Source organism: Nomia melanderi, chromosome 12 (genome assembly GCF_051020985.1).
Source record: "Nomia melanderi isolate GNS246 chromosome 12, iyNomMela1, whole genome shotgun sequence".
NCBI lineage: Eukaryota > Metazoa > Arthropoda > Insecta > Hymenoptera > Halictidae > Nomia > Nomia melanderi.
The window spans coordinates 2419562-2707919 of NC_135010.1; the positions used below are offsets into that span (position 1 = coordinate 2419562).

The 288358-nt window shown below is 32.5% G+C and overlaps 12 protein-coding genes across 29 annotated transcripts; 5 read left to right on the forward strand and 7 right to left on the reverse strand.

Annotated features, from left to right (window-relative positions):
* The first annotated feature begins 37438 nt into the window (after nt 1–37438).
* On the forward strand, nt 37439–77488 carry Gp150 (leucine-rich repeat domain-containing glycoprotein 150). 2 transcript variants are annotated; one of them, XM_031974684.2, is made up of 9 exons: nt 37439–37669; nt 66953–67323; nt 68826–69148; nt 70021–70604; nt 71186–71525; nt 72421–72786; nt 73836–74009; nt 74885–75101; nt 75986–77488. In XM_031974684.2, exons 2-9 carry the CDS (start codon nt 66961–66963, stop codon nt 76403–76405), a joined length of 2787 nt encoding a protein of 928 aa, XP_031830544.1. In that variant the 5' UTR covers nt 37439–37669; nt 66953–66960; the 3' UTR covers nt 76406–77488. The 2 variants fall into 2 exon arrangements, with proteins under 2 accessions (XP_031830544.1, XP_031830545.1); XM_031974685.2 differs by lacking the exon at nt 37439–37669 and adding an exon at nt 64931–65096.
* Nucleotides 77489–78735: 1247 nt separating this feature from the next.
* On the forward strand, nt 78736–89752 carry LOC116426186 (Type III alcohol dehydrogenase). Of its 2 annotated transcripts, XM_031974804.2 has the most exons (9): nt 78736–78955; nt 79961–80069; nt 80875–81138; nt 81599–81831; nt 82670–82903; nt 83515–83677; nt 84704–84985; nt 85817–87974; nt 89626–89752. In XM_031974804.2, exons 1-8 carry the CDS (start codon nt 78903–78905, stop codon nt 85898–85900), a joined length of 1422 nt encoding a protein of 473 aa, XP_031830664.2. In that variant the 5' UTR covers nt 78736–78902; the 3' UTR covers nt 85901–87974; nt 89626–89752. The 2 variants fall into 2 exon arrangements, with proteins under 2 accessions (XP_031830664.2, XP_031830665.2); XM_031974805.2 differs by lacking the exon at nt 89626–89752 and having other exon boundaries at nt 78937–78955; nt 80865–81138; nt 85817–85975.
* Nucleotides 87979–92180, forward strand: LOC116426187 (glyceraldehyde-3-phosphate dehydrogenase). 3 transcript variants are annotated; one of them, XM_076372537.1, is made up of 6 exons: nt 87979–88058; nt 89993–90108; nt 90386–90649; nt 90866–91026; nt 91298–91492; nt 91703–92180. In XM_076372537.1, exons 3-6 carry the CDS (start codon nt 90392–90394, stop codon nt 91836–91838), a joined length of 750 nt encoding a protein of 249 aa, XP_076228652.1. In that variant the 5' UTR covers nt 87979–88058; nt 89993–90108; nt 90386–90391; the 3' UTR covers nt 91839–92180. The 3 variants fall into 3 exon arrangements, with proteins under 3 accessions (XP_076228652.1, XP_076228654.1, XP_076228653.1); XM_076372539.1 differs by lacking the exon at nt 87979–88058 and adding an exon at nt 89258–89428; XM_076372538.1 differs by lacking the exon at nt 87979–88058 and adding an exon at nt 89501–89557.
* A 129-nt stretch (nt 92181–92309) lies between these two features.
* LOC116426188 (uncharacterized) lies at nt 92310–96038 on the reverse strand. The gene is made up of 4 exons (XM_031974809.2): nt 95914–96038; nt 94168–94390; nt 92894–93231; nt 92310–92825 (listed from the first exon to the last, which is right to left on the reverse strand). Exons 1-4 carry the CDS (start codon nt 95972–95974, stop codon nt 92638–92640), a joined length of 810 nt encoding a protein of 269 aa, XP_031830669.2. The 5' UTR covers nt 95975–96038; the 3' UTR covers nt 92310–92637.
* A 644-nt stretch (nt 96039–96682) lies between these two features.
* Nucleotides 96683–104247, reverse strand: LOC116426094 (uncharacterized). 2 transcript variants are annotated; one of them, XM_031974581.2, is made up of 3 exons: nt 103447–104247; nt 98092–98343; nt 96683–97464 (listed from the first exon to the last, which is right to left on the reverse strand). In XM_031974581.2, the coding sequence occupies exons 1-3, from the start codon at nt 103475–103477 to the stop codon at nt 97229–97231; spliced, it is 519 nt and encodes a 172-aa protein (XP_031830441.2). In that variant the 5' UTR covers nt 103478–104247; the 3' UTR covers nt 96683–97228. The 2 variants fall into 2 exon arrangements, with proteins under 2 accessions (XP_031830441.2, XP_031830440.2); XM_031974580.2 differs by lacking the exon at nt 103447–104247 and adding an exon at nt 100309–100451.
* Nucleotides 104248–110305: 6058 nt separating this feature from the next.
* On the forward strand, nt 110306–119304 carry LOC116426093 (uncharacterized). The gene is made up of 5 exons (XM_031974578.2): nt 110306–110537; nt 115597–116523; nt 117150–117270; nt 117630–117756; nt 118748–119304. The coding sequence occupies exons 1-5, from the start codon at nt 110447–110449 to the stop codon at nt 118934–118936; spliced, it is 1455 nt and encodes a 484-aa protein (XP_031830438.2). The 5' UTR covers nt 110306–110446; the 3' UTR covers nt 118937–119304.
* Nucleotides 119017–124463, reverse strand: LOC116426359 (uncharacterized). Its single transcript, XM_076372424.1, has 3 exons — nt 124057–124463; nt 120585–120887; nt 119017–119898 (listed from the first exon to the last, which is right to left on the reverse strand). The coding sequence occupies exons 1-3, from the start codon at nt 124291–124293 to the stop codon at nt 119695–119697; spliced, it is 744 nt and encodes a 247-aa protein (XP_076228539.1). The 5' UTR covers nt 124294–124463; the 3' UTR covers nt 119017–119694.
* A 4718-nt stretch (nt 124464–129181) lies between these two features.
* On the reverse strand, nt 129182–180629 carry dnt (tyrosine-protein kinase Dnt). Its single transcript, XM_031974885.2, has 8 exons — nt 180350–180629; nt 144520–144647; nt 138565–138971; nt 137632–137817; nt 135896–136034; nt 133942–134234; nt 133228–133387; nt 129182–132182 (listed from the first exon to the last, which is right to left on the reverse strand). The coding sequence occupies exons 1-8, from the start codon at nt 180447–180449 to the stop codon at nt 131934–131936; spliced, it is 1662 nt and encodes a 553-aa protein (XP_031830745.1). The 5' UTR covers nt 180450–180629; the 3' UTR covers nt 129182–131933.
* Nucleotides 180630–193156: 12527 nt separating this feature from the next.
* LOC116426360 (apolipoprotein D) lies at nt 193157–197967 on the reverse strand. The gene is made up of 5 exons (XM_031975193.2): nt 197849–197967; nt 195808–195924; nt 195387–195517; nt 194261–194440; nt 193157–193817 (listed from the first exon to the last, which is right to left on the reverse strand). Exons 2-5 carry the CDS (start codon nt 195916–195918, stop codon nt 193673–193675), a joined length of 567 nt encoding a protein of 188 aa, XP_031831053.2. The 5' UTR covers nt 195919–195924; nt 197849–197967; the 3' UTR covers nt 193157–193672.
* Nucleotides 197968–199938: 1971 nt separating this feature from the next.
* LOC143175170 (apolipoprotein D-like) lies at nt 199939–203549 on the reverse strand. The gene is made up of 4 exons (XM_076372855.1): nt 203418–203549; nt 202446–202576; nt 201608–201848; nt 199939–200631 (listed from the first exon to the last, which is right to left on the reverse strand). Exons 1-4 carry the CDS (start codon nt 203529–203531, stop codon nt 200194–200196), a joined length of 924 nt encoding a protein of 307 aa, XP_076228970.1. The 5' UTR covers nt 203532–203549; the 3' UTR covers nt 199939–200193.
* Nucleotides 203550–203694: 145 nt separating this feature from the next.
* Nucleotides 203695–261376, reverse strand: ken (zinc finger and BTB domain-containing ken and barbie protein). Of its 7 annotated transcripts, none has more exons than XM_076372854.1 (8): nt 256763–260392; nt 219835–219916; nt 215622–215912; nt 215368–215540; nt 214821–215048; nt 213801–214092; nt 212281–212467; nt 203695–203896 (listed from the first exon to the last, which is right to left on the reverse strand). In XM_076372854.1, exons 2-8 carry the CDS (start codon nt 219841–219843, stop codon nt 203826–203828), a joined length of 1251 nt encoding a protein of 416 aa, XP_076228969.1. In that variant the 5' UTR covers nt 219844–219916; nt 256763–260392; the 3' UTR covers nt 203695–203825. The 7 variants fall into 7 exon arrangements, with proteins under 7 accessions (XP_076228969.1, XP_076228967.1, XP_031830660.1 ...); XM_076372852.1 differs by lacking the exon at nt 203695–203896 and adding an exon at nt 261241–261376 and having other exon boundaries at nt 208772–212467; nt 256763–260277; XM_031974800.2 differs by lacking the exon at nt 203695–203896 and having other exon boundaries at nt 208772–212464; nt 256763–260393.
* Nucleotides 260497–287065, forward strand: LOC116426208 (uncharacterized). 7 transcript variants are annotated; one of them, XM_076372858.1, is made up of 3 exons: nt 260497–261266; nt 277752–278282; nt 286440–287065. In XM_076372858.1, exon 1 carries the CDS (start codon nt 260872–260874, stop codon nt 261184–261186), a length of 315 nt encoding a protein of 104 aa, XP_076228973.1. In that variant the 5' UTR covers nt 260497–260871; the 3' UTR covers nt 261187–261266; nt 277752–278282; nt 286440–287065. The 7 variants fall into 7 exon arrangements, 6 of the variants coding, with proteins under 6 accessions (XP_076228973.1, XP_076228972.1, XP_076228974.1 ...); XM_076372857.1 differs by lacking the exon at nt 286440–287065 and adding an exon at nt 281878–282378; XM_076372859.1 differs by lacking the exon at nt 286440–287065 and having other exon boundaries at nt 277752–277915; nt 277982–278782.
* The last annotated feature ends 1293 nt before the right edge of the window (nt 287066–288358 follow it).

Here is a 288358-nt window from a genome sequence, read left to right on the forward strand (position 1 = left end):
AACTGAATATTTTTATATCATACTTCTGAATATGAATTACATACGCTACTAGATACATACTCTTTTAAATATTAGTTATCTTTCTCAAATAACTGCTTAAAACATTCTATCACGTCTATAAAAATATAAATAATAATTGTGGCAAACTTTCCTATTTGTTTTAAATCCTAAAGCTCTTTAACAAAACAAATAAGTTTTTCTTCGCATTCTTTTCTTTAAACGAACAGGAATGAAGGAACTGAATTTACATACATATTTAAAATATAAAAGTTTCTTGCTTAGAAACGTGAGTTAATGGTAATTATAGTATTCTTACGCAGCCTAATAGTTTTATCCGACTTATACTAATATTATATAAACAGACATGAGGTTCATAGTAAATAATTAATTAGCGAAGGCGTGTAATACTTACTGCAGAACATAAATTTAAATTGCAATAACAAGAGATGCTTGAGATAACGTTTAGTTATTTGACCGTAAAGGAAGAGGACGTCTATAAGTCGTTGAACACCAACCGGATGTCTGAAGAATGCAATACCGGAAATATAGTTCTACGACTAGGACTGTAATGTGGAAAGATTATGTTCGACTATATCTCTAATAATTCCATTTTATTCCTTGATAAATGCCATTTAAGATTTGAATAGTTAAATTCTTTTTTACTAAAGCGGATTTCTTCTGTACCCGTTCTTCTTGAGACTTTTTATTCCGTATCCGTGGACTCTTGGCAGTAGATTAGCAAGTATTGTACCTCCTTCTATAGGCGAAAGGTTAATTAACAATAGTAAACGTTTACTTCAAAGAAACAAGTGTGTATACTTCATTTTGTTTTGATACCACAAATAAATTCCATTTAAAAAATTTGTATAAAAGAATATTTTGCGTCTAAGAAAAAATAGAGATTGGTTCCAAACTTAAGAGATCAGTAAAATAATATAATAAACCATATAAAATTTCATGTTAGAATTTGGAGTAATTATGTTAAATTAAACCAAATTGTATAAAAAGAAAATTTATGTTTTTCTAATTCGTGTGAAATCAAACAGATTGTGTAAAAACAAAAAAATAATTCGTGTTTGATCAAAATTATGTAAAAAGGGTTCGTGTAACAACACAATTGGGAGTACAGAGAAATGTCATTTATCCGAATCGAACGAATTAAACAACGTATTCATCAATTATTTACAAAACATGTATCTTTCCTGCTTTGAGTACCTATTATATTTTAGTGTTCTGTCTGAGTTTGCTGTATAATTAGAGTTTATGTATACTCGTAAATATCGTTTTATGCATACGAAAAGGGTGAAAGTACATCTAAAAACTGTTCAATTTCTAATTAACGTATGACATGTTCATAAATGTCCTTTCAAATCGATTATCAGAAAATTAATTCGTCACAATGAGCGTTCTACTGTATGTAAATAGTTTATTTCAATACTGAAACTATCACATCCCTTAAAATGACGGACTTCAGTTTTCACATTTCGTAATTATTGACAAAAGTGTTAAATGTCCGAAATGATTTAAAAAATAAATAGTTTCACTTTAATACTATAATTATTATATGAAAAAAAATGAAAAGAATCTATTGTTACAATTTTTATAAGGATTACATATCAATTGTATTAACACCTTGCCCTATAATATCGTGTAAGACTCGTGATGAAGATTTCAAATAAAATTTAAGAAACATGAATATTATTCAATTTATTTGAATGCAAATTACATATTATTTTTCTGTTATTAATGATTATACCTTAAAACAAACGTTATCATGGATTAAAACTGGAATTTTCTCTTACTTTCAATAAATTGTTAATAACAAAGTAGTTAGGTCGGTCACAGTTCAGAAAGAAATCATTGAGCAAGAGATTAAGCACTCAGTAGTTCTAGCATTAACAAAAAACAATAGTGTTAAATCGAGTATGAACAAGAATCTGATTGGTATTGTTGATGTGTGTTCAGCAAAAGTTTATACCATTTCTAATTGACTGCAAAAATGATAGTAATGGAATAGTACTGTAGGTGATTGGTTGAATTTTTGTGCAGGAAAAATGGTAGTGGAGTATGTAATACACATTTGCCGAATTACCTGCGGCAAGTGTGCAAATCTGACCTCGAAGCTTGTACTTAACGGTGAAAAAATATACAAACGGTCACTTTATCGCATCTGGCGACCAACTGACCGAAGGTACCGGAAGTTCCCGGTGATGTGTCTATTCACAATAAAACAATTACAAAACTTTCGCTTTGAAAACAATCATGTCTCAACACTCTTTAAACGGATATTTGATTGATAGGTATCTTTTGTAATAAACTTTGTACTTCTTTAACACTCGTATAACATATTTAATATGATTAAAATGTATTTCCTTTAATTGTAACAATGATTTTTTTCGACATCTTCATATATTAATTATAGTATTAGAATAAAATTATTTATTTTTTAAATCATTTAAATAAGAAAACTTGAACCCTTCATTTTGAGAGCGGTTGTTATAGTGTTAACACTGACTGCCAAGTATACACTCATCAAAACTGCTAGGCAGTCGAAACAGTTTTCTTAATAAAGGAGGAACTAAAAAGTCATGATTTTTATAATAATTAATTTACTATCTTTCTTGTATCTCGTACGTTCAACAAAATTGCTTTCGTTCGAAATCAACAAGCTTCCATCACCGTATTTTACCGCTGTATTAATATTCTTTTTAATTATTTCATATTATGTATTTGTAATTTTTTATATGCTTACAATTTATTATTGTTCAAAGCCATAAAAAATTAATTAATTAATTTTATATACTTACTTACAAACCAAAACATGTGTTTTTATCCATTACGGATAAAAAAAATAATCATATTTTAAGTAAATATATAAAACAGTAATCCCGCAAACATCATGGTGTCAGAATATTGAATAAACTAACTTCATATATTTATTCATTGCATATAAAATCTTAATATGATATACTAATTAATTTCATATTAAAAACATCACAATTTTTTATTTCCACGTGTGTTGATTAAACAATTAATTACCATAAATAAATACTATCCATCATATTCTTTTGTATACCGGAGAAAAACAGGATCGTATAAATTGAACATAAACACATCATATTAAACCCACTTCCTACAATAAACACGTTACTAATCATAAACTTCTAGCACGTGGTTGCAACTAATCAATCTCAATAATTCTGATCAATGAATTACCCAGAGCTTGACGTTTAATCATTCACTTAGCGACCCACGCAATTCGCCAGATCGATGTTGCATAAGTCGAAATTAGTCTGATAATACTGACAATTCTATAATCTCGCACATTTCACCTTAACCTTCGCTATTCAGTGTTATAATAGTATACATTAAGAAAGGTGTCATTGTTTTGGAAAGTACTTGTATTCACTGAATTTTAGATCTTTCGAATTTTTATTCTTTCTAAAATTTTAATATAAGTTGAGATGGAATTCTTTAAAAGTCATCTTAAGGAGAAAGAGTAGTTGCATCTTGAAAATTGTATTAAACATAAAAAAACGATTGAAATAAAAACTCAATGGCTGTAAATTCTTTGAGAAACACTATAAATTCTATTTAAATTAAACATATTACAGAGAATATTTTGGTAATTATTTATAACATTGATTCCTCGCCAATTGCGATGACTTTGAAATATGTTGGCAAGGTCATCATTCTGAACAACTTTTCCCTATATATATTTCCACTGTTCGGCCTTAGTTTTCCAGATATTCACAAAAATATGCCCGGAAATGAAAAATTTTCGTTCTTATTTACGGAAAGAGTAACCCTTATGACCTTCATCTTCATATATATTGTTAAGGTCATTGTTCTGTACATCCAGAACTTTACAATTTTTGTCATTGTGTGTTGGTTCAAAAGTTATGAAGCATTAAAGTTTCATAATCCCCCTTAATGGAAGGGGAACGGAACCTGTATCATCACTAGCTCACTAGCAAAAACTAGCCCCACTAACACTAATCTCTTTTATCTAAATAAAGTTGTAGTAAATACACATACTATAAGGAATTCAATTTCAATGAATTGAAATGCAGACGAAAATTTCTAGCGCAGTGCGAAATTTCAACGCTTCATAACTTTTGAACGAATAATCACTGTCAGAAAGTTTAAAATCCTGGATTTGCAGAACAATGACCTTAACAGTATGTATCAAGATGAAGGTGATATGAAACTTACTCTTTTCGTAAATAAGTACAAAATCTCCTAATTTTTAAACCTATATGTATTTAAGAATACCTGGAGGGCTGAGATCGAGCGATGATAACATGTACGGAAAAAAGATATTCAAAATCAAGTCCCCCACGACATATTTCAAGGTCATCGAAATCGGTGAGAAATCAGTACTATAAATAATTACCAATGTTTGCATTTATAAATTTTAAACAAGATTATTGCAAAATTGTATAGATTTAATTCATTTTTCAAATAAATTGTTCTGATAATACAATGTATTATTATTAACATTTTCAAAATTGTTGAAGATCTGTTGATGTTCATTTAAAAAAAGAGAAATAAATGTATTAGCAATGATCGGTGAGTTATTGAATCTTGCATGATCCAGAAAAATTATAAAAATTTGTCACAATTTTGTGCAACAACAATCTGTAAATTCATACTAATTTCTACGTATTTTCGTCTAATGATAAATCATTATATTCTGGTAACTTAGTTGTATTTTATATTTTAAATTATAATACAATTGCGTAATGTAGTGAATGGATTCATTACAGGAACAAAACGAGAGAATCAATCACAAATTGCACAATATATATGTCCTATGTCGAATGAAATTGGACTACTTTCTACTACATATCGAAAGTTTCTCGATTCCCTACCTTTCCGCAACGTTTAATTCATTTTGGCACGTATCAATTAGCTGAATATTCTTTATTACCGTTTCCACTCTGTTATTAACAAGAACAAATCACAATTACGCGAATAAAGTGTCACAAAGTGTTACAACGCCCGTTCAAGATTATATTGAAGGCAAATAGGGAGTGTGTGGAGTGCAACGGGCAGTGAGCATTTTGAAATTGCATATAAAACAAGCATCAATCCCGGGAGCATCCAGTGTAGTTTTATTCTCAGACGTTCGTACTCATGACGTTCAATTATCAATTATCACTTATTCGCGTCTTCGTTGTTCACGGACGCAGCAAGGAGAGTTCTCCGAGGTGGCTGCAAGTCGATGACTTATTGTTAGTCGTATCGACCGACATATGTCGTATATTTTCTGACCTAGAAAGAGGTTCTTGCGAACGGAGAAGGAGAGCCGAGGGACAAGTAGCGAATCGAGTAGACCTAAACGACTAACACGTCTATTGCCACACTGCCAGCAAGTACGCGGCCATAGCAAATCTACGATTAGGGCTGTATTGCAAGTCAAATATCATTATGCGGTCAGGAACAGTGATCAGCTCCATTCTAAGCAGTTCTTTCTTCTGTTGATCTGTTACAGCAGAATTCACTACGATATAAAAACAGTGTTTAGAGGAAATTACTTTTTAATGCTAGAACTACCCAGCACTTAATACGATTAATATATAATTCCTATACAAATTCTGACAATATTTTCAGTTTCTTCGGATATTCTTTACAGTATTCAACTGAAACTATTTATTTTCAAAATCATGTCGAATATTCAATGCTTTTAAGATATTAATAATTGCGAAACAAAAAAATCGAAACCAGCCATTTTGACTGGTGCGGTAGTTCTAGTGTTAAATGATAGTGGTAATGGTAACGAATCATTCTTAGTGCACTTTAAAGAAAAAAATGAGTTTAATACAATACTATTTATTATATATATATATATATATATATAATATACTATTTATTATATATTGATAGTTATTAATACTGCTGGTAGTTATTTGGACAATTTTAAACATTCAAAGCATACAAAATTGTATTTTGAAAATAGTATAATAGACTATATTATAATGTTGGTTTAAAATATTATGTACTAATTTTTATTTAAATAGTAGTCATTAGAGTATCCATACTTCGTATTGATTATTGCCCTAAACAATTTTCATTCATCGAATTAATCTGTTAATGTGTTCACAAACATTTATTTAACTGCTTTTTATAATTCTATTGGCGTGTTCTATTTAACGAGTCTTGTAAAAATTTAACAAAATTAGAAGTTGACAATCGAAATTCAAAACATTTTTTTGTGTGCTGACAAAATAATGTTTTAACGAGGTCAAGTGTAAAAACTCTACTGTTTGAATAATTAGAAGTGATAATATTTAATACCACATCTTGACATGTATATTTATGAGCAAATAAGCAGGTGTAAAGGCAAAACTGAGTCTTGCTGAATTTATGCCTGCGGTAATGGTGTATACTGAAGGTTATAAACAATTTACTACAGTAATTTACATCAAATTGAATACTGCGTTGCGAAAACATAACTACCGTTGTAACATTGTTAACTGGTTCTGAACGTTTTTGCTCCAAATGGGCATCAATATTGAACCATTAAAATGGTAAATACAGTCATTAACATTTTTGCTGCCAGCGGTTAGTTCGGTGACAATCTTATGAATTGTAATTTTTTATTCAACCCAAAAGACCTTCTAAACAAAATATTGGAAAAATGAAACTGAAAAGAATCATTCAATTCCTAAATATAATATCGTCGCTTATAACTTTAAATAACAATATCTATAGGATTAATTTTATTTTCTTTATGTAAAAAAATATTTAATTATGACCATCACCAACATACTACGCTGGTAGAGGACATGTTAAAAAATTAGCGGATTATAAAATTACATGTACAACTGTTCACTATTTGTAGATTCTGAAGAAATTTTGAAGGATTGTATATTTCTTAACGATGGACAATTATGATACCTATGATTGGATGCTCCATTATATTTTATTTCTAAAATGTATAAATACCCTCAATTTACTAATCTCAGTTTCTAGTAAAAAAGATATTGCTGTTATGATTCATTGAAAATATGAATAATGACAAATTATGGATGTAACAAAGAAAAGAACATTATGATATATTCTTGGAATACATGATCATATTACAACAAATCATATTATAACAACTTATCATATTTTTACATAATACAAACAAAAATTTTCAGAATTTTAGAAAAATTTATTTTATACAAAGCTTTCAATTAAACAATTACTCTGTATGAAAATATAAATTTGTTATAAACAATATATAGTATGTCTGACAATTAGTAAGAAACGAGATAAACATATAACAATTTCATTCTTCGTGAGTTTCCTTCATAGTGTTCTTAATTGCAAGTTTATGTTTTATATTTTCGCAATTTTGTTTTTTTTTCAATATAAAAAATATTCCAAATATGAATTGGTACAATCTCTTGCAATCTTTAACACTAGGACAGCCGAATATTTCATACGATTGATTTACAATTCTTACAAAGATTGTGAAACAGATTTTTAAAAATTTCTTCTAATATTCACTGCACTGTACAAGAAAAGCTACGAATTTTTAAAATAATTCGAAACATTTAACACAAAAACTACTAAGCAATTAAAGTGACTAATTTCCAATTTCCTATAAAAATTAGAACAATACGTTTCTTGAGATTCGAAGAGTCGGCCAGTCTTGTATCTATGCAAATAGAAAAATTGAATTAAAAACCTTTCACAAACGCGCTTTCACAATTTGAATAGTTACAAAATAAAAATTCTGAAATGTCCGGTAGTTTTAGGGTTAATATTTTTATGATACGAATAATTGCAAAACAAGGAAACTAAAACCAGTCGTTTCGGTACGGTAGTTCCAACGTTAATAAATATCTGTGCACTGAATTGAACTCTTTCATGCCGGCCTTTCATTATTTTGTGATCGCTATGGCGAAACAATGATAAACCGATAAACCGTATCAATGCTGTGAGAAGGAGTAGCGCCGAGCAAATAAAGGAGAGCAACGTATCGCGTGTTTCTGCTTTAGGAAACGCGCGTGAATACACGCGTGGACGCGATTAAGGCCAACTGTTAAATGTTCACTGTCCTTATATGTACGGTTTCTTTTATACGAAACTGAAGTTCAAACTGGAACACATCGAGACTACGTGGGACTTGTAATCGCAGAATTCTCATTAGTCACGGATCACTGGAGGTAAATCTGCGTCTCCTGAGTGAATACTTACATGCATATATCGTTTTCCACTGCAACCTTGGTATGCGCGGCAAGCAGCGGCACAGGTGTTAGCGTGATATAACATCATTTCCTTCGGAGTTCAGGCCTACGTTTGACTTACGAAACGGTTAATTCAGTTTTGATATGAAGAAATCAATCGGTACGACGAAGATGCATGACGAAGATTGTTGCTAAACCCCACCCTCGATTTGCGCGAAACTTTTTTACGCGGTAAATTAGAACACTATTGACGCGGTAGTTGTTAACAATAGAACTACCAAACAGGACAATTGATTGTTCTGTATTTTCTTATAAAATTTATAAAAATACATTTATTGAGTTTTCAATTTCCTTATATTCTAGTTTGTATTTATTTAAATCAATTCATTGAATAATTTCTCAGAAAATCGTCTGTGCCTTTTTTATAATTGCGAAAGAAGAGATCCGAAATGAATCAGTTTGATGCATCTGGTAGTTCTAGTGTTAAAATTCTTTATTTACGCGATCTGAATTTAGTGATACCGAATAAAATGTAGTTCTGTTTTCTGAAATGTTATAATTATTTCGTTTGTTTGGCTGTTTGAGACAAATATGTATACTGCCGGTCGAATCACTTGATATATAACGTCACAAATTAAAAATGATATGTCGTATAAATATATAAAGTAAAATAAAAAAAATTATATCTCTCTATATTTGACTAATACACATATGTCCATGTTCCTTTATCGTAAACAAAAATTCTACAATAAAAGTTGTTTACAAAAAATGGAAGTTTTTTTTAATCGATGTATTGGTCTTAAATTTTTCATCGACAAAGTATTTCTAAAACTTATATTAGCTTTTCTATTTAATATTTTGTTCTCTCTTATACCAACAGACTCTATTTACGCGATTTTTATTCGCGTAAAACGAATCCACGTGGAATGGATTTTCGGGTAAATCGGAGATCAGGTGTATATAGGTAATTCAATAACGGGGCAGGAATTCATTCTGTTAGGAATAACGGCAGAAGAATGAATATATAAAACGCGTTATGCCAAGTTTCAGATAATTTTTTAAGTAATCATTAGTCAATATTGGTAAACGAATGTATGAAAGTTTGACATTTTCGAACAACCCAGGAGAGAATTAGTGTTACAAATAATTTTTCTTTTAAAAAACGTATATTTGCTATGATAAATATGTATGTATTGGGAATAGAGGATATTTTGATTAACGATAAAAATCAATGATGATTACTATTTTTTACATAAATATAATATGAAAATTAATATATTTGGTTATTTAAAAAATATAAAACAATAAAACTCAGCATTGATTTATGGAAAGAAGCAATCATCAATAGATATTAAGGAAAACCGGCGATCTCTATTATAATTTACTTTACTCATAATGTTTATAGTATTCTAACGTTTTGTAACGCTATGTAATTTTTTTATACAATTAAAATGCTAGTGAAAAATTTGGTACTAAAACAAAAACACTTATTATTAATTAATATTTTTACAACTTTTTAACATTAGAACTACTATACCAGCTAAAATGACTGGTTTCAATTGTTTTGTTTGGTAATTGTTCATATCTTAAAAGCATTGAATATTTGAAATGATCTTGAAAATAAATAGTATCACTTGAATACCATAATGAATGTCTGAAGAAACTGACAATATTGTTACAATTTACATAGGGATTACGTAGTAATCGTATTAACCGACGCTTCTACTTCTTTGGCAAGTAATTTCTTTAGTAATTACTTTTACCGTTTTTATCGAAATTATTTTAGAAAGAAATATAATAACCCAGTAGAATCTTATTCATAACAGATGCAAAGTCCGAATAAAACACTCCAAGTAAATGGTGTTCAATTCGTTAAAATAGAAATACTCCATTCCACTTCACAAAATGCATGAAGACCCTCGATGAAGTGATTAAACTTCTTGTATCATTTAATTAAAATGAAAATGAGGTCGATACATGATGTCGTTTCGAAGAAAGCGCAATAGTATATATCGCTTTACTTGACCCACTGTATGTACCTTGCATATTATTAATCATCTTCATACAGCCCACTTGTGAATAATGACATACTTTATCATCGTTATAAAGTCACAAAATCATACTTCGGTTCCTTCAAATTTCCAATTAGTCCACTTACTTATTCATTCCCGAACTGTCCTTCCATCTTAACATTTAGGCACCTGCCTAAAAAAAAACTGTAACTACAACCTTTTTCATTACCTTTAATTGAATACATTCAACAGATTTGATTGCAAATTGTATTTTACAAAGTAAGTAAGATATTCATTGAATTGCGAATATCTTTAGTTAAAGACGTACTATAAAACAAAAGGAAGAATTAAATAAAATAAATGACAATGAGCTGCTAAGGGAAAAGTGGGAGATCCCCCATTCGGTCGACAGAGTGTTAATGAGACTTAAACCAATAAGTATCGTTGTCCTCTTACATAAGACAATTCAAGCGAAGAAACACAAAATTTCATACACGCGAGCTTGATACGTGTCAAGCAATAAACGAACGGAAATCACCATTTGTGCATTACAGTGCAACAAGGAAATCGTTGTGTGCACACCTTTACCGAGTGTCTTAGAGAGAGGAGCCACTTAGGTAGAGCCGCAGTAACTCTATAACATAAGCGTGCCAGTTGGTGGCAAATTTGCGGATGCGTGCAATTGGCATTGCATATGCCCTGCCGTATACCTATATGTTGGCAATGGCAAACCAGATGTCCAATCGGCAGCTATGAAGCAGTTAACTTAATATAGGCGCACTCGGAATATGTGCCATCGACGACCTCGAGGGCTTCCCTAGGTCAGTGCTAATTCTCCAGAACCAGCCACATCTTCCGAATTTCCGGTTGACCTTGAAGACATCCACCGCATCGATCGGAGCTATCGCGGAATGTCCTTACAATTTCTGGTGCCTAATAAGCACCGAATAAGAACAACAATCAATAGAAACTATCCTTGAGCCCATACATCGATTTCATGTTGATCAAGGTTAACTTGGCGTACCCTTCCAATTAACCTTCTTTAATGATGAATTCCCGTGAGACGACACGTCGTAATTAACACTTTCAGAATCATTAGATAATTAGCAACGAATCTCGTATAGATTCGTTGTTTAGATGAAGGTAAGGGTGTCCTTCAATCTGGATTTACTTTTTTAGAGCAACATGTGGATTTTTTTAATTATATGAACGTATGGGATTGAAGTTTCGTTGAATGTTTATAGTAAGGGAAACTGACCTTGAATTTGAAATACACTATCAAAAGCACAATTTTAGCCCTTTGCCCTATGACTTCTTTCACAATTGTTCTTAACAGAGCTATTTTATTGTTCACGATTCACCAGGGAAAGACAAAAATGATGCTTATGTTTAAGTTTACATCAAAGCATTACGATTAATAATAGAAAAATAATATTCAATTGGGACCTGAAAAAGCTAAGTGATGTTTGTTAACACTAAAACTACCAAACGGATCAAAATGACCCATTCCTGATTTCCTCATTTTGCAATTATTAAACAGATAACAGATGTTTTTCTGAGAAATTATTAAAAAAATTGATTTAGCAATACGCAAACTGAATTATAAATCAATTAAAGCTGCAATAGATGCGCTCTTGGAGTTTCTATAAAGGAATTTTAAAAAGTTAATTTAACTACTCGGTAGTTTTAGTGTTAAATTCTGTTTGAAATCTTTACCACGAATCTGACACGATATTATAGGGCTCGGGGTTAAGTAACTGTTTCCTAGAAATTACCGTCATTCGACCTTAATTTTCTAAAAATTTACAAAAATGATATATTTGATATAATTAATATATTCTTCTTTCAAATTTTAAATTTAATTCTTTTTTGTTTATTATTTTATTATCTATTGTATTCTACTGTAAAACTCTTGCTTTGTATACATATTACACTTCATTTATACCTATCTCTTTCTTGTCTGTACACACGAAAATCTGCCGTTAAACGAATAAATAAGTAAATAAAAATAAAATAATGTATTTGATACTGTACATGCTATTTTACTATTCGCAACATGAATGTTATTGAAATGAGATGTTCTATAGCATACAATACTCTTTAAGGTCATTGTACTACGAGTCTAACACTTTACATTTTTTGGCAGTCGCGATTAGTTCAAAAGTTACCATTTTAATGTTTCCCCCTTACCTTCAATTATTGAAATCGTTTCTTCCAACTACATACAAGTTTCATTTACATAATAAAGGGTGACGTTAGTGGGATTGATTGTCTCATAATTGCCAATAATTGTATATCTAATATGATTTTTCTAATTCAACCAGTAAAAAAAGAAAAGTACTACAATTATTTGTTCACCCAAAACGTAGCGAAAAATCGCTATGGCAACGAATAATAATTCGAAGGTTAAAATTTTCAAAATGTTCCATATTTCTATTTTATCTCCATTATTTAATCTTCATTTCATTCTATGCTGATACTCTCAAATATTTCACGATGTTAACTATTATTTTTTAAATTCATTCAATATTAATTCTTCATAAATAACTTTATTGATGTGCAGTATCTTGTCATTTGGCGGTAATGTTCTATGTGTAAAGTTAGTATCTACCTCTACCACATATCGATTGCACCTAAGATCCGTTTTGTTATTTTCCTTATACGCTCGTAAACATCTTCGCTGCATGATTTAAAGCATGATTTTTCATAAAATTTTCAAATATTTCCATATAACCTTTACCAAGAAGTTAAGAGACCCAAATGATAAATTTCTAGAATACAAATACGAATAATGAAACAACAATGGTTGATAGGCATAACGATGCAAAGGACACAATTAGAACAACTAGTGTACTGGTATGTATTGTATCCACTTGTTGTTAGTAACACTAACTTTTTTAACAGTAGAACAACCACACCCGTCAAAATGACCGGTCTCAGTTTTTACTTCGCAATTATTGATATCCTGAAAACGTTTAATATCCGAAATGGTTTGAAAAATTGTTTCACTACAATACTACAATTAATATATGACGAAACTGAAAAAAATCTACTGTTATAATTTCTATAAGAATTACATACTAATCATGTTAAACACTTGGTTAATATAGTATTAAACCTATATAACATTTATAGTGTTATAAATTGTAGAAAATTATTGAAGGAATATTCTTAATAGAATATAATTTGAAAAAGAGATTTAATGAAATCGATTTCTTTAATGTTTTAATCTAAACTCTCAAATATCTTCTCATCTAACTCAACGAAAGTTTTGTTTAAGTTCAATTATCGATATGAAGTTTATTTTTTACACTGGCGCATAGTTTGGCACAGGGACTCCTTCAATTCACTCGAAATAATGATAGATTATAATATTACATTAATTAACAGTTATTTGTACGGATTATAGGTGGAAATGTCATTTCTCGTTTCCCTCGGGATCCTGAATATTATTCGCCGCGAGTTTCTGTCATAAACTACTTCCTCGATGCTTGATTGAATAACAGAACATACTACATTATGAAAATGTCTTTACGCAGTCCAGCAATCCACTGTTCCTCAATTTTCACTTTCACTTTAATATTTCTTCAGCACAAGTAATTCGCAATCCACGCACCAGGAATGTGATAATGGCACCCGTAATATCGCAACCGTCCGATATTATCGGACATAGGTAGAACAGTTTTATTTAACGTGTATAGAGAGTCTCTTAGAAGTATGTCTGTTTCAGGACATAGAAACTCACTTTATCTGATCCGAGTAATATTTCATGCATACTTTGTAAGTAATTGTCACTGATGTTATCGGAACAGCCACTCAACCTTTTTAGAAATGATTTGCTAGGTGTAGTACTATGAAACGGAAAAAATCATTTCTAACTTTACAAATTCTCTGAAAATGGGAATTATTCGAAGTATTTAAAGAAAATTGATTAAAAAAGTATACTGTCGTAGAATATTATATTTAATATTGAAACTACCAAACCGATCAAAATGAACTGTTCCTGATTTTTTCTTTTTGTACTGATTAAACAGATAACAGATGCTTTTCTAAGAAATGATTAAGGAAATTGCGTTAGCAATACGGAAATTGAAATGTAAATCAATTCGCTCTTCAATATATGCACTCTTGTAGTTTCTGTAGAAGAATTTCAAAAAGTCAATTTAATGTTCGGTGGTTTTAATGTTAACACATTCGCTACCGGCGTCACATATTTGTGACGGCCCTAATGCTATATTTTACATAATGAAAATAAAATTAATCCTACAGTTTCAGTTTCATTTTTCTAATATTTTGTTTAAAAGATTTATTGGATTGAAGAAAATGTTATAATTGAGCAGACCGTTATCGAAATAAGCGCTGCTAGCGAACGTGTTAAGCAACGTTAACACATTCGCTAATTACCAGTGTTTGTTTTGGTGGTGTTCTTCTGAATTGTAATATTTTATTCGATCCAACGAATCTTTTGAACAAAATCTTGCAAAAATGAAACTAAAACGACTCGTTGAATTCCAGAATACAATGCTGTATAATTACTTTAACACTAGAACTATCGTACTCATCAAAAAGACAGATTTTAGTTTTGTTATTTCATCATTATTGTCATCTTGAAAGGGTTAAATATCCGAAATGATTTTAAAAATAAATAGTTTCACTTCAGTACTGTAATGAATATGTGATGAAATGGAAAAGAATCTATTGTTAGAATTTTTGTAAGAATTATATATTGATCATGTTGAACGTTCGGTTGTTTCAGTGTGAAATAAAAATATCTATAGGATTAATTTCATTTTCTTTATATAAAATATAGGATTGCAGCCATTAATAGTGAACTTGTTAAGAAACTCTATTACTTGCTTCTGCAATCCACCTCGTATATCCATAGGTCATCTGTATCAATGTCATAAGACCAATAAAAACATACAAACTCTACTTTTTGTATCGATTTGTAATACATACTAATACGAAGCTATTTCATTATTAATTTGTTTAAATTGCGTTAAATGAGGCAAATAAATTATAAACACCAATTAACTGTAATTCAATGATCAATCATGACTTATTGATCTGATGAAATGTTTCAATGGTTATCTTATCAATAATCGACAACTATCTATATTTTTTACGTTACGTAATACACTGACAGTTAACTAATCCCAGCGAACGATGCGTAAATAAAATAATCTTTGACAAAAAATGTACAGAATGAGTCAATGGTACAGCAACGCGATGGTAAATCGCTAAGTTCTTAGATTCAATACATTTTTACAATTAATTAATTAGTTTTTTTTATGAAATTATTAAGAAATTATAGTAAAGATAATATGTTTATATACAAATTTATAATGATTTTACACAATTAAACATGTGTTCAATTTGTAGTTAAAAATAAATTTTTATTTCTTTCTTTTTATTTCATAAAGGAAACTATAATATTTGAGTATCTATTTTCATATCATTATTGCATTATAGCATATTTCTACAATATAATAGTAATGGATTACATAAAAATTATATAACACGATGACTATAATTTAGTCTATTAATAAATACCTAATCTGTATTTGGAAATATGTTTATACTTTATCTAAAAAAATATTGAACTACATCAATTCAATCATCACAAACTTAAAAATATTTACATAATGAGGAATAAACTAGAATAATAAAGAAGAAGACGTATGTACATCATTCACAAAGAATCTTATGTCTCGTACTCTTCTGTGACTTGTTTATTAAATTTGAAAATTATTATCTATATAATAATAAAAATATTTGTAACATTCAGTAGCCCAATAATATTCTTGTAACATCACGTAAATAAAATCATGTTCCTTTCATTCAAAATATGTATAGTTCATTGTCAGAGATGATAAGTAAAAAACAAATTATATCGTCTTTTTCTGTTTCTGAAAAATAAAAACATTTTGAACAGAAGTTATTTTCATTATAAGCTGAATTTTTTATGTCAAATATCAATATTAAAACCAACTTCATAATTATGCAGTAAGTTAAAAAGCATTTGGTCATTCAATTTTTTTGCTATAGCTTTACCAATATATAAATATTGCAAATTAGTAGCATGTGGTTCCCACTATTTTATTATACGAAAAAGTACTTTGCTTGTTTGAAAACATTAATAATTCAATCTGAAAAAAAAAATTGTAATCAACACCGTATTCGACCTCTGATCATGTATTGTTATATGTACTTATCTAGTAAACATACATTTAGAGGTAACACATAACAAAATGTACATTTATATACATTAAAAGTGTATTTAATAATGTTATTTCATTATCTTAAAAAAATGTTAATGCCTCAATTATAAAAGATGTATTATACTTTGTCGATATGGTTTTTTCAAATTTATTATTTATCTTTAAGTTATATTCTACAAATTTACTTTTGTAAATCCAATAATAATCTAGCTTTACTTTTATCATTCATGAATATCTTTTGTGCCTGCTTCGCCATATGTATCAACAGAAAGTAATATATTTAATATAATTCGTGTAATAACATTACCTTCATACAATACGGTAATATCATTAAATGGACTTTCAACACTTACAAATAACTTTTACTTCCTTTTATTGCCTTTATCTGATAGGTATATCGACCATCAACATTAATTAACTTTGCTTTATGATATCGAATCAAATTTCATTGCTTTTCAATGCCATTAGTGCTCATTAGATACCATAAACATACCAGTTTCCTGATATAAATATTTAACAGCAGGAATAGACATAAACTGACAATGGACATTGATCATCCTTTTATTTGAAGGAAATTATTAACAATAAAATATCTGTAACAGGCGGAACTACGAAAGAAATTACCTACACGGCAAATGTCGAACGTTTTTAAACTAACATTTTATTTTTTTGTCTAATAAAATATTTGAAAATTTAAATGTATCAAGGTGCTGCTGTGCGAATGCTTTTTTCGAAGCTTCTGCAATCATCTCATGGCTTAATCGTTTACTTTGTAAGGACGCTCGATAATTGATCGAACAAGAGCTGTATGTAATCATTGCTATGCCAGTACCGTTATTAATCCGAATGAAACTTTATACGACGCAGCATTCCACCAACAGGAATTACGCAGTTCAATTACGGACACGCACGTCGTTTCGCTGTAGAATGTTCCTCAGCAAATGGTCTAATTACGCGATTGCGGAGTGAAAATCGGCCCAGACCAAATCACGTCGGGGGTTAACGCGTTGATTAAATTTTATCGACGGGGTTTCTCGTTTTTCAAGACAACGATACCGAGCTCGGCCTATAAATCTTCGCTAGTGGCGTTAACTGACAACTCGGTTCAAAGGTAATTGGATAATTTTCAATCCCTTATGAATAATTCACGAAACAAACGTAATATTTTTAAATATATCGATATATTTACATAGGTGCATTGTATACATTTCGAATCGCAGCAATGATACTTTGTAAAGTCGAGTTTTAATTGATTGTGATAGTGTACACTGAACAAACCCCAGAAATTTTATCTTATATTGACACATTGCAGGCGGGTGTGGAAATATTTCACGTCTGCGCGTAATTTTATCGTACCAAAACTTATGTTTAAGAGGAATTGTGAAAATATATATAAAATAAATGTATAGTAAAAGAATACAATATAAGATTCTAGTAATCTAGCTTTACTTTAATGAGTATCGTTTAATAATGTTATACAGATTTTGAAAAATAATGTACACTGCCAGGCATAAGTTTAAGACCAATACATTAGTTAATAAAAACTTCCATTTTCTGTAAACAACATTTATTGGAGAATTTTTATGTATGATAAAGGAACATGGACATATGTGTATTAGTCAAATATGAAGATACATAATTTTTCTTATTTTATTTTATATATTTATAATATATATAATTTTTCATTTGTGACGTTACATATCGAGTGGTTCCAAATTTTTGACTGCCAATGTATGTATGTAAAAATTAAAATAAATTTTTGGAAACTATTTGTGAAATAGGGAAGATGCGAGCTTATTCTTGTATAAAATGAATGAATGAATGAATTTTTTAAATATTGTGTACATTCAAGTAATAAATACCTAATATTTAGTATAAAAATTGAATAAAAAATAACTATTAACTACATCATCAGAAATAACAAATATTTCATTTATTGTCTGTTTCTACATACAATAATTTTACTTCTTATAAAACAGTTAGATATAGGTTTGTATCCTTGTTAATGAAACCATATTTAGAGAAGAGGTTCTTCATTTACATGAATTTGCAGTCATTTTTCAATATTTAGTACAATTTCATTAAATATTGTTTCAAACATGCCCAAATACGAGCAATTAAATTTTGTACAGTGATAATTTTAAATAAAATTTAATACCACCACATCAAAATTAAAAGTTTTCATTCTTCAGCAGAGATCAATTTCTTCAAATAAAGCATAAACAACTAATTTAATAATAAGCTCTATCAAACTTGCTGTACAAGGAACGACATTACACAATATTCGCTCGAACTATAATTTCCTAATTATTTTGTACAACTGTAATTATAGATTTTTGACAGTCTTTGGAGAACAATATTCACAATTGGAGGATGTACTACAAGAAGGAGACAATTTGTACACATTTTTCATTAAATATGTGCATAGAGGATTTCACTTTTAAAAATGTGACCTTTCACATGGTATGAAAAGAAATCAACTTCAGACAATTTATTATTATAATTAACAAGTTACATACATTAATATTACATTTATATTATATAATTGTACGATTTATTTATATTATTATTATTATTTGTTTATTATTAATTATTTAATATTGTTTTATTATTCGAAAAAGGTTCTTACTATAAATTATATTTTACTAAATCATTAAAATATTAATATTCCTAAGTATATTATTCACTATAGTAATAATTATGATAAAATATATTTTTATATTAAATTGCACTCCTTTAGTTGTTATTTGCTATTTTTCTTGTACTTTAGTGCAAAAAGAAGGGAGCTCCAATATTGTAATTGTGTTTATTGAAACAATGAAAAAGGTATGCGTTACTTATTCAGTATAAAGTTTATTAATACAAATATTAATGGATCATAATCTTAGGACCCATTTGCAGAAGTATCTGATTTATAATTGATATTTCTTAATTTTCTAAAATAACCTGGAAGTAGAGCTGTCTCTTTCTTGCAGAAAACCCTTCAATTACTACTTAAATGAGTTTTACATATAACTGCAAGAAAAATTAAAAAAGAAATGTTGTCTTCATATCGATATATTCATGAAACATCGAACAAAGTTAACTGGAATATTGTGCAAACGGTGGACAGTGTGGTATTTCAGCAATCTAACAAGATAGAATTGAAATCTGATATTAATTGGAAAGAAAAGATTAATTGAATTGCACTTTACACGGAAATTGAAAATATATTAATTCCAAACTATAAAAACGCATTCTAAATCAATAAATCAATGGGAAAAAGATTTGCCGTAGGAAACGTTTATTAAATTATTAATTTATTATATTAGGTAGAAACATTTATTTGGTGTCACTTTAAAATCAATTTATCACCTATTAATAAATAAAACTATGCATTTATACAATCTTGAAAACATACACTATTTTATTGTATATTTCATGCGTAAATCGAAAATTTGAAAATGACAGAAAAACGTTTAAATTTTAAATAGATTTATAATCAATTAAATGAAAAACCGTATTGATTTCTGAACGCAATAAGTATTAAGCACATCCGCGATTGATTTAATGTTTCCGATGCTGCTTTTTTCTGTTGTAAAACTACAGAAGTTTTATTATCCATCAACATAGGTACTTACTCTTTCGCAGATTTTCCACTTTCTCATTCCACTATGAAATAGTTAATTCTTTCAAAGCTACGCAATAACTCGCACAAATGAAACCACTTTCTTGTAGTTTTACATGCACATTTCCTTTTGCAGGATAAAATAGTTGAAGAAGAATGCATTTGATTTGTATGCTTGAATGAATGATATTTGAAATATAAAATTGATATAAGATGGATAGCGAGATATAAAATTGATAAAAAATAGCAAGGTATCGAGTTGTGACCGGAGAAAACAAGAAAGAATATTCTCTCTTTGATTTTGGTTTAAGACACTCGTAAAAGCACACAACGATGGTAATTTGTCTGTGTCCACGCAGCTTTCTATGGTACTTACTTTTCCTCGTTTTTACCATTCACGTCGGTACACATGTATGAATAAATCAGTACGCGCATGCAAATCTTCGCAATCACGTAAAAACTATGCATGAACTTAAAAGTATAAGAGGTATTTCTTTAATGGTATAGGATACGGTTAACACAAGAAACCAACCTATAACCTATTAACGTCAGTCATCAAAATAACGATAAGAATATTAATTGAAGCTAAAGATGCATTTCAATCCAAGTATGGATATTTAATTACCAATTACTTAAATGGGTTTATATGGATCATATATTTAATTATGCAGTATAATAATTTTTAAACCACAGATCACGTAATTTATAACCGACGAAATTTGACTGCATCATTGTTAATCATAAATTAGTAAAGTTAATACAACTACATTTGTACCTATTATATTACCTATTCTTTAGAAACATATTATAAAACAAACAAACATTTTGAAGTAAAATAAAAAAATACCCCAAAAGGATAAGAAATCCGTAATATTAGTTTTCCTATGACATAAAAAATAAAAATATAATAAAGGAAAATTTTAATTTTCCAATTGACAAGATGAAATTTCGCTGTTTATCTATTTGAATTTGTTAATCACTAGGCATATCGGTAAAATCGTTTATTTATCGCAGATTAATCAGACGAATATCTTTAATAAATCTTTTAGATTTTTAATTATGTCAAAGAATATTCAACTGAAACTTTAATTTCTATTTAAAAAAGTATAAATATTATCCCATGTTGGTATGAATACCAAATATAATAATGTAAGAAATCCAAAAATTGAGAAGGTCACATAAAATTTTTTCAAAAACTATAATTAATGCGAGAATTAAATAAATAATCCGTTTGTATTGACAATTACACATAGACAGATGAACTTTCACAGCTGTAATCACTAGCGACGAACATAAAGGTAACCTATTTACAGTCATACACAAAATATCGACCAGCTTATCATTTAACACAGCTGCTGAATTTCTGGGGAGCAATATGTACTTACAAGACATGAGGTCTGTTTGCACATGCAATCGTAAAGTACTGTTGGAAGATGACTTGATGTCTAGTGAAACAACATATGGGCAAGCGATGTCTTTCTAGTTTATAGTTTTATAGCTTCGATTGGTTATGTGTAACTGTATTGACGAATAGAAATTAGTGATCGAAAGTATCAAAAATTAGGATATAAAACCAACAGACAATTGGCTGAGAAAACATGCAAACTGATCGATCAACTGAATTTCTCAGCTTAGCCATCAAGTGACCCAGCAGTCCGCAGACGAAATTCAATTCTCCAGACGATTAGATGTATCTGATCACGACTGTCTGCACGGCGACAGGTGCTTGAAAATTCCGAGTGGCAGATCCTAAATGAGTCATGCGCAAAATGCTCGTAAAACGATGTATTTGTTACGTCAAAAGACACAGATGGCTTACCGGATTCCCATTACAGTTGAGAACTGTATGCTCATAGTGACACATCTGAAATCAATCGTTGTCTAGCGATACACAGGACTCGTTGTTAGATCATTTTATAAATCCATAACGCTTCTAATCGCAATATTTATACCAACATTAATAAACTGCAATATACATACATTTATGGTATCCTTAACCTGTTAATTGTGGAATTTAGTCTGAAAAATCTCTCGTTATGCGCGCGATAAAATCAAAAAATGAAGTGTGTACTCGTCACATGTAGGGCAAATGGCCCTACGGTATACTTTAATGAAAAACCAAAGTAAAACAAAGAAGAATTATATGCTTATTTGAAAAAAATATAGAATTCATTGTTGAAAGTTCATCGTTAAGGTGACATGTATACACGTCAAACGTTGTTAACTAGTTAAAAACATCTCTAACAATAGGGTATATTTAAAAATAATAATACAAGTACGTTGATATTTAAAACCATACGTATACCTAAGTCTTATTAGGAATTGACAATGACAGCCAGCTGTGAATAAAATTATAATAAATCAATTTAAAAGGAAAATCAAACGAATCTCCATGAGCTACAATGTAAATAAAGCAAGCTAATGTATGAATTCATTACAACTCAAGTTTTTGTAGTGTAAAGACGTGTTTTTGTTATTGTGTGTTATAGTTTAAGTAAAACTGATTTATTATTCTAGTACAAAACTAAAAATTGTTAATAAGTTACATAGTATTTTTATGTCTAAAATGCACAACACCCTTTTATATATAAAATCATAAAAATCATTAAACCTCTATGGTATAAGCTTGATTTTATTACACAGTATAATTTATTTGTATCGAAAAATACAAAAACACACGCCAAATTTATCATAACACTTCACATCGATTATATTAATTATATTATCATTCATCCAACACATCACTAAAGCGTTATTCTGTACTTATTTTCTGATATTTACTTCAAATCACTTCTAACATTTCTTGTTAACATAACATAAATCAATAAATAATTCGAGTATATAATATAACTAACTGTATATCTCGTTGTATGAGAAAAAGCACTTCCTCGTTTAAGTACGTATATCATGTATTAACATATTTCTTGTCTATTTTATAATGAACGTTAATTGAACACAGTTTATCTAATAACGTTTTAAAGATTTATTCGTTAGGTTTTCCGCAGAAATACTCGACAGGAAGCGCTCATCTATACTTACATAAGCTTCGATTTCTGAATTAATCGATCAGAAAATATGTCGACATTATTTAACAGGCAGAAATATTTCTTCGAATCGTTAAATGATTCAAGATTAAGATCATTCAATAGCATCGATAGCCACACATATTGAGATTCACTAATTTACTCACACAAACATTGCATTTATTCTTACAGTGATTAGTAAATATCCAATACAAAAATCGTTTTGATATATTTCTCGTAAGAGAAAATTCTTTCTCCGAGAATAACATTTCAAGGGCTCCTACTTTCGCTTTGCAGACTTGACGTGACATATTTTATCACTCTGGTGCCACCGAAATTTGAAAGTTGCTTACATCTTGCAACGTATGAATAGTTTGCCCAATTTGGTTACGCAGAGCGTTCGCGCCATTATTAAGCAAATTTCTTCGCTAAAATGATAAATATACGAAGAAAACGTAAGAGGAAAATGTTTCCTTGCAAATGACACGGTAGATAAGTAACCATTTAAAATTGGAACAATATGGGTAATTGTCAATTCTTCAAACGAAAAGGTTTTTCCTTTTGGTTGCGTGAAACTGATCAAGATGCGTGACATAATTACTTTCTGACGTCATGCTACGACGGGAGCGTGGAAAATATGGTCGTCATGCAGTGACGAAGTAAGTTCAATCAAAGAATCTCTTTTTGTTATATAATACAGTAAAATTATATATGAGGCAAATTCTAGATCTTTCGAGTAAATAATTGGATAATATTTTTGGAAAATATTTAAATGGATAATATTTTTAGATCTTTGAAAAATAAACACTTCATGTATTGTGGAAGCAAGCAGACTCTATGAATAATGTGCATAAAAGGAAATACGAATTTTAATATGACGTTTGATAGTCATTGTCGTGAATAACTGCTTCAAGTATTTTAAGCGTACTTTTAATGAGATTGTCAATTATGTAATTATGTATACCCAATTAAACTTTTTAATTTAATAAGTTACAGTAATTTTTGTTTAATTTAAAATTATTAATTTAAGAAACATAGCACAGAAGAAACCATTCCTGTCTGAGTGTATGCTTAAAAGTAATAAGTATGAATATGACCGAATAAATAGAAAAAGTCAATTAAAACATTCAACGAAATCAGCAATATTAAACTATTTTTTTTATAAATAATGCTCTCATTCCGAAGTATATATTCAACAACTGTTTCTGTAGTAATAACAAGTTTTGTGATTGCTTAAGTACTAGTTCTTTTGAAGACTCAACAATTATTTAACACACTGTTGTTTAGCATTATAATTGCATATAATTATGAATACTATGTGTATTAATAAATATACAAGAAGTTTAAAAGATTCTTAGCATAAATCTATATATGTATTACTTTAAGTCAAATAACTTCATGGCAGATATATCAGAATTATCAGTTACCTAGTAAAATCATGTTCTCAAAGTACTTAAAACAATTCATTATAAATATAAATAAAATTGTTAAATTGTCATAATTTAATCGCATACAAGTATTACTAAAATTCGAATGAAAATTCACTATGAAGTTCTTTCATTAGAAACTGAAAATTTCATTGGAATAAAATATACAAAGAAAGCATTTCGAAAACTGTAATTTATCCTCTGAGAAATTACTTCAATGACTTGAATTTAACTAATCAATATACAAGTCAATTTGTAAATAATACAATTTCATGGCAGAAATCAAAATGACAGTTAAAAGTTGAAATTATAAATGGCGATAATTAACGATGACAATTGACAATTGACGATGTCGACTAATGTCGAATCAACTACTTACAAGTACGTGCAGCTCGATAGAACGATCCACGCGAAGGTATTACGTTACGCCTACGCAATAAACGGCGTTAACGCGAGAATGTTAAGAGCTAATGGACCAACTTCCCGGACACGACGAATTTGAACAGCCGCAGCGAATCCTCTGGCAATGACATTGCCGTCTGTCACGTCGTTGACAGCCACTAACAATTTCTCGGTTTTATCTCGTTATGTTAGCTATTTCAATTATTTAAACGGTTACATCTACGCGTAGTCATTCGGCGCCGACAAAGAAGCACACTCCTCTGACGAGGGCGTGTTTAACTGTATTAGAATAAACCCACGAGAAAACACTGCTTCTAGTCAGTAAAAGGCAATCGAGGCAAATATTAGGGGTCTCTATAAGTTGTTAATCTTATTCAGATAGTTGACAAGGAAAGGTATCAAACCCGGAAATTCAAAAAATTATGAAACGTCGTGTGTAAGTGGAGTATGTTAACTCTAGTACAATACATTGCAATTTCTTTTGTCGAATTTCACTTTGAAGCAATGAAACCACCTCTTACAAATGCAAATTTTTCTTTCTTGTGGATTATCTTGAATTGATAGTTCAAATTTTGGAATTTGAATTTTGAATTTTAAAAATTTTGTAGGCGTGAAAGAGCAACGTATTTTTCGTTTATATTTTTTTCGCTATCTCTTTTTGTTTCCAAGATAATTCACGGGAAAGAAAAATTTGCATTCTTTCAAGGGTTTCACTTCTTCAAAGTGAAATTCGGTACGAGCAAAAATTGCAATGTATTAGGCTTTACTTACTCTATTTGCACACGAAGTTTCATAATTTTTTAAATTGCCGGGTTCGATACCTTTCCTCGTAAATTAATTTAATCTAACTTAAATATGTTTATTGGTGTGGACGGATTTCTTATAATATTCTGCAAAGTTTGAATGTCAATTTATATTTTGTAGCTAAGTAATAAAAAAAAATTATCCTGAAACAAAATGGCGGGCAATCAACCTACTGAAGAACATATACGCCATTGTATGTTGTTTTATTTTCACTCAGGAAGAACCTTTCCCATTTCATGATAATGTCTTTGTACTATTAACCAAGTAGCTCCAAGTCTATCAACTATTTCCTGCACGAATAATTTAGGATCCGATTCTACCAGAGCTTTTAAAGCGTCATTATCGAATTCACTATGTCTTCCACTTTATGCACCATCATTTAAGTCAAAATCACCTTTGGTAAATTTTCTAAATCAACGTTAACACTTATTGACCTCTTTTTGCTGTACTAGCTACATTGAATCCTGAGCGAAAATGAAACAACATGGAAAGCCATATATGTTCTTCAGTAGGTTGATAGTCCGCCATTTTGTTTTAAGATAATTTTTTTTATTTAGCTAAAAAATGTAAATTTACATTCAAACTTTACAAAATATCATAGAAAACCTATCCTTACTAATAAGTATGTTTAAATCAGCTTGAATTAACTCAGCTATCTAAAAAAGGTTGACGACTTATGGGTACCCTTATGTACTTAGTATAGACACGGGTTCATAAGAGAATATAGCTGTTTGTAGACGTTTCAAAACGTTAACCGAAGATTAGTCAATTCGACATTTATATTTACTCGTCTACGTCTGCGACAGGTTTTCGCCTCATTAAATGCTTACTTAAACATTTCTCCCTTTCAATGTCTCGCGTTATTTATATTAGTGTAAGCGATGTTTTACTCACATTTATAATGAAAATTTTAAACGAAGTTTATCAGTGAGATCTCGAAAGTCTATGTGAAGAACACTGAAGCGTACAGAGTGTTTCAGTCCAATTATTCCAGGCAATTATTTTTCGAATTGTTTGTTACTGTCAAAAATATTTCAAACAAGAGTTACTTAATTTCGAGGAATATATCTTATGTTGGTTACAAATCTTATTTGGGTGAATGTGCCTCAGAAATATCATTGTGATCTTCATTTTTGCAAATTGAACTGTATATTTTTATAAACGTAGATATATAATTCATTCAAAAATAAATTCATTAACTTATCGTGATTATTTTGAAGGTTATTCAAACTCATTTATTGCAGTTCGACATAAATCTTCGTTAAACTTCTAGAAAGTGTTCTTCGGCTTTTATATTCAAGAGATCAGACTTGAACATTAATACAATGATTAATTCTATTGCTAAATGATTATTCCATTCTCTCGAAAGTTGTATATTTTGATGGTAAACCCAATATTTGTACCTTTAAGACGTTGATGTTGTAAATATCATTTTCCTAAGTAGTACTACAATATTTCTTCGTCTTTTGTGATAACGATCATTTACTAGTAATAGTTTAGTTTCATTTTATGAAATCCTAATGCCATTTTTTATCATTTAAATAATACTAAAAAGAAGTACAAATTATCCAAGAGCTTTACTGAAACACTTTCAATTTTACTTATTTGATCGTGGTAATTAACGTTTAGGTAAAAGAACTAAATTTGAAGTTCAAGAATAAATGTTATTTCTGTGTTGGAAAAATTATAAATATATTTGTATGCGATCAACAACTGTTACAAGGCAAGAGCAAAGATGTGTAATTACAATCATGCTGGTACTTGCATAATTGCCTTTTACAAATCTGCGTTTTTCGTTCAATCATACCTAATCGTACTTATTTTTAACGCGCAACAGGACTAGTCGCGCACATTATCATCTAAGAAACGTATATTTAGTCCACCAACGTCAATAAAACGTTAATTGTAGCTAGCACGCGGGGAAGGAGGTTTGTAAAACCGATTAAATACGGAATTACTGCTTCAATGATTTTCAGATGTGAGTTCTATCGAAGATCATGAATGAATTCGGATTCTCGAGGACAATTCAAAAATTATTTTCTATTAATATAATATATAATATAAATCCATAATAATTTTGTAATATTTGACTTTTAATGTGTTGAAAGAAATCTACATAAATAATAACATACAAAATAAAGCAAATAAAAATTTGAAGAATTTTTAGTACTTTTGGATCGTTACTAATGGAACAATTGAAAATACGACAAATTGAATAGCATTTCAAAAACTTGGAATACGTTATCAGAAAATCAATACGTAAATACTGAAAAAATGTAAAATATATTCATTTATTATTTTATAATTGTAACAGAATTATTTATAAACAAGAAATATTAGTTTTTAGATTATATTATATACAATACAATGAAAACTGATTCAGAACTTCGAGTTAATCTTCTAAAATCTTCTAAAATCGTATAAAAGTAGTGGATTATCTTCGTCTCTTACTGACAAAAAATTGTTTGTACCTCTTTCTAGTACTTCCATGTATCCTTGACACAGTTTTATCATAGGATTGTAAATGCTTTCCAATATTCCTAGCTATATTTTTATTATTCCTTAGTCATTTTACATTTTACATCCCAAATCAGGTCCGTAACGTTATCATTTCTTAACCAGTTAACTGTGTATGACGAGTATACACGTCATCTTAATCCCTTGCCTTATAATAACCTGTCAGACTCGTGGTGAATATTTTTAACAGAATTTAACAGACATATATATTACTCAATTTTTCTGAATTCAAATTGAATATTATTTTTCTGTTATCAGTTATTATATTTTTTAACAAACGTAGACATAGAATATACTTAGAATTTTTGTCCTTTTTCAAGAAATTATTAACAACACAGTAGGTGCATCGATTATAGTTGAATAATAAATCGTAGAGCAACTAATTAAAACTCGAAGTAATTCTTATTTCTAGAAGAATACCAATTCTTTTCACGATGAATTATTTATTTTTTCAGATAAACGTGCAATTCTTTTTTATCTTTTTGCTTAAGTTTTGTTAAGAAGTTAACAGAATTTTGCAACTTACATTTGTCTGCAAAGGATAAGATAACCCTACATTGTAATACTTGCATGAATTATGAAGAAAATACCTAATTTCCTATCGTATTGAAATAAAAATGGAACAGGTCTACTCATTTTTAAGTAAAAAGAGAAATTTTCCTTCTGTAATTATTAGAACATTTTCCTTTATTTGGCAAGTATTTTAAAGTAGTTCTGAATTTTTTTCTAATTTTCCCGTTTAAAGAAAGTATCATAAAAATATGAGAAGTAAATTTATAATTAAAAATCATTTACCAAGATAAATCGTTCTTTATATGTTTATCTTACACGTTGGTGTGATTTGCGCAACGAAACATCGTACGATTCATATTTATCAATCATCCGAAACATTTCAAATAAACTCCGTTAATCGTATTATTCATTAAAATATGTAGGCATGTAAACATTATTTATTAACTATAGTTATTTCACATTTCTAACTTCTACACTCCTAATTCAAATACATTATTATCTCTTACATACGATTGTATTACTTTATTTATTTGAATTTTATTTTCAATTATATATTGGAGCCTATCAAGGGACATTACAGATTTTCTCCCATAAGTAAAAGATCGTAAAGAAATACGTTTTAATATCTACTAAACAAAAACCGAATTTAATTAATATGATATGTAATGTTACATTATATCATTATAATGATAATAATTACAATAATATAATAATTTGCATTAAGGCAAAATATACCTTACTTTCAATATTACAACAAATTCAAAGCAGGACAAAGAATTCACAGATCGTGTACTACTAGGATCTGAGGCTGAAACTCTCGTGACTCTAACGAATAACATGAAGGTGGAATCTTCTTGGAATCGTAAATAAATCGCCGCCGCTGGCTACTCTTCCTCGAACGCTGAATGTACTCTCGTTCCTGTTTTCCTCTATCCCTGAGTTACAAAGATCAGCTCCTTACTCAGTAAAAAGCATAATCATCATAAGTGGTTGTATAGAGTATTATCTAGTAGTGATGTTCAGGATGTTGTAGAAGTTTCAGTCGACTAATAATTCTAATTTATAGTGCGTCACTGTTAAAATCGGATATCCATATAAAAATACCCGTTAAAAAAGTCTGAAAACGACAAGGAAAAATATGATGAATATAACATTTATTACAAATAGATCTATATTTACTGGGAAATAATATAAATCGAATAATTATTCGGAATGTAAGAAGAAAGTTAATATAGCTCAGTTTGTAAACCATTCCACAGATAAGATTTCTGGTATTTCTCAAGAGGTATACCTACAATTAAATGAAGAATTTCATATATAAGGAAGTTATATTGATTTGGAGGTTTGATAAGCATTGTGTATATGTCCAAATTTGAAATGTGAAACTACAAGGGAAAAATAGTAAATGCGAAGCAACCTGTGACTAACTATACATTGTTATATAAATATATTAAACTACATTCTCTTCTTTATCGTTCCTAGACATTCTTATCAGACGAAACGATTTAAATGTTGTGTGTAATTTTTTATAATGACCTTAGGCAGATTGTTATGTCGATTATCTTTCATGAAGTTAAGTAGTAAAGAGCACAGAAAGTTATCATGAATGTTATATGCTAGAGGAACGGTGAAAAAATTGTTAAACTTTACACTACAGAGGTTATCACTCATTTTTGTAAAAAAAAACCTTGTACGTTAGCCACGTCATTAGACGTTATATAACTTCAAGGCATCTAAATTGAACCACCAAGATGTAAAAAATATGATTTGAAAGATAACAATCTGAGGCATGCATCTAAAGATACCTTTACTTTCTCTCCAAAAATACCATTTCGGTCTCGTAATAAATTTTTGAAACTGAATTTGACAGTAAATGTACCATATCCGGTTTTTAAATTGAATTTTAAATTCTGCATTTTCTTCGATTCATTCATCTTTATATTAATTCTTACGTTGTTCAATTAACTAGTTTTCAATTTTTGTCTGTATGTTTATTTCTGTCTTTACTGAGAAAAATTGATTAACCTGTTTACCTTTATTTCATACTTTATTTCAGGTATTTATTTATTTTTAATTATTTAGAAAGATAATCTGACAGCGATATAAAGCTACCTAGATTGCAAAACTTTTTATTTATGGGAAAAATGAAAGTTAATATTAATTAAACACCTAGGTAATTACTTCCAACCTGTAGTACCTATGTAATAAAGTATCTATCAATGGTTTTAATAAATTAAAATATATAATCTTTTGTATATAATACATTTATAAATAATTAATCAAATAAACAGAATATATTGTACTGATTAGATACATTTAAAGCATTTATATATCTTTAATCCTCGGCATTAAACTTCTAATAAAAATAGAGAAGGAATCTTTTAATTGAAATGACTATTTACATCTGGATAAGTTGACCGATCACCTAGCTTTAAGTTGTGACCACATCGTGCAATGTCTTAGATCACATTGTTTACAGTATACGATTACAGGAAATGAATAATTCGGCCTAGTTTAAAACGATACTGATAGACAAGCAAAGTTTGAAAAGAATCGATAAAGACAGTTGAATCGAATTCGATCTGATATTCAGGAGAACCCTCGGTAACACTTGTCACGTTGAATTAAGCTTCAGAAGTGTGGAGGTTCTTAGCCACTGAGAACGTTAACACTAGTAATCCGCACGGGCGTGTCCATTCGTGAAAACGCAAACGGTATTAGAGTTCTGCAGTGAATTGATTCGACGGTCTTGCAATCATTGTTACTAAACATGTGTTTGTAAATAATTTTTGGAATATTCATCAAGCTTTAATGAAAAAATTCATCTATGAATGGATATATGTTGGTTCTTTGTACGTAACGGTAAGTGGTTTCTTTGAAATCGCAACGATTACTCAGTACCTTTATATTTTCCATTTTTCATCATTCAGACGTGTATATCATTTCAAACACAAACACAAATTGTGTTATCTGATAAGCCACCTTGAGATACCATGAACAAACCTAATAAAATCTTTTCCTACTTGCCGCTGATATTAAGTTGTTTCATGTCAAATCGCATGCTACGCGCGATATAGCTTTATTATTTTTTATTTAGTATATTAACTTTTACGGTCTTAACAATATTTATATTTTTCTTTTAAACTTACGCGTACAATTTTTCAAATAAATAATTAAAAAATGTACTTTCTTATTGACAATTTGCTTTTCTTTATTTCAATAGTGTTCATCAATTAAATCATTTTCTAATTAAAGTAACACATTTTCAATGTTCTAATGAAATACATTTGATTAACATTTTTATACAGTTCTATACAATTGAGATATTGTCTGAATTATTAATAACACTTTACATTATTGGCCTAAAAAATTTCACTTTACCTTTACATTTTTTAAGTTTACTATAGTCTTAATAGTATATAACAAGCATAAAAACAAAGGGAACACTAAAAAATTTTGATAACTTGTGGTTAAATCAAAATAGATTCAACAAGTACAATAAAATATAGTAGTTACAGAATTAGTCAGAATTTTATTTTTATAAAAAAGAAAGCCTAAGATTTATATAGACCATAAGTGGAATTAAGAAAAATGAATGGTGGCGCTATTGAACGTTAATATGTAAAACCTATACGACAAAGAAATGTTATCAAATGGCTTGCGAGCTAATATCTTCACACGGTAAGTTAGATCACGCAAACTAAATTGACGGAACTATTCACAGCCACAGACTTACAAATCTTAAATTTGAGCCTTAAGATTTTTAAATTTATGTTAATGATAAGAAAAATATAGGTGGCGATTTAGGTGTTCGATAAAACTGAAGTTCTTGGTATTTTTTAAACAGATACACGCTTAGTTTGTATCAATTTAACTCAGTCTTAGATAACACTAATATTATGATAACGCAACGGTAACATGTAAAATTTGAATGTGTATATCTCAACAGTAATGTAAATAAACATATCCTTATTATAGCGTTTCAGAAACGATTAAGCGTCAGCTATAAAAATATGCACTAAAAATATGTTTCATTTAAAAATTTTAACGCAACATTTGCAGGGCGGTCCAAGGTCATATCAATGTTAAACAAATGTTAATGTTAAAGAACATAATATGTAGCACTTAATACTCTATAACTTTTGTCTGTGATATCTCTTCATATCGCCCATATTTTTGAAGAAAATTAGGTGTTCTCAGTTCACAGGAACACACTATATATATAAAGTTTTTTTCTATCGTTAATTTTTATTTCTATCATTAATTTACATTATCGTCCTTTAAGGGTTAAAGGGTACGTTCTGTGGCCGTGCCTTTCAGATGTATTCTGTGACAACTAAAGTACTTGTAAGTACGCTGAGTGATCAGATCGATATGTAGTGCTTGATTCATGGGTTTTTCCCGATGTTGAACTGTTACTAAGCGGATAGCAAAACTCAAGTTCTCGACCTAACAATAAGAAGTCTCGCTTCGGTGAAAATATCCTATTGAACGTCGAAATTTATCGACACCTGGCAACTACTAGTAGAAGAATTTTGGTTTGCAAACTCCAAATAATTAAACTAAATAGAAGCGAAATAAGAATGTAATTGTATTTTCTTTTTCCTTTGTAATGATTACACCGACTTAGTGTTTGCTAGATATTTTTATCTGCTTAAACTTAATGTTTCTGACTAATAAATTCTTATCAGAAATAGATTTTTAGGCACATATTTCTTTATGCAGAATGACCAGCCGCGTTGTTAAATGCATCAAAAATAGCTTCCATAAAAATTTTCGCTTGTATATGTATCTTAGATAATCAGTTACAAAAATTAATTGTAAGTAAAGTTAATCGCATTAAATTTTGTCGATTTTTCAATCATCTGCGTTTTAATTGAAAACGTTTTTATGAAAATCAACAATCTCGAAATTATTTGCCGAGAATGTTGCAGTAAATCATTATAACATTACATTTATAAGTGAAACTTCAATGTTAAAGTATATTTTCACTGCAATGTATTCTATTCTCATAACTTTTTCTGAAACTGTTAAACAAAATCTGATTGGTTTATCAGTTCTAACCTACCACGTGAAGATATCATTATCAAAATTATTCCACATTCTGCATCTCGTCGGTACTGTAACCACAGTAGGTACAATCTTTATTTAATACAGAGATTATATATATTATCGTCCGATGGCGCCATTATTCACTTTCCTAAATTTGCTCGACCCTTTCAAATAAGAAAAAGATAAAGAAATTTTGGATCTTTTAATGTCATAATATTACGATGATTATCAGTGAATAAATTTTGTAGAATTTAATTCAAGCCAAATATAATTTATCAATATTTTCATATGCTTTGCAACATTAACTTATGAAATACTGTTATTTTCTAACAAAAAATCAAATATTAACTGTATATACACGTACAAACGTTTTAATCGTTTCTTGTTTTTATAGCAAATGTAACATAATTCTCAATTTAAGGTAAACTTCAATTTCAACATAAACTTCGATTAAAGTTCTTTAATAGAATGAAATAAATATTTATGTATTAATTCGATCAATATATCGATCTTGTTAATCAATACGAGAAAACGTCCGTTAGTATAAGGTAGAAACATCTTAGACATATTTCAACGTTGAAACTAAACCATGTAAAAGGAGTGATAGTGTTGGTATCATCTAATTTTGTTATGGTAGCAGCATCTTCAATGAAGTTATACTTGACTCTATTTTTGACGGTATGTTATGTCGCTTTTTTTGTTAACATTACGATGACATTTCATTAGAATTACATATAGTATTCAACAACAGACGCAAAACAATTTAAGGGGTGATTATTCATGATAATAGATAGTAAAAATGCATAAAATGTACAAAAATTATAATTCCGGCTTCATTTTGAAATTATTAATAATTACTGAAATATAACGTCAATAATAATACACATATACATAGTATACAGTATATAGTATAGTAGTGGTACGCATAATGTAGGTTAATGCAAGCACAGACAGTGATGTATTATACGAAAGACAGCAACACATGTGCCGCACTTGATGGATTTTCATTTACATTTCATTCTTGATTTTCGTTTTATACTGTTATAAACAAAATCACTCTTTAAATTTTGCCTAACTGTTGTCGAAGACTTTGTGTACTGTTATCTTCATTGTACTAAGATTTTTGCTATAAACGTCAAAGTAATGCTGCATTTTCGTAACGATTTACATAATTACTGATAGGTATTTATAACATGACTTCAATTGTTACTTACAATGATTAATATTCATTCCATGAAATTATAAACCTGTTGCAAGAATGGAGCATAAATTTATGCACCATTCTATTATCTTTTTCTTTCATTGACTGACATTTTTAAATAATTAAAAGGATCTTCATATGTAAAAAAAGCTTTTGTTGTGAAGCGAAATACTATAATAAATTATAATTTGATTTAGAATGTCAAAAAATAAAATAGCACTCACAAGAAACAAATGTCATCTTTCAAAATGCTATATACCATCTATAGAAAAAAGATTGTCTAAAAGAAATATCTTCGCAACAAAATAATCTATGAACTAATATTTAATAAATTAAGAACAAAATGTCTTGTCCATAGATACAAAGACATTAAGTTTTCCAATGTGTGTGTATTTTTTTCCAATGAGACTAAGCGAAATAAATTCTCGATATACATCGTAGGCCCGTAGCAGACGAGCGGTTTGTGTTCAATTCCACATTACCTCACACATGGAAGTAATCAATCATAACCAGCGGTATAAAAATGTTCTGTTATAAGCGTTTAGCACTATGTTCACAAACTTAAGTTTAAGCTTTTGTCTTAAGACAAAATGAGACAAAATTGTTCAACTATGTCCGTATAAGCATACGTTTAATGAAGTAATAGCAAAAGTTAATGCACGTTTTGTCTTAAAACACTAATGAGATTTGCTATTGCACCAGTGGAAATAAGTTATACAATGATAGAAAATGACGGAAGAATATTTTTGAGAAATTTCAAGAATTCTAAGTAGAGATGTTAGGTCCACAGAATTGTTCTGCGAAGATGTGCGTTGCCTTCCGTATGAATTGCTGCATTTAGGCCTACATATGTTCTTCTACGTCGCAGCAGGGAACTCGTCGCGACGGGTTGCAAACCACTTATCCATACCGGGCCTTACAATTGGACATACTTAACTGGTCCACAAAAGTATTTAAAGTTGATATATTTGTAATAGAAATCAATGTACCACACATATGTATGTTATTCGATTTCAATGAAATATGTACAGATTATTCTCACATGTGCATACTAACCCAAGCTTCATACATACGGATATTTCAAAATACCTATAAATAAAATAATCTATCGACTTTAAATACTTTTGTAGGCTGGTGTATTGAATTTAAGAAAGTTAGTCGTAAAAAGATTATTTAGGACATGGATGTTATTATAGTGCACAGTATAAAACTCAATGAAATTTATAGTGGAAAAAATAACTCATCCTTGTCAAAAAATGTTTCTTGTCAACATGTTTCTTTTTAAACACTAACAAGTAATTAATATTCTTAATAAAAGTATATCGTTTCATTTAAAAAATGAATCTTGACTGTTGCATCTTTTAAATTAATTGTATAAAAACTTCTTTGGAACAAATAATTTGTATCCTCGTTACAAATAATTTCTATAAAAATGTTTTATTGGATCTTCAACGCTTTAAATGATAATAGTTTATCTATTCTATTTTTAGTCGAACAAAGGTATTGTACATCATTTATTTTGCATTATTTGACATTGACCATTCTACATTATACAATTGCATTTTCATCCTGAATTTTATTTAATAATTACGGATGAGGTACAATATATCTGTAGCAGAATTGTTCATTTGTGATGCATTTGTGTATAATTCCTAATTTCAATTGAAACATAAGCTCCACTTAATCGCGGCGTAATACGTATGCTATACGATTCACTTATTCGTGTAATTAGTTCTTCTGTCGCTAGATGCCAGCACTATAACAACGATGCTGCCGATAGTACTTACAAACTGTTGACTAGGTTAAGAAGTTAAATTTCACTATCTCTCATAAAATTAAAATACGTATCTCTATAACTTTCTAAAGTTTGGACCTTGAATTTTCATTCCAAATTAATATTAATTTCGATGAAACTTTGATCAGAGATCGTATGTATACAACTCACACAAATTCAATGCACAAAACAAAATACTCTTCTTAATTTATTAATTTCTATAATGTACTATGTCAGTAAAAAATATTTGACTTATGCTTTATCGAATATGATCAGATGAAAATTATCCAAGAGAAAAGAAATAGGACCCACGAAGTAATAAAAGAGCTAACGTTTGTACCTCCTTTAATTATCTATACACACATAAAACTCCAACTAGTGGCCCCATCTTTTCCTATTCAAGTTTATTCGTAGGTTTCAATGCATAAAAATAATAAAATAAAAATACCCCATAAGACTGTAATCACAAAAAACGTCCTCCTCCATTTTCCCACGGCAAAAATTCAAAGTGCTCCGAACTTCGACATTATTCTCTGTTGGCCACAGCGTATAAACATAACCATTCCCGAATCGTTGGCCAAGGAATCGTCCCAGTGTAGTTTCACGCTGCGCTTCACCAGATGGCACGACCACGGTCACCTGTTTACCTGAATTTTTACCTGAAAGGCTCTAACATCAGGGACCGACCGGTCGACCAATGGCTGCGCCGACCCTGGGCCCCACTCGCCCCCTTCCTGCTGCGCGTCACTCGCCGCCTGACTCGAGACAACAGGCTACATAGTTCAGAAATTCGTCGGCCGTAAGCACGAAACCGATTTCCAGGCGTTATCTCTCGTGGCTGCTTTCATCGTAATTACGTCGCGTACTAGTGCACGGGAACGTTAGTGTACCGATACCTCGTGGAGTACCAATTCGCCGGGGAAGCGAGATCAGGTGAGCCAATTCCTCCGGATTAACCGATCTCCCTATCGCTCCACCAGCCGAACCCGATCGTTCCTCCGTCGACTCGACTCTCAAACCAAAGGGAAGTTCCCAGCGGAACGCCAACTAAGGACATTCCGATCGGTCGTCCTGCATTCGAGGACGTTCGGTATTTTGTAGGCGTGTTTGTTCAACCTCCAGCTCTCCTCTAAACAAGCGTTCCATCTCCAGAACGATCTGCCTCTATTTTTTCCTGAAGGCTGCGCAACTAGTGCTAAGCAAGCAGTGGTGGTGGAGGCACTATCAGAATTGAAAATGAAATTTTGTGCACAACGAAACCATTTTTCCGAAGGCTTCTATCAAGTCTACTCGCATTTCGCGATGATTAAACTTATTTGATATTCTCATCAGTGGTTGCTCGACATGTGTATCTCCTTTTTGAAACACGTTCAAAGTTTTGAAAGTTGCTTGGCGAGTTCAGCGACGTTAAAAATTTGAAGTGCGATGGGCTGACGCATCTTCGGCTGCATATTCTGTGCACGGACGCAATCGTATGACGATTATTAGACATTTATTTTGACTCTTAGTTCCGGAACCTCCCGAGGAATCCGAGGAACGTCGTACCAAGTAGGAATATGGCGCGTTGGATCATCGATGAAGTATTTCAGCTTTCCTCACGCGTTCTGTTCCACGGGAAATATCTTCATTACGCTTTGCTTATCTTAAAATCAGTGATGGAACTGATGAACGAATATAATGTGAAACTCGAAGAAACTGATTCCTCGGATTAATTGATTTTATTCTAGATACCTACATTAGAGTAAATATATTCTTGAGTCGAAGTCTGATTTGTTGAAGAAATCTAAAGAATTTAAATAAGTTCTATCCGATAATGTTAACAGGTATTGTGTGGACAATTTAAAATCATCAGTATTTTTGTGCATTTCGTAACTGATGTACAAGCATATGTATTTGAAGGTGATAATATGGCTATGGGTCACTATATTGCGTATGTAACTATGTCAGTCATATGAGAGATGAAAGAACTGCTGCAAGACGTTTCAAACATCGGGAACAGTTGAATCGTAATATTACTAAACGCAGATGCACGGTTGTTCTGGTATACCTTCGAACACTTATCAGCAGCCGCAGATTAATTTGCATTTTTGCGTCCTCATTGGCGCCGACTGACTGCGAAACAATGACGCTGATAAGCAACGTGAAAGAGAAGATTAATTCGGGGTATTGGTTGCAATATTTTTAGTATGCTGAGAAATGATTGTATTACTTTTCGAGCACATTGACTCGGAGATATGTGTGCAATTAGGAATCTTACGTCAGATTCATATGCTAGAATCACATACCAGCCTAACAACATTGGACACTTTATATTTAAAGTAAAAATAGCAAGTATAGAAAGCAAATAATTATTTTAACGAAAACAACGAATACGTATAACCCCACAAAATAAGAATATACACATGTATGTACAAAATTGATTTTTGTTTACTTGTCAAATATTTGTGATTATTTCTAGTAAAACAAAATTAAAATACTAATTTCTTGAATTAAACGTTTTGGTACTAGTTTATCGTACGACTTGGTTGTAGAAATATAATACGCAATGTCTGGAGATTATATTTAAAAATATATTCTTACATTGTTTCTTCATGTATTACCTATTATTTCGAAATTTTCTGGATAAAAAATTCACAAATATAAACTTTCTTATAAATAATTGCTTTAATTATAGAGTAGGATAATATTAAATATTCCAGTTACAAACAGTGATCGAAACATTTGTTAAAGAAACATTAAAAACTAATTAATATAATACGTTCATATGACATTTATAAATTTAATTCACTGTTAATAAAAAGGACCCAGTATTTGAAGTTTTTAAAGTACGCTTTAATTGAATAACTGCAACATCAAAATGAATAGGTGATTATAATAGTAAGCAATCGCGATAGAAAAGAAATCAATTACACGCTCACTCATTGTTGCTGTATAATGTAGCATTCTTGAAAGATCGCCTTTAATCATTTTTAACAGACGTATTGTTAACAGAAGAAGAATCTCATTCGTTAAAATATTTTCTGGGGTATTCATGTCTAAAAGTTGATATTTAATTACATATGCATGCTTAACATTCATAAACAGTGGTCGTGATTAATTACTCTGCTCAATTAAACAATAATTAATTTTTGTGTAAAGTATATTCGAGTCAAATTTTTTATAACTATTTACGTTAAATAAGTATTGGACTTGTTGTTTTTCGGGAACAAAATTTAATTAATTAACAGTGTTTGTTATAGATGGCATAAAAAAGTAATTTAATTACTTTTTGGTATTAATAATAAGTAATTTTATTATTGAAAAATATTTAGATACGTTGTATAATCGGAAAATAATGATAAAAAGAATGAAAAATGTTATATGAATCAACATCAAATGTTGATACTCGTAATATTGAATGGAAGTTTAAACAACTTCAAATATAAAAAAATATTACAACTTAAATAGTATTCGTTGAAATAGAAAAACTTCATACATAAATGCACTATGTCGTATTGAAGAATTAACAACGTTGTCAAAACTATTTTTGAAACAAGTGTCTACTACTATTTTTAAATTTATGGAAGTAATTTTTGTCTGAAACACATTAAAAATGTTGACACCATTATTAAATAAATTTGTTGTTACTGTTACTGGTAACCAAATACTTGATCATACAATTTATTAAGTTAAAACTATAATAGAAACTCTACGTATATCTGTGAAAGTTTTTGCTGTTTTACATATACACACGTGTCATAAATATACAAGGTTCATGATTCAGTATAATATTTTCATTTGTTCGCTAAATTTTCTTTCGAATAAAATTAAAAGTTGATAATTTGTTAATTTGCTAATTTGATTCTGCTACTAGCCCATGCACACTTAGGTATTATATGTCAATTAATATAGCATATAACATTACACAATCATACGATATAGTATATTTAACACATTGAGTATATATAATATACTTCTGAACATTCTATTTTGGGCGCACTAATTATATCTCACAACTTTTGCAAGTACTTCACTTAACGCTCACAATAATTAAAATGCACTTATCACGTATTCAACATTTTTACAGGACTATTTTAATCGGAGAATAGAATTTATTTTCCTATTATTACTTATTTAAAAAGAGAAACGTCAGTTGATATTTCAAATTACTTAACGCCATGACGTATAACGACGAGTGGCATTCGTGATAAAGATTTCTAGATTAATTTAATAAAAATGAATGTTGTTCATTGGGCGTGGGTTAAACTGGAAAACCATTTTTCTGTTATCAATTTATCATCTAAAAAGTAAATTTGCTTTTACAATGAAATGGAGAATTTCTTTATGTTTCCCGCAAATTATTGATAGTAAATAGTTATACGATATTAGTAGCAGAAGAAAGAATACAGGAAGCAGTTAACAAACGATGGTGACAATGTTTGAATGATTAACTCAAAATTTAATAATTGCATTGTAACCTTGAAGTGATTCGATGTTCATATGGTGTAACAAAAAATATGTATCTATTTATTTAAAAGAACGTATCTTACACGTAATTGCACTGATGGAATTGAATTGAATCTCCAGTTAGCAAAATCTCGTTTCAACGTGACTGTACATGTAAACTTCAGTTTCATTGTGCAATCTGTTTCAATATTCGTGATTTACACGAAGTTTTAATGTATATATTTAACCGATGATACAAAAATACGATTATTAACATTAAAATTACCGAACAATTAGAGTGACTTGTTTCGAATTTTTTTATAAAAATTAGAACAATACGTTTTTTAAGATTCAAAGAGTGCCCTAGTCTTTTATCTATGCAAATACACAAATTTAATTGAAAATTTTTTTCAAAAATGCCTTCATAATTTAAATACTTGCAAAATAAAAATTCGGTAGTGGGTCAACTTGACCTGTCGAATAATTTTAGTGTTAACAGTGTATAAAATTTGTTTTTATTTGATCGTTAAAGCTTTTAATATTTAATTGCTTCCATTAAGGTATAAAATTGTACATTTAATAGTTTACTTGATTTTCTTCTATTATTTTATATTACTTTTAATTTCTATTATTCTAGTAATCTCGAGTTTCCTAATTTTATCTAAGTTTTATTTCATAGTCACTAACTTTTACCATATTAAACCTATGGCTTCATACTTTTAACACGCTTGACTGTTGAATCTTGACTAACGTTTCAATTACTTGTCTAACAAAGTATTCCGCGCTGAATTCACGATAAAACTTTTGTTTGCCTGCGTCAGTTCGACGGTTTTTGTACACATTATTTAACTTTCTGACACTAACATGTTTGTACATTAAAAATGAGATAACAAAACAAACTGTATCATAATTTAGTTAAAAAGAAAGTAAAGGAAAGTTCTTTGTCATTGTTTTAATGTGGTTTTACTAATTTTCTACAGTTATATTTAATAAGAAAGCTGAAATATCTGTTTGCATATTTTCTGCTCAAAGAACTTGCCACAGTATTAATTAAACGTATAATTAAATGTTCTTCAGTGGTAGAAAATATTGCGTCATCCCATAAATAATGCGGTTTTTATATTTATTGTATTTAAAAAAAAAAGGCAAACAAAACTCTTTTTAAGGTATAACATATTCTCCTTCATTATCTATAAATTCTTTTATTTTTCAAAATGAAGATGAACAAAATTGTTTTCAAAGTAAAACACATTCATTATCTATAAATTATCTATCTATACATTGCAATTACTTCTAAAAAAGTTTTTTTTATCTTTGTTTTTTAAAAGAAACATAAGAAACCGTATTATTTATGGAATGATCCAATGTAAAGGCAGAAGATTTAATACACGGTACGACACTGACAACGCATGTGCGATTTACATGAGTGTTAGTCATGACTTCACGTGGCCACAGTCCGAAAAGCATTAATATTAATACAAGGCAGAAATATTTTTATGTAAGCCGAACGCACATTCTGTCGTCGCCATCGTGTTTTCGCAACGTACAAGGTGTTCAAGAAATAGTGATACGAGCATCAAATATGAATTTCCGTTATAGTTCAAGATATAGCACAATCCAATAGGTCACCGCGCAACTAATCTAAGCACATTAATGTACATTATAGTAACACAATTGCTATTGTTTGTGTGGTTTCATCAATACCTACTTTCGATAACTGAAATAAAAATGCGATATCTGAAGCGTGCGATAAACACTTTTTATTTTCTAAGAGATAATCTGTATTGACATCAACTTTGTGTTATCTTCATTTGAAATGACACGTTTAAAGTACATTGTCGATATTTTCATTATACTTGTTTGAGTTTACCTGATTTTGTATGTAAATGGGATACAACAAAATTTAATAATCGTATATTATCCTGTCAGATTTTTTCATGTAGGTACTGGATGTTTTCATTAATAAGTAAAGTACAAATAAACTGTCAAATTGAATTATTTAGGTCAGTTATAACATGTATTTGTTTAATATTTTCCTGAAAATACAAAATTGGAATTAATACAGTTCGTGTAACTTTAAATTTAATATGTGTTATTAGGTATCTGCTCCTTTATATTTAATCATTTTTTATTTTGCTATTTAATAAACTGCATACAACTGTGTTGTTATTGTAAGTTACACTTGAGGAACAATTTTATTATAATTTATAATATGAACATAAAAAACAATTTTATTATAATTTATAATATGAACATAAAAAACAATTTTATTATAATTTATAATATGAACATAAAAAACAATTTTATTATAATTTATAATATGAACATAAAAAACAATTTTATTATAATTTATAATATGAACATAAAAAACAATTTTATTATAATTTATAATATGAATATAAAAATTGTTCCTTAAGTGTAACTTACAATAACAACACAGTTGTGTACAGTTTATTTATAATGTATGTTAATTTAATGATGTTCTTATTTTTATTTTTGTTTCAACTTATTATTATACAAGTTCATTTTTAGGAGTAAAACAAAGAATTCGATAATGAAGCTGCGATCAATATTTAATCAGTTGCATTTTAAATCAAAGACAAATGTCTCATTCATACAATAACAGCACTGTCATCCTAAAATGATCAATACTGTCTCTGACTACGTGAAATATTATGATTATCTATGATATTTATTAATCAGTAGGTCAATGCATATGACCATGTATTCATAAATCTCAATTTTTTAACCTGTTATGTTTATAGAATTTATTTACAGTAGGATCTCGATTGACCAAATTTTCCGTGATCTAAATTCGCCAGTCTTCTTCGTTAAACTGAAACTCAATAATTTGGGGCATTACATTGTACCTTGAAATATACAGGGTGTCCCGCGACTCATGGTCAATCAATTGGGAGATCATTCTACATGTAAAAATGAGTCGAAAAAATAGAATAAAATTTTTTCCTGCAAGTCTTTGTTTTCGAGAAAATCGAAGTCGAAAATTTACTCGGTACCTGTACACTCGGTACATGTCGACTTCGTGCATCTCACTATACACTCTTGTTTCGATTCTTATTTGTATTTAAAGACATAGTAATGACAAAGTGCGGATACCGTTCTTGTTACAAACGCGAAGCGGCACTCAAATTACCCTTGCACGCTCCGAGTGCGAGAATCATATCCGTATACTCACTATTCGAATAAGCTGCCATATTGAGAAACTGTTAGATACTGAATAATTATACCGCTAATAGAATAGCACGAACGATAAACTATCAACCGAGGTCATTACTATATCTTTAAATACAAACAAGAACCAAAACAAGAGTGTATAGTGAGATGCACAAAGTCGACATGTACCGAGTGTATATCGTATCGAGTAAATTTTCCACCTCTATGTTTTCGAAAACGAAGATTCGCAGGAAAAAATTTTATTCTATTTTTTCGACTCATTTTTACATGTAAAATGACCTCCCAATTGATTGACCATAAGTCGCGGGACACCCTGTATACAATCGAATTTTGCAAGCATATTTCGTATAATTTCTTCTCAAATCTCCATTTACCTTAATTATTAATCGCCCAATTAAATTAGATAATCAAGGTTATTGAATACTTAAGAATATTTCACTTTCAAACAAAAATTTCGGTTTTCTATAAAAGAGTTAAAGTTTTATTGTACAACGGAATGTAATGTAGCTGTAACACGTATGAATTAACAAGGATTAATGAACAAAAAATTACAAGACAAAGAGAGAACACAAATTAGTAGATAAATAAGATAACCAGAATATATTAAACGAGACGTAACGACATTTAGTAAGTACAGTTATTAAACTTAATCGAGACAATTTAGAAACGTTTTCAATGTAAGAATCGTAAAACCTCTTGCACTTAACGCTTTGAGTTCTACTTGCGAAAAGTTTTGTTTTGATTTTATTAACACTAAAAGAACTCTAACATGTGTGTAGTGTTGTGTAAAAATTGTATGAACTTTAGATCAAAATTGACCGCAATATAAATTTTTATTTATAATCAAGCATGTTTGTTTAAAATTGTCTGGCATTTCCCGAATATGTATAAAAGTTTCCCCTAACACTCAAAGGGTTAATAAGAAGTTCAAGGTAAAATCTGTTAATTCGCGTCTTATCATCGTCCACAACAATGATGTCGGTCAAAATGTTTGCTTCTTTAATAACATTTCGCATTCTTGCGTCGGTCTGTTTCGTTACGCAATTGCAAGGTCAGTGTCCATTCGAATGATCTATTTTTGTACGAGAGATGCTCGAAAACCCGGTTCAAGCTTCTACATCAGTGTAAACGATTATGAAAGCGGTTGGACCTCACCGAATGACAGTTCTTAGTACACTTTGAATTGCGTTTACATAGAACATGTGACATCTGATAGTGATCTTTTAAGTTGCTTTGCTGCTGGTTAGTTCTTTTCAGTTTGCTTTCCTTGATGCCATCAAACTTATAAGATTAATTATGCAGTTGCACTGATCACGTAAAACTTTGTGTACTGTCTGATATAAGCATTTTCTTTGATTTTGTTGCTTCTGTGTGAAACTGTTCTGAATAATTCCATTGTTAACAGAATTTTATGTTATATTTATGATAATCGCTATTAAGAATAATTTAATAAATTTTCAAACATTTTCGAAAAGATTTTGTTTTTTTTTATTTTGAATATAAAATTTTTATTAGAAAGAATAACACAATTTTTGAATGCAAAAATGCCTTATCCTTCTCAATTATTATTAGCGTCTCTCTACTCCGTTTGCTAATACAATGTATCTATATATGATAGATATAGGAGAAAAAAATCCGTTATAAAATACTAATGATATCTTTCATAAAAAAAGGTTCCATTATGTAATAAGATTGTGTAAATGATTTTTGTAGTGCATAATTGAAAGTCTCAGTAATTCTATGTTAGCAAGTATTGCACATACAGAATGACATGTATAAATACACTACAATACTTTAATAGGCAATGATAAATACATATTTAATATGATTTAATATTATTAAACAATTTGCTTTAACATCCTTCAATTTTATAAAATTCAAAATCTGCGTTATGTTTAATTGAATGCTGCAACTAAGAAGAAGTTAAAGCAATTATATCTTTAAAAGTAAAATATTCAAAATTAGTAAAATTCCTTCTAAACAGCAGACAGAAATGCAAATATTTTTAAAGGACAATTATAGCCACCTTATCAATCTGGGTTATATTCTGTTAACACAAAGTGTAAGTTCTTTTAAAACGAAGATGGAAATGTGTATTCTGGGATCTTGGTTTACAAATGTTGTAGAAAAAAATGTAAATACGATCTTCTTACAGTGGGACAATATACATGTACATTACATGTTCTCTTCAGTTTTCGTTGAAGCATTACAAGAACTAAAATCTAAAGTAGTAGAAAAATGGAATAATTTACCACAATAGAAAGTTAAACAAAATTATATAAATCAATTCCAAATCGTTTAATTAGTGTTATACGGAGGAGAGGCGCCATCACGAAATATTAACACTAGAATTACCCAGAATTTATTGAGGTTGATATATAATCCTTATAAAGATTGTAACAATACATTTTTTTCGATTTTTTCAGTCATATGCCATAGTGTTTAATACTAAAACTACCGAGCAGTTGAATTCACATTTTGAAATTCCTGTATGGAAACTGCAAGAGTGCATCTAGCGGGACTTTAATTGATTTACAATTCCGTTTGCGTATTGCTAAATCAATTTCTTTAATAATTTTTCAGAGAAACATCTGTTATATTTTTAATAATTGCAAAAAGAAGAAATTAGGAATGGGTCATTGTGACCCGATTGATAGTTTTAGTGTTAAGTGAAATTATTTATTTTCAAAATCATTTCAGATATTCGATACTGCGAAAATATTAATAATTGCAAAGTAGGAAAACTAAAGCTAGACATTTTAACGGGTATGGTAGTTTTACTGTTAATGAACCATCTAAACCACTATACAGATATGTTTTATGTCATCTGTCGTATCATAAAATAAAAAATTTAAGTGTGTACTCGTCGAACACAGGACGAATGCACCTAACGTATATTTAAATGAAAAACCAAAGCAAAACAAAGAACAATTACATGTTTATCTGAAGAAATAAAAAATTCATCGTTGAACGCATTATAGTGTATCATTTAAACCTATAAGATGACATGTAAATACGTCAAATGCAATTAACTATTTCTGTACATAACATTTGCAAACCAAGCTCCAGCAACCTAATTTTTTGTATGTTTACGTAGAATGATAAATACAATACACATTTGTACTGTATATGTATTATCTTTCGTGTGCATTTAGAAGTGAGCACACATGAGGGATGGCGATTTTTTTCCCCGTACTGTAACATATTTGAAAGCAATGTCTCATCGACACAAATAACTGAGCAAATGGCGCCTCTTGATCATTCCCTTGAAAAATAAAGGATTCTGATAATTGACTTATCAGTGTTTCAAACTTGTGTTGCTGATGTCATTTGATTATTATTTTGATATTAACTTACATAGTGCTCCAGATCTTTATTACAAAAACTACTGTTCACAAAAAACGTAATTGTTTTAAAATGAACATGTATGATAATACTGGAAATTATATGGAAATCGGTCTTTCAGTAAAAAACGAAACGAGACGTTAAAAAAATTAGTATTAAAAACACATAGAACGTTAAAAATGAAATTAACGAGTAAAAATAGCAAAGGACAAAAATTGAGACGTTAAAAGTTATAAGAAAATTTTTCAGTCTAAATATAGTTTATTTAAATAAGCAACGTAAAGGTAATAAAATAGGTGATGTTATAAACATTATACCAACATGGTTTGAATGAAACGATAAAACGAATGATGAATCAGTGCTGCAACATGTAACATTTATAACGAAAAAATTATTTGAAGAAACTTGAGGATAAAGGAATAACTCATCTAACAATAAATAAAGTTGTATAGAAAACGACTTAATGAGGATTTCATGAAATCATAAAAAATCATAGTAAAAAAGTGAAGTTTCTTAGAAATCGCTGCAAAATATAATTTCTCTGGCAGTTTTTGCATTCATATTATAAGGTTAGATAAAGAATTGTAGTAACGAACATTTCTAGTAATCCTAACTGTTTATTTTATAGAAAGTAAATTGTTCTAATTAAAAAGTATGCTAAAGGTATACTAAAGGTATTATGTGTATAACTCTACTCTCTGGGAAAATATCTTCCATATTGTTTTTTATTTTTTGATGTTAATAAATCGTAATAAATGTTTTCTTTGTTCGACGCCGTGCTCGATGTATGATGATAAGTATTCTATCAAATAAAAGAGTTTCGTCTTCACTTTGTTTTTTTTGTGGACTAAACAAGTTATATTTAGCAACGATGAAAAAATGTAATTTATGAGAATGTTAAATTCATGTTGACCATGTCTTAATGGGAACGATTTTATTTATGAAGTCAGAACAATTTAAGATATTCAATAGCTATGCATTATGTAGGTTACGAAAGGATTTCTAAATGCGATGGACAAGTTCGTTGAAGATCGGTCAAAATCGACCTATTCTGTGCTCTATAATTTCATTCTTGCCCTGATATTCCCACACGAGATCAGAAACGATCGCTGCCGGCTCCTGAATGAATAAATACCGAGTAGAAAAGCCGGTTCGCCAGATGCTTCGATTATCTTCTTTTTACCCTTCCCTCTACTTTTTCTTCAAGCTATGAACACGATACACGTCGATCGTGGAAAGTAGAATTTTTCATGAAATGTACACTGGCGATTATATGAGTAGAACAATCAATCTTCAGAATTCATTCAGATTATTTTTAGATCCGTTCATTCATAATACTATCGATAGTGTAGGTATTCAGATTCAGATTCAAATTTACTAAACTTGTTTTAAACAGAAAGTTTCAACATACTAGAATTTGGAGAATAGAAATGCACACGTTACCCGTTGCAGTGTTAAATTTTAATAACTTATAAAATAACTAGGTATTCCATACGTCATTTTAAGTAGACCATGAAATGAGGATATTGCTTTGTATCTAAGCTAGAGTAATATGTTCAACTTAAGAGGATAATTTATTTTTAGATGTATTAAAAGGATTGAACATAGATTGTAACAGTTACATGTTTGACTATATTTCACGCTCTGAATATCAAGATAAAAAAATTAGTACTAATTGTACTTATGTGTTTTTGTAGTTTTAATAAAAGTAGTTACAGTATTTAAATATATTTAAGTCTAATATGACTTAAAAAAATAGTAGTTTTGATGCTTTAAAAAAATAGTTCGTCAATCTTTAAAATGCAATTTATCGTAAAAAAATAGCATCCAATGTTGTACTGACTGCACAATAATCACATTTTAAATAATGATATATTAACACTAGAACTACCAAGCATTTCATATGATTAACATGTACTTATAAAAATTAGGATACATTTGATTCAATTTCTGCAGATAGTCCATATATTAGATAAGAAAAACTATTAATTTGCAAAGTAATTTAAAATATTTAACGTATTTATAGTATTAGTAATTGCAAAGTAGGATAAATAAAGCCAGTCATTCTGATTGGTATGGTAGGTTTACTGTTAAGACTATGATAACCTCATATGATAAATCCAACGTTTTACATCATAAATTCAATAAAGATAACATTACTTACTTCCTAGTAAGAAAGAAGAGTTCCTTGTTAGCACATGAGATACTAGAATACTGGGAAATGTATAAAGTGCTTTTCTTAGCATATATACAGATCTCTTTGTTATACAATTTCTGTGCAATTATATTTTTTGAAACCTTCGTATGTAACTTGTATTACAAATATTATTCTAACAGTAAAAGACATTTCTCCTAGAAAGTACTTCATTCAAGAGGGAGAAATTTAAGTTCTGTTCACTAGTATTAAATTGTAACCTGGTATATAATTAATCAATATCCCTATTCCTTGTACCCAATTAATGCAAACAGTCTTCCGGTTTCTATCAATATTTTCCGTTCAATCTAGTACCCACATTCGTTAAAACAAAATAACTATAAATATTCTCAAGTTTCACAAATTTTAGACTATAGGTATTCAAGATTTACATTTGATCAAATTATATATTTTAATCACTTCATTTGATTAGTTCATCAAATTATAATCAAGTTCCATGTATTTTTCTTAAAATACAAAATTTTCCACAAAATATCTATGCCTCGTGGACAAGACGCAATAACCAAATAGAAAAATGAATCAATTCATTTTTAATTATAATGAAATCCATTGCAAGTTTTGTTATTTTAACAGTTGCATTCTATCTTTATGTTTAAATTCACAATTATAGTTTGTTTTTATTTTTAAATTCACATTGTATAAGTACCGTTTATAAGCACCATTCATTGAAAGCAATGTTTAAAATATGTATAATATACATGGGATTTTCAAATTGGTGAAAGTGTATATTTAAACGAAATATTAAGCATGTAAAGAGTAACAATTTATGTCAATATAACTGAATATAAGAAGCACTTTCGTATTTATACTTCCGCCACTACATATTTCGAAAATCATACCACATTCATTATTAGTAAATAATACTGTATATTAACTTAGGTTTAATTCGTAATTATTTTACTATTCTATTCTGAATTTATTTACGAAAACACGTTTAAAGTACAAAAGTTTTGATATCATCATGCTGAACACTTTAAGAAAAATTGTACAGTATGCTTACAGCTAAAGGAAAACTGATTGTAAAATTGATAATAGTAACGCGAGTCTGCGTTGTATGTTTTCTAGATTTTATGAACATGACTTATACTGAATGTTAACTGAGTTTTACTTCCTGGAAGAGACGCCAAGTGATTTATATTAGCGACAATGATTAGTAATTGAAGAATCCATGCTTAATTCGTTGACTAACGTAAGTGAAACATTTGATAAAACAATGACGAACAAATGTCACGTGTACTCTTGCCATTGTTTCTTTAAATTAATTCCACATGTGTCATGATGTCTTTGATGAATGTTCAAAATTTATCATTTCAATTGGTTCAAAGTACACTATACGTGTATATATATATATATGAATATAATACATGGTGTTACGTATACTACATATAGTACTATATCAGTAAAAGAAAAATAAATAGACAATATAGAAGTATTAGGTCGTCTCATAAATAATGCGGTATTTTACATTTCTTTTGACTAAAACTATAAATATATTATATTTCTTTCTTAAAACTAAAAGAAACATGAAAAACCACATTATTTATGGGATGACCCAATGTATTAAACACTATTAAAGAAATTCTTCTTTTAGTATTTACTAAATTCAAATATATTGAAATATCAACAGAAAATTAAAAACGTAGTCATCGATGAAAATCTGTTTTAGAAACAGATATAAGCAATAAATTACATAATGAAATTCTTATATATTTAAATCTGATTTAAAACGAATAGTCGACCGTGTTCAGCAAAATGCGTTCAATGAAACTGAAACCGTTGTATCATATACTCGACTTCCTGCCAGCATCTGCGTCTGAGGAGACTCAAGTTTTTTTGCGATGCTGTTCAAAGAACACTTTCCTGTTTTGCCACTTTAAAAGAGTTCGACGTTAAAAAATGAGGCTTCTTAGAAATCACTGCAAACTATAATTTCTGTCGTGGTTTTTGCATTCATATTATAGGATTAGATAAAGGACTGTAGTAACGAACGTTCCCATTAATTCTAACCGTTTATTTTATAGAAAGTAAATTGTTCCAATTAAAAGATTTTCAATCGCAATATGCTAAAGGTATCATATGCATATCTCTGCTCGCTGGGCAAGTATCTTTCATTAATGTCCTTATAGAACTGGTTGCAGGATAAACGAATGCGGCACACCACGTTTATTATTAATTAAACATGAATTTTTTTTCATTGTACGTACCTGTACAGGTTCTGCTATTTTTTGTGCATTTCGATTACTGCAGCAAGTTCTCCTTTTGAAGGAAGAATAAAATATTCGCATAAAGGTGAAGATATTCGGAAAATTTTACTTTAGTTTATTAAATGTTTTTTTCCTGGAAGTTGTAATCTTTCCTCTTTAATTCAACTTAATTAAATTCTGTGAATTGTCTTGATCTTCTGTTTATAATTTCCTGCAAACTTCCTTTTTACATCAGCTATACAGGATACGAAATAAGCAATGCAAATCTGATAACTAATTTTCCAGTTAGAATAGACGAAAAGATCTTCTTATAGGTATTTCAATTTAATTCATAAATCATTTAATTTTGATTAAGCAACGATTTTTAATTTTACAAACAATACACTTACGAGTATGAGAACTATCGAAAAGAAATTAAATTACTTTTTTGCTAACTATTAGAATCTTCTATTGATATCCTCTATCGAACATATCACTCAATATGTAATTTCACGGTATTTTATTTTCTTTGATCGTAAAAAGAAATATTGGGAGGTCGGCAGCAAAGCAAATTCTATTAGCGTAAAACAGTTTTGAACTACATAAAGTTTAAATTTTCGAAGATCCATGCTATAATTCATACGTTTTACCAGAATATTTAACAATATTTATAGTAACATTTATAGTTACATGTGAAAACATAATTATTTTTAAACAATTTATAACATTACTGTACGATATTTAGAAGTGAAGAAATCATCGATTTGCTTCTGTATAGCATAATCGTAAAAATCATTTTCAAATTTTTTATTTTGTGACTGTATCAGAAGGTTGTATTCACTATACACAAATATCATGGACAATACAATAAACAGTATTTTATTGCATACACGAATACTATTACAGTACAATAAATTGATCATAAAATAATAATTATTATACGTCGAGAAACAATGTTCAATAATTCTAAGAATAAACAACTCAACAACTTTCGCACGTTAATGTAATAATGTAAAAAATCAGCTTTTACAATTTCTTCACACGTTTCGACATCAATGTGTACAGTGAGAAATCCACATGTGTGTTTACATATATGTGAAATTTTCCCGAAACGGCACATCAAAATATAAAATCTCTTCCTCCTGTGAAGTGTTTCAACAGATTTGTAAACTTTCAGTGTGTGACTTTAATTATATTGTAACATTCACATTATAAATCAATGTTTTGTAATATTTTTTTCTTATTTGCAACGATGGCAAGCTTATACCTGATAACGTATCCGCGAACAGCAAGAAAATTCAAATCAGATTCATGCTAATTGATTTTATACGATAAACTCGATAAAATAATCGTATATATACGTTTTTTGATTTTTTTTATTTCGTACGTGCCGTGATGGCGATTATAAGTATTTATGATTAATATACGCGTTTCTTAGCGTTATTCAACCTGGTGAAACAGGAATTACAATTTAATCACCTAATCGCGTTTGACAAGTATGCACGTCATCTCAAAACTTGAAATGCCACTAATTCTTTCAACAATGAATTCTTTATTTTTTCACGTAAACATGTAATTCTTCTTCGCTTTGCTTTTTCTAAATTAAAATATATTCTAGGTGTATTCGTCCTGCGTTTGACGAGTACACACTTCATTTTTTGATTTTATCACGTGCAAAACAAGAAGTTTTTCAAACTAAAATTCACAGTTAACGGGTTAATTACAACTTAATTGTTCGAATTAACATAGTTCATTGATCTTCAGACAAGCAAGAAAATGTTCTGTCCACACGGAACATTTCGGCTGGGAGTATTCAACACTGAAAGGGTTAACCCTTTGCGCTTCTACGTCGAGCGTGACTCAACATCAGTTTTATTCACAGGTGTGATTCTTTGTCAAGATATTTTTAAAATAGATTACATTATTATGTTATTTTCAATATTATTATTAACAAGAATCTTTTACACTGCTCTCTACAAACTAATTATTTTTTAAAATGCATTTTAAATAAAATATCATGATAATACAGAGTTGTCGAGGAAAAAATGCAAAAGAAATTCGAAGTGCAAAGGGTTAATAGAGAATATACTGCGTGTAATGTATCATTCTCACGATGAGCTATCTAACACTAACCGCACGACTTTCAAAATTCTGATAAGTATGCAAAAAAGTAGAGTGCATGTTTAGGCGCGCGTGTTAAAACTTCAAACACATGGCACAAAGGCGTAAAGAGCAACGGCGTAGTCTCAGACAAAACAAATATGTTATCAGCACATACAAGATAAACGGAGATATGAGGATCACCTTGATAAGAGGAGGTGATAACACACCTACGTACCTACATTCCCTGATAAAACAGAGGTAGAGGTGTACCGGCGAAAGGGTTAAACGAAGTCTAAAACTCAACGTTTGTATGAAATAAAAACGAGCAAGGAGAGAAAATTCATTTGGACTATCATAAAGTATTTCGGTTCATGATAAAGAAACGTTTTATTCGTTCCTTTGTATTTATTTAGAAAAATCACATTCACTTTACGGTTGACCACATTTGTGACTATAGATGCATGGATATGGTTATAGACTGTAAATTATAATTTAAATGCAAATTATACATTAATATTTATATTATCCGTATTACTCACAGAACAATTATGCCTTGTTTTACAATACACAGTCCACAGAAAATTTTCGAGTAAACAAATTATCGTTGATTATGAATGCAAAATGTATAACAGATATTAGTAGTTATGCACCAGTACAGTTTAATCTTTTACCTACAAAAACTGAATAATTGTAAATCTTCCATGTAAAGTATTAGTAAGAACGTAAAATTCTATATAAATTTTAAAATATGAACCACGTACTTATGGCATAAGGTAGCTTTTAAAATGTAAAGATATGTTTACATTAACAAAAATTATTTTATTCGTGTCAGTTTATCTTTATCGTGTGAAGTCTTCTAGTGGGTGAAAGAAATTCTTGCCCCATTTCGGTGTCTATATAGTAACCTGTGAGTACTGGAATATACATATGTTATACTCCACAGACTTATTATAATTTATACTATATTCAATTTGTAATCTTACCTTTTAGTTATTTTGTGATTTGTAATTATTCGGTTTATGTTATAGTTTTAAATACTCAGTTAGTTAATTATTAAATCGACAGTTTAATCACTTAATAAACTATTAATGTACATTTATTTTCCTAAAATAAAGCTATTTTTCAAAAGTCATGTCCACTCAATGAATATCATTTTTTAACAATTAATTCCATTTATAAATGTACAATTTTCCACTATATAACAATACAAACTTTGATTGATTATCAAAAACCATGCAATTTAATTATTGAAACGTCGGTCTACATTCCCCATAAAAAATATAATCCAAATATTGATTATTTCTGGTATTTAATAAAGTCATTATTTTAAAAAATGTTTGCTATAGCATCCGATTGTTCGACTTTTTGTTTGGAATTATTTTTATGTAAAAATCGCATAGCAAGTTAGTAGATGTGTCATTGATAGAACATACTGTCAGAAATTCCATATCTCTGGTTGCATTATAATTATTAAATATGTCAGTGTGAGATTTCTATGCCTAATTTTTACAATTAGTTTTCAAAGCATTCTTTTTACTTTTGAATTAAAGAAAATCGTTAAGTAAAAAAAGTATTTTCGAACAAGTTTGTGCATACTAGGCGTGTAGTGTATTTTAGTTATTAGAATAACTAATTTTGGTTAAGACAACTATACGAAAGTGACTAATTGTCAGTCGAGGTTTATATTTATATGTTAAACCGGATGTTATTTACATAAACTCTCAATCCTTCCAAATACTCATGATCTGGATAAAATCACTCAGGAAAACGTAGGACAATGAGTTGAAAAGGATTGAGCCCATAAAACTTGTTACGCACGTAGCCATTAATTCCACCAACAGTATCATCTTACGCAAGCAACAATTACGGTAAAAAAAACATTTATGCGACTAAACGAAAATACTGTGATTAATTAAACGAGTTGAAAGGTTAAACTGTACTAGGCTATAACTAGTAGTATTTGTTTATTGGAGAATTTTTTGTAGACTGTGTATTGTTAAATAAGAGTATAATTGTTCTGTGATTAATATGGGCAATATGAATATCATGTTATGACTTTTTTTTTGTGTTTTGATATTTATCATTTTAAAAGTTTCAAAAATTCAAATTCTGAATTGGTTCATTTAGGAAAATCAGAATTAAATATAAGATTTCGTCTTTCAACAGTTGTATTTGAAATTCAAACTATGTTAGTTTTTACGAAAGTTTACAATATATTTCACATATTTATATTGGCTATATAATGAAATCATTCTGTTCTATTTATAGTAGAAACACCCACTTGTGATACATGCTCAAACATGTCGTCATGATTGAACTGAATGTTTGTATTTGACAATTTTATTGGCAGATATAGATAAAGTGCAATTCATTAAAGTTTCTTTCTTTTGAATAATAATTCAGTGGAATAAAAATAAAATGTCAATGTAGTACATTTTATTATAATGTTTGAAATTTTAAAGACTTTAATACATTAATATTATGAATGTATAACGATCCACAGTTTGCTTATAATAAATAACTAAAAAAATTTATATTCTAAATAATAATAACAAAGAAAAGAACATTACTGTCATTGTGTTAAGTACATTTCAAACATACTGTATTGAAAAAGTGATGCTTTTGTTAGCTATTATAATATAGTTTTTAGTACGCTACTTTTATTTTCATTTTCTTTTTAAACGTGCATCATGACTAGTTATATTGTTATCCTTCGCACTCATAGAATTATAAGTACCTAATTACATAATATACTTTCTTGATGTATCATCGATATTTATTAAATGATATTACCTTTGCTTGGAAGTTAAAATCGGTTTTATCTAGTTAAATATTAATTATAAAATGCATAAAATTTCTCATTAATAGGAAAAACGATTAACGTAATCTTTATAGTAAAGTTTCACCAATAATGATTGTTTTGTTAAAAAAATTATTTCAACCAATCTAAAGATTCGCGAATAATATTTAAGTAGTTAATAGGTTAAAAATTACTGGAATAAATTTAGAAGTTCCCACTGTGTATATGTACGAAACCACAATAGTGAATCAGATGGAAAAGATAAGACTATAAGAATAGATCATTATTAGAATGTAGATAATTATCAATAAATAAGTCGATCTTTCGCTAAATCATAATATACAATGTGTTCTGAAACTAAGATCAAGAAAACAATAATTAAAAACGTATAATAATATTTTTTGATAGAATTCTTTGTTTTCACAAATATGATACACTTTGCACTGCATTTTCTGAATGCAAAATGTGAATGAGGTATACCTTAATAAATAGAAATGAAAGTAACTTAATAAAGTAAAACATTACTTATTTAAAGAAATGAGAAACAAGACGACATAATAACAAGTATTTCTAACGCAATTATTGAAAATAAGAAATAATAAGATATACGATAGAAATAAATTATTATAATTGTTTATTTTATTTTCTTTTGTAAACTAAATATTAAAAGGAATTCTGAATTTTTTAACGGTAATACAATTCTGGGTCGATGGTCGTTTTAGATTTATGTATGCTCTAGGAAACGCGACTAACGAATGCAAAATCATTTTGCCCATGATCAGAATACACTTTCCATTGTCTACACTGTAAATTCTACACGAATGAATCGTGCATAAAATTTTATGTAAACTTGTGGATGCATTCATAAAATTTATATAGAATATATAAAGTACTATTTTAGTAAATAAATTTTTCATTAAAAATGTTACTCTGTTGTCAAAATGAATGGTACTTAATTCTAATTAAAAATAAAAATTATCATATTAACTAAAATTATAACATTTATTTTCTAAAAATGTAACACAATATAGCAATAAAAATCCAAATAGCAAAGATTGATGCAAATTTTTAAGCAGCAAAGAACAAACATAAATAATTAAAAAATGAATAATCATTGAAAAACTGCAGGCACAGTTGCATTGAAAAGTTACTCTATATTCGCTGAACTAGAGTTAATCTTGTCACGAATATAACATTTTATGTTGCCGGTTTAATTTGATGTGTTCATCTTATTTTGTATATAGAAGTAACTTCTTTTCGATTATATAATACTACCAGTTACAGATCTGCCTATATGTAAATGCTTTTCAAACCACCAAAAGCCGATTTACGAAATCGTCACTTTTACTGTTATTGACACTAGACTGCGGCCGATTATGTTATAACAGTGTTATGTTAACGGTGACCAATATAAATGGGGTTCTCCGTAGAGATTGTCATTCGAGTCGATTGATTTCACAAGAAATCAGGTAAGTAACCATCGTGCGACGAATCGATCATGCAGGGCGACCAGAGAATCAATCGGATCGATATGTAATTCTGGCTAGGAGAACGCGTTTCCGAAGGACATTGCTTTAAAACAGTCATCCCACGCACGCTAGCGTTCTTGAAAATTCTAGAGACTTCTATTAGCAGAATCTTTTCTACGAAGCAGAATGATATCGTTTAATATGAAGCAGTATTCCTAGAAATTCTTGTTTTTTATCTATGACTTCTACTTCCTTCTAGAATTAAACAGCTTTGGTTTGTACCTACTTATGCCTTTAGCTGTTGGTTATATGTTGTTATTTATAAATTGAAATATTTTCAATCTCTGTGATAGAGCAACTTGTAGTGGTTCTTTCAACAGTATTGTTGTGATGATTAATATGGAAAAGAAGCATTTTCATAAGATTAAGTGAACTTTCATTATAATATATATAATAGTAATGCGTAAAAACATGGCCTAAGAAATCAGTAAGAAAGAAATGATATGACTATTTGTCACTGAAGGATTGAATTTCTTAACTATTCAGTATTGAATAACTAAGTTTAGTGGTTATGTTACATAACTATAGTAAGTTTTTCCTTGCATATTGGGTAGAAGATTATATTTTCTAGCCATATTCATGTTACATGTCTAAATGTACAAAATTAATTCGTAGAAAATTACTATTTTCCTTCTCTACCATGATGCGGAACTCTTTAGCTAAAGGGTTATAAATGTCGAGCAATAAATTAACATTTAAACGTGAGTTTAACCTATGAAATGTTTACTTGTGATTTTTCATGTCAACGAATGCCAACAGTGTTATCACAGGCTATACAATAGTCGACATATAAAATTCAAAAATGAAATGAAATGTGTGACATCCGAGTTCTTGAGTATCTATATGTATAGTACTTGATCTATATCCATTCACCGAAATACCAACCAATGTAAGAGTCGATAAAGCGGCTAAAGGAGTAACTAATTGTAGCATCAACAAAGAATTCTCACACGTACTATTTAAAGGTATGCATACAAATGAACTCCGAAGTAACTGAAGAAAAGAATTGAAGGACACCGCATCGTCGCGTCTTTTAAATGCTTACAATCAATTTTACCGTCAACACTAAACGCTAACAGAGGAAGAAACAAACGATAATTAGCAAATTAAATACTGGTTACACCGAACTCACATGTCACTTATCTATACTAACCATTGTGTGATTAACTACTTACGATGTCTGTGACGCTACAAGCAATATTAAACATTTACTTTTGATCATTTTAAATTTCGAACAGTTCTACAAAAGAATTAGAAAAATATCCGACGTTATAAAACAGTTTTACATTAAACAAGATTTCCAAGATACTTACATTTAAAAAAAAAATGAATCTTGTAAACAAAATAATATAAATTGTAGTCAGAGATTTATCTCAGGATGTGAATAATAATTAATGTAAATAATTATGTTTATTTTCATTCTATAAGTCTTTTAAATAATTAGATTTTAGTATATAGATTATTAAATGCATCACTGAAGATATTTTAATTTCCGTTTTTATTTAATATTCCCACTTTACCGTATATTCAAAAGGACATTTAAAAAATTGATGTAAAATTTAGAAGTTAATTTTAATATTACACATAATTATCTGTAACTATGTAAAAACGTTATGAAAGAACACTTAATTTCCATTTGAAAAATTACAGATAAGTTTTAAAATTATCACAGGCATAATTGTTAAGAGTAAATCAAGTGTTGCACTGTAAATATTATTCGGCTTCCTTTGAACTATACAACATTCATCTAATAAATCAATTATCACTAAAGTTATTACTTACAATATAATCAGAATAATTATAGTTACTTGTCTCACTTTCTATATATAGTGCATTCTTAAAGAAGTAATAGAATTTTAAGTGACTTTCATTTTTCAACTACTACGTAGACACCATTAATAACCTTTGACAAATTATAATAAGGTAATATATAACTCAGTAAAAAATAAAGACTTTCCGAACTTATTTTCAAAAATTACTTTTAATTTAAATTTCATTTTAAATGTTTATCTTACTCTACCGTATATTCTTATATTATACAATTAACACTAAAACGTACCAGTCAAAATGACTGATTCTAATTTTCATATTTTGCAGTTACTGACATCGTAAATATGTTAAATATTTGAAATTATTTTAAAGATTAATAGTTTTTCTCACCTAATGTTTCAGCAGAAATTAAAACAAATGTACCCCTATAATTTTTATAAAAAGTACATATTAATCATATCAAATGCTTGGTAGTTCTAGTGTTAATGATATTTTATATATTACATAAAAAACAATATATCATACAACTATTATTAGCTATAACGCAATCACACAATGATACCACTTTCCATGTGTTTTTTACAATTTTAATTCTAAGATGTTGCATTACACAAAAATGTGAAAGATTCATCAAATTTCTGAAGCCATCATACTAGGGTCTCTTAACCCTTTACCTTAAAATAACGTTTTAAAAAACACAAATATTACTGGATTCATTCGAGTTCAAATTAAATATCATTCTTCTGTAATCAATTATTATACTTAAGAACAAACACAGACATAGAATATGCCCACAATTTTTCTCTTTTTCCAATAAATCACTAACGACAAAGTAGTCGTATCGATCAGAGTTGAGAAAGATATCATAGGACAAGGGGTTAATATAACATAATAGCTTAAGAGGTCTACCGTCAAACATTTTCGAGTCAATTTATCTATTTTGACATCAGTCCCTTTGAATTCCTCGCCGATCGCCTAGGTGGGCCGAAGATGTTATCCGAAAATGTCAGTCTTGAGATTTACTATACATTCCCTTTTGGGTCAGAGTGGCCCTCTTTCTTACGGGTTCCGTGCCAACCGAATCGGAATGGAAGAGAAAAAGGTAGGGACCACCTGCGCTATGCTTGGGGACAGGTAACTCTACCTGGTCCCTGAACCGTCGAGATTTTTCGAGGATTGAACAAAGAGCCCCAGCTGGTACTCGTACACTCCCCGACCTAAGCCCACCTTTCATCTTCTAAAGCGGCATTCACATGCGTACCTGACTTGGCTCCTTCAAGCCGCATTCCATTTAAACTGCCGCTGTTTTCTGTTTAAACGGGACATCCTTCCCATGCTCCTTGATAAACGGAAATTCGTTTTCCCTGAACCCTCGAAAGTTCCCCGAAGTGTCCGGCCGTTTACTAGGAAATGGTTCGTCACTTTCACTGAAGCATTGATTCTGAACACTAAAACTACCGGACGGGTCCCGGTCCCGTCCCTTCGAGGAGACCCTTCGAGTCTCAAGAAACGTATTGTTCTAATTTTTATAAATAATTGGAAATAAGTCATTCTAAATGTTCGGTAGTTTCAGTATTAACACATTGGCGACTGAGAACGAGATTTCTTGTATTCGTATGATACGTTGGCGACCGGAAACTAGTTTTCCCGTGCCACATCTGTCATTTTTGTAACGTATCATTACACAAAGGCAATTGTTTTACCAAATATCACACAAGAGAAAAATTGTAAAGTTATTTATGTCTAAATAAACAAAGGTTTGATCAAATATATATATAATTACATATATTAATATAAATACGACTATACGTTAAGGTAGAGACATACTAACGAGTAGAGTTGAGAGTCTTTCTAGTTTACAATTTTATAGTTTTGATTGATTATGTGTAACCGTATCGACGAGTAGTACGTTAATAATAGAAAACGTCAGGATTTAGGAAATAAAACCAACAAAAAATTGGGCGAGAAAACTGAAAGTAGTAAATTTTTTTTATAGTGACTTACAGAAGTTTTTACACTTTTTCATTTTATTTTATTTTATTTTACTTTATTTTATTTTATTTTTTAGAACTTTATTTTGTTACCGACGCAAGTGAATTGAACTTGGTGCCAGTAAGCGATAACATACATCATAGGAGTCGCTATCAGAAAAAATTTGCAAGTTTCTTGTACCTTCAGATAATTCTACGACATCACGTAAGGTATAGGCACCAGTAATACACTTGGTATCAGTAATTGACCATTTTTCAGGAAACCGTAAAAAATAAGGTTTCTGAAAGTAATAATCTTTTAATAAAGATGTGATAGATATGCTGCAGAGTCTATCGACTCGACTTCGAAACACTTTTGCCTGAATAAAATTGTTTATCGTAAAAGCTAACAATTTATTTCACTGACGTTGGGTGTGCCTTCAATTTCCAACATGAAATTAACTTCTTTTCATTCGTATTTATCCTTTTACTTGTCAATTTGCCAATTTGTCATAGTCGTTCCAAATAAACAATATCAAAGTAATCACCTTTAGTGTTTTTAGTTTTATTATAAGTAGTCAACTAATAACATATGGTCAATTACTAGTTTTCTTGTTTTAAAGGATGGTCAACATCCAATCAAATTTAAGTATTGAATTTTTAAAAATGTCTATAAAATTCGGTTAATATAACTATTTCAAAAAGGTTCGCCTTGTTAGATAATGTAAGAAGTTCAAACAGTATTTTCACGCATAGAGTCTCTCTATTTTATAAATAAGCAAACATTTATTATTATTCAAGTAGAAAATTTTTCTTAATTGGTCAACAATTGGTGCTTTCACCTCATTTATAAACACTATAAAAACAAATTTAATACAAAATTAGTGCACTTTACTGCATCTAAAAGAAATAAATTACCTTATTTGTATCTTTATGAATTTATAATGTTTTACTGTAATCAGTTTACTTATAATTTCATTATGTTCCTTTTTATAATTCTGGAATACCTTATTTGTAAATAAGTGTTCGTTATCCTTGTTTATTTACATTGAGCAATGTTACGCATTAATTAAAAGTACTACAATATATGTTCGTGAAAATATAAATAACTTAGTCGTATTTTTCTTATCTTTCTGACCAAGTAGGCATCAGTTTTCTGAAAAAAACATTGAAAATATAAATTTCAATCGATATTAATATGATTTGCCGCCACATGAGAACATTTTGTATTGTCTTTTGTTATAACAAAAAAATTAAACTCATCGATATTATTATCAAGATAAATAAAATGCAGCAATTTCCTACTTCACGTTAATAACAGCTGCTTCGTTAGCACGTTGTGCAACTGGTTCGTGATTTCAGGGTTACAGTCCCATTGATATGATTAATGCTTATCTAGAAACGTATCAGCGAGCACAATTACTACGATATAATTGATATAATTAAATTTACAAGAATCTTATGTCATGAATTTCTAATAGTTTCACATTGTGTGTGGTTACTAGGTCGATGTATACAACAGGGTATTACGTATACTGTTTCATTCATGAGGTCAGATCGGTTAACTAATCGTTAATTCAGATTCATAAAGAGTTAACAAGGCAAAAAAATTAGAAAACATTTGATGAGTGTAACAACAAATACGGTTCTTTGTGTGCTAACTACAAATTTTCTTTCTTAGGTTGTTGCTTTTAAAGAATCACGAGTTAGAATTGATACAATCGAACGAAAACACTTAAGCACGGCTATTTAACGCGATAATACGGAACGTAATAGATAACGATTTTTATAAAAGATACGAATTTTCAGTTATATATATTCTTGGTGTATTGTTCAAATACATGTAATAATATATTTGTATATACTCTGTAAAGAATTTGAAAGGCACATTATTTATTATTTTACTTAAGTAATGAATATTTGGTAAGAACGTACTTTTAAGTGTTCTTAAAATGTGCATATATTGTTCAAACAGTAATTTAATTTAATGTCCCTTGTTCATTGGATTTATTACGATTTTTTTCTATCATATTACTCGATTACCCTTTATTTTAATTTCAAATTAATTAGATTAATTATGCTAACTTTACCATTTTTTATAGTAGTATGAATTCATTTAAAATCTTATATAAAAATTCAAACATTATTTTATTAAACCATCGAATCATTCTATCAGTATAAAATGAATTCCTAAGATTGTAAATCTAAAGATTTTGTAAAATGTCCCCAAAATGGTTATATTGCGATACAACAAATTTTTTAATCAGAATACTTTAAGATTCATAGTTTTCAAAATATCTTTCTCCTTATAATAATTAGACAGTGTTAACATTAGAAGTCAGAGAATAAAATTTTATTCAAGTTATTTCAACTTACAAAAGAAGAATGAATATGAAAGCTGATTTTATATAATCAGCATTTACCATTTCCGTTTTGAAATCCACATTACTTCATATTTTGTCCTTCAAATATAATTGTAGATCGCAGAATTGCCACGATACTTGGTTTCTCGTATTATTTAGGTATATTTAGTGTCTACTCGTGTACATTGGAATATTGTTCTGCAATTTGCTTCCTGTTATCTACCGCCTAACTAAGGTGGGGCAGCACGGTATCTGCGATATCGCGAAGAACTCGTTGTTTCGAACGGTATATATCTACATCATTCCTTAAAGATTCTGATAGCAGTCTTCCTCGAATCAGAACATCTCGAAAGTGGTGACGTCTTGGAAGATGGTTTTTATGTAACAGTGATCATACTTACAATTACTTTTTACCTGATAATGTACTACGCGTCAGCATCTGAAATACTGTGTTACATTTAGGTAATTCTCTTCATTCTCTTTTCAAACAGTATTCTATAGTTTTATTATAAAAAACTATACTAGTGAGAATTTAATGAATGTAAACTCCAAATCCGAGCATTTGTTAAAGTTTGATAATAACGTTTAATATTTATTAACGAAGCCATAATCTTCTATAGTATAAAGCTGTTAAGATGATAGGAAATTCATTTAAAAAGTTATTTGAAAAACGAATTGTCTTTTTCTTAAAATTGAACGCATTAATTGAGATTTCATCAGAAATGTCAGTTATATCAGTGTTTCTATTGTGTGTTACAAATATTTCGCATAAGTACTACCTACGTAAACCGCTTGTTATTAGTGAAACTTTCTTCAAATAGAATTCTGCTCTTACGCAAGAAAAGAACTTCAACTACGAGTCTTTATTGCTTTGTGAATTTGGAACAATGGCACAGTTAATATGAGTAATTGTTCAGAGTTTTTATACGGTAATATAATTCATGATATAATTATTGTTATATGTACTTTAGATACTAATGTTGTTTAGGAATGGAAGAAAATGTAAATTATATAACATAAAAGCAAACAATATATACATATATAAAATATACATAAAAATGTAACACTGATTGTTTCTTAGTATCAGAAACGCTGATATGACACTAAATAAATTTTAAAAATGTTCAACTGAAATTAAACGAATATTCTATGAGTTATGAGAAGAGGTAAATATTTATTAGTTATTATACTTTGTAATTTTATTCGAGATTTATATTAACTGTATGTCTTAAACTATACTATATTAACGTTAAAACCTATTTCAAAATGATATTATAAAATTTCACGATAAATTTCTGAGTAAAAATAATTTACAAAATATTAAAATAATATTTTCTTGATGCGAGATTTTTTGCTACACCTATGTATCGAAATTTACTTTAAAAAAGTAAGTCTTCAGGAAGTTTAACTGATTTGTTCAGTGTTTGAAAGAGTCAATTGTATATGGATTCTTCGAAGTGTCGATTATCAGTAAAGTAAAACCATGTTTCGAGAAAAACTGATTTTGGACAGATGTTTACGTTTGCGTACAAAGCAGAAGGTGATCGAAAATCGAAGCATTTGATCGGAAAGATCGAGAAGATAGAGGCTTCCCCCGGATTGATTACTTAAAGGTGCTTCCCTTTCTTGTAAAGATGCTGCACTTCCGCTTTTAAAACCGGTCGGGATGTGCTCGAACCTAACTCCGAAACCGCATACGTTGAATCTAGGAACTTACGTACTAGCTGGTAAAGAAGCTTTACATAATTTTTCTCCGCGAAACGTGTATTAATGGGAGATTAAAGGAGAACAAGTTTTTAATTGCATGCTTCATGCATGTATGATAGGTAGAGAAGTTGTTTGAAAATAATGTATCATTCATGATCGAAACATGTACATTTTCCAATGTATTGAAATTAAACGTAGAAAATTCGATTGCAATAGACTACTAAATATAAATTCTCCAATATATTGAAATTAAAATGTATAAATTTCGATTCAAATAGAATTCTAAATTAAAGTAACAATGCTATACAAAAATTAAAAGTCATGAAATTCTGCATAAGGTAATACAATGTCTTAAGCAGTTTAATTATTTCACACTACAAATACAACTTCCCATTCTGGTAGAACCAAAATTATTATTTATGAATATTTCTCTCTTGATCTACTTCTGGATCACTTTTATCATTAGGAATAAACGTTAAGAAAATTCAATTTTTATTCATTGAAATTTGCATTCCTAAAGAGAATTGTTTTTATTCACTATTGTTGAATAAAGAAAAATTGAAATCTGCAGCGACCATTTAGCTGATGCAAAAAATCTTTGTTAATTATAGGAGGCAAAATGAAGGTCCTAGCAGCTGTGCTGCTGACCGTCCTCTCAGCTGGAATCGTTGCTCCGACTGTGACCTCATCAGGGAACGTTACTGCGAACAGTGCCGAAGAGTCATTCAAATCAATAGCTTTGCACAATGATTCCATGCACACCATCCCTGTGTCGGATAAATCTGCTTCCATATCGCACACGACTATTGTAAGAAATAAACCAACGCCACGTGCTAGTCAGAGAACAATAGCGAAAACAACATCGAAATACGATGACGACTCTGCTGAGCAAAGGTTTTTGAGGGAAGGGGAAGAAATCCTGCATGCAAAGGCCTTGATTTTAGAAGAAATCCGAACTTTAGACGAAGAAACTAAGGCAAACGTGAGTATTTTGATATACTTTATACAAATTATTTCTATTCCTCTATGTCGTTAATTTTCTTTTCAATAATCAATTGCGATGATTGACATTTTTTGATATTTATAAAATATCAAGTAACTGAAATAATAATTTCGTATGATTTCATATATTTAGGGAAAATGGTGTAACAGAATGAAAGAAGTCAACACTGAAAGAAAGTTGGGACAATATTCGTCTGAACGTTTTAAAGAATGCTTTAACAATAGAACTACCGATCTTTTAATGTGATTAATATGTAGATTTCTTTCGATTTCTTTGTACACTGATTATAGTATGCAAATGAAACTATTTATTTTTTAAATTATTTTAGATATTTAACACCTGTAAAGTATCAATAATTGCGAAATAAGAAACCTGAAATCCGTCATTTTGACGGGCATGGTGGTTGTAGTGTTAACGTAAAGCTTTAATTTAATTCAACTCGGTCTGGAAAAATAATATTAATTTGAATAGAAATGTTTATTTTAAATGTTTATGATTGCCATGCTATTCCAATCAAATAATATGAGGCTCGAATAGTTTGATATATAGTGCATAACTATTACAATTGCCACATTGGTGTACATCGGTAGTATTCGTTTGAAGTACAAAGTGGAATACTTTCACTTACCATTTCAACAGAATAGGATTCCTAACTTTCGAATTAATTAACGTTTATTTCATCGACATAAACATTGCTTTGTGTAAGACCTTCTTCAATTTATTATACAGCTCGTATTAAAACAAAGGTATAACAATATTTTGTATTTACACATAATTTTCATTAGAAAATCCGCAAAATAATGTTCGCTCGTTTGAGTATTATTTTTTCTGTTCTTCTCTTAATACCAATATTATAAACGCATGCATAGGAATGATTTATTGAACTTACGTGACATCCACTGTTTTACAGTCTCCGTCGGATCGTTTAAGCAGACATTGATTAATAAAAGAAAAGAAAACGATATACCTAGTTCTAAAGTTATCACTTCGCTAGCAGCACTTTATGCAGTTTTGTTATAGGTCTTCAGTTAAAACTTAACCCACTGAAACAGAGTTAAAGATAACGAGAGAATTAAATATTCTGAGATTGACGTTGAGAGATTGAATATTTTAGAATTAGTCTTCAAGAAAAATTGATACAAAACTTTAAAAAATAATCCTAAAGGAAATTAAACATTATTTAACACGAAGTTTGATACCTTCACTGATATTACATTATTCAAATTTGTTGTTCATAGATTTCATAATAATTATTTTTCATGAAACTACTTTTTGTAAACTTCTGTTTCTTTAAACTATTTGGATTAACTCTTGCCCATATCAATATTTAAAAAGTGTTTGGTTATCAATTAGTATAAGAATAATAAACTACGCTATCGGATTTCCATTTCACCATAAAATTCTGTATTATATCAAGCGGAAGATAATAAAAATATTATTTCGGATGATCCTGATTTAATTTTCCGTTTTAATGGTTACAGAAAACAGTAGAAGAACCCATCAAAAAATCGAAAGTGGACGGTCGAAGAATTAGAATATCTTTCTCGCCGCCTACTGCGAAATCGACCACTGCGAAAAACAGTGATGAAAAAGGTAACATTACGGAAAGTAGTGTTATCAAGAAATTATTTGAGGCTGAGGATGCATCTTATGATGATATGAGCGAGGAAGAAGAAGATGAAAACGATGAATACGACGAAGACGAGGAAGAAGCTATGGAACTTGACGACGAGGAGCAAGTGCTGACAGGGTGTCCCGATTACTGCAAATGCGCTGGAGAATACGCATCTGCAACAACCGCAACGTACGTTGACAAATTGTCTATAACTAGTAGCTAAAAGCACTACGCTTAGCTACAAAGTTTTATTCAATCAAAATTATAATTCAGAACATCACATTCGTTTTTCAAATAAACATAAGAAATATGAGTGTTTACTAAATCTGTTTTGAAGTTGTACTTACATTTCTTTGCATTATTTTAAGTATAATATTTAGTACTAGGTTGTGTAATATGAAATGTCAGATATTACAGAAAAAAGGAAACCTTATTTGATTTTCTAAAAGACGTTTCAATGAATTCAATGAAAATGAGTAAGTCAAGCGCAATATATTGAAATTTTTTTTTCTTGTTAAATTTTACTTTGAAGAGATGAAACAACCCCTTGAAAAACATACAAATTTTTCTTTCCCGTGGAGTATCTTCAGAACGGTAAGAGATAGTAAAAAAAGTCTAAACCAAAAACACGTTTTTCTTTTACATCCATAGAATTGCAAAATAAAACTTTTCAATAAGTTAGTTTTCAAAATTTTGATTTTGAAAATAATTGATTTGAAAATTTTATTTTGCAGCTTTATAGACGTAAAAGAATAATGTATTTTTATTTAAATTTTGTTTCGCTATCTTTTACCGTTTTCAAAGTAATCCAGAGAAAAGAAAAATTTTCATTTTTTTCAAGGGGTGCTTTCACCCCTTCAACGCGGAACTCGTATTAGGCTTAACTTATTCTACTTGTACAAAATTCCATAATTTTTTTAATGTCCAGGTGTGATATCTTCCCTTGTAAGAAAAATCTATTTCATATTGCACGACCTAATACAATTCATCAACACAAATTCTATATGCCAATGTATACTTATCAGATTTTTTTAATTGAAAAGTTCTCATTTTATGTCTAGATGCACTAAGCTTGTGGATGAACAAGAGTTTGGCACAAGTGTCGCTCATTTGCGTGTCGAAAATGCGGGATCGATTACTCTTGGCCCTCATGCACTGCGATCTCGAGGTCTTCAACACTTAGAGTCCTTTATGGTCACCGATACAAAAATCGTCGAGTTGAATCAGACCGCGTTCGATGGCGTGACGTATTTGTTCTCTGTGAATCTAACGCGCAACGACCTACAAGAGATACCATCGAATATATTCCAAAATAACACGCAGCTCACATTGCTCTCCATTACTCGAAATCCATTGAAGCATACTCAAGATTCGAAATCGTCGAAACACGGCCTGTTCGACGCTCCATCCGTTACCGAATTCGACTATTCTTACAACGGTTTGACGAAACTCAAACGTAACGCATTTGTGAAAATGTCGAACCTGATTTATATTAATCTGAAAAATAACAAGCTGAAGGAAATTGATAGCGTGACTTTCAATAGCCTGGAATCGCTCATGGAAGTAGATCTCTCGAACAACTTGTTGAACGAGATACCTCGTGACCTATTTTACAAAAAAGGAGTGCAGACATTGCGCATTGCTGGTGAGATTCTGTTATTTATTTACATTTTTTGCAGCTTCCTATTTCAGTAAATTGTTAAACCTGTTTCAAACTATTTACTTAACTGTAGTTAAACTGAACTTTATTTCTTGTTCGCCAAAAAATAGTTGAATAAAAATTTTAATAAACTTGATTATTTTCCCAGTATTAAGATAAGCATGGCGAGATTTTTAATAAGAGGTTCCAGTAACGAAATAAAATTCTGTTTAAGTAAAAATTCATTAAACAAATTTTGTTCTTAATATTTTTCACATTTCTTTAAAAGTGAAAAGTTTTTCAAAGTATAGAAGCTTACTTCGACTATCTAGATATAACAAACTTGAAATGATTAAAATACGATGAATAATTATTGTGATCGTCGCGGCAACGATGCATAGTAAATGCAATAGTGTAAAATAATGTAAAACGTAAACAGTTTTACTTCGTATTTTTTTAACTTGAACGTTCATAAAGTCGTATCAAAATTCTACTTAATTTCTTAGTATCCTTCTCATCCTATATCTATAATTTCGAAACGTTGTATTTTTAAAATACTTTACGGTAAACATTTCTTTCATTTACAGGAAATAATTTGACAACATTGGCCACTATACGTGCATCGGAACTGAGAATACTGGATGCGTCTAACAATAAAATTAGAATAATAGCACGTGATGACCTTTCCGCTATGCCATTATTGGAGCAACTAACGCTTAGTTCGAACAATATTAAGAGGATTTATCCGTCCGCTTTCGCTGGCCTCGATTTCCTTGCCTATCTCGACATTAGCGATAACGAATTAACTTCTTTGACGGAACATCATTTGCTAGAAAATTCAAGATTGCAAGTTGTGTTGCTGAATAATAATCCTGGTTTAGGAAGCTTGCCAGTATTTAAAACCAGAGCATCATATGAGGGTTTCAGGTAAGAGTTGCACTACTATTCTTACCATTATAATGACAAATAAATAATCCAGTAACAGACACAAAATTATAAAATAATATGTAGCAGAGAAGACAATGGTAAAATAATACATACTTCAGTTCCAGTTTGAAATTTTATATTGTAAAATTGATTTGAATTAATTAAAATATATTTTACTCCTATTATTTTATTCTGAACTCTTATTTTTATTGGACTATTATTGAGAATCGATAATGGTATCTTCTTATCTTCTATTTATATTATCTTGGTATTTGTATTTTTTATCTTTTCTTCTAAATTTTATTTATTTTGATGGATTTTGGGGACAGTCATTGTTCTGAGTATTGGTATTTGTTTATTATATTTTCTTTTGTTGCGATTATGTCATTAGTTTTGTCATTTGTCCTCTATGGCTTCAGTTAAAAAATAATTAATAACTGAAGACTATTACTAGTATTTTAACGAATATAAATTATAAAGTATGTATATTAAAGCAAACAATTTTTGTAGCAATATGGAGCAATACAGATCATTAAAGGAACAAAGCTTATTTTACCCTTTTAGAATTCAAAATTGATTTAACCACAAGGAACGAAATTTAGGAAATCTAACTCACTTAATAGTTGCACTTATGTACACATTTTTTTAGGTGAAGAACTTGAGCAGTCTGTATCCTCCAATTTGGAGAAACTAAACAATGAAATTTTTTAAAATCTTCTAAATAAAAAATCTTCTAGAATGCTCATTATTATATACTAAATTACCCTAGATTATTATATTCTATAAACCGTTTCACAAGTTTTTATCAAATCTTATGTTTTTACGCAATTAGAACATTTTTAAAGAACGTTTTTATTAATTGATATTAGCAACATTGATTATTTATCTTTTACAGTGTCTATCGTTTCGAAGCTGCAAACTGTGGTTTACGCGAACTTCATGAGGACACATTCAAACATATGCCTGCAATCACGAGATTGAACCTCTCTAAAAATACTCTAACTGGCTTACCAAAGGGACTTGTGGGTAGTCTTGCTGCTTTGAGAATTCTTGATCTGTCCGACAATATGATCAATACTTTAGAGAACGACATGTTCAACGGCGCGAAGGACTTGGTTAAGATCAGTCTCGCTGGCAATCCTTTGGTAACATTACAAGTAACACCGTTCTTAGGGGCTCCTAGTCTTAGCAAGATCGATGCTAGCAGATGCGCTTTGGAGAGAGTTTGGAGCGAGGCCAGAGTCCCGCTAACCAGTTTGAAGTAAGAAACGCATTTTCAGTGCATATGGCTGACTCATTTCTTTCCTTTTTTTTATTTTCATCTTTCCTTATTTTCTTTTTTCTTGTTTTCTTCTTTTTTATTTTCTTTTTTCCTTCTGTTATTTTATTTTTCTATTGTTCTCTTCCCCCTGTCTACTTTTTTCTTTATTTTCTTTTCTTTTCTTTTGCGTCTTATTGTAATACGTTCACGATCAACATTTGTTTCACTGTCAATATTCATAGTTACAATACTTTATTAAATACGACAAATTTATCTTTATAAAATGCAAATAACACACAAAAAGAATCGCGTTAACTTCCTACACCTTATAACATACGTTACAATTTTAGACACAAATACACTTGAAAATAATTTAATTTTTTTTAATTAAAGTATAAAATGTTGAGCATCAAAAATATGTGATGCTGGTCGTGAACGTGTTAAACCCTTTAAATTATGACGATCATTGAAATATAGCTATATTAGATACTACCTATCTTCGCTACCTTTAAAAAATTCAGGAATATAAATTAGCTGATTTGAATTTAAAATATGTAACTGGAAAACATTTTTTCCGGTACCTCCATTTCGCGTATTTTCTCTAAATAAATTTAAATGCTAATTGTAAAATGAGAAAAATAATTAAAGAAAATAAAATATTTGTAACGAGATTAATTAAAATTTGAGACAAAATCTAAAGACAAAATTCAGATACAAAACTATAGGTTTAAGAATGAAATAATTGCTTGCAGAAATATTCCGAAAACGTTGAATGAATTTTTTTTAAATGAGACTACTTTCTAGACAATCAAGTTTAATAACGTTTATTGTCGTGAAGTGTTTAATAAAACACTTTGTATGTCTCAAAGAACTAAAAAGACCTAAAGCACACCAGAGTTTCGCACAGATAAATTCTTTTTAATTATTTAATAATTTCTCATCTACCCAAATTGATATATTATAAATTTAAAAATGTTCGAAACATTATGAAGGATAAAAATTCAACATGTTACACAGCACTATAAATATTCTTTTAATTTTATTTCCAGATTCTTGTTAGTTCGCGATAACCTTCTGCGCCGAATCACGGTAGAGGAATTGAAAGCAACACCGAATATTGTTGGTATAAATTTGTCGCACAATCCTTTGGACTGCGATGACGAATTTAATGCTGCAATACAATGGCTCACAAATCGTGGAGTTTCACCAATGGAACCCTTCAGGTATGTATTTATTTCGAATACAAGCTACATAAAAGGTATTAAAACTTATTGAACTATATAGAAACAAAGAGTTTATTCTGTTAACAAAATTTAAACAATTTAATTGAGAATTGAGATCAATTCTGGGTTAGCATGCAAGTGTTTAACATAAATAAACTATTAATGTTAAATACTTTCATCTATTAAAAATCATGTTTGATATGTGATACAGTGTAAAGTCCATCTCCATTCAAGTTATGATGAATTAAAAAATGGATTAGAATGCGGGAATTTATGTATTCGAGTGAGAATGGATGTATTGATAAATGATTAACGTGTGTGCAATAAATGAATGGCACGACTGTATGTGTGCGCACATTTTGAATAAATGTTCAAGGCATTGGAATATTCTAGATTAAATTGTTTTTTTCTAATATTGATCTTTTATGTTAATGATGTTCGTTTTTAACGAATCTAGAATAATCCGAATGTACGTGAAGTTAATGCATGGTAATGAAAGAATGCTCTAGAAAGTGTACGAGTGAGATGAAAGCATCCGCGCGTGTGTGTATTGTGCGCCTGATTTGATTTGGTATGATTATTTTATTATGAGTCGTAAAGAAAACATACTGTTCAAATAAAATATTCTCTTTCTCCTACAATAATGAAGATGAAATTACTTAATCACTCTATTATTTTTATATAGCAAGTAAATTAATATTAAGTTAATTTAAATTTTAAATTAAAAGTTAAATTATTAAGTTAAATTTAATTTTATTATAATTTGTACGATAAATTTTTCTAAGTTATATATTTCACAGCACTTGGAAACACAGTTTAATTCTTAATAAAGAGTTTTTATGAACCTTCAGGTAATTTCACGGAATTCTTTACAGATATCTTAATAATTATGGCAACGGCGATAACTATCAAGATTCTGATGGTATCAGCCAATGGACAGATCTGGCGAAAGTAGTCTGCCAGGATGTTGACGATGGACCACCAGACAGGCAAATCATAAGCAAGAAAAAGACACTGGTAAATAGACTCGATGAACTTGATTCATCAAAAGACTCCGATGCCCTTTTCAGCAATGGTTTCGAAGGCGATGAGGTAAGTGAACAAAAATCTTTTCTCATTTTCGTTAATAATTAGGCATTATGTACACATATACTATAACAAGCTTTAATTTTTTATTGTTATACACTATTTTTTCTTATGCGAAATATATATTATATTTGCGCTAATTTGAAAATATTACACGAATAAAAATCGTAATAAAACTGGTAAAGTAGATGTTCATTTTAATTGTAACTTTAATAATTTACTGTAGAAATTCTGAGAAAGAAACAGTTCTTTATTGTAATACTTTCACATTTATTGTAATACTTACATGACATTAAGTACTTTCAGTTTAAAGTATTTTAAAAAAACATTTTTAGATTCATTGCTTTACATTTTGTTCTTAGTGTACTTTTTCTACATTAAATGCATTAGGTGTATATTATAGAAAATTAATGCTATATTTTATTTTATACAACAAAATATACCTGATTCGTATTTAAACCTTTCGTGAAAAATGCTACAGAGGAAAACTAGAATACTACTTCGACAATTTTTATACAGAAACGCATTACACACATAGTGTGTAATATTTAAAATTACACATTATAATATATAAAACATACTATATTTATTAATTACATATACATAAAAAGACAAGACACATACAACGACTAATTATTTATTTTCTCAGATAAACATGTCATTCTTCTTCGTTTTGATTTAGCTTTTCGTTAAAATATATTATAAGTGCATTTGAGTTGCGTTTGGCAAGTATACATATTATTTGATTTCATTGCGAGCATTATCAGAGATTTTTGAAATTAAATTCCACAGTTAACAGGTTAAAAAGGCCAATATATACTTGTTATTTTTAATAATTGAATAAAAGTGTATTTTCTAAGTTAATGTTAATGAAACTTTGTTTGTCCTAGGATCTGCTCAAGTTACAAATCGACCATGGCGTGAACTCCGATGCGGAATTGGAAAAATACTGGAAAAATGTTCAGACTACTCAAGATCAAGAATACGAAGATTTCGTAGCTTCAGAAAACACCGAGTACCGTCCATGGTACGCCAGTGCTCTTTGGCCTGTGGCGATGATAGTCATCATAACGGTGATGTGTGTCTTCCTTGGGGTGCATATCGCGTTCTACTTGGCGAAACGACGAGGTGGAGGTCCTGTCCTTAGGCCACCAATGATCCTGCGTCCAGGACTGATCGATAACAAGAATTGTGGATTGGTTTACAAGCCTCTTCAAGAGGAAATCGCTACGCCGCACATGCCGAAACGAGGAAGCTTTTATTCCAGTAGCACATTCCACTACGATAAGATCGTGCCAGAGAGTGTTTAAAGATTACCAACATAATTACCAATCAGTTGATGCGATTCGAGTTAATTAGATCATGGATAGGTGAATGAAGAATATTTTGTACAAATCTAATTGGCAGGATACATTACTGTTCAAACGTTTGGGGTTGTTCCCTATGTAATCAAAAACAAGTCGGAAATGAATAAATAAAATATATTTGCGAATTAGGAATTTGTAAATGGTTTCGAGAATACTTTTCTTTGAATACTGTGGAAATTGCAATAGGACGCAAGATCAAGTAACGACTTTAAACTTTTGAGCAGTGTGTTGTCAATTGGCGTGCCATGCACGAAGATATTATGTAACTTGCAGCAGTGAGTTTTTCTTAATAAAACGAAAAATTGATTGAAAAATATCTACAACGAAAGATGTAACAGATTTTATGCCAATTGAATTTATTTAAACATACGTAATGAGTGTAGCGATAAATAAAACTGATTTTTTGAAGTTACTGATTGCGGAAGGGACGCATTCCTCGATTTGCTTGATGTTAGTGTATTTGCATATTACGTTTTACAATCGAACCAATAAATTTAACGTGAAATTTGTTCTACATGAACAATCAGTATTTCGCTTCTTTATCGGAATGGTTGATTTTTACAAGAAAACGAGAATGGAGTCATTTTAACTTAATTCTAGTTGTATATTTAACTAGTAATGCATAATTATATATTCGTTACGTTTATTAATAATCATTGAGGGGATGCAACTTTGGGCAATAGGTAAATCGCTACTCCAAAACTGATAAACATACGGATATGAAAGTAGGGTCAGAAGTAAATGATCGAGGATGTAATAATCCTACGTTTTAAATTAGGATGGATTGCCCACAGTCGTAGTAATATATATATAATAATAATATAAGACTAGTGACTTTTAATCGCAGTGACCACAATGTCTCGTTCAAGCCATGAACATTTAAGTATTTACAATTAAATACCGCATATAATACTAAGAAAACTAACGTGGCCTAGTATAAGTAGTACGTTATTATGTACTATGTATTGTGCTACATACTGTAAATAATGTATAACGTTTTAATAAAATTTTGATTATAGTAAATAATTCGACGTTCATCGAATTTATTTTCATGTTGCTCAAAGTTTGTATACTGAATGCACAGAGCAAACAAATTTTAAATAAAAATCGCAAGATACATTTTAAACACAAATAAAAGTACTAATTTCTTTTATTTTAAAAGAACGGTATATTTTTAAAGGAATTGCAATCTCCTTGCAACTTGCTTATCATTATTTTTTTCAAGTATAAGTATATGTATAGATTTAGGATATAAAGATACAGTTTTGAGTTTGTATAAATATTTTCTTAATTCCTTCAAGCAATTTATCTTATCCGTTATTCTGTTAATTTTCAATCATTGAACAACCTGTCTGGTCTGATTGGGATGTTACCAGAGGTAAAGCGCAGACAGTAATTAGTGACACATTCTTAGCACGTTCGCTACCAGAGCTTATTTCGGTGACGGCACCCTCAATTATAATATTTGCTTCAATCGAATAAATCTTTTAAACAAAATATTAGAAAAATGAAACTGAAACGAGTCATTGAGTTCCTAAATATAATGTCTTAGATTATAATTTCTAATAACAATATCTAAGATGGGATAGGATTAATTTCATTTTCATTATGTAAAATATAAGATTACAGCCGTCACAAACATGTGACGCTGGTAGCGAATGTGTTAAAGTGGTTGCTACTGTTTATATATTAACGTTTTGAATTGGTCTGTCAACACAGTGTGATAACGCAAATACTAAATAAAAGAGATAATCAAACAGCATATAGATAAATGATCGTATGAAACGAAACTTCACTTGTAATATCGTAAGTACGTTTTGTGAAGATCAAAATTTAATTTTAAATGATTAAATACGTAATAAACGCAAAGGTAGAATGTATAATATCATTCTAACAATTCTAATGTGATTTAAGAAACATTATTGAACTTTCACAATATATGTTTTCCATTCGAAAAATATGTTTTAAATCGATATACTATATTATAAATAATTAGTATGTACTTCGAAATTAGGATTCTATAATAAATCAATTTATTAGAAATGAAAGAAATTCAACATACTTATCATACATATTAAAATGTTTATCAAAATTTGATCAAGCTGCTGTTGAGAATTTCACAAAATTCTCAATACATTCGACAAATTATTCTTTATCATTTTCATCTGTAACGTATTAATGATTAAGTCATTTTCTTCTACTCGAAAATTTTCATACGAATGTGATTATGAAAATTGATACGGCACTGTTTGCGCTGTGTACGTATGTGGTGCTATCGCATCAACATGCACGGATAACAAGAGGCAAAGAAGAGAGTGTACGACCAGTCGCCGGAGAACGGAGCACAAGATATCAACGACGAAATCACATGTGTTCCAAATCACTGATTTTTCTTCAAATTACTAATCTGTTCTATTGTTCTGCTTTCTTTTATTAGAAAATGTATCCTCGAAGACGTGTCGTTGAACTGCTACAGGTCATTTCCTCCCAGTCGTAAGTAAATATTAATAATAGTTTTATAAGCTTGTGACGTTGACAATTTAAAGAGATTTGCACGAAGAAACACTTCAGTGGAACTATGTCATCAATATTGTACCTAAGCAGATAAACTATTGGACTATTTTGATAATAAAACGATCGCTACATTCAGTACACTGTAGTAAAGCAGACTTAAGAAAATATTGTTAATTTAAAACTCTTAAGTATAGTTTCATTGAATTAGGACGTTAAAACAGGTTTTATTTGTTTTTTTTTATATGTACTTATATTAAGTATTATTTTATGTATATTTTGTATATTACTTTTTACATACATTGTTATGTTAAAAATTTACATTTGTTTACGTATGTATACGTATCTATTACTGCGCTGTATTTACTATTTACGTGTGCTAAGTAATAAATATTATAATTTCTATATAAAATGATAAAATTCGTCGAAAAATTTGGAGTTTTTACAAATTAAATATATATAATTGCAGTATATTTTAACGAAGGAACACTAGGTATGCATTGAAAATGATATTCGAAAAGATATATAAATATTTATACATTCTCTTTAAATAGTACTATTTGGAGTACCTTGTAATTGTACATGCTAATGTATGGGAAGAAATTATAATTACAAACACTGACCTAAATACTTTAAATTTTTTTACTAAAATGTGTGTTTGGATATTTAACGTATTTATAACAAAGATTTATTATGAATAAAACTTTTCGAATATTTAATTGTATTATATTTAGTGGCCAAATAAATACGTATTTTGAATATATTTTATTATAATTTACAAATTGTGTTTTTGACAATTGAAAGATTTTATATCATGGAAATATTATTAAATAAATTTTCCGAATGTTGAAGTACATTATCTTTAGCGGTTCCATAGATACCAATTTTGCATATATTATGCTTCTGCCTTTGTCTTGATAATATACATAGCATAATACTTCGACAGATAATATTTCAACGTTTTTTAATTAAATTACTTCTTTATAGATGCAAATGTCCAGCTCATGCTCATGTGGAAGGCACGACTAGACACGAACTAGCAAGAGTTCGTAGCACAGTTGCAAATGCTACACCACAAAAGGAATATGCCTTTGAGGTAGGCATTAATAAAATATGTAACACAACTCATAAATGAGAAACGAAGATGATTCTTCGACATGCATTAATCAGCACTTACTTCTGTTAATAACCATATCGTTGCAAAACATGAACGTAATCAATATTTACTGAGATAACATATTTTGAAACGCTACGTTTACAGTTGTATACGGATATTTGGCGCAGTTTAATTCAATTAGTATCATTATTCAAGTAAATATACAATTATACTTTTATAAATAAAGTTGTTGTACAACGATAATAGTAAAATTTAGGTTTATTATGCGTTCGTTTGTTTATTTCATTGTTTTTAATTCCTTTAATGCAGTCTAAAAATAACAAAAAATTAATAACGTAAAAATTAACATAAAGGTACAAGAAAGAAACGTGCGTATCAGAAATTCCAACTAGCATCGTTACGATAAATATTTCCAAATTTTTTTCGAACTCTTTTTAACTTTCTTCCATTAAAAATTTAATTTGGAATTTTAATAGCTTTTAGTATTTTTAAGAACTTAAATTGTTGTAAATAATGGATACAGAATGCAAAATCAAATGAACTTGTTTCTGCATTCTTGAATGTACGGTATAATTCCTCAAATTAATTGCGAAAGAATTGGAAGTAATTTGTCAAAAGCAAAGAAGTTTTTTTAAAACATTTAAAATCGATTAACGATATCGAACTTAAAGCACAGAATATTTAATATTTTAAATATTTATAATAATAAATATAAACATAATAATTGATTTTTAAATGCACTGCTTACTGATTCCGTTATAAAACAAATTAAAGGTAATTGCAGATGGCCTGTTCCACGATACGATATGGCGTTGGTGTCACCAGAGAACTGGGTATGGATATGCAAAATTTAGACGCAAAGAAGGCATGTTTAATGACGGATTCGAATTTAACGAATCTAACACCTGTTAAAACTGCTATGGATAGTCTTACGAAAGCTGGTATAGAATTTGAGGTCTACGATAAGGTACGCGTTGAACCTACAGAGAAAAGCCTTCAGGATGCTATCGATTGTGCCATACGTGGGAAATTCGATGCCTTTATAGCGGTAAGATATCCAAAATGTTTTGAAGATTTCGTAAATTAATTTTGTTAATACTCTCAGGAGTTTAATTAATTGCTAGAATGAATGAAAAATAAATTAAAGTCATATATAGAGTTATCTTTCTCAAATTTTTAATTCTGTCATGCTAAGTATATTGAACATTTTTATGAAATCATTTTTAAGATATTAATTCCGGGTAAAATAGTCCTGCAACTGAAATAGGCCGATCTCATTTAAATTGTCAAATATCAAAATTTTCAATTGTTTTAGTGGTATACTGAATCTTACACAGAAGCCTATTTAACTATTCTTCGTATATGCAATTTACTGTCAGAAATATATTTTGTTTTATTAGGTATCAATGATATTTATGATGTAATTGTTTTCTCAAAAACAGTGGGCCATCTTTCACCGACTTGCGCTAGTATGATAAAAATGAAATATAATATTCATTTACTTATAGATTGGCGGTGGCTCGGTGATAGATACTTGTAAGGCAGCAAATTTGTATAGTTGCGATCCAGAAGCAGATTTTTTGGACTACGTGAATGCGCCTATTGGCAAAGGAAAACCAATTCGAGTGCCATTGAAACCACTGGTAGCGGTACCCACTACTTCCGGTACTGGTTCGGAAACTACAGGTGTCTCCATCTTTGATTACCGACCGCTCAAAGCTAAAACTGGTATTGCTAATAGGTAAAAACTTATTTATCATATCAAAGTAAAATCTAAATTAATATTGTACTGGCAAATATTATTAGTAGTTTGTTTACAGAAATTGTTACTCAAATTTAATTATAATTGCTTAAGGATTATAAAGCATAAGTAATAATATATTGTACATACCTGTATCACCATGTAAGTCATAAAATATTGTAGAAAGACTTAAATTACTGTAAGATTTCTGAAAATTTGTAATAGGTAATAGTAAATATTTATAATAGACTTTATTTATATAATTTTTACTTTATTTATGCAAACAAAACGTACAAATACTGATATCTTAGCTGCAGAATTTCTATTGTACGCGCATCTATTCAAATATTTTGTTATTTGATCGTTATATAAATATGTTCTTTTGTTTATCTTATAAATACATATACTAGTCAATAGTACATCAAAAGAATTCTAGTCAATTATGTTGAACCTAATAATGAAATGGATAATTCTATATTCGTATATAAAATTAACATGAACTAAATACATACACACACACACACACACATATATACATACATACATATAATAAATATATATAATTTTAATAATATAATAAATATATATATATATATATATATATATATATATATAAATATAATTATATGTATAATTTTTATATTTGTGTCTTATCTCAAAAAAAGATTTCAAAAGAAAAGATAGTATTCTAGAATTTTTATTTATTTTTTCATATAGAATCACGTCTTGTAATGAATTTCTGAATAAGAAAATTATGTATTTACATTAACTAGAACCAAATGTTTCGCAAAAGTATTGAACATAATTTGTCAACATTTGTTTTTATCTATGAATGCAGAGCTTTGAGACCTACTCTAGGCTTAATTGATCCGGAACATACATTGACTATGCCAGAAAGAGTCTGCGCCTATTCTGGTTTTGACGTGCTCTGCCATGCCCTTGAATCCTTCACTGCCATACCATATTCGGAAAGGACACCATGTCCTACAAATCCTATTCTCAGGCCAGCTTATCAGGGCAGCAATCCTATCAGTGATGTATGGTCAAAATACGCTCTTCAAATAATGCGCAAGTAAGCACAATTTCACTATAACTAACACTTATCGAAAAATACAAACGCTTTTTAAAAAATAAAACTCCTGGTACTGATTTCGCTCATCTTAAAAGTTCTTTTCGTTGCTTAATCCTAATTAACTAAACATTCGTCTAAACAATCTACCGACTTTTGTGAATTAAAATTCCGGAGCACACTTTTAACATGTGCCAAGACTGCAAACGTTATTTTAGAACGCTTTTCTATTTTTTAATTAAAAACTAATAATATATATCTTAGATTGTGACACTTTCTTTGAAATAAATAGAAAAAACATAAAATATGTCTTTAATTTGTAGTCCATGAGTTGAATATTTAATTATAGTGTAAGGCTGATTTAAATTTTGTTATCTAGGGTTAAGTAAATGAAATTACATTACTTTATTCAGCTGTAAATACAAAATAGAAGTAAAAATATATTTTGTCTTACTGTTAAATAATAGCAGATATTTAATGTATAAAGTACATAAATATTAAATTTGAATAAGTAAAGAAAGTATAGAATTACATTCAATAAAATTTAAAATTATATTCTCAATTGTGAATAAATATTTTGTAAATAATGATTACATGTGTTTCACCTTTTATAGGTATTTTGCGAGAGCTGTTTATAACCCAGACGATCTTGAAGCTAGAAGTAGCATGCATCTTGCAAGTACTATGGCGGGTGTTGGGTTTGGTAACGCCGGTGTGCATTTGTGTCACGGTCTCTCTTATCCCATTAGCGGAAACGTACGAAATTTTCAACCAGAGGTAAATTTAGTTTTAATTATAATTATTGATAATTGGTATAGTTATAATTCTAAGGCGACATTCTTAAATAAATCTCTTTTTAAGTAACTTACTATAACATTTTGAATTAGTAGGTCGTAACATAATTCTGTTCAAATATACTGAATATTTTTTTATGTTATTAATTTCATGTAGCAGTGACATAAAAAAGCGAGAAATCAGAATGTTCATTAAAATTTCATAATTCATCATTTTCTTTCTAAAATAGAAACAATACAGATTAGGATTTCTAACTTTCATTTTGAAATTTTTAAATCCCATTTATACAAGTTTCGAAAATAAAACTTTATCTTCCAAAATGTTTAGCCATATATTCAATTAAGTTTATGAGTGTAAGAAATTTGTTTATATCAAACATATCTCTAATCGAAACCATACCTTCTATAGAAAATTAAATTGTCGATATTCCTAATTACACAGTCTAATATATTAATAAGAAATTAATTCCAATTTAAAGTGTTGTTAAAAAGTAGCCAGAATAGAATATATAGAAATTGATGAACAATTTTCAAAGTAGCTTGACTATTTCGTAATTAAAATTATATTCTTGAAACATATTTACATAAGTCATCATTTATTTTATTCAGTTGAACCAAGTATTATGTTGTTGATAATATGCATTAATCTGTATATTGATATGTATAAAAATTATCACAACAGTTTAAACAATTTATAAGTGTTTAATTATATTATAAAGCTACTATAAATAATGACAAACGAAAATTTAACCTAAATCTAATTTAGATTCAAATAATATTATACATAATGACTGGATATTATAAATGATGATCTATTCGTTACAATTGTTGAAATTTTGAATAACTTCTTTAACGATTATATGTTAAAAATGAACTAAAAATATAATGTTTTCAAATATGATTTAATTTATCTTTAGCAAATACAGTATCTAGACTTACAAATTAAGCATTGAAAAATTACTGACACTTCATAACGTCCTTCTAATGTTGTAATATAAAATGGTTACAGGGTTACTCTAAAGATCACCCTATAGTACCGCACGGTCTTTCAGTAGTAATATCAGCGCCCGCTGTATTTGCATTCACTGGAAGTGCTTGCCCGGAAAGGCATTTAGAAGCCGCGGAATTGCTTGGTGCCGACGTTAAGCGAGCAAAGAGAGAAGACGCAGGCAAGATATTAGCCGATACCGTGAAAGAGTACATGCTAAAAATGAAAGTCGAAAATGGTCTGAATAACTTAGGATTTAAAAAGGAAGACATTCCTACTCTGGTTCAGGGTACACTGCCACAGGTGAGATCTTACTCTGCTCATTTACTATTTTAATTACCTTAATTAATCCTTGCACGTTACTCGAATTAGTTTTACTTTTTAATCAAACCAGATTAAACCTTTATTTGCAAACGTATTTTCAGTTGTAAGAGTATGTAAATTAGTTCAATGTAAACAGATTATATAAATCGAGTTACAGATAAATTTTATTCTTAGTCAAATAGCAACTTCAACTGAATTTAATTAACAAAATATGAATATAATTACTATTTTAGCTATTACTTATATTATTATTTATATTATTTGATTTAAAATTGGTTTAATTTACCTAAATTCGCGTTGTCATAGTTTCTAATAAAGATTTGAGTAATATGTGCAACATCATTTATGAACATCGTATTGTGACACATTATTATTTATAAAATAAATATTTCAGAACCAAAATGATTCGAAGATTTTACAAACTAATCTTTTTAACACTCTCGGAAGTTTAATTAATTGCTATACTGAATGAGAAATAAATTAAAGTCATATATAAGTAGATTTACCTTTCTCAAATTTTTATACTAAATATGTGTGATATAAAATGACACTTGAATTTACAATAGTGATTTATTGATCACCATACATTATTCACTACAATTATATAAATTTGTCATATTATAAACACATTTCCCTCCTAAATATGGCAAATTTATAATTGTGTCATAACTTGCTTTTACAAACATTTCATCGTTTAGATTTGAGTAACGACGAATTTATATTAAATTCTAATACATATCACCATAATACATTTTTTCGCGCTTATTATCAACATAACATTCAACACGACATTTTTTCATTTGTTTCCAGCATCGTATTACAAAATTAGCGCCAAGAGAACAGTCCGAGGAAGACCTTACGCAATTGTTCGAAAATTCGTTTACAATTTATTAAGAAAAATATATTTTTCATTATTGAAATTAAATTAAAAATAAGGAACAAATAAAAAGTTATTGTTTTATACTTATACGACTCGCATTATATTTCTTATTCCCAAACGATTTCTTAAATAAACATTACAATAAATAATATTCATTGTCTCGTGCATGTAAAGATTTATTTAAAATAAGTAGTACAAAATTATTATTCTAAACTAACACGCCAAAAAGTTCTAATAAAAGTGAAAATACCGAGAAGTACATTATTAATTTAGTCAGCCGTGAGCAACGAAATGTGAAAATATTTTGTGCGATTACGAACATACAGTTTGTGAATTGAATGAATAAAGTCACCTTCTCATCAAAAAGTCCTTAAAGAGCACGAATCACCGAAGTGAAAAGGACCCCTGATGATTGCTGACTCCTATTATAATAACGAAAACATTTAGAATTCTAATAGTGAACTATTATTATAGTGAAAAAATTTAGAATTGTAAAAACATCGCGGTTGTTCTATTAAGTATAGAATTTTACTACCTACGCCGAAAACGTCGCATACATATTAATGAATCAATAAAATTAACAGATTATACTTTTCTTAAAAATCTAATGTTAGCTAGCAAAAGTTAATACATATCCGAAGCAGTCAAAAATTATTACGCGAATCTTACAAAATTACGCATTCCCGAAACCTACGAAAGTATTTATTATAGAATTTTTCCAGAGACGTCTTTGTTATATTTACTACGCACGTCATCAAAAAATGTAATTCGCATGGAATAGATATCAATTAATATTAACCGAAGTTACAAATATCATTGCCCTACTTCACTGCCGGTACTGAGAACGTGATAATTAATATATAAATTACATTGAGAAATATTTCATACGTTGAAGTCAACATTTTCTCTTAAAAATTTAGAAATATAAATATAAATGCGACGTCGTAACAGATACGTCTACATTGAAATACATAAGTATCGTTTATCTACGACGAAGTGATGTTCATAAATACGTTAAAGCTATTTAAAGAAAATCAAACTCGTTTTACGCAGTTTATTTTCATGTGAAACGATATTTAGATTTCTAATGAAGGAGATCTGCATTTTAAAGTCGCATATATTAATTTCCTTTTATCTAAGAGAAAATAGCATCGACACTGATATGTTATACAACTATGAATATTTCTCAAAGTAATATTAACTCAGATTAACGATACGTATGATCTTTCCTTCATTAATACATAAATCTTTCTATCATTCTATCTTATTGTAAGACATTTGTAGCATATAATGATGCGAATACTTCGAAGCTTTCGCGCACTTATATATTTTAAAATAATTTCCGAATTCTCGTCCCTCCTGGTGAATGCTGTCGATCAACGATCTTATTGTTAATATAAAATATCCAGTCTCGAGCCATGTGTCTCATAATAATTATCCTAAATTTAGAATGGTTTAGGCAATCAATTATTCCGAATAAAATAATAATACTTACAAAATTTACTACATTTTGGGATATTTACGTTTGTACATACTTGCATTTTTTTTCTTTACTTTAGCTTCGTGTAATCGACTTTTCATGTTTTATAGATTTTCTAAATTATTTTAATCTTCGATCAATCATTAATATTTGATTAAAACAATTGTGCTAAAATATCTTGACGACATCAACATTCCTTGTAAGAAATTAACAATGCATGCATCATATTCATTGCTGTAAATGTATTATTAAAATAGAAAATTTACTTCAATTTTTTTTATTAGTAGATATTGTGGTACTTACCGTTCAATCACTTCAATGAAATGTTACAATTTTGAAATATTAAAATGAACGCTTATTCTATCTTTTCTCTTGTCATATTGAAGTGACTTCCATCACTGAAAAGACGAGACTGGCAATCAAATAATGCCGTCAGTATAATTCTGTCGTCTAGCTTGTTGATATTGGATTCTCAGTACCAAGCAACGACAACTTGTACAATGATTAGTATTCATAAGAACTCATATTTACACAGAAGAAACACACGGAATTTACGACTCTCATTCAATACCAGATAATAACATAAGCACACTAAATATTCAAAGCACGTAAGTTGTTTATTCTGTATCAGTGACATACTATAAATTAGAAAACTGATCTCTATATTTTCATTTAAAATGTAAAATTTCAGAGTTAGTGCATTTAATTTAAAATTAAAAATATGCAAACGTTTAAAAATGATTACATTGGAAAATCAAATTATTAAAATTACTGTTATTTCTACTATTAAATATTATCGTTCTTAAAATGAAATTAAAAATATAATTATTCTGTAACTAAAAAATATATTTTACACTCTGTTGTTCGTGAACATATAGACAATACAATTGATTCAAGAAGACATTGTTTCATTTTTAAATGAAATTTATTTAGAGTTTTGTATTTGAAATAATTCGTACTTAATAAAGCAATATTTATGTATGTAATTAAAATATCTCAAGCAATGCAACGGACTTTAATAAAATGTATAAATAGTAATCATAGTTATAACGTTCTTTACATCAAAATGAAGGAAACAGAAAATTGCTTAAAAAATTAATTAAATTGTACTCGCGGAAGCTTTCTATACTGTTTTATTCATCATTATTGACCTAAATATAATCATAATATAATAGCTATAGTAGATATTTAATCGGCAAATAGATTAACGCTTAGTTTAGTTATTTCAATCGGCAATAGATTAATAACAATATTAAATAAAAATAATATCAATTAGATTAATAATTAATAATTCAAATATTAAATATTTGTTGTATTTCTCCATGGTATTACAAAATTTAAAGAAATATTTACATACAAAAAAAAATTTCTATTACATTTTGAGTAAAGACAAACATTTAATAATTAGTAATGAGTATTTTTAGAATAAATACTTATCTATAATAAAAGGATAATGATTAATTTCTGAAATTGATTAAATTAATCGCCATTATTTATGATTATTTTCGTTTCCGTTTGATAATAAGCATTAATAGATCTTATATATTAGATCTTATATATTAAGCATTAATGGAACTTTAAAATTCGAATTAATTAGTAATCAACTCTGGACGTAATATATTATCCACACAATAACATGAAATATTTCTTTACAAAAGTATTAAAACTAATCTCCGTTTTATATTTATTCCTATGTTTATACATATAGGTGTTTTAGTAAAATAAGTTAAAAAAATATTACATAGAGATAATTGGTATTATTTGTTACTGATCTCTAAAATAATGTAAAAGGAAAACAGTAAAGTTTCTGTATAATAATTCATTTTAGTAAATGTTTTTATTAATTTAATTATTTTATTCCAACTAGTCTAAATGCAATACTAATTTTATCTATTAAGTCAGACATGGTTTTATAACGATTTCTTTGTGCAATACTGCAAATGTTATAATCATGAAACTTCGTGTTTCAAAGTTTACGTCACTTTAGAAACATTTCGCAAACAAATTCGCGTTATTGATTACGATACAATAGTAGCAACTAACTGAATAATACACAAATTTTGTATGTAATTTAATAAGTATCAATAATAATTAATAACTTGGCGTTAATGTCATGGCAGTGGTAGGAATTAATGGATTTGGTAGAATAGGAAGAATGTGTCTTCGTGCCTGCATAGAAAAGAATATTGAAGTAATGTTAATTATTTAAAATGCACACATTTTCTATGCTCAGTGAACACAAATTATATATTTTAATAGGTTAAAATGATTAATGATCCTTATATTACAACTGATTATATGATATATTTATTTAAATATGATTCTACTCACGGCACTTATCCTTTAAAATTGGAATGTGAAAACGGACATATTATTGTTGCAGGTATGTATATTTTACAATGCTTCGTTTTTACATTTAATAAAATCGTGTATTATAGTTTAATTTAAATTAAATTTGAATATTCAAAAATATTAAATTGAGAACAAAACTGAATAATTCATTTAATTTATATTTTACTGATAAGTTTCATTACTTTAGTGTAAAATTTAAGTTGTGAAAATTGTCCAACATAGTCTGTAATTTAGAAATATTGAAATACTTAATATGTTATTGTTTTTATTAAAGATAAAAAGATTGCTACATCACAAGAAAAAAATCCAAGCAAAATAAGATGGAAAGATGCAGGCGTTATTTATGTAATTGAAGCTACTGGAGTATTTAATACATTGGACAAAGCAGGTGTAAGAAATTTTTGTGTTATTATTATTTATTTATTTACTATGTATATGTAATAAAGAATTGGATGTATATTTTTTATTAGATTTGTAATATATATACATATGTAAACCATTTAAATACAATGTGTAGAGATTATAGTAAATCCGATACTCATTTAATGAATAGTATTTGTAATTTCAACCAACATTTTAATGAACAATGTATGATTCTTTTAATTACATTTTAATATTAGGAATTCTATATATAAGATACATTATAATAAAATATTTATGATTTTAGTTACACATGGATGGTGGAGCTAAAAGGGTTATTATTACTGCACCTTCTGTTGATGCACCGATGATAGTTTATGGTATAAATCATACATGTTATGATCCAATAGCAAGTAAAATAATATCAGCTGCTTCTTGCACAACAAATTGTGCAGCTCCAATTATACAAGTTATGCATGATAACTTTGAAGTTATTGAGGTCATGATCACTAGTGTACATGCTTTAACGCCATCACAAAGAATTCTAGATGGTCCTATAGAAAGAGGAAAGGTAAATATTCATTCTTTTGATTAATACTACTATCAATTACATTGATTGTCTTAACTATAAAACTTTAAATTAAAAATTCTTTATTTAATAAGAACATTTTCAACTATTTATTCCGAATAAAATTCTCTCTTTTTTTATAAAATAATTTTCTTTGTGTAGTAATATTTTATATTCTATATGGAATTAAAATAGTAAAATAGTATATTTTTATCATAGTTATGGAGAGATGGAAGAGGTGCTGTGCAAAACATTATTCCAACATCTTCGGGTGCAGCTAAATCATTGGACAAAATTATCCCTGAACTCAAAGGGAAGATTTCTGCAATAGCTTTCAGAGTACCAGTCTCAAATGTTTCATTATGCGACATGACTTTCAGGTAACATAAAGGGCTGTTCCATAAGTAATGTGATCTTTTTAAAAGATAATAAATAATAGTATAGCAGTAAGGAACACACCTAATGAATGCATTACTTATAAAATAGTTTCATATTTATATGCAAAATATATTATTAACTGATAGAATTTATACTTTCTTTGATAATAAAGACTGAGAAATACATTACAAGACGCGATTTTATATTTTTAATAGCTTATAATACATATAAAATAATAATTAAAAATCTGTGTATGTAAAATCTCTATGTCAGAGTGAATAAACCGACAACATATGAAGAAATAAAGGAAGCAATGCAGATTGCATCAGAAAATACTCTAAAAAATATTCTTGGTTATACAGATGATGACTGTGTATCATCTGATTTCAACAATACAAGTTATTCATGTATATTTGATGCGAAAGCTGGTATTCCACAAACAAGTACATTCATCAAAGTTGTTGCCTGGTAATTTTATTAAATTTTACATCAATAATTACAGTACAAATTAAACACTTCAAGAAAACTTTTTTTTGCCAAATAATTTGTCACATTGAACTTATATACAACATTTAATATTGGTTTATTTTCTATATGAATCACTTACATACTTATAATATGTACAAAATTGAATTTCATTAATTAAAATATTTTATGATTCTATAAAAATGTTTACAGGTATGACAATGAATATGGTTATGCTCACCGTGTAGTAGATCTCGTAGAGTACATGTTTCAAGTTGATTCTGGGGAAGTACCTGCACGAAATCAACACAAAGATGGTTTGCCTGATGATAATCAGACAAACATTTAACACATACATAAATTGTATAATGACACTTCGAGATTCACATTTGTGTAATGTTTAGAAGGAGATTATGAAAGATTGAAAAACTTATATGAATCTACATTGCTATAAAGATATTAAATATATAACATTATATTGAAAGGATACAGTCTTACTATTTTACATACAAAGTGCAGTTACATACAAAAGATTTATAGTGTTTAAAGCATCAATGTCTAGCATCATAAATATTGAATAATGAAAATCTGTATAAAAAAGACGAGATTTTATATTTTTAAATCTATATACATTGTTGACAGAACATTGTATTTATTTGTTTAATTTTGTATAAATGTAATATACATATATAGTTTTTGTTGATAGATTGTAGTGTTTATTAAATTTATATACGTAGAGTAGACCCTTCAGTAACCCATTGTTTTGTCTGTACGATACAGATCATTTTGGAATAGTTTAATAACTTCACTATAAGACTCCTTGATATTAAAAGCACGTTTTATTTATATATATTTACATTTAAAAAACTGCATTTGATATTATAAATACTTATATTTAAATAAATATGTTTCAATTATATCAGCTTCTCTTACATTTCTTTTTAAAATGACAGTTTTAAATGATAATTATAATTGATAAGAAATACATTGGTAATAGTGTACTACAAATGTTGGAGTATCTCAAATAAACAATACTTCAGCAACAAGTTAATTTAAAAATTTCAATTTAGAATTACACAAATCACAGAGGACATTTGTTAATGTTAATGTAAATAAAATATTTTTCAGAATTTAATTCCTATTTTTATTCAAAATTGTTCATCGACATCCTCTGCCCTAGGGTACCACTTGTATATATGAACCATTGGTCTCCTATTTTGTGGTTGTATTTGATGCGATGTAATTTCCAGTACTACAGGTCCATTATTTTTTTTCTGGTGTGGCATGTGTGGTTTCACGTCAATTTCCAATTTCGGTTGATTTGAAGGCTTACGACCTACGGCGTTACTGTTAGTTATGTTGTTCAATAATGTAACTATATTTATTGCTCATTGATGACATTACCGTTATTATTATGATTTGGACGGACATTGGTCCACATCGGATATCTATTATTTTGTCCTGGAAATCTGACTATTGTTCCTTGGATTGGTCTGATATTTCCTGCAGTCGATGACGTAGAAGTATGTAAAGAACCAACAGATGAAGCTGCAGCTGTGGTTGCATGTCCATTTTGAGTTGATGTAGATGAAGAAGTAGCGGCGTTAATAGCGAGCGATGGTCTGTTTACGTTTCCTTGGATATTATGAACAGGATAATATTGGCCAACAGCTTGGCTTACGGAACCAGATATACCTGCTGAACCAGCTGCTAATGACACCGATTGACTTTGCGTCATAATGCTAAAAAAATATTTATTGCTTATGTTATCAATGTAATTTAGAAACAAACATTAAATAAATCTTAAAGTAAGACGTTATATTAGAAAAGTGAGTTATATAGAAACTGTGATTCAGTAAGAATGGAATATTTTTTTAAATTAATGACTTATTGCAAGTAACTGTGTAATAATATGGAAAACCTGGCAACTGAGAAGCTCCTACTTTTATCCGCTTCTTACGTGACAGTGCTAAACGAAATATTGACATATTTTTATATCTGCGATCGTCGTTTATTTTGAAGTTATGAAAGTAGTCTTTGAAGTTACAGGTGAGCAACATATTTAGTCAAATACCTGAAAAACTATTGACTGAAATAAAAAATGTTAAATATATGCTTTTGTAAAGTGCTAAAATAGTTTTGTGAATCTTTCTATTATTTTTATATGTAAACTGTAGCTCATTAGTAAATTTATGAATAAAAAATTAATTTCACTGTTATAATAATTTTATATTCGACGAACGTGATGAAGTCGCTATTAAAAGCGTATCAAAATTGCCTATGTCATTTATCTGTGAAAAAACATAAAGAGTGATACTTTATAACGATATAAAATAAAAATCAATAGTTAAGAAACTGCGTTTTTTATTTTATTTTAAAATTAGTAACCATTAAAACTTACTGTTGGCGGTACATGAATGAATCTCTTACGAGCATCACTATTAGCCGTTACTTCAGAATAATCATTAACGTAATGAATAATTCACTTAAACTATAAACTATTAATGAATAATAGATTATTTTTGCTTATTTTAATTAATTCAAAAACAAAATTCAAACTGTAATTCTTATACTCTTGACTTTCGTTTTACATCATGGAATCTCTCTAAATTGTCTTCCACCTGTTGTCGAACACACGGTACATAGTTTTCTACGTAGTCCTGATTATAAAGACTTACGGTTGGTTGAAGCTGTTACTCTCGGAGTAGCTGACACCCCCAGGGCCTACTTGAAAGCCTAAAGAATGCGCATTGTTTCCCGTGTTCAAGTTAATATTCGCCGTAATCGGAATAGACAACGATCGTCCGTTCTTCATGTTAGACTTGATGACTTCCTCTGGTATGAGCTCCGGTGGCGTGTTCCATCGTCGTTCCTCTTCTTCTGTGAGAAGAGTGCGATCATCTAGAAAATGAGAAGTGTTTTTAAGTGACATATAGAGGACGCAATACTTCCTCTGGATGTGGCTTCATTCTCGTTCAGTCTCAACTTGTTGGAAAGAACATAATCGATAAAAAAAATTTTAACGCGGATGTTTTTTCTTATGGCTTAACAATTTTTTAATGATATTGGACACTATGAATCTATTGCTAATATTAATATGTAGTAACGAATCTGATTTAATTTTTAAACTTAAGTTTAGATCTTTTTTTAAGTCAACTTGGACGATCTATTACAGGCTTAGATATTAGGCACGAGAAATTATTTATTTGTTTAACATCTGGAATTCTTATTTCCATTATCAAAAATTCAATAGCCTTTAATTAGAATTAGAAAATGGAGTTGAGTAAAAATTCAATGTATGTAACTGTAACAGCTAAATATTATTTATTATATTATTTGTTTATAAAAACTGTATTGAATAGAATTTATATTTTTTTAATTTTTATAATCTTATCATATTATTAATATTTTACTTAACATATGTGTCACAGATATGCTAAATTTTTTAATGAAATGTATTCTTTCTTTAACTGACGCTGACTATATTAACATGTTTTTTAAAAGTATGAAGGTAATTAATATTTGGAAAATGATAAAATTTGTCATAATAATATAGTCGTGTTATGCATCAAATATTTCTAATTTTATGGAACGTTATTATTCAGAGCGAATATTTACATTAGCGCAAATAGTTTATTGTTTTAACCTCTGTTTAGCTTTTGCGATACTTTTTTTAACGATAGTTGTTTGGAAATTGTAATTTTTATAAATTTAATAAAGTAAATAATTAAAGTAAAAAAAAATTGGATAAGGTTACACAAACAATAACTAAAGTTAATTGATTTTATAAATTTTCAACTCAAATTCAAAGTTGATATTTCTTTTATCAAAAGGTATAGCCGTTCATAGATTTCGAAAATACGTGATATGTGCACTGCACATGTCCAGTAAAAAGTCTGCTTAATCTTGGAACGCAATAAAAAGTTATTATGTTAAATCGATGTTAAAATCATAGGTGTATCTAAGTACTAATGTATAAAGTTTGAAACATATCGATCTCAAGTAATCTTGTATCATATAAAATTTAAATAATATTTCTCTAAAATCAGAAATTGTTATTTTTCAAGAACATGTATCGACCAGATACAATTCTTTAATATTTATTTATTGTATCTCACAATGAAGAAAATTATTCTTTAAATACATAAATATTTAAGACTCTAACCAAATTTTCATAAAGCATATTTCTATTAATACCCATTTCATTACACAATTGTCATTTGTTTTTAACATGTTCTTTCCTAACTAACTGTAACACTTTATAAAACTACATTTCACTTAATCACGTTAGTAGAATATATATTTTCAAACAATTGTGATACATTGCACGAATCAGAAAACAAATGTCTCAACGAATGTGACTGAAGCTATTGTAATAAACAAAACGAAAACATGATATTTATTTTTAAAATTGTTAATTTTACCTGTCCACGCAACTGAAATCACGACACTGAGTAACACGATAAAAAGACTGTTCTTCGCCATGACGAAGAGAGTTCTGGCTTCTGCGCGACTATTCTCCGCCCTTTTTCAAGAAGTATGAACGACCTTAAAGTTCTTATTGATATTCACCGTGTGTCCATTTGCGCAATACTTTTCAATGAATAGAACTACAATCACGCGATGACTCCTCCGTACGAAACGAAATGTGTTTTTCGGAGAGGTGCAATCAATTATTTAGCATGTTGCATTATGGGAACGAATATTGACGTTGACCTACATTAACAACACTGGAAAATTGGTTATAATTTTCGAAGAAGTTTTAGTAATAATAATTACTATAATATAGTTTTACTAAAATTATAGTAATAATAACGATTATTCTAAGGATATTCTATTTTATACATTTTATGTATCGTTAAATAAAAGACATATCTGTAGTAATACATTTTACGATGTTTATTTGAATTTATAATTTAAAAGGAAGTTCAGAAAACATAATGTATTATTTTATCACTTTTCTCCACTTTTTCATGTATGGAATTAATCGATTTGGCAAATGAGCCATTCATATATTTCTAAATTCACTGTAAATTTATAAATTACTACCTTCAGTTATAAGGAAAAAATTATATCATACAAAGAATTATACATTTCCTGAATATGCAGTATTATTTATATTTTCTACATTCTATTTATATTAATGTTAATTAATCTTAGTTATTATGGTTCGTAAATATAGAAACTTTTTGATTCATATATTATATATTTCTTTCTTTAACCACTTGCCTGCGTTTGACGAGTATACACCTCATTAAAATTAAAATATTATTAATTCTTTTAACGATAAATTATTTATTTTTGTAGATAAACATGTAATTTTTGTTCATTTTTCTTTAAGTTTTCGTTAGAATATATTATAGGTGCATTTGGCTTGTATTAGACGAGTATACACTTCATTATTCTTTTTCATTGCGAACATTGTCAGATATTTCTGAAATTAAATTCCAGTTAACAGTTAACAGGTTAACCAGTTAGCTGTTTTAACGAGTATACTCGTCATGAAGAAGTGGCAAGAAAATTTAAAAAAGTTATTTGTAGATATTAAACGCATACTATAATAAGTTACACACTTTTCAAAACAGTCGCAACAGAAATATGTCTTTACAAACTTTAAATAAGTCTATTACAAAAATGAATTTATTGACATATATCGATGAGCATAATATTCGTTTATTTTGCATTTGTGTATACAGTACATTTGTACAGTGTCTGTTACAGAACCACTAAATACACTTCTTAAGTGTCTTGGTAATCATTTTCATTTTCAGCAATATTGACGCTCTCAATGGAAGTATTTTCCAAAGGTTTTACTGCCAGTACTTCTTCTTTATCCCCCTGCAGCGTTTCTATATCCTTCTTATTTGTAATCGTTGTAAATATAATATCTTCGTCTACGTTCTCAGATTCTTTTTGAATGTTGTCGTTATTAGATATTGGGACAGATGAAGAAACGCAGGATGTCGTTTTAGTTGCTGTTTAAAAAATTCATAATATGAGATGTTTTTATCCAAATTTTATGAACACACTTGGTTTAATTTAACACGTTAACTGGTACAGTAATCACTGATGGCAGAAGCTTCCAAATTGATCGAAAACTATTACAACAGGAACTTCATATTGAATAAAAATATTCAGTAACCAAATATTACTCTACATAAAAATATTTAGTAATCAAATATTACTCTAAATAAAAATATGTAGTAACTAAATTGTTAATAATTGTTAAACATTTATTTAAAAAATAGTTAACAAATGTAAAAACATTTCAGAATAATTTAACATGCTGACGACGGGGTGCACCACCAGTGATTCACACTTGAATGTTGCATCAGACGGCCTGTGCCATCAAATATGTACTTCATTAAATTGATTTTGGAAATAGAAACAGTAAATATATATAATTGAAGATTAATTTACTTATACGTAATTTAAAAAATTTCAAAAACCTTTACAATTTCGTTACTAAATAGGCAAAAATGTAAATTACAGCGCATGTAAGTGGCAGTCATGTTACTAGCTCAAAAATTGTTTATTAATTCAGTGAATTTGAAATAATGAATTGGAATCTGGAATAATATTAGATCGTTACGTAAGATTACCTTCTGTAAGTTGTTTCAGCAATTTGAGTATTTCTTCTTGGTTCTTCTCCAGTGTTATTATACTTTGTTTTAACACGATCATATCATCGTCGTTGTCTTCAGGCAAATTAGTCATTGAAAATGATGGATACAATAAGGACCAAAATTGGGGGAACCGTGGAGCATCCTTTAAAGTTGTATGAAATGTCCTTGCATGTCTGTTGACTTCAGTATTATCTAATTCTATTGCGTAGCCATTTGATAATGGATTTCCTAAAAAAATTACCTATGTTATAATTGTACTTATTTTCGCAGTAATTGTTATAAGAACTACTTTCTGGAAGTACATGATTGTATTTGTAAAAGCACATTCAATTAAAAGTAATAACAATTAGACTAATTAATTCATCGTTTTATTCAGATATAAGAAGTCTTCAGTAGTTATTAAAAATTTTAAATATTGTAGCTAACAAAATATTACGATTCATTTTTAAAACTTTGTCACTTTGAATTTGTGTTTATATAAAAACTAAAATATCTTATAAACTTGTACTATGTGTACAGATCAATTCACATTTAATTAAATCAATATATTACTCTGTTTTTAAAAGATTGTTTAGTAATAATACGAAAATAAATAATACATTCAATACATACATATCTGTACTATATTTTTATCTTGTATTGTGTATATTTAAAAGGTGAATGAAAAATGCCTTAGTAATAGTAGATGATCTCAGACATATGAGTAGTAATGAATTATCTGCAATTTATTGTCGGCAAATAGTGTTGAGTCATTTACGGATGTGAATTGCCTTAAATTTTTTTTGTCTCTACCTTTAGAACGTAATGACAAATTAATAGTCAGCCATCATTTGTATGGCCATAATTAAGACCATAGTTTGATCAGATATGATAGAAATGACTTCAAAGTTAAATTACTATGTGTTGTTTTTGGGTATGCTGACATTTCATAGAACGTAACGCTGCAAATTCAAGGATTTTTATGTCAAATTGGAGAGACCTTTAATGTAATTTAAATTGTAACCAACGTATAATTTTAACTTTTTTCAAACCGTAATAATTAGATCAAGAAATTATTAAGGATTCTAGACTTTAAATTTTCTTTAAATTTTCAAAATTGTTTCCTATTAATTATTGCTGTTTTATAGAGTTTTAATATGTTCAAATTATAGTAGTAATTAGAGTTCCAATGTTCTCAAAAATAAATTCTGTTCAGTCTCTTTAATAATATTTAAAATAACTCTATACAATGCTAAATATGTAGGTAATTTAATTATACATAATTTTTATCCTTTTTTCTTTCACTAACGTTAATTGAGGAGATACTTAATTAAGTAACAGTTATTTATATAACTTACATATTTAATGTTTATTACAAAACTTAAGTATGTATATTAATGGTTATTTAATTATCATTCCTTCAATCTTCATTATTAATCGTGTAAATGATTTATGATCAATTTGAATGTATGTATTGTATATTTTAACGTTTTCAGATAGTGTAATATGATGCACCACTATCTGAAAAATCTTTACATCATGGGATATCCACGAACTGTCGAGAAATCGAAAAATATAGCGGTTAATCATAGGAACGTCCAATCAATCATAACATAATAGATGATACGTTTGCTTCAATGATGTAAATGAATTTCTCGGTTTTAGATAATTATATGTGATTCACGGTGCTCAGTCTGTAAATCCATATTATTCATTGTTATATAATTGTAACATCTGCATACGTATTTGAAACATTGTAGCATTATGAATATGAATTTAAATAATTCTACTTAATAAAGCTTACATATAATTATATTAACATTTAGACGAAACGAAATAATATCATAGACAAGGAAGATATATATTAAGTAAAATAATATAACATTAGTATTAAATTAACTTAAAATAGTTTACTCATTTCTATGAACATAGAATTACAATCAATGTTACAAGAATTCTACAGAGATCCAATTTTATTATTAGACACTTTAGACTTTCAAACAATTCTCATTTCTGAGACTTTTTGACAAACTATTCTCACAGTTCATTAACGCTGCAGTTATAATTCCAATATAAAGATTCTAATAGTGAAGATTAACAAGTTAATTGTATTATGACATATTTGATTCACGTATTTTATATGAATGTTGCTAATATATATGAAAGAGTTATTATAATGGTATTCAATTTAAATAGGACATTCGTAAAAATTACCTTTAACATTCTCGTATTGTGATAGAAGAAGCAACATAAGTATCGATGCTTCCATTTTCAACATGGCTGCTTTATACTTCAACGTAAATCAAGACACGAAAACTAAAACCTTACTAAGTGTTCCACCTTGGGCGTTCAATTTATATATATTCTAAAAGCCTTAAAGTATGTAACGTGATATCGATGACATCTAGGTCATTAAGATTTGAGTTAATGAGGGTTTTCAAAAGAATTTTATCTCCAAAAAAAATAAAGTATTTTCGAATGCATGCATATCTTCTTTCCATGCACTTATATGATTTCGTAAAATCGTTCATATTTCACAATAAATTGTTGTTTTAGAAATCCGATTTCACATTAAAGTCAATTGTACAAGTAGGTGTACAATAGAGTAGAGCTTGCTTTATCTAAAGCAATAGGAAACCAGAAATGTTCGAACAATAGAATTTTTTAAATAATAAGATAACTATTTTTCAATAATAAATTTCCTTTGTTTAAAGAGAAATCGTGAAAACCAACAATTTGTTTAAATATTTATAAAACCTATGTTTCTCTGGTTATTGAATTACGTATTTATTTAAATTTTAAATCTTCAAAGAATATTAGACAAAAGTATAAATTTCACTTTTGCAAATTAAGCTTTTAGTTTTCAATATGATGATATTTAGTTAATACTTGTTATTGTATTATTTTTACTCTATGTTCATTGTAATTGATTATTAATATTCATGTGTAATTTATTTAAATGACTAATATCACTATTGTTCCTATTATTGCATAAAAGAGTGGAATATACATATTGTGACCTCCTTCTTCTATATAAGACATTTTTATTTAACCTTTTAACATTTTATTATCCAATATGTTTCAAGAGGTTTCATTGTGAATAAAAATATTTTCAATCAAACGTAGAGGGAACCAAACTTTTATATTTACGATAAAATGATAATGAAATAAACAAAAATTTTCATTTATTACTATTAAGACGATGCAGGAAAAATATACTTTTACGATACTCACAAAAAATGTGCTAATAACGAATTACTTGTTACAGTAATAATTATTATACTTAACTTTCTAAAACCAAATAAAGCATAAAATCACAATAACTCAAATCATTATACTCACTATTTTAACTCTTTGCCATACAATGTTGTGTTAAACTCGTGAGGGAAATCGCAAATTGAAATTGACGAAAGTAAATAAATCGCAATACTCTTAAGTCTAAATTAAATATTATATTTCTGTAATCAACTGTTAAACTTTGAAGTAAACGTGAATGTAGATGAGTATGGAATTCTGCTTTGTTTCTAATAAGTTATTAATAACAAAGTAATTCTTTCTGATGTAGTTATGAAATAAATCATATGTTAAGGGGTCAATAATTTGTATAGATCTATTTCAATTAAAGAAATATTATCGATAGTTAACTATGAAAATTATACAATCTAAGTTCGCAGATTTTCTTATGAAACCATTATGATTAGGATTCTCTTCGACAGAGAATTTATTGCTAGAAGAGATTCTGTTTTGATAATGAACGTTCTGACATTAATACGGATAATTATGGATGCATTACGAGATATCCTGTACATATTTTGAAAATGTATTTAATATAAGAATATTCCATGCAATTAAATATTTAATATAACAATGATTTATAACTTCAGGTAAACCATATAAGTAACTTAAAAATATTTAACTCAAAAGGATAGATGCTTACTAATTGTAAATATGTTTATCCGCAAAATACATGTTCCACAATGCTTTAAAGTATTGAGTTGGTGCAAAAATTTTGACGAATTTTTTTCTAAGAAATAAAAATAAGAATTCTCAACTGTTCGCTGTCTAAACCAAAACTAAGTAAAAATAAAAGAAGCGTACTTTACGGATATTATAATAGTTTGAAAACAGATTTTATTTGTTTTGAAGAAAAATATTTTTCCGTTAACCACGAAACGTCAAAATTTTTGCATCAACCCAATATTTAGATATGGAGGGCTATGCTAAACTTCAATTCGCACACAATTAAAATTGCGATGACGCTGAAAATGACATAATAACCATATGCACCGTACACTCGGTTTACACGAATGAAAATCGCGTAAATAGTATCCGTCGGTACAAGAAAAAACAAAATATTGGAAAGAAAAGCTGGTATAAGTTTTAGAAACACATATTTACTCCACACAGCCAAACAAAACAAATAATAATGATATTTCAGAAAACAAAACTACATTTTTACTTTTTTACAAAAATGACTGGTTTCGGTCTTTTTTGTTTCGCAATTACTGTTGTCTTCAAAGCATTGAATATTCGAAATGATTTTGAAAATAAATAGTTTCACTTGAATACTATAACAAGTATCCGAAGAAACTGAAAGTAATCTATTGTTACAATTTTTATAAGAATTACATATTTATCGTATTAAATGCTCGGTGGTTCTAGTGTCAACATCGTTCAGTATTACTATAACAACACACTGTTTGATTATAATAGATGATAATAATAGATGAAATTCACAGCTGATTTACGATGAGCTTAATAGATGAAGTACAAAGACTTCAGATTGAATTTTATCCCAATGTCTACCTATTTTAACACTTTTTCCTGTAATTATTTATACTATCATAATTGTACGACATGAAAGTGCCACTTCAGTGCTTCCGAAGCATTCTTGAATATACAATTAAAGTACTATATTAAACTATAATTAAATTGAATAATATCGACTTCAAAAACTGTCTATTGACTTAAGTTTATCTATTTTCAATGTTTATTAGTATATTATAATATACGCCACACATGGACAACAAAAACAAGATTTTTAAGTCAATCAATACCAATAAAAAAAACTTGTTATAACTCGGAAACGATATGTTTAATTTAATTAATTAACACTCTATAGGCTCGTGTGACTTTTATAGTACATATCAATTGTATTAAATTCTCTATGTTCAAGTATTAAAATAGCGCGTAAAAACTACGCACAAGAATTTTGTTATTATCGACGAAGCTTGGCGATCTAGAAGCAATGCGAAGCAATCAGCAGGCATAGGCGATCGTTCCGTGATTCAAGTATACCTAGGCCACGAGGAGGTAGCACGTTTTGACATTGAACCCGAGAGGCAGATGTACCTTGGGCTCTTGAGACAATACACGCCTCCATGAAACGGAACGAGCAGCTGTCCAAAGCCTCTACGGATTAATACGCAGAAGGTAATCAACTTTCGCGATTGGGTATTCCCCGGCAGCGTCATTCGTCCGTTCACAGCCAAGAAATTTATCTAGCAGCGATGCAACTGAAGATTTTACGTAAATCATTTGTTTGTTTAACTTTGCTGAGAATTGTATGTTGCAACTATTTGTAACAAATTAATAAACAGTTTGGCAGAGACTTACGAGGAATATGTAGTTAGCGAGTTGATGTTATTCCATATCATGTGATTAAAAATTAAATTCTGATTACGTATTTTATATATTAACACATTCCGAGCCATCGGAAATTTTGGTTATATCTTGCTTATGAAGTGCACTGATTTTTTAAATGAAATATTAAGTTACAATCAAGTTTTTGCTGACTTATATATATTTTGATACTGTTTATTTATGTTTTCGCCGCTTCGTAACGTGTACCGCTATCCCTTGCCAGATGTCTAACAAAAAATGGTTCCTTACAAAAATTGCGTGTGAACGACAAATGGCACACGTGGCACGGACCGTGTTAAAAATGAAAGTGTTACTTGTATATGTACATAGTTGTTAAAAGATTTGAAGTTAACTTTGTTTTCAATAAATATGAAATTTTTCATAAATCAGCTGTGAATTTCTGCGCTTAAATTTAATTTTTATTCACACAAACAGTTACTGTAAATTAATTTCTCCATTTCCTCTTGTTTCCTTTATTTTGTCTTTGTATAAATACTTACCCGAGATCAATAAAAACAGATCAATAAAAATAAAGAAAGAAAGGAAAAATTAATATTTGAAATTTATTAATTTTCCCTACATTTTAGGAATATAAATTAATAAATTCGTAATAATCAGCTTAAATTGTATTTGAAACATAAGGAAAACGGTGTCAATGAAACAGACTCCTTTGCAAAATGTTTACAAGATGAAGGATATTCATTAAACATTTCTTGCCTCCTTAATTAGAGGAAAAGTGTAACTCCTTTTCTTTACAATGTTTCTCGAGCTTAAGTGACTATGTTCACTCTATAGTTAGATATCGTTCCATTTTAATAGAATGTTTATAGCATTGGAATTTGTATATTTTCTGGCATTAGAAAAATAATTTATATTATTTTCGTAATGTTATTTTAATTGTAAAATGAATTACAATATTCCACAACAAATAATTTTCTGCTTGTATTATGTAATATTACATGTTGTACATTTTTTATTTATTGATAAATTATTTCCGTCTCAACACAATTTTTTTTATCTAATCATTTATCTAGAAGACTAAACCAATCAAATAGAAATAGAAAATATGTAATAAAATATTAATTTTATTCATAACCATAAATTCCTATAATCATCATTTATTTCTTATTTGTTTAAAATAATTCCTAAAAACATAAAGTTGCATAAATATGCGTAGTACTGGTACTAAAGCGTTCTATAATTATAATCAATTGAAGTTGTTCCGACAATAATTATCATTAATTACAAAAGTAAATTCATACACTTAAATCGAAGTGCATACATTTTATAAAGTATGTTAATCATATTTTTTATGAACATAATGAAAATATGTAAACACTATGTAAATTATATTACGTAACAAATAAATATCGTTAGCCTTAAACAATTTTTTTATTAAAATAAACTTATAAAAGAAGATTTGTATTCATCTTATTGCTATTGCTTTTATGTAGTACCTTCATGAAAAAATAAAACTGAATCCTTACGTTACTTTTATTATGACTAAACAACAATTAGTCTTTCTAAATGAGGAAGTATCCTTATGGAAACTTTTGCAATAATAATTCGTCATATTTTCCATTCACACAAAGAAACTGCAATATCATCAATAAATTCTGGGAATGAAAGAACACAGCGTAATAATCTATCGATTGCTACCCAATAATTAAACAACCACGGTCATATTCTGATCGATTCATGGATAGAATTATTTCGTCATTCAAGCATGGTTAACCTAACTTTACTGCATTCCGAAAAAAATGACGGACAAACCGTTTCAATTATCCTTTATCAGCTACCACGAGCAACAGGATGCACGAGTAATTACTACATAGGCTATAGACATTTATGCAGATTTGTACCAGTACACGTATACATACAAGGAAAGTAAACTTCAATACTATTTTACTTCTTTGTGGCAAGAATTCACATGACACAAAATTAATCCAAAACTGACGTCAAACTGAAATTTCATTAAACTGTGCATTTTATTGTTTTTAAATAAAATGTTATTACCTATAAATACTTTAAGATCTAGAATTAATTACTGTTTAAAGCAAAAACGCTATTTTTCAGTATTGGAAGCACTACTAAATATAAATGAAAGTATTTTTAAATATACTTAAATAGTTTATTATTGTTTCTTTATTTAAATAGTTTAAATGTCATCAGTGGATAGAAAGATATTTTTACAAAATTTGAAATAGCACATAGTTCTTGAAATGATAAATGCAAATTGTACAAATAAATAGGTGAATGTATTAACAACATTTAGTTTTATTAACTGAAAGAATGAAAAATTATTGAAAACATGATAATGAAAAACAAAAAATAAATTAATGTAAAATTGACCTTTTGCTGCAATTCACGTTAATAACGTTAGTGAAATTAAAATTATAATGTACATTATACGAAATATTTTGTAACTTGTACCTTCGTGCTCCTTTCGAATTTGTTGAAAATGTTACAATTTGCATGTCTTTTTTAATTTTTACTTTCATTTCATTTTTTTAAATTAATTTCCATTTTCGTAATACTCACAAGTCATATAATCGTAACATTTATTCCTTTTTTTGCTCGAATGTGATTGAATCCAGAGGATATTTCTTCAAGTTATATTGAAAGATTGAATTACATTTAAATAAACATTTTTATGATAAGAATTTGTTATAAAGTCTTAGCTCCAAGGAGAGTATGTTCTTTCTTGGCATCTATTGAAGGAAGAAATTTGTGCAATATATTTTCGAAAGAATAGCATATTCGAATATTTAATATTTTTCGAACAAAACTAAAACAAAATAAATATGAATGATAATTCACAAGGTGTATATTCATTCAATTAAATGCCCAGCATTAAATTCCGAGAAAAATCAATTTGTTGAAAAATTATTTTTATATTCAAAGTAAAAGATAAAATGAAGATTTATATTTGGTATTTAAACAAAATTTTAAAAGTATTGGCCATTCATATGAATAATAATATAGAAGTATGTAGCTTATTCTTGTGATTTAGTTGGTCGATGATGTTGAATGATGGCGGGTACCGTGAGCTGTCATTGTAGTATTGACGTAAACATTGATTTATATATTTGATAGCATTAAACGGGATTTTGAAACGGAAGTCTTCGCTTCGACGTATTCATCGTAAGATCCTTACTCAAAAATCATTCACAATAAATTGAATACAATTTATAATTCCGTTTATTTCCAATTCGTTTCTCACTATTCACTGCTACTATTTTATTTTTTCATTATTATCTCGGGGTTATCAGAATCCGATGCAAAAATTACAGAATACCAAGAATAGGAAGAAGAAAACAAAATTTTGGTTTATTATGCTAAATAAGGTTATTAGGTTAGTGTACAAGATTGATGTAAATGATTAATTTTATTTTTAATTAACATTAACCTTGCCGGGAACCGGTCGAATGATCGGATTTTTCTTCTAATATTTTGTTTTTTTTTGTGTCAGCAGACTCTATGTGATTTTCACTCGCGTAAAACGAATCCACGTGGAACAAATTTTCGCGTAAATTGAGGGTCACGTGTACATGTTACACTTCAAGTAACTCCAAAAAAGAAATCGCAAGGTGTTAAATTGCACGATCGTGCTAGCCAGTTCTAATCTCCATAACGACAGATTACACGACTGGAAATTTGGTCTGCACAAACTACATTGTTTCACATACTGTGTGATAATTCGCAACATCCTGTTCGAACCATATAAACTACTTTTTTAAGTGGTCTAAGTCCATTTTTTCTTACATTGAGATATTTAAGGAGTCGCGTTTGAATTAACATAAAAATATTAGCAAACGTTAATCAGTTCGGGTAATGTTTATAAAACCATAAACTTGTTATAATTTATTATGCAATAATAATTAATAAAGTTCTGAAAGAAAGTAAGCGATTTTTGAACTACAAATAGACTTATTCCACTTTCAAAGAAAACCTTTTTATGATAACATTTTAAACTTCATTTAATTAATTTATGAGAATATCGTACGTCATTAATTGTATGATTATAAATATAAAAAGAGAATATCTATATCTCATTAAAACTATCATTAACTCATGTTTTTCCAAAAATGGACTTATACCACTTCAATAAAAAACGATTCATATGTCCTTCACATCCATATCACCAATTTCACATAGAAAAATTCTCGGGCATCACACAGTAACGATTTACATTCACCATTACAATAAAACCAGCTTCTGTTTGTTCACGATATTGATGCGGAAATGGAACATAAGAAAGTGGATGATGGATTTAAACGGAAAATAATCTTTAACAATGATGTTCATTTCCGCATTAATATCTTCAAAAATGCAAGTTGGAACATCCAATACCCAATTGACGAAGGTCTCTTTATTGTCAATGGCCTCCAACAGGCAGCTCTGGGGTCAATTGAATTTTATATAGACGCAGGTGAAGATCTTTCGTCAAAATTCCTTGTACAGTGCAGCTTTGTCTGTGTTGCGCAAATGTTTAATTGTTGTGCTCAGTAGTGTATTGATGTTTTAGGATTTATTGTTACACTCTCACTCACTGCAACTGTGTTTTGTGCAGAACAACCGAAACGTTAGCGTAGATGAGATACGTTATCTTCGATTGAATACGTATGCTTAAATTTCTTAGACAACTCTTCATCAGTTAAGTGTGTATATCTCTATCAACTCTATTGAAATGAGTGCGTACTTTCCTTATTGTAATGGGTATTTAGAATAAATAAACGTTGCCTTAACATGTAACGTGACATATTTATCCTTTATGTGCAAAATTGAATACCCGGGTAACCATTTCTATTTCAACGCGAAAGTTTATTATGCTTTGATCGGAATATATAAATATCCTTTTAAATACCCTTTCCTTGGATAATTTTGAATTGAGGCAGGTTTAATAAATAAAGATCTAAAAAATAGAATATTAGAATCCATACGACGGATGATAGAGGGAAGTCGAATATTGTATTCATTTTGTTAATTATTTTTGTGCACAAATTCATATTATACGCTCGATTTATCTGAAATATCTATTATAATAATTTTGTCAAAGCGCATTTAATAAATTGAAATGTTCATTAATTATTAATAAAAGTGTTAATGATAAATCCTTATACGTGCTTCAAATGCACTTATTTCAAGGTATGTTACAACAATAAGATTAATATGAATATAATGAAATAATAAATACAATAAAATTAAGTAGTAGAAGTTGTAATAGCACATCGGTGTGTCTAGTAACATAAATTGTTTTAGTCTTTTTACAAAAAATAATTAGAATAAATACTAACAGGAATTATTAATCTGACATTATGTTTATATTCAACGTACTGTTTAGTTAATAATCGCATACATAAACGAAATTTTTGCTTTAAAATTTTATGTATATACACAGCAATATAAAACAAAACAAATAAAAGATTATTAAATATTCTTTTCAATGTGTTAATATTGTTCAGTATTTTAATTATTTTTCAGTATTCTTCTTGTTTCTTAGATCATCAATCAATCAATCAATCTTCAACTAACTTGAATAAAAAATTGGTCGAACAACTATTTGAAAACTTTTTGAAAACACGCAGGCATTTCAAAATTCGAAGATAACATCTATAGGTAAAAGGTTTATGAATTAGTATTGTTTGTGATAATAATTTGTATCATTTGTACCATTTGTATCAATTACTTTGTAATACATGAAATACTAAGAAATAATTATAAAATCAATTTTTTATATTTTAACCAATTAGCTGTAGCGACCTCTTTGAAAAGTGTGCACCTAACATGTGTCGCAAAAAGTAAGCGATGACAAGTATACTTATTAAACACAGAGTATGTGTGGCTGTTATAATATAGAATTAAGTTGTAATAAAATGACTGTTTTATTTTTCAATTTTAATACTAACATTCATTTATTTACGTAACTTAAACGTATATAGTTTGCATATGAAAGAAAAAAATTCATGAAATTCAATTACCTAGAAAAGTGATTAGTTAGTTCAATCTGCTGTTGTGGAATGATATTGAGTAAAACAAGATGCAATACATAAGGGCACTTCGCAAGTCAAACACACATATCTTCATTCTAAAACAACTACTTTCTTCACATTATATACAGTTTCTTCGTAACAATTATTTATATTCTTTTATACGTTCGTTTTATTTCGTCTTGACCTCCAAATATTCAAAACATCATGAAATTTACTAATTTCAGTTTTCACTAAAATTGCAATTTAAACAGCAAATTGTAACCACTTTTTACTCGTGACGAGTATACTTGTCATTACACAAAACCTTGTAATTTCTTCGTGACGAGTATACTCTTCAAAAACAGCTAACTGGTTAAAAAGAGTGTCCGATACTCAAATATGGTACTAAAATAGCAAAGACTTTCGATATTTCGAAGACTGCGTATTCATTTTGATAAAGTAAAATGGATTACTCATTGGTTCCCCTAATACAACATTGTGTTCACGTGAATTTTGCGTTTCCGTGGAGTTTTTCACACGTGCGGAGACGATCGGAGGCAAAGAAGCCGGTACCGGCGAATGCTATATAAGGTGACGGAGGTGCCAATTGAAGCAGTCATTCCCGCAAACTCAGCGGCACCGTCAGGATCATTCGAATTCCCGCATTCGGTAGTGACACCCACGGAAACGTAAAATATTCGCTGCGTACGTTGTCTGGTTCACTGTTTCCGGACAAAATGGATACCAGGATCTTGACATTACTCGTGTTTATCAGCGTCACGGGATGTTTCGCGGAGCTCTACGTACCTTTCTACAGAATTCGTAGAAGTGAGTAATCATAGAATAAACACAGACACGGGAACACACACTGCTTGATAGTAACTATGTCAAAGAGAAAAAAAATGGAAATGAAATGTATTTTTGTTATTAACAAGTGAATGCACGATACTGCTGCACGTGATAATTGGCACGATGTCATCTATCGATTGCTCGATTAATTAATCCGTCGCTAACGGTACCGGTGACGAGGAAGAGTTCAACGTGGCGGTCGATGTGATGTTCGAATGTAATTGTTAGCACGCTGACACTTTTAAATTTCTAGAAGAAAAAATTCGAACTGTAAAGGAATATTCCATCCGCTAAAATTCGTTAAACGGAGTGAACTTTTACGGAATGAACTGTGTTTCTTATGACCTTATTTTTCGTAAGTCACTAACGATTTTAAATATCTGAAGATAATTATTATAAGATAGAAAAGTAACTATAATCTTGTACTTGTTCCTATTCTAATGAGATCGTAGAACAAAGATTTTATTAAAGAATTTAAAGGTTTCTATTAAACTTTCTTTTTTGCAAATAATTAAATACAAAGGCTGTTAAAAACATTAAATGAAAAACAAACCAGATAGTCTATTTTCGCGCGTTTTACAATATCATAATTACGTATGTTTAGGTAATGCCCCGTACGACCGTTCATTTTACTATTTGCGTTTTCACTCAACCGTTTCGAAGACATCGTCATTGAAACTATCGAATATTAGTTCCCAAGAAATCCTCCATTGCGTAAGCCAAGGATAATAAAAATTATATTCAACAATAAGTTACGCAACACTCGTGTATTTAAATCGGAGTTGAGACGCGGAAATTTCAGGATAATTGCGAAACCGGCAACGCGTGCGCGCTACGAAGCTGTGAAATGTTAATGAATTATCGTTAGTTAATTCGCGTCTGAGAAATGCCGATAAATTAGACGCGATTCGAGTCGATAACGGAGAAGCTTTCTTTGTAGGCAATGGATGCGCAGAACACTGTGAGAGGAATGTACGTTTGTCAATGCCTAGAAACAGGTTCGGGGCTCCTCGGTATTTACATATTTAAATATTTCGAGTAGTGCAAGCGAATGTCAGTCTACTATGATTTTAAACAAGAATAAAGTTGATTTAAGAGGATCTGTAAGTATAAAAGGTTTCAATACGTCATGCTCAAACGTGTTTAATGTAATACATATTTAGGAAAATAAGGATATGAATAAAATTTTTACGATAGATTCTTCAATCAGTTGTTATGTAATTCTGTGATGAACGTCGATAATTGATTTGTAAAGGAACTATATTCGATGAAGGAAAACTTGGAATCAGAGTATTATTTAACACACATGAATAATAAGTAGTTACATGAATGCTTTAGAGTAGTGTAGTATAGAAATGGGATATTATATATAGATATTTAACAAAAATTATATAGTGAAGTATAATTTAGTTTATAAGAATAAGAAAAAAGAGTCTAAATTATGTTTTGTAAATAATAACATTCACTGCAGAGGTACAATTCAATTCAATATTTAATCATATACATTGATAGTTAATAAGGTTGTACAAATATTCTACGAACATTATATTATGTTATACTCTGTTGTGAATCGAAAAAATGTTTTCAAAAAAATTACATAAACAATTTTGTATACAAATTAGTTGATGCCTGAGCTGAAAAATATTTCAAATTGAAAAAATAAGAGTTAAGCAATATACTTTTATTCACAATTTATGTTTGAACATTTGTAAATTTTTATTTTTAAATGAAACAGCCATCGCAGTCTAAAAATTAGTACTATTTACTTTAAAAAGTTTATTTAATTCTTCTTATTATTTTTTTACAAACCAATTAAATAGTGACTGTCCTATTCTAAAAGTAATAACTTCAATCAATGAAATATTTAATAATTGACGTTAGCTATAGCATTACTATCATAAAAATGAAGATTGATTTGAATTAAACACATTTTAAGAAAATTAATTTCTAATAGCAAAGGAACAATTCATCGAGTAATACTATGTAACAATAAGTATTGTCAGCTGCATTAACAGAATATCAAACTCGGTTACATTAATTAAATTCATGACACGTTAATAACTTTTTAAATAACTGGTTACAATTGAGTGTCAATAAAAGTGTCAGCAAGTAATTAAACTCTTCACGCCGCGTCGCCGCAACATTAATATAAAATATCGGCAAGTGTTTATATGTATGTAAGTAAGTGCATGTGAAGTAGCAAACCGATAATCGATATTCTCACGTCCGTAATATTAACTGTGACCTCTTCAGTGCATTTTTCTTTTGTATGTGAGTGTTATGCACGACGCGCAATAAGCGACGATAATTCGTCGCGAAGTTTACGAACCGTGACCTCGTTTCGTTACCAACCTTGACCCTTGCCAAGTTTACTTTCATCCAACTTCCTTTTGTTCATATTTTTTTTGTATATTCGGTGATAATAAGAATATAAAATATAATCATTTCTAGCGTTCTTATAAAATGTACAAATAGGTAGAAATATGGACAGAATAATAATTTATATTTTGCATTAACTAAATTTTGTAAGATCTTATATATGATTTTATATGTCGTCATTCTAAATAGATTTCAAGACGTTGATTCTTAATACTTTAGTGTTACATTCTTTGCAACAGATTCGATTAAATCTATATAATTAAAAGATACGTCATTTTTAAATATTTCTTAACTTTTTGGAAGAAACTAACATTTATTTTAAAATTAAACACAACACTAACAAAATACTATTTAAAAGAAAATTTCATTTATTGATATTTAATTAGATTTACTTATATTTCTTTATTTCTCGCAGGATTATCAGTCTGACATGTCACACAACTATCTACATACGTGACTATCTACTAAGAAACAAACTGTTTACATTTTCTGAGTTCTCATAGTTATGTAATTATAAAAAAAACAGTTTACGTAATTATAATACCACGAATAAATGCTCAATGAATTCTCGAATTTACGTTAGGAGAATGAAAGAATATATTTATCTTTCCAACTACTATATAGTTTTGATTCTTTATAAATATTCTCTTCTAAAAATGTGGAATTATAAAAATGTAATAATATTTGACAAGAATTTTTTAATTTATCATTTTATAAAGACTGAAATGAAAGACAATTAAGAATTTATCTAAGTTAATCTTCTCTTTATATTTTATTATAATCATATTAAACACTAAGAAAATTAGTTAAACAGTCAATTTTGCTTAAATGAACTCTGGTATCTGATTTATCTTTATTTACTCCTAACAACATTCATGACTTTCATTCTACTACTGTGCACGTTCGTCGTAAAAGCCAACTGGGAAATCCCAATGTATTCTCCTGAAGAAATTAGCGTTTAAGTGTGTGTTATAATGTGGCACGTCGAAATTCCTGCATGTTTGTATGCCAGTCGATCACTGTTTATATACTTCTAATTTAGGAGGACCATCCTCTTTATAAACGGCCAAAAGAAATAAAACTCGTGCCTGCTGTCTGTCCAATGTATTGTGGAACTTTCTTTCTCACACGCATGCGTTTCGATGAAAATATATGCAATCCGAACGTCTTCCGAACATTAGAGATTATGAAAAAAAAGAAGAAATACTGATATTGGAAGGAAGGGTTATACTCCATTAAGTAATATAATAGTCATTCTATATTTATTACTATTTCAATGAATTTTTCTCTTTTATGACACAAATTTTTTTATATACCCATAAGGAAAGATAAGACAAAACCATGTTCAAACGAAGCAGATATTAAAAAGTGCTTTTGTATGAGAATGACACAAAGTAGAATACGAAACTTGTTACATTCAATTTCTAATAATATAAAAAATTAAAGGAAACAGAGGAAGATTACATCTAACGATATGTATAACAATGGCAGATTTCAATTTTATTTAAAATCATATGTTACAGTTATAAAATTATATGTTATACAAAATTAGGTAATAATGGTATATTGTACAGTTTTATAAATATATTCTACATATAACTTACGTTTTATATTTTTATAGAATGAGTATAGCAGGATAAGGGGGTCAAAAGTGCCCTTAAACTGATTTTTCTCGAGAAAGTTTCCTTCGATAACTAATCCATAGAAAACATTGTACACGAAGTTTCAGCCTCCTATCTCAACCAGAGGGGTACTTATAGGGTAAATTCGAATTATCGGCTTTTGTCTTATTTTTCCTATTTAATGGTACGTAAAAATTGTGAAAAAATTCGAAGACATTTTTGGCATAGTAATGCGTGGCTGAAAAGTTTTTGAGTTTTTTCTGTTTCAAATTCTTAGCATGAAAAATAACCCCCCCCCCCCCCTCCGCCCCAAATAAAAAAATATAGATTACGAACTGAAATTTTCGAGTAACAATTTTTTAATTTTTACAGCAGTGGACATAATGATGTGATAGATATTCTCAATTTTTTTCAAATTCTTTGGCCTGCTACGCCATAGTTAAAAAAAATGAAAAAGTAACTTTTAGATGCATTTCAGGTAGAATCGTAATTAATACCTTTACCTTCTTCAGTGTATTTTATTTAGTATCCATATTGTGTGAACTTTAGTATTTTAGAATTTTAAACAATAACTTGCAAATGAAAAAAATTGAAGTTATTAAAGTGAATCGGAAACGAATATGCATCATCTACCACAATTTCACCATTTATTTCAACGATACGTTTGGCGAAACGTTCATATCCGACTGCGAAACCGCTGAAAGTTTCTTTGTCGAAGGTTCCATATAACTGTTTTCGCTACTTCTCATATAAATACAGAGGTTGAAGTTAGATAATTTCACAGTACATCATTTTTAATCACATATGGAAAAGAAATTAGGTTGTAGAAGACTAAACTTCAGACCCATCCAATGTATTTTCTCCTCCAAATTTCGGAGATCTCTAATGTTCGGTAGACCCACACGATCCCGTTAACTAGAAAAAGCATGTACATCATAACCGCCAGAGGGTATGAAACATTGATATCAAGCAATCCGTGTCACTGGGAACGATTAACCAAACGAAAACTGCTGTTTTGTTTCTTTTCATCGGTGAAGACGGGTACGAAGAACTTGATAAGACAGCCGAGGTGGATTTCGTCGAAGTGCCAAGGATGAAACGAGAATCTGAGAGTCCGAGCACTGTTGAAAGCACCAATACACCTAAGTCCAAAGACGCTACCACTGCCTCTGCACCAAGCACACCTCTCGCGAACGCATCTACGAAAAAACCTGCCCCCCCGACCAAACAGAAACAACCAAATCCTACCAGTTCTGCACCTAGCGCAAGTTCACCAGCACCCAAACCGCGTCCGCGGACCGGTTCCACGGTACCGAAACGTACAACCAATCCCACTACTTCGAAAGCAGATGCAACGAGTGCTGAGCCTACCACCGCGGCAACCGAAGCCACGACTACGTCGAAACAACCGGATTCTGATAAGCCAGCTGATTCAAAGTCGCCGACCCCATTGATCGGACTAGAATCCCGTATCGATACGAGTGAACCCTCTCAACAGCCCGAGAAGAAGCCTCAGAAAAAGCCTGGCGCGAGCTCTTTGCCTTCTGCGCAACACCCCGGTCATCCTAGATACCCGACTGTATACCCTCCGTCCTCATTCAACTTCCCAAACGCCATTCCAGACTTTTCGCCACGTTACGGTGATCCTACTGTCCACTCTATGCCAGATGCAGGTAATTTTGCATGGACTGGAACCAGCAATGGACTCGGAACGGCAACGTCCTTCGCTGGCGCGTCGGCTGGTGCGTCCTCCGGATCATACGGCGGCACTCCGAATTATGGAACGGGGCAACCGTCGTTCGGTAATCGAGGAGCATTCGTCGACAATACACCTAACGAGGCCAATGTACCTAACACGGGTTATTCGCCGAACACGGGCTATTCGCCGAACATGGGCTATTCACCGAACATGGGCTACGTACCCAACGTGGGTAGCTATGGGGGATTCGGTTACGGTGCAGGAGGTAATGAACAACTCGGTGGCGAACTCGAGCCCCGGAATTCCATCCTGAAGACACTATCGAGTGGATAATGCATGCTTACACGATACGCGTTTAGAAAAGTTTATACGAGTCATTAACAATTGCGAGGGAGCGATATATTGACGAACTGGTTGCTTCGAGGCAATGAGACTAACATTCGAGCGAGTACGATTACGGCTGAAAATTGTTCGATAGGACATGTTGTAATTGTTAAAATCGGGATTTTGCATAGTTTGTTGTATCTCGAAATTGATAGAGTACTATCTAGTTAGAGTTGGAGAATTATTTTAACCCTTATGCATGTGTCTTGGGAAACAAGAAGAGGATTATGCTAAATTCATTTTTAATAGTGAAAATTTGGGGAATGTAACGTATAGAAGAAGACGGAAAAGAGTTTGTTATTCAGCGATTCTAGCATATATTATAATTTTAATAAGTAGTTGGGTATATTATTTAGGTATTGTTTAATTATAAATATTAATTTATCGTATTTGCTTACTTGTTTCCCGTATAATTGCACGAATTAAAGAAAATAATTATACAGCGTGATGTTTGTTCGTATTTATATTATTGTTTGATACTGTTCACACTTGATTTGCTTTTTACAGGCAACCCATTCCCGGATCCTAGTTCATTCGCGTTCCCAGGCTATAATCCAGACGTCTTCCAAAGACAAATGCAGGATTACTTTAATCAGTTGCAGAATCAATTCCAAAGACAGCAACAAGCGTAAGTTTAAAGATTCGTTGAAAATTTGATTATAATGAAAGTTTTAACGTATATAATAATAAAATAATTGCTATAAATTAAGACCTTTTAATACTAGAGCTACCGAGCATTTAATACGATTAATATGTGATCCCTATAAAAATTGTAATGATAGATTATTTTAAGTTTCTTCGGACATTCAATATAGTATTCAAGTGAAATTATTTATTTTCAACATCCATTTCGAATGCTCAATGCTTCTAAAATATCAATAATTGCCAACCAAAAAAATCGAAACCAGTCATTTTGATTGGTACGGTAATTCTAATGTTAATTGTGAAATTTTTTAATTATATTAAATACTTAAATGTTTGTAACAGGTTGTTGGACACTGCAAATCGCATAGGCACTGATAGCTATTCAGGATCTAACCCTGGTGGTCATAGTGCTGTTTCCAGCATTAGCTTGGGACCACGCGGCGGCTTCCAAACTGGAGCGATCAGTCCGGTATGATTAATATATTACTAATTACATTAAATTTGATTGCAATCATTTTTAAATAATACACTGGAGATGTCTGTAACGAAATCCATATTGACTGTGTATTTAATACATCTAGGTAATTAATTATAGATTTTACAAACAGGATATATTAAATCAAAGAGAAACATGAAAATAATTGATCCTTTTGTTATTTTTATTTATATATGCCAGGGAAGTGTGTAGTTTTTCAATAGTTAACATATTATGACTCTGATTATTCTTTAATGACTTTTTAATGACTCTTTAATTACCTTTATTATAAAAGATGCACATTTAATTGTACAGTGCTAGAATTATCAAAGAAATAATAAGTATACGAACGTAAATGAAGAAATTACTTACATGTGCACCTAAATAGGGCAATAGAAGTGACAAAACACTTTATGAGTTGCATTACTATAAATTTAAGTAATATTTATTAGTTACACTAGGGATTTTACGTATTTCTTCGAATACTATGCAATCCATATTTGATAAGTCTTCGTAAAAATTATTAAGCTTACCCAACAAAATTCTTAATGTAGATTCAAAGACTTATATTTGCTGTTGTAGGAATATTTTTATAAAAATATTAATGTGTATAAACATTGATAGTCTATATAAAAAGTTATAGTTCAGTTAACCTTTTGCACTTGAGATTCTTTCACTAGATGTATTCCAAACTTTATCATGAGATATAGACGATATCCTTCGAAACTAACTACATAATGAGAAAACATTTTAAAATTAATTTCAAATCAATTTCAAACTAACTACATAAGAAACAAAAATGTCACAATTTGATGTATTATGAAAAGCTTCATATTATATAGAAAACTTTATAATTTTACTATATCAAATCAAGTAATGAGCAAGAGTTACCTCTCGAATGCAAAGGGTTAATCTAATGGCTCCGTAATTCTATCCGCACATATCAGGGTCACGTTATAATCACGTTTTATTTGGAACTTTTTAGGCTGCGCCGGGAATTGAGTCCAGATTTGCCGAAGATATTCCCCCACCTTCTAGTGGCTCTTACGGAGTATTTTCTAGCTCGAGTTCGAACACTGTGGTTGGTCCAGATGGCAAACCAATGTCTCATAAAGTATCAACGACTGGTGTTAACGACAATGGAAAAATTACTTTCCGCACCGTTGAAGATTAAATCCTACGCCATCGATGGAATGTACAATACCAATAACCGCTTTTACTGAACCATCGCATGTTGCGATAAGGTGCAGCAGCTTTTCTTTATTCTTTTGTCCTATTTAAATCGAGATTTTCTGTAACTCAGGGTTATATAGAATACTATTAATTGTTTGCTTGTCAAATATATTTACAGCAATGTCATAAAAATACTCATCTATTTAAGTACAACTCAAATCGTGAAATGTTTTGATAATAGAAGGAGCTTTTTTGCCATCTTGAGCGAAGAAACTACTAGGGAATTTTACATTTTGACAGATTTTTATACGAGCTGTATGAAAATTCATAATAAAATCGAAGAGGAATAGAGTTATGCTCAAAAACCGACACATTACCACAGTTGACATTATGATTTTTTTCTGATCAAATTAAAACGAGAAGTGTTAACGTTATAAGCAAGATTACGAACATAAAAACACACTGTTTATTTAATTCATTTTCATAAACACTATATTTAAAAAATGGAGCTATTATATTGGCGTATTTTAAAAATTATACCTAATTAGTTATCTTCGTATTATCTACATTGCAATTTCTAGGATATCCTACATAAAAGTTATTATTCTAATATTTATTTAATAGAGTAGTAATGTCATGAAGTCATTTGAATTTATTTAATTCTTCCGTAAGGATTGTTTATCAACAGTGCCTGTAATTTATTAAATGTGACAATAATATTTACAACCAGAAGATGCTACAATCGTGACAATTTGCTTTTTATTCGTTGCTTCCTTGGGTTTTACTCAGCGGTGGTTCTATCTTATCATCAACAACGGGTGCAGCAGCTGGCCGTCCGCCATACTGTGGAAATCGTCCGCCGGTAAATTGTGTCGGGAAGTGGTAACGACGGCCTATTTGAGGTCTTTGAAATGCTCTCTCACCTTGATACCAAGGTTCACCATTTTGAAAACGAGTTTGAATCTATAATAATTTACATCACTCTTTGTTTTATTTGGACAGTTCATAAAGAATTAATATTTTTCCTCAAACATATTATTTGAAGTGGTATTTATTGATTATTATAATATTTATTAATCATATTAAATAATGTGATACTTACAATCACAACAAAAATTGAAGAGGAAAACAATTTTAATTAACATCGTACCTGTGACTCACGATTACAAACAAATTTTGCATAGTATTCTCCATTCTTATCGAATGTAAAGAAGTTATTTATTGAATTTAATTCAAACAATTTAAAATTTTATTAAAAGGAAATTTATCATACATTCCCTACTTAGTTATTTTGTTCCTTCAGTTTTGTTTATATATGTACTTGAAATAATTTAACCATTTCCCATAATAATTTTATTGCAACATTAAAATTAACTTTAGCGTAAAATATAGAAGCTGTAATAACAGGAAGTTTAAGTAAAATTTAATCTGCTTGGATAGTTGATTGTTTCGTTCTTATTATTGAAATCATGTAACACACATAGCTACTATATGATATTTTATTGAAATAATTATTTAGAAAATTAAACTGAAATTGAGTATATTCAAACTTTATATTTAAATAAAAATTATATTAAAATTAAATTTGTGTTAATGCTAATGAATCGATAAAAATATACTGAACATTATATAAGAATGATTAGATTTACCTGTGGAATATAGTTACGCCAATGTGGTGTCGAACCTAATGACCTGACAGGATGATCAGGCGTATCTTCTACGCCTCGAAAGCCATCGACGACTGGAATTTCATTGACCTTAGAATCGACCTCGGATTTCGTTATTATTCTGAGATGCACGTCAGTTATGATGTTGCCCTCGTCATCACGGGTCGATGACATTGACACTTTGCAAATACGATTTTGACAGCCATCTGCGCTTGGTTTTATTTCTTGTCCATTTATAATGATGTGGATGTTATTAATAATATCTGATATTTTTTCTAAATCGCCCTGGAAAATATTTTAGTAGATATAATATAGTCATTAACATTTGCGACACAAATTTTTGTCTTTTTCAGTTCTTCAAATATTACAATTCCTTTGTTAAAATGATTAAAAAATGTTTATTTCTTAATTATAAATAAATGTAAATGTACTCTTCTTTCTTGTTCTTTATTGTTCACATTTATTATCCTTAAATCTGTTAACACTACATTTGTTAGTGCTATGAATGTTATTTTATTGATGATAACGTTTGACCTTTAAATGTGTTTTTCAAAATTAATGTAAAGTGTTTAATAATAAAGAACTTAGTGACAAGGATTAAAAAAATTTTTCAACAATTTCTTTATTTTCATTAAAATAAGTCTACAGTGCGTTGCATTTCGTCATAATTGCATATAATACAACGTACTTACATTATTGGCAGGTGCAACTGTTGTGAAACAATATTTTATCTAGTGGTACGAACGATAAGTCTAATAAAGTGACAATTAACAAATATTAAGCGGTTAATAGACATTAACTCATACTGAAGTGATTACTCTATGTAACTGTAGTTCATTTCTATAGTTCATTTCTATAATCCATTTTTCTATAATTCAGCAATTTCTTAACTCAATAAGTGTCATAAGATGTATCTATAATAATCAAATCTAAGTAGTTTACATGTGAGTAATTACTAAATAAGCAAAACAGTGCACGCAAATGTAGAATTTGTAAAAAAAATGGACAACGTACAATTCGAAGAAAACGAAATGTTACTAAAATGTTAAAGTGCTAATTTTTATTCTTACACATCAATTTCCTAAAAATACATAATTCAATGTATTTTACCTATTCACGCATGGAATTTGCATTACAGTATCATCATATATTGTATACAAGTATATATTGTATCATAATATGCATAAACTATAATATTCAGGTTTGACAGGTACAGTTTTTTATCAATTCTACAAAAACGAGATAAAAAACTGTTACTTCTCTTGTTTACTTCTTATACTATCATTTGTGAAGTATGCTGTAAACTTTCAATAAGGAAAAAAAGCGTTTTTATAGGTATTATAAAAAGCGTTTGACATGTAATGACCTCGAAAGATTCTACCGTCAGATACATATGATTAATTTATGTCTCTGAATTTATGACGTTATGCTGAGCTTCCCGTAAATCCATAACTAACCGGAGGTTTTATGATCTCGTCCGTCTAATAGGAACAAAGCACCTTATGACGTGCTGGGGAGTCAGCGGTTTGCAGAACTATAAATGTCGATGGTCGAATTCGTGTAAATGTTTATTATGAGTAATGTACACCTGCGGGTGGGCCTGTCTCGTTAAGACGTATTCCGCATAACAAAGGATTACCTTTCAAATAAGTTGCTTCTTTTACTAGGAAAATAAAAAGATATTTAATAAGAAGTTTTCTTCTGAAAGAAAGTAACGGTTCAGTTTATGTCTTGTGATAAAACTGTAAATGTGAAATTCTTATGTAAATTTTAAGAGGATATATTAGATGGATCACATGATTGGAATCACGTAAATAGCTTCAGTGTTTATGGGTGTACGAAAAAGTTGTGTAGAATGTAGTAAATTTTTTTGTATGTATTCATGAGTGCGGAACATGTTTATGTAATCTCATCCGGGTAGTCGAATCTGCACGATTTAATCAAATTTGTAATCCTTCCTCGCGTCATGATACATAAAATATGAATGATCTATTTTGACAATATTATTGCAAACATTACAAACTTTTTTAATAGAATTGAGTGGCCACACGAGGACAAAGTTTTATCTATATGAATTATTTTTTAACAATGTAATAAATATACATATTCAATTTATTTAATTCTTTTTTATTTGAATATTTAACATTCCATTGGATTTTAATAATTTATTAAACACTTAAATTTTCAATAAATCTTGTTGCTTAAATACAAATCTGTATTGCTATCAAAAAGATTTGAAGTCTGTAAATATATAATACTCTCTGAATTTCATAGGTATAAGTAATTCAGTTCCACTACTTTACATATATTTCTCAAAATTCTATTCATCATTCATTATATTTGAAAAATAGGTTTGATATTTTAGATAATAATTAAATAACACAGTAATATTTTCGCCTAGTACTACTTTGAATTGTAATAAGACAAACTTAAAGATTACATTTCTGCATTATATTACAATTATTATAAAATAATTAAATACCAATACGTCAATGATTTATTGAGAAATTATGCTACACAGTGGCTTCCAAACTGCGATACGTGAAATAGTATTTATGTCAATAATAGTAAGAAATAGGTTTGTGAGAAGGATGAAACAAAATATGAATAACGTTTTGACGAAACGTTTAAGTTCTTGGTACCGTTTACAAATATAGAGTTGATATAGAGTTGATATACAAATATAGAGAAAACTTTCGCTTCTTATACCATCACAATATACATACATACCTACATTCAATCGTCGAATATCACAGTGAATTGGTTCTGTGTTATTCCAAACTATGTTGTACAAAACTTACGATTAGAAGTCATACAAATAATTTCGTAACAATTTTATTTTATGTTACTCAAAACCGTGCAATACCGTATTACGCAATTAGTAATCTGATTGTTACAATTTTCGAAGCTATGTATAATTCAAACACCATAGAATTGAAGATTCATTGAATATTTTATACAATACACACTATACCGAATATTTCCAGTATTAATTAATCAAATGTAAAAAAAATTGATATGTTCATTATTCTAATGTAGTTTCTATTTTAATTAAATATTAATTAAATTCATCGTATTTTCTCAGTTTTTAACGTAAATACATAATGTATCCATTGTCTGTTCATCTTCTTATTTCATTCCTTTCAATTTTAATAGCGGCTGCATAAGTGCACTAGCAACATACAAACTTGGAATGACCAGAAATGCATTGATTACAAGCATTTTATTAATCTGAGACGGATTATGAAGTATTATATGCATGAAAAAAGATTATCAATCTCTACTGCAAAATAATGTGAAGAAAACATTGTATTTAATAAATTCGAATTTACATTTTATTTAGAATTCACATATATACTACCAAGTTATTTAATTTTTCCTTTTTTATTCAATCTATTCCATTTCTGTTAAACAGCAATAAATTTAAAACTAGGAACAATAAATATTTACTCACTCGTGCAATATTAGTTGTTCTTTGCCTTAATTGATCGAGTAAATAACGGATTTCCGTTCTACCAGTGATTCTGTCCAAACTGACCATATCCTTCGAATTGGGGTCACTCGAGCTTCGTTCATCTTCTTTCGAGTCAAGGTTAATCTGCGAGGAAATTTCCGTGCATGACAAAAAATTTTTCGACACAAATGTCACCAGACAGATGAGAAAAAGAATTCTTTTCGTCTGTTCCTCCATTGCTTGCTCGGGAGGTATTGTCTTTTATTGCAACGAACTTTAACTGTCGTGCGAAGGATCGCTTCAAGAAATGTCTACGGATTGAAACAGGATGTATGTGATACAGTAATGACAATGATTGCCGTGCATGTGTAAGAAAATTACAACGACCTTTGGAAACTAATGGAATACAAAAAAGGAGGAAGTCTAACTTGTGAAGAGACTACTCTCACAGAAGAAACACGAATCAGTGGTCTTAATTGCTTCCTGAAGCCTTATCTAAGGCACGATCTTAGACAACGTCGAGCATTTCAGTATTATGGGTAATTAACAAATGGAAGTGTCGACGATTGTATGCAGATCTAAAAGTGGAATAAAGTATCCAATGTTGCTTTAAGCAGTTGCTGCCTGCCTTATTTGTTAATAGTCATTCAGGTCATTTTATAGTTTAATCTTGTAATTTAAATTGAGTTTACGCTATCTGGACAGTTCTTAATTTAATTCTAATGGTTCTTTATAATATTATTTATATGCTTCTGCATAAAAAGATATGACATATAGATTAAATTTTTTAACTAGTAATTATGTAAGTAAATGTGTCGTGTAGTTTAATGAGAACTAAGAACAAAAATTCATCAAATTGTAATTGTTGAGTAACAATACAAATGGTAAGTAATGTGATTATCATAAATGGATAAGTTAAAATATATTTCTTGACAAAATTAGAATAAGGTTTTCATTTACTGTGAACGTTATCTCGGTAAACTTAAAATGTATAAATAAATGATCTGAAATATAGTTTTCTGTTAAAGCCTGAGGTATAAATATAAAATTAATAAATGCAAATTATAGCAATAGAAATAAATTTAGTAAGGACTAATGAAACAAATAAATTGTCAGATATTTAACGTTACTTATACGTAACTAATAGTAGCATGTAGATACAATCTTAAATTATTTAATATGTATATACGTAAGAAAATAATACACAATTGTAATACAAAGTAATCCCTAATACATAAAAAGTTGATGTAACGTTAAATAAAAAAATAAGGAAACAAATTTTTCAATGTAGAGTATTAAAGATTACTTTTGAATAAATTATTGTATTTTCTTATTATATCCTATTCAAACAGACAAAAACTGCGAAACAAAAATAAAAAATCCAGTGATAAACATGTGTATTATAAAATGTTGATTATAGTATAAAATTATTTCAACATGTATGAAATTATTTGAGCCAACAAGAGATTTGATGGTGATCAAGCTGTGAAAAATGGCGAGGATACGTAATTGATGTCGTGTTGCCCTTTCGACGCGAGAAACAAAGAATACCTATTCTAAAATGCACCCTGTTGAAGCGCTATCATGACCCCTATGCAGGGGTTCAGCAATTTAAAATTCTCTCGTTTACGTTTAACGTTTGCCTAAACCTCTGAGCAAACAGAGGGTCGTAAAAGCTCATTGAAATTCATTAAGACCCTTTACGCATCTATCCACCCTTACGGACTGCAGTAATCGATTTCTTAATCATCGCTCCTGCTTAATCCGACTTTAATAACGTCGCATATTACACTTTGACATAATCTTCTTCAAACTTAATACTTTGAAATCAGCCAACACGAAAATAATTATTGAGTTAATTATATTTTCTGTTAATAGGCCTACATTTCATAAATATAAAATAAAGATAACAATGTTTCATTTCATTTTATGTAGAAATTGGTATTGCAATTAAAATTGAAATAAATCAATATAAATAAATACTGTAAAATAATAAGCACTCTTAAAAATAGTTATATTATTTTCATTCCTATTATGAATAATACATTTATCTATCACGTTTTTCCATATAATTTACTACATATTACACATACATGCAAACTGTTTTTGATTCATGATTTGTAAGAAAAAACTTTAACCTTCCTTAATAATAGCAAAATAATTTTACATGACAATTTTAATAAATTAAGATTATTTACTAGTTTGTTATAAAATATTTATACTTTACAATTTCTGAAAATTAAGAACGTTATTTTAGAAATTACAAAAATATCAAAAATAATTATAAGAACATTACATTTATTAAAAGCGTGAACTATCAATCTAACATATTTTTTAACCAAATACAATTATCGTGAAGAATAAATGTTTCTTTTTCTATGAAAATTATTTCTCGTTTCATAGTTAACAATAATGATTTTCCACTGTGTGTTGTCTTTTGTATATTGTAGTAGAACTTACACTTTTAAGTTGTCGTTCGAAGAATAACCATGTAATTACAGAAGGACTCTCTGTTACAGAGAATTATCTGCCAATTGGAAGAAATCATGTTACGTAAATCCTCTAATGTCGCATTAGAAGATTGTCACAATATTGTCATTCAACAAAGAAATAAACCACTTAATAAAATAAATACAAAGAATTGCAAATGACACATTGACAATTATTGATAATAATTCATCAAATACTTTTTTACAATGGAGGTAGAATACAAATAATAAATATAGTGAAACTTGTAACAGTAGAAAGTGAATTATTGTCTTTATCAAAACCAAAATATTTTGAATTAATTAGCAAAGTACCGTATGCATGAAACTATGTAAAATTAAATAATTGTTAATTATGTTTATGCATTATGTAAGTACTGTAGATAAATTTGTTTACATTTAAATCTTAAAAATATCACTACTTATATTATATATAGGTATAATAATGTATGTATAATGTTTTATACATATACATGTTATGCAAGTAGGAGAAATATGATATGGTGCCGTTTCGAATGCCATCTTTCCTGTAATATACTGTACATAGATATGTAAAATGATATGTATTATGAAAATCAGCACACAGCTAAAAATAATCAATTATAAATGTTGCGACACTTATAGAATGAACGATTAAAATAAAAAAAAGCAAAATTCATTCAAAAACTCAAAATCATTTTAACTTTTACATAATAAAAATATAAATCAAAGAAATGTAGTTTTTATGCAATTGTATGTGAAAGTGTAAATTTTTCACATAATTGTTGTTTATTTAAAACGAAATTTTCAAAATTAAATTTTATAAGTATTGATACGTTTAAACATAGTAAGGAATTTTTGAAATTATATCCAAATTTAGTTTCATATACATGTGCAAAATTTATGTAACCAATCTGCTGTTACTCACATACTTTTCGAGCTTAATTAATTCACATACCTAATTCCCAAGAATTAACGGTGTTCCTGGCTTCCAGGCGCATTTACTGTTGATGGACTGTAGACAATGGAGTTGTTTAATGTACCATGTCTAATCTCATTTATATTTTACCGAAATCAAAAGAATATGTAAAATGAACATGTAAAAAAGACACATCATCTCATATATTTTCTCTTTCTCTATAATATATACTCTACAATAAATTGTTCCTCATACTTGTTCTCACATTTTACATTCGATGTCAGAAAGTACCTCCAAATATTCAAATAAAATGGCTAAAAATGATTTCTGTTTAAGCAAATGTCTATTAGCAAAAACCGTTAGTAAAGATTTTTATCCTGATTTTAGGAAAGTTTAATTGATTTTTAAACTTATCTAAAATTATTTTTCATAGATATGAAAAATACCTCTTCTATGATTCATATAATTTCGACACTTACGTAATTACATAAAAATTTGTACTCATTACAAACAAACTTTTAAATTTTTGTAAACTGTGATATTACGTATATGTTAATATATAGTATCACATTAAATGTAAGTTATATGTATATCAAATGTAAAAAATTTGTTTATCGTTTAAACAATTTCATAGTCGTATTCACTTTTAATAATGAATAAATTTGTTGATTACTTCAATATAGTTTATGAGGTAATTGCCATGTATAAAAAAATGTCAATTTACTTAATCGTATGGTAAAAAATAATTTACTAATATACCTACATAATTGCCTTAAACAAATTTTTTGATATTACTTTTGCAATAGCAATTTTCACTAAACACATGTAAAAATATTTATAATGGAGGTGTGTATAGTTTGAAATCATTTATTTAGCATTCAAAAAATTGTTCAAAATAATATAAAAATGCTAAATAATTTACAAGATATCCATTCTAATGCTGACTTCATAATATGATTAACATACAAACACTGTTGATGTTTAGTTTAACACGTTGAATGCCATGGGAGTCACCGGTAACCCCCGACTAAATCGAATTACTATAGCTCACTTAATTAAACGACGCGTATTTGAAAATATTTCTGTATTATAAATAATGCTACCTAATGCGATGACATTTGGCTAGATGAACGTGCAATAATAATAACGCAATACAATCGAATAATTTAATATTATATTTCTTCCATTTTGTGTGCTTTGCTCTATGAAATCGTGCGGCATTCAACTTGTTAACTAAACAATCAAGACTTGGACACCGTATTTCAAGTTGCTGTTTTCATTTTAGTTTCGAATAGAATATGCTCGTCCTCGTTAGGGAAATAATTTAGAGACACCTTTACAGCTCTTTTGTCATTGGTGTATCCAATTACACGCGAAACAGAGTCAAGAAGAGACACCAGAAAATTAGGCACGGACTCATCCGTCATTTTAAACAAGACGTCAGGAAGGCGCCATTAATTTTGTCGCCCGACATTCCCGGTGCAGGCAGCACGAATTACAGGAGTCGTTTACGAGACGATATCTCACAGTTTGATAAACGATTTCTGAGAAAACAAAAACTCTTTCATCCCCCCACCACCAGCTCGCGTGCAATGATGGTTGGGTTTGTGTTGCTCCAGCCACGCTGGAAGAATCGCCAAAAATAGCTGGTCGAACGGAATTGCGGGGGGATTCATGGAAATAAGAATGAAAAGAAGGTTTGAACGAATTTATCGGTGGGAGAAAATAGCGAACAACGAAATAATATATCAATCGCTTTATTGTGCCCGTAACGCCCGCGGTTTGTACATTATATCGATTTTCGCGTCGACATGTTTCTCATTATGTACACGAATCTTTCTGACTTGGCATACCGCAGCACCTATTCTTTAAAACTAACGCTTATACGTACATCTATGGATAAATATGTACAAAAATACAAAAAAGGATATTGGCACACTCGATACACTGATGTGACAAGCGAAATGCGTATCACATCATTCGAAACTGTTGTACAGGTTTCTGACCAATTACACAGCTTCCTGAGTACGAAATTGGCAGTTCACGACGACGAAGTTTGGCAGTTTCCTGTTGGAATTATTCGGCGATCAACGTGACGAAATTGTACAATTCCATTTGTTCGAACTCGTTCGGAACATAGCGTTCAGATAAGGATAGATAAGATATAAGATACCTCTATTGGTATTGGGAACCAAAATTATACTTTGATTTGACGCAGCTGATTGTGTGACACAACCGGAGGAAGAGTTGATTCACCGAAAATAAATTTGAAATATAAATCTCTAAAAGATTCCTCTTAGTGGGAAAACTTTGGCTCGGTCATTTTTCGGCAAGTTTTTTTTACAGGCTTACACAGCCAGCAACAATTAGTGGATTGAAACTGTTTATAAGTTTATCGTTTCTATAAGCTGTAGTTTTTATGTGACTATAAGGTTGAATAAATTAGGAAAGCATATAAATGTTTAAGGATTATACAAACTGATCTAAATTTTATCAGTTTAATCGCACGCAACTGGTTTTGTTCATCCCAGAACTAATCTTATGAAGATTTAGTTCATCGATTAGAAACATTCTCTAACTTGTTACACAAAAGATCGTTTCAAAGAAAATCGGTTTCTCAAAGTTTTCGAATACATGTGCATTGTTCAATTAATTCATTTAGAATTTCTTAGCATAATTCTCTACACAAACTATGATTGTAACCTTTTCCCATTCTTAGTTAATTAAACGAAGATTTACTAAAAGATTAATGGAGATTTAGATGGAGAGTTAGAGTTTGTTTAATTTACTCATAACAAAAATAAAAGAATGCGTATTTAAATTAGAATTGTGAAAAAAGTACAAACAGGTTTACCTTTGTGTATATTACTATTAATCAGATAAAAAAAAGAATACCTTTTTCTTCTTTTTCTAATCAGTAAATTTTTTAAATCGATTTTCTTGGAAACATAACCTCTCGTATAATAAATTTTTTCCCGCATCTGTGACTTATCTTTAGAAAAGCAATCATGCCCCTGCAATAATTCTAATAAAAAGTTTATGAATGCAGTGCAATATCAGAAGATGTAGCACTCATTAAAGTATAAGGACAGAGTACTACTGTATTTTGTTAATTGAACGTGTATCACTTAGTGAACATTCAATTCAGTCTTAATACTTAAACAGAAAACAATATATACGTGTCAGTTTCTACAATTACTCTTTGCCGTTAGCTAATATAAAAATTACACGCAATTATACATTTTTATCTACTCGATGTCGTACAGACAAGTTCTCAGTGCTAATTTTGGGCTTCTTTTAGACAAGACATCAACTACTGTATTCTAGATATACTTACACACTTTTAATATCTACAATACTATACCGAAAACAAAATGTGTTAATATATCCTGAATGTCACTTGCAAGTTGAGTGTCTTGTCATAAAAAATCTTGGAAAGAAAAATATTTATTGCAACATTTCTTACTCTTTTTAAAGCAATGCTAACCAACGTAAGCATCGAAGTTCAGGGACATCGTTCTGTTACTTTCAATTCGCTTAATCTGCTTAATTTAATCGAATTTCTATTACTTTTATCCTATTCCTGTAATCACAATACACAGTTCGGCCGACTCAGTGTGGAACTACTAGGAGGCACCAATACAAATACCAAGCCGAACGAAAATATCATATATGATAATATAATATTATTATCAATTTTATTCAATTCGACTCTCTTTGTCATGACTACTTACGATTAGTAATTCACCACAATATAGTAGGAAGAGAGTTAATAGGCATGTTCGGTTGGCAAGAATTGCGTTGCGCATGCGTATTGCAGTCTTACATTCAGTCGGTCAAACTATACGAGTGTGCATTCACCAGTACTGTCCTTAGGTGGTACTCACTCCCTTTATGCACGATTGCTAACAAACAGCAGCAATGATAAATAGGCACAGATCTAAAGAACTCGTTTGGTGTATATGGCAGTTAACGATATTATGTTTAGTATTTTTGTTTCTTTAATAATAGAAGCAAAATAAAGAAATTTTAACACCTTACCTACCGGTAAATGTTCAATAATCCTTTAAGGATCAAAGATTAGGAACTAAGGATCGTTCAATCGATTTTTCGTCCCAAATAACATAAGGAGCAAATAATTTCCTTGAAATTATTTGAAAGAAAACTATTTAGATTCTTTTCAATGTAGACATCGAGGAACTTATTAATAGACTTCCGGTAGACAATGTATTAAGTTGCTAGTGAATCGATTTTGGACAGTACTCGTGTAAACTATAATTTTCTTTTTGAAATACTACATATAAAGCCACGTTTCTATCGCGAATGTTCACTCAATTCTCCGCGCTACCTTAAAATTGCTTTTTAAGTACTATTATTATGTACAAGTGCTTCCGATGTATGTATTCATTTCCTTTGTCTATTATCGCAGAAATGATTGGAAAGGGGAAATTTTCGATAGAAGTTAAATCGATTTTACGTTCCAAATTTGTCTATTAAACGTATCTGGTCAACTGAGTGTGGAAATCTTGAAGGCAGACGATCAATTGGCTAAACGTCGGCCTCTCGTCCGCGGACATCGCCCAGCAATATGCCATGACAGCAAACAATTCATCCGGACAGTTGATTGGCTGTGCTAATCTGTACCCGTCCCTAAGATACGAAGCCATTTCAAATGCATCCACTTCCACGTATGGTTGTTGTGCCAGTGTCGTGAGTTCCCATAACAAGACTCCGAATGCCCACTAAAAAAATAGTAAAAGTATGTTGTTTATAATATCATTTTTTTATTGTATACAATCAATTTAAAATGAATTTAAATTTATAAGCAGTTTTTAAATCTATACAAGTCATTTATTACCTCATGTAATAAAACGTTAATCGAATAACTTAGATAACATAAAGAATTTATGAGTGTATACAAAATAAAAATTCTATTAATTTATACGAACATTCTAGCTTTATTATCTCTTTTATTCTTGTAGATATTAGTACTCTTTCAATTAGTGTATATGAATTGATACCGATTAGTAACCCGAAGAAGATTGAATCTTTATTGTAAAAAAATGTGCTTGCAATGCCTTTGAATTAATAATGACACGTATAGACGTTACAAAATGAACAGTACTGTGAATAAAATGGTATTAAGTCTTATTTTCATTAGCAATACCGAATTACATTTTTGATATAATATATACAAGGAGACTTGCAAAATCAAATTTCATATAACTAAAGTGCAATAATTTATGAAGAACCTTCGTAATTCTTAAAAAAAGCTTTATGTCCATATGTAACAGATCTTTGAGTAAATATAGATTTTTACAGATAAATTTACAGACAATAAAATTAAGTGATAAGTTGGTTCTTCCGTTGAAGATATTATTGAAGTCCGAAGAACATTAAAAATCTCATTAAATTGTATAAAGCTCTGTTGTACTACACATTATTGTGACTTTAACAAATGCGTAATATCAGTAATCTAGATAGATAATTTTGAAAAATTCGTTAAAATAGAACAGCAGTCAACATTAGATTTTTTAAATGAGTCAATTTGACTCATTGAATTTTATAAAAATTATTTGGTAAATGCATGGGTTGATTGTGGTTTATGCAGTCATGCAAACGTGCCTTAATTGTTTACCTTTAAACCTCGAATTTCCAGATCAAAATGAACAAAAATATCAATTTCTCTGGGAATGATAGAACAAACTGTACGGTAAATGTCCGTAAATCTAGTCTTATTAGAAAATTGAAAAATTGAATTTTAATACGCAATTAAATTTAACTCACCACATCGGAAGCAGTACTGAACGTCTTATTCAGTAAACTCTCTATGGCAAGCCACTTGATCGGCCGATTCTCGTTGTCGCCGAGACAATGATAATCCTGCGGGAACAGATCCCTGGCTAAGGCATTGTCCGTGATTTGGACCCTTAAATCATCGTCGACGCTAAAAAGGAAAAAAAAGAAAAAAAAAGTAAGATCGATCGTTAAACACTCTTAAGCCGCTCCCGTTTCTGATATAAACGTTAAAGGAGACGAGAGGCACGAGTAACGCAGCGAATCGGGCGAGGTCCAAGTTAAATTTGTCGACTGGCTCGCGTGGTAATACAGAAAAAAGTCGTGTAAAAAGTAGCTGCCTCAAGCCGCATTAAAAGTCATCCCCGTAGGGCGAAACAGTAGCAGCCGGTAATTAAACAGTCTCGAGTCAGTGTATTTATTGCTAATTAATGCCGCACGGCCAATTAATTCCGTAACGAAACGTAACGACCTTAAGTTTACGGCGCCTCGAGTGAATTATTCGATACAGCGTATGCTTATCCTTCAAAGGAAACTTCTTACCTCGCGCATAAAAGTCGTAAACAAAGCCCAGTTAAAACAGAGCTTTCGTACCGATCGCAAAAACGAGGGGACGCCGTTCCTTTCGCTTCGAGAGCCATGGAGTAAAATTGTTTATGTTGCACGCGAACTGTCGCATTTATGATAATCCGGCGTTTTACTTACACGCAATTTCTAGCAGCTAGATCTCTGTGCACCAGCCTCTTTCTGTGCAGATACTGGACTCCTTTGGCTGCTTGAAGGGCCATTTCGACGACTTCTTGCGTGGTGAGAGCTCTCGGTGGCCCCTCGCTGCTCAACTTGCACCTCAGCAAGAACCTCTTCATGTTCTTGTAGCCGGTGTGCGGATACAAAAGGAAAGGCGCGCTTCTGTCCTCGATCGAGACACCCAAAACGGGGAGTAGCACCGGGTGACTTAGACCGTATAATGCTAAACCTTCGCGCAAGAGGAGGGCGACCTTAAGAAACAGAATTGAAGAACTCGTTAGGAAAGTGACAGACCGTGTCTCATTTCAAGTCTCATCTTTTTCTTTTTATTTCGTTATTTAACGCCGCATCGACTTCTCGATTTTTAGCGACATGCTACTCTAGTTGTTACAGTTCCTTCTACGCTGTTTTAAGGAATTCTATCAGATTGCTTTTATTGTCCTGTGACTTGAAGATTTGTTGTGTTTGGTTTGGTTCTTCGACCCTGCTGCAATAAGTTTGCATTTTCGTATTTTCTATTAACCAGTTAACTGTGGAGTTTAGTTTGAAAAATCCCTCATTGCGCACGCAATAAAATGAAATAATACAGTGTATACTCGTCAAACCCAGGTCAAATGCACCTGTAATGTATTCTAACGAAAAACTACAGCGAAATGAAGAATTACAAAATTTCAAATAAACATTACATGTTTATTTGAAAAAAGATAATTCATCGAGAATTAGTATCATTTAAAACTTTAAGATCACGTGTATACTCGTCAAACGCAGTTGTTAACTGGTTAATAAGTGTTTCGTGGTTAATCTTTTGTTGCACGTGTCACACTGGTGTGTGGACTAGGTCCTTTGGATAGATGTTCGTGTGTCAACCTAGTCCAACTACTGTTCTAAATAATTTTGTTGGGTCTTGTCTATTTTCCGGGAGTTTCTGTGCGTATAGGTTTACTTCTTCAAGTCTCAACTATTACAGTCGTAAAAGGGACTTTGCACTTTCTTTTCGATTAATTAAAATCTATGTATTAATTGTTCAGATTAAAAGAGATATTAACGTTTTAATTTCGTTAATTAACTCATGAACATTGATTGTATATCCTATTATACTATTTCCGGAATAATAAACATAGGATACTTAGGCTTATTTTAAAGTTCATGTGTAGTTATTATTCCAAATATTAGAAAAAATGAAGTAGATTTCTTGTGCTATATAGATAAGTTCTATAATTGAACTGTATAAATGTATTATATTTTTTATTATTTATATAGTGCTAAATTATACAAAATGGATTCTAAGAAAAACAATTACAAATATGTAACAAAATTTTAAAAATAATGAATAGGTTATCAAAACTAAAAAACCGTTGGATATGGATTAATAATATTAAATTATAATTTTTTACATTATTAGTGTCATACTGTATTTCAAATATTTGAAGATTGGATTAAAATAATATTCAATTCGACAAAAAAAAAATGTTACTAAAATCAATATAAACGATTTCAGTCAATTTATGTTAACATTGTAATAAAATGTATAGTATAGTGGACAGTTTCAACATATAAACTGTACGTGAACATAGAAAAATCGATTTATTTAAAAGTAAGTCTTCTAATTACGTTTTGCCCACGTACAATTAGCAGTTATGTTATTACCCTTGTAATCGCAGGTCTCAATAAAGTAATAATACCATTAAATTCTATAAAATCGCTCCCGTGCGCTTTACAACAGGCTACAAAGTGTATCACAATTCCAATTATCAGAATCTGCCCTCGTATAGGAAGTAGTAAGCGTGTGTAATTAGGAGGTACTATATAACGAGGGCCTAATTGCGAGTCAATTCCGGGAAAACGTGTGGTAAATTAATTAGCCGGCTTTCGACGAAACTTAATTGGGACGGGGAAGAAAAAAATTACTCACTTGCGATTGTGATGCATGTTCAGCGGCAGTTTTCACTAGGACATCCCTCGGGGTAGACGCGCCCTCCTCGTGATAACTGCCTCTGTACACGCGACCGAATGTGCCTTCCATTTCAATGCTGAGAAGGCGTACCCTGCATCTGTAACAAGTGCGAAACAAGATTGCTTCAAGATTCGTGACTTTCAGTATTGGCGTAACCGATAATTATTCTGTACAAACGTTGGAATCCGCTCGTCTGAAATTACTAAAGGTTCGGTTGATCGTCTAATTACTGAAATGGAAACGAGCCTGGTATCGAAACATACTCGAACGAAATAAGCGAGTAAGGAATTTTTTAAAATAACGCAGAAATTTTATTGAACTTCCAGTATAGAAATCAATCGATAAACTACTGAGGCGATTACATTCGTTTCAAGTGTTTACTCTAAATTGAATTCTTCTGAAACTTTCGTTTCCAATGGAAATTAATTGCAGATGTGTCAATATATAAGCTTGTTACTATTTTTTTTCTTGTTGGATATACAATTCAAACGTTTTTCTTGCAACTACTTTGGGGTGTTTTGTAGAATTTTTATCTTAACGAGTTTTTATATCTTATGCAGAGAAAATATAACAAAATACTGTTTAATTCGGGAATATGTAAGTAGTACTTTAAACACTTTTACGGACGACATTCATATATTTACATATTTTATATATTTATACATTTGTAATATAATAGATGTGAAATGGTTTAAAATGAATGTATTTTACTTTTAAGACAAGTATTCTAAACTGAAAATTTATGTATATCTCCTTCATATATTATATCTTTCTTACCCATCTTTGATCGTTTGAGTTTTCATAATAATTCTGACATTGGTGTGAAAAATAAAAATGAATAACATAAACAATTACACCAATCCTCGAATAACTAAATTATAAATTTCTCGTACGTCAACATAAATATACAAAAATGTTTTGCACGATGATAGTAATAAATTATTCGAAGAGAAATTAAAACCATTTTAAAAATCTTTCTCTGCAAGCAAATAACGTACGTTTAAAATTCCGTTGCCGATCGATACCTGAACAATTTCGTCACCACCTTCTCTGCACTTAAAGCTGTGGGATATCAAGATTTTTTCTCAGCTTCTGAGACCATCTACTTAACCTAAAAACGTGAGCCAGGCGTTCAGCAAAGCCTCTCGAAGCATAAAAAGAAAAATTGTCGGAGTCATGAAACTCAAGATGCTAGATGTCTATATCGGTCTACAAACCATGTCAAGCCATCATCGTCACGAATACTCAATAAAACTATTATTTAATTTATAGTTCCATATTTCATAAGAATTTTATTCATTAAATACACCGTTTTTAACGTGTTGTTAGCAAGAAAATATTAAATGTTTTTTTTATATTGATTACATACAATTTAAAGTAATATTATAGTAAGTTAATAAATATCTGATGGGCAGTTCCCATTACATGACCTCGAATTATCTCAATTACTAACTATTTTGAAACATTAGAGAAAAGTCACTAAATTTAATTTTTTAAATATTGGTAATAGCAATTATTATTAACTTTAGTAAAACAATGTTTTTTATGTTGTCTTTATTCATATTTCATTTTTAAATGAGAAGATTAGTCATAGAAAAAAGCTAAAGATAATATGTGATTATGTAAATATTAAATTAACCGCTAACTATATGCGTACAAAAAAATTGACACAGCTGTAATAAAAATTTCATTACCTCTGAACTGTGATTTCTTGGATTCTTTCGTGCAGTTCTCGGCTAGGTCGATCGTCTAATCTTCTATAAGTAGACGTGGATGTAGCAGACGCTGGAGGAGGTGTTTCAGAAGACAAAAATGTTTGTGCTGGTCCAACGCCAGTGCTACGTTCCACGCTACACGCGGAACTGAGACCCCTTGATTCTCTGTAAAAGTAAGAAGAATACATCTATAATGATCTTCTTCAACATAAAATCATTCAGTAACAATATGCAATATAAATATGTATGTGAAAAATATAAAACTAATTTTTTCTTAAAATTTTGATCTATGCTATACGATTTATTTTCAGAATAAGAAATAAAAAATACCTATATGTATTAGTAAATTGAATTTTGTTTAAATTAAAAAACGTAATTATACAATTTTACAATATGTTATATAGGAAGAGAAGACTATTTTGGATTCCTTAGTGGTCGAGAAGGAGAAAGTAGTCCTTTATAATTTTTCTCCTGATTCGGTTCACAGAAATTACTTTATCATTAAAAGTTTTCTAGCATAAAAAATTGCTACGGTCATTACAAAAACAAAGTTATCGTAAAAGTAATTATACCATTTTTTAACTGATACGAACTAAATAATATCCATATTTATAAAGTTCAATCTAAAATTGTTCCCACCAATCAGATCCGAAATCTAAAGATAAAGTAAAAAAATTCTAAATTACATACGTACATACATACATATATACCAATACATACATACATACATACATACATACATACATACATATATATAGAAACTAAAAATAATCTTCCTCCGGGTTATCTTCCATTAATACAATTTCTATCGAATGAATCCTTACATTCATCAGTTAATTAACGAAGTAAGATGTTCGTATCGTCCATGCGACAGTAATTACGGAATAAGTGAATTAAGATAAGATGACTTACTGAAGAGGGTCACGATGCCTTCTGGTTTTTTTATCACGGACGTAGTAGGCAGTAACCAGAACAAAAATGGCGGCGATAAAGGCACAGACGCAGCCAACGACAGCATAGAACACTTGTCCGCCGGAAGTGGATCCAGAAGCAGCAACGAGAACTTCTTCTACTCCTACGTTGCTTTTATCCTTCAAACAGATTTTCTTCCGTCTGAAGTCTAAGCTGGTCGTGTTTCGTCTCGATAAAGAGACATTTATTCGAAGGCTTAGATCGACTTCCGCGTCGTATGGGCCGCAATGCAACGTCAAAGCCCAGGTCTGAAGACCACCCACCGGGATTTCACCGATTAGAGATATGTTCAGGGAACTGCTCAAAGCTGTTGGATTGTTGATGTCCACCGACATTGAATAAGGCAACTGGAAATGCAAAGTAACCATCATCCTCATTAATCCTCTTCTCGAAACAATACATTTTAGAGAACGTTGATTGAACACATTCATTTTCAGATAGTTTCCCGATATGACACTGTTATAGAGTCAAAACATAAATAATGCAAGGCGATTTTCAAAATATTCCTCAATAGATTTCATTGGCAAAAGTTTTAGGGTACATCGAAGAAATCTATAGTACAATACGAGGAGTCTCTAATTATTTTCAAATTTCTGTGCATTCCTGTATCAACTTCTTCATTCTTTGTAGTCAGCAATAAGACTCCAGAAGATCAAGAACAAGTTCTACATCATTCATTTTGCCCTCTGTACATTTTGTTTTAGTGACTAAGATCGCCCCATTATTTGGAATTTACAAACACATAGATTTTCTTTTTCTGTTTTTGATTGGCTGTATTGAGAAATATAGATGAATTTGATACTTGAGTAGGAAAAAATGAACTACTAAATAAAAATTCGAATTGACAAAAAACGAAAACGGGGTCCTCTGTTCTTGAAAAAAATGAGTTTTAAGTGTGTATGTTACTGTAATAAGACAATAAATAATATTACAACAATAAAATAATTGCAAAACAAGTATTGCTACGATACCTTCTTATATCCTATTAAGAGTTTCTAAAATATTTTATATAGTATCATGGTAAGTCTACAGCATTTCTAGTAATCTTGAGAAATGGTATAATAAGAACAAGTTGCAAACATAATCATACAATTATATCGTTACTTTTATTCAAATAATTCCTTTAACCAGTTAACTACCTTCGACGAGTATACACGTCATTTTGAAACTCACAATAATACTAATTCTTCCAACGATGTATTATTTATTTTTTCAGATATACATGTAATTTTTCGTTGTGCTTTCGTGTTTTATTAAAATATATTATAGATATATATGATTTTTTAATCTAAATACCACGCTCAACAGGATAATTAATCAATTGTTTGAAATAGATCACATTCATTCCTATTCCTATGCACACCCTTTCTCTTTCCATTACCCCTTACCGTATAAGATATATATATTATCCTCATATAAATATGAGGAATACATTACTATTGTAAACTATAATTCACATATATTATGAAATTATATTTTTGTATCGTTTGCTTAAACTTTCATTCATCCACCAACATACATACATACATAAAAGCAACAAAGAAAACGTAGATCCATTGTTCGTCAAACCATAATATGCATACTAAAGCAAAATTACTGTCCTATTCAAAGAAGGAACAGCAAACATCCCAAGCGTCGTCATTAACCGCGAGATGGAAGAAGCACAAAGATCGTTCCCCGCCCCGACAGACTTTTGATCTCGAAGGTTTCGAACGAAAAGGAGCCAAAGCACATTTCCGCGTGGAGATCGTTCCGAACGAAATAAACGCGATCTCCGCAGCCGCACAAAAAGATCCCAGAGATGCAAATCACTAGAAACGGCTGATCTACATAGAAACGGGATACGAACGAAGGGAACAAAAGGGGAACGCGAAGAGAGGCGAACGATCGGTGACGGCGGAGAGGATATTTCGTTAAGACCGCGTTGAACGGGCGAAGAGCAAATGGAACAAAGTCGAAGGATGTAAGAGACGAGTTTGCTACTGCTCGCTCGTAATCACGCGAACGTTGAACCTTCTTATAATCTGAAACGTACCATTCTTGGAAGACAATTTGCGCCCAACGGAGAGCAAAGTGAATCCGCAGGACCCGCGGGCGAAGGAAGCCCCAAGGAAAAGGGGACGAAAAGGAAGTGGCGAGAAGAGAAACGGACGGAAAAGAGGAGAACAAGCCGAGAAGAAAGAGCCGAGGGATTCGCTGGGAGAAGGAGCAGAGGCTAGACAAGGGAAAGGGGAAGCTGAAGCTGGTGAGCTCGTGGCTGATTACCAGCTCGCAATGATGATCGGTTCCCAACTAGCCGCGGAGAAGGCACCTCGTCAACTCGGCCGCTTGTCGCTACACGTTACTCCGGCTCCTCCACGGTGCTCCGCGTTGCGGTCTTTTATGGCCGCGAGCAGCCAACTACGTGCTGACAGTGAATGCCTCTGTAAACCGGCTAACCGTTCGATTTAAACTGTCAAGGATTTTTACGATGTTTTTTTCTGACTCCCTCGTAACGCTCGGGGATTTCGCGAGGAACTGGTCCGGGGATGGAGGTGTGCGTGGATGTTTATGGACAGATTGCGCGAAAACGACTATCACCGTAGAATTTATGAAAAACATTATCGATAAGAAGTCCTTGGGTCGGTTACACACCACTACGCGCGCGTACGAGAAAACGAGATGTATCTCGGGACACCGTTTGGATTATGATTTGTATGCACCTCTTAATACTGGAAATGGAAGTTAGATACCTTCGGACCCGCGCTGAAGCTACTCGGATATAATGGTTATTAGGTTTTTCTGCGTTTTCATGCTGAATTGGTTCTCGAAATTGAGTTCATGTACGTGGTGTCCTGTAACTTGTGGTTATTTATAAACGTGGTGGTAGTTATTCACGAATTAATTTGATTGTTTATGAATATATTTTAGAAGCAAATGAATTTTGTGTTATTGGAATTGGAATAACTGGAAAGAGTGTGATTCTATAAAAATATAAATTAGAAATGCAGTGAAAACAGTTTTTTATTTGAGGCCAGATTTTGAACATGTTTCTTCGGCAGTCAGCTGAACATAGATGTATTTGATAAATTTTCAAATTTAATTTTCTTGAAAAAGTGAGTTTAAATGAAAAAATGGTACTTTTCAGTTTGAATTTGCTTTTTCGTAAAGAACCATTTTTATGTTTTGAATATTTAATAAGCAATTTATAGCTTCTTTTTATTGTTTTAAAATATATGCATTAGTTAAAAATATAAAAAAACCTGTTCAAATGTCTAAAACTACAATTTGTCAGGGGCAAAGTGCTACTTTCTTCTTGTATCGGTCGTTGTTTTGTGAAGTTCGACGAAAACAACTTTTCACTGCTATCCTATCGCATCAAACTATATTTCAAGCCTAAATAAATAAATATTTATCTAATCTACCTAAAATCTACAACTGGTCTGAGTTGGTGTAGTTCTAAGCTATTTTATACTTTCTAAGTCCTCATCATTCAGATTTATAATTACTGCAATAACCTAAATATAAATTAATATATTAAATTGATTATTAAATATCGTGTATTATAATTATTAGCCGCGAACAAGTTTTTAATAATATTTTTCAAACTCTATAAATAAAACATAGCTTACCATAATTTTAAAATAATTCCATACAATATTTTTCGCATTATAAGTATATTTCAATTTCTTTTTCAAATACATATATTTTATAACACTCCGAAATTTGCTATAATTTCGTTTGTATCTACAACAAATATCTAAAAAATTTAGGTACTTTAAATTATCACAATATTTAATAATATACATATTAGAATAATCACTGTTTATATTCCGCATCCTCGTTTCGAAAAAGTATCCTTCGATCGCTTAAATATACGTCGAGCAAAACTCTGTAGATGCCAATTCAGAAAGTATGCAACAAATTTGTCCCGAGGAGCAGTTCGCATAACTGAAAAGTCGTCAGTTTGATTGGCAGGTAGCCCTCGTCCGCCTAAGTAACGTTCAGGACACTCGGTTTTGTCGCGAAGGTGACGGATGTCTCGACGTTGGTCATCAGTCTTCAACTTTCTGTCTCCCTTTCCTCCTCTTTCTTCCAATGAGACAGCTCGAAGAAGTGGCTGGACCACTTTGTCCTACTCTCGGATCCGTTCCTTTTTTTCTGCACATCGTCGACGAGTCAATCCGACACCGTGCCGCATTCTACCCACTTTTCGCCGCCACTTTGTCAGCGTACCTTCATCGTCAACGAGGCCGCTGTTCTGGCAAAAATTATTCTCTCGGCACAAACTGATGACTCATTGTGCAATACATACTTCTCTAACGATCAACGCTACAAGTAGATACTTTTAGAAAAATGTACTTACAGTAGTTTTTTGTTGATTTATATTTCAGTACGCACACGAGCAAATCGAATTTTATAATTATTTTCAAGGGAGATGTATTTGTTTGTTCGATACTTGTAGCGCAAATATATTTCTTGTGTAATCGAATGTTCATAAAATACCTAAATATCCAATAATTGAAATTTTTCCAATTTTTCTGTTTTAAACCAACCATCACAGGATTTATTAATAGACCATAATGAATACCTTATTACGAGAAAACTTTATGCTCCAGACAAAATTGCCCCAGTATCTCATGCTATTTGCCTAGGTATCTGGCCCTCATAAAAGATTCCCTCATTCATTCTAAATATCGTAGTTATTACGGGGCAGGATATTAACCCGGGAACCTTGGAACTGGGTTAATAAATCGCCGGAGGTCCTCAGACGGAATATTAAAAAATCTCTCGAGACCAGCTCGGACCAGCAAAGTTTCAAACAATCCCGGCGAACGTTCAACTATCGTCGTCGAAGGAAAAGCCGCTCCTCGCATTATCCCCGTCGCGTCGATCGTCGAATATCAAGGGGTGTGATGCACCGGCAGCAGCGGTTCGTGCCGGGAATCGGAGAAACGGAGAAGACCGACATGCGTCGATAATCCGGGTAAGTACGTCTCGGAAGGACGAGGAAGGGAACCGAGAATAAGGATCGGGGAAGAGGTTCCGAACGGTTGCTGTGTCTGTTTATCAGTTAATACTAAAACTACCAGAGGGTTAAAATGACACATGCTTCTTTTTGCAATTATAAAAAAGATAATAGATGTTTCTGTGATAAATGATTAAAGACATTGATTTAGCAATACGCAAAGTGAATTGTCAACCAATTAAAGTCTTAATGGATGCACTATTGGGGTTTCTGTAGAGGAATTTCAAAAAGTCAATTTAACTGCTCAGTGATTTCAGTGTGAACTGCGTTTGACGAGTATACACGTCATCTTAAAGCTTTAGATTTCTTTTCTGCGCCCCGTAGTTTCAGAGACATTGTAAAAAATATATTTTTATTCCTCTAGTTTGCGAGGTGTTTTCACTCGTTCAAAGTGGATGTTGGCCGATAAAAAAAAAATACGTGTGAAATAGTTTCTTAAGAACTATGTCTCACACAAGTTTCATCAAAATCGGCGTGTGCTGATTAAAAAAGTTCCCTTGTAAGTTCTACAGTTAACAGGTTAAAGGCTGAAGTGCGCTCTCGGAAGAGGATTCATCCGGCAAAGGTTTCCTCTCGGATGCGAGATCGCGCGAAGACGCGGATTCCTTCATTAACGAGCGAATTCACCTTTCCTTCGAGCCTAGGCGACTTTGATCCAGCAGGGCAAGGAATCAAAGAAACGTAAATGAGGAATAAAGTGCGCGGGAGGACGGTGTCGCGACGCTTCAAGAGGCGACGGTGCCTCTTTCCATTACCGTTCCCCGTTTTCTTACGGTTCTCAAAGTCTCTCGCGGCGTTTCAGCCTACCCGCCGGGTTTTCCCTCTGTGGATTCGCATCGGGACAGGAAACCCCTTTGCGAAAGGTCATGTATCTCTGTAAAACTTACCGGCCTGCCGGCGAGATTTTCCCAAGTGAAATGCAGCTTGTGAACCTGCGCTGGCACTGGGACGACAAATTTAATTGCGTACTCGTTGATGACGCCCTCTCTCACGTAAAACAATTCCGCTTCTAGACCTGGAATGAAAGAAGAGTTTTTCAGACCCCGATTGTAAGAGGATTCTTAACGTTGCAGTTAATTATTCGTATCGCGCTTAACGCTACTTCTCCGTTTGTGGAAGGTTCTGGCTTTAACGCTCGATTTGTCGAGATTGTATGTCTTATCGTACTGTTAGTAGAAAAATAAGCGTGTTGCGTACTAATTCTATATAGGTGTGTGGAATTAGAAGGCTAAAAAGACAGGGTAGAATTATGATCACTCAGGAGGAATATTATTTATAATGAACCTAGTTTGCAATACTTATTTTAAATAATTGAATAACTATGAAATGTTTGGATGAATAAATGAAATGTATTGTTTTAATTATTGTTTAGTTTATATAATGTAATTTGTATAAATTGTGTTTGTTTAAATATAATTTGATTTTTAATTGATCTAACGGAAGGTGTGACGTCATAATAAAGAGGGGGTAAAGCTGTATACCTTAGTGGCCGATGTCGTGACTACAGATGACTCATTGTGAATTCGTGGTACATTTACTCTAACGTGTATGTTCGACGCAAATCTATTAAAATTTTGTGTGCTATGTTGCCAGAATTATACAAAAATGTGATTACTATGTAGAAAAACAAAAAAAATGTAGATAAAAGAGTACGTTTTGTCTTAAAAATTCCGTATAAAACTACCTGAATACCGATACAAATTTTTTAAGCTGTGTAAAAGTTATGTAAAGCATCAGTCCTTATAATTCATGAAGCTTATTCGATTGGACAGTTAAATAGATCAACAGCAACCACTTGATTTCTATACTAATTGGATAATATTCTGCAATCTGTATTCCCGGAGGACGAAAGAAAACACCGTCTTTGTGAATGCTTAAAAACGTATACCTTTCGTTTCCTACTACAAAGAAGATGAACATTACCACCAAACAAAAATTTTGAAATTATGAAATAGATAATTGGTTATACATTGTATTTATTTATAATATAGAATATTTATATTATCACAATACAAAATAATGTATTATAGAAAAATATAATTTTGTTTTCGATTTATTTACTCATACAAAATCACATCCTTTCCAACTGAATAACCGTGTACAAAATGCTCAGGACAAATACTGTGTTCAAGAAATCGAAGGTAGGTACTTAAGCGTTTCAAAAATAGAACACTTTCCAATGAAGATTAATTAGATGACTATGTAGTACCGCAACCATCGACACAACGTACACACAGTAGTGTGTGAGAAAGTTTACACTTAATCAGATAACGGAAGAAAAATAGAAAGTAGGAAGGTAGGTTAGAGTATCACGGCTGACATAGAAAGCAATGGTAATAGATCACCCCTAATCAGTAACAGATAGTGGACAGAAAAATGGATTCTTCGAGCAACGCTCGGATAGCTATCAGGGGACACGTGAAGCACCGTTCACAGTCCTGAAGGTAATTCGTAGTTCAGGTACAAGTTTAAACTGTATGAACTAAAGCGAAGCAACAAAAAGATCCCGTTTCTCCTTGCTACAGTTTATATCGGTATCCAGCGGGAAAGGATAAGCAACCGAGGTAGAAACACTGTCTTCAAAAGAAGACTGGTTTCGCTTGGACGATTCAGTGAGGTTGTTATTTTCTTGCACGTGCTTCGAGAACACCTGAATCAGCATAACGATCGCAAAAGTTTATGCTAGAATCTTGTAAAATGGATTTCCCCATTATCTGATTACGAAAATGATAATTTGGTACCGTACATTGTGCTAGAAAATGTAATCGTAATGATACACTCATTTAACAAACATACAAAGCTAATCTATTGTTTGATAATATTTTAACTTTTGATGTTTTTATGTGAAACGAAAAATTACATAATTGATTGTGGAACGAATGAAGATGGGAAAACTCAAAATTTGTTACAGAAAAAAGTGATATTATACATATGTATATCTTTACAGTGCTGATATATTAATATAACTATTATCTCAATATTTTTCTAATAAAATTTAAAATATAAATTACTTTTTGTATCGGAAGAACTTCAAAAATTTGGTTTTCATTTAATTTAATTGCAACGTACCTTATTAAAAAATTTTTTAAAATTCGAGGTTAATAATTACAACAATATATCGTTAATATGAAAATATAAATAATATCATTTCTTAACTTCAATAAAAAAGCCACCATTTTCGTGATCTTTTAAGCGTTCTTGAATTTCTAAGATCAAAATGAAATATTGGGAACGTTTATTAACACGTTGACTCCCACGAGAATTCTGAGCGTTTTGTATATTACTTGCTATTTCCTAACAAAGGCAAATGATATCGGAATTGGTCATTATTGGTTTGCTATTATATTTCTTGAGTTACACTATTATTTAGTTACTTATGTTGTTGAATATTTTGATTCGACATCAGTTATCTTCATGTAATTTTCATCAAGCATTTTGGAAGCTCTGGTCATCGAAGACCACCATAGTGGTCAACGTGTCAACATGTATTTTAGTTGACAACAATATACCATAACATCTCTGAATTCCCAATTGTGATTAGGTAAGGAATAAAAGATAACTGTGGGCCTAATTTTTCCTGCCACAACCCTCCAAATTATCAAACAAAACTTTAAATAGGTTGGTAAGTAATTAATGTCAGTTTTTAAACTTCATCTTTAAATCCACATATCTCGAATCGGAATAAGCTTTTTTAATCAAAATAAGATCCATTGCAATGTACACATTTTTGCCAACAGACAATCAGCTTTTTAATTCCGGTAATGTCAAATTCTGGTGTTCTAAAATTGATGAATTCTTTGAATGAATTTTCAACAGCTGCTTGGTTGATAAACATCTTCTCTTACAAATAGTAATTGGTTGGCAACAAGTCCGGGGAATATACTGAATGAAGTAGAGTTTCATAACCCAATTTGTTCAAATTTTGTAGTGTTGTTTTTGCGACATGCGGTCGAGTATTGTTGTGTAGAAGAATTGGGATCTTCCGATTGACCAACGTCGGATTTGATCGAAACTTTTTGAACCAATGTTGAAACACTTCCGCAGCCTTATAGCCCAGTTTATACTCATACAAGAATATTGTACGAATTTGCTTCCTATCCATTTTTAAGGAAATGACACGAAGTAAGCACAAATTAACAGTAAACACAAAAGCACATCTTATCAGCATGTAAAGCGACATCTGCATCGTAAAATTATATTACAAGGTAAACAGAATCAAGTGAATGTTATCCCAAAATCAAGCGTCAGTGTTTGAAAACTCGAAAACCGATGTTAATTTCTTACCAACTTAATAGTTCTTCACTCAGTCATACCTTTTACAACATCTCAGACCACTCAATTATTCAAAATATTTACAATCAAACGCTCCCATTAACCCCTTGCTCTATGATTTATTGTTTAGCTATGATCGATACAGCTACTTTATCGTTACTAATATATTAGACAAAGAAAAAATGTCGATGCTTATTCTATATGTATGTTACTCTAAAGGTTACAAGGGGTTACACTAGATTTACAGACGTTTTGCACGAATTGTTCTACTGTTTCTGGAAAAATTGATGTTCATTCGTTTAGATCTTGAAAATTAGAGATTTAAAAACTACTAGAGTACATAATCGTATAATTGCTTCAATCAAAACTTACATAAACCTTGACCAAGTAATGTTTATAAAATTCAATATGCGTCAAATTGACACGTTCCGTAAACCTATGTTAAGAACAGTACGAATACTCCATCCACCAGCCGTATACATCAAACAATTTAAATATCACCGTGGCAAATCACCAAGCAGACCCTATTCGTCACACTAAATCGACCCAACGAAATCGCACGGAGATGTTTCCAAACATCGGAGAAGGATAGCAAACGATGCTGCAGGATCCCAATGTCCACAAACACCGTGGCAATTCGATGTTACGCTACCAACAACTCCCCGGCAGAGTTCACTTTCAGAAGCCGCAAGGTCACGTGGGCGAGTTGGCGGAGGTGGAGGATTTAAAAAAAGAAAAGAGCCATATGAAAAAAGGGGAGGGAAAGATCGCGCCGAACGAGGAGAGGACCGAAAGACCGTGCGTCGTGTACTCCCTTCGAGGGGCCCACGCCGGTTGTATCAGATAGGACGGTTAACGAGGCACGAGTTGGATTTTTAAGTCACCCGAAGACAATGTGCCGTGGCCCCACAATCGTGTCTTTGCTTTTGGTCCTTCTCGTTCGCTCGGCATCCCTCGCCCCTCCGGTTCCATCGGTCTTCGGCCTTTACCGGTTTTCTGCATCAGATATCGTATACCCACGACCTCACCGCTCGCTGCCCGTTTCTCGCAGCCGAGGGGGCTCTCTTCTCTCCCGGCTTCTCTCGCCGGGAGACCAAGCGCAATGTCCGTCGTAAAAAAGACGCCGAATACCCGGCAGGATCTCCACGGAAAATAATTACGTTCGGATCTTCGAAACCACACGCTGGCATTATCGCCAGTAAAAATCGAACCGTCGTCCCCGCCGTGAATAGGACACTTTTATAGATGTTCCCGGTATTGATGATCCTGACTTTTGTCCGGAGTCACTGTCATTGGAGCCGGCCCCCTCGCCCCGGGGACACCGAAAGACATTTTCTGTACAATATGAGCTCCGCGAGGAGGTAAACTTCGCATTTTAGGGAGCGGAATGTTAAGACCGCTGCCATAGGGAACGTGATGGCGCAAAAAACAGCTGATGGAGATGTTAAAAATTTTTGTTGTCACAGGGGATATTTACTGGTTGAAATTTCGTTTGCTCGAGTAAATAAGCGTATCCCCGGTGCAACGGAATTTGAGTCATTAGTGAAACTTAGTAGTTTGGTTTGTGTTGGTTTATTATATTAATTATAACTTTTTTTTAACTAATTTTTAACGTAATAAAACATGATATTTTCTTTGAAATTGTGTTCAAATCAATGTAGCACATAAAAAGAACAAAAGTTCACGAAAATTGGACATAGGTACCATAAATATATTTAGATTGCAATTAGAAATTAAAACACAAATACAGAAGCGATAAAAGTCCAAGGCAATCGTCGTCCTTGGAAAATTAAAAGCTTCTCAAAGTCTGCATGAACTCAAAGGACGACGAGAGCCATCATTAACCACCCCTTTCTCCAATTATAACAGATTCGTAAGAGATACTTTATATTCACAGTAAAAATGTAAAGGTTAATCCTACAATTGATGTTAACTGAATAATATTCATATCCATTAACACTAGAACTACCAGATGGGTCAAAATGAGCTATCCCTAGATTTTTTCTTTTGCGATTACTGAAAAGGTACGAATAGCCCTTTGATAAATTACTGAACAAGCTGATTAAGTAATATCTAAGCTGAAATGTAAATCAATTCAAATCTTAGTAAATCCATGCTTGTAGCTTTTCTGAAGAAATTTTGAAAAGTCAGTTCAAGTGTTCTGTAGTTCTAGTGTTAAGTTCAATGTAAAGTTTTGACTAAAAGTCAGACCCGACGTTACAAGTCAAAAGGTTAAATAATTTCAATTCAACCGTATAATCGGTATGATTTTCCAACAAATCCTCGCCCTAAATCGCCATAATGCGTCTTCAGCAACCCGCGAGACACCTTTGATTCATTTGAACCAGACCGCCCCCAAGTTAGGGGTCAACGAGCTTCTAATCAACATAATTATCGGCGTGGTCCTCGTTTCCTGGAAGGCGACCTGTCCGCGACCTCGTTACCAGCTTACATGTCCTTAAAACCCTTATCTAGTCAGGGCTGCGGTTGGATCTTCTTTCACGCATTTATGCTGGAACTTTGCATGTGGGCAACCGTGGGGTGGTTGAACACCAAAGATCCTTTGATGTCTGGCACGCCTGCAGTGGGCTAAAGTGCAAGCAAGAGCAGCAAAGGGAAAAGAAAAAGATGAAGGAGATGCAGAAAGAGAGAGCGAGCCCTTTCAACGAAGGCGTCGACCCTCGACAACGAGTGCCAGACACAATTGTCACGAGGGGTTCTACGGCACTTCGAACCTTTTCTCTTGGACCATGTACGATCTCTAACTACAGAGGAGCTACGGTGCCTACAGTCGAATCAAAATCAACTGGACGCTTAAGCTACTTTCCCAAGTGCGAATGGGGAAGCATGGGAACAGTGTACAGATTTACAGAAAAAAATACGAAAACCTGATGATCTGGACGCAGTACCTGCGAGAACACCTTGTCTCCACGATCGGTCAGCGGATTTTGGTTTAACTGTAGTATGAGCACTGTTAGGAAACTCTTACGGCCTGCTGATACCCGGAAAACGTGCGAGATCAAAGATAAGATTGTAAGGAAACTCAGACTGCCTGTCGGCGCGGTGAACTTGCCCGCACACAGATACTGATCAACAACATGTGGGAGATGAAACAATGGCAGAAAAGAGCTTGCAAGAGTTCTGACGTACATTTTACTCTATTCTTTCAAACCCTTTGATGTGCTTGCTAAATACCGAGTCAGCTACTTTGCAAGAAGGGAGGCTAATGGAGAAACCTTTTGAAAACACTATATGCTGAACATTCTGTAATCTTTGCTATGAATGAAAGGTGATATTTATAAAAATTGTTAAGAGGATAGGTAAAAATAATAAGATTTCGAGGGAGGTTGGAAAATTGGAAGGCAATAAAGAAAAGGAAGAAGAAGGAAAGGGAAGCGGATGATGAAAAGGGAGGACGGATAGAGAAGTGGTCAGGAGGAATAAAAACAGCCGGAAGTGGAAATAAGAGGATATAAAAAAAAGAGCCGAGGAGATAAAAGGAAGGTACGGCGGCAGACCTGGTACACAACTTCAAAGAAGTAAAGAAGCGATATACTTCTTCGAGGAGATAATAAACATGAAATCGACTGGTAAGTCAGCACTACCAGAGCCGAAAGTGAAGCGTTCTATCTATATGAAATATAAAAATACCACCACAAAGGTAGAAAAGTGCAGCATCTGGTGGTGAAGATTTAGAGTTCGTAAAAGGAGAGTAGAATGAAAGAAATAGAAAGAAGAATAAATGTCTAAGTAAATGAGAAAAGAAAACTGAGAAAATTCAGGAAAGTAGTAAGAAAAAACAATGTAAGAAGCTTAGGAAAGCTTAAAAAGTTAATAGAAAAGAAAATGACAAGATGGAAGTATTATGAAAAGTAGAAAGAGAATAAAAAATATAAAAAGTGTAACGTATGCAAACCTTTTAGAGGTAACACGAGCAAAAATGTCAGCGTAAGTACTGAAAAGATAAAAGAAATATTACGAGACTTCGTAGACAACCGTCTCTTGAATATTTCACCCACTTTAAAGTGACTCACTGCAATCTTCAACTCTCCCGATGACTGTTCGGAGACACATTATTTCCGAAAGCAAGTCCTAGCGTTGTTCGAAGAGAACGAACATAACTTCGGAAAGAAAAGGACCGAGAATAGCTGATGCACACGAAGCTGTGTTTTATCCTAAGAAATATAGCCCTGCGATGGTTTCACGAGTGCGATGGTTTTACGAATAAATCCATTTACAATTTGGTTAAAATAGAATGTTTTAAATAGAAATGTTGAACCTTTAAATGTAGTAATCAACGGAAAATATAATAGTTATATCTGGTAAAACATTTGAATTAAAGGAATTAATATATATATTATTATTATTATTATTATTATTATTATTATAAAAATCTATTAGATTTTTAAAAATATATGTACTAAGATTACGGAAAGTGTAAACGCAAGCGTCCATTTTAAATGTATTTCATAGCACAGTACAGTTAGCATCTAAAAGAGGAAACACGGATGTTAAGCATTGTTGATCGGTCACGAGTTAACTCGTGTTTGCACTTACATTGGCCATTTCAATGTCTGAAACACAGGGCAATATAGAATGCTGGAAAAGCAAAACATTCAAAGTTACATAAAAGTTATGTCCAAAGTTTCATTCGAATTCATTATGTATAAATAAAGTATATTGAAGTTTATTTAGATTATTTCACCTTCATTTTTTATTATGGAATAATAACTGGTGATATGGGATAAGTTCTGCATAAAATTGCCGGTCAACGATGTTTTAAGCATTGCGTTTATATAAAGAATAGATTAAATAATTTTTACAAACGTTCTGAAAGTGTGAAACAGATACTGCATAGAAAATCGTATGTGGACGGCGTCACGATGAATTCATGAAGATCCGAGGTGTTTGAGCGTACACTCAACAAAAAGGTGAAAAAAGTGGTCACACAAAGGTCCGAGACAAAGACAGAAAGCGGGCCAGCATCTTCGATTCGCGAGGCGCGAAACAGCCGGCAAAATTTCGCAGGGCACCGTGTCCTGCGCTGTCAAAATACGGCATAGAAGCGAGTCGACGAGCGACGTTCCGAGAGTCGCGGCATAAAGAACGAGCTGAAAAAAGGGCCCGCTGAATCGCAGGCTAGCTGCGGGGGCCCCGGCCCCTCCCTGTCCCCCATCCACCAAAGCCCAAGGCTTTGGGTCAGAAACCCAACACCTTTCGAGCGCAAAACCCACGGTACGCTTATAACGAGATCTTCCCGTGGCGAGGGCTTTTAAAAAGAGATGACAGCGGGTGGCAGGGGTAGAAGGGAAGTATTATATAGAAAAAGGAAAAGGCAGAAGGGTGTAGTGCAGGTCGAAGGAACGGGATTCGTTCCGATTTTTATTCGGTTCCATTGCGACTCCGGAACACCAAAATTTTCCATATGTATTTGGTGATAGAGGAATCGATCTTGTTGCCACGTGGAATTTACGGTGACGAGATTGATGATGTTATTACAATATTAAACCCTTATACTTCATTTATTTTCAATGTTGTTGGGTGTAAACTTATATTTATTTTTGGGGAAATGAATTAAAATAATTTACAGCGGTGGAATTCAACGTTTTATATTCATTTCATTTATTATTGTTATAATAAGATTTAACTTCTATAATCTTTTAAAGTGTGGTACTTTTTAAAGTACCACAAATAAAGTATAACTAATTTGTAATGTCATCTCCAGTGTGACATACGACTGCAGAGGGTTAACCCCTGAATTTAAATTAAACATTATTCTTCGGTAATCAATAACTATACTTTAGAGGAAACATGGATGTAGAATATGCCTGGAGTTTCTCTTTTTTCAATAAATTATTAATGACAAAGTTATTGCGTCGGTAATAGTTGAGAAATAAATCGCAGGGCAAGTGGTTAAAATTATAATTGGTGATGCTGCATTTTATCGTTACTTGTAAAAAAAAATTATTAGATTTTTAATTTTACGGAGATTTATATTATATTGAAGTGTGGAATGTTTATTATGAATTAGTAGATTATTTTTAAATTTCTATCATTGAAAAATAATTTTATTAAAAATGTAGCGTGAATTATTAGACTTATGAAATGAATTCATTAAGAAAGACTAAATATCAGTAGGTACGAATAATGTTTAATTTACAAATATATAAGTGAAACTACTGTTATTAAATGGTTAGGTATATTATTAAAATATTAAAAAGAATATTAGAAAGAATATATATTCTAATCAACGAGTCATCGAATTTTTGTGAAATCGTTCAACGTAAGATTCTTGTTGTAAAATAGAAATAGTTTTGAAAACTGTTTATTTACACGAACTCAGAGGCATAATTATATCCAGAAGAAATAAAAACTCATTCAAAACAATTATTTACCGTTATTACTCACGTTTTTCTGCATTCACAGTTTAATAATACATTCTTTTAATGGTCATATAATAAACTCTGTGTACGACTGTTGAATTACTTAATTCATAATAATTAACCCTGTATGTATTACCCCATAAACAAGGTAACGAAGTCAATTTGGTGTGACATAAAACGAGTAACTCACACAACGACTAAATTCTTGTATTTCTCTCTGAATTATATGAACAAAACGCGTAACAAAAGTATATTTTATTTTCTTTAAAACGTGTACAGTACTCTGTCGTTACAATCCTGTTTTGTCGACTTCTTTATAATTACATCAGCAGCCGCACCACATTCCCTACCTTCAGTATTACGAGTTTTTTTCCTTGCGCACTCGCAGAAATATACGAGGAGATACTTTACCTGGGCTACAGCTTTCTATTGGTAACTTAATGTGTCATCGCGTTCCAACAGTAGAGAGTCGCTGCTCAGCGACGGCCCCTTCCCATGCACTTATACGAGTGAACGAGAAAAACTTGATCAATTACCAACAAGTTCACTCCACAAAGCAAAAAGAACTCCAGCTGCGTCAGCATTGTGATCAATTCCATAAGAAGAACGTCCTATTTTATGCATAATAAAACATCCAACCGATCGCTATTCTCAAACTAATCATTATCCTGATGCAATTAAAATTACACAAGACAAGAACCAACGTAACGTGAACCGGTTAATTCTTACGATATTATATTTCTTATTATTTATAGGACGGTTTTAATAATGCGCCAGATTATAGACACTGCTCTAAATAAAAGTCGAAAAAATTCGTAGACAAAAGTTGTACATATACTCCTAAAGAACTTTATTTTTGTTCTTTTACTGTTATCTTACATTTTGCTCGATTCTCAAAAATTAATGGGAAATCGCCGAACTTATTTTTTCAAGGAAAAAAGATTTTTAAATGAGAACATCATTAATCTCAGAATTAGAGAAAGACTCCCAGAAATAATAAGCAATTATTTAGATGTTAACGTACGCGTATTAAGTACATTTGTGTAATACGACAACATTATTACATGAAATTATATACCTTTTCATAGAAATCCTCTAGACGTTCTTCGTAAAACAGTATTGTAATAAAATGCTCGAAAAGTGATTACTTCTCGAGATACTTTAAATAAGAGTCGTTATTAAAGACGGTGCTCACACGCTTCTCCATTACGTTTTAAACGTTCCTCGCATCCCTCTTTAATTGTTCTTATAACTGAATGCAGGTGACCACTGACTGCACAGTGTAATATTATCCGATCTTGTAGATCCTTTAAAGCATTTATAAGGCGTAAGTATATCTTATTTTTTATATAATCCCAAAGAAAAGAAGATTAAGAAAATTGAAATCATTGGGTGTGCTAGCGAAGATATTAATTTTCATGATGTTCTCATTATTATACTTATTTTCTTGGAAATTTTATGACCACTTGTGATCGGTATGTTGAGTTTCGCACAGTGGTCATAAAAATATAGTAAAAAACTATTTTGAAACTACTTTCAAATTACTTGAAAACAATTATAATTTATAAGATAACTGATGTCGAATAAAAACATTCAACAATGTAATTAAATAGATAATACTATAAGGTAAGAATCCTGACACCAAATAATTACTAACTGTTCCTCCTCTCTATCGTTGCCACAAAAGAATGGTACAAAAAGCGCTGAAGATCTTCGCGGTAATCAACGTGTTAATACTTAAAAATCTAGCCAACAATGAAAAACAATATGCGAATTATGCTTACAATCCAATGAAAAAGCTTCTCAACATCATCATTAACAAAGGCACTCATTCGAAGTAAGTACCTAATTTCATAAAATAATCACGTCGCGGCCACTTCGCCAGAATACTCTTTTTTACGAGAAATGACAAGAAAACTCAATTTATGTAAACGGGCAATACGATTATTAATTGCACGTGCATCGTTGCGCCAGCAAAAACCATACGATCCCATAAATGCAGCACTTTTTTCCCGTAATATAATTCTCGGATTCCAATGGAGAAAAAAACAGCCGTAACATGACAGCAGTTGCGTGAGCCATCCTATATAAGCCGAAGCAGAAAGCTAGAACCACCCCGTACATAATCATACTGGATTACAGAAAAACTTGTCGGTAAATTGTGCGCAACGAGTCACTCCTACCAGCGCGTTGCGATTGGTCGTTACAACTCCTCGCGCGATAAATCGTAACGCGTATAAACGCGATCGACGATTTACGAGAAGTTCGTCACGGATCTACGAAGGGGGTTGATTCCATAGCAACTCGAACTCGTCAGTCTGATCCAAAAATGATCCGCGAGATGAGGTTAACGACCAGATCAGGCAGCTGGTTCTCGCCGATACCTCAACACGCAGCCTCGGAAGATCTAATAACGTATCCACGTTCGCTTGTACTAACGAGTTCGCATTTATATGGGCGCGTGTTTGTGAGTCGCACACGCAGGTACACGGACGCGTGCTGCCTCTGCATGGGATATTTTTCACTTACTCGCCAGCGCGTACAAACGACGTGGGCGTGCGTATATACCCGGTGCACGGATACACGCGGTCCGTACATTGCCGGAGTCGCCCACGTGCGAGCTCAGGGCCGTAACCATACGCCTATCGGGCGTGTCTTGTTTGTTGCAATTCACACAAATTACCTGTGAAAACTTGACCATTGATTTAGCACCTATTTCGTGTTTCGTACAAGGTAAAGGCGCCAGTAATTGATCTGTATATCAGTAACTGGTAATTTTTTCAGGAAAACGTCAAAAATAAGGTTCTTAACACGTTGAATGCCATGGTGGTCACCGATGATCCCTAACGAAATCAAATCACTATAATTCACTCAATTAAACGATGACTATTTGGAAACGTTTCTATATTATAAGTAATATTACCTAATGCAGTGATATTCAATAAGATAAACATGTACTAACAATAACGCGATTCAATTCAATAATTCAATATTATGTCTTTCCTTATTTCGTGTATTTTGCTCCGTGAAATCATGCGGCATTCAACGCGGTAAAAGTAATAATCTTTCGATTAATACGAGATAGATATGCTGCAGTACCTAACGATCCAACTCTGAAACACTTTTACCCGAATTAAATTGTTTATTGTGAAAACTAGCAATTTATTTCATTGATGTTGGTTGTATCCAATTTCCAACATAGCATTCACTTCTTTTCGTTTATATTTCTTCTTTTACTTGGAATTTCTCGTAATCGTTGTAAATAAACGATATTAAAGTAATCACCTTTAATATTTTTGGTTTTACTATAAGTGGTCAACTGCTAACTGGCATATGATCAATTATTAGTTTTCTCGTTTTAAGGGATGGTCAACTTCTAGCGTAAAAAATGCAAATAAAATTCAAAAAAAATAATCGTATCACTTGCTTACACCTTAGACTATGCGTTACAATTTTAGACACAAACACACGCGAAAATAATGTCATTTTCTTTACGTAAAATACAAGATGCTGAGCGTTAAAAATATGCAACGATAGTGGCGAAACTGTTAAAATATTTGTACGTGAATAGATATTGATAATCTTTTTAGTGTAAAATATATTCATTTGAAAATTTGGTACATGTTTTATCAATTCATTCTAATATTTCTTGAGAGAGTGGTAGACTATATACTGGCATCTATATAGTTTACTTGAATCGCTTTCTAAAGTCCTCTAAAGACGACCCCGGTCATTAATGTGTTAACGTTCACTGCTGGGTTAGTCATTTATTATTTGGGTCACATAAATATTTGTCTAAACTTAACAGTTTGTATTTAGAGGTATGTTCAGCAAACGAAACTTCGTTAGCATCTAAGAGATAAAAGAATATTAAAAAAAAATAATAGTTATGAAAAATTGTAAAGTTTTAGTTTCAATTTTGGTAAATTTTGTGGATTTGGATCGACAATCAACGTAGAAAAAAAGAAATAAACGTTATTAGAACATTTTTTTCATGTTTTGTTCGTGTTCATATAATTCTTATTCTACATCAGTATTTTTATTTTAGATACTTATTTCAAAACTTATCAATAACATGTGGGTTATAAATGAGTTTGTTGTTACCATTAACAGGGAAATTTGTATAATAATAAAAATAAATTAAGTTTGACGAAATAAAACAATGGCGGAAAATTATATAGCAACATTTAAAGCTGATAAAATGTTTCAAAGAATGTTAATTTTGTTAAATATTAGAATTATCCTGTGTAAGTAACCATTAACGACCCTACCTTTAGTAAATTTCTAAAAAAAAATGCTATGCTACGTCAGACAAATTTGCATTGCAAGACACCGCAAGTGAATAAAATATTCCTTTAAATGGTAAAATGATAAATTATCTACTTTGCTTTAAATCGTGGGTATAATTCTGAAATTAAATATTTCGCTTGTTTGCAATTAATTTGTAAAGTAATGTGCGAAAACAGTATTTCATGTGAATAGTTTGTGTGAAAATAGAAAGTCTGTACTATATTTCGATAAACAGTGAATATTTTAAACAAGGTATTTCGTTATATACAACAAAAAATAGTAAAAAAATTTATGACAGTTGTAATATTATTGTCTTCCTCAGTTTTCTATTATTACCAAAAAAAATACAAAGTACATATTTAAAATATAGGATTAAAGTATTTTCCTTTTGTACTTCAGAATATTCAAATAAAAGTAGTATATTCGCTGGAATTTCATTTCCTGTTTAAAGTCGTATTTCACCTGAAGCGTATATCGGCTGATATTTTAAATATTTTTTGTTAATTATATTCATCCAACTCTGTAAAGCACTGATTATGAATATGCATGTAGGAACTATACTATGAGGATGAATATTGAATTTTAAAAATTAACTAAACTACTTTAGCCTTATAAACATAAGAAATATTGGGTCAACCCATAAATAATGCGGTTGTTTATTGTCTTTTATTTTTAAAAGTAAAAATAAACAAAACATTGTTTAAAGTAATTATAATGTATAGATGGACAATTTATAAGTAATGAAAGAGAATATGTTTTAGATTAGAAACAATTTTCTTTATCTTTATTTTTAAAGAAATATAAAAAACCACATTATTTATGGAATGACCCAATACATATACTAAAAGTAGTAGTAACTGTTCGTATTACACTATCAAATAATCCACTTCCTTCATCGCATGCTATATTATACGAGGCATTTCTCCAATTCACTAACCGTGTTAAAACAAAATCGTGTACCAAGAGTACCGTTGTACGAGGGTATATGCATTGACGCTAACTACGTATAATTCACCATGATTGATGGTAAAGAAAATTACCCAAGTGGAACCCAAGTGTTTTACCCTCGTATACTGTTTAAGTGATTCATACTTTCATATTCCTGGACTTACATTGAGATAATATTAAATTTAATTAAGGAAATGCATTTATAAATACAATATATTATTTTATAAGTATCTAGTAACGTGAATGAGCTACATATGTACAATTATACGAGCAATGATTCAAACTAAGTTTTCTGTTTGTACCACACATTTCATACGTTTTGTGTCTTACACGCCTTTCAACCCTTACACTACGAATTTTGTTTATATTCTATTTTCTTTATATTCCAAGAAATGAGCCCTATCTTAAACGTTTTAAAAGAAAGTTTATTAATAAAGATAGCCTAAACAGCTTCTTACTAATCACACTAAAAACAGAAAAGGTTAAAAATATCGAACTGACTCAACATAGCAGTATCTCTGAATTTAAATTGATGTCGAACCAGACTCGACGAAAGAGTACAAAGAGTTAAACGGAACCTTGCCAACGTAAACATGTAAATTTATTTATAAAACAAATACTGACGTTTAAAAAGTCGGATGTGGCGATCTTGCAAAAGAAAAATTGTCCCATCGCAAGTGTAATTCTCTCGCCTTTTATATTCACAATTTTTCCACAACAACGCAAGATCTACACATTTAAACGAATATCTGCCATATGCCCTACCCTGTATAATACAGAAGGCTAACTACTTAGCATATATCGAACGAATACGTGGGTTCTTCCACCGCCAACGGGGGTCTCTACTGAATAACCCATAAGTCCTGGTCAAGTCCTGGACGTCGTTTGTGCTCCTTCTCCCTTCGTTCTTAGTTTATCTTCCTCCGTCATTGCAACACCGTTTCTCTCTTTCTCTCCCCTTTGCCCTTTCTCTCTGTTCCACCCCGCGGGCCATAGGTCACATCCAGGAAGGCGTAACTTCACGCGACACCAGTTATAATTCACTTTAGAGGATCGCTAGCAAGCAGAAGGAAAGGAGAACAAGGGAAAAAAGGAGGGGAAGAATGCACACACCGGCTCGAGTTGTTTCGGGGATACTTTTTCATGCCTTTCCGAAACTCCGCCGTCTGCTTTATAGCCACGACCAGCGGAAGGATTAAGGAAACTTTCTTGTCGGGGTATTTCCTTACAACGAAGTCCTAGGTATTCTTCATTGCCGATCGTAAACAGTTGCCCCAGCTGAAAGCCGAATTTTCGGAACAACCTTGGTCATTTCCTGGCGATTTCTTTGGCTGTTACCCTTACTTTAAAGAAATACTTGTAGAACGGACATCTATAGGATTCAATAGAATAGAAATACGTTTTTTTCCTGCATATTGCTATTTTGTATGTCATCGAATTTTTTAAGTAAAATTCCAATAGAATTCCAATTTCGTATTTCAATTATATTAATACATAATGTTTATAAATGTGAAACCTTTCAGAATTTTTTAGAATTTCGTGATCTTTGTTCAGATTTCTTCGCTGTAAGTATCTATTTATCCAAGCTTAATTTAAATCTATACAAAATCCATTTTCAAATATCTATTATAACCATTATTAACTCATTTGCATCATTAGCACATATATATGCGTCACATTTTGGGGCATTATAACTAGAGTGTATATGGACAAGAACACGAACATTTACACCACGTCTATCATTACCATAAAGATTTACTCGTCAATATTTTCCAATATTCACTGAAACAAGTTCATCGAAGAAAATTTGCAAACGTTGTGTAGTTTGTATATCGCAAAAAAAAGAGGAAAGATATATTTTATGAGTACAATAATTGTCATACGGCTATATGCATTGGTCGTTTCAAGTACTTCCATACTGTGCAAAACGATTAGAATGCATGTATTAACTTTATTGCCATAAATATGGCTTCTTTCTATGAATTCTTTGTTTCCACCACTTTGTTTTTAAGTTTTTATACATTTTGAACCATTTTTATTTTGATGCGGTAAAAAACATTTTTGATGATAACGACCAATATTCCATTTTTCCGTATGATACAAATGGATAACTAACCTTTTCATAATAACGATCCAATAAATATTCAATAATAATGTAATGCACCGTAGTCTTTATTAAAACTTGGGTACAAAATCTGAAGCATTCAACATTTCACTATTGTACGCAACACACTTCCATCTGCTTGCGCAAATAGGATTCATTGTTCTACGACGAAAATTCTCCACAGAAGATGGCCTCTCTTCATTATTGGTAACCCGGGTGCCGTTTATTTGTCGAGGGTGGAAAGCCAACGTAACGGAAGCAAAGCAAACCTGCGACGGTTCGGGACGTGATTCTGGCATCAGGAACTAAAATAATATTGTTCCCGACGTGCACCCTCGAAATGCGATTGGGAGCTTTGGTTAGTACGCTCTATCGTGTGGTAGCGATAGTAAAAGCCCACACATACGAGGACTGACAGATGGGTGGGTTGATTGAGACGTTGTCGCCACTGCGCAGGGGACATATGGCACGGTACTAGCAATCAGGACTCGGACGTGAAGAGGATTACGCGACGACTGAATTTATCGTGACGTTGGATCGAGTGTCCTTCCGTTGTAGCACGTTCGTGCTCCACGATCGACAGCGCTCGTTAAGAAGGATTCGCTAGGAAGTCGACTCCAAAGCACCGACCATCCTGATCCTTTAGGATCCGCTGCAAACAATCTTCATCTCTCCCGGGTTTAATCCTTCAAACTGTCAGGTTCGCCACGTCCAAGGACCTAGTCCTTTTATTTCCGAATTATATCGGAGAAAAATTCCTTTGAGATGCCGGCTTCTGAAGGAATCGGTCTTAAGGAAGAAATGCAACTGATTCAGGAATATATTCAATGATAACTTAGGTAATTTTCTTCTTTTGCACAGTATTATCAATCAGTGACATCAAAATTTTCTATATTAATGTATTCTAAGCAACTGGAAGTTTTTATTGGTTTTATTATGTAAAATTGGATGGAATAGAAGATAGAATAAAAGATGTCCTTAACAATAAATTTACGGATGTTTATTGTACGGTTTATTCTATTGTTCCTAGAAACATTCATATTCGTTAGTTTAGATCTTGGAAATTAGAAATTTAAAAATAGACTACTAGGATACATATTCGCGTAATTCAATAATCAAAACCAGGATAAAAGTTTACCAAGTAATGTTTATAAAATTCAATATGCATCAAATTGACACGTTCCGTAAACCTAGTGTTAAGTTAAATTAAACTGGCATTGGTCTTTGCGATAATGTACCAAGACAAAAAAAAATGTCAATCTTCTATCTCAATCTGAAAACGACATATACGACAATACACACTAAATTTCACTGTTACATCGAAGAATTTTTAACCAACCAAATATACCCACTTCACTACTATAAACACAAATATTCTAACGCCACATACGAAAATATACACAACCATCTTAAATTATTTGCACACGTTAGTCAGTCAACAAAATACGAAATGCATCAAACGTTTCCTCACGGCTCGCGAAATGGAAACAATCATCACACGGTGAAAGTGCACCGTGAAATAACAGCAACAAATCCGTCAATGGAATAATAAAATCTTCGCAGCGGGTTTCAGTCACTGATGAACGGAAATGTACGAAATTTCGGAAGAAGAACTGACCTACGTATACGATTCGTGTTCCCTGTCAAACTCGAACTCGTTCCGATGTCTCCGGAGAGATCAATCTCCCGTCAGGAATCCCACTGGCAGAGTACGGAGGGTTTGTCACATGCAATTTATCACTGGAGACTACCGGGGGATGAGTCCCTCTACAAGGACGATCTCCGACAGAGGGGACGAAGGACGTCGAACAGAAAAAGGCAGAGCATCCCCTGCTGCGGGGCTCTCGAGGACCCCGGATGAGATGGCATCTACAGGCCGAGGCTTCAAATTTTTAAATGGGCCTCACCATGTGTTCCTTTCCCTGGCGCCGATGCCTTCATAATTCGAAAGACAAGTTCGGAATTCCGTCTGCTGTCAGGAGGATGACAAAGAACAAGACAGGCCACTCGAAATTCAAAAACGTGCTCGTGTTCGTGTACCACTTGTCTTTTTCTATTTCTGCTTACTCGTTCGTTCACGCATTCGGCGATCGTTTCCTATAATGTTATAACTGGACTGCGTTGATGTTTATGCTAATGCATGTTTTTACAGAAAATAGGTAGAAACGTGAAACCTGGACAGAAATTTGTCTCATCACTGGAGAATTTGAAAACTGTGTTTTTTGTTTTACATATTTTGCATATTTTATATGTTTAAGATGTTTTTTTTAATAAGAATGTATGTATAAACATGACAGTTACACATGCAACTACCATATGTATTTAGCTTTCATTAGGAAAATGATAATATATACACATATACGCATCGGGTTTACACATAGTTGCTTGCTGATCGGTAGATACGTAAATGTTATGTATAAATTCACTCAGATATCATGAAGCATTAACAACAGATAGATAGTACTGAAATAAAACATACGAGAAACCTAAAACAAGAAACAGTAGACGCAGAAAAATACAAAATTGGATCAACCGAAAACAGAAAAAGTTTTGTGATTAATGGAGAAACTGTCCAGTGGCAAATATATGACAACAAAATTGTGTCAAAAGTGGAATGCAGTTTTAGCAAGAAATCCCGGTTTTCAAACAATTTTCAAAATTGACGTAATGTTGCGAGGTCAGGTAATTGAAGAATTGAATGAGATAAAACATATGCTACTGCAACAAATTTAAAAATGCCCCGATCATATCTTTCGTCGAACATTCGTTCTCAGCTTATATTGTAAGTTGACCTTAAGCGATGAACGTCATCAATTAACATTTGACAATCACGAGAAAATACTCGGAATTTATTGTAATTTAAATTATAATTGTTAATTACTATGTCTGAATAATAAAATTATTATAATATATTTCCAGTATATGTTGCATACATTTGTATATTTTCATATATGCTGATATATTATTAATGTATACTCAATACATGTTACTTGCATATTTTGACATATTTTGGTAACATAAACATCAAGAAACTAAAAAAACTAAAGAAACGGATAGACAAACTGCGCGCATCTTAACTTAAGTTTATACTTGTCAGAACTGTATAATTTTTTACTTAGGCGTGATGACTAAAAACTACCTGTTATATGTGTTGGACCTTTTTTTTCCCACAAAGAATGTTCTTTTCACAACTGAGCAGTTCGTATAATCTTTTTTACACAGTTGTATCTTGTTAAAACTTTCTACATTGCAAACCTTTTTCTTAACTGTATTTCCAATTCAAAACGACATCCTGAGCTTATCTACATAATTTTATTCAAGTGTATTTCTGAGAGAACCTGGACATATACTCAAGTTGTTCTAAAATACGAAAGAAACATTTTACATATCACTAAAACTTTATGGAACAGAATTTTCAATATTTCTCTTTATTGTAATTTCATTGGTACACAAATTTTTGCATCGTTTGTTTTGTTCGTTTTCAATAACGTTGATTCCTTTTGTTTCATTAAATTACATTGAAGATTTAATAAATTTCTAAATTCATCGAAGAAGAATAAAGAAGTATACTTTGCTTACTTAAAGATCTCTTGTAAAATAAAATTAAAAATGAATGGATATACCTGTTTATATGTAATAAAAAAATTCTTTTCCAAACGAAGAAAGAATTTTGTTACAAAAGAAAGTTATACATAATAAATTTCAGCGCAAAAACTTATGTAAAAATACATATTTCCAAAATTTGTTTTCAAAAATAACAGGTGTTTAATCTTCCTTTGAACTGTTTCTTCTCGTAATTGATTTACCTCACTTGAATTATCTTATCATTAACAACTTAGTGGAAAAGCTGTACTTTCACAGTAAAAATAACATTTTAAAAATAAATTAAATTTTATAAAATTCGATTTTTTAACTCGCCCCAAAAGCCTCAACATTATAAAACGTGGGGCTAAGCGGACCTGAACGATAATTTTCTAACACGTACATCTCGTTTCTTCACACATAATAAAGAACAATATCTTTTATAATGTTTTAAAGTTAACAAAGGCGAGACTCTTTATATGTAAAAATTAGCAAATAATAATAATAGAACACTTGCTTTGACCATAATAATAGTCCAAAGTTTTCCTTTCCACAACAATCGGTTTCTAAATTTTCTGGCGCACGAACAATCTTGTTCGCCTAAGGACGTGCAAAATCCGAAATGCAGAACTATTATAATGGACACGCTAATTTAAAAACCGCACACCGCCGATTCTCGTAAAATGCAGTCACGAAACGTTAAATTATCTGACGTTACCAGAATACGTCGGTAGTTTCGAGTTCCCTTTTCCATGACAGTCCGTTCTAGGTAGCAGCGTAAAAATGAGGACGGTTACCACTTCGGGGCCCATTTGTCAAGCACTGTTCGTGGTCCTTCGAGAGAGTTCCACTTCTTATTTGTCGAGTCACCTTGTATAAGGACGGTCGAAGGTGCGCCAGAAAAATGGTTACCACCATCAAGAGCGCGTAGTTGGCGTTGGAACGAACGGTGTTTATGATTTAACAAAAAAAGGAATATATTCTCTCGGAGTGCCTGAATCACGATCCTATATTGAATCAAGGGACGGCTCCTAAGTACTTACTCGAAGTGCGCGAGATGTTTTTCACCGCGAAGGAACGGCGACTCATCTTCGAGAAGTAGATGCTCGTTAAGATCCTGTCACTCAGAGCTGGCTATGGGGAAGCGAAAACAGACGCACGAACAAGGATTAAAAGATTCTTAGCACGGATAACACCAAGAAATTGATGAATACTCTCGTTAACAGGTAAAGGAAAGGCTAGGAAAAAGACAAAACCGAGTGGGGAAGGTATATTTGATTAACTTCAAGTGAAACCAATCTTAATTGATACTATTCGATAAATTAAAGTTATTTGGTAATTATTGTAGTCCATGTATAAACACAATTGGTTTACACACAAATGGTACTTATGAAATAAATTTTAAACATTGTATCTTGATGAAATATACACAATTTCGAAGAAGTTAATATTTTATTTTCAATGAACGAGTTGTGAAAATTTCTACAATTTTTATAACATATTTATGAAGTACTTCAACGTAAATAATAAGTTGTTGAACTTTATGAGGGCATATTGAAATGATGGTGACTTTCAACATGAAAAGTGTGCCACACGAATAACTCCCCATAAAATATATTTCTTTCTCTCATAATAGCACTTGACAGAAAGAAGAATTCCCCAGTGCCCTTGGGAAACTAGGGTAAAGCGTATTCACCCTCACGCTACGCACATCTTCAAGGTCTCTAGAGGAATACGAAGTCTAAGTAACAGTCAATCCAGTTACACTTTCATTTGATGCACGATGCTGTCTAACTTTATCGCCCACTGTTCTTTCGAGAAAGGACTTTAATGCTCGTAGAATATATTTATGACGGACATTTCGAGTAAAAACATAAGAACACCAAAGATAAATATATATAAAAACAATTATTCTATATAAATTTTCAGAAATTTATACGTTTTAGGCTTTATAAACAACAAAAATTATTCGAAAATTCAAATGATATAAAGGGAACCGTTAATTATCTAGTTTACATTGGCGGTGCAATTTTACTATATTCTACTTCAATACTTATTGTACAGACGTATGTAAATCTCTTTAAAAATGATAGAAAATAAGAACTTCTTAAAATTAGTGTTTTCAATTCGCTTATGGCAAAGTTAATAATGAATGAATAGAATAATTTCATATTTAGGCAAGTATTTAGATACAATTTAAATACAAATAAAGTTATGGGCATCTAAAAAAAAATTCCATCTTTTCACTTTCGTAAGGTCTACACTTTTTGGCAAAGTATTCACGTTGTTGAAAAATATTAATACGATAACTATTCAACAGAAATTAAAAAATATAGCGTATGTTAAATTATATTAAAAACATATCAAATGTTTGAAGCAATGAGGCATTCATAAAATGTTATATTCAAAAAAATATTTATTTATATATTTACGAATACCTTTTAACTAATTAAAAATTGAAATGTATTTCATTAAATTCTCAAATGCTAAAGAATACAAAAGATTTCCATAAATTCAACGAAATTTCTCAAAATTAGGAAAGAATCCTCAAATATCTATCAAAGAAGCCAAGTAACAATGTTTTAAACACTTGCAACAAATACAAGAACATAGATTTAACACACACACACATGTCGATGTAGAACATTCTTTTTCAGATACATATTTGTAATATAATATAAATAATATACATAATATATAATATAATATAGTATAATATTATTAACATAGTATATATATACGTCAAATTTACATTATATTACAAATACATTTACAATACAAGTAATAAATTACTTTCAAACAAAACACGAGAACTATGTTCACGCTCGCCAATATGAAATTTGTTCCGAGACTACCGTGCAACGTTTGGAATCTTCCTGAAGCAAGAAATTGCGCTTGCCGGATATCGAAAAACGTGTCGCGGAATTTTTTCCCTTTGGAAGTTAAAGCTGCGAGAAAAGACGCGTCACTCGGTGGTGGAAGAAAATCCACGAGAATCCAACAGCGTCTCTTCTGACGGTTCTTTATGTAAATGTCCGACCAACACACACCGTGTGGTGTCCCTGGCACGTAAGCCGAACGAAACGAGCTAACACACATACACACAAGCGAGAACTTAAGGCGCGGATCTTAACGAGGAGTCGAAGATTGATGCGGACAACGGTGCAGCATCCGCCCGCTGGTCCATCTTGGAACCGTGCACGGGAATTTCTTCTCGGCCTTTCCCTTGTAACACATCGCTCTCTGTCGTTCGTGCATCGACAGATATGATCTTTCAATTTTTCTTCTACCCCTACTCACTCTCCTGTTTCTATTACCTTTTTTTCCCTGCTAGTATCATCCATATCCACACTTGCACGATGCATCGTCGGCAAACCATGAACCCCACAAGTATTCTTGAATTTCTATAGGATGCTACACATCGCGGTGAATTATAGATCAATTTACTGTATTAATATTGTTCACGATGTTGCCGGCCGTTAACAGGCGTATCGAGGTATCAAACGATGCGAGAAATTCGACATATCTCGCGCTAAGTGGACGGAAAGCGTGATATTTTATTACTGATCGGGGCCGGCGTTCGCTACGCCACTGTGCGTGCATAAACGTTTTCACGGAGCCCCGGCGGGACCTTTGAGGCCACCCCACTCCTCCGGTAACATCAAGATGGGCCTGTCAGGCCCTAACTAGCTAAGGTCGGACCCGAGCCGGACTCACATGAGCAAAACACCACCTCCGGCACCAGATTGTCCGAGCGCACATTACTTTCGTGTTTTGACACGGATTTCTGACGGATGTTGCGACCACTGCTCTATCGCGGGTTTGACGTTTTCTTGATTGGACGTATTAATTTTGCAACGAGCTTTCTCCTCGTGTACATATTTGTTGAACGGCAAATTATTGATCCGAGGAATGGTAACCCTGTTACTTGAACCGGCCGCGGCAAGTGGACGTAACGAATGGTGAAACAACAAAACACGTGCCTTTACGATGTTTCTTCTTCTGGACGGTAATAATTAGAAAATAAATAGACAATTATAAAACCATCAACGAGCCGTGTAGAAAATATATATAACATACGAAAGAATCAATGAATTTTTATTTGTATTTTATCTGTTGGACTTATCGTTTGTAGGTGTATTTAAGGTTTGAATTTCTTCTGTTTTTTTTCGGTGAATTGAGCCCGAGAAATATATTAACGGATTATATAGCATTTTTAATTTTAAAATAAAACTTGTTTTTAGATATGGAAGGCATTAGATAGTTAGGTAATTAATAAGTGGTAAGCAACCTATGTTTCAGGTTACCTGCATACTAGTTTTGATCATATTTGGTACCAGCTCTGGACACTTTGAAAATACCGTTACTTTCGAAGTTGTGAAATAAAAATATGGGACAGTATAAATAATAAAACCACGTAATGTGAATAATAGTATGGTTCGGTGAATGGAAAATAATGTTTCTAACGAAGTTATATTACACTTTCATTTTTTCTACAAATTCATAACACATTTGAATTAAATACATCTTAGATAATGCAACTCGAAACTTTGATTTGTAGATTGTTGATTTAAAAGTACTGTTTTTAATCTTCATATTTTTTTATAAAAGAGATGTTACATTTGTTATTAAATATATTTAGAAAATATTTAAAACGGTATTTAAACCGTTTATGTAATGAATTTACATATTTGTCTAAAGTAATTGTTTCCATTAATAAATATGGAGATTACAAGACAAAAAACTGTGTATTCCAACGATCGTCACAATGAACGGTTACACTTCTTTTGGAAGGACGTTCTTCTATAGTGTAACTTAATACAATTTATATAACCAAGCAATCAATAAAATTGTTTACAGAACGAAGTTGTTTTAATTACGATGAGCTGCAGTTGACTTAAACTTTATAAAACGTAATATAATAAACGCGAAGGCGGTAAAAACCGGTGCAGTCGTCACAGCCGTTGCCTCTATCTTATTACTTGCTACTTTTACGATGAATTAAAATTTTAATAAGCATTTTAATATAGTTATATCTATTACTCTGCTTTACTTCCTAGTGCTCCTTTGTAAATTATTAATAATATATACGATCACTTAAAAAGTATGCGTACATAAAAGAATGAAAGGGTATTACCACTAGAAAAAAAAGATACTTTACAATTAAGTGAACGGACATTGGTGATTTTACTGAATTACTTTAAAAGTATGATTGTTTTACGAGCACGTAAAATTATTCGTTTTAAATAGTTAAAAAAGGAGCTGATTAATGCAAACTTACAACCATGAGATTTTGTACACAATATTCATTTTAAAATTTAAAACCGTGCAACTTATTCAGTGAATTTTTTATTTTCAGGCAAAAATGCTCAGTTACAACAAAGTTCCAATAGTTTGAGAAAACAATTTAGAATCTAATAACTTGTTTAGTTTATAATACATGCTTACCGAAAGCGCATTGAATTTCATTAAAATCTTATATTCTTAGACTTCTAACGTTAGCTTATATAATTCTTTGTACAATAAATACAATGGACCACGTAAGCAGAATCCAGCAAATAAAGAAATTGTTTAAAACAGTAACTTGTTTTTCATGTTTCATAAATATTAGGAATATTTATGTGATTCTAAGTAGGCTGTCAATTTTGAATATTCTAGTAGACTATTGCCTCCATAACTTCGCGATTTGGTGTCCTCTTTAGCGTTTAATTTCTGTGAGCTACCCGGAAGACTGTCGCAAGAGAAATGTAGGAAGGAGAGGGAAGAGGGGGTGGGGGGTAACCATTGGTGTCAGTCTATAAAGATGAACATAAAAGAGCTTCCACCATTTTCGAATGTTTCACTAAACCTCTCGAGTTTTGAAGGTAATACTATATTTTCTGGGGAAGAGGATAATCTTAAGCTTAACAGCCAGTGCTTCTGTATGCATAAGGCAAGAATTTTTACTGATAGAGCGGAAGGTTTTGCTCAGTGATTAATAGTTTACAGAATGACGGTACGGAGAAAGTTGTTTTGCTGATCCTTTTAACGATTCAGGGGGCAGGTTATCCAACAGTAGCTAAGCTATATATGACAAACCCGGGAAAAGCTTGGAAAAGAAACGTCGAACGCCACGCGTAACTAGTCACGCAGCTGTTGCGCTATCGCAATTAATTACGAAGGATAATAAATTAATCATGAAACAACTGAGATATGTGGCAGTTCGCGTTGTCCGTGCAGCGTTTATCGCTGTCGATGTCGTTAAAAACTATTATACGACGTAAATATTAACGATTCACGGTAATGGGAAAGTTAACCCAACGCAAAGATACCGATTTAACGACCAGCGCAAGATAAATTATTAATTACGCCACGAATAGAATCCTTTTTTAAATTGATACAAACTATCGTGTTGCCTTCACTGTTTAATGTGCTTTAACGAACAAATGCTGTGACAAGACGTATGAACATAATTTACTCGTATAAAAATGGAAACTATATGAATAGAAATGCACGCTGACGTCAATGAAGTTCAGAACCATTTTATCTGAAGTCAATAATACGCAATACCGAAGTCGTAACATGACACGAGATCTTTGGTACTGTCAGATAAAGTAGGAAGACCGGAATATATTTTCGAGATTGAAGTTCAAAAATGTTTCGCGAGTTCAGAGTATCGTGTGAAGTCACATAGGTATTCACTTTTAACTGAAACTTAAGAAGATGCTATTAAATAATTTGGGTTAGGTTTTACCATAAATTAATAGAAATATAATATACATACTTGATTTCGAAAGAAAAAGTATGAGGAACATTTACAATTAGTATTAAACATTAACCAATACTAATATTAATAACTTTGGTGATTTAAAAATGTAGACTTTGAAAACAAAAGATAAATAAAAACTTACTAGTGCATAACGAAACAAAAATTGTATTTCTAGATCAGATATATATGTAAATAGCTTTGAAAATAATATTACCGAAAACTTATAATTTCTGAAAACACTTCTATACTGATTTCTGTCCAAAACTGAATATATGATTTGAAATAACATAACACACTAGAAATCATTTCAGATTCCACCTCAGAAAGAGGAAAATAAAACTTCAACAAATTTGGTGAAATTATCCATGTACTGCTCCCGCGCCAGTTTTGATAATTTTGAAATATTATGTTGTTGAATTCAATATAATTTATAATAATTCAGTATATAGAATTCAATGTCACAGTGGCACAAATTTTTCACGATTATCTCCAAGCCTTCCATTGTTCAAAATCATGTCCCCATACATACTTCAAAATGATCAAAATCGGTGCGGACGCAGTACATCGACTGCTCCACGAAAAATTTAATTCCAATTAAAAGTAAAGTATTATTTTGCTATGCTCAAACTCCAACAAAAATGCCATTTATTTTCCAAGCTACAAGAATATAAAAACGTACTAAGCACGAATAACAAGAAAAATCGATAATAATGTGTCATATCTCGTGCAACGCGACACGGGACGACTCGTAACGGAATATGGGAAACCTTATAGTAAATAACGAAATTGGAGACCGTCTTGTTCCAAGAAGCGTTAGTGCAGCTTGAGAAAGCAATGGTCCATATGGAGAGCGACCCGAGGGGACCCTCCGAAATCGGTATCAAGGGTTCTATCTATACAGAGGCCCTATCCGCCACGCAGCAACATGGCCATCGGACTAAAATGAGAAAGTGAGGAAAAAGAGCAACGGAAGGATAGCCGAGCCAAAGGGAAACAAGACCAAGACAGTCGATTATTCGGTGTCTAAACAAACTAGTCCCGGTCCCGGGTCTCGGCACCCCATGCTGCTTTCGCTTAAGAAGGACCTCGTTATAATATTTTATTGTATCCTTGGAAGCGTGTACGTGTGTTGGACAGGGTAACGCGGTATCCTGCAAACTTCGTCCCATGTTGGTCATTTTTTCGTCGTCGCGACCTACCTTATCGCGAAACGGCGATGAAACAGTCGTACTGATAAGAACAGGTTAGAAAACAATCAGTGGAATGCGTAAAGCGACTACTTCTCACACTCCTGCCGATACATTTACATGAAAATCAACCTTTAGGGCCTATGCACTCGACCGATGCGTTTCCGTTGCGATCCTGCGGCGATGACGCTGGCAATTACGTGGCGTGAATATTGTGGCCATTCAAACTGTTTTTTTTTTCAAAAACAAATAACTTATGATATAATTAAAATATACCGATACATTTTTTAAGGTTAATACTGAAATATTGTATATTAACACTTAACTGGCCGATAGTTAAGCGAGAGAATTTTCATTGACGCCCGGCAATATTCTGTAAGTTAGGAGAAAGGGGTCGTGAACTATGAATTCTGCTAGCGTATGATCCTTCCCACGAAGAATATATAAATTTATAAAAAAATTCATAATTGTTACAATTTATAACTGAGAGCTGACATCAAACTACAACAAATTATAAACGGACATTTTTACCCGCCTGGCCGGTTAAACGTTAATGTAAAATTGCACAAAATGTTTTATGAATAATGTTTGACCTTGAAGAAATTTATTAAAGTGCATATTTCTTAAAAACATTCCTTTTCCCTTATAATGGGTGGCACTAAACATATACATATGCACCACATACACACTAAATTGCATTACATACGACATACAGAATATTAATTCGCAACGAATCTCAACATGGATGATAAACATATTTCTGTTTTTTTAATCGTGTATGTTATGTAAGATGAAATTTGCTCTATGTATGTGGTACATGTATGTAAAATCGCCAGCGAGATCGCTGCGTGATCACGTCGTTCGTGTGCATTGGCCCTAACTCTATCATTTATTTCTTCGATGTTCTGTTTCGTCGTGATCATTCAAATTTATGCGAAGGGTGCGTTTTCTTTCCTTTGACTGCAGTAACGACTTTGTATAAATATAGGGTACCTGTTTAATAAAACGTATTATCGTGTTGATTCATATTTGCATGAGAAGTATATTTTCCTTTTTTATAATTGATAATTTCTAAGCTACTATTTGTGAAAGAATCGAATGCATTTGTATGTTAATTCTTTTTGTATACGGTTTTAATCAGGCTACTTCGATATTTTCCATTCAGTTCTTGCGAGATAGATTTTTATGCCTTCAGTCTTGTTATATTTGTTCATAATATAGACTTCCTTTTTGTATCTGGTTAACACCAGAACTATCAAGGATTTAATAGGACTAATGTGCAACTTCTATAAAAATTGTAATAATAGATTATTTTCAGTTTTTTCAAGCACTATAGTATTCATTATAGTATTCAAGTGAAACTATTTATTTTTAAAACCATTTCGAATATTCAATGATTTTAAGATATCAATAATTGCGAAACAAAAAATCAAAGGCAGTTATCTTGACTGGTATGATAATTCTAATGTTAATAATGTTTAGTATCAGACTCCTATATCGTGTAACTCACTGTTAATTATTAAATATAATATCTGAAGGGCGCGACATGTAAATGCAAAATAAATATCTTTTCTGCTTGTGGAAATGTAAGATAACTTAGACAGCATAAAACGTTTCAAAGAGGCGAACAAAATAATAAGAATAAAAGTTTCTTTAAGGATTTCGAATAGCTTCATTTTGGTTAGAATATACAAATAAAAATATGCAAATACTTTCACTAGTTGTAGATGTATAAAGAAGCAATTCAATCTTGTATGCTGGAAATAAAACTGAAATACTTGAAGAATAAAACGCTGCCTCGCAAAAAGATATAGTGAAAATATATTTTATTAAATTTGTATTATATTAGAGGAAAGAGTGAACTGAATATATATTAGTATATTTAATATATAACAGTATGTGGGCGAGAACGATACAAAATCGAGCTTCTAACCAATAATTGGATTCTATGTACATATCATTTTTTATAATTGAGTTACCTGCCAAAATAGTATAACTATATGACTACGTTCTTTAATATTAAGTTGATGAACGTTATTATACGGTTATTCAATTTTATTTAGAAAAATTCAGGTTCATTTATATGAATCTTGGAAATTAAAAGTTTAAAAATAGAAAATTGGGATACATATTCATATCATTGCATCAATTAAAATCGACATAAACATTTACCAAATAATATTTATAAAATGTAATATACCTTAAATTGGTGCGTTCCGTAAGCCTATAAAGTGTTAAAGATTTATATAGATTTAATTATAATGGTAGTTTTAATTCTTCAACATATGGTCCAATTGAAATGTGATTCATTTTATAAAAAATTATTTATACTGAATTCCTATTCTCATAATTACTACTAGAATTATGAAACTGTTGCGAAGGAAAATAATTAACAAATTTATTTATACATACGAACATTGTATTCAGAATTCTTCAAAATTTTAACTAATTATAAATTAGTTACTCTGATCATTCGATCCTTTGCAGAGCTAAATTCATTACAAGGTTGATAGTAAGAAAATTTATTGCTGATATAATATAATACAATTATTAATAAATTTCTGTATCGTATCTTTCCGTCTAAATGAGAGTTTTATGTTTAACTTTTATATTTCTGCTACTAGTTAACACGCCCAGAAAACGACCTTTACGGTCGAATAAACAGTGTTGGGCACAGTTCTACAGCATATGTATTTTATGCAACATAGATTTATTTTCCAAGCAATAAAATATGTCATCTTCCATTATCTATAAAACATACTCTTAAGGGTACAAAGTAATTTTTATACTGAACTTTCGAGTTATGCTGAGTTTGCTAATGAATAACGGTTCAAACATACATGCATTTTGTTTCCATGTTAAATAGACATACTTAGAATATACGAGAAACACCATTCTATCAGGATAGAATTTCTATTAATATCTGTTTACGCTAAATTTATGCGCTACGCTACATTTCGCGTTGAGTTCTACTTCCACGAAATCCTGCACTTTCGAACATAAATTTTCAAGGTTTGCTAAGTAAATCAACGAAATAATTACTATCTTTTTTGTACAATGAAACAAGTGGTCCAGAAATGTAATTTATATTTCTGCTATATGAAAGGATACAATTTGTAAAACATGGGATATTATGCAAAATATGCTTTATTTAAATTTATTATAGATTGTATTTTACTTTACATTTTTACACTTGTAAATATAAAACGAAGTTTCTTTTATGTTTTGTAGTGCATATTAGTTTTGTTTTATATAGACAATGATGTACAACAATCGCACACTTTACGTAGTTCTTCCATAATAATTTATATTTTTCTATTTGTTCATTTCATTCTGTCTTGGTCTTCAAATATTGTAAACATCTTGAAATTTATAAATATATTTCAGATTTCGAGTGTATTCATCATGTCACAAAATATTGCAAAAAATTTCTTGATAAATATGTATACTCTTCAATCTCAATTAACTTATTAACAAAATCTCAAAAAACAATTGCTCTTAAATGATAACGATTAAAAGTATTCGGAGAATAACAATAAAAAAAAAATAAACAAGCACGAATTTTAGAATTAAATATTATATGAATATATAATAGATGGATTAACTTCATAAAATGTGACTCAAAAAATAAATTGGAAGCATATTATAACACTTTTCTATTTGAAATATTTTTGAAAAAGCATTCAATCACGAATATTTGCCAATAACACGTGAACTCGGCTATTTTCTGACGAAATACAAGCGGCACATTCTACTTACATGTAAAAATAAGTAACATAAAATTTCCTTGCTTTTGAGTAAAGAGTTTTTTTAAATATATTGTATCGACATTTGTCCAAATGCAAATATCTTCAATAATATTTCATCCAGATTCTCTTCCAAACAGTATCACCGACAAAATATTCGACATTCTCGACTGATCTCACATCAAAGTTTTGGGGCAAATATAGAAAAACATAAATGTTTTTTTCCGCTAAACCACGTATTCACGGCTACTCGCATACACATATGACAAAAAACGATAATACGCTAAAGCGGTTTATCCAATACTAAATACACTTTAATTTACATTCCTACGGATATTACCTACGGTGACTTTTAATTTCTAAACCACCGCGTAGATAAATGTAAACGCTACAAACCAGACAAAGATAAAGACGAACATAAATAACGAATATACTTGTTACCCCCTGCTAACGGTTCAAACACAATAACCGCACGAGCTAATTTTCATAAAGCCGTAGAAAGGCACTCGAGGATGTATGAACGATCCCAACCGTGCCGATTAGACAAACGAAATCCAATTAAATATAGAAGGTTTATATCGAACGTTTTTAAGACCGAGTGCCGAACAAAAAAGACCTCAGAAAATTTCTTTAGTACCTCGGTGCATGCTGGCGAACGGCTAACGCGCTCCGAATTTATAGGTGCAATTAATAACGCCTTGCTATTTAGCAAGGCGTGCAAACCGATTGCTTCCATTGGGTCGAACAACTCGGCATGGCGTGGCGTGGCGTGGCGCGGCAACGCTACACACAATTCGATTTCACGCGAAGCTCTTGACGCGAGCACGCTCAAGTTGGCCGGAGAGGCTGTTCGGATGCATATGAAATGCGTGTCGTCGACCGTGGAACGAGGTGCAAAGTGCGTGGTGACTGAAAACGCGCAATCCCACGCGCGAGCGCGTTTCTCTCGCAAAGGCGAATCCGCGGCGACTCGCCGATTCGCGCCGGTTCAGGTGTCGTCGGAATACACGCAGCATCCCTCTCTCCCTGTTTCTCTTCACCCTTTCCTTCTCTTTCTCCCGCGCCCCATCCCTCCAACCCCTTTTTGCAGCACAGGGCTGGCCCGATGGCTCAGCAACGGGCTGAACGGTTTTTGCGGATCAACGAGCCGAGAGCGAATTATCCACCGCCGTGGAAGTTATGGAGGAAATATTGGAAAGTTCGCGGCGTCGAGTGGCTTTTACCCCGTTTCCGGTACGGCGATTCGTGTGCAACAGCTTGAACGACGATTTCTGGCTAGCCTACGACTACAAATGAAATCTGCCCGTAGAATACGCGCCCCACGGTGACGAAACGGAAATCGGGAACGTGAGAATGGAACGGCCGATCCCGGTATCGTCGCACGAATTTGCCGGGGTGCTTGGAATCAACCGCGTTATCCTTTCGTCTTTTTAACGGGTCGTTGAACCATGCCCTCCGACACTGACGACGCCAATCGTATTTTAATTGGACAATTGTGGTGACGAGGTATTCGCACGGATTAGATGTTTCGTCGCGCCAAGGATGTCGGGGGTGTTATTGAGTATGATTGCTGAGGGGTGGCGATTTTATTGGCTACTTCTTCAACTAATTCTCTTTCTTTTTTTCTGTTTATTAATCGGTGAGACCTAGTAACATTATTATAGATACTAAAATACATTAAAATGTAATCTGTGCTATTTTTCACACCGGTTTTAATGTAGTGATTAACTATATGAATAAATCAATTCATCATTTCAGGCGATTTTATTCCTTTCGTTGGTTCCTGTGAATGTATGTTTCACAGATATTTACATCTTTATTAGTGATTTAGATCAATTGTTTCGAAGATATATGAATAAGAATTAAGACTATATGTGAATTTTATTTTTGCACTATGATATTTATTACTTTGTCTAATGTTATTACATAATCGATAAAATTATGATTTTTGGAGTATATTTTACACATACATTAAATATTTATAAATATTGCACTAATAGATTGTGCTTTATAAGAATATTTTAATATCTCAGTGTTTTATAAAAAGAGTAACCTTTAATCATTTTTGTTTTATAACAGATTTTTTATTAGTTTTGTAGCAATTCAATTGCATTTATTAAGGTTAGGATTAATCAATCACGAAACAAACTGTAAAGTTAGAAATTAACTAACGTTGAGTATACATATCAAGATTATGAAAATACTTAAAAATCAATGCATTTTCTCCTTAAGACAATTTTTGACGCTTTTCTTATAATAGAACGATTGAATGTGAATGTGAATTGAATAGTAATTACACATTACATGTGATTTATCATCAATAGGGTAATTGTAGATAAGATTGAACAACTACTTTGAATCTCAATGCTGTGAACCTTTGACACCGGTAATTCTTCACTGTCCAATACTCAATTACAATTCTGAACACTGTTACCTTAATAGGCTTTCGGACGGTGGTTAGGCTTTCAACGGTGACGCGTAATGAATTCATTCGTATGAGCAGATTAAAGAATTGTTTCCAAGTCCGTTCAACTAGTTATCTTTCAACATGAAAATTGGTGAACATAATAACAACTTTTATACACAACCTCTGAGAATGTAGTCCTCGTTCGTAAAACATACGATTATGTTTTGCAGTGGAATGTAGTATGTACAAAAATAGTATAAAGTCAATATATAATATATGATGTCCTATAAAAACACCATTATATTTCAACGTGTTTATTTAACTCTACAGAACAAACTACTACCAATTCACAGAGAAACATTACTAATTATCAGCGTGATTAATTGCTGAAAAACAAAACTCTTCTAAAACAATAATTAGATAAGAAAATTTACATCTTTTATACAAAAAATTAAAAAAAAAATTGTAACGTTATAATCTTAAAATATCAAATACAAAATAGAAGAAGATATTAAATTCTTCCATTTGGCACACATTGTATTCTAATTCTTATATTCGAATAACTAACTACATAAATATACAAAATTAACAACATTCTGTAAATAAAACAGACTTATTTGACTTAAATTAAAAAAATTATTGTAATGATCAAAGCTAGTTTTAATTTCATACAAAATATTTGAGAAAGAATAATTATATCTTATTTAGGAAAATAAATAAGACAAGAATTAGCAATCAAATATAAACAAAATGTAAACACAGTATCTAAATAAAAAAAAGTCTAGTCAGCGGTAAGAAACAAAAGTGATATTTTAAAATCAACCGCAAAATAAAACACATCTTTAATTGAACAAATCTCACGAATCAAACGTTATCGTTAGTTTCATTCCTTACAAATAACAAAAATAAAGTTCGGTTAGTTTCAGTGTACCATTGAGAACCGCGTACAAAAATATTCATTCATCCCCCGCAACAAAACACAACATCCCCCAAAGAACGTGACGTCTAAGCAGGGCGACGGTTTAGAAGAAAGAATTGTACATCGCTTACCCATTAGTTTCCGCACTTCTGCCTGGCTGAGAAAAAGGTTGAAGTAACTTGCACCTGGCCGCACGAGTAAGGACAGCAACACTGCCAATTTTAGGAGCATCGTGGCTACCACGTGCTTAACCGGATTGTATGTACTAGCACCCGTAAACACGCGTTACGTTACGCTGTGCACGACGTTACAGTCGTTTGTCCGGAATCATGATCCACGGAGTGTTCGTAAATCGTCGGCGATTATTCACGGGCGTAGGCCCACGTGACAGCACGTTATTCCGGCACAGCGTTCAGGAACGGTCGAAGACGAACCGTGATCACGATAGTATTGGCCAGCCACTTCGAACCGGACCAAGCTTTTTGACAGTTCGTGGGCATGAAAATCACGTTCTCTGCGGTAACAGGCACTCCTCCGTTGATCACGGGTCGGGCACGTGCGCGAGGATTATGGACGGTGTACGTGGCAATGGTTAAACGGCGCGTGAAACGAACAACGAAAACGTTGCACCGAAATCAGATGACGCGAAAGAAGAAGAATGCACGAGCGAAGGAGCACGCGACATACCTGCCTCGCGAAAGCTACAACCAGTTGTGTGCTCCGACCGCCATGGGTCGACCGAGGTCGACGCAGGCTCGTCGAGCCGAAGCTGGCCGAGTCGGTCCGATTTCGGCCGAGCTGCGCTCACGAGAGACGCTCGTACGAGGCGTCGCGCGGATCGGCCGGCCTCGGTTCTTTCGAAGTAACCGGCGGCCAAGGGGAGAATTAAAATTGCGATTCGCAAACACACCGGCAAGATTTACGACAGGGTGCAATCAGGCCGCATTTTTGGAGATATCAGCTACCCGTCGTCACCGAATGCACCCGGCTCCCGGCTGGTAAGCATAACGTGTCTCACATCGGGGAGAAAATCGAGAAACAGAAGCGACGCTTATGAATCAGTTGCGGCGCGCCCGCGCGCGCTTTTGTTTTCTGCACTCGAATGTTACTTGTTGCATTTTCACCGCGCGTACACGCCGCGTATGCCTCTGTCGCGAAGTCATTTATTTTTCAACAGCCAGACGCGACGCGTGCGACGAGGGATTCGGCTTGTACTCGATGAGAGTAATTATATTTTAATCGACGCCGAGTGGCGAATACGTGATTTCCGTTATATGACGGCTATAAACCTTTTTTTTAATTATGTATTATCCTTCCGAGTGAATAACTGCGGAAGTTCATTTTTTTTAATTTTACTTGCATTAAATGATTCCAATTTTTAACAATGTGATTGGTCAGGGGAATTTGTAGGCATTCAAAAATTTAAATTAAAATACAGAATTGGAAATTTGGTTATCGATAGTCGGGACTAATTTATTCTATGTCTTTTTTTTATTTACATTTAAATACTAGCTGTAATTTAACGGAAATAATAATAAAATATTCGCAATTGAATTATATAAAATTTAGATTTGGATATTAATATATCCGCATGAATTTTTTATCGACTTTGCTATCAGCTTAGTCGGTGTGTCAAACTAAAAATAATAAATACACCTTATGTTTCTTTCTTCTTTATAAATTACTTACAGACTTGATTAAAATTATTATTTAGTATAGATACATTTGTTTGGTGTTTATAAAGTAGTTGTAGTTGAAATAAAATAATTAAGTTTTGAACTTTTACATTTGAAAAATTGTAAGAACATCATTCTTTGGTATTCGATAAACGCCGTCATTTTTTAAAAAATTAAAAATGTGAAGTCTTCTTTTTAATTACATTTCTAGCTTGTTAAAAAATATAAATTATTTCGAACTTTGGTTTTATGTGATTCATAGAAGCTAATACATTGATTTTTATATGTAGAATGTAGTATCTTGAAAGTCTAACTTTAAACTTTGTAAAACAATAAATGATATTATCTACAAATTCGTTACGGAAAGTTGAACTAAACCGATTCTCAAAACTTACCATCTGCAATGGAATTAAGAAACCAAAATTACAATACACATATGTGGATTAGCTTTCTGTTTAATCGACATATAATTTACTATAATTCCTATGCTGATTACTAAATAATTTGCAATTTACAACAAATTATAAGAACGCACACGTAGCCCATACGAATTGCAGTCTATCTTCCTTTGTCTCCTTTGGAACCTATCAAGACGAGCTTGATTACCGAACTTCGTTATTACTGTCTCAAAGTTGGAAAGAGACAAGAAATTTTTATCTCTGTCGACGTGGAATAGAAAGTAGAAAAAGAGGTAAACAAAAGAAGATGAGGGACGGGAAGGGCTCGTTTCACAAATTCGCGGTTGATTTAAAAGCCCACAAAGAGCAAAATGACACGAGTGACTAACGAAGATGAGAAAAAAGGTAAATTGCAAGAATCATTACTGGGACACTTTCATCCACAGGCCCAATCTCTTGCTATTGGTGCTTGGTAGCTGGCTATAAGAAAAGCAAATTCGTTCCATCGTCCCAACGTCTCGCTTCTCCTCTTTCCCTCGACTACTTGACATGCAGCTATTAACGTAATCTCACTGATTATATGGTTAACTTCATTATTACTTTATATTTTATCGGGACCGCTCCAGGGTCCCTTTGTGCATGACTTCGATAATGAACCATGATGCATAGATTCTCAGCGATGAGTGTCTGGTAACTGTTACCAGTTTACCGGTTATCGAGCTCGAAACGGTTCAATTTTTAATATGCACCCTCTGAAACACGTTCAATCCACGTAAATTGGACTACGATCAAATTTGCAATAACACATTTTAATATGAGTCGATGCTGTTATTCTACTCCAATTTACAATCTGATTAAATGGTTGCAAACCTACACATGCAAGAACATTGTGAGGACCTTTTTCGCTGAGAACACGTTATGAATACAATATACTATATACAACAGTCTAGTATAGCGTGCGAGATACCGTAGAGAGGACGCTGTATAGCTTGTGCCATGGAACTCCATTTAATCTAGAGCAAATACGGAGCGGTCCGCTTAAATCAAAACAGAGTCAAGAAGAGAGAACAGTTTCCTTTGTCGGGTCTAATCTGGACAAACAGTCGTATATCACGATGGTGTCGTCCAGGTTGCTGTTTTATCCACGTTTATCCCCAGTGGCGGCTACCGGAGAATTCAAAGGAAACTGAAATATCTTCGATAGCTTCTAATTTTGGTACAACAGTACCCTTTTTGTGTGAAAATTTGTTACCCTTCATGCAAATATATTGAAAATGTATGTTCCCTTGTCGAATAATTCATTCGTTTATTGTCACTAAAATTTCAATGCTTCATTTGTAAAAGTATTTCTTTTTCGGCTAACACATCTATTGTATTTCTTTATATTTATATTTCTACGACATTTTTCAATATATCCAGTAACGTTTAACGATTGATCACAGTATTTAGGAATATGGATCTACAGTTAGTAGATGAAACAAAGTCGAATTTCTATTACCAATTTATGGAACAATAGTTCCATGAAACTGCTCCATGAACAATTATTAAACAATAGTTCCTTGCTACTAGAAGACGTTCGCAAACTTAACGCAATCGTGGTGTCTTTTGAACATAATTTTCAATCATGTTTTTTATTTACCTAGTTATATATTTTACGTGTTTGATTAGAAAATTCTGCACTCTTTAAAGTAAAACTAATTAGAAATTGTTTTGAAACTATCAATCCCGTATTAGTTAATACAAATCAAACACACGTTTTGAACAGTTTCAAACATTCACAGACATTTCTTGTTTTCATAGTTATTTGAAAGTGGTCATTCTCCAGCCGTTAACCCTATATTAATTGTATACAAGTTTGACAAACTGTCGAATTATTCGCAAACATCTACATGGAACCGCCTCCTTCATGTAGTAATTTGAAACCAATAATTCTTATATCGTTAATCAGTTGCTGACAACCTCCGATTTAGTCTCATACATCAATTATCAAATATTTGTAAATAATTTCAAGCGATTGACAGTCAAACTATTAGTCAGAAACTCATTGGAGGTCATCCTTATATATTAAATTGACTAACAACTATCATCGCATTTTTAAATGAAATTGGAAGAAAAATTTCAGTTCGTATTTTATTCGGAAGGTTTTTATTGTCTTTTAATTTACTTATTCATAATATTTAGTTATACATTGCATTGCAAATGCCATATTGAAAACTAAAACGATAAGATTGCTTGACCATCCTAATACTTTCTTATACGTATTCGGTTCAATGAACGTTTAATCAATTATCTAATATTACTTTGTGGAATATTTAAAAAAAAACCTGTACAATTATTCGTGACGAAACATGAAACATCATATTCGATACTTTATAATAGCCACAATAATCTCTTCAGGGAAACAGCGTGTTCTATATGATCATACATCAGTGACTTCCCGCGTGAATTTTCATTCGTTTTCGTTTGCCTGAAATCTGGTGTCTGCGATGCTCGCGCAATAATGTCTCATTAGAAGGACATAATGGCAGGAGTTTTCAATGGAAACGTCATCGTGCTCCGGAGCTTTGATGCTCGGCGGATGGAACTCAGATGTTCGTGTGCATGTACCTGGCGTATATACCGGGTGTATGAGAAGGAAGAAATGGCGTTTCCTTCTTGTCCTGGAAAAAAGCTGGTGGCGTTATCACGCGACCAGGTTTTCGCTCTGAAAAGCTTTCTTTGCCCGATCGAGGCGCGGTCTCCAATTAACGCTTTCCGCGGTGTCGAAAGCGCCGGCGGCGCGCTCTAAAGTGGATTAAAGCGGGCCCCGTTTGCTACCGCCTTTTACAACATTTACAAACGCGAACGCGTGTACGCGGCGCACACGCCTCTTCTTGTGCTCGGTCTCGATGCCTGCTCCGTCGCCTCTATTCTTATTCCCTCTATGCTTCTCTATGCGCATTCAATCCGCTGCGAATGCAAAAATATTCCGTCCGATTTCGGATAACGCGGGTTTGCTGGAATACGTGTTTGGCTTTGCTTGGTTCAATTTCAGTTAACGAGAAAGAAACGTTTGTTCGTACACGTTTCAATTGCAAATTGTATACCCTTTGATTGACATTTGATAGACGTCTGTGCTTGGTGTTTGTTTTAGGCTTTAACTGACTTTCTCGTGTTCGTAAGTGTTTTTTTTACTCTTTTTAAGCGACCGAACGTGAAGGATTATTACTTTAGAACATTTACACTCGGTAATTAGTTTTATTAATGGTTTTTGAACTTTTTCGGAGGGAAAACTTGTTTAAAATCTTAACACCTCGTTGATCGGTCACGAGCATACTCGTGTTTATTGGTACGAGATGTTCGTGAGTTTCGTTGTGTTTACACTTATATTAATTTATGCCTGAAAGCAATACATATCTTTATGAAAGCGTTCTAGATTATATTCATCAGTTTAAAGCATTTAAATCATTTATTTTGAAGAAGTCTTTGCATTTCAACATTTAAAATAAAAGCGGCAGTGATAGTTTTACTATTTTGTAGAGATACTTTTCTGATAAATGGTAGATATATATCGAATGTCATATAATGATTTATATAATGAAATTTAAATGGAAAGAATGTTAATATGTGTATTAACTTGTAGAATTAAATATAAGTAAGTCCTCTTTTTACAGATATACCCTACTATTATTGCTATCGTTCTAATGCTCACTCTTTCGTTAGACAGTAGAATACACATACAAATACAACAACAATAAATAAACCAATTAGCAACTGAATTTATTATAACCATATGTTTGCATGCATTTTTGCACCCTTGATTCAAGTATACAATTTTGAAATACTATTTCAATATCTTTCAATCAAATATCTTTTCTTACAGAAATTTTAGATACACTTAATATAGTTATAATATTATCAAAATTACTTGAATACAGTACCTATCTATTTATAGATCCTTTTTCTTTTCTAAGTGAAACAACTTGCTGAAGATCCCTTTTGATAAGTAACTAAAACAAGGAATGTGTTAATTGTAAATCGTGTGTATGCTTTTTTTTAATTCGGTTAATATGACTTTACTTGACCTTACGATGGTGCAAAGGGATGAAAGTAGAAATTGCAGTAGACAAGGTATATAAAAGGGTGAGTCTGAAATTAAGAAGATATAGATAAAAAGAACTGGCTGCACGTTGGACTAACAAGACTCAGGACTCAGGGGCTATTATCATAATTGTGGGCTGCAGGCAGTGGCTGTGCCCACAAACCAGAATGCCTCTTGTCTCATCTACCTTCGTTTTCTCCTTCTTCTTTCTTGCGTTCCTCTTCTTTCTCCGCTTCTTCTTCGAGTCTTTTTACTCAAACCTTCGTACTCTCGTATTTTGCGCGTCTCTTCGCTGGTCTTTTGCACGTGCTAGAGACAAATGGATCGACCCCTACGGCATTTAACTTTCACGCTCCGTATTTCCATTTAGATTAAAAAGCCTCTTCGATATTTTACAAATTCTCGAAAAAACAGGACGAAGCTTTCCAAGTTTGTCTTGGACACAGTTACATATCCCGGAATAAATATTCAAATAAATATCGGGGATAGGTACCACATAAAATGTTATTAATTAATCTTAATCTAATAATAGACGTTCATCACAGTGGTTCATGTTACATCAAATGATAATAAGAAGAATATACAATATTACTTAAATCATAGAACTAGAATACCATAAAATAATTATGATTACAATTAACAATTAAACATTTCGTGTTCCATATTAGAAAATATTTGTTTGTAAATTTATATATTATTTTCAGAGTTATCACGATTTACTTCAAACATTGTTATAAAATGTCTTCAATCTTTTCTGCATTTTAAAATGTAGAAAATAATATTTTTTTTTAACTTCTACTTACTTATTAGTTACAATATCAATCTAATATCAACCTAATATTAAGAATTAGATTATATTTCTATAGGGATTATTAATTTAAAATAGTATATATTTAGTGGATTTTGAATTGAAAGGATAAGTATATTTTCATTCGCATAGTTTTTGAAATATTTCTTTTAATCAGAAATGAACGATTATCTTGGACTTTGTTTATTTTTATATTTATTTTTTATCTGCTTTTGTGATTTTTTGTTTGCACAAGATATTTCAACATCCCTGATCTATATATGGAGATAAAGGAAGTATTATCATCCCATTATTCTTAGAAACGTCTGCAACCAGTGTATATACCAAATGTATATACATATAATACCAGCGTCTGTTCAGAAACAATGCTAAAATCCAAGATGTAATGTCTGCCAACAATCGTTGCATTCTCTCGTATCTGTACTTTTCTTGATTACGAGACAGGCTTTAAGATCCTGCCAAGACCTGTTCATACATCTCGACTTTCATTTTAAGAAACGGCGATGTAACACAAGTAAATCGACATCAAATGTGAAGAGTGCAATTCTTTTGATCGACTCTTTTATGACAAAATTACACAAAACTTTTCAATCTTTCAAAATGCACTCATTACTATAAACTGAACGTTGCATACATTTTACTTTCAAAGAAGACATGGTTTTATTTTAATCTTAACTATAATTATTAAACTATAAGTTTATTTATAAATTTACATTTTGAATGATATATTTGTAAAATGGATACTTTACAGAAATTAACTTCTTATCTTAAACTATTAATTTGAAAGCAAAATAGAAATGTCATTAGTCATTAATCATTTTATTTTCATTTATATTACTTTATATTTGATATGATCATGTGTAGATATAAAATGTAATTATTCTACTACCTATACTAAAAGTTTAAAAAACAGTTTCATCATTATGAATGATCTCTTTGCGAATAAAAATAACTGAAACTATTTTATATAATTCAATTTATACGAAATAAGTATTTATACTAATTTTTATTTCCACCACCACCATTTTCAACATCCTTTTATTATTTATTTTGTATAAGTGAAATATACATATAAAATTCGAGGGAGCATCTATGAAGAAATTTCTGTATTTTCTACATTCCATGTAATTAGCTCCACAGGCTTCTACCAACCAATCAAAAAATTTCGCGAATATAGTATTTTCTACCTTTCTCACTATTCATACTGCTCCGCTATAGAACCACCCCGTTTCAATGCATTTTGAGAACAAAATCCCAATATGTTCTTTCACGTTCCAAGCTTTATTCTAAATCTGACTAACGACGGGTATTTTGACAGGTTTACCCTTCCACCTTTCAGTATCTATCATACCGTACCCTGCATCCTTTAAGTGGCGTTGCTAAATTGTTTCTTTTTTTTCGCGTTTCCTCTCGTGTGTTCTTTCAACGAGAGATGCCAGGGGCGTGTATGTTTGTTTATCCTCGGTGTACCCTATTATTAGGGGCCGGTGCTGCTCGAAAACCGAATGGCCCATGCGGATATTTGGGCCTTGAGAGACGATCGCGCATCCCCCATCCTCCCCTCCAGTCTCGCCGACCCGAGTGTTCGGTTCTCCCTTCCATGCTCTGCTGCCGCGGTTCCCTCCCTACATTTCGCGCGTAAGTGTAGTTCCAGACGAAAAGGATAGCCGAATAAATTTCAGGACGGAGGTTGTTCTGTTCCCGGCGGGGGCCTTTGCCTACCTATCTAGATCCTGATTTAGACTCTGCCGTATTTTAATTTATCGTTGGTGATCGTGCCGATTACAGAAACGTCTATTCATAAAAAGCAAAAGAATTCCTGGTGTCTTACAACCAACTAATGTGCTGGCAAAGAGGCATATTTTACGCCTTTTTCACTGAATGACCGATAGTTTCTCATCTCGATGTCTTCAGATTGATGCTCAAAAGACGTCGTTAGTTCGAGACCACACCATTCGCTCGAAAGGGTGCGTTCAGCGAGAAAAATGTATCAATTAAGCGCGGTTAGGCGGCGTGTCCGTGGCAGGAGATATTTATACGCCCCCTTTTTTTCGCGTGGTTCCGTTTTCATGGGACGACTCGTGGGATCCTTCTACTCTCCGCGACCCACAATGCACCGCTGATGACATATCCTGCAGGTCCGGCAATTGAATCGTGTCTGTTTGCAGAGATGACACGTGACTGGCCGCATTAGGGACACGGTCGCACCCTTACCGCGTCATTTGTTTAATTTAACAGTATTGTGTCGCGGTGTTTTCGTTAATTCACGCTCGATTTATCGCGCCCGTGCCCATTTCCTGCATTTTTAACGTGGGAGAAAATGGCAGCGCGAGGCGAAAGTTATTTACCCAAGCTTGCGTTTAACGTGGTCTTCCGGCGCGGTCTCGTGTGAAAATCACTGCGTATTTTTATGGGCTTGTTCCATTGCCGTGACAAATGTTGCCATTCATATGTCCGTTCGTATTGTACTTACATTTAGTGTAATGTATCGATCTTCATTCATGATGCGATATGGTGATGACACTAAAATTCTGCACAACGGTTATTTGTTGAGTTTCTTTTTTATAATATTGGCCTTTCCCATGACGTAAAATACTTTTACCGACTCTATGGAGATTTTATAATTTTTTGTTCTTATTTAATATTTCAATTTTAAAGAGACTAATTTTTTGTATTAAACGATTCACCTGCTTGAATTCATTTTCAACACTCTTTATGAGAAACAATATCTTTGCTAAAGGAAGAATTATTTTTATTTCATGTCAATGTCCGCCTTGAAATATAATATAAGCGACGGTTATATAATAAATTTTATTATACGTACATATTTTACTTATTATATATATTTATTATAATAATATAATAAGTACTATATTGTTATAGAGCGTTATACTCATTATGCAATATTAGAATCTTCTGTATAAGACTAGCCTCATGCTTTCAATTGTAGTTATTAATAAATACGTGAAAAAAATTATATTTTGCATAATATAATATGTACTTCTATAGCAATTTCATTTTTATTAAATAATTCATAACAATTCAAAACTAAAATATTTTTTTTTGAAACCACAAAAGAAATAATAAATCTTTTTACTTTAATATTGTGAAAGGTGTGTTTATCTTTATTAACAGTAAAACTACCGAGCAGTTAAATTGACTTTTTAAAATTTCTCTATAGAAACTCCAAGAATGTTGAAACTTTAATTCATTTACAATTCAGTTTGCGTATTACTAAATCAATTTCTTTAATAATTTCTCAAACAAACATCTGTTATCTTTTTAATAATCACAGAATGAAAAAATCAGTAATCGGTAATTCTGAAAAATAGTAATAAAGCGTGTAAAAAATGTAAAAGATAAGTTTAGATTACACTTAAAGTAGTGTACAATTTTTCTTATTTAATTATTTTAGATCACTATGAAATTTTGAGACCATAATATGCAAGTGATTTTAAAATTAAATACTCAAAAACTGATGCAAACTGTTTTGTGTATTTTTATCGACCTACAGGTTTCTGTTTTAATGCACTAGGGATTTCCAACTATTAGCTCGACATCTAACGGTACACATCAGAGTTTCTCTTTGTTGGATCAGTTCAATGTAAATATTAAAACAAAATAATTTCTTGACGTAGAAAAATTGAAATTTTCTTCCTTCATAATTGGAGAGTTTAAATTGTATATTCTAATGTCAATTTTTGTATCATTAAACATTAATATAATAGGTTCAGTTGATTAACCAATACTTTAAAATACTTTTTCTTGAAACGTTACTTTCAAATAAAACAGGATTAACTTACTTATATAATAGTTACTTATATAATGAAGTATTTAAGTAATTATATAATTAAAGTATAGTTTACAGATACAATAATTCCATGATTTAATGAGAAATCTTATACAAGAGCGTAAAATAATTCTGATTTGAATCTAACAATATTCTAACAATATCCACTAGGAGATAATAGTGCGTCTATGTAATAATTGTATATAGCTTCGAAAACTGCAGCTTTTCTTATTTAATATTGAGACAACTTTGTGTGGTCGCAAATTGAGCAACCGCAATTGAAACTAGAAACTATATAAGACATGGAACTACTTTTTAAATCGTTAAAGTCTCTAACCGTAAGACAAATTTACGTAACTCGTATATAAAATATATTTACATTGACCTACAAATATAGTTAAAGAATATTTTTTAATCACTACATTCTTTACGTTTCTCTTTTATCGCCTTGACCTATAATATCGTGTCAGATTCATGGCGAAAATTTTAAACTGAATTTGGAAAATCTAAATGTTATTTACTTTCTTTAAAATATAAATTAAATCTTACTATTATTAAATATTATTATTAAATATTATCTATAGTCAATCGTTAACCTTTGGAGTAAACGTAGAAGTAAAGTAAGCATAAAAATTTGTTCTTTTCCTAATAAATTATTACTGATGAAATTGTTGTATCGATCATTGTTACGAAATAAATCATAGAGCAACGGATTAATATTATTTTTATTTTTTCAACTAACTGGCAATCCTTATACATACATATTGTAGTTTAAGTCTGTATTGACAATCATGAAAGGAGAACTCTATTTTTGCTGAGATCGGTAAGGTAGTTGACTTCGTCCAAGAAAGTCGATAAAGTATTCTTTTTACCTTTATCATTGATGAAAATTGGTACTTTTATTATCGACGAGATACGGAATAAACTGGATTTCTTATGGGCCCTCGTGTTCGATAAAGTGAAATACCGATTGTGTAGAAAAAGCAAACATTACGATATGTCCTCTATGATTAAAAGTGACAAATTTAAGAATTACATTCGAACCAATGATTGAAGTTGGCAAAATCGACAAATGTAAAGTTTTCTTTGCAAATTAAAAACACACATGCTTGCATGCGGTATATCGGATCTTATGGTAGAATTGTTGATTGTTAACTATTAAGCAGTCATTTACATTTATGTGTAAGGTCTGACATTTCTTTTCGTTGAAAGATGGCATTCTTACAATTTCGAAGTAACATAATGAAAATATTATTAATAAATATAGAACATTTGCTTACTGAACTGATAATAAGTCCAAACCTGATTCTATTAAGACAATATTTCCTCAGAAACATTGTCACAGTTTCATTGTAAATTTTATCTCTTATACAATATAATTCGAAGAGCTTAAAAATTCTGATAGATAATGCTAATTGTTATTAATATTTACTGGTAACGGATTAAAAACATTTAAATAATAATAAATAAACAAAAGCATATTTTTCTTTTTGTTTGAGTAATAATCTTTTCTATATGGCAGAGTCTAATACCTCTAGGAAAAAGTAATTGTTGCAACCAAATGAAAGTGATGATCGATGTGTATTTGCTATGTTTAAGTACAATTTATACATGAAAACAACTGAGAGATACTAAAATGATAAAATATTCTTTTGCAAAATTTTAGATCTTAACTATCGGCTCGTCAAAAATCGTATTAGCAAATATTGTTTCTATCTGAAAGGGAGTTGTATATAATATTTTAACCCAATCGAATTTGACAGGTTTTTAGGATTAAGTACAGTGTATATTCATATTGAAATATATGTTTATCCTTTGTTTTGTTTCTAGTCTGTTTATATTTATTCTTCACATATATTAATTATGATTGATATATATTAATACGTGTACAGAGAATACACAGATCGTATAGGTGTATATGTTCACTTGGTTAGAAGTAGGTACTTAAATAATATTTCATTTTATACTAAGAAATGTATAAATACATCTTTGAACTAAATTTGAAGTTTTGTATTTTGGTTTATTTCAAACGTCCATTTTTGATCATAACATTTAAAATTCACTTTATTATTTAAAAATTAAAGTATAGACGTATCAGTAAAATTTTAATAATTTGATTTATTAACATACATTTTGTAGTTTTCCAGAGCATTATATAGTACAATAAATAAATAAATATTATAAATATAACAAAATAATTTAACGCAATGTATATTAAATATCTAAAATCACTATATGTGAAGCATGCAGTTAAGTACAGCTTCATTTATATTTCTACATGTAAAATTATGTTATTGAAGTTTCGCAAAGCCTCTAATAAAATGAATTTATAGACTGATGTAAATGTATCACTTAACGTTAAATACTTTATGCAAAAGAAATTAACTACTGGAAGCTTTACGATAAAATAAATAAGACGTGTAAGCCTTTTCATCTATCGCTACAGTCGATTTTATCGATGTATGATAAAACAAATCATAAATTACTTAATATTATTGAAAGTATACAAGCAATAAATATTATTTAATATAAATTACGAAACACCATTAGTAGTGAGAGATTGTGAATCTGCTTGAGCAATCTTTACAATCTATGAAGTTTTAAAAAAGTCCTATCCCATAAATCTTTGCTGACATCACAACAACGAAAGACAAGAATATTTTTGCCACACACACTGCAATATTTTACAATATTTTATACTTTAATTTCCTTCTGGACAATTTTTCTGATCAGTGCGAATGAAGTATGCCCTACTTATACTATTTTTATCTATTACTTGATAAGCTTTTTCCAAAACAGAAACTGGCGGTTTGGGTTCTCTCGTCAGGATCCAAGCATTTCGTACACTGAAATGTAACATTATGATAGTTATTATCGATGAGTTAAGCATGTATTATTTGTTACGCAATTAAAACATTTTTTAAATTAGTCACTCGATATTATTTACGTATTATAACAATATGATTAAATAGTGCCACACTTTTACGATGTTTGCTATTAATACTACGATATTTGAAATAATGAAATAATAATTTGTATGTTTTAATATTATTACAATTAGAAGAGAGTGAAACTATTAATAGTTACAAGTTTTGCATTTAAATACATTTTGTGTAAATATTTTCGTATGTTAAATGTTTATAAAATATGTAGTCTATTTATGTGTATATGATTATAAAAAATATGAAATTTCTGTCTGTATTGAAGAAGAGTATATATAATAAAATAGATGGAGTATGTATAATGTTATAATAGAATTTTACATTTCTTCATTGTATTATAGATTTACCTGAATACACCGAAGTTGGAGCAACTCCATACTACTGCATAAGTTTTATAGTCAGTGTCAAGAATCCAGTAAGGTGCATCTAAAGGTAGAGGCAAAGACGGGAACGTGACAATTAATTTAGGATCTTCCATCCTACCGATTAACCTTCCAATTCCCTCGATGCTCGAAGAAACTCCGGTCCTATTACAAATGTAAAATATGTATTACCATTAGAATGATTTTCATATTCAATATAAATGTTTAATAAAATGGATTTAATAAGGTTGCTTTCACATCATAGTTTCAAGAATTTTACTCTAAATCCACGATGCATCATTTTAAAAACCCTTTGTTTATTATTGCAAAGAGATTGATAGAATTTCTATTTAATTCATTTTCAAAGTCTAATCACCTGATTTTTCAATTAAAACTATTGTGATGAATATAAATTGATCGGAATTACATTTCGATTAGATTGACTTGTATTTGTATCGGTATCAATCTACTTGTACTAAGCAATATTAAACAAAATAAAGGAATAATTAGCATTAGAATGATTTTATTTATAGTCATTAATATAAAAGTAAAATAAGACATTAAGATTAAATATATGGAAAAAATTGTAAGAAACCCTAAGTGGTTAAATAAAACTATGGTTTGATAAATATTAATAAACAAAACGCAAGAATTACGTTAATAAACAAAACAAATGATATATTTAACTGCTTCAGTCGGTAATTTACACCGATCAGAGTATCATTTTGTTCTATGAAAACAAATTAAATTTTCAATCTTTAATTTCTCTTCGCCAAATATTTAATTATTTAATATAAAAATATGTTTAATTCGAAATACCGATTATTTGTTTGTTTATAAATTAATCACATCATAAATTCTATAAATAATATTAATGAATCTTTAAAGAATGAGAATATACATTTTCTTAAAAATGAAAAATTTATTATTTTGTTATAATTTATGTTAATTTGTTGAACACATGTACCTACTCTGTGTTCGTTGAGTATATTCGTCATCGTTTAAAAATAATCAATCACAGATATTTACGTTAAAAAATGAATAAAACATATGAAGTTGAGGATTTCACAGAAACAATTGCGTGTAGAAAGCATGAACGAATTCTACTTACAGGGCAGATATCTGTTTATTCAAGATTTTTATCGATCCGTTTTCACCTTGGCTGTAGTTTGCGGTCACGCACTTCCCACCGAATTCGAAAAGAGCGAAGTACCTCTCCACTTCATACCATTTCCCTGTATACTAGAAAACAAGTTAATCCGTACACGTTTATCAAAATGATGCGACGGAAAGATTGGAAAGAATTCAGCACGCCTCCAAGAAAGTTGGAATAAATGTCTTTGGAAATGCCCCGTGTATGTCTCATTATGTCGGATGTATATCAGTGTCCCATTGAGGGCAACTTTCTAAGTGCAGGTTGCGTACCCTCATAAGTAAGTCAATAACACAGGTGAACGAAAGAAATCTATTCTGAGCTAACTCCTCTCAATTAATTTTAGCTGCTCGTTAAACTGTATGTTTATTATACACACCTTATTTATGTCGAAGTTCGGCATGGTTTCCAAATTAGGACAAGTGCCTAAAAATGGCACCTGCGCCGCTGCTCCCATCACAACGATTAGAATTAGACAGGCCCGTAACATTTTATTCTAGAAACAGATAAGCTAGAATTAGTTATTACAAATCTGTTTCAGATATTTTATTTTATAAATTAATAATATGAGATGTATATTCACAGAAGTATTAGTTTATTGAATGTTTATACAAATGTTGGTAACACTTTATGTGGAAAGTTTGTAAATTTCTTAGTTTAGTTGTAAAATTGTTATTATATTGCCTTTTGCATTTTTAATTTTTTTTTGTTAATTAACATTAATTATGAAATGGATAGTAAATTATTAACATAAGAAGATTTTAAATGTACCTACGTTCTAGTTTGATTGGCAAAAACTATATAAACTTTCTATGCGTGTACTTTATTTTCAATAATGTATACAATGGGTTGCTTCAATTTAATGAAATAACAAAAACTTGTATTAAATGTTTTGGAGTGACTAAAAATTATATTAAAGTTACTTGATAAAGTTATTTGAATTAAATACTAATTTAATTTGTGAGTAATAAGGTCATTATCTTCAATGTGTTTGTAAAACCCATTTCTTCAATGAATTATCATAATAAGTAAGAAATTAAAATTAAAACAATACTTTTAAAAATATATCGTCCTTTTTGGTATATAATTTAAATAATTATTCTTTTTCTCTTTTTACTAAATTATTTCAATCACAAACGATCTGTATTTAACTTATGACTTAAAATGAATTCTACTTCAACAAATAGGAATTTGTTACTTAAAATAACAGTGACAGCTATGTAATAACTAGTCATAAATAATTTCTGTGAATGTTTTCAACTGTCTGTGTAAAAAATACGACCACAGTTTTGTATTAAAACGCCTTTCAAAAGAACAGTTACCTTTCGGTCTCCAAAGCTATAGTTGCGATGCAGTTATCACAGCATTGCATACTCACCGTTATTTGTGAATGTTGGTACAACAAATTTATAATGGTAATAGTGAATATTATTTCCAATAGTATTAATTTTATAATATCCTAGTCATTTGTGTGCATCATGCATTATATAAAAAACATAAATACACTTCTGGTTTGAAATAGATTTTATTAGAACGCCATTATTAACGAATATTTCATTATAAAGGAAAATCATATTTACAGTAAATATAAAGGACTATAATAAAATATCAATAAAATACTATTTTATTAATATAGAATTGTATCGTCGAAGTAGATTTTTAGAAAATATATAATATTTTAGTAACATTCTTATTTTCTTATGTAACAATATAAGAAAATTTTAACAAAAATTAATAATCATTTTGAACAACCATTAGGAAAATCAAAAGGAAATATTTTTATTATGGAAAGAAAATTTGAATCTTCTTAAGCTGAACAGAATAACTGTATTATTATTTAAACTAATTAAATAAACTAACTTATACGTATCATAAATTAGTTTGCAGAATAGACTAATATTTAAACATTTACATATCACTACTAAAAAATTAAATAAATTTAATTTCAGTAACTGCGCATTTGACAGCTAAACTATTCAACTAAAATCATTTCAAAACAATTAGTCTCTATTAAATCAAATTTTACTGAAAAATTAATTTCAATTAATGTAAACGATTATAATATTCGCTTTATTAATTTATACATCTTCAGGAACATATTCTCGTTATGATCTCGATAGAAAAATACATTTATTAATCATCGGTACTCCCGCTATTAAAGAGAAAAGAAAAATATTCTTGCGACTGAATACAGTCAGTACATTGTCACACTTTTCAGACAATGTTTCCTCCTTACATCTTATAAGAATACGAATACCTTTGCAGACGTTACACTTGGCACATTAGTTATTCATAAGTCGGCTATAATCTTGAGTATCACGTATTCAGAGTTTCAAATGGCTCTATGAACTCCGACCGTACCAAGAGACGACTACAAAAATGAATTGCAAATTGAATGGAATTGATAATGGATCACGTACCGAATTGATAATCGTTGTACACACAGAAAGTCGACGACTCGAAACTGGTCCAGGGTTGACTGTTACACTTCTCACGCGGTGACCGTCTGCTGGCGACTGGTCTTCCCGTTCCGTACACCTTCCACTTACGCGGACGAACTCTTGAAGGCTGACTGGATGCGTTCGAAAAATTTCTGTCAGTTAGTGGGTCACTAACGGTACATTTCAAGTTCAAAAAACCCGGGTCTTCGATTCAGATTTACTGCCGGCTAATTGTCTGTGGACCAGTCCTTTAGCGTCTCTTAAACGAACAACACTAAAATTATCAAAATCAATGTACACTTGTTTCTATTTTAGTCGTGAAAATTATTTGAATTAAAAATAAACTGATTTATTAATTTATATGTTGGCGTTATAGAAGTTAAACGAAGCCTTAGAAATCTTTTTTATTTTATTGTATAATCGCTACAAGACTAATTGATAATCGCTACAAGAAATGGAAGTAAATAATTTTATTTATGTATTTGTTAAGTTAAACGAAGTTAACTCTTTATTTTGTCGTTTCCTTTGCAACTGCATTGATTACAGCTAATCTGTCCTTACTAATTTGGTAGAAGGAAAAGGAAATCCGTGTTTATTGTAAATTTAGATTTGGTTTAGGTATAATGTTAAGAATAAAGAAATGGCATCGTATTTCGATATAAAAGAAATGAACAATATGATATTTATTGATCTCTAGAATGAGTATAATTCTATATTATAAGATAAAGGTTTAACCCTTTGCACTCAGTAGTTTTTCACTAGAAATATTTTAATATTTGACGATGGGATAGAGACGATATTTTGTGGAATTAACTCAAAGAGAAATCATACGTTTGAGGAACAAAGCTATTTTATTTTAATACTTCTCAAATTTATGAGTTATACTGAGTATAATATTAAATATCGAATTTTATAGTTTACTATGTGAAATCAAATGGTGAGTGAGAGTTATAAGAATGATTGTTTTTGGCTGTGAATCCCGTTATTCAGAAGTTTTGGTTATTTTTTCATTCCTTATTCGTTTGAGTCTTTTTCGCCAGTTGATGGCAGAGTAGCCTGTAGCCTACCACCTGTAATATAACAGCAATGAGGAAATCCTTGTAAAAATCAAGATGACCGGAAATTATAATATCCTTTTATTAGTAATTACGTATCGTTTTATGATGCAAGGTAATCATATTCCTAATTTTAATAATTTTATTAACATTTATAGATGGAGATACAAAAATTCGCATTTCTTGATAAGTTGTGAATTTAATCCTCATTGGATCTTTTCTTGTCCTACTAATTTTTTAGTTAAAAATTAATTTTTGACAATTGTCTGTTTCAACATTTTCTTCTGTTTTATTATAATTGTGGTCATTTTCCGATTTTTAAAACATTGAATTTGTGTTAGTTATTATTATTTTATAAATTAATATTAAGTATAAATTGATATTAAATTAACATATTACGTATACTATCTTAACGAAGAATAAAACAACCTATTTAATTAAAGTTAATCGTTCCGTACGCAATTAATAATTACTCTTGATTGATGTAATGTGATATAACTTGTTGCACATATAATATTTCGCATCGTCATTGATTACGACTATATGTTTTCTAATAGCTTTGTCATGCCTATAATATATTTGCGTACAAAGATGTGAAATATCATTATAATCTTCCAAAAATTTCTAGATACACGCATTAGAAATATTCATTATCCCAAATTGATAATTATTTCAATAGTATCTGTTTTCACTTTTATTTTCCACTTGATACTTTGAAATTGTACTATTATTTACTTCGATACCAATTTTCATAAATCAGAATAAATTTCCTAACTGATTATAATTAATTATTTATCTTATATTAAACTTTAGTGTATTAATAACATGTTATAATAATAATTTAATAGAATCTTAGTATACATATAACATACTGTAATAAATGTTTATCATTTAAATACTGTAACATTTTTCAGTACATTTGCGCTCCCTCCTTAAATACTTGAATGCAAAGATAACAATAGTTATATAAATACAGGAACAGGAAATTCACAAGACCATCATGTAAACGTTTTATGTAACAATTTATTTAACTTTTCTTTTTTTTTCACATTTGTACATGATTAAAAAACAAACAAGCCCCAATCCCTCCATTGATTCATGAAAATGATAATTTGCGAAGGAATGATGAATAATGATCGTGGTTCTCGGGCGAGACTGGTTTCAACGAGAAAAACCGCTGCGAGCCCGAGGCTACTAAACTAATCGTAATACGATCTACACGAGTTTTCATCAATGGGTTGAGTCGAAACACGATTGGTAATACTTTTTTTAGGCAGTCTCTTTCGCTTCCTTCGCGATCTCCGGGGTCACCTCGTTTACAGGATCGCTTGGTTTTTTCTCTTCTGCTGTTTTTGTACTATCCATAAGCATGTCTTCCTTCAAGGAATCAGCGACAACTAAAATATGTTCGGGAACTGTGTTGACATTTTTCAGATTTTCAACACCAGGAATAATCGGCACTTCTTCTTTGTCCGCTTTAAAAACTCCCAATTCTTTTATCAGTGCTGGAGCATCCGGTACGACCGCAGATCTAACATTTTCTGGATTTTTTTGAGGAGCTTCTTCTTTTTGAGGCGTTGCTTCTTCTTTTGGGGGTTCTGCTTCTTCTGGTTTCGTCGGTTTTGTGTCTAAATAAGCACAGTCATCTTGATCTGTCTTAACGAAGAACGTCCTGGAGATCTTATACTTGTCCAGAACTGAGTAGGCCTGTTTAAGAAAGAATTATAGTTTAGAATAGCAAAGAATGTAGTAGTAAAAAGTTTTAATTACTCAAATTAGATTTATAAATTAAAATATGAAAGTTGAGGATAATTTATAAGTATAATTTCTTTTTATTTTTATTTATTAGTAAAATTTTAAAATATCTGTAATTTTCGATTATTCTGGAATAATATAAATATATAAATTACTGTAGACTTCAATTAATTGGTATATTCCATTGATACAGGTGTTCTAAGATTCAAAAAAAGACTTCAGCGATACTTCGAAATTCTTAAATGTCTATTATATGTATAATACCGTATCGTGTTATTGTCACAATTTTGCAATATTTATAACATTTATGATTCATAAATAATAGTAATATAAATCTATGGAAAAATCAGAGATAGTACACTTCATTAAATGATTACTTTAAAAAAGTATTAATTAAGGAAATGAAATAAAAGTAATCAAGGCAGTAATTTCTATTACAATTTTAATAGATGGTAAGCGAAAAGAGATAATGGAATGATGCTTTTTAATATTGTTTGCATATTGAAACAAAACTGTTAGTTTGATATCTAGTTTATATAAATATTTGTAACTATAATTATAATTTTCGGTAATATAGTAACATTTTCATGTACAACAATATACTGAAAATCGGTATTCAAAATTTTTGAAATTAATTCCTGAATAATGAACATTTGTATGTTATTTTGAAAAAATTACTTAATGATTAGAATTCCTATCAAATCGTTCTAAAGTTCTAACCATATTATTTTAAACAAGCAACACTATAATATAACATCATTACATGTTATTACAAATTCCGACACTTAAAAATGAAATTTACAAATTTCAATAATAAATTAAAGAAGTATTTCATGTAATTCTACATTTTTAAAAGATTCTGCCGGAATAACGAAAATGTCGAATGTAGTATATTAATTGTAGGTAAAAATTTATATGAAAACTTTACCTTCTGCAAGGTTGGGCCTGGAGCAATTCTGTCTCTTGTCATGACCCAAGCATTCTGAGTGTGGAATGGTCCAATGCCAGAACAGCTCCATAAAACTGCATAGGAATCATAGTCTGTTTCGAGCACGGAGTATTTCGTTTCTGGGGTCAATGGTATTGTGTATTTCACGACCAACTTTCCTTCCTCGGCTTTGGAAGCAGCTTTCTTGATTTCACCCTCGACTACCCTCTTGATACCAGTACTGAACATTACAGAAAGTTATGCTGATTATGAATCCTGATTTATTGAGTATATACTATAATGAAACTATTAAATTATTATTATACAATTGCATTGTTTTAAATAAATAAAAAAAAATTAAGAAGATAAGGAGTAAATTTTAATATATTCAAAAGACTATATAGTTGGTGTAGTTCTTTCGTCACTTCACGCTGTATTTATAATCTATTTATTAATTTTTTTCATTTTCTGAACAGCTAGTTTCTTTACACGTAAATAATTGAGTACACTCAAAACAGAAATTATTTTTTTCTTGTACGTAATTGATTGTATTTGTATTATGAGATCCAGTTTTTGTTATTTTTATTAATAATTGTTAATTGTTAAGTTTTAGTGTTATTTTAATTTATTTATTATACTTTCCACAGCTAATATTAAGTAATATTATTATGTTATGTTGTTTGTTTATATTTATCAAAAATATCAATCCTTTTAAAACCTTATTTGCAAAATAAAAATGTAACTCATTGCATGTTTCTTTTATTTAAATGTTTTTTATTTACTATTAGAAAATGCGTGAAATAGGAACATGAACTTGTAAATTTTTATTTATACTTACAATCTATTTGTAACTTCATTGCTGACACGGAATTTACCATCAGGGCTTAAGGTATAATTCGCCATGACACATCGTGATACTACTTCGGTAAGTTGGAAGTATCTTTCAGCCTCATACCAGACACCCAGAAACTGAAATAAAAATACAAAAAATTATTACCAGCTACATAATTATTTATTATAAACCTATTCCTACTGTTTGCCGCCAATTTAATTTAACTACAATTCACGTCATATATTTGGGACTAATAAAATTTCAGTTAATGCGTTTAAAAATTTCAATGCTTCAAGTTTAATTTAAAAATATATAACAAATAAATATATATAAATCGTTTATTACATATAAATGTAATAAACGAAGATATTGTAAAATTAAACCTTTAATTTTCAAGATCTAAATGGACGAACATTCATTTTTCTGGGACCAATAGAATAAACTGTGAAATAAATGTCTATAAACCTAGTGTTAATTGGTTACATGGATTTCATGGGTTTATGTTTTTATTGGATAATGCTGTATGTATACGAGCTTAATCGACTTCATTGTTAACGTAAATTGTAGTTTAAAAATATATAACAAATAAATATATATAAATCGTTTATTACATATAAATGTAATAAACGAAGATATTGTAAAACTACAATTTACGTTAACAATGAAGTCGATTAAAAACATAAACCCATGAAATCCATGTAACCAATTAACACTAGGTTTATAGACATTTATTTCACAGTTTATTCTATTGGTCCCAGAAAAATGAATGTTCGTCCATTTAGATCTTGAAAATTAAAGGTTCAGAAAAAGACAATTAAGATACATATTCGTACAATTATATTAATCAAAATCGACGAAAACATTTACCAAATAATCTTTATAAAATTCAATGCGTTCGATAAACCTGGTGTTAATAGCCAATTAAAATAAATTCGATTGAACTCGTACACCGATAATAGTACCGATCATGATCCATACCTTCTCCATGTCAAAGTTCGCCATGGGTACGTAGTCCGGACAGAAACCCAGGCTAGGCACCTGAGCCTTGGCCAGAGCCAGTGTTGATAGAACCAAAACAATTTTCCCGATCATGTCTTCTGGTGATCTGCCGTGAGTCTGGTTCGAACCTCTTGCCTTATATACAATAACCGGCGAGTGTAGGAGCGTTGACCGGACACTACCCCCTCCTTTTTTTTTTACCTACACGTGAATATCCTTACGGTACTCTTCGTGGCCCCAGAATCTGGTCAACAGACGATGGTCATTGGTCAATGTTGCCGGCGACTTCTTGCCAAGAAGTTCAGCCGAGGTTGTAACCGTCGGCCACTCGACTCGGGGAACAGGGAACGCAGACTCCATTATGCAATTCCTCTGCAACGGGACTTTTCAACCGATGAAGACGAATCCCCTTGAACAGCGGATTGGTGTCAGCCAATTTGATGAGATGCCAAGATTTCCTGGATAAAAGTATATGTACGATATATACTTTATATATACATATTTATATATATATATGTGTGTATGGTAATTGTAACGGGCTCGACATGTTTCTATGAGTTTTGGGTCACAGGTTATACGACCGTTTCTAGAGTTCTTCGTGGAAGAAGCTACGATTCTTCAACTTGAAAGACTGGTGGTTGAGGTAGGAGAATATTGTTCAACGATGGTTATGGTTGCGGTTTGGTAGCATTTGAATAATTTTAAATAACCTTCTGTGGGTGATAATGGAATGAACGAAAGTGTTCTAATCTGTTAACTGTGGAATTTAGTTTGAAAAATATCTCGTTCTGCGCGCAATAAAATCAAAAAATGAAGTGTGTACTCGTGAAATGCAAGGTCATTGCACGTAGGGTATATTTTAATGAAAAATCAAAGTAAAACATGTTTATGTGAAAAAATAAATAATTTGTCGTTGAAAGAATTAGTATTATTTCAAGTTTTAAGATGACGTGTATACTCGTCGCACGCAATTAAAACTGGTTAATGGTATATTTTTTGGAATAAACGTTAATTTTTGTTTTAGCGAGTTCTTCATGAATTTGAAAGTGTAGTGTATTTATTAAATACTGAAAGATTTTAATTAATGATTCGATAACTGGCATCTTTGTTAATAGGAAGAAGAATTACCGTATTGAAATTCAGCATGAGTAATTAATTCATTTGAATTAATTAAAAATAAAGAATATGTTATTAAAAGATATTACTAAAAGAAAAAGGAATACGATTAAAAACGAAACAAATAAAATATTAGACATTTTTATTGAAAACCTTCTACACATAAATCAGTATTGTACAGCAAATAAACATTACTTTGATTTGTACTAAACAATGTTTATTTAATATATTTACTTAAGACTATTTATTATTAGATATTATACATTATTTCAGGGAAAGAATAAATTTCTTTATTTTTTACATAAGATAATCTAAATAAAGTGTTACAAGTAACTACTTTCACAACAACAGTAGGTACTGACTATTTTTTTAAAATAAAATAAGACAGAGGAACAGAGGAACAGATTATTTGGAATTCAACAAATAATTCGAGGGTGATAACTAAAAGAAAAAAGGACTCCCTACAATTTTTTAGATTGAATGATCTATTTTTTTTATTCAGATGGATTTTGTAAATACTTCAAGTATATATCATTCGTACATAAAAATTTCATATATTAACAAAAATGTATGCATTATTCCATTTAAAAACATGAAAGGAATTCATTTGTTCACCAAACATTTTTTTAGGCATCAAATAATGAATTCTATATTTCATTTAACTAAAATGTAATGGAATTAAAAGAAAATAAATATTTATACTCAATTAAGCATTTATCAGTTTACAATTAGTTACTTCAATTAAAGTTTCATTAAATATCATTTAGGATATTAATTTAATTCACTGCTTAAAATTTTATATTGAATGAAAGAATAATAATAATAATGAATTACATTATTATTATGTAATAAAATAATTTAAATGATTTTTTGCACATCTGTAATTTTTTTTCCTGATTATTCAAAGTAAATTTGATTTTCTTTTTGTCACAATAAATTGGCAAAGTGGATTCTTATTTGCATTGCATAAATAATTTCTGTATCAGAAATATAAATGAATAAATTCTTAAAAAATTCAAATTGTATTAAAAGGTTTACAAATATTCGAATATGGTAATCCAATAGGTACCGTAAGTAATATTATTTTATGTTAATACATTTTCTAAAAAACAATATAAGACAATCTTAAAAGGAGTCAACTGTTGAAAAAGATCAAACCGTTAAATCTTTTTCATGTTTTCATAATCTAATAATCTAAACCCGTCGTAAAACAATCTTAAAAGAAAATTTAAAAAGTTGATAATGTTATGATATTTTGAACAAAACGGTATAGGTATCTCGACAGCCAAAGTTTTTTTTAAACGCATTTTTCTCAAAATGATTTTTCTCGTCATAACGATCTCAGCACGACAAACAAAAATAACCTTCCTTTCTTTTTATTTTCATATATAATCTATATTTCTAAAATGAAACCACTCGTACAGGCAAATGCTCTCATGAAAAAATTCCTTAAAAATTCGTATTGAAAAAAAATTGTTTGGCATTAACTTTCTACTACATTTCTATAATTTTACATGAATTAAAAAAAATCTTTATCAAAACACTACACTGTCAAAATATCCGAAAAATGTACTTATTTCCTGGTTCAAACAGTTCTGTCCCCTCATCGTCCCCAAAATTTCTAATTCCATGTAGCCGAAGAAATATATTCAGCCTCAAATGGATTATGTCCTTTTGAATGTAATCCTAGCTTCAAATCTGGTTTCCGAAGGTTTGTTTACGACAGGTGGAATTATAGTGCATCACACCGGCCATCTTGGAATGCACGATTGTGAAACTCACACCTTTGATGGCATTATTCCTCTTCCTGTAGCCATTCATGAAGCCGGTTTCAGCAACCTCGACCTTTAGCAAGCAAGTATTTATGATCACAAATGAAACAGGTAGATGGCAAATGTGTCCGAGTTCTCTGTGGAGTAAAACAAGAACTGACTATTACTTATCGCGTTGCAATTATGCAATCGATACTGTCGTCGAAGCGCTTAGCATACACCGCCGCTCTGAAACGTAGATCACCGGTAACGGGTTCCCTGTCACGGTTTTCTTTTTGTATGAAATCGTCGAAGATATCGAACCGTTAGCTTCAAGTAGACACTTCGGCCTGCTACACTTCATTAAGTACAGAAACGAACAACGGTTACAGGAGAACGCTGCTCATCCGGAATTCTTGAATCACTGATAGTTTCCATGATCTTTAGTTTATTCCCTGATAATATTGTCAAGGATTCTGACCACTTAAATGGTTGCATAGTTCTGATACCTTTTCCTGGCTTAAAAATGTGAAATGAATTGAGGAAATACAAAAATTTATGAAGTTATTGAATAGATCAGCTATTAGTTTTGTAATATAACAGTTTTTAGTAACTAACTGTGCAAGAAAAATACAATTGAAATATCTCGTGAGGGGTCTTTTAAATGTTAAGATTCTTTGAACTAAACTGAATTCTCTACGACCATTTAAACACTTTTTAATTCGGTTGGCTAATGGTTTCAAAAGTAATTTTAATTTTATACGTTCGCTTAGTGTGTGATAAATTAAAAGACTGATATTTTACTATGTGCAAGTATAATGAAAGACGTTAAAAGACAAGTAATAGTTTGTAATTAATGATTAAATAATTGGTATGTTTTTATTAAACTGTAGACATTTATGCAAATTCTAGTGTTCGTGGTCTAGATACCTTTTGAAATCGAGATTTAAGCAAAAATTTGTATCAAGAGTTCCATAAAATCAAAAATAAATTAGTCAGTTTAATAACCATTTCAGGTCTCTCTATTTTATTACAGTTTATACATTAAAATTTACTTACCTCACAAAATAGCAATGAAATCTCGTTAAATTGAACTAATGACTACGTAAAATTTATATGTGGTATAACCGAATCCTGTTGTAGACATTGATGAGATAGAAATATTTTAAATATTGCAAAAAAATTTGTCTTGATACTTTAAATCCATAAAATGCTGGCAATATCTTCACTTATATGACATTTTTCTTCTACGTAAAAAATGTAAGGAATTGTAATTGGTTTAATCCTTTTGTTGGTCATGTTAAACTTAATTATTAATGTAATTTTTTAAATAACAAAATAATTTTTATGAATTTGTATATAATAATAAATTGACAAAGTGACGTAAATACTCAAGTTAACAAATTAATACTACGTAATTTTTTTACTAGATTAATTTTTTGCGTTACGTAATAAATTTAATTTAAACGTTTGAATTCATTGCTGCATTGTTTAATTAACAATCTTTTAACGTTTCTCAACCGTTTTTTAATATGTACATTTAATTTTTATACCGATTAGTGTTTTTTGTTCCTTCATTGTACCTATTAGCACAATAAAAAATATATTACATCATTACAAGCTAAAATTTTCCATTTGTTAAGTTTAATTCTAAAAGATGCTTAACGAATTTTAGATGTTTACTACTTTATTCTTGTATTTATGTCGAAATATATGCTTTCTTCAGGATAATTTTTACCTGCTAACTCAAAACTCTGTGTATATGTTAAAACTTTTAATAACCATATATAAAAATGCAAATGACAGAAAGTTACTGGAAATTATTGAAGTTCTTAATACTGAATGTTACTGTTGACAACTTAATCGATTCAGTATCACATTTCGGAATAAAAAAATAAAATACAGTAAACAGACTGCATATTTTATATATTTATAGTACTCATTGTTATTTAACATACTGCATTTTTATTTCAATTTTTTAATGAAATATTCGATAAACTAACAAGATTCTTCTTCTGCTCTCTATATTCATAAACAAAACCTTACAAATTTATATTTGCATAATTATCCACAGTTTAGTTATAAATACTATATATCTGTAATTATCCAGGAAGTAAAATAAAGCAATATATCCGTCAGATCTTGCAGACATATCTTTCAACTGAATTAAATTGTTATTTGCTTTTAATGCTTATGGAATTATTTAGCGCACAGTAAGCAAAGAAAGTGAAACTATTATCGTTCAAACATTTTGAACCAAAATTCTTACATTTTTATGCAAATGAGAAACGAGCGATCACCGCAATAATAAATTCTCCTATATCAATATTTCTGTTGCAAACGTCTCTCGAGTTTGTATTAATTAACTACTTAAAGAGAGGGAAACTTGCCAAGCAAGAAAAAGGAAAGGAATACGGCCACGGCATATGTTGTTTCAGGCAGCAGATTCGTTATTGCTCGCGTGTATCTTGTTTGAATTAATTTATTTTTTGTAAACCTATGAACACTAAGAAAGCACGCGGAAACGGTCTCCGCTCGGAAGATGCTTAAAATCTACATAACTCTGGCCAAATGTCCGAAGGACAGAACGTATTTAAACGACAACGTACAGAAACAAAAAGAAAATGCACGATGACAACGAAGGACAAGTACTTTTCTATTCGAAAGAAACATAGAACTCCATTTTAGAATTTAGAAATAATTCGATATCACGTCTAAAACATCTCACAGGCGATCGAGCGTGTTCACATCGTGCTTCAGAATCCATAATTTGTTCACTTTAAAGCACATATCGAACAAAACTTCGTCGCTCACTATAAGTTACATAATAGAAAAGGAAAAGAAATTTTCTTCTACGTTCTCTAGCATTTTGCATCGTTACTGAGAAGCATACTATAGGCCTATGGGCCATTAGATCCGCGAGAAACGATAACTGTTGCGTGTGTATGCTCGTCAAAGAAATATATATATGTATATGTATATATAACCAAATATATATATACATATATATTTTATATTCTCTTCGTACACGAATTTCCTCCGTTCGATTCTGTCGAGAGTAACAATTGAACCGCAGGTCCGTTCGAGAAAATCATTTTTATTTCCACATATATATTTCGAAAGACGACTGCCTTCCGTCTCCGACATCTGGCCGCGAGCGCGTGTATGCATACGCAATAAACGTAACTAATTAACGATAAAATAATCTGTATACGTAACCCTAGTGCACTTACGACTCCAGAAGAGGGGACGAGGGGGTTGGATCGGGGATTTCTAGGAGAAAGGGTTGAAAAAAGAGAGAAACGAAGAAACGTTGGTCACTAAAAATTATTTAGGCAGCTCGCAGAAAAAAGGATCGGACCCGACGAATTCTCCGCTCGCGGTCGCCACGGTTTCCTCCCTTTTCCTGACAAAGCCGCGGATTGCGCTCGTGCCATGCGCCGAGGCGTCGCACGCTAAATAATAATTACTTTATCTTTATTATCATTTAGTATCACATTGCGTTCACTGTTTTGTGCTGGCCGTTTTTTGTCTGGCTTAATGAGAGCGCACACCACCCCTCGAACCTCTTTTTACCATCCTTCTCGCGTCCGCGCGCGTATACGATACAGCATGTATTGCCTCCGTTACCATTTCAAGACGGAAAATTTGCTACGAGAAAGGAAGGGGAGAAATTAATCGGGAAGGTACTGTGTTCGCTGGGGTTCGTCAGATATTCGCGTTTACCGAATTCTTTCGAATGGATCGTTTCAGCAATTTCGCATCTACAGGGATGTCCGGGTGGAATGTAACATAACCTATAAAAGTAGGGCTCCTTTGAAACCCTTTGTTTCCGATGCTTTTTTTTCACGGTCGAGGAGTTAAAAAGAGGCTGAGGCCCTTCTTCAAGGCACCTTAGGTAATAATACCTACCTAAAAAAGAGAAATGACGTCCTGCGTCAACGAAAGAAAAAAAAATAAAAGAGGAATTAAAGAAACAAGAAGCTACTACTTAAAAATGTTCTCTATCTAGACCCTAACGAAACTTGAATTAATTCGAGTAATATTTAAAGACATTCTACGTGAATTGATTAACGTTTCCTTCAATTCCTAAGCGAGCTCGTATCGTCATCTTACACGTGTACGTATCTTAAGCCTATGAACACATGAAATCACTGCCCAATCGACCAATTTGGACCCATTTGACAAGGCACTCGAGTCGCTGAGATACCAAAGATGTTTTACACCAAATCGAAATTACTGAACTGACGCGGTGAGGTGGTTGGAAGGCTGATGCAGAAGAGAAAAAGGGATTAGACTGATAAAATGGAAGACGAGGATTTTACTTGGAAGAACATTGTCAACGTCCGTACGACTGTTCCGGTGAACAGCATCGACCCAGTTTGGAAAAAGAAAAATGATCGCCACCTTTTCTCCTAGAACCGCGATTCGCCGATAATGTTCCTCTCTTCGTGGGATTTACAGGAAAACACCAATAGATTTGTCTTTCGATTTTCGTCGGGCTACCGATCGAATACATTCCGCGCGGTAATTTTAACACCGTTCGGCTCTCCAACGAGCGAAATTGATTCGAGGTGATTGATGGGCAGGTCACCTAATATCTACCTAAGACAGAAGTCGGTGGAAAATCGGTTGGTCCCTTTGCAAAGTGTAAAATAAATAAATCGTTATCCGTCCGCTTTGTTTCCTACTATTAACATTAATATTATTTACATGTGAGATTTTGTGTGTATGTGTGTGAGTATGCGTGTGTTGCGCGCGCTTGAGGTAAACGAGACGTCTTCTTGTCAGTGTCACGTGACGCGGACGAGAAACGTTCAGAGGCAATGCCGCGGTGAGCAAAGACGCAACGAGAACGCGCGCGCGCGTATCGAGTCCAGTTTCACGGACCCGACGAAATCCGACGCGTGACAATTAACTCGATCTCGCTTCGTCGTTACCGTAACGCGTTTTACTTTTCTCTTGTTCCCGTCTCGTAACGTTTCCTCAGGGAGACCGTCAACATACGGAAATATGTTATTTGGTCAGAATTACTGGTCATCACTTATTACAATAGACTGGTAAATCGGTCATTGGCATCGACCTCGGATCACCTCCGGCTGAAGAATCGTGGTAACGATCTAACGCTTTCGTGGAAGGCCCTCCCGGTACACCATGCTGTTTCTTCTTGAAGAAAAGAAATTGTTTCTGCGACGCTTGCGCGTGTACTCCTTAAAAATAAAACATTCTAATTCGGTACATTTCTTTTCTTCAATTTCCGCGACGAATAAATACCACTCAGCGTGTGAATTTTCTTCGCGAAGAAACAACATCCGGCAGCATGACGCTCTCTCCGAAAATTTTCCAAGTGTCTTCAATCGAACGTCCTTTACTGAAACGTTTGAGATCAGGTAGAAATATTCGGAGACACACTTTCTCTAACGGACATGTAAATGCCTTCGCATCTCGAGATCAATATCCAGACCAACGATTACACGATAAAAGCAACAAAGAGAAATGCTGCGTCGAAGAGCGAATACTGGAAATGGCTTGCTTGCTTGCTTGCTTGCTTGCTTGTTGCAATTCGAATTTCAAAAGGCACTCGTAACATTATGGTCTAGACTACGATTCGAGGCAGCTCGAATCGGTGATCGGGACGCGGAACCGGAGTTCGGTCGAGATGCGTTCGAGCTTCGGCACCGGTTGGCCTTAACCTTGTCGCTAGTCATGTAGATTCTTGCTGAGCAGCAGATTGTTATGCGGCCCTGACAGATGCCTGATAAGTTCTTGGAGACTGTCGAAACTCAACGAACAGAAACAACATGTGAAAGTGTTATCGGGCGCTGCTATCACACCCCTATGCACCGAACAAAGGTGCTTCAACAGGTGGGCCTTCTGCTTGAACATGGCTACGCAGAGTCTACACGCGAACGGTTTCTCGCCCGTATGCACTCTCAAATGAGTCTTCAAGTTCCAGGACATGCCAAACTGTTTACCACAATAACTGCACCGGTATTCACGAACGGGGGTAGATTTCGGCGGATCGTCCGACGGTGGTGGGGGAGGAGCCCTTGCCGGTGGCAAAGCCCAAGAACCCCAAGGTGGCTCCAAGCCCGCCGCCGACGCTGGATCCGCACTTGGTGGCCGGTGCGATGCTCCTGGAGGCGTCACCGACCTATCCTGCTGTAAAAGAAACGCAGCACGGTAAAATTTCAGTAGTTCAAATAATGATTTTCTCGTATGCTTACATACTTAACTCTTTACACTCGAGAGGTGACTGTCAGTCACCACATGATTCGATGCAACCAAACTATGAAGTTAATTAGTTATGAAGTTATAATATTTCAAATAGAAGTTTGGATTGCTACGTGAAATATTTAAATAAATCACCTCTGTTGCTTAATTTATCTATAAATTATCGTTAAATTAATTTCAAACAATATGACCTATATCTCGTCACGAAATGTTGAATATTTCCATTGAAAAACTTTCGAGTGCAAAGGGTTAACACTGTTTTTACCGAAAAAGTTCACCTCACTAAGAACAAAGTTCTTTTTTTTACGAAGAGGATATTTGGTTTTGATTGATTATATGAATTATTGGTTTGTCGATATGATTAACACTAATTAATAGTTGAATTGAGTTTTTAAAATTCCTCTATAGAACTTTTTAGAGTGTTTCTATTAAGACTTTAATTGATTTACAATTCAGTTTTCGAATTTCTAAATCAGTTTCTTTAATAATTCCTCACAGAAACATCTGTTACCTTTTTAATCATTGCAAAAAGAAAAAATCAGAAATTGGTCATTTTGACTCGTCTGATAGTTTTAGTATTAAAAATTAATTTGAATATAGTTCGATTATTTTAAAATAAATTTGAAATTGTGGAGATAACATGAGTGCAGGACTTTTTTATGCAGATGTTTTATAAATAGGAAATAAGATACGCGTATTGCTGCTTACATTAATATTTTCAGTGTGAAGTTTTATGTTACAAGTAATAAATCGCTTGTATCTCAAAATATTTATGATAATATAATATATACAAAACAATGCATTATCGTTTCAGACTTATGAGGCTTAAATTACCTTTTAAACTCTGAAAATCTTGAAATAATGTTTTTCGATTGCAAGGTATATGCATAACTACTTTGATAAAAAGCCTAACATTACCAGGAAAATCTGTCTTTTTAAATTATATAATCTTTTAATTTAATGCTTCTTAATTTCCCGAATTTACGTATAAATACCATGTTAAGTTTATGTATGTACATGTATAATAAATCCTGACTCAAGCAGCAATATTCATTGGTACAAACATCATGTCAATTTACTACTTTACGAAAAAGTGTTATTATCTATTCGTTTAATTTAAATATAAATGTAAATGTTCACACATATTAAAACAGTAAGTAGTCCATATCGTATTTTCCTTTGAAATGTTTACATTTACTGACAACCAATAAAAATATATAACAGTACTGCTATAAAATTATTATATGTCACTAAAATTTACCAGGTATGGTGGTGCCGAGACGCTGAGAGGATGTGGCGCTTGCAGCCGCCTCGGCGTCTCGAATCCAGGGTTGAATGGTACAAAAGCCGGATTCTGTGCGGGTGCATTGTGAAAGCCTGGCCTTCGTTTCCGATGGGGAGTGACAACATACGCCTCCGCAGGTGGGATAGGTATTTCTTCTGGTTTCCGTTTTCCTGGTTCTAAGCCTAATGCGAGTCGAGCTGACAGTTGTCTTCTCCTCTCTTCAACTTCTTCTAGAGATTCTCGCCTTTCCAATAACTGTTTTTCTGGCCTGGTAAAGAAAATTATATGAGGTCATGTGATTTTTTTCAACAGACGCAAAAGTCGATAAATAAGTATTTACCTACTTTAATTTTACTCTTTTACTCTCTTTAATTTAAAATTTTTATTTTAAATAACAAAAAACGGTGAAAATAATTTTAGTCCTATTTAGTTATAAAACTAGTAAGTGAAATCACTAAAGTAATACGTTTGCGTTACAATTTCTTCTGCAATTGTCTTCATTAAAATATTATCTTCAATAAACTACGAGAACAAAGATTATAATATACATAAGTTTACATTCATTGTTAAAGTCAAATATTGATAACCAGAATATAATAGTTAACTTCTATTTCATAAAATAAATAACAACAATATATAATAAGCAATACAAACATTAATACTTATTAATTGACTTATTGTCATCCTAAGTACAATTTAATATTATAAAAGGGTGTTCAAATGCTACTGATATAGATACATATTGTTTAATTGTATACAAATTATAAAAAATTACTATCTATATCTGAATAAAATGTATCGAGCTGTCTACCATAAAATTGGTCATGGAGCGATGTATTAGTTTTGAAACAATTATCATAAATCATTGGAAATATTTGACCATAAAGAAAGGTAGGAATAATTCATTAGTCGACCTACGTATGATCTATAGGCTTACATATATTTATTATTTAAATTATTCAAGGATTATTCAAAGATTTTTAAATAAATTCGTACCTAGGTACAATGTCATGAGAACTTTCGCTAGTAGTGGAAGTTCCAGAATTTAAACTTAGATTCACAGGGTCAGAGCTATCCCTCCTCCTCGGCGGTTCTATACTGCTCTCCCTATTCTCCGTGAGCAGCGCTTCCCCCTCAATGCCTTCCACGTCCACTTCCGGTTCCTCCTCGCAGCCCTCGGTTTTTATGAGCACCGAGCAGCAATCCGCGGGATTGTTCGACTGCCTGAAATGTCAGTTTACGATGATATAAGTGTCTCCGCAGAGGAGCAGATTACCGGCAATTTTCAAATTATCCGACCGCGGTGTATCAGCCGGTCGTATCTGGGAACTTGAGCAGAAACGTTGAAAGCAGGGGTTAAAGGCGCGAACGAATGACATTAGGCGAATCGATTGCTTGCGTAACCCCCGCCTTCAGCCGGAGCAAAGATCAAACGAAACCAGGAATTAATCTTAATAGTTTCCTATCTCGGAAATTGCAGTATCTGCTTCGCTGATCATTGTGACATTTCACGAACCCTTCGCGCCAAGCGAGCTCTACCAACCTGCCGTCGTACTGCGACTCGTAGCTCGAGCTTTCTTGACCCTCCGAGGGCTGAGGGGTGGGTATCCTTTCGGGGTCTGAGTTGCTGGAGGTTTGAGGTTGATTCGGTTCGAACAACTCTGACTTGATTTGAAGAAGTTCGAATAGTTCCCTCAACGGTGTCAGCTCCGTCGACTGAAACGATACAAATGTGATTCGTAATCTTGGAATAAACATTCTTGGAATCGAAATCTTCATCGGACTGTCTGATCTTACCGGTATGAGAGCTTCTCCGTTGTAGAGAAATTCCAGCAAATGAGTCAGCTGGGTTTTTCGAACCCCAGACAAGTGGACCACGTGATCCAAGGCGGGGTTGCGAAGGAGACCAGCCAAGAGAGGACTAGCTGCTGCTAAAACAACGCGGTGGGCCTTAACAACGGACCCATCGTCGCAAGCCAACGTCACGTCCACGTGACGGTCCCCGGTATACCAGGCGCCGACCTCCGCGGCCAAGGTCGCTGGATGCTTCCCATAATGAAGTGTCAGGAGACCGTCAGTATACATCGTCTGGAAAAATGAAACATATATTTTAGTTACTAATTAGTAAATAATATTTAGTTAATAGTAGAAACGTGGATAAAAGGGTAATTTACAGTTATACGCTATATCTGTCTAGAAAGTAAAAACGAGATGATACAGTTGAGCAGAATAAGGTAGATCGTAATAGTAAGTTATTCATAACTAGTGAGGCATTGCTGTACGTTGTTGAATTGATATAAACTTTCTTATCGGTTTAGTAATAGTGGAAAAATGTGCGGCCAGATTTCCGCGAGCAATTCTGTCGCAACGGAAAGCGAAATAAGTGAAATATGTGTGACGTCCTTAACCCAATAATGCGGTCTTGTCGGTTCGCGTCATGCAAAGACAGCTTCGTTACACTAATTTCATCCTTCCGTGCCCCGCCTCTGTTAGAAACGGCGGAAGGCGGTGACGTGTCGCAAGATTATGTTTCTCACGTTTCTCTGACATTCGCTTAGCTTTCTGCTAAGGACTTGAATTCTGTCTAATGATAGCTCATCTATGTAATTAAAAGGCAAAACTGTTCAGTCGTGAAATTCACTCTTACACGAGTGCTCGGAAGAGAATTATGCAGACCTACATCCTAGCATACACGTTTCAGAAAATTCAAAGTGAAATATTCCTTCTTTTAAAGTTTCACTGAAGTTATACGAATTTGTAAATTGAACTTTCATGTTTTACGATGAACTAATTCCATAAAATGAAATTTAAAACTATTTAAGAAGATTAAAGTTTACTTAAAAAGGTTATTCTTATCTTCCAAGCAGAACTTGTACGTGGACTATAGTCCTACTATGGTTCGCAATTTGTTCCCCATTAACATAGAAATATTATATAACTCGCGTCCTATCTGAAAAGATCAAGTTCCAAGAAAACGATGCGCCAACCTGGCAATTATTCCAGCAGTTGAAATTAAGTTCATTACTCGGAAAAATGAAATGATGAATTTTTATCTTTCTGGGAAGAGAAATCAACTGCGCTTGGCCACCGTCGTAATTGTTCGTGAGTAACAGTGCATCGATAAACATAATAGAATCGCGTCTCGGTCGTAACAATAAAAGAGTCCGCGATCTTGCTCATTAATTCCCTCGTCGGTAGGGAAAATCCTGTCGGATCGCGGTAATTCTTCGAGAAACTTCCTCTTGGAGAAGTAAAACGTCGAAGATCGGCCGGCTGGCAGCCATGAGTCATGTAACCGCCGGTGCAATTTAATTCGCGATTAGAAAATAACGCAGTAACGCGACTGTCGTGGGATAAATTATGCATTCGTTCGAAACGTCGTAACAAATTATACACGCCGCACAGATATGATTTATTTATAACAAATCCCTGTGCACGCGTCGCCCAATAAGCGCTGATGACGTAACGACAAATAGAGAGAGCATATCTGCCGGGCTCGCTTTTACCGTTTTAATAAATTTGACATCCGATACTGCAGCGATCGTGAATTGAACGGCTGATCGAGCGCCGCGCGCCGTTTCTTCGTGTCTCCAAGGGAGACCGCGAGAGAGAAAGTTTGATTTCACGCTGTACTCCCAAGGAGCAGAAGTATAATTAATATTATGAAACCAATGCCGTAAGCATCGACGCGTTCCGCAATGTCAAACGTGTTCCAGGCACAATGAGTTTCATGATCGGGACTCATGAACGCGAGCGAAACTTTCGCTCCCTTTTTTCCCCTCTCTGAAGTTGTAGGCTGAGTCGAGGAAAATTATCGCGATGAGCGGATGCAAAGTGTCCTAACGAGATCAATCGCTTATAGTAGATTAATATTGAAAACGAATGTCACGTTTAATATTTTTAACATGTTGAATGCCGCATGATTTCAGAGAGCAAAATACAGAGTATGGAAAAAATATTATATTAAATTATTTGATAGAACTGCATTATCATTATTGTACATTTATCTAGCTGCATGTCACCGCATTAGGTAGCATTATTTAGAATGTAGAAATGTTTTCAAATAATCATCGTTTAATTGAGTGAATTATAATAATTCGATTTGGTTGGGAGTCACCGGTGACTTAATAAAGTTTTATTCGTACAAAAATTATTTGTATAAAGATATATCGACTGAAACAAATTTTGGTAGGATCTATGGGATAGAAAAATATTAAAATAATGATCAATGAGAAATCAGAAATGTTGACTTTTTAGTTTCCATTTTATTATATAGATTTCTTTGAGCTGCGTAAAAACTAACCGCGAATCGTTGCAACTATTATCGCATGACACCGGCGTAATACAAGAGCAAGATACTCATCAATATAACCTTCGATGAATGATTCGATCGAATTGGAAAGGAAGACCTTGAGGAAAAGTCACGAAGAGGACGTGAATTCCATTTGTCTAAGCAATCGGCCGCGAATGCTACTTTCTTTGATGTTCCCATTTATTTAAAGAATTTATTCTGCAGGGTTAATTCAGGTTTTTAAAAACGAATTTCCTCGACTCTACAGCAATGAGACATTTAGTTTTTTGTGAAGGCATTCGGTGTATTGAAACATGATATGAAAATTTGATGAAATTTTAAGGTTATATAATTTTATTGTATTTTATGCAGTCAAATGTCCACAAACTAATTATACTATTTTTTTATCCAATCTTTACCAAATTAAGCTGACATCATTTCATAATTTATTTGAGGTATTAAAAATTTTTGTATTTAATTTACTAATTAAAATTAAAAGTATAAATATTAATTCTAATCTTTTGCAGTGTATAAGTATCTGTCAGTCACTGCTGGATTTGAAATAGCAAAATTGTATAAGTTGATATTTAATATTAAGCTTTGTATAATGTATCAATACGTGAAATATTAAAATAAAACAGTTTTGTTTCTTAGTTTACGTGCCATTGCTCGTTAAACGTCGTGTGTATATTGTCAGAGAATGTTGAGTATTTCTAATAAAAAACTTCTGAAGTGTAAAGGATTATAGTTTGTATACAGTGTTTGAATCACTTTAATCCGAAATGTATATATAATAACCAGCATTTCTTTGGATAATAAATATTTGTGAATAAATTTTATGTAATCATTCTCTGTATACTTTAATGTATTTATAAATTAGTATATTTCGTTAATTTGGTTTTAATTCCATCACAGTTTAATAGAAAGATCATTAATGTAGTTACAATACGAGTGGAACAAAAGGATTAACCACTTTTCCTATGGTTTATTTTTCATTTGTGATCGATACAACAACCTTGTTAATCATAATTTATTGAAAAAAATGAAAAATTCTATACGTATTCTATGCCTATGTTTGCCCTACAATATAATAATTAATAACAGAAGAATAATATTTAATTTGAATTCACAGGAATTGAGTAATATTCATGCTTGTTCAATTCTATTTAAAATGTTCACCACGAATCTCACACGTTATTGTAAGGCAAGGGGTAAAGTAAAATAGCATATTATCTCCAATCCGTTAAGAGAGTAACAATTACGTGTTTCATGGTTCGTGTTAATTATTTAGAAGAATATTTAAAACTTGCTATTTATTTACAGTCGGTTCACATCAAATTATGAATAGCCTGTATAGGGTTTCGACACTCTGAGTCTCTCTTCTTCTCGTAATACGTTTGCTCAAACTGAATATTCGCATGAAAGGTAGTAAATGCGAACCTTCGAGTTGATGAAAAAGTTAAGATACAAGAGTGAAAGAGAAAGGCAAATAGCTTTGAATTACGAAAGTTGCTTCACAGCAATAGACACTCCTGTTATGGGAAGCAAAAGTTAGGCGTATCCAAGGTCAATAGCTTTCTTCTCCCCACTATCGCTTCCGACCACGTGATTGGCTTGGTTGTTACGTAAAGCTTTTTCTTCACTTGTTAGGCTTTAGATCGTATCGCAACTACCAATCTTATAACTATATTTAGAAACAAAATAATAATGGTATCTTACGAGAGACATATTGAAGATCGAAGATTACGGTGTTAGACGGTTTTCTTTGATATCAGGTCGATGGAAAATAAATGGCCGCTTTCTATAACAAAAATTTATTTGGTTTTTCATATTATGGTCAAAATTAAATGTAGCAGAATTGAAAACGATTAATAATGAGTATTGTTTCGATGCAAATGATAACTGAAATTAATTTACATAAAAAAAGCAGAGTCCATTAGTTTCAGTTTTACAAGCTTTAGGCCACAGATTAAAACAGCAGAAGGTGACTGCGTACGTGCAAGAAAACTTTGTTTCAAATTCTTAATAAAACATACGCATATCGTACCACATGAACGAGCTGTGCCAAACATTACGTGCCAATACTAAAGCAATTTATGAAATATCACATACACATACACAATTGAATATTACAGCACGATAACGTTGCACTTTCGTGTAATTGATTTTGTTGCCAAATATTTTTTGAAAAAGACAATTAATTACCGTCGCACCTTCAATACTTATTTAATAATTACCCATCGCCAAAAACAATTCTTTGGCGTTGATATTTAAAGATGGTGATTATCGCTGTATAATTTATATCAGTGGTTATCAATGATACATATAGGTAAATGAGAGCAATTGCCAGCGCGTATCCAAAACGTGACACGAGTGACGAAACAAGTGAATTCGCAAGTGAAAGCATTCTAAAAGATTAATTCTGAATAATAAATGTTTAATGAATATCATGTTGGCCTTAAGCGATCAGTCGTGATTTACGAAATGCATTATAGTGTTTTACAAGTAACAACATCGAACAGCCATTTATTTCCCAACGCCGCGATAATTTCTCCCAACAATGAGAGTACGAATATGTTGACCCACTACTTTAAAGAAAATCAGGATACATAATACGGCCGTAATAGAAGTACCCGTTTATGATGTCATTCATGGTTGGAGAGATGATCTTAAGTGACCAATTGACTTTGATCCGACTATAGAATTCGCGTATGTAATAACAGTAGCTACGGTAAGAGAAATTCGTAGTTAACTCCAAGCAACGTCATTTTTTAAATTAACATCAGTTTCTCAATCCCATTTCCCATTTCATCGATACAAGTGACACGAATAATCTTCTGATTCTGAGAATCGATGCCGGTAGGGACGTCTGCAGGAAATTTCGAAGAAAAAAGAGGAGTCCATGGTTCGAAGAAAGGTGTAGGAAGAATTGATCGTTGAATCAGAATTATGGCACAACGTTGGGATTATTACTCGAGCTGCATACATAATCTGCCAGCGGGTTCTCGCTAAGAAAATCGCTGTATAAGGAAATCGTTGCTGATACATCTGCGTCGGTGTTACTGCTGTTAACAAGCACAGCCTGAAGTTCAGGGTCAATCGCCGGCCGACCGGCTGCATTACGTTCACGCTTACGCTTACGTTCGTCTTTCTTCTTCTATTTGGGCCTTGAAGACCTGCCGGGCGGGGTCTCATGCCGGTCGAGCCTAGTGGGAGCAAGGCCCTGTATCGATAAATGTAGAAACCTCGGCCTGTTTGTTCCGCTAGTGGGGACAACGGGGCCTGACTTCACCGGCTTTACCGACGGAGGCGTCTCCTCCTCTTTGATGGTGCTGCGCCCTCTTTGCGTAACGATACTCGACGCGAAATGTGTCGCTGGATAAGTAGAAATCCCTGTTATTTCATTGGTCGATAAACGAGTTGTCCTTCTATTGGGATGTTTAAATATTTGAAATTTTAGGTTACAGCTAACTTTTAATAATGAATTTTAATGTACCCTATTGTGGTGCGTCACTTTTCTATGATGATTAATTCGTGTAACAGTCATTGCATACGTTCTACAATTTAGATCTTTGGTTTTATGTTAAAATTGTACATTAGTAATATCTCTTGACGAGAAAATACAGCTTCTATATTAATTATGACACGAAAAAAACTAAACTATGTATCCTATAGGCACTTTAAAATACAAGTTTCATTAAAACGATAGTACAAAACAATAAAACAATTTTTTTTAAATTTGATATAATTTTAATAGCTACTATATGTATTCATAATGTGACGATGTTGAGAAATATGTATACTTAACAAGTGCCTCACTTCAACAGTCTTTAAATACTCAAAATAAAGCTATCAGTAAAAAGTAATAATAACATGATTCTACATAAAAAAAGTAAAATTAAATTTTAATTCACTTCTTTCCCTCAAACTATTTCCTCCGTAATATCTCCGACACAGATATCCAAACCTAGATAATTCGAATACCTACATCCCTTCGTAACAGAAAGCAATAAATCAACATTTCCCGATCAACGCGTCTCATCGCGAACACTGGTTTAAAGCAAGCTAATCCGGCGAGGCCTGGCATTTGCGTTAGAAAAAGGAGGATAAAGATACAATGGGAACTAGTGCAGCGAGTTCGCGAGGTCGGGATAAGATAAGATAAGAGGAGAAAGTTAGCGGAATTCGTAAATTTGGTTACGCGAGCCGCATCGCGGACGACGCTCGCTCGCTTATCGCCTCTGCGCGGCGTGCACTCGCGTCGCGTCGCGATTTCATGTACATGCACTTTCGGTTCGCCGCGCGGTTCTCCATTCGCACAGACCTCGGTGCAACGATGCGCAGTACCATGTACACGCGGGCATTATAATCTTCTATCCGGATGGCGGACGTTACGATCTACCATTGAATCGAACAATGGCGAAACTGGGTTACGCAAATGTCGAGGCTGGAAATTAAAGCGCGAGACACCGGGGCGAGGGCGAGGGAGGGCACGGCACCGGGGCCGGAGCGGTGAAAAAGATCGAGCACTCGTATGAAAAACCGAGGCCTCGATTGGAGGAGACACCCGCCCGTGCTGGGAACCATTACTTTCCGCGGTTGAACAAGACCCTCTCGACACGTCCGCCTGCCACGCGTCTCGCATCATCAAATTTATGACGTCCCGATTCTCCTCATCAGCCACAATCGTATACATTGCGCCCGCCGTGCGATGCACCTTTGTCACCAGCGGAAAATCATTTTATACATATATGTAAGCAGAAAATAGAGAATATTCTTTAACGCTAAACGTGCCGGCAGTTTATATGTACCTATCCCTACCGTAACCGGTTAAACAATTGGTTACAAAATAAAAGTGAACAAGTTAGACGATAAAAGTTTCTTTGTGAAAACACAAACGAAAGGAACGACAGAAGCTGACAAATTTATTAATCAGATAGTAAGAGAATTGATATAAACTTCAATGGACGAAGGAAAATGCAGAATTTTTAATCAAATTTTAGTACCAGTCATTTGACCGGTCGCGGTACATTTAGTGTTGACACGTTCTGTGCCATCGGAACTTTTGGATATATTTTGCTTATAAAGTGCACTGATTTTTTGAATGAAATATTAAGTAACGTTTAAGATTTCGGTGACTTTTGTATATTTTGATATTATTTCTTTACGTTTTCGCTGTTTCCTGGCGTGTACCGCTGTTCTTTGACGCGCATCTCACGAAAAATGTTTCCTTCCAAAAATTGCGCGTGTATCACGGAACGTGCGTTTAGTGTTAAGAATTTTCGAGACATTTGAATTTGGATTTACGTGAGTTCATTTCTCACGAAGACATCATTCACGAAAGTGTTTAAACTACGGTTTTTCTTCGTAATTCGCGTTTAATTCTGCAGAACTCCATATATTTGTGACACGCTTGATTATTTGTTCTTCACTGGCGTACCGTATAAAGTTTATGTATTTCGTTACCCAAGAGCAAAGCATGTGGCGCAACGTTTAAATAACTCATTGGACTTTCTTCTGTGTGCCTTTAATATTCTGTTAAGGAACTCGGTTTTATCGAGTAGAAATGATGTTGACACGATTCGATTCGAATGATTTCTACGACAAACGATAGAAACGAACGTGTTAAGGGGGCCTGGATGAGAAAGATAACATATTTGCGTGTCTTCCGTCCAGTCGCTGTACGATTTACCGATAAGCGCATTCGAACGTAATGTATGCGACTGGGCCGCGTTATCGTTGCACGATTTACTTTCGTTGCGATAATTAAACCCCGAGGGAAGCAAGTAATTAATACCAGCTGAGAGCTATTTACGAGAAAGTGTAACGCTATGTGGTAAGTTAGCGGTTTAGCGGGGTTTGAGTTGTCAAATCTCCGTGCTTTCGCGGCGTGAACGATTAATACACGGAATTCCTTGTCACCTGATCTGCACGATTCACGAAAATAATGGAGCTGTTTGGTATTTATCGTGCGGGGAACAGATCGTGACGGTGCGGATTAAGGCGAGGCGGCTCAAACCCTTCAAACCAGCCAGAGAGGATTGAGCAACGCGGAGAGAACTCGTTACGAGGCCTGTAATGGGGTCCGGGCGTTTCCGCTCCATTTTTTGTGGGCCCAATTACGTTTCGCCAGTCTCAATAGGCCACGTTTCGCGGTCTCATCGGGCCTCTCGTGTATACGTATGCCGGCGAGCCTCGAAAACCATTCGCTCGGAACATCGTGAAACTTACGAAGAGGTGCAACGCTATCACAAAGTACCATAACAGAGAATAAGAGGAAGAAAGGAAGATCGTATTGATACAATCGGCGCTACCTGACGAACATACGAAATGCACTTATTTAACCTCTCGCTTTATGAATCGTTTCGTGAAAGTTACCGTATTGTTCATAATTTTGCAATGGGGAAACAAATTAAATGTCCATTGTACGAGTACGTTTGTTGTAGATCCTAAACGTTCATGAGGACAGAATGAATGATAATATTAATATTTATTCATTTTAATCTTTATCTTCATCGCGAAATTAATCCGCTTATAAAGGGAGCAGTATTATGATTGCAGTAACAAAACACAGTTGAAAGATATCTTGCAAAACTCTTCTTATGCCAATTTGAAATCTCATCTAAACTATTAGCCATTGCATACTTCTTATTAACACTAGATTTACGAAACGCATCAATTTGACGCATATTAAATTTTACATTACTTAGTAAACACTTATGTCGATTTGATCGATGCGATAACTCAAATGTGAATTTTAATTGTCTAATCTTCAAGCCTCCAATTTTCAAATTCTAAATGAACGAATATTAGAGTTTCTAAGACCAATAACACAAACTATACAATAAATGTCTGTAATCCTAGTGTTAAATGGACAATCGCTTGAAAAATTCAATGAACGTGTCTCGAAACAGGTTTCCGCCGAGGCGACAGTGTTTAATTTCAAGAGGTAAATGAAATTTATCCTCTAAGGCTGCAGCAATCGACTTCCTCGTCCCGACGATTCCCTCGCTTGACAATGCGCTCGAAATCGAGCGTCATTTTCCCCGGTTGGAAATAGCTTCGTGGCTCGTTAATTCTTCATCAGGCGGACGGAGCAGCGTGTTTCATATTTTCGAAACGAAAACGCGTAACTCGAGCTGAGGGCAGGGTTATGACACCCCGTGAAACCTGTGACTCACACCTTTCCCCGATTTCGAATCGCTATTTTCCAGCCGGTCTCTCACGCTCTCCCACTTACGCATCGCTCTGTCGACTGTGACGTGCTCTCTCCATTCCTCTTTCTCTCTCCCCTGCACACGCTCGCGCTCTCTCTTTCTCCTTTTCTCCCGGTCTTTCTCGGTTCCCCGGTTTTCAGCGGTTCTTACGAAAATCTCGCGAGAGCGGGAATTACGAAAAGCAATAACAACGCGGGAAATGAAACGAAAACCGGGGAAAGAGCTGCCCGTTTAACCTTTCGAGCACCAGAGAGCGATGTATGAATGGCTCACTTGCCAAATCGATTAACTTCATACAACAGAAAGTGCAGAAGTGATGCAATAGCTATACAACGATTATCAAAATTTCCTTTAAATAGAAGATTAAATAATCATTATAAAACGTATTTTACTTCATTGTTAGAGGTACAGCTTTAATCTAAAGAATTGTGAAATGTAGAAAATAGTATAACTCCAAAATAATTTTTATTATTACTGTAAGTTCTGCAGAGGCAATAGAATTTTTGTAATTTGGTGGTATCATACCCAGTAAAAAGGAAATTTATTTCGAATATGAAAAGTTAAGAGCCAATGAAACTTCTTAACGATAAAATCTTGAAAAATTCAAAAAGTGAAGTTAATTGATTTGGCAAGTGAGCTATTCATACATCACTCTTCCAAACATTTATGGAAAGTGCAAACAACGATACATCATGATCATTTCTCTTTTACAATTCAATTCTTTCTTGTAAAATTTTTCGAACTTATCTTTGCTTTTCATAGTAACAAAGGATGTCCAATCTGTAACTGATATTGAGTCGAAATTAATGAACACATTGTGTACCGACTAATTTTCAGAAAACTGAATTGTACGGATGACGATTTCCAGTGTGATCAACTTATATCACTATATATATAGGAAATCTCAGATATCATATTATTATGTAATATGTTTTACATAGATAATCAATTCGAATCAACTTGAATAGTTTTTTAAGTACTGTGGTAATTAGCAAAGTTGCATAGCTAAGTGTCTTTACATAAAAACGAAATTTCTCATTACCAGTGCGCAATGTGTTAACTTCAGCTCCAAATTAACGGAAACAAATTTCTTTTCTACAAACATAGTTTTCGTTTAACTCCTTATCCCATGATTTCTTTCCCTCGCTATTCATAAGTTACAGAAAAAAGGAGGAAACTCCATTCTCATTTCACATCTGCATTCAAATCACAATAATCGACAATAGAAACATAACCTTCAATTCGAATCAAACCGAAAAGAATGAAACGACCCCTGTACCTAAACTCTGAAATCTCTACGAACCTAACACGATATCGCGAGCCGAAGAGTTAACCCCTTGCCTTATGATTTATTTTTCAACTGTGATCGACACAACAACTTTGTCAGTGATAATTGATTGAAAAAAGAGAAATATCCTATGAATATTCTATGTCTATGTTCATCCTGCAACATAATAATTGATAACAGAAGAATAATATTTCATTTAAACTCAAAGAAATTCCGTAATATTTATGTTCCTTGAATTCTATTTCACTCTTTGCACTCGATTGATTTTCAATGTTGTTAAGTGTAAACATGCATTTATTTTTAAGAAAACGAATTAAAGAAATTTACAGCGGTAAAATTCAACGTTTTATATTTATTTCATTTATTATTATTATAACAACGTTTAATGAGTATAATCTTTTAAAGTGTGGTATACTTTAAAACAATTTCCAACCTTCTATAACAAATTTTTACTATCTTCAGCATGATACGCGAGTGCAAAGAGTTAAAATGTTCACCACGAGTCTCACACGTTATTCTAAAACAAAGAGGGTTAAAGTCGCTCGGCATTCCTCGCAAGCGTATGAAAATTTCCACTCTCGCTGAAAGGGTTAACCGGCGTGAGCCGCGTCCGCGGGAAAGCAGAAGCACGCGTCACGTAAATTTCCCGGAACCCGATCATATTATTTCGGGCGTCGTCGAGAGTCATTCGGTTTCCGCGATTCTGGAATGCCTCGGTAATGAGCGAGAACAATAAACGGCGACGACACGTCCCCGGACCGCGGGCCCGATAACTGCGCGGCGACGCGGCGCGGCGGGCACCGCGGAACCTGTTATTATCCTATCCACTTGTCCGTAGCGGCAATTAAGCCAGGAATCGGTTCGCACGGCGACATCGGACGCGCGCGCGAAAAATAACGGCGGTCAGGATAGCGAGGAGGACTCGTTACGACCGTAGGGGAACGACGAAGTTCCCTCGGCCGATCAGCGGTCGTCGAGTCACCGGATACATTTCGTTCAAGGCCAGAAAGTAAAAAGCCTTTTCAGCTGCACTTACGTACCAACCTAGCTGATTCTAACTGGTACGTGTTCGCACACACTCGCGCCAGGTATACGGCGACGCGTGTACACGACACACGTCGTATGGCCTTGTATGTATATGCGCGAAGGCGTTTCTGTCTCTCCGTCCGTCTATCTCTCTTTTCCTCCCCTCTTCCCCTCCGCGTCACTCATACACAGACACATTCTCTCTTTTTCTCTCTTTTTCTCCTTCCCCTCTCTCTTTCTCTCTCTCGGTCTCTCTCCGCTCTCTCCTCGTCTCTCTTCGTATCTCTCGTTTCTCGAGGCGAGTCCGTGAAGCGGCTAGTTACATGATCCATTCATTATATAAGAACAATCGCCTCCTCTAATAGATGCTCCATCATTGTGGATCTGAAGGGCATGCTCGTTACGCGCGTGCGCCGAACCATCCGGTGTGCGTTTCCTGGACCACAGACGGTCGGATTTGGGAAATTCGTCCTGTGATGGAGAAACGGTCCCAAGGTCAACGGGAATTGAACTTTCCTTTCGCTTTTTCGGGTAATAATAAACCTTGCGATGTCTTCGATGTTGAGTTGCTTTTCGATGCGTTGACCGGTAAACCAGTACGCACGCGAGTTTTTTAAGATCGAAAGAATATATTAGAAAGTCGAAATTGTGAAATGTAGTTCGGTTGACACGCTGCCATGAAAATGAATTTTCAAGTCGGGGCATTACGTCGCCTATGCAATATTAGCGGTGACAGTTGAATTGCTAAACAGACGAATAGAATGCAAGATTGCAATAGAAAAAAATAAACGTAACGCACTGCTGCAAGGTGAAAGATAAGTGCAATGTAAAAATAGCGTAGGCGTTTTACATGGAAACACACCCGAAATCGAGAATACTTTCACTGTCAAAGACTCTGTCACCGTTTCTTACCCAGACCGTGGCACGTTTAGGAACCGTGAAAGTGTTCCGCGTTGAATACGTCTTTTCCCCAGCTGATTAGCTTTTTTAAGGATTTCGCGCGATAAACATGATGTCAGACGTAATATTGAACGTCTGACACTTTTATTCGGTTGCATAACCAGAAGGACAACCGAGCTCGGCGCACCGAAGCCGCAGGATCGCACGGAAACGCGGAAACGCGGTGAGGGAGCGATACCGCGCGAACACGCCGAGGAAAAAGAATAGCATTTCAGCGTGGACTTTGGCAACGTGGCTCTGGTGATCCTCGACGCTCGTCCTTTCTCCCCAACGTCGTGGGGGGAATATGTTTATTTACCTGCACGTTGCTCGCACAGCTTCGGTTTTCACGTGTGCGCATAAATAGTCACGTATGTATCAGGCTCTGTCGAGCGAGCCGCGCGTCTCCGCGTTTCTCGTAGGAAAAAACAAGTGAGTGCTTCCTACATGTACGCACCTGATGCATAATCTAAAGAAGAGACTTGTCCTGCGCCCGATCAACATTATCGATGCCTCTGAGAATTCCTTCAGGCTCGTCGGATCAATTCTGTCAGCGACAAACGCTTCCGATTAGTTCAGCGTGTGCAGAAAAAATAATGCAAAAATAACGAGGGTTGAATTGAAAGTCACCTTGGTGGTACCTAACTAGGAATTTGTCTAAAGATTTTCATACGTTTTGCTAACCGCATAACCTCTGGGTTATATTCTTAGATTCAATGCGAAGGTTTCATTTCACGTTTATCTTCTTTTTTATCGATGGATAAAAAGTGTGAAATTACCGAGGTCCAGGCAACAAACATGAAAAATGATGAAATAGATCCAGGAGAGATTTAATCTCACGTCAGCCTATTAATGAAGCATAATGATGATTTTATTGTACATACAATATTTTCCTACTTATAATATAAATAAAATTTGAATGCTTTGTTAGCGTTGATTCTTCTATTTTCAAACTTACATTAAATTAAAGTACTCAACCCTAACACATTAGTATTATAGCACCTTAATTGTAAAGATAGGTAAATTTTGCATTTTACTCGTTACTAGCTTCCAATCAACAAGCGCACTTCCGCAGGAACATTCCCCAGAACATACCGACACCGTGTAATAGACGCTACAAAAAATATGGCCGTCAAAGCAGCGATATGAATCTTTCATAAATCACTGGTGCTGGAAACAAGTAGACGCTAGAATATAATTGAAAGAGTTCTAAGAGGAGAGGCTGAAATTCATTTGGAAACACGAGGCGAGAAAACAGTATCGCGCGTGTATTAGAACGCAACGAGATTTCGATCCGTTCAATGTCAAAGCATCTTCTGTTGAACCTTTTGATTACGCATCGGCAGATGCACCGCGGTTCTCCGATGGCTCGACTCGCGGGTTAGTCATCGGCTGGCGGAGATCCGATCGCGCATGCAGCTGTTTGAGGACTATTAAACGGATGACCTTTCACTACCTAGAAGATCTACATACACCTACGTGCAGGGGTATACGCGGCCGCGAGATACTCGCGTGCATTCATGTTACACAATCACGATCGTTCTTCTCGCTCTGCACCTTCCCTTCTTTTCCACTATTTCACCGCGTCCCTCTCTCTTTCTCTCTTTCTCACTCCCTCCACGAGCGGACACGCGCTCGCGCGCGCTAGTCGTTCCAGCGTTTTGGTTTCGAAGGGCAAACTCACCGACTCCGCTTGCACGCTTTAAACGACACTTGACAATTTTATAGCTGTTTTTACTCATTCTCCCTGTAGCCGGCATTTAAATTCTCGTAATACAACCCGGTGAACATAAAATTCCGTGAAATACGACGAGGAAGCGAACATACATCGCAGTTCAAAAATATTTGATCAGTCACGATACCCGCGGTTTAGAAGAAAAAGGGGAAACAAATGGCAACGAAATCTTTGAGTATATACGTAGCTGGCTGCGGAAGTTTTGGGAATCTTTCAACAGGGAAGTTTATTATTTTCGTGGAGCTTCACATTGTTTAGGTTAGAAAGTACTGATACAGTGGAAAATGTATTAATTTTGAAAGAAAGTATTTTGGAAAACAATCAAACAGTTCGTTCAAACTTATTTATAACTTTTCTCATACTTTCTCGATATTTTTCAAGCAACCCACATAAAAACTTGAACGTCTGTGTATTTTGTTCGCTGGAAGAGCGAAATTATTCATGAAACTATAACGACTGAATATTTTAATAACATTCTTCTCATAACAAAGACAGGCTTTCTTAACAATTCATTTTCCTATAACAATTTTACAATAGTTTCACTAGGTAGAATTGTATAGAGCTAGACTTCTGATTAGATTTTCTTATAGAAGATTCGTGAGTGAATCTTATACAGCCGTTTTCCCGAAATTTTCCTCGCGACGACGCAACAGGTGAATATTAATCCGTCCACAGCGTCGCAATCTGTACAGATAGTTCCGAACGGCGGAATGGAATTTTACAAGAACCCATTGAAATGCATAAATACACGTGTATTTTTTCTTCTTGAAATGAGCCGCGAGCGTACCGCTTCTTTTATTTGGTCGTGCGTACTCTCGCTACCTTGCGATCGCCTTGCAGGTATATTTTAATAAAGCCAAGATCGCTGCTTTTGGCTTGGCCTTGCTGCCTCGTATAAATGAGTCAGACGGAAACGAGAAACGTCAAGTGATGACCAACGTTTTGCGAGAACCAGGCTTCTCTCATTTTCTATGCAACCGCATAGTTCAGAGCGGTTAGCATTCTTGAAATAGATCCATCGATCGGCGAACTTCCCCAACATTTTGTCAATATTTTTTCTGTTGTTCGACTCTACTTCAGAGACAAGGTATCTCGAACAAAAAGGAGAAATAAAGGAGCGTGAATCCCTGCGCCGACCGTTATTCAATGCCGTCCATTACTAGAATTCTAATTACGTAACTCTGATCCCATGAATTCTCTCCTGATTCGATCGCTCGCGGTTCCGTGTTTTTCGTTTGACGTCAATGGAGAGAAACAAATGGTGTATTCTCGCACAACAGTGTCGCGTACCATTGCGCCTCCTCCCCCTCTGTGTGTGTGTGTGTGTGTGTTTGCGCGCGCGCTAGCATGCATTTGTTCGTTGGTGTACACGTATTAACCGGCACTCTTTAAACTCAACGAGACTTTCATCGGCGCACAGCCGGCCGCCCGATACAATTGTAACGCACTGCAGCCTTGAATAATTATTCCCGATGTCTCGTTACGATTGTCAATCGGAAACGAACGGCGTCGATCCCCGTCGGCGTTACCGTTTTAACAAACGAAACGAAAATTGCTGGAGCCGCTCGAAACTGACGGACCGCCGATCCAAACCAGTGCCCGGTTATTCATTTGTTTATTCACGCTTGGTCAGTCGTGACGGGACTGTAGCCGGAGTTAACGATGACTTCCGACACGTTACGTCGACTTTTCGAAATGTTATGCAACCCCGCGTTCCGGCTGATCGTGCGCTACCTGTGAATCCCCGCTGACGGCGCCACTGTCGCGCTTATGGGACTCCATTCAATTGCAGAATTCCTAACTTGTCTTATCGTCGATTTGCCGTTCCGTATGCTCCAATTTGGAATACTCTATCTCTGTATGCTTGAATGAAATTCATTAGCGTTATTCAATTCCAATTTCAAAATTATTTAAAAATAATTCAGCTACATTCAAATTAACCCATTCGAGACCGATTGCACACCGTGTGTGCAATTGATTTCCGAGGCTATAAGACTGGTTGCACAGCGTGTGTGCAATAATAATAATGAGCATTTATCAGTTATTCTGAGTAAAGTAGTCATCGAGATAAGACTTTTTTTGAATTAATAGTATCTGTAAAGTATAGGAAAACAAAATAAACATACTCACCAATAATGAGAAAACTGAGTTTTTATGACTATCGTCTAGAGATTTTAAAAAACTTAATTGGAAAACCCCGTGACAGAATTTCGCTCCTGGGGACCGTGTTCGAAAAAAATCGCCGTTTCGAATGGGTTAAAGAATTTGTCACCATATGATACTAGTAATTGTTCTTCTTATAGGAAAATTCGAAAAGTTAATTGAGAAAAAAATTATGAAACAGTAAATACTTTTAAATTAATATTTAACACTAAAACTACCAGGCGGGTGAAAACGACCCATTCCTGATTTCTTCATTTTGTAATTATTAAAAAAATAACAAATAACACGTGTATTGATGCATTTCTATGGGTTCTTGTAAATTTCTCTGAGAAATTATTACAGAAATTGATTTAGCAATACACAAACTGAATTATAAATCAATTAAATTCTCGATAGATGCACTCTTGAAGTTTCTATAGAGGAATTTCAAAAAGTCAGTTTAAGTGCTCGGTAGTTTTAGCGATAAATTTATTAAATTCACTGAAGCTTGGAAAATACTTTTTTGTCCAATATGGTATTTTAGATGTCGTACAGTAATTATGTATGTTAATGTGTTGATATATAATTATTTTAATTTTGGATTCTAGATTATTTGAAACGTGATTTTTGGAATCAAACTACGCTACTGCGTAGTAATTTATCATTTTGCGCAGATTCATATTTTTCGGATTTATTTGATCTTCCTGTACAAGTGACTATAAAGATTATCAAATTTATACTATTTATGACAGCCCTCAAGATAAATGATTAAAATTTCCTTTTGTTATTATATGAAAAGATTGTTTCATAAATGATGTCGACATATTTCCTAACAAACTTTGAGCATAAAAGAAATTTGAAACAAAAACTCTTTTAAATATTTTTATTTATCCTAGTCGATATTCGTACCACGTTAAATAGTGTGTTAACATAGGTCTTTAAAGAATAGATACCAAACACTCACCGTGAATAATTGAGTCAAATTAGTTACATTCCCGCGGTTCGAAACGAAAATAGCTATGTATAGTTTGCAAATGAGGTCAAACAAGTGAAATATTTAAAACAATGTTTTGTTGTTATTTTTAGTATCGAATTAATCCTCATCAGCTTCCTCGTATTAACGAGCGTATAGTTAATTGCTACACTATTTAAATATATTATTTACAGGTTACAAGTCTCGAGTGTTCTTGCAGGAAAAACAACATGCATTCATTGTTAAAGGTTTTTAAATCACATTTAGATAAAATTAAGTATTTCCATTTTTAAGACCTTGATGCAATAGGAGTATCGAGGAAATATGAAAATATTAAAGGTGGTTCATACAGCAGCAGTCACAAAATCTCGCACCGCAATGATAAAATCGTTTAAAATCGAATTTGCCACATGTATAACGTAAATTTTGTTCGTTATTTGTAATATGAAATTAAATGGTAATTTTCGATAACTTGTTTTTCAATGACAATTGAAAATTAAAGATTTTTTAGGAAACAAATATTTCGTATAGCCGTATTCTGATCAGATCTATTTTAGTATTTTGGTATGAACCTCAGACTTTGAAAATGTACTAAAGTATTTCTTAAACATTTGTTAACCCTCTAAATTAATCCTTAAAGGCAGGTTTCATAGGATTTCAAGGGTACCATGTATTTTTTGACCCACTCTCATCGTCACTTCTTACTTTTTCTACACACCATTCAACATGCATCTGTCAATCTTCTTACTAAAATCGAATAAAATCAACTAAAAGCTAAAGTTAACACTAGAACTACCGAGTCAAAATAACTGGTTCCGATTTTCTTATTTCGCAATTATTGATACCTTAAAAGCATTGAATATTCGAAATGGTTTTTAAAATAGTTTCACTTGAATTCTGTAACGAATGTCTAAAGAAACTGAAAATATATTGTTACAATTTTCATACGAATTACATATCAATCAAATTAAATGCTCGGTAGTTCTAATGTTAAGCAGAAAAAGGGGAAAAGTTAAATGAGGTATTTAAAAATCTAGGTCAAAACAACCCAGGTGCAGTCCAAAGTCAACATACACATAAAATTTCAAATTCTTCAATCCTCCCACCTTTTTCTCTTCTAGTCACAAAACATCCAAGAGACAGTTTCCCAAATGAGAATATATTTCTACGTGATTATCGAAATCAATAAAAAAAATGAAAAATGGAAAATGAAAATGAGAGATTCTATCATAACACAAGAATTATCCTCAACAACGCGATCTAGTGTCTACTAGAGCGGCATGTGCAATGCTATACGATACTTTTATGCGCGTCCACACCGTGGACTGGACACTTACGTAATCGCAATGATCTCACATTGTGGGTGGGGACTCGCCGTTATGCGTGTGCCTCTGCGACGGTGTTGGTCAACACCTGAGGGAGTGTGTGCGCGCATGTTCGTGTGTTTCGTTGCGCAGCTGTGGAACAGAAGCGTACACCGTGTCCGAAAAGTCAGCGGCGTCGAGAGGCGCGCATTGTTTCTCCAAGGAAAGCGAGCTGGCCGGCTTTCCAGCTCCGAAAAAAGATACCCTCGAAAATGGCAGATAGACCGCGCAGACACCGCCTATCTCGCGCTGGATCGTTCTTCCTCCCGATACCCGTGCAATAGCGCGGTATTAAGAAACTCGAACAACGCGAAATTGTTTTCGAAATACGACACGGCCATTCAACCCTTTGAACGCCAATGGATATTTTCATACGTTTGTGAAAAATGGATAATTTTTAACAATTGGCATGATTCTAAAAAATATTTATATTTTGGTTAATTTTTTCACCTTTTGAACGCTAGTGGAAATTTTAGTTAATTTTGGAGTTGGAGTTAATTAAATTTGTACAGAGTAGTAATTATCAACATGTTAGACATCTTTTGTTACCAAGGAAATCAGAAATAGCTTTGAAAGATTATATAGAAAGGAATAAAGTATAAAAGGATATTTTTTTTGGCAAGGAAACTTTATTACTAAGGTAATCAGAAATAAATTTAGAAGATTTTACAAAAAGAAATTAGATGTAAAAGGAAGATTTTCTAATTAACAAAACTTTGTTAAGAAAATCAAAAATAAATTTAAACTTTGCAAAAAGAAAATATTCACGCAAACTGATCTATCGTTATTGGAACTTTTCACGAATGTACGGTGAAGCGATATTTTGCTTTTTACCACTCAAGGGGTCAAAATGTTCAGTAAAGCCTCTACCTGGAGCTTGCCCCGAGTCGAAGGAGATCAGCTCGGTGTTTTTGCCTTCCCCGCTTTATCTAACGCCCGCTAACCTGTGATTTCGTACCGGTTCTCCGTTGGAAACTGCTACCGGTTCGTCGCGACAACAATCCATTAGCGTGTTTTCGTTGATCCCTTGCGACCTGAATGGAACGCCAAACGAGGAATAATCGGCGAGTTTGCTGGACGCTTTCGGCTAGGGCGAGCCCAGAGACGAAATTCGGTATCTGGGTCGGTCGTTCCGCGACGCGACGTATCAAGCTTTGGGGATGATTAGCGTGTCACGAGAGGGAGACGATTACGAGATCGTTTGACAGTAACAATGGCGAAAGAGAAATTACCGTGTCGGTCGAGTATGCCGGTACGCGAGGGACATGAAAGCGAGTGTGTGGGTGTGTGCGTGTGTGTTCCTTGCTTCAGGAAGCTCGGTGAAACTGTTTTAACGAATTTTGGTACACGACTACTGTTCTGTGATTTTCAAATGAAAATGATGATTGAGGTAAAGGCACCAGTAATTCACCATTTTGATATCAATGGTCGACTATTTTTTAGGAAAACAAAAAAGCAAGATTTTTAAAAGTTATAATCTCTCGATAAAGGCGCGGTAGATATGCTGCAGCACCTACTTTTACTTAAATTAAATTGTTTATCGTAAAAACTAACAACTTCTTTCATTGATGTTGATTGCATGCCTCCAATTTCCAACATGGAATTAACTTCTTTTCATTCGTATTTATCCTTTTACTTGGAATTTCTCGAAATCGTTGTAAATAAACGATATTAGAATAATCAGTTTTAATGTGTTTGGTTATATTATAAGTGGTCAACTGCTAATTAATATATGGTCAATTACTAGTTTCCTCATTTTAAAGGATAGTCGATCTCTGGCGTAAGTATTGAATTTTCAAAAATGTCTAGAAAATTTGGATGATATAACTATTTCGAAAAAGTTCGCTTCGTTAGATAATATAAGAAATTCAAACAGTATTTTCACGCATAGAGTCTCTCCATTTAATAAATGAGCAAGCGTTTACTATTATTCACACAGAAAATTTTTCTTAATTAGTCAACTACTGGTACTTTTACTTTACATAGGGGACTTTACGTATTTGTGATAAGTAGACTGCAGATCTTTAGGGAAATTCAAATTTGCAAGAATATAATTAGAAAAACGGAAGTACAATGAATAATGGTTTTTTGTAACAAATGTCATAAAATGCACAACACTTTGAATATTTTATATATTTTTTTGTGTCGTATGCATTTTGTACAATTTTGTACTTCCAAATTTCCCATAAATGCATAAAAGTCCGCAGTTTAGTGATAAGTATTGGTGCACAGAATATAAATAGAAAAATGTTCGTAAGAATTTAAGAATGTTATTATTTTATTTTAGATTTATTTGGAATTTCCACGGATGAAATTAATTTTTATTTCATTCCTGTCTCTTTTATATTATATTGGGAATGTTTTATTTTGTATAAAGAACTGTTGCCTAGTGACAATACACAAAGAGAAATTATGCTCATCAGAAACATTTGCAATAAGTAGAACTTCTTGTTTTTGACTTAACAGGTATGCGATAAAAAAATGAATTTTCAAATGACAAACTACCTTTTTGCTGTTCTTATCAGTACCCACGAAACATTTTTATTTAATCCTATACTTCTTGTATTATTACATTACGTTTTTTCTGTCATTTTTATTGTAAATATTGAATTTCTTTTTAATTATATGTATACTAAATATAAACAACGGTTAACAATTGTAAAGCATAAATGGTGCTTTCAATTAGTTTGGATTACATTGAAAAACGAATCTAAGCATGTTTGATTCGCAGTAGTGCCTTAATAAAATGGGACCACATAGTACGTTTAGCACATACAGAGTTAAATATAGATCGTAAAGACTGGCAGTTTCTTTAAATATTTATGGTTATATCCACCACGTCTCTTTTACTACTAAATTACATTGATTTATTAACATACTTATTTTCACAGAGTTTTTTACAGAGTTCGAATAGCACAAGTTCGAATGTCAGTTAAATTAGATCACAATATTATAGGTGATAGGTGGGTGAAACAAGAAGATGAAAGTTCTTTTAAAATGAATGTACAAAAAAAAGTATGTCATATGAGCCAGGTCGTATGTCAGGTTGATAAATAAGTTGAACACAAAGATTCAAATAATTAAAACCAAAGAAGTTTTCGGTAAGCTGTTTAAAAAGTAGTGCGCATTCAGTTAACTTAAATCACTAGATTATCTATGTTACTACATCATAACAGCCAGAAATAGCGTTACTTCTGTTGCTTCCGAGTCATATAAAAAGTTATTAAAAATTTTTTCTGGATTATTTATTTTGCGTTTCGTTACTTTAAGTTACTGTACAGCTTAAGGACATACAGCTTAATAACACTTAAATGATTATTGAAACGACAGTATTCTTTTTAGACTTATATTGTTATATTAAGAATTTTTTCAGGAAGATTTCATAAATTAAAATGGTAACATTTTGCTGTTACGATTATCTCTGAAGAGACGATGGGAACTGACCTTTCTGTATATAGCCATATAAATCTTCAGAATCGTAGTTAATTGATCAATTAACATAGATAAGATGTAGGTGAAAATATATGATGTACCTAATATTTTATAAAGTATAATTCTGCAGATCATTAGTGTAATACGTTAATGTAAATAGTAATTAAATTGAATTTCTAGAAACTTAAATCATACGAGAATAATAAGTATGTATACTTTGGCCGTATTAAGAAATATAATAAATATTAACGACGATATTTGCGAAATGGAAATTACCTGCCTATGTAAAATAAATTTCATTCCAAAAGGCTTTCCTAAATAAAAATTTTCTTCTATGCATAATTAAATTTATCTTTCATTTATGTTTGTTTTCATAAATAAAACGTTTTTAAGAAACTGTATTGAATTTTTATAAAAAATTGTATTTGCTGTTATTCAATAATGCCTCTTTTACTTTTAATTAACCATAAATCATTAATACTAAATAAACTCAATTTAATTTATTTAATTTGTATTATTTAAAATAATATTACAGTATAAAACAATATTATTTTTAAGTTTCTAATTAAATTTTATAGTATCTAATAATAAGTACCCTCCTAGGAGAAGTAACGTCATTCAAGTAACAAACTAGTTCTAACACCAAAATGAACCGACCGGCTATTTCAACGTGTCTAATAATAATGAAACACGTCTATTATTCTCCTTACAACCAGTATAGGAGTGCTATTATAACGAACGATAATAGTGGACGTTTAACTCTTTCAAAACAGGTTTCTTTTCCAACAAAGAATTCAATAATTACTTCTAATTCTATATTGGCGATATATAATACATTTGAATTAAAAAAAATACGACTATAATTACAAAAACAGGAAATACACTTCCCTGAATCCTTTAGAATAAGATTACGACCCAGCGAATGTTAACAGAAAACTAAATCAAAGCGGCGTATAAACAATCAAATTTTCTTATGAGAGTTCAACTCCAGTTTCAATTTGTCCGATACTCTCGACTTTCAAGTATATCGTTCCACGTGTTCAGAATTAATTAAGTATTAACCGTAATCGATGGAAAGTGTCTGAAACACGAGCGAAAGAATCGGATATCGATCGTGAGTAATAACGACGACAAACGGGCACTTCTCGTATAAAATAAAAGCACAACAATCGGTGAAGTCACGGCTTTTAATGAGGCGTGCTATACCCTTTCGACGCAACAGGCAAACGACAATTCAGTTGGCGATTGCACCAACAACTTATTATTGCAAAATGAATATGTGGTTATGTTAAAAGGTAGAGAGACTCTTCGACAGGCGCACGTGGAACGTTCCGAATGGCGACCGATAATCCTTATCGTCTCGTTTTTGCAATTTGCAACATCGTTCGTGCAGCAAAATAACAAACGTGTATTAATTTCTTTTAGACCTTCGTTTTCACGCCCGAGCAAAAATAGAAAAAAAACGAATGAAGGAGAGGAAGGAGCTCGGTAATAACGTTCTCAACGGTACGCTTTGCCCGATAATTTATTTTTCTACTCGTTGAACACATAGATTTTCCTGTCGTTGAGCAACGACAAACTCTGACCGTACGGTTGGTAAGGGTTACGTGCTCCGTATTACCGTTAATGTTTTCGGAAACTCTTTCTCTTCTGAAAATTGGGACACTTTCACTGTCGCATGAAAGACTCCGGCACTTCAACCGGCCATATTTCATTCAGGCTGCAAAGGAAGGTTACAATGACGACTGTCGGCAGGTCACTACTTTCAATTACACTAGTCTTCGTTTTGCATAGCTTTGTTACGGCACACGTAGCTGTCTCGTTGAGCGGAATACACATTCCGTATAGCTCAAGAGAAACGATCATCTCTCGACGTTTAACTTTGGCATCCAAACATCGGTGCCTTGTATCGGCAATGGATAAAATGCGTACAGTCGCGGATGAAAGTACTCGTACTGTGAGATGATGATGTAGGAAACAGTTGTAACTGCTGGATGAATACTTATAAATATATTATAGACAACATTTAGATTAATATTTAATACAATTATAAAGAGTGTAAATTATGTTTCGTAGGTTGAATAATTAGTTTACGATATTCGTAAGCCGTGTAAATTAATTTTTCGACTATGTTTGTTGGATCTATTAACGAACCTAATAAAGTATTAATACTTTTGTTTAAAATATTTAAGTGTCACGAAGTTTTGCTAAATTCCTTGGTATATTAGAAAAGTGAATTTGATTTATACAAATTTATTTATGTAGAATATTTTATAATACTCGTTAAAATAAAATTATTCATTTGTGGATTTTAATCAGATTTTTCTTACTGAATATTTTCCTGCATCACGATGTATATATATATATATATATATATATATAGCGAACACCAAAAACATTCGAACAGTGGGATTCCATATCACCTTTCTTACAATAAATTGCACATAATTTGTGAAACATTTGAAACAATATTCGCTATTTCAGGTTTGTAGTGTTACATAATATTTTTGTAGGAACTAAACACGTTATGTTTATAACTTCTACTCGAGATTAAGCATCGTATTATTCCAACAAACTACTATTTACGATGAAACATTTATTCGCTTAAGAGCCAGATTATTTGTTTTGAAATCGTCAGATACTCCCAACTTCCGAGCGACAGAGTACTACGCTTATGTTAGTAAGCAGAATGAATTTATGTGAACATTTCAAAGACAATGGCAACTTGCCACATTCGATCAAAGTTTGCACAGCACGCGTTTATATTTGAAACTTTCTTCCTTTCCTTCCTGTACTTTCCCTTTTTTCCTTGTCCTCTATTTCGTCGCGATAACTTTTCCCCCGTGCGACGCAGTAAAACTATTATTATTACGAAGACAGTTTTCTGAATGTCTCTCCAAGCATTAAATAATATCGTCGGTGGATTCAAGGCCAGCTCAACTAGCGAAACAATTCTTTTGTTACACATGGCATAAATTTTCTTTCCTATATTCCTTTTTTTCTACGGCGCACGTAGAGAGCAAGTAGGTAGCAAAAGAGTAGGCCAAGCGAGCGAGAAGCAGGCAAGTTCTGAAGGGGCCTCGAGTATACGCGATAGATGAAAGTGAAAGGGAAGGTAGAAAGGGTTGGCGGACGTATATACTCGTAGCCGCTGTTACTCGGCATGTACTCGGCCGCGGGGGCCCAGAGCGCAAGATTTACAATCGCCAGGAGCCAGAACGGGCCAGAAACCGAGGAAAATACCACGAGGCAGTCGCGAGTACCTGCACGAACTGGCGAATTACGATACCAACTATGATAACGCATTGTGTCGCTCAGTTATGAAATTCTTGACCCTTGAAAATTTGTCGAAAGTCCTGTCGCTTACTTGCGTTCACAGTTCTTGATTCCGTTTCATTGAAACAGAAATAATTTTACAGGTAATTTTGTCGTGGATAGGGCAAATTTAATGAGTATTAATGAAGGAATTGTTAAAACATTGTTTGCCGTTAATAACTAATGTATTTGTTAATCATAAAGAAAAATCTCAATTTTGTTTTGTTGAGAGAGAAATAATTTTATAAGCAATTTACTAAGAATAGAGTGAATTTAATGAATATTAATAAAGGAATTGTTAAACAATTGTTTGTTGTTGATAACTAATGTATTTGTTAATAATAAAGAGAAAATTAGGTAATAATTTAGTTGTTTTCTATGGAGGAGAACGGAAAACAGACAACTAGAAATTATTTAAAATTTTTGGTCAGCACAAAACTGAAAATATACTACATAATAAACGTAATGCAAATAATATTAACAATTGGAATAACATATGCTGTAGGATGTATTAGTATGAACAATTTCATTATTCAATAAAAATATTTTTGCACAATTAAGTTCAACGCATATTATGAATGAATTTCCATTTTCAATACATAAATATGAGTTTATAAAAAAAGTGTTTAAATATACAATTTAAGTGTTCACAATTCTTAACAGCATTATGTAATGGAGATTCTCCTTAAAATTGTAATTATTATTGAACTAATTAACAACTCGAATAACATTTCGTTGAAATATAGAATTAAGTATAGCATGACATAATGTATAACATCATTTTAATAGCATTTTATTAACAATTAATGCTAATATTTTTCTATAAAATATGAACAACATACACGACAACAGAAACACCAAACATAATAATAACAAAAAACCTCGATCGATCAATTAATTCTTCTATATTACTACCAATAATCTAAATAAATATTCTCACGATGAAATATACGACATAAGTCATAAAAACTTCATAAACAAAATTTATACTGCAAATTGAAAATTCTAGACATTAAAAAAGAAATGAAATCTAAAGCGATATCGAGAAAAAATTAATCAGAACGATTGTGAATTTTTCAATCTCAGACATTGTACCTATCTCATTTTATCCTTTCACTAGTTTTGTCATCATTTTCCTTCGATGAAAGTTGTTAGCAATGGAAACGAACGATAGCGTACGCGTCCTTAATTGATTCTTCAGTCGACCAGAAAGAGATTGTAATGTTTTTCCGGTGGTCGTGTGGGTGGAAATTCTTTCTGCACAACTCAAACAATCTTTGAGACAGTTTCTTAGCAAAGACTGCAAACTGCAAAATGGGAAATGATATCGCGACGATTCTATCGGCATGAATGATAGAACGATATTGCATCGCCTACGCCATGCAAATAGTATCTTTACTTTGAAATCGTTCCAGTCTATTTTGAATTCCTTTAAACATTCAAATAATCTACACTTATACTTTACATTCTTCGTTCATAAAGAGATTTTTTATAAAGAAACAAAGTATCTTTTAAAAACAGAATAACTTTGAATATGTTCACGTTCGACATTATTACAAAAAATGTTTTTCACGATGATATATTCAATACATCCTTGTGAGCCTGAACTTTTACTCATTTCTGCATTAATGAAGCCTTGGTAGATAAAATTAATTATATAACAGTTCATGCGGAAAAAGAGTTAATTTCAGATAATAAAAGCGTACAATCGTATAAAAGACCGATTGTTAGAAGTTGCTCAATGATGTCTTAAATATAGCAGAAATGATTTTAAACGACATTCGGGTTGTGTCGATATTCTTGCAAAACAGGATATGAATCTTTATTATAAATTATTGTTATATGTTATTATTATTAGTAGGAAGCAATATACAAAGAAATTCATTTCGTTCAGTTAAGGATATGTTGAGCTAGAGATTAAAGAAGAATTATCCTGCTGTTTGATCGCTTATTATAAATATAACATAGAGAATAAAAATAAAATAATTATTAGTTAATCATTTCTATTTGGATGATCACATTGATCTTAAGTTAGAAAGTTCAAACATCCAAACCAGTAGATTATTTCTGTCTACAAGTAAATAAATATTTTTGTACGATGGTGCATATCGATAATAACACTATGCAAACAAATTTTGTTTATGAGAAAGTTGTTTTTGATAGAAAGAAGGAAAACATTTGCGACTTTAGTATACAACTTTTTCACCAAAGAAGTGGTACTCAATCTTTCTTCACTTACGTTGAAAAGATAAGAGTTAGGGTTAATACTTAATTAACACAAAACGTGTGTCAATACTTAAAATCATTAATATATTATCATATCAGAGGTTTTTCAAATTAAATTCCACAGTCAACAGGCTCAGCCATTTTCCCATAAACATTTATTCCTACATTACACGATTTCCACCTCATAACTCAAAAATTCATCACGTAGCCGAAGTTGAGAGCCACTACCGCAGGGACATACCGCGTGGCGAGGCATGCACGAAATCGAAACCGTGTACGGCGCCAAATCTGGGCGTGTTTCGCAAATCTTCGAATGCGAAAAAATGTGAGCAGTTACCCTCTAGAAAAATAATCTGTCGAATATTTCATAATCGGACGTAAGTACGTGACGCGTCGGCGAAATTCTCGTTGCCTTCTCGAAAGTGAAATATTCAAGGTTGCGACACGTGCGACCGAACACGCTCGTGTGGAAACGTCGATTAGATCGCGGATACAGTACCGGTGTTCCCCGCGTTGGCCAGGTTTATTACAACGAACTTTCTTCCCGTGTCGTCGTCGAAAAAAAAGATGGCGGCAACTCGCGCGCGGAGAGAAAGATCGGGAAGATCGAGACGCGACCGCGTTCTTTTTTTCGCGCAATCGACAGAACTTCATCGCGCGACGTAATCGTATCTGCCAATTCGGCGAGACGGCCGGCTCGAGTGAAAGTGTACGCCACCGCGGCGCGGCGCGGCGGTGAAGCATTTTCGCCTAACGTCTTGAACCATTAAAATTGCGCGCGGCCGAGTTTTACCACGTCGTACGACGACGCCCGATTTTTATTTTACTCGGAAAACAACGCGGGGCCGCTTTAACTTCGGTTCTTGCATACCGGCGTTACGCAATCGCGATCCGTTGCTGCGGGCTCGAGAAACCACCGGTGAATTTCAACCACTCTAGACACAATTACGACGGCCGATTCGCCGGCTGGATTAAAAGAAGCGTGCACGATCTAGCTCGAGAATTAACGCCTTCGGATCCAAACTTTATTTCATCCTATCGGGGATCCGTTGCAGTTGTTTTCCTTGTTTTGCGGTTAGAATTTACATTTATGTAAATAAAGTGGAGCTGTTAGTGATAACTATCGGTAAAACAGGTTCCTAATTTTGTATTTTAAGTACGAGATGTCAGGTAATTTGAGCTCCTGTACTTCTCGAAGGCAGTAAAGATAATGTACGTTTATATTACAATGTACGTCCGATCTGAAGAGTCCCACTGGTTTCTTTTCGACGGAATTTATATTTTGTTAATTATCTGCCCTTTACGCACGATACGTTTTCCATAAACGTTCAGAGATTTTCTGTGCGCGAAATTATGCGAGTTTAAGGCTTGATTATTCGAAAATATGGGAAGTACTTTAATAAGTTTTCCATTTTTGTTCTGAATTAGATAGAGATCCCATGTTAAATACGTCTTGTTCTGGGATCGTGTATACGAATGTCTTACAATTAGTAATTCCATCAGGAAGGGTGTGATTCTATGCAAAAAGAAAATTGAAAGTAAAATACTGTTTTTTTATTTGATGCTTTTACTTTTGAACAAATCGTGTAGAAATATTTTGTCAAATATACAAAAATAAATAAAAAGTGTAAAATAATATTTTTTGTTTGAAACCCGTTTTTGAATAAAATGAATGTAAACATATTCCATTTGCAATTAGTTAAATGCAGATAAGCTTGACAAATCTTCAAACCGAATTTTATCAAAAAAGAAATTTCATAGGAAAAAAGTTTATTGAAAATATATTGTTTACGTTTTGTTTCATATAAAATAACTTTATGTTGATTTTACCAGTCATATTTAGTTGAATAAGTCCAGTGTACTTGTACTGAAAAACTTGTAGTTTATACTTCCCTCTTTTTCATGGAAAGTCATCTTCCTCTCGGTTCTAACACCTGTCACAAGACATCCTGTATAACTATTTTCCATGATAAATAAAAATTACTACAAATATTACAGCAGGAATTACTAGAAAATATTAAAATTCCTTTAGTATTCAATTAAAGATTTCATTCGCACATAGAATTCTTGATCTTCTAGAATTTAGTAAAGCAAAATATTTAGTACAGCCTAATGAGCATGGAATAAACGATCGTTCGCAAGAACATCAATTCATTATTAATAGAATCAAATTTTCTAATTAAGACCATCGTGTATCGATTACTTGTAATATCGCTATTCAAACAGTTCACTTCCTGATATTTCTACGCACAACCCTATCTCATCAAACATCCTCAATTGTAAGTACACTTGTCCTTACTCTACTTACTAACTCGAAGGCTAACGATAACTGCAGATAAGAAGTCAGATACTTGCTCCCCGTGAATAAATAGCAACAAAGATAGAGGCACGAAATTTCTCAAGGAAAATTTATTCTGCAACCCATTCAGTCGAAATAACGAGCTAGACTCACGGTGAATGAATTGGGCCAAAATACCAATTACGAGTCGGACTCCTAGCACTAAATTGCATACTAAAGATAACATCTCTTTCATTTTCCACCGTTCACCTTTTCAAACTCATTTAAGTTATACACCATATCATCTTATTACTGTACTCGTACAAATTAGTAACACACCTTGCCTCTATAACGGGCAAAACAAATATCGACTGAGTGGGTTAAGGAAAGACTTTCACAGTACAAACAGAAACACTTCGGACAGATGCGAGCTGTAACGTTCGAATTCAGTGTAACTCGGAACATGTTAACAATTTTTATCGAATAGAATATCACGACTCGAAATTACAGTAGAACCTCGATTATCCGATTTAATTAGACGATTATCAATACAAACAAATGGAAACTCGACAAGGCATTTTTCAAAGCATGTTTGCAATAATCCAAAAATCCAAATTGCGGAGTTGGTGGATAATCAAAATTACCTAATTATTATATAAATTATCTACATTATAGATTATCAAAGTCTACATCACGAAAAATTCAGACTCGAATTAATCCCTTGTTTTATAATAACATGTGAGGTTCCTGGAGAAGATCTTAAACAGAATTTCACAAACATTTGCTCAATTCTTGTGGACCTAAATGAAATAATATTTTTCTATTACTAATTATTACATTTTAGAGCAAACACGGACATAGAATATACCTAAAATATCTCCCTTTCTTTCAATAAATTATTGACAAACTAGTCGCATCGATCACAGTCGAAACAAATCATAGTACAAGGGAAGAATCCAAGTCTTACCATATCGAGAAAGACAACGATCCGTCGACGGTCGATGACCACGGCCAATGGCGCGCCAACAGAACCAATAATTAAGATCCAAAAACAGAAACGGTGGCCGTGGAACGGGAGACTTAAGAACTTCCTCTCTCTCGCGGCGCAAATCGCACGCGCGGTTTCCCACGGTGCGAGATAAGCTCCGTCAGAGATAAAGAGAAGCAAGAGAGAAACACGGGGAGAGATGGCGAGGAGGAAACGAGGTAAAAAGGAGGAGGGAAAAAGGAAAGAGAAATAATAAGCGGAGAGAGAACGGGAGAAAAGAAGGGGAGGGGAGAAAAGAGCGAGAACGTAGACGGGGGGGGGGGGGGGAGGGAAAGAGAGAAAACGGCGAGGACGATGTGGGAAAAGAGGAAGCTAATCAGAAGCGGAAGTACGCTCCGGCGAGGCCCGAGGCCTTGAGAAGCATAGTCAGCCGCGCAGCTTTTAGCTCTCTTAATTGCAACTTCATTTAACGTACCCTACACATCGGGACGCGCAGCCAATCCGAGGTCTTCGCGCCGCGAAACCGCGTCTTAATAACCGTCTTATCGCCCCGGCCAGGAGACGTTTGAGAAGGGAGCGACCGCAGCCAGACCGTGGAAGGTGAAAATGTCCGAGACACGCCGTGAAACCCGCAGAAAACCCGACGCTCATTTAACACCGTCACCGTCAAGGGTATATCTCGCTCGATCGTCTTGGCTCCGGTCACGGATCATTCTACTTCCTCGCCGCTGAAGCGCCGAAACGCTACCAGAGGATTATTAACTTCGAAAAGAGAAATTTATTTGAGCCTTGAATGAAGTTTCCGTCGTGTATTATTAGGTTGCCTCTCTATCCCGTGTACACTTGGGATGTTTATCTCTTTTTTGTAACTCGAGTTAACACTAAAACTACCGAACCGGTCAAATTGACCCACTTGAGCATTTTTATTTTGCGAGTATTACCATTATAAAGGCATTTTTGTGAAATACTTATTTCAATTTGTCGATCTGTATAAATAGAAACCTAGGAGACCCTTCGAATCTCAAGAAAACTATTGTTCTAATTTTTATAAACAGTTGGAAATAAATCATTCTAATTGTTCGATACTTTTAGTGTTATCTGCAGTTAGCAATTTGGATGATTGCATTCGAACAAGCCATTCGGGATTAACAAATATTTAGTAATAAAGCAACCTTCTTTTAAATGCATAGTTTGCGAAATATTTGTAAGCAGTAACACTAAAACTACCAGACCGGTCAATGTAACCCATTCCTGATGTTTCTTTTTGCAATTGTTTAAAAGATGACAAATATTTCTCTGAAAAATTACTAAAGAAATTGATTCAGCACCACACAAACTGAAATCTAAATCAATTAAAGTCTCGACAGATGCACTCTTGGAGTTTCTATAGACAAATTACGAAAACTCAATTTAACTGCTCGGTAATTTTAGTGTTAAATACATTCTAATAAATTGAGCCTGTTTCTCCTGTAAAAGAAACACCTGTGACAATAACTCTGACATGAAGACGAACTTGAATGATTCCAAAAGCATCCAGAATGTGCTTGAGTTTTTTAACCAAATTATTCTTCTAAATTTATTATAGTTAATGTATGTCTATTCCATAAATCTTATATTAGAATTCATACAATTAGTACGCTATTATACAATAAGTCATTAAGTCATAAGTAATGTATCCAAATGTTAGTGGTTACTAATGATTTTACTGTTAATGTGACCACCTTACAATAAATTCAAATAAAAAAAAGTTTGACTGATTTTCGGTGGCTGTATTTCTTCTAAGTTATGGTTGATTTGATCTTTTTTGTGAATTTATCTTTCGTGATACGTTTAAATATTGAAAGAGGCGAATAGAAAAATTGTTATATCTCTTACTACATTTTAGAAATTCATTTATAAGAAAAGCAATTAACGCGTGTGTGTTTTAAGTTAGCTGCTTGTGTGTTCACCACGTTTAGTATCGGAAAGTGAAACTAATCGAAGTCGTAAGACATGGCGTTTAACTCTTAATTACAGTTTTTTTAATATTTCTGTGTAACGGTGGGGGTTATTACCGAAACGAATACTGATAGCGATTGGGTTAATTAAGGTAACTTGGCTTTCTCGTTTTGATGTATCCTTTACAATTTCTTTTATTGTTTCCGCTTTTTTGCTGGATGCAGGTTAGGTCCTCTGTCAATTCGTCACGTTTAAAAGTGATTGGCACTTTCTATGGACTGACAAAAGTTTATAAATTTGAAATTTAGTCCACTTTTGGAGTATAGAAATCATTTTATACAGTTTTCAGTTAAACATTTTTATGTTTGTAGATTTACTAATACGCTACTGATCAATGACCAGTTACAATTTAAAAATTACGAATTCCTGAGTAAAAATGGTATTTTAATCTGAATTAGCTAGTATTTTTATGAAGCATATTGATTTTATTAAGTTTTAATATTAATCTTAGAAGTGATACGATCTAATGGAAATTACTCGGATTATTTAACACTGAGATGAACAAAAACAGTATTGTAATGCATATGAAACATCTACTTGAAGAGTCTGAACTTTGAAATGTCCATGTTGAAGTTGAAAAACATGTCTTATATTATCTGTAAACTGTGAATCTTTCTGCAAAATCTCACTCTATTAGGTTAATTTACATAGAGACATGAATTCTGACTTTTATGTCAAAAATAAACTGAATACTTGCGTTTGAATCACATGTTTAATTTCTTCGTTCAAAAAAGGAAAATTAAGAACGGGAAAAATGGTTTTATCGGTGAAAATAATGAATTACTTATTTATTATTCATGAGTAATGAAAATAATTTTATCATATTTTAGTTTACAATCGAATACATTTCTTATTTCAAGTTAGATTTTTATTTTAAAATTAATAAATTAATCCAAAAATAATTGAAATTTATTTTATTGTTCCAACATGTAAAGTCATATTGACGAAAAACAATAACTGAAACTGCTAGTAAATTGAACCATCAAATATTTTGTTTAATTAATGTATAAATGTATGGCGAATCTGAATTACATTTTTAAAATCATTCATCCTTTTTACCTCTAAACTTCCAAAATATTAAATATACAAATATTCTACGAAATGGACATTAAATTAATTTTATAGCAATAAATGATATATAAAAACACGTTTTGTATGGTTGAAGCAGAATTTAATGTAAACAACGTACCGAATCAACCAATCAAATAAATTATAGACTTCTCCATGGCAAACTTTACCAACGTGCCTCATGAATCAGTTCGATAACAAATATTTCCTAGATACAAATCTGTAAACGTTTCCTTTCCGCATTACGAGTAAAGGAAACTATGAGTACCAGCACAAAATGTATTATTTATCGTTCTGGTCATTGTTTGCAGACACGATGTGCAGTAAGAGCCATTATGACTCAGTATCCACTAGCACTCGATATTCGATGTAAATTAAAAATTAGAATTCGCAATATATAAACAGTAATTATCTTCACGAAACATAAAAAAATACGCAATCACAATACCATTTACCTCGAACGATTTGTGCGTGTTCTACGCACGTTAATTACAATGTCAAATTATACGAACTTATCATCGATGCTTATCACGCGACTTCTTCGTCAATCACGCCTCCTCGAAACAAGCGAATAAACGAAACAAACGTTCCACCCTCAGCTAGCAGTATTAATTGCCGGTAATTAATCATTACCCAACCACGAAAGTATCTCGGAACGTGAAAGCACACGAAAAAAATGATTGGAATTATAATTACACGAATCGTTTCAATCTCGAGAAATAGAATAAGATTTAAGATCGGCGATTACGATAATTTCACGTGGAAGAGGTTTACTCATCCTGACCAGTTTTCAGGCTAATCATACCACAGTCATAATAGATTGCAAGATCATTCGAAGGTAATATGCTTATGCATCCATGCTCTGCCGGATGTTGTTACCGCCACGCTGTAGCTTCATATCGTTTAACACATGAAAAAAAAAAGAACAGATGAAAGGAACGAGCGCAGGGTCGGATATGCTCGCGATAGCTCGCGATACCACACGGTTGTCGTCCCTGATTACATATATATTTTTTTTTGTGTGTGCACGGCAACTACATTAACCTCCAATAATTGTATTCATATTAATTTAATAGGAATCGCTTCCTGATAATCGAGGTTTAATTATCAACTGGATTCTGTCCGGCGATAATATCGCGTTTTCCAGTTCCACTTCGATTTAGTATCATTGGCGAGCGCAGAATTCGTTATAGCGTATCATTTCCTTAACGAAGGGAACCGAATCGGCGGAGAAACGACAGACAAGGGAACGAGGAACGCTAAACTCCTGCGATTACGAGGAGAAATGTAAACTCGCCTTACGTAATGACAATTGGGCATGATTCACGATCGAGCCGGCGGTGTATATCGATCATCGCCAGACACAAAAAGTCTGCAACATTGTTTCGCGGCCTGTGGAACGCGGGGTACTCATTACCGGCTTCCTACCTATAAATTAATGTGCCGAGAGTCACGATCACGTATTGTAATGAATCAAGAATTGCTAATCAATGGATATGTAACATGGGTAAAACCGATTGGAATTTGTACGTTTCATTTGACGAACAATTTTCGCGAATTTTTCACACATTGTCGATCGGTCACGAGTTAACTCGTGTTTGCACTTGATTAGCTATTTCAATTTTTGAAACGCTGGGCAATATAAATAGAATATTGTAAAAGCGAAATATTCAAAGTTATATAAAACATATGTCCAAAGTTACATTTCAATTCATTATGTATAAATAAAATATATTGAAGTTTATTTAGATTTTTTCACTTTCATACTTAACATGTTGAATGCCATGGGAGTACCGGTGACCCCCAACCAAATCGAATTTCTATAGTTCTCTTAATTTAATGATGATTATTTGAAAACATTTCTATATTAATAAGAATGCTACATAATGCGATGGCACTCAACTATATAAACGTGCAATGGTAATAATGCAATTCAATCAAATAATTTAATATTATATTTTTTGCATTTTGTGTATTATTCTCTATAAATAATAACTGGTGATATGGAATAGCTTTTGTCTAAACTTGCCGATCAATAATCTATTAAGTGTCGTTCAAGTTTAACTCTTTCGTTTCTGAATACATATTTTTTCCTATAAATCAAGGAGAGGGCCAGCAACAGTTGTTTTTAACTGAAATTGAAGCTTTTCAGTGAAAGAAATACGATAAATACTAATAATTAGAATAAGTAGCACTAAAGCTGTCAGTTATAACAATGTTCTTTGTATGGTACAATTTTCCTCTAATTCTTTTAATGATAAATTATTTATTTTTTCAGATAAAGATGTAATTCTTCTTTGCTTTGCTTTGGTTTTTCATTAAATTATACTCTTGGTGCATTCGTACGGCGTTTGACGAGTACGCACTTTATTTTTAAATTTTATTGTGCGCAGAACGAGAGATTTTTCAAACTAAATTCCCCAATTAACAGGTTAAGACGTTTCCTAGCTTTCCGGTAATATAAATATTCGTGGTATCTATATATACCATTCAGGACGAAAGGATTAAATGTATAAAATAATGTATGTTTCCTTAATAATTAATGATTTGATCAAATTTTATCAAAATACCGACGATTGGTGGTAAAATAATTTTTTAACATTAACTGTACCGACACTTTATATATGTCTATTTTTACCGAAATGAGTAGCTGGCTACAAAATAAAGGTAAACAAGTTGGACGATACAGATTTTTTAGTGGAAACAGAAACAAAAGAAAAGACAAGATTGAAAAACTGATTAATCGGACAATATAGAAACTGATATAAAATTAATTGAACGAACGAAAACGCAGAATTTCAAATCAAATTTTATAACCCGTAATTTGCGGTTAGTGTTTAATGTAATTTTCATAATACGTTCTGAAATAAAAACACTGTTCAATGTGGTTGAAAGGAAAAATATGAAATTTAGGAAATTGTAAGATTTTCCTTTGATTTGAAAATTTGATAAAATTTTAGGAATAAATTAAGTACTGTTTATATATTATTTATGAAATATGAATAGGTTTTGACTTAGTATTTATTTAGAAAATTGTGAAAAATAAAAAATCGTTTCAAGAAAAGAAAGTGCGTTTGAAACCAGTGGACTTCTAAAATTCATTTTAGATTCGTCACTGTTCAAAAGATTGCAGATATAACAATTCTGAAAACAATTAAAATTCACTAACGCCATTTTCGAAATATTTTTGTATAAAAATCTCGTTGAACCTTGGTCTCACCCGTCTACCCACCCAACATTTACCAAAACATTTGTTTGATGTAAAACGTATTATAATCGCAAACCATTTATGACGTCATAACTTCGTTCGAAGTGCAGCGAATGCAAATGAAAAGTTATTTTTGACGATCAATAGCAAAACGTTTTATCGATTAATTGCTTTCTTTTAATTAAAGCAGGAAAAAGAATTCGCTCGTGACGCATTAGTAAGGAAAGCTAAGTTAACCCGGAATTTCGACCGGTTCACCTTTCCAACTTGACCATAATTTCTGTTTGTATTGGGATATTTGTATAGGCACGAGCCACTTGTGTGTATGCAATCAAGACTATGCGAGATCGGTGCAACATAAATATAACAGGCAGATAATGGTCGCATGAATACAAAATGACGAACGTAAAGACGCCTTTCGACGAGCTCGACCTTGACTCAAGATCGCTTTTTCTTTACGATCCGTCATCGCAAGCCATTGATGACCACATTGGACTCGCGAACGCCTCCCTCCTTTTTTTCTTAAAAACGGTTGCGCAACTAACGCTCACATACGACCATGGAGCACCTGAACTTGAATTATGTGTTCAGAAGAAGAATTTGCATCGTTACGCGATCGTGTCAGCGATATCCTAAGACCAGTTCGAAATTTCCCCGAGGAACGCAAACAAGGATCGATTGTTTTTCAACGATAGAGATGATAGTATAAACGTTATAATTCCAAGTAAATTACGTTTAGCAATTGCTCTCCTACGTCAACGGCTTTTATTCTTAACGGCAACTTGTAGACTTTGTGCTAAAATATTGTGCTAAACGGTACGTGTCCTCACAAGTCTCATTCGTTTCTGAATTGTAAGGTATTTCAAATTAAACAAAGTTGCACAATATTTTATTTCATTCTCATGTTTCATTCATATTTATAGTAGCCACATCCGTACTCTTTTAATTGTGTGAAACCGTATCGTAATTAAAATCAAACTAACGAAATGTGATAATTTACAACCGTGTTAAAAGTTCTGTAAGTGATAACACACCTGGGGAGAATTTTTTAATGAAACTATAAGTCGAAGATATAGAATAAGTTTTCTAGTAATTACTTTCCGAAACAGACAAGATAGAGAATCTCTGGAGTATATCTGTACTTGACTGATTCGAATAAACATAAGTGATATAATCAGCGGGAGATAATTCTGCGTGAAAAACTGGGTAAAGCATGTAGAATAAAATTCTTTTATTTGATCTCTCGTTTTTGAGAAAATCCAGTTTGAAAATTTCTTGAACACTCTTATATTTCGAATAATTGTTGAAAGACATATGTTCAAATTTGTTTTTTTTTCAAAAACGAGATTTCATACGCAGTAGCATTATTCTGTATCTTCTACTTATTTTCAAATGTAAATAACTTGTAGAACGCACGCATTTAATTGGTTGCACCAAGTGCACGTGTTTTTGATAAATGTTCACATTTGACTTTCATATGAACGATCTTATTTTATATGTTCAAGTTATCTTTTCGTGTAAAACCTTATCCTTCTTAATTGAACTGTCAATTATAGAGCACCCAATATAAATATGGTTACATACATTATGTTTGCAGATTTACATATGGCAACAAATTTAAAAGACATGGAATATCAAATTTGAAACAGATTGATCTGAATACAAACAATTTTCGACTACATAACGATCTTAATACTCTAAAAGCATGACACAAAGCTCTTCATACACTTCGCATTAAAATAACGTATTTTACCGTAGCAGTAAGTGCAAGCAAATTTGTTTTACTACTTTAGCAGTTTGATAACGTAATAGAAAATAATGTGAACTTTCAAGCAATTATGTCAATATAATCTATAACAACGTTAATTTTGTAACCAGACATTATTTCGTTAAGATATTGTTTAGCAAAGCTAATGAAATATTCGTATTATTATTAACTTGATATCTTCATTAACGAAATCAATTTTTATTCCTGCATAATCTTCGTAAGGCAGTGTATGAGAATTGACGATTGGATACATATCATCACTCCTAATAATAAGCGCAACACATTTTCCAGTGGAAGAAGAAATTGCTTTCTGGAAATCAATAATCGCGTAATTCACCACAATTCTATCATGTCTTATTGTCAGTGGATTTCGCTATATTTTATCTGTCAGTTTCTAGGTGCGTTAGACATTGCGATCGTTTCTGCTTCCAATTACGTCGCTACTTTAATTTACACGGTCTCCTACATTCAATCTCATGGAATGTTGGTTCACTGCTCTAGAAATCGCCTTATTATCAGTCGCAGTTTCACCGTTTCTCCGATTTGTACCGAAAACATAATCAAGCAGACGTAGGTAAAAAAGGATTGAAAAAAGCTTTCAGATATTGTCTCCGCGGTGCTCTCTCCAGCCTCGCGTATTCGTAATTGCACATCGAGGCCACATCGCGAATCGTCGCGGAGTGTAAGAGATTTATGTAGGTATCACTACTTTATGTGAGTATTTATATATTATTAATTATGTTCATTTTTTTATAAAGAACAGATTATGAAAATTGAAAAATTGAAAATTGAACAACGATTCGGTGTTTAATTTCCTATAGATTTCAGTAATTATTTTGGTCGCCCTTTTTGTTGATGGAATTAAATTTGATCTTTGTTCGAATATTTTGTCTTTTAATAATTATTTAATAATTTCCTATAATTTCTATACGTAGAAGGAAATATAAGTCGATTTATGATTAAATTAATATTGTTTTTAAATTTATCTCTAATATCTCAGCTCCCCTATTTCATCTATTTATGATTCAAAATACTAAGATTATAAGTTTCATGAAAAAACTTGTAAATGATAAGAAACAATTATTAACCTATCTAACATTGTAGTTTCAAGCTTGTTTAGGCCATTTTTGTTGAATCAACATGGCTTAACGAGAATGTTATCATGAGAAAGCCATTAAGAAAAGTAATTTAGTATATGAAACTCCTCATAGTTTATAAATTTAAGAAAGAAAGTATCAAGTGCTATTGTTAGAAACAAAAGAAGATTTATCGAATTCTATTATTTCTTATTTCAGTTTCATTGATAAACCGTGAATAGTAGAAATTCCTAATTCTAAGTACAAATAATTACGCGTAAGCAGTTCCTTCAGGAATTACTGCCAAGGGTATTATTATCGGACGCGTTTCCCAAGCGCGCACGGAGCGGTCGTGTTTATCAATGCGAATAACAAGATTTACAGAAGTTGTTCGATGTTTCAATACACTGGTCTAGATAACAAATCGTTCACCGATACGTTCGCATTAGAATAGTTCTCGTACGAGACCGGCTCTGCCGAACAGGCTTCCTCGCGATTTCGTTCGCGGGAAACGAAAGAAGCGTGTTTCACAAATGTCGTGTTATCGCATGCGAGACGAAGAAGAAAATGGAAAGCAGAAAAAATGCGTTCCGCGAGGATCCTCACCTTGTGTAACTTGAGTCGTCCGCACTTTATCCAATATGGTATCCAAAGGGAACAAAAATCGGCGAACGCAATATTTTCCGTTAAGACTCTCTTGAAGAGTCACGAAGCATCTCCACGAGCCGACGACCCGAAATCCCGTGATAGCGGCGGCGAGGACGACGACGGTGCATACACGTGACGTACATTGATATACCGGTACGTGGATCACCACCGAGAAATAGATCACGGCACGTCGTGGTGAAACGCAAACAAGGAACGGTCGGACGTGGAAGAAAACGACGGGACGAAACAGCCCGCGACGAAGAAGAAAAAATGAGCAACCGGAACAATGATCGAAGCTTGGCACTGAATCACTTCACACTGCTGAACACGTCCACATAGTCGCGGTACACGGAGAAAGGAGGAGCAGCGCTCGTAGAGCAGATTTTTCTGGGAATTTTCGGTGGCCGGTCGACGAGTCGCCTTGGTCCTTGTTCAAGGCGGATTCCGATCGGAATTCGATCGTGAGGCGAGGAATCAGTCGTTCTTCGGTGATGATTCGTCGATGGTCGCGCACGTGATCGTCGCGCGAAAGATGTGTCCCCTGACACCTGATTTATTATTTCGCAAACACGAGAGCCTTCGAATCCGAGCGATTCAGCCGTGGGAGAAAGGTGGCCGCGTGAATTACGATCGCGACGACGGCGGCGGTGGCGGAGGCGACGACGAAAAGCGACGTCGACGACGATGGAGAACTTTTTTCCAACGGGGTCTGCTCCGTTGGCTGCCCAGGGTCAACCGGCTGGCTCCGTGCGCGGCACTTTTACCCGTTGGGTACTCTCAAGGACTCGGAGGTGGCTCCTATTCCTTTCTCTTATCCTTTCGCGCGCGCGCCTTTTTTATCCCGCTAACCTTTTTAAGCGCACTTTTAATTCCGCTCGGCCGCGTGTCTCCGTGCAGCGTTCATAAGCTCGACGAGATCTTATTGTGAACGGACGCGATACATCGGCCGAAATCCTCGTATCGTCGGTCCGACCGAGGGAGTCTGGTCTCGGTTGGATGAGGCTGAGTCCGTGGATTCGAGGAGCTGACGGTGACGGAGCCGATGAAGAGAACAAGCGGATCCAGCCACATCCGGATCGTCTTTCAAACTCGTCCCACGACACTGACGACGTCCGGCGCACCGACCGATCCGCGCATTTCCTCTTTCTCCGCTGCGGCCGGTGGACTTGGCTCTTTCACGGGTCCCGGTGTCCTCCGCTTGGTCCCCTTCGGCTCACCCTCGGGACGATCCAGGAGGCTCGTGCTCGAACACCGTATCTCCACCGCGTATCGTTGGCGTACAATTTCCTGCGGCGAATTGTCTGTTCCTCTCTCTCTCTCTCTCTCTCTCTTTCTCTTTCTCTTTCTCTCTCTCTCTCTCCCCCTTTCTCTCTTTCTCTTTTTCTTTCTCCCTCTCTCTCTTTCTCTCTTTCCCTTTTTCTTTCTCTCTCTCTCTCTCTCTCTCTCCCCCTCTCCCTCTCTTTCTCTCTCCTGCTTGGTCTCTCGGCTTCTCTTCTTCCGTCTATGCCTTTCCCTTTCTCTGTCTCCTTTCTCTTCTGGTTTTGTAATCCGTTTTACGAAACTGCTGTAGCCCAGACGCGGCGCACCATAAGCGAACAGGACACGATCGACGAATTAAAGACAGTCGGGCACGAACGACACTAGCAGCGAAATCGGTTGCGAACTCTTCTTCTTCTTTCACGATCCTCTAACCCGTGTTGTTCTTCTTGTCCCGGAAGCAGGTTACCGGTGGGATACGAGTGACGACCTTGAACACGCGCGTTTCGTGGCACACGATGCGAACCATACGAGGCAGACCGTTCCCATCGCTTTCTTCCTCGAAATCATCGAAGGAATCGGTTCGCGATAGGACCGAGCCCGTGGAACACCTTCTTTCGACTGTTTCCTTCGTTGCAAGAGAGCTCGAGACCACACACGTACACGCGCACACACACAGAACGTTACAGTCCGATCGGATTATTCGGGCACAGATTTCACGAAGCTACGGGACTAGAAATTGTCGTTACACAATTGCACAGTTCTTTCGTCGCTTTCGTTTTCACCGTCTCGTCTTGTCTCGTTTCGTGCACGTTTCCTTCCCGTTTCGTTTCATTCGGTCGATTGGTTGGCGAGGAACGTTTCGATGTTCGCGTAGTATCCCGACAGTCACCGTGCCGTTTCCGCGGGAACGGTGCCTCGCGATCGGGCACGCTCGGTTACGAGAGACGTCGAAGAGAAACAACTTCGAAGGTGGAACCAAATCCGAAAGCCGCCGAGAGAAAGACCGCGAGGGAGAGAGAAAGAGAGAGAGAGAGAGAGAAAAAGAGAGAGAGAGAGGGAGAGAAAGAGAAAAAGAGAGAGAGAAAGAGAGAGGCAGGAATATTCGGCTATGTCCAGTCTACGAGACAGGATCGGATTTTAGCGCGCTCCGCACGCGCTCCCGCGAGCCCTAGTCGGCGGTTTCAACTTTTACTTTCAGCTCTTACACAACGCGGCCCGCTCTTGCCTGGTACGTAAGCGGTAACAGAGCCGCGAGACTCGCCTCTTCGTTTCGAAGCTTCTTCTTTTTCTCGTTTCTCCCTTTCCTTCTGGCACCGCCTTTCTTCTGCTTTCCGTGGTGGTCGTCGTCGATCTCCTCGACGCGCGTACTGTCCCGGACCACGTTATCGGTGCGTGCCGAACGACCGCCAGGCCAAAACGAAATTTCCCTCGATTTTGAAAGTGAAACCGGTGGCCGACCGGTGCGCGCCGTTCACTCGACTGCCGTCGAACCGTTCAGATTCCCGATGTTCCTCCGGAGTCCCGGGGGGACCTTCGGAGCGCACGCAACCGGGCCTGTCTAAAGAGCACGTGCATCGACGAAAGCACGTGCGGATGAGCACGTGTCCGCTTGTGTTTTCGTTCGGGCAGGATCGCGCACTCGGCCCACGGTACTAGAGACACTGTTTACCAACGAAGTTCCGTCAAGACGACGACGACGACGATGACGATCGACGACAAGACGTGATTCTCTTCGCGACGAAATCCTCACGCGACTTTCCTCTTCCGTTTTCCCTTTTCCTTTCTTGCCGTGGCGGGAGAGATCTCGATCGGTCCCCGATCGCATCCGATCTCGCCGATCACACGTACACACACTTCTCGCTGTGGGGGGACCCGGAAGAAGAAAGAAACCAGGGACCACGTGACTCGCCGACGAAGTGCCGCGGCGTACGACAGCGACAACGACGCGTTGACAACGCACGGCGATGACGAAAACGAGGTTGACAGTGTTGTGCGCGCCGGCTTTCGTTGATATTTTGTCGCACTGTACACACACGGGACGCGCACACGCGTATGCACACAGAGCCGCACCACTCGATCAAAACGATATATGTTTTTCGCGCGTGGCCTCTCTTTCTCACTTCGCCGGGGGACTTCTTCAGGGAGAGAGGGTCTCTTCCGGTCTCCGCGGTGTGTCTCACTGCTCCTCGCTCCGTCGTAACTTTTGCGCAAAGCTGAGACCCTCTCTTACTCTTTACTTCTCTCTCTTTTCCTCCTTCTCTCTCTCTCTCTCTCTCTCTCTCTCTCTCTCTCTCTCTCTCTCTCTCTCTCTCTCTCTCTCTCTCTCTCTCTCGCTCTCTCTCTCTCTCTCTCTCTCTCTCTCTCTCTTTCTCTCTCTCTCTCTCTCCTCTCTCTCTCCCTTTCTCTCTCTCTCTCTCTCTCTCTCTCTCTCTCTCTCTCTCTCGCTCTCTCTCTCTTACTATCTCTCTCTTTCTCTTTCCCTCTTTCTCTCTCTCCCACCCTCTCTCTCTCTTTCTCCTTCTTCGTCTCTCCTGCTCTCTTTCTTTTCCTCTCTTTCTTTTTCTCCCACTCTCTCTCTCTCACACAATCTCTTTCTCTCTCATACACATTCTCTGTCTCTCTCTTTCTATGCCTATTCCTCTCACTCCCTCTCCCTCTCTCTCACTCCTCTCTTTTTCTTTCTCTTTCTCTCGCTCTGTCTCTTTCTTTCTCTGTCTGGCCCTAGGTAAACGCAGAGAGAGGTAAACTGGGCAGTCGGTAAGAGATGGTGGTGGTGGTGGAGGTGGTGGTGACGATGGTGGTGGCTGATGCGATTCGATGGTAGTGGTGGTGGTGGTGGTGGTGGTACACGAATGCCGCTCGAGAAACGTGTATATACCATCCACCGATCGGATCGTCAGGACTGTGACGGTGACGATATTGGTGATGGTGGTAGTGACTGCACCGGTAGTGGTAGTAGTGGTAGTGGTAGTGGTAGTGGTAGTGGTAGTGGTAGTGGTAGTGGTAGTGGTAGTGGTAGTGGTGGTGGTGGTGATAGTGGTGGTGGAGATCGTGGTGGTGGTGGTGGTAGAGAAGAGGCCAGGTGGGCCCGGTGGCTTACAGGCGAGCCCAGAAAGGGTTGAGGGTCCGAAAAGCACGGTTGTCTCTCTCTCGAGAACTCCCGGCGTAATACTCACGTTAGAGAGGAGGCCTCGCGGGTCTTGTGAGTTCGTTTGTAAAGAACCGTAGTATTGGTTCCTCGTCGAGTGGCACACCTATCGCCGTCTCTGTCGACTCGTTGCACGTTCTCCCTCTACACGTCTCTTTCCTACGCTTACTCTTTCCTCCCACCATCGCCCTTCCACCTACCGCCTACCTTCCTCCACTCTCCCTTTCCCCACTGGTGCTCTCACTATTACATTACAAATAGCTCTCTTGCCTAGGCCACGTTTGTGAGGTGTTGCTCCTTCCGTGTATACATTCGTACGCGGGCAGCCGGTCCACGTGTGCGTGCACACTCGCTCCTAAACATGTGTGCGCGCGCGTGCGTGTGCCTTCTGTGGGACATGCACGAGCCGTCGCGCGACAGGAGTAGAGTCTTCGTCTATCTTTCTTCGTTACCCTTTCCTTCTCCCTCCACGTCCTCCCCCCACTCTTTCTCTCTCCCTCTGTTTCCCGCTTTTCTCCCTCCTTTTCTCTATCACCCTCCTCCCCCCCTTTCTCACTCTCTCTCTCTCGCTCTCTCTGCCTCCCTCCCTCTTTTCTTTCTCATTTCTGTATCTAGCCGTATGCATAAGCTTTCTCGGGATTAGCGTGTGCGCGTACGCACGCACACGCGAAAATCGCAACGGTTCTATACACTGTTGTCTGCATCCTTGTCACTCGGACGCGGTCGCACGGTAGGCCCCTCTTTGTCGCGGTAATGGTGTAATACAAGAGTTCGTTTGTACTCGTGCACGTAATACGTAAGAATGAGGCAAGAGTTCCCTGGAGCCACACTTTTTTTTTCTTTCTCTTCCTTTTTACTTTCTTTCTTTCTTTCCCTCTTTCTTTTTTTCTTTCTTTCTCCCTTTTCCTCTTCCTTTCGGCGACCCTCCTCCCTGTCGACGTCCGCGGCCACGTACGTTTCAGTTCTTTCTGCATGGTCTTCCCATGGAATACCATTCCTTTTCTTCTTCTGTTTCGCGCGCGCGGTGTGTTTCTCTATAATTTCCCGTCCCGTTCCCTCGGATTCTTCCATCTTCCTTCATCAACGGCGGAAACTTTATCTTTCACTTTTCTCATCCCTCCGTCTCTCCCACTCTTTGTCGTTCTCTCGACCACTTTTCTTGCTCCGCCTCGGTTCCGTTCGCGTGCACGCGAGAACGCGCTTGCGCGCCTCCTCAGTCTCCCGCGGACCGAAGAGATGGAACGTTACGTTTTCACCGCCTCCGCTTCTTCTTCCTTCCCTTTCCTCGTTCCTCTCTCTTCCCTCGTTGCGTTTCATTCTTCGTTTCTTTCATTCTTTTCGTTCTCCCTTTCGTTCCTTCGTTCTTTTCTTTTCTTTGTTTCCTTCTTTCCTTCTTTCCTTATTTCTATCTGCCTGTCTTTCTTTCTTTCTTTCTCCGCGGCCGAGAATCACGGCCGCTTCTTTTCGCCAACCTTCTTCTCCCCCGAGCCGACCATTCTTTCCGCGGCCTATCACTCCCACGTGCTTTCTTTCCGGTGAAAACGGTTGGCCCGTCGTCGCCGGCCCAATCGGCCAGGCACGCGCACGAACCAACCGAGCCACGATACAGTTTCTTTTTCATACGGAGGAATTATAATGTCGTTGCTCTAGTTATGCATCGGACACGCTCTCAGCCGTGATCGATAGTGAAATGCTTGAATGACTCGCTGGTAAACACCTTCGGCTTCAGGTTTCCTCCGTGTTTATTTTAATTACGGGTTTAGCTCATGACGCAAACATCTTTAACTACTCTTATCATCGCATTAGGTATTAGGCATTTGCGAATAAGCAATCCGCTACTGCGTTCCGGACAAAAAATGGGAACTAGTGGCGTGGTTCGAACTCGAAACAACTTCCCGCCGTTTTCTTGCCTTAAACGAGGCGGGAAATACTGGACAATATTGCTGAAACAACGTAGATAGAATGGAGCGTGCTACCTGTTGGTATGCTTAATCTACCTTTTCATTCTTGAGAACTTTTTAGCGGGAAAGTAACTAAGGAGTTGTCAGTAGACGTACGTTATCATTCAGTAATTCGAAGCCTCTTCTAGTAGTTTATTTATAGACGAAAATAATATATAAAACTAATATACTGTGAACAAATCGAATTATATTGTATTATTGCAAATATTTAAGTTTCTTAAATTCGACTCATAATCTTTTCTAAGACACTGATATTATACGAGTCCAAGTTTGGTTTCACTTCTTCTTAATCTATGTACCTTTTAACTGTATTATCTAAAATAGATAGGAATTAACAAAAGTATCTTTAATGATTGAATTATCCTGTAAAATTCTAAATTATTTTATATTACATATGACACTGCATTCAAATTTTTTTATAGAATACAACTTTTTTAGTATGCAGTTGAAATGTATTAAAATTAACGATTATTACATAGTCGTACAATTATATTTGTACAGAATCATCCAAACTTTTAGACACAGGGTGGTAATTTTGTGTTATTTTTGTAATGGATGGCTATATTTATTTAAATATTTTTAATCAAAACTATTTACGATTATCCTACTAATCAAAATATTTGATTTATACTACCCATCAATTTCTAATACACTTGACACGTTATCACTCCCTCAACAATCGCCAAATTTAAATCTTCGTACGTACTCTTAGAAGAACTGGGCAAAACAAATTCAAACATATCACAAAATTTGATACACTCTATTCTCGTATTTAATAAGCATAACAAACAAAATGTTAATTGAACGTTGTTGCAATTTATGATGCAAAGTTAGAATTAACATTTTACATACATCATAGTGTGCATCTATCATAAAGCTGCTTAATAAAAACAAATTCCAACGTACGATACATTCAAACTCGAAAGTTGGATTACACAAAAATGTTCGATCAGTAGTCCCGTATTACAGATTTACACGTGGCTTTGTAATACAAGAGTATCCAATTTGTGATGATACTTTTGTTCACCGTGTGCAGCGTAATTGCCATTCTGCTCCAAGTTCGTAAATAATAAAGCTCACTGGAAGCCGGGTTTACAACTGGTCTTTCAGTTGCTCCAAATTGATAGGTACGGTTCCCTGCAACTAGTTTATGTAACCGCGTCGTCGCCGGCGACACACCGAAGCCACTTCCGATCGCTGAAAACTTCTTTTCATTCATCTCCCCGGCTCGCGCGTCGCCTCGTTTCATTAACGCAACCTTTAGCACGCGAACGTTTTACTTTTCATTGGAACTATTTATAAACATTCTTCGAAAGAATTTCATGGCCGACCGGTGCGGCTTGAATTCGAGTCGGTGTACCAGATACGTGATTGTTTCTTTATCCCTCTTTCTCTGGCCGGCTCGTGCGGGGACGGCCGTACCCGCAGCTATTGCCATTCGTAGATTCGGTCAACGATGTGCACGCGTCCGGAGATTACGGCAACGGCCGGCTATACTTAGAGCGGTAGACGAATTTCGCTCGAGGGCCGCTTAGAAACGAGGTCGGGGAACAGCTGATGCGATATGCACCGCATCGCAATCCGCCGTGATAACGCTTCCCATTTCGTTCCTTTCACATAGTCGGCTGATAAATGATACTTCACCGGATCGAATTATCGCCGTCACTCTAATTAGCAAATTGCTCTTGCACCGGGATTAAAAGAATCGAACCTGAATAATGCCGATACGATTTAGATACCTGCGTGCATCTTGCTCGAGAATCGAGCGTCTCCGTGTTTGGTTTGCCGCCAAGGCGTTCAGAAGTCTGCTACGTTGCTCAATTGTTAAAAATGTCGTCGTCTTAAGTAATAATTTAATCGGTAATCGATGAGAAATAGGTAACCTTTTGGTCACAGCGCGGCAACTGGGAGTATCGTCTTTAGCTATCTGTGTTATTGAGCTTGCGCGATTTATCATTTTCTAGGCGATAATGTCGGTGAAGCGACGAAAAAATATTCGTTTATTTTTGTCGCGGTAGTGGCAATATTGTCTAACGAGAATCGCGCTTTAATTCCTTGCCTTATAATAAAACGTGTCAGACTGGCGATGAAAATTGTAAATTAAATTCGACAAATCTAAATGACATCTATTTTTAATAGAAGTTAAATATTACTTGCCTATTATCAATTTTGAACATTTGCAGCAAACGTCGACACAGAATAAGTATAAAATTCTTTTTTTTCTACTAAATTATTAATGATAAAATGGTTTATCTAGTACAGTTAAAAAATAAATCATAAGGCAAGAGGTTAATCCTCTGCATTCGAGGACTCCGGAACGGAGTCATTTAAAATTTGTTAATATCTATCTACTAAAAGTGTTGAGCAAACGAAAATTGTCGATTTGCGGTTTCTTGTTCTACGATCACTAAAACTTTACAGCTTTCAATGTAGGGGAGAATCGTACAGTACCGACCAAAGTTGGTTTAATTTTTTCTATCGTTAATAATGGCAATTTAATTAAATTAATACATAAATATCTCTATTATGTATAACATATGTCGGGACCAAATTATGTGTTTCCGTTCTTTTCAGGGTTCTGAGGCATTAAAGGTGTAAGTTGATGTTCGGTAATTTAAGAGTCATTTTCTATAGTTAATCTTTCAATTTTTGGATAAGTAAACGACTTTGTTCCATTATGTACAGTATTTCCGCTATTTTAAGTACAATATAATATGAAGTCCTAGTTTTACAATATCTTTTTGTAGATGATACACCATAATCTAAAATTGTTCCACATATTTGTCCTGCAGTATTGACTAATAGATTGCCGATTGATATAGTAGATGAAATTTCTACTTTCTGCAAAACTGAAGGAAAGCTAGACTTGAATGCAAAGATCACTCGAAATGGGTGATTAAATGGATGAAAAAAATTGGGTGCACTGTATCGAATCTGAAGATTAGGGATATGTCAAATACATATATCAGAAAAATATTAATTCTTCTACTTTCGTGACGTATGTAAAAATATAGATTTAATAAGAATCTTCTACTATAACAATTAAACGCCTTTTTATTAACATTGTCAATTATTTAGACAAGAAATCTACCAATTTAATAAATGGTCAGTACTCGATGCCAATCTTTTCTTTTCTACAAACAATGTTTTTAATTTTAGGTATTATCAATTCTTATTATTAAATTTTCCAAAAGTAATTTCCCTCGTTCTATTAAGTTCTACTTAAACTACGGATATGTTTTCGAATTTCGAACTTTTATCAAATCTACTCTAAGATGTAACAAAAATACTTACAATAGAGGACCATTTTCTAATATAATATATCAACACCTCAAGATTTAAATGATTGTTTAATATGTTCCTAAGGACTTGATTTTAGACAACTTTTTCCACACGCATAATGCACGGAAACCTTTAGTTTTCAAGGTAATCGCGAAATACTTTTTCTACTTTCATTGAATTGTATATCCGTGAGCATGACTGTGAGACCCCCACAAGCATAACTGCATATTCGTCGTTTCGCCCTTCAACCCTCATGGATTTCACTTAGCTATAATATCCGTTTATACTTTCCTTCACAAAAGTTCTAGTTCAGAAATTATAAAGTAACAGCGTGGGCTCAACCCCTCCATCTGTATCCCCACCCTCTGAAAAACTAGTTCCACCTATGCCAATCCTTCTTGACCTTTTGCGTTGGAAATTAATTCAGAGATTTGGTAAAGTCTTGTGCGAAGAATTTTGTTTTTATCTATTTTACGCAGATATGTACACTAATTTTGTTTATTAATAACTTTGTATAGAGTGATACAGTTCAAAATAACTTAGTACGTGTAATACGACACGATTAACGATGTGTATAAGAAGTCATTGATATTTTTTGAATAAAAACATTTTAATGTGCGTGGCATGTGCAAGAGTTTTGACGTTAGATGTTTCCAGTGCAAGAGATTAATTAACACTAACCGTACCAACACTTTGTACGTATTAATTCCTGCTGAAACCAGTCAAACAATTGGTTACAAAATAATAGTAAAGAAATTATATAGTAAATTTGTCTTAGTGAAAACAGAAACATAGAAAAAGACGAAAATTGAGAAACTGATTAATCCGATAATATAGGAATTGATATGAAGTTAAATGAACGAAATAAAACGCAGAATTTTAAACAATATCTTGGAACCAGTAATTTGTCCAGTCGCAGTACGTTTAGTGTTAAGTGCGCCGCTCATTCGCCAAATCGATTAACTCCACTGTTTTAGTTTTTCAAGATTTTATCATTAAGGCACTTTATTGATTTGTAACTTTTAACATTTAAAATAAATTACTTTATGACCGGGTTTGGTACCATGAAATAACAAAAAATATTTTGGTCACGTAGAAATTGCAATAATAATAGAATTTACTTTAACCATATAGTATTTTGTACATTCTACGTATTCATTAGATTGAAGCTGTACTTGTAATAATAAAGTAAAATACATTCTATAATAATTATCTGATTTTGTATTTAAAGGGAAATTTTAAAAATCAATACACAACTATTGCATTACTTTTATCTACTTGTTTTGTGGAGTTAACCGATTTTCCCAATGAGTAGCTCAAATATAACTCATTTCTATATACATATACAAAGAACATACGAAACAACTGGAACTTTTGTTGCAGAAAGTACGCGTAATTCGAGAAGATCGATGACTCATCATTGTAAACAGCCACCAAAACGTTGAGCACTATGCTTGTGTCTTCTCACAGAAACACTAATTGTTTGTCCCGTGTCACAGTCACACTCACAGACACGGAATTCAATGAATACTACCGAAAGTATTCGCCATCATCTCAAAAACCAGAGGTTTTCGTGCATTACGCGTAAGGAACATGCTGCCCAAAATCAATTCCTTGTAAATATACTAAAGAATCATTCAAATCGACGAGTGTTGACATTAGAACCTGCCCAAAAAGATTTTACCCGTTACATTCGCTGACGTTATCGATGTTTAACTAATTATGTGACATTAATTAATTCGCCTACAGAGGCAACAGTTCATCCTGCTGCCCAACCGCCTCGAGTTATCGTACCCGATATTACTTATTTATTTATGGTGCGGTCTAAATTAAAAGCGCGACGAGAAGGCCGAACGTCTTACGTAATCGTTGCAGGGAGCATGCGGCTGTTTATCATTACGTGTGAAAGAGAAGAGAGGAGGATACGAGGTAGGGGAGGAAGGAAGAGAGTGGAAGAAAGAGCAGTGAGACAAAGAGAGGAAGACTGCATGGTCCTCTTCAACTTCGGCACGCACGCAATTAAACATTTTGTCATACTTTTTCGCATTGTATCTCCGTTTACGCTTTTAATGTTGTGAACGTTTTGTTGTCGTTTCCATTGCACTTACGCATCGATATTATTTTCCGATTATTTTCGTTTTAACACCAGAACTATCGAGTGTTTAACCAGTTAACTGCGTTCGACGAGTATACACATCATCTTCAAACGCAAAATGGTATTAACTTTTTCAACGATAAATTATTTATTTTTTCAGATAAACGTGTAATTCTTCTTCGTTTTGTTTTAGTTCGTCGTTAGAATGTATCGTAGATGTATTTGCTCTGTGTTTGACAAGTATACATTTTATTATATGATTTTATTGCGCGCCCAAGCGTAATAGTTTATTTCTATAGCGAAACTTTCGAGAATTTAAAATCTCGTTTCGAAAAATAAAAATTACAAATATTCATGGATTCGCACCTTTTTATTTCTTTTGTCACTTTTTGTTTTATTCAAGTAAAAAGAAAGAAAAGAATTTTACAATTTGTAATTAATCATATGTGATCTGTAATGCAGATTATGTCTATAGCAGAGCTAACGGAGTGGAAAGAGTTGATATGTAATCCTTATAAAAATTATAATTTTTATTTAACACTTTTGAGATATCGTTAATTGTGAAATAAAAAAAATCGAGATTCGTTCTTTTAATGGTTATGGTAATTCTAGTGTTAATTAATCGTTATCTACAGTTATCGAAACGCATTGCATAATTTCGTCTTTTGCGCTGTTCTTTGAACAATAGAGTAGATTGATTAAGTGGAATGATTTTTTGAATAAAAGACTCTTTTGATTACATTTTCTTAAAGTATAATACCTGAAAATTGGAATTTCAAATGGATTTAAATTAATTTGAGAAATTAGCAGTGGTACAGATTAATTGAAGGAAAGACTACGGGAAGTTTGCACGTTGTATCAATTGCTTGCTAAGATGGCAGTAAACAAAGAAAAAGAAACAAACTTCGGATGAAGATGCGGCAGAAAGTAAATTATGTACATCAGAAATGGATCTTCGTTGCTTAGTGCAGCAATGTCAATTAGAAGAAGCGCAAACAAAGTGATTCAGCTATTTTAAAGTCTGACATGCATAAAATGTGTTAAGTGATGAAAGAAAATAGATTATGCAAGTCATTTTGAAAAGTGATTTATCTATGTTATTACAGCGATGTAATCTAAATGTAATCTAAATTAAGAAATATTCAAAATTATAACGAAAATTTCAAGGACGTATGGCACTTCGATAGTTAAAATTTTTATATTACGGAGAAAGTATCTAGTTGATAATTACTTAACACTAAGAACTTTTAATAAAGTACTATTCTTGAATTTTTTAAATATTTGAGACAATGAAAATAACAGTTGAATTCATTGTTCCAAATTTTGGTATTAAAAATATGAATGAGCAACAAAGAAAACAAAAATTGTTCGAAGATAAGATAATATGTTTTTAAATGCTCACGGCGAGAAAGAGGAAGGCGAGCTAAATGACTTTAGAATAGTTAATTACTTGTAAATATCATAGCTAGCTTTTTATGCGGTACAAAACTGTATGTAAAACTTGAAACGTGTATATGTCAAAACAACGTTTTTATCGTCAACTGACACGATACATAATAAACTCACCATTTTCCTATTTCCTATTATTTTTCTTATTCTAGTAAGGACGATGAACAGTCTTGTAGAATTTTTCTGGTTTCTTTATTCCGCATAAATAACTACAGCAACTGTTATCAACTATAATTAACAAATGCGAATTAAACATATATCATTACTTAAAAGAATAGCTATTGTATATTTTTAAAATATGCATTAGTAGATATATAAATTTTAGACTTGAGATATTTAACATTAGGTTTCAAGAATATGTCAGTTCGACACATTCTGAATAAACATTAACTAGTAAATATTTGCATAGATTTTGACTGATACGATTATACAAACATATATTCTAACATCAACTTTTCGAGGAACAATAGAATAATCTGTACAATAAAACATCCTACACCTAATGTTAATAGTTATTTTAAAAAAGCTTCTGGACTGTCTTATTCATCCCAATAATGAAATTTCTTTATGAACTCTGATCGTTAACACGTTACGCGCCACGGTCATCTTAAACGTTTTACATATGGTTTGTTCCTTCGTAGCAAAAATAAAACAATTATTAATTATTTGGTATCAGAATCCTTACGTTACACTATGTTAATTTATTCATGTTATTAAATATTTTTAGTCGACAACAGTCACCTTGCATACTGTAATTTTTGTCAAGCAATTCAAACGCGTCGGTCATCGGTGACCGACACGGCATTTAACGTGTTAATACCATTCGCTGCGATTCATCCCGATCGAAACAGGCACTAGGAAATTCGCAGCACGCGGCTAGAGCGTTGATGACACGCAACATTTCTCCCGTTATCTGCGCAATCTTATCAACGTGGATGTTCTTTTCCTCGCCTGACTCACGCGACACTATAATTAGGACAGTCTACTTTGCTCACCGACGACGGGCGTTAGAGCGAATGATAACCCTTTTTTACGCAACAAAGAGAAGGTTCTTCTCCTATCGTCGGCATTTCCTATGCGCGAGCCAGTTTTCAGCTCGTGCGCCCCAGATTTTACGCTTTACGCAATATTTTTGATCCGGTAGAAGTGGGGTAGGGGCTTGCGCAAGTTAAGTTAGTCATTTACTTTCGTGGCTGTTTACAAACATACGTTGTAACGGCACGCGTGCAAATGTCATTCCGTCGCGTCCCGTGGAAACGGGACGCTAAGCAGAAAGTCCGTTGTTACGGCGCCGTGTCCCGAAATTATGGAACAACACCCCCCGGGGTCACTCGGTCTTTCGTGAGACAGTCTCACCCTCCTCCGAACTCTTTCACCTTGCCTCTCTCTCTCGCCTTCCGTCTCTCTTTCTCTTTCTCTCTCCCCTCCTCAATCCCTGCTCAGCCTCTCTGTCTCTCCCTCCAATGGGTTCTCCTTTCTAACACTCCTTAAGCTGTACCTCATCCCACGAGGTGGTCGGCGACGATCGTACTTGCACCTTTCTCACAACGCGACGCAGGTCTAGCCCCGGCGTATCCCTTCTTTCCTCGTCCCTTTCACTTGAATCGCGCGCGAGACGAGGAGAGCAGGTTCAGCGAAATGAGAAAAAGAAGGGAGGCAGAGAGAAAAGGGCAGGGAGAAGCCGGAGCTAAGGTGTAATGGAACGAGACGGAAAGGGAAAGGAGAGAAGAAGAAGAGGGACGTGGCGAGAGGGATGATGGGGGAGGGGGGAGGACGGCTAGGCAAGGGGAGGGAAAGAGAATGCAGAATGAGAAGTAGAAAGATGGAGATCCAGTTTGACCGTATAGGTTAGATCCTCGTTGGTCTTGTGTATTTCGAGATGACTCGTTTTATTGCGAATCCGGTTTGTTCCCCGCGACCAAGGGAGCAAGAAGAATCGCGGGGAGACAGAAAGAGAAAAAGAGAGCACGGTTAGAAGAGGGCTGCGACTGACGATGAAGGAAGTGGAGGAGGAGGAGTCGTAGGAAAAGGAAAGGGAGTGATCTTTCTTTGGTCGTTCCACCGACTTGGGATCCTCCCTTTCTCCTCTTATTCTGCTCTAGTTGTTGCTGCTGCTGAGGCTGCTGCTGAGGCTGTTGACGCTGTTGGTGCTGTTAGTGCTGCTGCACTCTGTTGCTAAGTTGCTGCTACTGCTGATGCTGCAGCTGCTGCTATTTGTGACGAGACGGCAAACGTGCCCGTGCTCGTTGTTCTTGTTGCTACCGTTAGTTGCTACCGACCAGTCGTCCGGCTACTGATGCGCACCACGCGCCAGTAGTGTAGGTGATAGAAATGACGAAGTTGGAGGTGGTGGTCAGTTTCAAGGTTGCCTCCTCGGTGCTTGTTACTTGCACACCGTGTACATGTGTGTGTATATGTATATATGTACATTAACTAGACGTACTCGTCTTAAACGATCTCATGGACGTTCCTGTGTCTGTTCAGAACGTTGTACGAAGGTCCTCTATGATAAATCTTATTGGTTTTGATGTATTTTCATTTTAACGGTTAAAGTAAAATGTATGTACTTAATAAATCATTGTTTTTGTTATTTCATGAGTCAATTTTGTATTAATGAAATATTCATATTAATCTTCTGTATAAAGTGAATATACAACAATGAAGTTTATGTTTTTTAACAGAATGAGTTATCTGCATAAATGTTCGGAGTATCGTTATATTTTCAGTAGTCAAAGCTATTCGTATGTTATCATATTTAATATATACAACAAACGAGATCAAATAGGTAACAGTCTTTTATGCTTGCTATAATTTCAGTAGACGAATATCTTTCAGTATATTACACGGATATAATGGCCGTTCAGATAATTGTATTGTTGAATTTTGGTTGAAATTAATTGGTAAATTATAAATTTAAAATTGATTCCTTCATATTTAAATATTTATATTTTATATTCGCACAAAATCAATTAAAATGTGGTTGTTTATGCACTAGTTGCACTGTCTCTATCATCAGTTCCTTATTATGGAATCATTTGCGTCCGCTACTGATTGCGAGCAGAACTCTCTATTTAGTAAAATCTTATTTTATTTAATTATGTAAACACCATTTAGAAAATTTTCTTCTATGCATTTTTATGATTACTGCTTTTATTTTAGTTTCAGTTAAGGTTCTCTTTCGTTATAGTTTTACAGCATTTCTAAAGATAAAGAAGTATTCTTTATACACATTGTTTCAAATTGTTTTACATTTGAAAACTACAAAAATAATTTGTATTTGTATAGTGAAGAGATGTCGTTTCGCTTTATACTTTTATGTATCGTGAACATTACGTTGAAGAACATGATTTTGCGGAAAAAATTATAATAATAAATAATTTAAAGTTAAAAGATTCGATCAATATTATAAATATTTATGAATATTTTTTCGTCTTACTATCAATAATTTTACTATAATAAATTTCCAATAAAAATCCTAGAATATGTATTTATTTTTATTTATTTAGTATGATTTATTTACTTTCCAAAGTGTAACACACATGTGACGTTGTCAAATTTATTACTCTAATACTATTTTGTACAATGATTCAAATTTCATAAAAATTAGTGTATGATTTGTTTTTACAATACCTATTTCCTTTCGACATCAAGTAACAACGTTGCAAAGTCACACTTCAAAAATATTATAGCGAACTAGATGAAAGCTGCAGTGACACTTTTCCAGAAGAAAATAATAGAACACTTAAACAAAATAGAATGTTTTTTATTTAACAATCGAAGTAATTTCTACCAACCTTTCAAATCCTTCGATCACGGAAATATAAGCCTTGCATCATTGCATGCATATTTTCCTGAAGCATAGATAACGCAGTTCATAAAAACCGAGAATAACATCATTTGTGCAATGTGCGAAACGATGCATACATATGAAAGATGAAAACCTTTATCGTATAAATCAACGGGAATCGTGAGAAAAAAGACAATCAGAAAATGAAAAAAATGAACCCTTGATGCGAAACGCGTAGCGGCGGCCGCACCCCGCCTGGATTCGAGGAAAATACCTTTCCATCGTACTTCGATCATGTTACGTCATTTATGGCACTTTGTCTTCCTGTTAGTAGTATCAGAGTCTCGGCCTCTCCGCAATTGATTACCGACTTTGCCATAACATTTCGGTCCGGAAGATTTAATTATACATTCGCATATCGACGCCAGGAAAATTGCGTTCGTTTTAATAGTCTTCGCCGCCTAGGGACTGCCGTGCATGCAGCCACGCGCACCAGCACATTCAAACGAAAGAGATTCTTCTAATTGTCGCACAATTGCGCGATAACTATCGCGCCGCATCGGCTAATGAAAAAATGTCTATGTTTCGCCGTGGAAAGATACAGCTCGCTTTAAAACCAAAACAAGGTTGTGCAAGCGTATGCACAGAGCGTTAACGCTGATAGGTGGCCACCTATTTTCGTTCCGTCGTAAATGTGTGTCGTTTGATAAAATTTTAGGAGGCTCGTAAGCGTCATTCCAGGGGCGTTGTTTCACCGTGCACAGCATTGCTTCGCGTGTATAGTATACCTGTACAACGACGTACGATAAATTGGAACAACGTAATATCTCGTATTAATACAGGAAAAGAAACAAAATTATCTTGATGATGAAAACTGGGTTTATGGACATTTATTGCGCAGTTTATTTTATTGTTTATAGAGAAATGGTTGTTCATCTGTTTGGAGTTTGGAAACTAGAGATTTAAAAATAGATAATTAGGATACATACTCGTGTAATTGCGTCGATAAAAATCAATGTAAATATTTATCAAATAATGTTTATAAAATTCAATATATGCACGTCTAATTGATGCATTTCGTAAACTTAGCGTTAAGAAGTATATTAAGTTTTGGTGTTTATATGTATTGGGTTGACTAAAAAATTCTAGTGAATTGAATTAAAAATTTGTTTCGACTAAGTTTCTGTTTGTTAAACAGTATACTGCATACGTTATTTGACAATTATTTGCTATCTGTTAATATATTTGTTTACTTTTAGTACTTATGCATTAGAAAAAACACCTTTTCTACTTCTCATGGCTTTTTATTTCTTTGCACAGTAAGAAATTTACATTTTTTAAAAGTTGTGTCTATAAACGATAAAAGTAAATGTATGTATCGAAGATTATGAAAGTGAACTAAGAAAAAGTTGATAGTACATAAATATTAACTGCTATTATGTACGTACTTTATAAATATTAATACGTACTTTATGTACATTGTCACACAGTGTGTTTAAATGTAAATGTAATGCCACAGAAACTTACATAATTTTTTGCAAAAGTGTCACTTTCAAAAAAGTTAAATCAATCATATTTTTTAAAATGTCTTTGACTCATAGTGTCAGACAGGTAAAAGCTTTTAAGTGAATTGTGGGTTATAAAAATTCTCGTTTTGATAGGTTCTGTTCGAAATGCTAATATTAGGGGAAATGTTGTTTTGCCATGTATAGTATACCTTAATCTAAAAGAACAATATAATGAAAACATCTGTTTTATTCTGTTGTGGGTATTTGCACATGTCATGAATAATATCTACATCCTGCTTAGAACATTACCCAACGTTGCATTTTTTAAAAATTATATAAGTAGATGCATAAGATGCAAGCATACTTTTACAAACTTTTTTACTTTTATAAATTAATTTTAAAACTTGGAAAACGTTTATGATGGTCACGTGGAAAGTGGAATTCGATATTCTTAAATAGTACATTGTTATTCCGTAATTTCGAGTCACTGTTTCTAACTTCAACGATTATCGAGCTTTTATGAACGTTTTAATAATAGCAAAAACGCAGACAAATATGTCTATTTATGAGCTTGAATCTTGTTATTTGCAAAATCACGTGCTGCTCTTGTCATGCTAAGCGGTTTTCTTTAAAAACGCCCATCGTAAAAATTAACCGAAAGAAAATTAGTATTCATAAATACATTGAGAGTCGTCAAACGATTCGTAGTATGCCAGCATTGTACTTGTATCCATCATGTTGTATTCTTACCCATTCAACCTGGTTCTTGCATTTGCATTTCATAGAAAGCGCTCGAGCAAGAGTGATTTGTTCTTACGTGTGACCACATGCTTCCATAGTCTTTTGTATTACGTATTAATTTGAATTCGCTGATTGTTCATCGAAGTCATTTATTCATTCTAAAACCGATATTATCTGATTGTTCTTGCATTGAATCTACTAATAATCTCTTATTATTTGTTTCAAAAATCGATTGGTAAAGAGAAGAAATATTTTAAACTATTTTTCTTTGTTTGAATGTAGATACTAAATTTGATAAAAAGTAGTAGGTTATTTGTTAATATATGCAATTCATTTTCAGGTATACTATTACATACTTCTGTTTGCTGGACACATGTTTTGGTCACTACAAAATAAATTATGATTATTGTAACTCTGTAATAACATATTGCTATAAATATACATTCACATTCATGAATGATATTTAAAAAATAATATAACTCTTCCTCAAGCTTTTTCCTTACTTATAATTATTACAAATTTTCGGAACTTCAAAGTGGAAGATATTAAATAATTTTAAAGTATTATTTTTCATACCAGAAATAAACTTCAGTAAGTTATTTTTCTATAATATAGATTTATAAATACACTTTTCGAAAGTATAAAATTACTTGTTTTATCAAAAGAAAATATGCATTTTTTAATAGAAAATATATGAACGAATACTGTAATATATATGTAATATATAGTAATATAAGTCATTTAAATTCATTTCAAAGTCACATCACAAAAAGTAACTCCAACAAATATACTAAGCAAAAAATAATTTACATTGTTCTTTTATTTTGTCCTCCTTCATAAATGGGGACTGTCCGAAATGATCTACAATCTACAACTTTCGAGCGGCAGTATAGATTGCACAGAGGTGACATAACTTTGGTCTATATAGATAGACACATAATTCCCAGAATAAGACGTTAAACGAAATAAATGTGCGCAAAATACACGCAACAAAAACTAACAGGTGATTATTCCCAAATGTCAGTTGTTTCGTTCCTTCGGATAAAACGCTGCAGTTGTGCGACGCGCGGTGGTTGATTCTTGGACAAAATGGGACAAAAGTAGAAAAAAATTGCTTAAAAAATGGGAAATTTTAATGTAATTTGATTTATTATAGTCTAATACATATAACTGATACATTGTTTTCATTTAATCTTATTCATAACCACAAATTATTCAAATCTTAAAAAACATTTTTCTCATTCGTCAGAATAAATATATTCCAGATTATTTAAAAAATTGAAAATATATTGGTATATATTGGAATCAATTCTTGCATAAATGCAACTACGACTATTTGCGGATTAATTAGTTATATGATTGAAGTCATAACTAAAAAAGTATTTTTATTTGGAACGACAGTTTTTAAACTTAATTTGGGAATTTTTGTTAACAATCTGAACACAATTTTTTGTTAATTTCTTACAGATATATTTACCAATATTTGAACTATATTATGAACTTTTTGTAGTCGAAATAAGTAAAACTTTAGGAGTTACACGTTCTTGAAGAGAGTCATCTTCAAACATCATGTCGCGACGGGTACATGACCCTGACCGTTATAGTGAATAGAAAAAAGACGGTGTGAAATCTCTGTTGTTAATATTTACATTTGATTTTATGATTTATCGCAAAAAGTAAGTTTTAAGTAATATTGATTTTTGTCTCACTTTTTAGATTAATCGACTGTGCGACGGTATTCTCGGTAAGCAGCTGAGTCGACGGCGAACGTGTTAAACGGAATGCTAGATTTACTGCATCCTTTACGGTCCGGTTTCGTCGGTCCCGCGGTTTTCGGCGGCAGAAGAAAACGCAAGCCTGCAGTCATCATGAGAAACGAAGTAATAGAATGTTGTAACAGCGCAGAGCTGATGTCATGCGTTAACCTTCTACTTTGCACGTACAAGCTGTTCACAGAAACGCACGCTTACTGCGCCGCTACACAAAACAGCTCGCCGGAGAGTATTTTTCAGAGCGGTGTCCACCGGTCCGGCGAAAAAAGTTGCGAAGCGGTCGTAAAATTGCCTAGGAAGTAGACGAAGGAACGTCCAATGCGATTGCTTCTTACGTAATTACGAATTCCGCGGTCGCGCTGCGGCTGTTACCGTTTCGTTAGGGCCTTATTCCGACGAGACTTTCGGTGTCTGCTGATTGATTTCCGGAAAATGCGCTGCTACTTGGAAAAATTCCGATACTGGGAAAAATCAGGTAGTCTAGTCAGTTTTTTTAGGATATATACAAATTTATTTTTTATTTTAGAAAAAGAGCGTAGGGTCTTGTCAGACTGTGATCTTAACAGTTTAACGGTTGCGCTTTTTGTTTTACATTTAACTGCGTATAACCACGTAAATATTTCCTGGAAATGCTTTCAACTTTAACTTTTATGTTAAATGTAGATACCTACATACAGTATTGGACATTGGTATTAATTTTTCATTTGAACGGTAAAATGATAATTAATAATATTAGATACGTGATAAATTTGGAATAAATGAACGAGTAAATAAAGAAAATAATATATTTACATTACTTAATTTAAAGGTCACTCTAGCGAGTAACGGTTGCACTTTGTATATTAGAAATAAAACTTTTTATTACAGCTTGTTTTTTATTCTCAGGTTATTTATAATATTAATTGCGTTTAGTATTATATTTTGTACATATTATTTGTGACGTCACTGATGGATTTTATTCGCCGAAGGCGATATGCAGGCATATTTATATAATTCTGATAATATTATTTAATAATAATTAGATCTTAAAGTTGTTACAATGTATGAAGGTATTTCTATCAGTAAATATTAATACATCAATCTTGTATAACAATTTCCTGAAACCATTAACCTTTCTAAATGTTGCTTCTGATAGTGTGAAATTTTATTTTATTTTGCGATCCATTGTGTGTTCTTTAATAATCGTTCAGTTTTCAATTGTTTTAGTACAAACATATACTTCTTTATTTCGTTCATACTAAATTTCTATAAAAACTAGGAGGATCTTAATTTTCTCGTATATTATAAGCATTCATAGATGTTCTTATTTCTAAAAATACGCTCGGTAATCGCGTTCTACCATTGAAAATTCGTGGCGCAGCTAGTTTCCATTACAGAAGCACACAATAGAAACGCGAATGAAGTGCCGTATAATCAGCTCCATAAGGTCACGCATCGCGACAAAATCGACCGAATGCCCGTGGAAAAAGTTACCGTGCGGGAATCCGTGACGAATCTTTTATTGACGAGTGAACGGTGGCCGATAAGAATTCATTTTCCGTGAACGTGACCAGATAAAGGCTGGAGGTCTCCGACTTTCCAAAGCGGAAAGCGTGCACGAGCACGCACCGAGTCTACCATTTTGCTCGAGGAGAGTCGGGGAATGAAAAAATAAGCTGCTGAATAGACCGGTAGCTTCGGAAAACAATAGTTAGCGGGTTGCAAGAGAAAATATGATGAAAACATCAACGTGGTTGATGTAATCTCTCTCGGTATCGGGCCGGTGTGTAAGTACCGCGCGGCTAGGCGCTTGAAACGAGTCTTTCGCGAAAAATGGGAAACCTGATTTAAGATAAATGTTGCCTCGCGGAATTTTCATGCCGATAGTCATCTCGGTAACGTATGATTTGTTGTGCGATTGTACGCGAATTTGAAACTGATAGAGAGCAAATTATGTGCGAATACTCTGCCGCGCATGCCGGTGAACGCGTTCGAGCGGAATTAGTAAGTGAGTCCATCGCACAATACTCGGCGCGTGATTATGTCAATTTATTAGAGAGAAAAGTACAATTTTTAAGTTCCTTAAAATATTTAATAATCTTAAAATATTTATCTGCACTTCGCTCATAAATTAATATTGGTTATGCTTTTTAGACTTAAAAATTTCGCGAACAGTATAGAGAAAAGACAATATAGAAAAACGCATGGCAATAGTTTTTAAAAATGTAGGTTTCAAAGACGAAATGTTAAATGTTGGTATATACATATTAATTTATAAACTGCTGAATTATTAACGTAATTTACATTTAATAACATTTTCCGGTTAAGAAGAAATTTACCGTAAGATGTAAATAAATATTTAAGTATGGAAAATAGTAGACGTCGGTCTTCATATTTTAGTTTTAACAGTTTTTTAATGATATTTTCATATTTTCACAGTTAATATAAAATATTATGTTTAACAGAATGAATATGGAATTTATCAATATCTTGAAATAGTTAAATACGTCAAATTAAAGTGGTTGTGTAGGAATTAGAATCAATTTTCAAATATATCATTTTTATTATTAAACGTCAATAATAATGTCTGTTTGGAATTTCGAATCGTTACTAAGTATTTCGATAGGTTTGTTAGGAAACAGTTTTTACATCCGTTGATTTTCTCATTTGCATTATGTTAGATACCGTCATTTATGAAACTTTGTTGCAAAATTTGCATCTTGCGCTCTTTAACATCTTGCAGTCAGACACGTTTCCGTTAGCGTGCTTTATTTAATTTGTGAGTTCACTGTATCTCTCCCACCGTCAACACATTCAGATTACAAGATTAAAGTCAAATCATAGCCTTCTCAGATTACTCTTGCATTTATTCCTCTTCTTTTTAATTAACGAGATGATCTGAGAGCTATGAAGGTGATTTACAAACTGCAACGCTCAGTTTACATGAAACAAATCACTTCGCCACAAAGGAAGCTTGATGTATAAGCGTAATATCTAGCCTCGTTAATTACCTACTGTGACAACCCGTGAAAATAATAATAATTACAGGTGTTAGCATACTTTTAAATATTTCAACTGTTTTCTACGTTGCATTTTCCGTGCACAAACTGCGGAAAAATATTTAAATGTAAGATGGATACGTAAAATGGCAAAACAACTGGTAAACGTAACACGTACATATCTATGAAACATAATATTCTTGAATACAATGGTTAATTTAGTTTCAACTTTGAAGATTTTTCAATTACTGAAAAGTCATTTAAAATAAAAATTAACATAGTTATTGTAATGTAAACTCTATCTTGTGTAGAGTAATTTCTAGTGATTAATGAAGTTGTCATTGATAAGAAATAATGTAATTTATATTCATGTTGTATTCAAGAACATTTACGATTTCTTTTGCTTTCTATTTCGAGCGCCATAATATTTTAAATAATTCTAAACCATTGTAATAAGTACAGAAATTTAAGGAGATTGTAGTCATAACGAAATGAATCACTTTATTATACATCATTATTGTAAAACCATAATTAATTGATAAGTCTAAGTTTAATACGCTTAAATTCTTATGAAAATATAGTCGAAATATCTCTGACTCACCCTAATCAGTATTCTGAATAAAAAGCAATCAATTCCTAATACAAAAGACATTTTAGTTAAAAAGAAAACTGCTTTTTTGTGACTCTTCCATTTTGGTCCCAACAATTATGGTCCCCGGTTAAAACGAAACATTTCTTTTCCGCGTTACCCGACACGGAGAAACATCACGGATTTTTACGCCATGTCGGGACATCGTTGATTACGTTCCAGATAAAAATATATTTACTCAGCAGTTAAGAGTGTTGTAACACCATTGACACGTGGGTGAACGCTACTGGCTGTTATGGTAGCCCGTGTAACGCCGCCTAGATTTTTCTGAAACAGCTCCGCGTTCCATTTGAATCGTTTGGCCCGGAGTATTAATTGTCGGCGCTTCGGGAATCGATAAAATGAAAAAATGCGCGATAAACGTATATATCGCTCGATCTTTCGTTACCTTGACTGACGTATCATTAAATCCCACATGTATGTACCGTTTTGCCTTTTTCTAGACGATCCTGATCTCCCATCTGGCTGCGGAGCGCGGCAGACACGACATTGCAGTGGCATTACAGATCATTATGTAATGTCATAACGTTATGTGAACGTTTTACATTCGATGCCTTGCACCATTGCGGTCTCAAGGTCTCTACATTGTTGTGTGTACAACGTGTTAACGCATCGATGCGATCCAGGGACGTATTCGCCGGAGAAAATCCCAATGGCGCCTCGTGACTCTACTCATTGTATAATAATAGTAGCTGGAAAATGTGCTGCCACTATTCAGCCGCTGCACCTTTTTCTGTTCTACAACTAATTTCATTCTAGCTCGAGTTCACAATGCTCTACGTGCGGTTTGAGTCTCACCGCGACTTCCGGTTACATTGCTTCCGTCGGAACCTGACTTTGCTATTCTAAATATTTTAATTATCGACTTGTTATATTACAATCCTTTCTATCATGTATTATACAGTTTTTTATATATAGTTGGTACTTCTAGAATTATTTAGTTCTTCAAGTGGGTACAGGATTTACAGTATTAATAAATGAGCGTTGTTTAATATTTTCTTTCCATTCTATTCGTATTCTGTATAATTTTAATAAGTTCTCATTATTATCCATATATTTTCCTATTAGATACGGATATTCTATGTAATCTACTGTTTACATTTAATAAATCATCACGCTACTTGTAATGTCGGAAGATTGTTAATAATGTCACTGTCAGTTATAAATACACATTTATTGCAGGTATGAGAATGTATTATAACTGGATTTAAAATATTCTACTGAATTAAAGTCCTCGACACGTAGTATCTGTCACGATATTACAAGATAAGAAGTTAATTTAATTGACGGATTAACCGATACCAATCAGTCATAGTATTTTAAGTTTTTCTTTCATTTATCGAGCCGAATAAACCGTACAATGAATTATTTATTTAAATATCCGTATTCTAATTACATATGACGATTATATTATTATTTATAATGATAATTATAAATTAAAATAAATCTCTAATTATAAATAAAAACTCATTCTGAAGTAAGTAAAACATCAAATCCAATAATGACAATGAATTATTATTCAATAATTAATTTTCATTCTTCTTTAAACAAGATTATTGGTACCGTAAACAGATTTGTTTGCCAACATGAAGCACTAGCAACGTCTTTACGATCAAATTATCGTCGTTGCAAGATATTGCAAAAAAGACAGGAAAAACGTGCAATTTTCACGAAGCATTGGTCCTGAGGCAAGTCCTGAGTTCGACAGGGTTCAATTTCGGAGGTAGATTCTTTGAACCGATCGCCTCCGGGCCGTTCTCTAAACTCTTTCCCTCGGTCGCGTTCGTCGCAACTGGTCCTAAACGCATCAATAAACCATGGAAAGTGAGACACAGCGTCGGGTAATAATTTCGGCGCGACTGAAACTTTCCATCTTTGCAAGCAGGAAATGTCGTAAACGTTAATTACTCGGCAGGTATAAATAAGGGTTAACGGCGGATCGGTTGTTTCCAAAACTGCCTCAGCGCCGTAAACTTACCCCGTTCACAAAGGGATTTGCTCAGCACCGTATTCCGCTTTCGAAAGCGTTCCGTATTGTCGCCTGTGTGTCTCCGTAAATTATCTCCAAACATTCCGCTAAATCTCACTGAGAGTATCTTATCCTTGAAACGCTGACAGTTGGGGATGCTTAATTATTCGATTCGCGTTGCGCATCTTCTTTGAATGGTAACGCGAGACATTTAGAGGTCCAATCTGCGTTGATTAAGAACTGCTAGGAGATTATTTGATGGCTAGGCTGAAGAATTGATCGAAATCGATCAGGTTTTATTTTTCTCATTCAATCTTCTATTGGTTTTATTTCCTAATTCCTTATACTTTGGATCACTAATTTGCTATTTGTTAATACGGTTACACTGGAAGTACTGTAGGTAGATCACTTGATGACTAGCCTGAGGAATTCGGTTGATCGATCAGATTTTATTTGTTCTCATCCAATTTTGTATTGGTTTTATTTCCTAATTGCTGATATTTTCGATCACAAATTTATTATTCGTCATACGGTTACTCGTAACTAATCGAAATTATGAAATTGTAAGCTAGATAAACTAAGAGTTGTTTTTATTAACGATCGTGATCGAGTTTAGTTGTCGTACATTTTTTGATTTATACAAATAGATATACAATATTTCCAATTGATAATAGAAATATATTAAATAAAATAAAATAAATATTAAATATAGGAATATAATTATTAAGTACATAACATTTTTTTTCTTGCTGTGCGATCACATATATTAATCATATTGTTATCAGAAGAAAACATTTTACATTATTTATATCCAAATATACCCGGTCACTACGCAGGATTAATGGAACATAAGTAATTACCTAGATACGTAAGTATAGAAGCACAAATTCATGAATTAGTTTCATTCTCCAAAAGATAGATACTGGGTACTTAGATAGGAATGAAATGTAATATTTTCTTTATTTGAAAATAAAACATAATATACTGAATAAACATACTAAACAAAATAAGTATAAGCGAATATAAGAAGTTAATGATTACATTGTTTAAAAATAGTATGTACAATATATATAATATAGTATATAAAATAGTATCATTGCACACATACAGAACAAAATAAATGGATCCTACCATAAGCCAATGTTGGTTATTGTTTATTACAACCCTTATTAACAAGTTAATCTTTCAAAAAGTTCCAATTTTTCAAAATTTTGATTTTGAAAATTTTATTTAAAAATGTTGTAAACGTTAAAGAAAAATTTGTATTTTTCAAGGGGTGATTTCACTTCTTCAAAGTGAAATTTGATATATACAAAGTTTCATAATTTTTTGAATTTCCGGATTCGACATCTCTCCTTGTAGAACAGAAAAGGGATACATAGGCAATAAAGGATCAAGCAACCGCATATCGATCGAAGCACGTGCGCTTAGTACATAAATTTGTATTCACCTCAACAAAATGTTTATTTATTTCAAACAAAAATGAATAATAATACGATATAATATAAATATAACATTCTAGGTCGTAATGTATCGAGCATCCGTCGGGTTAAGATTAAGCACGGCTACCATATTAAAACGTTATTTTTCTTTCTTCTTAATGATACATGCAGACTATCTCTGTTGAACTTAATCATTACCGAGAAGCGAGGTATCATAATGCGAAAACGATTGCTCCAGCTTAAATCAGATCGCGGGGACACCCCGTCCGTGGTTGAGGAGTAATTGCGCAAGAAACCGTGCGCAGAAACGATGTCAAAAGCAATAATTTCATGAAATCCACTAAATATCTTGTTAGCTCGATTATTACGGTATTACGTAAGTACCATCACGTCCGGCTTTTTCCTTCTCAGACCGCCTTGGCAACGTCGTATTCCGTAAACACCATTCTCACTCGACAGTAGCAGAAGAATTATATCCTCCTTCCTGTATATACGATAATTACGAAGGACTAATTGCACGGCAACACTACACTGGCGCCGTTCTATCAGTATTTTAATAAACTCCATTCTGCTGAACATATTGCAGAAGGAAAAACTGAAAGCGTCGAACGGTTTTAATTCTTTGCCACTTGGAGCATTCCTCTTAAGGACAAATACGATGTTCGGTTCTCTGCTCGAGCTGTATTTTATACACCGTGTTCGAGTAATTTTCTGTAACTTGATTTTTTTCCTGTATAAAGAAGTTGTATAATATGAAGCTAAATCATTAGTTTCTGAATATGAATTAATCATGCATTTATCATTTTTAAACGTTTTATCTTTACAAAACAGCCAGTAAATTTACAATTTTAATAAAAATACGAATATTTTTGGATAGAGTTGTAACATTTAAAGAATTATTCGACTTCATTGGATGTAATATTCGTGGATTCTTTATAGATCTTTTTCATATAAAAAAAGAATTTTCTGTTTTACTTGTAACCACTTTTACTTGTAACCTTCACTTGTAACGACGTTTGCAAAAGTTACTGTCTCGTTAATAGCTGCTCCTGAGGAAAAGAAAGGGTATGTTTGTCATAAGTATATATTTATAAAAATAAATATTGTTATATGACTAAAATAACCCGTTTTATGAGCAAGTTTTAGCAGAAATTGCCTGAGGCGAATGTGTTAACATGAACTTATGAGTAATCATATTTACAAAATTGAATTCAATGTCATTGTTGTGTATTTGACTCGTTATTGTAAGGCCTGTTTATTCGAAGTAAAATAAAAATTTAAGAATTTAAAGTTGCTTTAACCTTCTGACTAGCACTCTATATCATCATGTTGAATGCCATGGGGGTCACCGGTGACCCCGTCAAAATTCAATTACTATAATTTCTTCAATTAAACGATGATTACTTGAAAACATTCCTATATTGTAAATGACGCTACCTAATGCGATGACATTCAGCAATATAAACCTGCGATAATAACAACGCAATTCACTGAAACAATTTAATATTGTATTCTTTTCATTTCGCATATTTTGCATCTTAAAACCGTGCAGCATTCACCGTGTTATTTAAGTCTTCAATTTTCGCTTCTCTAGACGAATACTATAAGCTCGCAAGAAATATAAGTTACTGGAGGATTTGGCAGGGGAAAAGTCCAAGTGCAAAGGGTTAATCCTCTCCAAGACACTTTTGTTCATGAAGGACCACGACTCGCAGAAGTGGAGCAACCAAGGGAACGAGGACCTCGCTTCGAAAGGCTTTCATTCATACGATGGCGGCAGTCTTTACAATCCTTCGGTTGTCGTGCGTGGGAAGGGTTTCATTGCGTGCGCAGCTGGGTGAGGGTAAAAAGTAAGGAAGAAGATAGGTTGCCCAAGTGTACAAGTGAGTTAAGGGACAATGAACACGATGGTGGAACGAAACGAATTGATTTAACACTAGAACTACCATGCAGTCAGACTGACATTTTCAAAGTTTTCTATAGAAACTCTAAAAATACAGTTATTGGGATTTCATTTGACTTATGACTCAATTTGAATATTACTAAATCAATTTTTTTTATTAATTTCGTAGAAAAGCATCTGTTATCTTTTTAATAATTGGGAAAGAAAAATTTAAGAATGTACTAATTTGACCTATTTGGTGTACTAGTGTTAAATACATCTCATTGTTCAAAAGAAAGTGAAAAATAGTAGGTATATAATGGTAGGAAAACTTTAAAGCAAATAGGCACAGTAAACACTTATCATTTCCGTTTTTGATGTAATGGGTGTATATAGAAAACCGATTTTTAAAAGTTTATAGTACTGATTTATGATATTATAGTACTTTTACTTTAATTCAATATTTACTTTCTATCTTATAATGTTACTAAAATTGTATTTTTTTATGATTTTTGTTAAAGAACCATATTACCTTCACTTTTATGGGAAGTCTAAAAATGACTTGTCTTTGTAATATGTATTAAATTCAATTAAATCGTATTCTTTTACTTTTATGTTGGTTAACTTACATTTCATGGTAAACTTTAAAGCAATTTGTGTTATGAATTAGATAGAAAAAAAATAAATTTGGGAGATTACATTACTACCTCTTCCTCTATTTTATTATGTAAAAATAATACTTCAATCATTCTGAAAAATTTATAATGATTAAAGTTAGTACCTTAATGTCTTCCGCCTAAAGGTAAGATCATTTTATTCAAAGAAAGAACGACGTGTCGAGTAGTCTACAATTATAAAAAAGAAAATATTCAAAAAGTTAGTCCCTGTAGCCATGTGTTGATCAGCCTCATCTATAAAAATAAAAATGTTTAAAGTTTTATAGATAGAACTGTCTGATGCAGCAAAAAAATGATACAGTTTCTGAAATTATTACTCGCATGCGAGTTTTGCAGGAAATAAATTGAATTTATAATGTTTGACTTTCTTTGAATTCATAAAAATAGGAAAGTTCAGTTTATTAACACATCATGTTTATGCAACAAAAACATCTACGTTTTCTGATCACTGGTTGTTTATACGTGTTTCGAAGTTATAAATATTTAAACTTAAATGTTTACATTAGATAGACAAATTAAAAAATTGTAAGGAGCTTCCAAAACTTACATACACTTTTTATTTGTTATCTAAACATTTATGGAAAAAAGTCGGTATTTTATACTTTGCATATTCGTTTAAACAAATTTTTTAATTTAAATTCTTATACGTAGACTTTGTGTTATGAATATGTGAATTAATAATCCTTGCAACCTAACCAATAATGGTATGCATGTGTTCATATCCATAATATTGCAATACAAAACTGCATTTTGATGTTCTATAGTGTATAATTAAAACAATTATTAGTTTCACTTTCAATTTCACGATTTTATCATTAGAAGGTTATCTTCGATCGCAGAATTTCTTGAAAGGAACAATACATATAGATTCCGAAGCTTTAACTCTTTACTTACTGGTATAGTAATATTGAACAGTTCAGTTGAATTCCGATAATTTCAAACAATTTAAATTCT

What these genes read in the sequence shown, in the direction of transcription:
- Gp150 (XM_031974684.2), top strand. Translation starts at nt 66,961, where the DNA reads ATGAAGGTCCTAGCAGCTGTGCTGCTGACCGTCCTCTCAGCTGGAATC. An exon ending in ACGAAGAAACTAAGGCAAAC is followed by an intron (nt 67,324 to 68,825) that starts GTGAGTATTTTG and finishes TAATGGTTACAG; the next exon opens with AAAACAGTAGAAGAACCCAT. An exon ending in GCATCTGCAACAACCGCAAC is followed by an intron (nt 69,149 to 70,020) that starts GTACGTTGACAA and finishes TTTTATGTCTAG; the next exon opens with ATGCACTAAGCTTGTGGATG.
- LOC116426186 (XM_031974804.2), top strand. Translation starts at nt 78,903, where the DNA reads ATGTATCCTCGAAGACGTGTCGTTGAACTGCTACAGGTCATTTCCTCC. An exon ending in AAAACTGGTATTGCTAATAG is followed by an intron (nt 81,832 to 82,669) that starts GTAAAAACTTAT and finishes CTATGAATGCAG; the next exon opens with AGCTTTGAGACCTACTCTAG. An exon ending in TACGAAATTTTCAACCAGAG is followed by an intron (nt 83,678 to 84,703) that starts GTAAATTTAGTT and finishes AAATGGTTACAG; the next exon opens with GGTTACTCTAAAGATCACCC.
- LOC116426187 (XM_076372537.1), top strand. Translation starts at nt 90,392, where the DNA reads ATGGATGGTGGAGCTAAAAGGGTTATTATTACTGCACCTTCTGTTGAT. An exon ending in GTCCTATAGAAAGAGGAAAG is followed by an intron (nt 90,650 to 90,865) that starts GTAAATATTCAT and finishes TTTTTATCATAG; the next exon opens with TTATGGAGAGATGGAAGAGG. An exon ending in TTCATCAAAGTTGTTGCCTG is followed by an intron (nt 91,493 to 91,702) that starts GTAATTTTATTA and finishes AAATGTTTACAG; the next exon opens with GTATGACAATGAATATGGTT.
- LOC116426188 (XM_031974809.2), bottom strand. Translation starts at nt 95,974, where the DNA reads ATGGCGAAGAACAGTCTTTTTATCGTGTTACTCAGTGTCGTGATTTCA. An exon ending in GATTTCAGTTGCGTGGACAG is followed by an intron (nt 94,391 to 95,913) that starts GTAAAATTAACA and finishes CTCATTTTCTAG; the next exon opens with ATGATCGCACTCTTCTCACA. An exon ending in TCCAAATCATAATAATAACG is followed by an intron (nt 92,826 to 92,893) that starts GTAATGTCATCA and finishes GTAACGCCGTAG; the next exon opens with GTCGTAAGCCTTCAAATCAA.
- LOC116426094 (XM_031974580.2), bottom strand. Translation starts at nt 100,372, where the DNA reads ATGTTGAAAATGGAAGCATCGATACTTATGTTGCTTCTTCTATCACAA. An exon ending in ACAATACGAGAATGTTAAAG is followed by an intron (nt 98,344 to 100,308) that starts GTAATTTTTACG and finishes TAATTTTTTTAG; the next exon opens with GAAATCCATTATCAAATGGC. An exon ending in GCTGAAACAACTTACAGAAG is followed by an intron (nt 97,465 to 98,091) that starts GTAATCTTACGT and finishes TTTTTTAAACAG; the next exon opens with CAACTAAAACGACATCCTGC.
- LOC116426093 (XM_031974578.2), top strand. Translation starts at nt 110,447, where the DNA reads ATGGATACCAGGATCTTGACATTACTCGTGTTTATCAGCGTCACGGGA. An exon ending in ATTCGGTTACGGTGCAGGAG is followed by an intron (nt 116,524 to 117,149) that starts GTAATGAACAAC and finishes TGCTTTTTACAG; the next exon opens with GCAACCCATTCCCGGATCCT. An exon ending in TTCCAAAGACAGCAACAAGC is followed by an intron (nt 117,271 to 117,629) that starts GTAAGTTTAAAG and finishes TGTTTGTAACAG; the next exon opens with GTTGTTGGACACTGCAAATC.
- LOC116426359 (XM_076372424.1), bottom strand. Translation starts at nt 124,293, where the DNA reads ATGGAGGAACAGACGAAAAGAATTCTTTTTCTCATCTGTCTGGTGACA. An exon ending in GAACAACTAATATTGCACGA is followed by an intron (nt 120,888 to 124,056) that starts GTGAGTAAATAT and finishes AATATTTTCCAG; the next exon opens with GGCGATTTAGAAAAAATATC. An exon ending in GGCGTAACTATATTCCACAG is followed by an intron (nt 119,899 to 120,584) that starts GTAAATCTAATC and finishes AAATTATTATAG; the next exon opens with ATTCAAACTCGTTTTCAAAA.
- dnt (XM_031974885.2), bottom strand. Translation starts at nt 180,449, where the DNA reads ATGCTCCTAAAATTGGCAGTGTTGCTGTCCTTACTCGTGCGGCCAGGT. An exon ending in AGAAGTGCGGAAACTAATGG is followed by an intron (nt 144,648 to 180,349) that starts GTAAGCGATGTA and finishes CTTTCATTCCAG; the next exon opens with GTCTAGAAGCGGAATTGTTT. An exon ending in AACATGCATCACAATCGCAA is followed by an intron (nt 134,235 to 135,895) that starts GTGAGTAATTTT and finishes CTGTTTCTTAAG; the next exon opens with GTCGCCCTCCTCTTGCGCGA.
- LOC116426360 (XM_031975193.2), bottom strand. Translation starts at nt 195,918, where the DNA reads ATGTTACGGGCCTGTCTAATTCTAATCGTTGTGATGGGAGCAGCGGCG. An exon ending in CGAACTTCGACATAAATAAG is followed by an intron (nt 195,518 to 195,807) that starts GTGTGTATAATA and finishes CTTGTTTTCTAG; the next exon opens with TATACAGGGAAATGGTATGA. An exon ending in TCCAACTTCGGTGTATTCAG is followed by an intron (nt 193,818 to 194,260) that starts GTAAATCTATAA and finishes GTTACATTTCAG; the next exon opens with TGTACGAAATGCTTGGATCC.
- LOC143175170 (XM_076372855.1), bottom strand. Translation starts at nt 203,531, where the DNA reads ATGATCGGGAAAATTGTTTTGGTTCTATCAACACTGGCTCTGGCCAAG. An exon ending in AATGAAGTTACAAATAGATT is followed by an intron (nt 201,849 to 202,445) that starts GTAAGTATAAAT and finishes TGTAATGTTCAG; the next exon opens with TACTGGTATCAAGAGGGTAG. An exon ending in CAGGCCCAACCTTGCAGAAG is followed by an intron (nt 200,632 to 201,607) that starts GTAAAGTTTTCA and finishes TTTCTTAAACAG; the next exon opens with GCCTACTCAGTTCTGGACAA.
- ken (XM_076372852.1), bottom strand. An exon ending in ACGGAGAAGCTCTCATACCG is followed by an intron (nt 215,541 to 215,621) that starts GTAAGATCAGAC and finishes GTATCGTTTCAG; the next exon opens with TCGACGGAGCTGACACCGTT. An exon ending in GAGTCGCAGTACGACGGCAG is followed by an intron (nt 215,049 to 215,367) that starts GTTGGTAGAGCT and finishes CTGACATTTCAG; the next exon opens with GCAGTCGAACAATCCCGCGG.
- LOC116426208 (XM_076372858.1), top strand. Translation starts at nt 260,872, where the DNA reads ATGCGATTCGATGGTAGTGGTGGTGGTGGTGGTGGTGGTACACGAATG.